This window comes from Taurulus bubalis (genome assembly GCF_910589615.1).
Source record: "Taurulus bubalis genome assembly, chromosome: 5".
Classification (NCBI taxonomy): domain Eukaryota; kingdom Metazoa; phylum Chordata; class Actinopteri; order Perciformes; family Cottidae; genus Taurulus; species Taurulus bubalis.
Genome location: NC_136593.1, coordinates 4,885,610 through 5,112,121, shown reverse-complemented (window position 1 = coordinate 5,112,121; position 226,512 = coordinate 4,885,610). Strand labels below are relative to the sequence as shown.

The following is a 226,512-nucleotide window of genomic DNA, read 5'->3' as shown; positions in this document are numbered from 1 at the left end:
TGAGCGACCGGCTGGATGACTGGACAGTTCAGACAACCTGAGGGCCCACTGTCTATTGTACTGTGTGTGTGTGTGTGTGTGTGTGTGTGTGTGCGTGCGTGCGTGTGTGTCTTGACTGTATCAGTAGCACATGGAGATAAAGCTGAACTGACAAAGAGGTTTCTTGTGTCCCGTTACCGACCACACGTTAAACCTTTACACGCAGAGTCGCTGCTCGTCAACGGGTGAAAATCCGGAATCTTCTCACGTTAAAACCTCGTATTCATGAAGGAGGGTCCACGCCACGTTACTTCAATGTGGTCATCTGCACATGTCTGCATGGACCGCTCCAACTTCATGACCACACGGGCTGAACGCGTGTCCCCCGATGCAGACGGTCGATGGAGGGTTCTGTCAGTGTGTCATTTGGACGGCCTCCAGCTCTTGATGTTTCCACTGCCATTAGCCGCCACCGCTGTCAGGACTAAGTGCTCCAAAAACATGTTTAACAGCCGACTCGAAACTCTGGAATGTGCTTCCTTCAGTCAGCGTCAACTTCCTCATTGTCCTTGAACTGAGCCCGATCCTGTATTTCTGCCGAAGCCCTCTATGGAAACCATCAGCGGCTGTGGTTACACTGGTTGGGATGAATCCGTCAGACCTCATGACGAGGTGGACTTTGCTCGCGCCGAGCTCTGATCTCAGCGAAGGTGTGGACGGCGTGTGGTCTCCTTCATCCCCATCCCCCCACGGGAGCTCCTCTCCTGGGGAGAGAGGAGGGAAACCCCAAGCTGGAGCACAGCTTCTGCTCATGAAACCCAACGTGTCCTACTTCAAAATAAAAGCTTTCAAATGGCAAAATAACTGACTTTTATTGTGAAGAAGTTATAGGAAAATGCGTTTATCACAGAATCAGCGGCGCTTTGTTAGCTACTACTTTTATTAGTCTGCTGACAAACTTAAGGAGCAAGAATTCATAGGAAACTAGATATGTTTATCCACCATTTTAAAGTCAGTTTGAGTCTTTGTTTTCAGCAAATATGCCAGAATGTCGCTGGTTGTAGCGTCTCAACTAGCTGGTGCCGGTTTTCTTGGGCGTGAACTGAATATCTTTGGGTTTCAGACCGTTGGTCGGACTCTGATGAAGTCGGAGTGACAAAGACACACCCGAAACCCAGAAGAACAAAAAGGAGACGAAATGTCCTTCATCCAAAAGAACGGCACCGGGGAGAAGACGGATCTGAAGCGGCGACATCTGGAGAGCGACCAGGGATTTAATAATCCTGTTTCCAGCCTGAAGCTCGGAGGAGGCCTGGTCCACACCGATCAGAACCCAAATCCACTGGAACGGACCTGCGGCGGCCTCTTTGTGTTCGTCCCCAGGTGCAACTGTGCACGGGGAGCGGTCAGAGAAAAGCCTCCATTGTTGCTCAGATGAAGGGAAACAGATGTGGAGCGCTGTCCCTTCAATGCTGCTGCTTTTTTCTCCCCCGTGAAACAATTTTGGGCCATTTGAGGTTTTTTGTACAGACCCTTTTAGAGTTTGTAAACAATGATGAGCTGCGAAAAATGACCACCAGATGTTTTCCAGATCTGTGTGCTCTCAGTGAGGAACACAATATTTAGTATTTAGTGGCTGACGTCACTGCTGACTGGTTAGAGCAAAGTGTTTAAAAAGAATTTGAGCGCTTGTTTTTAAAGACTGAGTCAGCAGCTCTCAGGTGTTTTCAGGTCTGAACTCACCGAGATGGAAAATCACATTATTCCTTTCAACCCTTTGACAAAAGGCAGCACAAACCAGATCCACTCCTTGTGTTCTCGACCTTTCACAATAAAAGCCATGAACATGTAAATATTTATTTTGTGTCGTTCATGCGTGCACATAGTTTGGGATCATGCAGTATGTTTTAGAGGAATTAAATCAACTCAACTAATTTTAACTTTTCAGTCCTACCCTCTGCTGTGTGCGGGAACCCTCGCAGTCAAACTATTAAGAAATTAATTTATGCACATATATTCATGTTCCTCCTCCTATTCCCACTCTCACCCGAGTGCTCTTTGAAGGGGAACTCCTTTGAAGTGCGTCAGCATCTGTGCAGTGAAGACCCTCCCAATTAGCTCCGGCGGCTAACGAGCTCCGCGGGGCGTCTCCGCTTCGATGCGGTCCCGGTGAAAAGCACCTGCGGCTGGGGGTCGAGGCCGCTGACCTCCTCTAGGCTGCACACCGACAGCAAAAGGCCCCAGAACCCAAAAAAATAACTGCTGAAATGTATGTTTCTTCCATTTACCGTTCGCAAACCTCTTAAAGAGGGAATGAAATAGAGAATCAAGCTGAATTCAGATCATTATAAATCTGAAAATGGCACCGTAGTTACAATTTGGAATAAAAAGGCCCCATTTATGACCCACGTACAGAACCATGACATACCGTCTCTTTGGCTACGCGTCCAACCGACACCGACGGACTCAGGTTTCTCTGTGTACATACTGGAGACTGGGTAATAAAATATCAGATCATAAAAAAGGGGAGGGACTGACGGCGGGCTGTGGAACTGGAAAACAAAGCAAACGGAGGAAAGAAAAGAAGCCGATTGCCGCCATACGAGCTGAACATTTCCCTCTTGATAAGCAGCAGGGACACAGTCGGCTGCTGATTTACGAAAAGGAAGCTTCTGGCTGCTCCCAGTGCTCCCAGTGCTCCCAGTGCAGGGGAAGTGGGGGCTTCTGGTCTTTGAATGCGTTCAGGGGGATGTGGTCGGGCTAATACAGGGATGCTCTTCAGAAGACTGAGATAAGCGGCTTCCTACAGCTGTTTGTGAATCACCACAGTTTGACCCGCGGTGTCGTTACGGCCGGAACTGCCTCTTTTCAGGCCAAGCACACGTGGGAGAAGTCTGCCCTCGGGGGCGTCTGCCAGAAAGGGCGTATTCCAAGTCAAATAACGTTATTTTCCTAAACCAACACGTGCATCTATCGTTTGAAATGTCCGACTCGACACCAGCCGTCAAACTGAAGCCCGACACGTCAAAGTTGACTCGGTGAAGCGTCAACCAATCATGTTTATTGGTTTCACGCTTTGTTCAGTCCTAAAAAAAAAAGCTGTTAGCCGGTTAACTACGTCAACGAGCGCTTGAAAACTGGGATTTTTCCCCCTGAGGAAAGATATTTTGTCAAAGAACTGAATTAGTAATTAATAAAAATACGACAGTCACTTTCACCGGTTAAAATGACGGAGCAAGGTCAAGCTCAAGGTCCTCTTACTGGCTGTTTCTGCTGCTCTCACGGAACAAAAACAGACACACGGACATGATGTCACACCTCATAATGAAAAAACTAATGAGAAACTAAATGGGAATTCAGTCCATTGCTCCGACCTCTCATGAGGCCGAAGCGGACGCCATCTTTGATAAAGGTCCATTTAATACAATAGCAACAGAGGTGTTCAGGCTACCTGCAGACATGCAGCCCAACAGGCTCCACCTGGTGATGTCATAGACTGTCACCTGACATGCTACCGTGCGGAAACACGTACTGGAGTGTGAAGCTGACACACTTTGTCACCTGATCCTGACTTCTCTAATATCCCAAACATGCTGGGGAAGTTGTGTCTCTTTGTCTCTCTGCCGCCGTTATATTTAGAGTTTCCTCTTCATTTACCTCATGAGGAAAACTCAACGAGCTGCAGACAGCCGCTGTTATCTAACGTGTGAGGGAGTCTCTCACACACACACACACACACACACACACACACACACACACTCACGTTAAACATATTTTATGTTGTTAGAGGAGAACGCGTTCTTGTTCATCGTGATTTAAAGTCAGCGTCATCACTGCTCTCCTCAAATCAAAGTCCACGTTTAGAGAAGACGATCTTGTCTTTTTTCACCAAACTTTATTAACACATTGTTCATCAGCAGCCTGCTGCCGCTATACAAACAGCTGCTTCAGACCAATGACAGCCTCACAACTGTCAGTTTGTGCTCTCCAGTTATTATTATTTTGTTGTGCTGCACTCAACGTCACCGATCTCATAAAAGCAGCTACACATGCACAGGGTTTCCTACGTCTTAAAGCAGGGGGGACTCGGCCTCGCTGGGTGACAAAGTGTTTTGCTACGTATTTAACGAGAGATTAAATTCATTATATTGCTGTCTGGTGGAAAAGTGAAAAGAAAAAGATAAGTAAGTTATTATTTTAGATGCTAGATCCGGCATTTATTTTTTATATATACAAAGTCAGGGTGGAAATCACCAGAGGCCTCGCAGTACGATAATATCACGATTACTGAAGCATCGATACGATCTTTCGTAATGTAATGTCGTACGTGTACAGATTGTAAAGGCCTCTGAGGCAAATTTGTAATTTGTGATTTTGGGCTATACAAAATAAACTTAATTGAAATGTAATCTTATTACAATTTTAAAACTTAGCCATTTTTTACTTCTTTTTTTTTTTTTACAACTACAAGTAATGCAGGTTCATCTCATGATAATCATGTTGTTGCAGCAAGTTTTTTGGGGACTGGGTTTACCAGTCGAGCCGACAGAGCAACCAGCACGCCATTTTGATTTCCACCAACTTCCTGCTAATCCTGCTCACATTAGCCACGACCGCAGCAGGGAAACAAAAAGTCAAGCCATTGTTACCAACGGGTTTAATCTCCATTTGCGATATTAATAGTGTACATAACAAAAGATGGATGTATGGCGTCCGTGCATTAGCTACAATATTGACACGCAAAATATCGCGCTACTATGCTGTATTGTTTTTCTTAACCGACCCCTAATATAAAAAGGAACCGGTTTCGTCTTGGAGCAGTGACTCCCTACAGGACAACAGTGTTATGTTGTTCCAGTTGAAACATTTAGACGACCATCTTCAATTATTTTCAACCTTTCTTCTGATGAGCCACCGTCAAACTCATGTTTCTTAGGTTTTTTTCCCTCTCTTAATAATGGAGAGTTTAGTAAAACAAAGACAAAGTGAGTCCTGCTAAAGACAGAACAGGAAAGCTTTGTACAAGTCACACACCTAGTTTATCTTATTGATCTAAGTGTAATCTTCACAGGCCGTTGTCTTATTAACTACAAAAAGCTGGATGAAGGCCTTCAGTGTCACTGAGCGTTCTGCTTTCACTGTGGACACAGAGATAAAAAATAAAAATCCATGACTCCATCAATAAAAACAACACCGTTTCCTCCCTGTAACTCCTCATGGAGGCGACTGCAGAGCTCTTTTGACTCGTCCATCTCTGACGCTCCTCACAGGTGCCGACTGCCAACATCTGATCTCACATCTGATGTGAAGACGAGTCCGTTGTCCTGACAGCCTCACAGGGATCTCTGCCCAAACTGGAGCTCGTATACAGCACAGGCTGTAAAATACACACACATACTCACAACATTGTTCCCGTCAATCCCAGGAATAAATAAAAAGGGGTCAGAGGTCGGGTCTACATCGGAGCACGGGAGTCCTCGTGATGACCGTTATGCGGCGCCGCCTCGGGAGAGTCCCGCTGTCCGGTTGATGGATTCCCGCTCCGGCCTCCCGTGTGGTTTAAAGTCCTCGCCGTCCAGGAGTCAAACCGAGAGATTCACAGCAAACCCGCGCCATGTCTCCTCCAGCGCGGGAACATAACGCGTGTTTACATGTTGCCAAATTTGCACGCCGGCAAATATGCCGATTACTTTTAAACTGGAGAAAGCTTTAAAGCGTGATCATTCTCAGACAGATTCTGGTCTTTTTTTTTTGGATGATTTCTAAACACAATTATTGTCGCAGAGCCGACATGAGTTATGACCTTTTTCTATGTAAATAGCAGCAATCGGGCACCGAGTGTTTTAAAGCGCCTTCATTTCCTCCGTGTGCCGCTGCTTGATAAGTGGGCCACGCGTTACACCAACTTCCTGTTGTTGACAGAAGGCCGGTGTGTACCTGTCCCTTTCACTTCATGCAGGAGCCTCAGTCAAGAGCCAGCTCTCAACTCAAACCTCTCGTGATCCATCGTCTCCGCTTCAGCCGTTTTATCCCACTGTTGCCTCGCCGGCCTTTTTAGCAAATATCTTTTGTATCTTTTGTATGTAGAAGCTTGGACCAAAGACCCACGTGGGTCTAAAAAGTTAAGTCCCTGCAGTAGGAAAGGACGAGAGGTGTCGTTATCTGACTTAAAAATCTGACTATTACACTTCCTGGAGTCCTCACACGCTCTGCCAGAGAGAGGGAACAACATTACTCAGCCTCAGATGACTGGTGGCGGAGCATCTTGTGACTGAGAGTCTGCTGTTTGTTGGACAATGTGACACACCAAAACAATCCTGGGTTTTTAAGAAAAATAACTGTTCGAAAACACTAGCTGCCATTCATGTGGCCGGATGGGAGGAGGTGCATCTCACGGTCCAATCAGAGCGCGGATGAGGGCGACAAGGAGGCGGATTCAGAGGAGGAATGTGAAGTGAGGAGGCGATAAAGGAAACATGTTTCTCTCTCTTTCTCTCAGGGGTTTGAGGATCTACATAAACTACAACATGTAGCCAACCTGAGGATGCTGTAGTTTGTAGTAAGTGGTGAAAATTATGTAAATATGTAAACGTTTGCTTAACACATGGAAATGAAATAAGATGCAGTCTGTCCCCAGTAAATCGGACAAAAAAAAAAAGAGACAAGAAATGTCTGGTGTTCATTTGCATCAGTAGATTTATGTAATTTATGCACTTTGTTGGGAAGGAGGTCATTTTGAAACTTTGAATGAACACATTTTACTGCCAGATTAATAAACGAAGCGTCGCTCGGTGACGGACAGCGGCACGGGAAACGAGGACCGACGCTACTTCTTATGAACGACTTCTATAAAAACTGAAGTTGAAAACAGAACTGGAGGAACTGCGCCGTAGTTCAGCAGAGTTGGTCTGGGAAAATAAGTTGTAATGCATGTGATAATGCTTAGAGAAGCCTTTTTCCTGTGCGAGTGCAGCATCAGCTCAGAGCCCAGATTATTTTGTCAAGTCTGCAAAAAGCACATGATCTGTTGTTTGCATCATTTTACGCACAGTTTAGAAACAGAGAGGTTTTCAGGTTTAACATGTTGGTGGAGGAAGCGTTGATGTTTGATCGTTTCCCCAACTAAAAGATGAATAAAAGGTGTTGTCCGAGCACCACTTTCAACTTTAACCCCTTTCAGCACTTCCACTTCCATCAGTGCTTCAGCTTTCCCTTCTGCAAGAAACAACAGAAGAACAATCCTTTCACTATCGACACACAAATCTCTGCCTATCGCTCCAGGACGGATTGACAAAAGGCATTGTTTCCACATTTTCATGCCATCGAAAGCAGAAGCCAACAGCTCGACAACAGTCAGGACATCGTTGTGTGTGTGTGTGTGTGTGTGTGTGTGTGTGTGTGTGTGTGTGTGTATATAACAACCACCCACTACTCTCACGTGCCTCTCCTCCACCCTCTCCTGCTCGTTTGTTGTTGTCGTTTTTTTCCTTGTGAACTTTGAAATGAACAGCCACTTCAGTCTCATTGAGCACATGATCCCACGCAGCTGAAGGACTGCTGACTGTAAAAAAAACAACCGCAGGTCAGACGGGACAAACCTCCAGATCTGATGTCACCGAGTTAGAACGTCAGAAAAATGGAACAGCTGAGAATAAACTCAGGCCGCGTTCTTTTTTCCTTTCCCTAAACAGCAGAGGAGCAAAGCAGGTCCCTGTTTCTTCTTGATGTTTCTTTTTTTTTAATGTTTTAACAGATTTCATCTCGTCCCAGATTGGAGCGCCGCCGGCAGAGTGTGTGTTGGGATCGGAGCTGCGTGTTTTCTGTGAGGCCGGCTGTGATGAACGGCTGCGTGCTGATGGTGTGCAGTCACCGTGGCCAAAAAAACGGAGAACCACGCCCAGCTCTCCAACACAAACACGGCATTCCACCGAGCTCACTCCTCACACACACACACACACACACACACACACACACACACAGAGACCAGAAACCAGGACCAGGACTGAGGTCTGAGCAGGATCTAGACATGGTGGACGGAGGTAAATGTGTGTGTATCAGAGTTCCCTGTTGGCAGAGCTCCACATCACACTGGATGGCTAGAAAAAGAAGAAGAAGAAGAAAGCAGCAGGGACTCTCTGCAGCATCTGCAGTCTGAACAGGAACCAGGACGGACCGTCAGCAGGGAATCCCCATAAAGCGGTTCAGCCAACCAGATCCTGACTCATCTCGTCTCTTGACCGGCCGTGCAGACGGTGTCAAACAAGCAGGAAACCAACACAACCAGCAGAGGAACGACACACGTCATGTGTGTGGTGTGAAATATGTTAAATGCACTGGGGAGAGGGGGCTTGAAAAAAAACATTAGATTTAATGAATGTGTTGTATAACGGATGTTTCTCCCCCTCTCTTTAAATAAGTATCAATACAAAAAACAATACAGATACAAAATGATGCGTTGAAATTGAAGTAATTTTTCTAGATCATAAATTAAACCGCATCCCTTCGGCGTAACTGGATATTCCCTGACGTTCCCTCCTTATCCTAAGTAGTGAAACGCCCGACGTCTTCTCCATCAACAACACTGAAGCGGTCTCCAAGGAGGAACTTGTTTTCACTACAATGCTGAACGGTCAGTGTCATCCATCCAATTGTGTGTTTCCGTACGACGTCGTGTGGAAACAATGTCCTTGGAAACCAAACGGTGAATGGCTTCAGTTACAAACGGGAGGCGCTGGGCGTTTGGTATGCATCGTGTTGATGGAGCGCTGCGAGGTTTGAGATGCCACCCGTGGATTTTACGACCCTCTTTGGCACAGAGTTTGAGATCTTTGGTTGGCAGTGAGTTCAAAACCACCGACTCTAATCTCAGCTCCCTAAAATGTGTCTGTTCATCTTTTTTTTTGACACTGCTCTGATGAAATACCGGTGAAGTGTGACGTCAAAAATCCATAAATTCAGCTGAATTAGACAGATCCTCGGGATGGTAAGAATTAACCGTTAAGAATGCCATTAAACAAAAAGAATATATATCTTTTTTTTATAAGCTACAAAGCTGAGTATAACTCAAAAGGAAGAGCTCATCACAAAATAAAAACAGCTGGTCCACCTTAAGGTCAGTCCACCTTAAGTGAGCCATGATTGTAGCATTTAATTCACAGACAATTACACTGAACACACACACAATGCTACGTTCGCAGCTAGAACGTGACAACTTCATACCCATCGTGTGTCTCACACACACACACACACACACACACACACACACACACTAACTCTCCCAGACGGCTGAAACCGGGGACTCTGCTGCCCACTTTGCACAAACGCTGCAGCTGGCGAGTAAACGACGCTTTAACCCTTTTAGCTTGTTCAGCCCTTCACCGGCAGCACGCGAGGCCGTGAGCTGGTCGGTTAACGGGGTCGGTTGTTGGTCAGAGAGACAACTCGTCTTGTAGTCGGTGTAGGAACCTGCACGCGGCTCCACTGCTCCTTTTCCCTGAAGCCTAATCAGAGCCTCACATTATTTTTCATACAAATTAGATAATTCCTTCGGATGTAAAAGGGCGCCACCGTAATAAAACATCGATAGAACATAGATTTGGACCAAACTGCCCAGCTCCATCACAATCGGCCTCTAATTACCTGCAGACTGATGAACCAACAAACGCCTGGGTTAAGGACTAAACCGCTTCCAGACAAGCTGGAGAGCTTTGGAGAACCGTTCTAGGTTAGAAGTCAGAATACAAACAGAGAGGTGTAATGTTGCACAGGAAGAGATTTAAATAAGTCATTTTCACCTCCATGAAACTGTGTCTTTAACACTTAAAAAAAAAGACACACACAGCACCTGTTGGCTGTTTTAGCACAGGAAACTGAAATCCTGACTGTTGCCAACACAACATGAGGAAACCATCGAGCCCTCACTTCCTGTTGGCTCTCCATCCGCCCTCCATCTGCTCACTTCCTACTTTGACCGATGCCTTTCTCTGAATAACTCTGAGACACACACACACACACTGATTTGACTACTTTTGGACCACAGGCAGTCTTCTTCAGGGTGTGAGCACAGCTGTCTACAGTTGTGATGAGACGCAACATCCTGATTCGATCACTGATAAATTAACTAAAGGACAATATGTTCAGTCTTCATAAGACCTTAAATGCAACCTGCACAGACACAAACTTAGATTTAGAATAGAGAAGATTTAGGGGGCTAGATTAACAAAAATGTCAGTTTAGACAGTGATGAAATAATGAACCGTGTATTAGTTCTGCAGGCTTGTTGGTAAAAATCTCTCTCCCCCTCCCTCTCCATCTCGCTCTCCTGCAGCATCGCTCTCTTCATTCTCTCATCTTTATCAGTTGTTAACATGCTGCAGAGGGATGCCAAGTAAGCTGCCAGCTTTAAATACACACATGCACAACACACACGCTAAGACACACACACACACACACACACACGACTACAGAATCTGCACAAACACCATTCTGAAATACACAGCTGCTCAGGAGCGGAGTCAGTTTACTGCATTCTGTTTAATACTTCATAAAGTTACAATCTCAAGGGTCTCCGTTTCCTTCTCTTTGGCGGCCCCTGTGGCGATACGCGGTAAATGCAGGCGTGCAGACGAGAGACGGGCGAAGTGAAGAAATCGTTGTCGGCACCGGTTACAGTCAGGTTGGGACCTGAGACAGTCAAGTCAAAGTCATAACTAGCATATTCATTTTGAGGCCAAAATATGTGTTTTGTGAGGTCACGGTGACCTTGACACACAATCTGTAAATAAAACTACAGAAAAAACTAAAAAAAATTAAACTGACTGAATATCAGCTAATAAAGCTCAGCAAACTGATAATTATTGATTCTCACAGCGACTGTTGACGCACTTCAACACTGTTACAACCCACAGAGCTGCAAAGACACACACACACACACACAGCTCACTGCAGTTCATCACATTCACAACAAGCTTCAACGCCTCTCTGCACCCACGGCTTTATCGGGATTAAGACACACACACACACACACACACACATATATATATATATATATATATACACAGACACCTGCACACACACACGTGTCACTGCAGCACCTTCACCTTCAGGAGATGATCAAAGTTAAAGTTAGAGCACGAGTTAATTCTTTACTCAAATTAACAACAAAATCCTCAGATCCTGCTCCAGGATCTCAGATCATCAACATATGAAGATGACTGAACACGATAATATTTGTATCTCGTCTTTTATGAGCTGGCTTTTCATTAAAGCCGTGACGTCATTTAGTCCATTGTTGGTTTGATTTTCCCTCTGTGGCGCGTTGGTTTCCTACGTCTGGTTTTCCTGAGGACTTTGTTACGAGGCGCTTCCTGTTGCAGAAGATGCGACCGCACCCTTATTACATCTGTCATCACGCTATTTATTCAGTTTTATTATTGGAGATTTAACTGTTGATTTCTCTGCTCGCGTTCATGTTCAGATCTCAGAGCCTTGGCCAGTTTGTGTCAGGTGGCCGTGGTTTCCACTTCATTTGAATGCGGTATACAAAACAGCAGCGTGCAGCTTTAGTTGTTCGACACCATGTAAAAAAACAAAACAATAAAAAACACCCTTGAGCTGAGTTATGACCTCGACTCAGTCAGGTTCAGTGTGAGCGACGGGAAACACGTCGCACAAAAAGGTTCGGTTCCGACAGTCGATTTCATTTTGGATTCAGCTCACAGTTCTCTAAATATCTCACTCGATAAAAAGCAGCTCCACTCCGACGATCACATGGATCGGACACGTATCATGTCCTTTTTCAGATACACATTGTCACCATTAATTAGGCCACCGAGGTGATTACAGGTCCAAATTGAATCTTTGAGTTTGAGTTATTTATGACTTTTGTTCCCTGCAAATGAGACACGACTCCTTCATGCAGTCCGTCTTCTTTAAACCGTGTTGAGGAAAATGCTGTTGAACGTCTATCCTGCTGCTCAAAACCTTCTTGTCTGTCTCTCTCTCTCACACACACACACACAGCCACCCACTTAACACCTACCAGCTCCACACACACACACCTGTTATGTAAGTGTCTGTGTGTGTCAGAAGGACACTCTCAAATGGACACAACCATCAATCCTGCCGACGCCTCCACGTCGTCTGTGAGGATATTTCCCTGCAGCAACAAGGGATCTCCGTGTCAATCGGCCGTCTCTCGGTGGACCGTCGTCTCTCGCCGGTGGACCATCGTGCGATTCATCATCGTCACTTCCTCCATGGCCACCGACCGGGACAGTCCTCTTCTGTATTTACGTTTATTTAAAAAAAAAAAAGAAAAAAAAATCCATGTTTTAAATGCCGTTTGTAGTCAGTTTAACACACGGGGAGGTTAGTTTTTACTCGCCGGGTGGGGGGGGGGGGGGATGCTGTTGCTATGGTTACTTGCGTTTCAACGCGCGACGCACAGCGCTGACAACGTGCACGTGTTGCACGTTGTGCTAGTGCACGTGAGATGGCGGGAAACAGAGAACATTTTTTATCAGGACACAGTATTATAAGTGTATATTGTTTTAGATGCTACAGTAAGAGTTCATCTTTAAGAGTAATAATTATACCAGACCTGGAATTTGCAGCACGGGCAGGAAAATGTGTGTCCAAACTCCAGCTAAGTGTGTCCAAACGGTTCGTCTGCAGACAGTTTGAGCGCTCACTTCAACGCCACTTCGTCAGCCAATCACAAATAAGTACCTTCAATGGCCACGGTTTACTGGGAATCCTCCAGTAAAAGCTGGTATTCAACCAATGGCCCCAAGCACACACACACACACACACACACACACACACACACACACACAGTTGTGCCTACCTTGACAAGGACACTCGTTTATTCTCAACCAGCGAAACTCGAAACATTTACCAATTAATATTACGGTTCACAAAAGGCAACATGCATAAAACATGACACGGGGTCACGTGTCAGAGGCTCGGGGGTGAACCCTCGTCTGCCAGCAGGGGTTTATAAAATAATGATAAAGGCTAGCAGCTCCATTATAGCCACAAACACTGAGGCTATGCTGAGCAGAGAGCTCCCAGGTCTTAAATATAGGACTGAGCCATTAATAATGGATGTGGACTTACGCAAGAGAGTTGCGCTGCTGGATCTGGATCACAGGCAGGGATTCCGTCTGCAGTGGGGTTCCCACATTTCACAGAATTAGCATCCAGTGGGTGCGTTTTGTCAGTTTGTTCAGCCGTAAACGACGTATATAGAAATATACATCGTCTCCTGGCTGCTACAGCAGGACCCTCTGGACTGGATGTGTGACCCAGGTAGCATCATACGGATCAGGGTCAGGTTTGAGGTGCTGTGTATGAACAGTGGACATTTGAGTTTTCCTATGAATGGTTTCCAAATCAAGTTTGAAGAACGTGTACTAATGAGTGTATATATTTTTTTAGGACTGTAACTAATAATTAGCGATAGATCGATTAATCAATTGGTCCATAAACTGTTCGGTCCGTAACCGTTTCCTAGGAGCCAAGTGTTTTTTTATCAAAATTGCCCACCGGTCAGGTCACACATTCTGCATTTATATAAATACAGACACAGCCGACATGTTTTTTTGGCACATTCTTCTATTTCCTACTCGGGGTTCTTGACTTTTGTAGCACTTGTTTTTCATTTTAACTTTCTGTGGCTTATTTTTATGCACCAAAACCACCCGGGCAAATCCCCTCGACCTGATTCTGATCACATCTTATAAATGGCAACGACAGACAGTGTTTACTCACTACAGGTATAAATCATTTTAACAGTCTCAATGAAATACTGCCTCTGCAGGACGAGGATAAAAACAGACTAAATGTTTGGCAATACATAAAAGGAACAAGGCAAAAACATACAAATGTAACATAAAACATTGTGTACACCGACGGATATTTTCAGTTTCACTACTTTACAGAAAGCTGTCCTGAACCAATGAGTGTGTTTCCCAGTTTAAACGGCATGAGTTTCATAATTCAACAGCCAAACAGTCACAAACTGATGGAAGACTCTGGAGAAACGGTTCTGCTTCAGATCATTTTGATATGTAAAAAGAGAGAAAGAAAAAAAAAAAAAAAGAGGTCCTGTGTGGTTTCGACTCCATCTGGGGTCTGAAGGTCTGAATCACACCAACACTTGTGTGTGTGTGTGTGTGTGTGTGTGTGTGTGTGTGTGTGTGTGTGTGTGTGTGTGTGTGTGTGTGTGTGTGTGTGTGTGTGTGTGTGTGTGTGTGTGTGTGTGAGTGTGTGTGTGTGTGAGTGTGTGTGTCTGCAGCCTCATTTTCAGTGTAGCAGGTCGGTCTGAGGTGTTAATACAAACACTTTCACTGAAAACCACATATGCGTGAAGAAAGCAGAGTGAATGCCTAGATGTACATCGGAGGGCCGTCCAAAAGCACAAGCAAGCGACACGCAATGACTCCAAAAACAGTGGATTCAGAATTAAAGCGGAGGGCTTTTATTAAATAGAGCCACAGCCATTTTGAAACCAACATTGGACAATCAAAAATTCAGCAGCCATGAGGAAATGCAAGCAACCAGTTCCTTACATAGACAACAGCCTCCATCGCCCACAATGCACTGCAGCTACACGCCACATCACGTGCACAGTGAAGAATCTGACTGACTTCAAACAAATCAAAGTGAAATATGAAATCTACTCTTCCCGGTGCCGCTGAGGGGGACCCGAAACCTCCGGCAGGGCGTGACGAGGACGGACGAGACACGCTGAGTCAGCATCCGTCTCTTCCTATGCTCATCTGGGCCTCAGACACAAACACAGCGCTCATCCGTCTTCAGGTACACCGGCCTGCGCGCCCTCGGGCCGGTTGGAGAGATAATTGTATTCACTGAAGCCGCATTGTTCTCAGGCATTATTTATTAGGATCATTCCGGCGGCATGTAATGAAATGTTGGGTCCATCCATCATAAATACCCATCCGTCATCCCGGACCGGTCAACAGTCTCGATCCAAGCTCATAGTTGTACTATTAAATTCTCATATTTCAAATTAAAATAATGGCAGCCTCAAATAACGAAACAACAACAAGCTTATTTACGACCAATGAAACGCAATCCTTAATGCAAGTTTTTCACATTCAAAGCAATTAAGGGAAAGCTGAGAGACTGGATATTGAACCAGGCGACATCATCCAGTGCTGAAGAGTGAAGCCAATGCTGAAGTTCCTTAAACGTGCATTCTCTCTACTGACCAGCAGGGGACGACTCCTCTGGATGCAAAATGAAGTCAGGTTGTATAGAAGAATGAGAAAATGACTCTACGTCTCTCTGGATTTATTCCCTCAGTAAACATTGTAAACATGAGTTTATGTCTCAATCTCTAGTTTCAAGTCTTCTTCAATACAACATGATGCTCATTTAGTAAATTATGGTCCATTTAGAGTCAGATAAACCATAAAGTGGAGTATGCTATAGGGCGGGGCTACCTTGTGATTGACAGGTCGCTACCAGAGCCGTAGACGGCGTCTCTGCGTCACTCCGCCGCAGTCCATATATGGTCACTTCCCTTCACTGGTTGCAAAAAAAACCAAGATGGCGACAGGCAAAGTCCCAAATGCGAGGCTTCAAACCAACGGGTGACGTCACAACGACTACGTCTAAGAATGGAGACCACACCCACCCGGCACAAATGGTCAAGAGCGCAGAAGAAGTCAGGAAACAAACAAACAAACCACTACATCCACAAAACAAATGTTTCAACGTTTAAAAGCGACAATGACAAGACGGGAAACACTGTTGGGTGCTGCGAGGAGGAATTTGAATTTCCTGTGTGCTGCAAGACGATCTGTGGTGAAATGTATCTGGACTCTTCTGGATCCAGAAAACCTCCCAACAGGATGTTCACATCCAACGATCAGCTTGCTTCACCTGGAGGTCTGCACTTCACATTGTTGAGATCTGGGCAGAAGCATAATTCCAGCTCCATAGCCACGACTACTAATCTAACAATTATTGTCATTAGCAATTAATCTGGTAAATATTTTCTCAATTAATTGATTAATTGCTTGCATGTAAAATAGTGAGCATGTCCATCACAGTTTAACCAGCACAAACAGCTCAAAACCTAAAGATGTCTTCATTGATACAACACTACAAAGAAGGTGGAGTCGGCTAATGTTTGGGCATTTATCTTGAATTATGACCGTCTATTAATGTACCACATGCTTTACTTGTAGGCCGCCCTCTGCTAACTTAATGAAAACCAAATATACTTTAAATAAAGAATATTACAATGTTGACAATGTTAGGGGGGAAAGAGCATCTCACAGCAAATGCCATTTTATGTATAGTGGCTTTTAATTCATATTAAAATGTTTTGGCAGCAAATGACAAACAGCGCTTTTTTTTTATGAAAACAAGCCATGTTTTCCATTGGATTCCAGTAAACAACAGAGTCACCGAGCCATCGCTCGCCTCAGAAACAGAATCATCTATAATTCAACCTATTTCAATAAAACAGACATCAAAGTTTTCCTCGCAACTCATTTTTTCTTTGCAAAGGAGCTTTTCATTTCTGTTGGAATAGCAGAGGAAAACTGAAGGAGCAAATGCCCTCGTTTGGAGGTCACAAGCTGAGGAGGAGCCACCATGAGCCAAGATGCGGGATCCCCCCTCCTTCCTAACGCAATAAGGCAGGACACACCCAGATAGAGAGGAGGAGGGGGGGAAGAGGAGGAGGAGGGGGAGAAGGAGATGGATGAAATGAGGAGGAGAAGGAGCAGAGCTGCTTGCTGGTGCTCATCCGCCCATCTTTGCAGAATGACGTAAGGACGGCTCTTCTCGCGCTGAACGCCCGTTAATTAAAATAAAAAACATTATGTCTCCCCCCCCCCCCTCCGCCCTAGTCATTGTGACAGTCCTACTATTGACAATGTATGCGCTAAATGTGGGCAAACCACTCCGACGAGCCGAGCGAGCTTCACCCTGAAGGCGCCGCATTCGTGACGAGTCAAACACACATTAATAACACACACCAAGTGCCGCAGCAACCGGTGTGCGTGGAGGGGAGAAAAACACAAGTTACCAGAGAGCGAGCTTTTCACTGATGACAAAAAAAGGGGTTTTTTTGGTTACTAAGGGGGATATCAGTGTGGGGGGACACAAACACTGTCGGCAGGGACGATGAGCGAAGTGTTTCCAGACACTGTGGTCCGATTCCTGCCTCGCAACCGCTGCAATGGTCGGTACGTGCCGTCCTGTCGCCCGGGGAGAACCCGTCACCACAGCGCCATTCAGAAACCCCTTATTCAAACAACATCCCCCATTTAAATAGTGGACGTGAACATTGTGTAGATATTAAACCACTCAGTGTGAATCGTTGGACACAGGTGTTCAATTCGGCGTCCCTCTCGTACACGTACAAAAGTCATTTTCTACTGAAAATAGAAGTTAACTGCCGGATACGCACTCGTGGTCTCCCGGTTGAAAAACACCGCGGCGGGCGATAAGAGACTCGTCGCGAGCGCTGCGTAAACACACCTAAAAGTTGATATTTTACCGAAATAAAGAGCTATTCGGTCTATTACAGATGTGTTCATTTCCAAACGAGCGTACAACGCCACCGTGTGCGTTTCAACAGCTGTTTTTGATTTTGTAGAAAAGCGACACAAGTTGGCTTTTTTTTTATTTATTTTTTTTTTGAATGGAGACTTGACAGCGTTGCCCGTTGAGGGAGGCACGTATCGGGTCTGTAACCCGGCCAAACGTGCTGGCGAAACGTGCCTCAAAAAGGGGGGTTTGCGAGGTTATTCTGGGGGCAAATACAAATAAAATACAGCTACATGTCCCCGAGCGTGATAGTTGTGCGTTCACACCTGTGGCAAAAAACCCAAATATGTCCGTAGCTGCTAGTTAGCGGGTGTCACAAGGTGAAGAAAACGGCGGTTTGTGACCGTTAACGTTAACTTACCCGGATGCTAAAGCAGTGCGGACTACAGAGCAGTACACGACAGACTCCTTTAAAAATCACTTCAACGAGCACCAACAGCCGAACGACGTTGGTTTGTTTTTAATTGTATTTCAGCCACAAGTGAACTAAAAGAAAATCGGACATGTCCTAAATAAAGTTGGAAGAAAAACAAAAAAATAGACGTTACCTCCACTCGGGGTGTCCTCGTCCGAATCCCGTCCTGCGGCTGCTGGTGTCGGTGAGGCGGAGAGCGGCGTCTTGCAGTTTTAGAGGGGTTTGTCCATTTCACAGCAGGGATCCAACTTGACAACTGCAGTGGTGAAAATGATTGACAGACCCGGATGGGAAAGAAAAGGTCTTCACCGTCCCTTGTTGCTCCGACGTTTAAACCGGGTTATGTGGCATCGGCTCCGGTCCTGCAGCGGCGGCCCCCCACAGAGGAAGCAAACAATCCAGATTCAGTCAGGGAAAATCAATCCGGTTCGAGGAAGAAATAAAACTCCCCCTTTTTCTTCTCTATCTCTCTCTCTCCCGGACTGTGACTCTAGAGGAGGGTGACGGGGCTCTGGCTTCAGAGAAGCAGAGATCCGGTAAATGAGGACCGGTGGGTTTGTGGGGCTGGAGGGGTCCGACACATTCAAACGGGGACCAGAGAAAAGAGCCGAAGTCCGGGTCGGCGTCTTTTCCTGGCTAGCGGGGAGGCGGGGTGATGGGGGGTGAAACTGAGAGGGAAGTGAACTAGTGCTGGAGACCGCGAGAGAGGGAGGGACCAGCCCGGGATTACCCGGTTTTTAAGGTGGATCTATGAATTAATTAGGCAATCGGGCAGAAACAGAGCTCCCTTTTTGCGATAAAGAACATCCGCCTCGGGGTGAAGATCCACGAGGCCGATGAAGACCCTGGAAACTTGAGAGGAAGAAAGCCACATCTGGATCGAGTATGGAGGCTCATTCCCGCCCACTGCAGAGATACCATCTCTCTCTATTATTATAGTCTACGTCCTGGTTTTTATTGTTGTTTTTACTGTTAGGGGGAATGCTTTCGAGAATAAAGTTAGACTACATTGAGCGGGAGAAAAAAAATCACAATACTTCAAGATCCTTATATTTAAATCCTAATATTTCTTAAATAAAGTCATCATGTTGTCAGAAAAAAAGTAAATATTTACAGGTTATTTCGGATTTTATTTCTAGATTAAGTTCCCGTAATAAAAAATGTTGTAATGTTTTGACATATTATAAAATATTTTTAAAAATTTAAGATAAATCAGAAAAAACAATACTTCAAGATTTGAAATCCTAATATTCCTTAAATAAAGTCATGTTGTCAAAAAAAAAGTAAATATTTACAGGTTATTTTGCAAAAAAATTCTAGATTAAGCTCCCGTAATGAAAAAAGTTGTAATGCTTTGACACATTATAAAATATTTAAAAAAATGTAAGACAAACAATACTTCAAGATTTAAAATCCTAATATTTCTTAAATATAGCTATCATGTTGTCAGAAAAAAAGTAAATATTTACAGGTTATTTCGGATTTTTTTTTTCTAAATTAAGTTCCCGTAATAAAAAAAGTTGCAATATTTTTACATAATATAAAATATTTACAAAAATTGAAAATATTTCAGAAAAAACAATACATCAAGATTTAAAATCCTAATATTTCATAAATAAAGTCATCATGTTGTCAAAAAAAAGTAAATATTTACAGGTTATTTCGGATTTTTTTTCTAGATTAAGTTCCCGGAATAAAAAAAGTTGTAATGTTTTGACATATTATAAAATATATATATATATATATATATATATATATATATATATATATATATTAAGATAAATCAGAAAAAAACAATACTTCAAGATTTAAAATCATAATATTACAAAAATAAATCAGAAAAAAGTAAATATTTACAGAATATTTTAGATTTTTTTCTAGATTAAGTTCTTGAAATGAAACAAGTTGTAATATTCCTTATGAGATTAATATAATAATTCATAAAACAGGTTTGTGTTGTATGTGAATTCATTAAACCTGCCAGTAATACATATCTACAATTCAAACCATGAGAAGATTATTACTTAATATTGGTGTGGCAGACAAAGGTTTGGAGGCCATTTTTGAATAAATAGGGACATTTTTTATTTATTTAGATTCCTCCAGTTTGAATTAAAACACTTTAATTCAACTACACAATAACAAATATCAAATATAATCTCAGCTGAGTCAGATACCAAAAAGTCTACCTTGAATAGCGGTGTATTGAATCAATTCGTATCTATATTAAACCTTCGGAGAGCAACAGACACTCGTCCTTTCAAAGGTTTTATGTCGGTTGATTGGTTTATTTAACATATTCAGCAGGGACGTTTTTTTTTTTTTTTTAGCTGCTGTTTTGGTGAAAATATACAAAACAACTCATATGATCTGATCAAAGCCTTTTCATATGTAGTGAATAAAAGCAAAAGTCACGTCATCATCGGTATGAGATGAAGATTATACCGTGCTCAGACTGTTTGTGCTCATATGTGGTGGTGATTTTCATATTTTTTTCTGGTCCAAATGCAGAACATGAACAAAGAATCTGAAAAGAAATTTCTCTCTGACTGCCAACTGGCCACTCAATCAGCTCTGCCTCCTACGCTATGCTAATGACAGAGAGGCAGAGAGGTGGTTAAAGCTGCCATTTAACAGCACAGTGCGCCGCTTCCCTCTCAGCTCACACCGACTGCAGAAGAAGGAGCGCTGCTGATTCTCATAACTGTTCCCAAAGTCACCGTCAGTCACCACCGACCACCGCTGCTCATCCTCAGAACTGTATCATATGTACAGTCATCTTTGTTTTAGACTGTTTCTGCAAAATATCAATGTACCTTACTGTCCTTCTCAAAATTACGTTAATTAAAATGTCTGCCTGCATTATATTGATATCTGTTCTTTTATTATATAATTGTGTGAAAGGGTTCATTTCAGTGAAGAGAGACGCAATGAAGTCCAAAGGATTGCAAGGACCTGAAGATATTAATATTTTTAAATGTAAACTGAAAGTAGTTTTATTCTTTTAACATTCTTTTATTAATTCTACTCTATTTTTGATATCTAGATCATTGTGAATGTTCGGTCGATGGCTTATGAAGCCCTTTGATGTGCATTTCAGTTCTTCAATCAGGAAAAAAAAATTAGCCGATGTCAGTGAAATGTATGGTTAATGTATGCTTTCCATAATAATAGTATTCCACCAAAAAATAAATGCATTTCCCGTATTATTAACGCAATGAGGCGTAATACTGTTTTTGGCCACTTGGAGGCAGTTGTGACACCATTTTAATGGGTAATAATAATTTAATCTAATATACAATAGTATAACAGTCGCATTGAGTATGTTTACTTGTCATATTAATTGCATTTTCCCAATTATACTATACTCTTACTTAAGTATCATTTTAAATGCAGGTATGTTTACAGTGTATTTGTACTTCCGCCGAAGTGAAGGATCTGTTTACTGAGGTGACGTAGCATTGAGACCCTCCACCCTCCCGCTGTGGATCGGATCAGAAGAAATGTGCTGTCTCAGGACTCACCTGTCTGACCTCCTGAACACGCTGTTGTCACAACACACCTGTGTATCTATTGTCAATACGTCCTGCCGAGTCTTACCGAGGCCCGAAAGGCAGGAGAGGAGCCCGACATTTAATCTGAAGAGGCCCACACTTTAAATAAACTGGAGGAGATAGAACGTCAAGAGGATACTCGTGTGATCAGGGTTTGAAGTTTTCACACCAGGTGACGACCATGAACCGAAGTCCGGGTCGGCGTCTTTTCCTGGCTAGCGGGGAGGCGGGGTGATGGGGGGTGAAAGCTTTATTTATTCATTTATTACAGGTGGGGATTATTCAAACTCAGAAACCATCGGCAATCGATCCGAGGACGGATAAGCCTCTGGAGGTACGGGGATCCATTTCTTGGGTTCATTTTTTTAGTGCACTGCTTGTTGTTTACGGTCCGATTAGGAGCTCGAGATGTGAGACTGACGTCAGAGTTGAGAGACGACTCGTTCAACCGGATTGTTTCACAAGCAGCCGGTTTACAAGATCCTTTAATAAGGTTTCCCAGATTACATTTCGGGCCGATGCTCTTTTGCTCTCCAAACGGACTCTTTACCTGCATTCAACCAAAGACTGCTCAGACGTGACGGGACCCGATTGGTCCGACGGGCCAATCGGGACCGAGGCTTCACTGCTGTTACTCAAGCATGCACCTACCTCTCATGACTGACTGGGACTTGTCTTTGTTGTAAATTTGCACGAGGTTCTAGTCAAACCCAGGGGACTTGGTTCACTTTAGAGTCAGGTTCTATCAAACTAATTCATCTCTGTTATGTTAGAAAACACAAGGAACAGATGATGCTGTTTTTACTGTGCTTTTGGTTTCAAGGATCAGGGTTTCATTTTCACTAGTATTAGTTTTAGATGAGTGAAAGTCCTTACTCTTGGTATATTTGGTTCTTTAATTTAAAAACTGCTCTTTTTGCACATTTTTGTTCACTCCGATTTACTTACCGTAAAAGTCGGGTTACAAGCAGCTACGACCTTCGGTCAGTGTCCCCGTTAGCTCCCCGCTGTAGCCAGCTATCGCTCCTGCTAGCGCTCCGTTAGCTCTCTGCTAGCTCTCTGCTAGCTCTCCGATAGCTCCCCGACAACCACCGAAGATAGCGGGACCAGCCCCAGCTCGACACCCGACTCGGGCAGAGGGGACGTGGACAGTAGCAGCAGCAGCGGGGACACTGACTGGAGGTTGGAGCGGCTTGTAACCCGACTTTTACGGTATGTTGAACTACAGAGCTCCTTTTTTTTACTTGTCCCTTGGGTGGTAGCACAATACTACTCAGACTACAAACGGAAATCAGAATGCATCTGATTCCAAAATCTTGTTTCGTTGCCGAACAGATTCTGCATATGAATGTTTACAGAGATGAGTGATTATTTGATAGAAACCTGGCACAATGAGTTGGAATTTCCTTAAAAAACTGTGTATAGACTGATACAAAAACCATCACTTGTGACCCACGAGCAGCGGAGGAGGAGGGGCTAACTTTGAATGCGATGTAATTTGTAGTGCAACTTACAAATTGAGAATTAGAAACAGCTCCATCCTTTTGAAATGATTCAACATTACCTTTTACTTCAAAATATTCACAAAAACGTTGGGAGACTCCACCATCGTGAAAACCAGAGGTTGGAAAAATACCTGGGTGCTACCTGAGACTGGCATTGCTGCTATTTCTAAGAGTTTCTCCTGAGTTGATCCGTTAGAAGCTACTTTTATTCTAAAGAGGGGTTGTGAACGGGGCTCCTGATCCGTAACCTCTACCGTCCAAAGCATTTATTTAGTTTCTGGAGGCGTTCCAGAGCCTAGAGGGAGTGTGTCCTAGGAGACTGAGTTCAGGGCAAAAAAGTCACCTCTCCATCTGTTCATGGCTTCAGAGGCAGCAGGAGCTCACGCACAAACACACACACACACACACACACACACACACACGCACACACACACATGCACACGCACACACGCACACACTTATGAAAGTCCCCCAAAATACCTCTTTGACAGCCGCAGGAGCCGCAGCATCTCAGAGTCTCATCTCATATCTATTTTCTGAGAGACGTTGCATCCACCTGCGATGAAAAAGAAGAACTCTTTTCTTTCTTTCTTGAGTATAAAAAGCAATACTGCAGAGTAAAAATACTCTGTTACAGGAACAGTACTGCATTCAAAATCGTAGGGTTAGGGTTTCGTATTCAATAAAGGTACGCAAGTATAGCATCAAATTAAAGTACTAAAAGTATTCCTTATCCATAATGAGGCGTTTCAGAATCCTATTTATGTTTCTAGATTATAATTATTGATGCATTAATGTGTTCATCACTTTGATGTAGCACCTGGGAAAAGGTGGCGATCATTTGAACTTCTTCATATCCTGCTGGGTAGCTTAGTTTATAATGGTATATCATAATTTAATAGTGGATTTTATGCTTTGTATTAATGGTAAAAATCTAAAAGTACCCGGTAACTAAAGCTTTAATGGCGGCATAGAAGTATAAAGTAGCATAAAATGGAAATATTCAAGTAAGGTACTTCAGAATTAAACTTAAGTACATTCCAGCGCTGCTTGTCACTCAACGGTTTCCTCCCCAACCAGTACATGTGACCAGTCCCACCAGTCCCACCAGTCTCATAAAAGTCTTTTATGACTCAGTTTGTTTTATTAAATCTATTTTTACGTGTTTTCTCTTCCCCATCTCGCTGTCTTTCACTTCCTTCTTTCAGTGGAAATGAAACTTGGAGCTTGAGCTCCTCCTTCCACAACAACAAAATAACCAGATAATTTAATCAGATATGTTTGAACGATTCCATTAAAGAAACGCGTTCGTGGTCGAAGTCCTCGGAAGCGCTGTGTTTAAAAGAGCTCGACGCAGCGCAGACTGAAGCGGGATGCTGACGGATCTTCTGTCGGCAGCGTAATGGCGTCATACATCACTGTGTGATGTGTTATTGGTGCTTCTGCCCTGCAGTTTCACAGAAACCAGAGAGTGATTCCACCGGCGGCTCCGAGTTACTGCAGCGTTGAGCAGCTGTGGCTGAATTTCACGGAGGCAGGACGTCTAAACTTCCTGTTTTCTATTTAGCCGCGTGGCTCTGAACGCTTCACGGAGAGAAATATGTCACTAGCTATTGGATGGATGCTCATGACGTTTGGTTCGGGGACCTCAGAGGAGAAACCGTCTGAACTGAACCTGTGAATGTTTCCAGGTTGACTTCTTGGTTCTTCTTTGGAAGAAGACGAACGTTTCGACGCCCAGTTACACACCCTCAGTATTTAGAATCCAGTACAATCTCTAATGGTTCTCTTTTGTCCAGGCAACTGGGCAGCGAGTAGTCCTCACATTCAAGAGGCTTCATTGAGAGCTGATTGATGGAATTGTCTTCTAAATTCAGGACTCCACTTGTAAAACCAAAGGGGGTCAAACCAAGGAGAGTGATCTTTTTTAAAATCATTACATTATGTTCTGTATTTATTACAGTATTCTACATTTGTTTGCTTAATTTATTACGTAATAATTCGCATAATGTCATAACTTACTACATAATGCACAAACATGTTGTTACGTCATGAGCATAATTCATTTAAATTAGCAACAGACTGCTGACCAACTTTATTGTCATTGCAGTTTAACAACAAGTAATGTAGCATAATGTAGCAAAAGCTGTGAAATGCAGAGTAATATGCATGTATAGTGGTAGTATTAATAAAAAACAAAAAGGGCTCCAAGTATATAAATATGTAAAGATATGTGCAGCGAGTATGCAAAATATAGAGTTCAGTTGATTCGGGTTATTTATTTATTTATCATCTGTAAAACTCCACGGTGGTGTAGTAGCTAGCACTGTCTCCTCACAGCAAAAGGGGCGGAGTTTGCATGTTCTCCTCCCAGAAAGGTTATTTATTTTCAGTTAATTGGACTCTAAATTGTCCGTATGTGTGAATGTGAGCGTGAATGGTTGTCTGTCTAGGTATGTGCACTGAGATGACCTGACACCCCTGTGCAGGGTGAACCCCTGCATCCATGTCAGCTTGGATTAGCGGTTCGGATAATGGGATATGCAAAACCATTTATAGTTGGCAATGAAAATCTTGGATCTTAGCCTCCACCAACAATGCTCATCAAATATGTAGAAAAAAAGAAGTTAAAACGTGAATCTAAAACATAAAATGGTGCAGAAGTTAAAATATATGGATACAATATAACAAACATAAAATAATATATATAAATAGCAGACAATGCAAAGAGAATAAACTGTATTGTAAACAGGAATGTAGAAAACCTATATGTGTCTTAATAAATGTATACTGTATATACAGAAATACAAACAGGTAGTAAAGCAGTATAGTTATGAGGAGGTAAAGTGGCAATGAATGGTGATTTTGTACCTTTTTAACGAACTGAATTTAACACGAGAATCAGCTAAGTGCTTCATGAACACTTCAAGTCCACAATCCCTCTCTAAATGTACCGTATTTATTATATTTCCGTTGAGAGAAATTACAGCACAATAAAATGCCTTCAGAAATCCCCTCAATGGAACAAAACAGGTGTCCTTGGCCCGTGTTCATTATGTCGAGGTTATGAACAAGGGAGTGACTTCAGACGCATTCCTTTTGTGAGCAGAACGCTTTCAGAAAGGTTGAAGCCGAATGGTCCTTGAATGCTCCGTAGTAATGCGTCCACATTTCAAAACAACATGTGAACACTTCAGCTCCTACGAGGTCTCATCCCCCTCGTGGGACTTCTCTGTGAAAATGTGCGTGGGCCAAATCAAATTCAGTGATTTAATCACGGTCTAATCATCGATCGGCACGCCTGCTGTTTTTTTTTTACAGAGAAACTTTTCAGCATTAATGTTCATTATGAAATGGAGGCTGTGATTCAAATCCATCAGCCTTATGTAACGCCGTGACTTCCTGGGGTCAGGATCCACCTACACTGCAGTGATCTGACAACACGCAGCATTTAGACAACTACTTGAGGTGGAAACACATAAATCTCTCCATATATGCACTGACAAGGGTGACTGGATGTTGTATCCATGGCTACCTCTTCACGTAATCTGTATTATTTTTATCACAAAGGCCTTTTCTGTTTTTTTCTTCTTCTCCCGAGCCTCCTGCTAACATGATGTACACAGATTCAGTTTCTATATGTGAAGGAACCAAAAACAAACAGGCTCGATAGCACAGAGAGAGGGATTTATCTCTTCTTTTATCACCAAGAGTCCATGATTTACTGCACAAGTCAACGATATGGTTTCCATTTGTTCGATTTCTCTTTGGCAGCAGATGTGAACAGAAGTGATGAAGACTGACAGATATGGAGCTGGTTTTCCAACAGTCTTTCACCTACTGGGCGAGTTCCTGGTTCTGAATATGGACTTTGCTCAGGTTGTGACACCAAATACAAGCTCCAGGTGCTTTCAGAGTTTGGCTGCAGAGTTTGTTCGCCATTATTTTACTGTGGCGTCTTCATAGAGCAGCACAGCCAATCCATCAAACTAGAGCACACCTCTCCTGCTACGCTAGCAGCTACTTAAGGCTGTACACAGCGTTGCTTTGAGCTAAACAGGTATATTTTATATTACTGGGAAAGAATCTCCTTGAAACAACTGCATCTATTCAAGTTTCTTGCCAAATACACTATTTTACAAGATTATCTTTGAACACCACGCTAAACCAACGGGTGATGTTGCAACCTCCCTTCCCGTTAGCTGGTAGCTTCATTATTTAGTGAAGCAGGACTGTGCTGCCCAACGGCCGCTGACAGCTAACCGTAACTAGCTAACCTCCAGACACCTTAACTAGCTAACCTTAATCAGAATCAGAATCAGAATCAGAAACCGTTTATTGCCAGGAATGTTTGCACAAACGAGGAATTTTGTTAGGCGGAAGGTGCATACATTAGACATTAGACGAGACAAACAACAATCAACACCCAACGACAGCAACAGCTGTTAACTAGCTAACCTACAGACACATTAACTAGCTAACCGCCAGACACATTAACTAGCTAACCTCCAGACACCTTAACTAGCTAACCTTAACTAGCTAACCTCCAGAAACCTTAACTAGCTAACATTAACTAGCTAACCTTAACTAGCTAACCTCCAGACACTTTAACTAGCTAACCTCCAGACACCTTAACTAGCTAACCGCCAGACACCTACACAACTAGCTAACAGGGCTCTCAAGTTTTTAAGACAGGTAAGAGTGACATATCCTCCTCCTCCTCCTCCCTTAACTAGCTAACCTCCAGACACCTTAACTAGCTAACCTTAATTAGCTAGCCTCCAGACAATTTCAACATGGATTTGTAATATTATGAGTGTTAACCACAGCTGTTAGTATTAGTATTAGTCTGCACATGTGCAGTACATGTTGGGCAGTGACTTGGGTAATGAGTGACAGTGTTGTTGTTTTTGTGTAGAATTTTTGCTGAATGTTGGGGCAGGTTAGAAAGTCGAGGTTTCATCAACGTTATTATAATTCATCATCACGGGAACGTCTCTGCATGAATGTCATGGCGATCTATTTAATAGTTGAGATATTTGGATCAAAGCTGAAGACCGACATTAAAAGAAACCACGCTGCTAATCCTTTACTGGATAACTTTGCATCATGCCCGCCTGGACTTCATGTTTGCCTTTTTTTGTGACCTCAAATAAATTTACATTTTTTATAGCCTGTTGTCATAGTTGGGATTTGGGGTTCAAGCCTGTTTTCATTGAGGCTTTACAGCTCCACAGGGACCTGGAAAGAAAATCAATAACAATATCCACACTCTCTCATCCTTTAATGCTTACAGTTTTTCAAAAATACCCATATTTTTCAGCATCTTGACCAGGATTGTATGTCCTCACACACTTTAATGTTTATGTGTTTTGTCCTGCAAAAGGAAGCAGAGTTTATAGGCCGATTTTCACCTGTATTTTTGTTTTTATTTCAAATCTTACTTTCAAAGATTGTGTTAACATTCAGTGATCATTTCTCTGATCATTTTCTAATTAAAATATTCTAACATTGTTGTAACAAACCCAAATCTCCTGACTTATTTGCCAGTTTTTGATCGACATTGATCAGTTTCTGATTATCAGCTCTGTATAAAAACAGTCAACTGAGCTCACTGAATTTGAAATGATTGTAATGTAACCATAAAGATATGCAGTTCGATCCAAACCTCAACGGTTTCAGCGCCTGGCGAAGAAGAAATACTGCCTGCGACAGCAGAGGTGAAAGGTCAGGATTGAATCCATACGAGGTCACACTGTTCCTGATCGAACATCAATCCACGTCAGCTGCTCAAGGAGCTTCCCATCATCCTTAGCGACGCGGCTCCAGGAGCCAGCTGTCAGCTGATGGATGCCCAGGCAGGGGAGTCCGCGCCCTGGGCAGCAGGGGTGAGGCCGGCCTCCTGGCCTGGAGCTCTGCTGGTGGTCCCTGACATGGAGTCCAACCCTGTCATTACCGCTGCCTGGGGGGGAGCGACTCCTCACTGCTGCCATTAACTTTTCATCAGCAGCCGCTCTGCGTTTCAACTCAGTGGAGCTGGTTTCACTTCAACAGCCCATAATAATACACCTCCGTCTCTGCAGGTTTAAAAATCTGATTTACTCTGCAGTGTGTGCTGCAACGCCCAGATTTAGAAACGTAAATTACTGACAATATCAGGTCTTTGCCTGCCAGTGTAACTGAGCCACCAGTATAACTGGCTGGTGAAGGTGGAGGAGTGATGGACGGGAGGCTTTTGTCTGTGATGCATGTTTACATTCTGGGTGGGAACAGAATATATGTACACGTCAGTCGTAAAGTGGGTTTGCACACTGGAGAATATATCATTTTATGTACAAATAGAGGAACGTTTGGTTTTTATTCCAGAAGCCATCAAACCTGTGAACCGCTGGTAAAAGAGAGGGACTGTTTACCGCATACACGGATTGATAAATACACTTTTTAACATACCTTTGAACCTTTTTCTTGTTTTGTAGTTTTTGAGAGTGTCTGTGAAAAAAATAAGAGACTAAACCAAAAAGACAGAAATAGAGTTTACTATGAAAACCAAAGACTGGGGAAGTGAGAAGAAAAATAAGAATAAATCATTTTATTGACTAAAATTCCTCCCTAAGGAACAAGTATTTTTGCTATTTTGTTGAGTTCCACTGTTTGTGTCAGGGGCTTTTATTGTGAAGGCTGGAACGGAAGGGGTCCAAAAACCAGCAAAACCTATGTAACAAAGTGAAAAATAAAAACACGCCCCCGATAGGAACAGGATGTATTTACTCGTCAGTCAATTTTAGCTCAATGAATCACCTGCACTGTAAAATGAAATACTCCAGTATATCACAACAGTTTTGTTTATTCCATCATCTCCATTCAGCGTTCTAGTTGTTCTCCACCTGTCCACCAGAGGCCTTCCCGTCAATCCTGCTCACCTGACTCCCACGTCCTCCTGCTCCAACACTGTCTCTGACACTTAACTGTGTTACATTTCGACAGAAACACATTTTCTTTCGGAATTACAGAAATCAGTTTTATATACGAGATTAATGTTGTAAATTGAAATATTTAGGCAACAAAACTACTTGGTTAGATCGAGTAAAACGTCTTGGTTTGGCTTAAAATAAGTATGTTTGTTATGTTATAAAGGTGACTTTAGGTTTCACACAGGACATGAACAGCGGTCCACAGGGTGAAAGTCCTGTGTTTGTAACCAGCTTCAACATTGACGAACAACCAATGAACAAATGAATGCAATAATCATTTTAATCCAGTAATATCATATCCATGAGTCTGAAATCATCTGAAATCGTCCTTTCTGAAACAATGAGTATTTTGTCCATTTTGCATGCATAACTTTTACTTCAGTAAAGGACCTGAGTACTTCTTCCATCACTGGTCAGTACTGCGTTTGATATTTTGCTCCACATTCGTCGTTTGGCGGCTGACGGAGGTTTTGGTTCGTCTGGATGTTGACGTTTGGTGGGTTTGATCCTCCTGATGCTCTGCAATGAGGCAGCTACAGATCCAGCTTGTTCTCTGATTCTCCACCAGGAGAAGTGTGAAATGGCAGGTTGTGATTTTGTGTGCGTGTGTGTGCGTGTGTGTGTGTGGGCGGGCTCTGGCCTTTTCCCCTCCCCTCCCACGTCCTCCAGCTCTGCCGCAGCATTAGCATGCAAACAGCAGCTGCAGCGCTGCACCCCATTGCTCACTTCAAACAGCCGCACAACCTCAGCTCCCACACAAACACACACACGCAGACTCACACACCGCGTCACACTATGACCATGTAGTCTCGTTCATATATCACAACAGTAGAAGAAAACGCACTTTGTACATGTCAACGAGATGTATTCATTTGACATTCAACCCACGCAGTAAGTGACACACACACACACACACACACACAGTTAACAACCCACACAGTGGGAGCGTTACACACCTGTACACACACACACACACACACACACACACACACACACTGGTAACCCTGCACTCTGTTTCTCTGCAGAACCTGTATAACTGTTCAGGTTGTTTTCTTGCTTCTTCACTTTCTTCCCAAAGTGTAGATTCAAAGAGTTTCGGTCCGAGAGTTGAACTGGAATCAAACAGCAACAGAGAGCCGGAGCCTCTGCAGCGGCACCACAGCCTCCATGTTGGGTACGAGCTACAAGCTTTGGTATAGTCCTCACCGGTGCATTCTGCTTCCAGGAAATAGCCACAGTCTGGAACGCTGACTCTGAGACCCCTGGATTGACACTTCAGAAGCCCACAGCTCAATAGCAACATTTCAGTGTGCTTATTAAAAAGCAATTATTCACCACTAAAATGTTTTTTAAAAGCTTACTAATGCCCAGTATTCATTATACAAACTGCACAACACTTATTCACAGATATTAATTTCCACTGTAAATGCCAGCCAGTCAGAGCCGAAACAGGACAAATGGACTTTGGACAAAGTGTGTGTGTCCTCGTTGTCTTGGCTTGCATCCATGAAATCTTGTATATTACGCATTGAGTGTGTGTAGGACTTCAGGGTCGGAGCGCTGGGTGGAGGTGGGAGTTCGAGTCCGATTGCCACCGGTTATTTAACACACTGGTGAAAACATTTTAAAACAACACATTTTGAGTCCAGTTTGCAAAACTGCACCACACACACACACACACACACACACACACACACACACACACCCACAAAGCTCAGCACAAACCAAACTAACAAGAACTAATCCGTTACCCACAAGTATCTCTACATCACTCCACAAGGGCTCAAAGCGGCCGCAGGTAAAGCGCTCAGGCTGTTCTCAAATGTAAATGTTAGGGGAAATCAGTGAATCATGACTTAAATAATAAAACGTTGCACCTCACAGATGTTTCCAAACGGTCGTCGGCAGAGGATCACGCTCAAAGGACCGACTGCTTGATTCTCTCCTGCTAATTAATTAAGCTCATTTCTTTGTCTTTTTCTTCAAGATAATATAAAATGTTTTGACTAAAACCATCAACAACGACTGGCAGCAAAACCAGCCCAGTATCACAGCCGGTCGTGAAATAGTCCCAACATTCTGTCTATTGGTCTCATGTACAGGGACACAAATAGTTTTTTCATGTCGCTCAGGACGAAAATGACGCCAAATGGAAAGTCAATTAGGATCCGTATTCGTGGTGAACACATGAATTTAAGTCACAGTCACAGTCTAGTTACGCAGGATTTATTATCCAAAAAGACCACTTTCATGAACCTAAAGTGTTTTTGTTGCCTCAACCTAACTTTCGGAGTCGTTGAATCTAGATTGTGTTGGCAAAACACACTGAATCAGCTTATCTGCACACACACACACACACACACACACACACACACACACACACAGTAATTGTGGCGTTCCTTGTGTTTCTGGTTGCGGGTCCCTTGGTCTCTCTCTGACGGCAGCAGACTGGTGGTAATGGGCACCAGGACAGGAACCATCGCAACACAAAGCATTGTGCAGTTTGTCGATCAACACGTAAGAATCCACGGATTCACATGCCAGTGACCTCAGGACTGATCTCTGCTTCATCACAGATGGTCCTTTCTAATTACACATTCCCAACATTTGGAGGGTTGGTGGGAACACAATGCATTAATTAGCAGAAGTGTTCGGAGGGAAGCTGCTGAATGAATCCCTGGTTATTTGTGAATACATTTAAGAAGATATTTGTCTTTCCCAATATTGATTAACTACAGAATGCATGCTATGTAAAAAAACACACACCAAGTTTTTAATGATCAGGGAGACAGAAGTATTGAGATCCTTTACTCAAGTAGAAGTAAAACTAATCTGTTACAAGTAAAAATCCTTCCTTATGTAGCCAGAGTGTTATACATCCATCCATTCATCCATTCATCCATCAGTCACCCAACATTGTCTAAAAATGAACGTGTCTTTTACTTCTGGAGCTCCGTATGTCCAAAATAGAATGATATAAAAATTATGGTCATACGCATTATTTCTGATGAAGAACGCATTATGACTCATTTAGAACTTGAAACTCAACGTTTGGGACTCGGGACTTAAATGCAAAGATTGAGACTTGCAAAACAATGACTTGGTCCCATCTCCAGTCTCTCGTATGAAGACATTGAAATACAAGGGATTCAAGGCTCACTAAAAATCATATAATTCATTAATAATTAAATATTGTCCACTTGGACGCCGACAGATTTAGAAGACGACGGGGTCGATGGGCTCCTCTTATCGGAGTGAACTGGACGTCAGTGTTTCGAAGCGAAGCATCGACTTAATAAACGTTTGAACGTTTGCTCCGAAACCTTCTGGCGGCGAGGCAACTTGGACCCCGAGCAGTTACCGTGGCAACGCAAAAGCAGCGAAACCGCATGCGGCTAGCTCCGAGTCGTTGTGTGTGAGATCACAGGGGAAAGAAACGAACCCGGAGGACAGATCACTATTTTATCATCTTGAAACTCTGAAACATTTGTTTGCATTGAGCTCAAATTCAAAGTGCAACAGCAGCTCCTAAAAACAACTCAGATCAGATTATAGTAGATTACATGAGGCTGCAGATCTCAGTAATTATTCATCTAAAAGCCAAACACATGTTTTGGTTTCAAGGGGAAATATCACAGGCTCATACTTCAACACTTTCATGTTCAAAACACACTTTTTTTATACTGTCCTTCTAAAGATACCTGTCTGAACCGCTCTGTTTAAACACCTGGTAGAGGGTTAGAGTTCAGGTAAGCCTGCAGGAAATGAATGGAAGTCAATGTAATGTCCCCAGAAGTCCTGAAAACACGACTGTGTGTGTGTTTGTGTGTTTTTTTAGAGACAAATATGCAAAAGAAGTGGTACCATTTAAAAGGCAGCAGATACTAAATACCGTTTTCTGTCTTTCCTCCCTCACTGTGACACACACACTCCAGTTATACTGTGTGTGTGTGTGTGTGTGTGTGTGTGTGTGTGTGTGTGTGTGTGTGTGTGTGTGTGTGTGTGTTTGATTCAGATGTGACTGTGCCACCTAAAGCATGTAGGCGCTGCAGCAGCGTGTCAGATATTGACGCCATGGCAACAACACAAAGCTGTGTGGTTACATAAAGACGACCAGAGTTTCAGAGCGAAAAGACAATCTGATCAAAAACAGACGCCAGGTAGATCCGATCGGATCTCTTTCCCCATTCAGATCCTCACCACATGTTAAATGTCTTTATATTAAACATCCTTCATTTAGGATGTATACAGAGAACTGGATACGGCGTTATATATATATATATATATATATATATATATATATATATATATATATATATATATATATATATATATATATATACTGTATATCTCTGCTGAGTTATAGACGCCCCATTTTTGCACGTGAAGCCGAGTGAAGCCGATAGGGAAGTGTCTTTAAGCTGCATTCTCTCTAATGTCCACCAGGGGGCGACTCCTCTGATTGTATAGAAGTCTATGAGAAAATGACTCTACTTCTCTCTTGATTTATTCCCTCAGTAAACTTTGTAAACATGAGTTTACGTCTCAATATCTAGTTTTAAGTCTTCTTCAACACAACATGATGTTCATTTAGTAAATTAGTGTCCATTTATAGTCAAACAGACAATAAAGAAAGGGTATGCTTCAGGGCGGGGCTACAAGGTGATTGACAGGTTGCTGCCGCTAAGATTTTCTTCAAAGCGTGGAGCTCTGATGCTTCATCAGCTCTGTATCTGCGATGATAACTTCCTGCTCACTCCAACCAATCACTTCCTGCTGCTATGATTTTACATTTTTTGCTAAAAAGTGGAGACGTTTGATTGTGAAGCAACGACAGGAAATATTGTTTTTGTCACTGAAGTTTCTTAATTATTATCCTGTCTCTGAATCGAACATCGTGCAGCGCTCCGGCGTCTGATTAGTCTTCAAGCTCCAGGATCCGTTCCTCAAGCTGGACTTCCTGGTGATGTGTGAACACTGACACATCATTACGGTAAAACTTCTACCGAGAAACATGACGACGGTTGCTCCTGTCCAACCTGGTTGCCGTCCCGTTGCCTGCAGAGTTGCTGTCGTTCACATTTGTTTTTGTTTCGTGGCTTCGCCTCGACAGAACATCAAAGTTGTCGTATTTGTGGTCGTAATGTTTCCGCAGACGAAGGCGTTTTGAAGTACGTTTTTTTTTTAGCTCTGATATGTTCACGTTGAATTAATTCAATAATATGCGCTTGTTATTTAAAAAGAAGGCGCGTGACGGACCTGACTAGATGGATGGATTCTGTCACACACTTTATTTTTCAAATGACCAGAATATGATGAGAATATGAATTTAATATAAAAAATGGGGGGAAAGCCCTGTGACCAATGGGAATTCAATCGCAAACCGCGTGACTGATGAGTGCTCCGACGCTGGGCTCATTTTGGGGTTTATTTTTTGGTCCAAATGTTCGTCAATCACCCAAATTTCTCTCTATCTTTAGAGCGGTACAGTTTGTCTGTCTCTCATTCACAGATTAAATGTGCCACCTCAGTGTAATGAGCCGTACACATTAACAGCGACAGGACTTAATAACTGCTGAAAATTTAATTAAATGTTCGGAAACAGCCCAAAAAAAAAATCTGTCCCAGTAATGTGTGGAACAGTTTCTGGGCTGTGACCCAGACATAAACAACCCCAGATGACAGAGATTTTCACTCTTCTGCCTCATCAATTAAAGTTAAAGGACTAAAAATAACATAAAATGTCCGTATAAAGTTCTCTGACAGGCGTCTTTATTGTTTTGGTTCATTCTCACAGCTCTCATGGTTTTGTTTTCAATGAAGAATCTATAAAAAAAACAATATTAGCGTGTTCATGCAGGTGTTTAAAACACGGTAAAAACACTGAATGTAGGCGATAGACGACTTCCTGCTGCCAGTTATCAGTGTCTCTCTCTTTTTTTTCTTCGGATGTGTCCCATAATTACTCAACAGTGAAAATGTGGTGACTTCTTTTTTATATGTGTTACTTATTGAGTTTCTGATTGTTGGTGAAGTTTGTTTTTATTTATTTATTTTATCTTTGGAGTTTAAATGACGTGTAAACTTACTGGTTGCCTGACTGGAATCTGGTGGCTTTACAGAAAGCAGATTAGTTATATGTTTTGTTAGTTAATTATATTTGATTATAATCAAATAAAAGAAATAAATATATAAGCACAGCATAAATAAATAAAATACAAAATGCTTTGAAGTGGGATTCATTAAGCGTGTTAAAGTTTTATGCAAGGATAGTATAATAAATCATATTTCTTGAAATGTACAGTATAAATTCAGTATTAATGGCAGAGTATTAATATTTATATGAGTATTGCGCAGTTGAATCTGTGTACAATGTGTTCAGTTTAATGATTATTGCACATGATATTACGTGGTAGTGGTTGTCCAAGGGCTAGGCTATATTAGAATATATAATATTACACAATCGTCGATATAATGTTGGAGCCACTGATGTGATTTGACCTCTGTGTGGTTTTAAAAGCCGTTAACCAGCTGGAGGCCGTTACCGTTAACGGAGGCAGTATTTAGTAAAAGCAGCAGAGACCGCCGGCCTCTTTTAGTGTTGACACTTTGCCAAGTTAAACTCCTATATGACGATAAAGAGATTCATGATTTATTAGCATTTTAGTATTTTACCACGCGTCAACAGCTTTAGACTTCTGCCTTTTTCTACTTGAATATGTGAATCCTGTTTTTCGGGGCGAGAATCCAAACACACTCACCTGCTTCAAGGGACGAGCTCATGAATAATGATTTTACACTTTCCAAACACTCCAGCCCTGTTGCTGTGTACAGACCCTGGGAGCTGGCCTGATTATGCTGTTTGCTTGTTTACGAACAACATTTTGCCCAGCAGTCAGTGCAGCCGCTCGCTTTCCTCCGTCTCAGGAGTCTGCAGCCGTCCGGATGCTGCTGCTGCTTCTTCCCCGGAGCTAAACCAGACGTCTCCTATTCTCCAACAGAGTTCACTGCTGCTGAATTTATCAAAGCTCTGCTCCGAAACCAAAAATAAGTATATTCACCATTTTGCCTCTGGGATTTAGGTCCATCTGTATAATAGCATATGCATATAAATATGTATTTCCTCCCATCCTTACACATGTTTTCAATTTAACGCACCATTTTCTTTTTTAACGACGATGTATAGTCACAGCGGAGAGAAGGAAAGAGTATTGAAACTGTTCTGGATGTTTTAATAAAGCAGAGCTTTAGTCAAGACCACTTATGTCAATTCAACATCAAGTCGGAGCTGAAACACCCACGAGTTGGCAGTTGTTTCATGCATTATTTAATGCATTAGAATTAATGGAAGAGTGGGAGTCAAAAAACAACATTTATATCTTGTATTATGTATACCTTTTGAATTTTGAATTGAGACCAAGACAAATTCAACACTTTTCAGGCTGAGACGAGTCAGAGGTGCAACGCCTACGTTACAGAAGCCGAAATCAACAAGTCAGTCCCAACGTCCCTGAGCCGAGACGACCTCTGACCCCAAAAAAATAACCACAAGGCCGAAACAAGTCAGAGTCAAAACACACATCAGGTCTTTCGTCATTTCATGTATTGAAATCCATGGCAGATCAAGACAAGTCCAGGTCAAGATCATTAAGTCCAGTCCAAGACAAGTCCAGTCCAAAACAAGTCCAGTCCAAAACAAGTCCAGTCCAAGACAAGTCCAGTCCAAAACAAGTCCAGACCAAGACAAGTCCAGTCCAAGACAAGTCCAGACCAAGACAATTAAGTCCAGACCAAGACAAGTCCAGCCCAAAACAAGTCCAGACTAAGACAAGTCGAGACCAAAACAAGTCCAGTCCAGACCAAGTCCAGTCCAAGACAATTAAGTCCAGACCAAGACAATTAAGTCCAGGTCAAGACAAGTCCAGGTCAAGATAATTAAGTCCAGCCCAAAACAAGTCCAGACCAAGACAAGTCCAGTCCAGACCAAGTCCAGTCCAAGACAAGTCCAGTCCAAAACAAGTCCAGACCAAGACAAGTCCAGTCCAGAACAAGTCCAGACCAAGACAAGTCCAGTCCAAAACAAGTCCAGACCAGACCAAGTCCAGACTAAGACAAGTCCAGTCCAAGACAATTAAGTCCAGACCAAAACAAGTCCAGGTCAAGACAAGTCCAGACCAAGACAGGTCCGAGTCACACCATCCGTAAGACAGAGACAAGTCGGAGTTAAGACGCCCACAATACAGGAAAGTCAAAGTCACGTCCAAGCTTCAACACCCAAAAAGGCTGAGACAATGAATGAGTCCAAACACAACAAAACCTGGACAATACCAAGATGACGGAAAGAAAAAAAACATTCAGACCAGACTCAAGAACTGCAGCCGGGTCATGAAGTCATATTAGTTTGTATATCGCTGAATGACCTTTTCACCAGTAATCTATCAATACTACGGGACGGATTGCGTTTCCTCTCTGACGTGACTGCAGATGCTGCAGAACATTTCCTATAATCTGAACTGACCGGCAGAAACAGTGAGAGAGAAGAGTTGAATAAAAAAAAAGAGAGAGAGAAAGTATTCAGGGTTCACAGCTGACTCTGCGACCTTTGTCGACCTTTGCTGAACACGTTGCTGAGTGTGGGTGATGATGTTCCTCCGATCAATAACGCCCACCAGACGCATCTCCAGCCCGAGGAGCCCACAGAAGAGTGAAGCTGAGAGAAATCATATCTGCACTCTGCAGCAACGAGGAACTTTGTCAGGAGTGTGTGTGTGTGTGTGTGTGTGTGTGTGTGTGTGTGTGTGTGTGTGTGTGTGTGTGTGTGTGTGTGAGACTGCATACTATTCAGATTCAACTTTACAAGGTCTCATTCAGACAAACATCTCCTGCAGGCTGTGAGTCAGGAGAAGCAGCAACGCCATTAGTCTCCAGTCCTGCTAGTGTCCCCTGCAGGAGGCAGAGTGCATTACAGCAACATTGTGACTGTTGAAGATGACAAGTTTACTGATGGTTTGTTCTGTGTGGAGGATTGAACCTCAAACCTTTCAGTATTTATCTCTTCTAGGGATAATTCAGACTGATTTTGCTGAAGCATCAGTGCCGTCAATAACGGGGTGCCACAGGGGTCAATACTGGGTGCATTACTATTTGCATTAAACATAAATAACATTATTCGGAATAACTCAATATTCTGTTGATGGCACAATGTTGTATGCCCCTGGTCCAACACCAACTCAGGCTTCTCAAGCTACGCAATATTTTTGTCTGTTATGTCAGATTAGCTGATTATTGAGTCATAAATTCTCGTGGGGCGACATGGCCGAGACACGGGATAAGACTACAACGGTTATAGTTTGTTGTTTTTCACAACCTGCAAGATGTCATCAGGAAGGAGGTGCGAGGGACCGACACTAGAATGTAAACAATAAATGGCGTCTAGGAAAGTAAAAAAAAAAGAAAGTCAAAACTACTTCTGTTTCCGTCAGGCGGTAAACTCCGGTTCTGCCGAGTAAAAGTGATACGGAAGTGTCTTAAAACTTGCATTATCTCTACTGGCCACCAGGGGGCGACTCCTCTGGTTGTATAGAATCCTATGAGAAAATTACTCTACTTCTCGCTTGATTTATTCCCTCAGTAAACATTGTAAACATGAGTTTATGTCTCAATCTCTAGTTTCAAGTCTTTTTCAACACAGCATGATGCTCATTTAGTAAATGATGGTCCATTAAAGTCAAACAGACCATAAAGCAGGGGATGCGATCACTTCTGTTCGCCAAAAAAACAGATGGCGACAGCTGTAATTTAAGCGCCAAACTCGAGGCTTCACAACATCAGTCCGCAAACCAACGGGTGACGTCATGATGACTATACGTCCACTTCTTGTATTCAGTCTTTGGTTTCCACCCATGAGATCAAACAACATTCCTCTTTCGTTCATCCTCCAGAACACCGTCAGCTATGTGATGGAGCTGTGATTCGCTGCATCACACTTACAGAAATATGACGGAGGTGTTGACATGTTGCACATCAGACAGCCTTTCGACCTCCATCAGGCTCCGCGGGCCCGAGCAGCAAGCGCCGAAACACTGACAGGAGCTGACTCAGCATCTTCTTACGCTCAGCAACAGAAAACGGCAACTCGTCATGTAGACGACTTACATGCAGTGAAGGATGACCTTCCGTCCACCTTCTCCTGCTCACGTCTCACGAACACATCTGTGGAAGGTGATTATTTTTTCCACAGAGACTCGCTACATCCATGCTGTTGGATGTTTTAGAAAAAATGCACAATAACACACAAAAAAAATTGCGTTTAAACTGTTAATTCTCAAGCAAATAAAAACATTTTAGGTCCTCCAGTTGTTTCTACATTGAGTTGAATGACTAACTAAAATAACTAAATAACTAAATTAAGTATTAGATGTTAAACGCTCAGGAACTGAATTTATGAGAGATTGAATTCATAATCTTTGGTAATCAAATAAAAACATAAAGATCAAAATAGTGTCTGAAATATATTTTTTTGTAGTACATTTTTCACGATTTTCTTATTTAAACATTTATAATTTTATTTTGCATTTTCAACACAACAGAACGTAATTAAATCAAATCAGTAATAAATAATCAAAACAGTGATATCAGTATCAATAGTTTAGCTCATAGAGAGTATACTAACCTTTATTTACATACATTGTCATTTGTAAATTTGCAGTCATTTTTTCCATTGTATGAACCTGTTTTAGTCTCTGTCTCCACTGAGTTATGGTTGGTGGTTTTGCATCCTTCCAGCTCACAGTTATCATTTTCCTAAAATTTCTTTAAAAGTATACGCATAATATACTTCAGATCAGTGTCCCCTAAATCTTCCGTTATGGACCCCAGCAGGAATATTAATGGGTCTTATATCAATGGGTCTCAGGGTCTCCACTTGAACTACTGGACAGTCCCAAAAGATAAGTTATGATATATATAATAAACATTATTATCGTAACAAAGAAAGCTGACTAGATAATAACACATTTCTTACCGTTGGTTTGCTATCATGTTCCTGTGTTAGATGACGGTGTTCGTACTTTCTCTGAAATCTAACATTAGCATTGATTAATGCTCATGATATGTATTAATAACATTGGCAAGAGGGGTGTCTTCCCTCAAAAACTACTCTTACACTTTCATATATTACAAAAAAGATTTTCATATTGACATAGATATTAATATTACCAGTAACAGCCTGTGAGTGAGTCTGGTTTAACTGGTCATCTGTTTTTACGTTAGCTCCCATGCTAACACAGCCACGTTAACGCATGCTCAACAGGTGGAGAAATCCAAAAGACTGCTGTGTCTCGTTACAGTTTTCCTAATTGTTTGTGAAATAATAACTAATTATTACTGCATCTAAATGTACAGAAGACAGAAGCCAAACCACCCAATGAGTGAACCAAATCACCCGTAGTCCCCACATTAAATATCTAGGGGTTAGCGTCACATGATGCTAATCAGTGGCAGATTAAAAGAATAAACAAAAGCTGGTAAATCTGTTGCTAAATGTCAGGTACTCTCTTTTAGCTGCAGAGGTAAAAGCACTTCGAAGATTCGGTGAGTGAAAGCGTTGAAGAAAGACGGGAAACCTGCAGGAGCTGCAGCACACTGGTGGCTCTGCTCACTAATTAGTCTAAATTGACTGCAGCTGCTGCAGCTCTGTCTGCTTCTATGTCCAGCAGCTGAAACTGTCACGGCCTTACTCAATCATTGCATTTACATTTTCAAATAAAGTCAGCGTGAATTACGCATATAATTTATATGAAATTACCGGGGGGGGTTCCCCTCTGAAAGAGAAGCTAGATCCTCCATTCAGTCCGACTCTTCATTGACCTGATCCCTGGATTGTCGAGGGATCACGAGATACCGGAGATCACACGAAAATCCATCTTGTCAGGCTTCAAGTCATCGATGTATAAAATGAACTGGAAACAGCCGTTGGAGGAGGGCTCACATTCACTCACGTCAAATAACGAGCTACCGCTAAGGCCGCGGTTTAGCCGTGTGCAACGAAACGGAGAGAGCTCTATCGGAGTATTTATTCATTTAAAGCAGAGAAAAGAACCGTACTCAAGGTTTTTTTCTCGATGATAATAATAATTACATTCATTCAATTCAGTTTATTTTGTATAGCCCAGAATCACATATCGTCACCTTCTTAAAATAATGGCCTACGTCATTTTTTGACAAAAATGATTTTCTTGCCCAACTCATCTCCTCATGATACTGGCCACCTCTGGTAAAATCTTCTACATCCTCAGTTGAACAGATCATGTGATTCTACCCCTGTAGTATAACGGCCTAAGTCAAAAGACAATTTAACAAGCTTTTCAAGATGGCATTTTGAAGCTAGCATTTAAGCTAGCAATTTAATTAGCATTTTTGCGAGCATTTTTGTCAATGAAAATCTCACTCGAACATAATATTAGTAATCATAACATAATTTGACCAGTATTACAGTATGCATGTTGTGCACCCCTATTACATTTGGTCAAGTTTTTTGCATTTTCTGAAAAAACATTATTTTAGGAAGGTGACGATATTATATAGTTCATCCGATCACCTGGCAGATGTGTGTTAAAACGAAAGGTCTAATCTAGGGAGCCCCGTTCTGGGGTCACATGGCAGAAAAATAAGTGTGTAAAATCTGGATGAAGGGGTTTATAGTCGTGCCCTTGGATTCATAGTCCGTGCAGAAAGAAAGTATCCGTCTGGAAACAATGGCTGCTCATTTTAGGGCCTTTTCATAACCCTCCCTTCTACTCCCCCGCCGCCACACACACACACACACACACACACTCCCCCGCCGCCCGGCCTTCACATTATTAATGTTGTTCTGTGAAATTGAAATTGGTCTAGATGTCGGTGCCTTGTGCCTATATAGCGAGTGACTATGGCGGTGTTATTATTTATGGACAACAGCAGAATGGTACCTCGACAGAAGCGTGCACACAGATTGCGAATCTGAAACACCAAATTGTGTTTTTTCCCCACCATGTGACCGCAGAGAGGCTCCATGCTAATCTAATCGGTTCATACGATGAAAACACATAAAGAGCAGGTTACTCGGAGAAAATCAGACAACACAGTCGTGCTCATGCACTGAAGTAACCTGGTTACTGTAAAAAAAAAAAAAAGACCTTATTCTGGGATATAAGACACCACTTATATCACAGGTGAACTCTCTGAATCCAACATTAACACACATTTAACATCAATAATTAAGTCTTTTGTCAAGTAGGAGTTCACCTGCAAGGACTTTGGGTATTTCGGTGCACAACAATAAGCACAGTAGAGAAAATAAAAAGTGCAAAAGTTAAGAAACAGAAATAGGTATAAAAAAAAAATAGGTTTAATACATCTGTTTAAATGAAAGAGCTGGACAGTTGATATATATTGACGAGTAGCTGTGCAAAAGTTCACAGTATGAAAGAATGATGTACAGTCCACACATCACACAGTGCACTGCACACTGGGACACACTTTGTGTGTTGTCCGAAGGCCCAACACACCGAGTGTGAGAGTGCGTCTGAGCACTAAAGAGCGGCACGTTTAGTATTCTGCGGCACGCTCCAGTGGCGCACCCCCCTCACTACCGGGTCGACGGTCCCATTGGAAATCCATGCAGCCGAGGCCTCTTCCCCATCGGCTGCCTGCTCATTGATTACCTGTCAGAGGGAGAGGAGAGAGAGAGAGAGAGAGAGAGAGAGAGAGAGAGAGCTGGCTGGACGGAGCGGGAAGCAGAATGGGAATGAGGAGGAGGAAGAGGAAGAGTTCTGCAACGTCTGAGATTGAAACTGGGAGCCGACGCGAATGACAAAATAAGAACGGGAAAGTGAGGAGTCATTTCTCGGAAGAATATCATGCAAGCCCATGTTTTATGAGGATAAATTATAAATAAACTTCCATTCTCACAATGTTTCAACTTAAGGACGTGAGTAATGATTGTTATTGTTTCGCTCAACAGACGCCTTCTAATATAAAATGATGCAGTGCGAAATATCGTCGCAACTTTCCAATGTTTACCCTCCGCACGACCGGTAAAATGAAGAAAACGCCAGCATCAAAGCCGAGTGCAGAGGAATGCAGTTACTCGTGTTGGATTTAAAAGTTGGCCAGGTATTTTTTGTGTTATTTTTTTTGGGTTCGTTGACCTGCACTCCCTCCTCTGCAGTGAGAGAGACGGGACGGGGCAGAGGAGGAGCGAGCTGCTCGGCGATGGAGGATGAAGTGGGAATATAAATGTCAAATGTTAATGAGATTGTAAAAAAAGCAGAGGGAGAGTTGAGAAGAGGAGGTGAAGCAGCAGAACGTGGGGGTACGGCTTCCCTCTGATGTCGCCCAACTATCATATCTGAGCTTTAATGATTCTCTCTGGATGAAGGAAGGAGAGACTAAAGAGAGATCAAGGGAGCTGAGGGGGTGAGGAGGGAAGAGAAGGAAGCACCATATAAAAAGGCAGAAGTGCCCTTCCAGACATACTTACTCTGCATGCCGCCGTTTCTCTTGTGGCTGCGAATATATTAAAGTTTACATTTTTATGTAAAACTCTGCACACCGCCCTGAATCGTGAGTGTGCATCAAGGAAAAGCATCTCGTTAATGAAGCCCGAATTAAATCCTGGTGATGGTGCTCTGCTTTATGAGCAGAGATACGAGGGAAAAAGTAAAGATTGTTTGATATTCATAAAAAAGAATTTATTTGCTTTCCTCGGCTGCAGAGAGAAGCAGGTCTTTACTTCCACTCAGTACTATTTCAAGGTACTTTCTAGGTGAGTATTTCTATTTTATGCAACTTTATACGTTTCAACTACAATGTTTTACAACATTAATAACTAGTTTTTTTTACCATTGTTTTGTTTTCAGATAATTAATACAGATTAAATAAAACGTGATAATGTATTGAGATACCAAGCAGTATATATGAAGTTAAAAGCTCCACCTTTACCAGCTGCAACGCTTAAGTGAAGATCACATTAATGCATCAATATAAATCATTGATATATGTATTTTTATATATTATTCTTGAATTGATTCTGCATGATACTTGTATACTTTAACTTGTACAGAGTATTTCTACCCTGAGGTAGTTTCGCTAAAGTAAGATCTGAGTACTTCTTCCATTGTTAATTCAATCTCAGAACACATCAGCTATTGATCAGCTGATCGGTGAGCCTCTGCAGGTGGAGGGTGTTCCTATGAGGCCTTTGAGTGACGTAACACATGACTGTTTCTCTAGTCAGTGTTTGGTTTGTAGATGTAGATATGAACTAAAAACAAATATATTATATTTCTGCTAATAAATCCTCCGAAGGCTACACAGTTGTAATGCTGCTTTCCCACAGCATGAAGGACCCTGAACTCACGCAAACACATTTACCCTTTTTTTATTTATTGTGAGCGACTCAAAATAAACCAAACATATATATATATATATACATATATATTTTTACTGACAACAGGCTCTGTATTTAGCTCGGCACTCGGCCTCACTGATGGGAAAACAAAGTTGGCCGATGGGAATGTGCCGCGTGAAAGGAGATTCATTAGCGCTCTCGAAGGGACGCAGTCATTTATAATTAAATGCTGAGGCTGCTCTATAATGGATGACCAGCGAGGAATGCTTTCCTGTGACAGCGCGAGACAAAACGCAGCGAGAAAGAGAGAAGACAAGAATCGCACAACCTTGGAGTCAGCAGCTGTTCCTTCGGCTCGTAACGTCGGGATCAGCTGCATCTCTGTTAGAGTGAGAGGATGATTCATTTAGAGGAAGCTCCCGAACCGTTAACATCTGAACTACACGTGTAAAGGCGGCGTTACGCTTCCTCTGAAGGGGTCAGATGTTTGAACACGACGATGGAGTACGGAGAGCTTGTGTAGCTTAGTCCAGGTTTATTCTACTTTATATTCAGGTTTCCATAAAGATGTATTCGTTGCATTTAAACAGAATTGTGCGTTTCCACATGTTTAATGCCAAAATAGTGCCTCTTGCACAAGAGCTCGTTGTCAGTGAGGATGACAATGATTCAGTAAGTATACCTAATCCTATTTATTGTTTGAGTGTGTTTAGAGGTTGTACATGAGGATTATATATTATTGTAGCCCTGATTTTTATGTTTAATTTGATACCTAACATGTTCTTGATTTGTACCGTGTGACCTGATATAGGGGTGACTGTGGCTAAGTGGTTAGCATGCCCGTCTTTCTCTGCTAGTCCCGGTCGTTGTGTCCTTGAGCAAGACACTTAACCCCTATGTTGCCAGGTCTGGACTAAAGGAGGACCCAGATGCAGAGGATATACGTACAAGCGCACTTTATTGTTTTTCTTGATCCTCTTTGAAGAGTGACAAAACCATTGGGCTATGAAAACAACTCTCTCACTAAATCCTTAAACATAAAACGCTCCCGAAGGAAAAACCGGAACTTACGAGACCGACCCCAAGACACGACAACCCTCACATACGTGACACATGTGCTCCCCGTTGCTGTGTATAGAGCAAAAATGTAAGTCGCTTTGGATAAAAGCGTCAGCTAAATGTAATATAATATAAAAGGGTCCCCATTTTACTAACAGATAACTTCCACGCGTTCACGTTGGCGCTTTAAATAAAGCTACAACAGAGCTGCCAAGTTGCCAACGGTCCAGTTTTTGCGTTCGTTAAGAGTTACAACTATTAACGAACGGCCCCCAAATGTCGCCTGGCAACGTTGTCGGTTTCTTCTCTGCGATCCAATCACGGTGGTCTCCAATGTCGCCGGGTGAGAGAGGAGTCAGCGTCAGACTGAAGAGGACAATTCTGTCTCATATCAGGCAAATATGAACACGGAAAGAGTGACAATATATAATCTAGTGTGCAAATAAGACTAAATATGAAAGGGGAAAGAGTGACAATATATAATCTAGTGTGCAAATAAGACTAAATATGAAAGGGGAAAGAGTGACAATATATAATCTAGTGTGCAAATAAGACTAAATATGAAAGGGGAAAGAGTGACAATATATAATCTAGTGTGCAAATAAAACTAAATATGAACGCTCGAACCAAAAGAATCAAATAGCACACTAGTGACACCTGATAAGTGGCCATCCTGCAACCATCCGGCAGCGACCTGCCTAATACCCATAATAACCAGCTCTTTTTGAGTAAAACATTTACATTTACGTGTGCTCTTTAAGTGGGACTGCGTTGAATATTAATTCCGGGAAACATTCATATTTAGGAGCAATTGTTTCATTCACTCAGTTGTGGAGGAATGTGATAGTTCACAGATGAAGCAGACGAGAGAGAGAGAGAGATTCATGAGCGGAAGAAGAGGCCTTTATCTTCATGTCTGATTCGACCACAGTGAGACGGATGAGCCGAGGATCTGCTTCACGGCCACCAGGGGAGGAGGAGCATCCCGGAGCCGATGCAAGGTCACCGGCTCAATCGGTGCCGCTCCGGTAGCCGTGGGGGAGCAATAATGCAAACTAAGCATAATTCTGCAGAAATATGTCCACGGATTTCACGCACGCTGATGGAAAGCTAGAGAATCCAGCAATGAGAGAAGCCTTTATTATTAATTTCTTGGAAATGCATGTGTCCATGTCTGCGTATGTTAATGTTTTCCCCCTCTGAGCTTATTGACTGCAGCCTGCAGTGAAACGCTGACTGGCAGCCATAACTCTTCCAGCGGCAGGACACATTTCATTGCTCCCTCCCCCGCATGCCACCTCTCCCTGGCTTCATTTCTCTTTCCTCTCTCATGACAAATTCATATCGACACGGAAGAGAATTCCGCTGCTCCTTTCAGTCGTAACTTATGAACGCGTCGGGAAATCGTGGAGACAGACTGTGAAATAAAGCAAAAGTAACCCGAAGACGCCACCTCGGACTCCCGGAGATTATGATTATTTAGTATTTTTTCCACTTTTTGAGACATTTCCTAGACGGGTCTCTGAGAACTGTCAGAATCAGTGAGACGCACACGGGGGCTCGAAAAACAAACTGGATTGACAGACTGCGTTTAGGGTTTCAGAGTGCGACTCGGTGACAGCTGTGAATGGAAAATGCACCATGTTGTTGCACAGTGTGCAGCAGAGTCTCTGCTGGTGTTCCTGTGAGGCTGATAAACACTGCTAGAGCATGCATTCATGGATTCATTGTGCGACTGGTAGTTGCAGAGTATTTTAGCAGAGTGGGAGGGGACTGTCTTGTCTGGTGTACAGAAGGCCGTCCTGGAATACTGCACAGCAGCTAGCATTAGCATCACACGTCATGACACACCTTTAATCTGGAGTTCAGGCCTTCTACATCGGAAATGAACTTCCGTTACATTCAAGCCTCGGACAAACGAGTTTGCACGATGCCGATTAGGCCGATCGGCGTCGGGGAAAGCTCTCTGTATTTTGCAGAAGTTGTGGAGTCCGGTGTCGGACTGTGGAGACTTTCCCACGCTGCCGCAGGTGCGCTTGCAGGTGCGCTTTGCTTTCTCGAGCAAAATTATAGACTTGAATCCTTCCTTTGCGTTTCTTTTTTGTCTGGATTTTCTACTGAGAACATTTTCTTCCGCCGTTCTCCGAGCCTCCTAAAGTCGAATAGACACAACTTCTACATGACAGCGTCAACTAGTTAGAAAAGCTGAGCTGCTCTGATCATGCACGACACCAGATGAAATCTCCTCAGACAAGAGGGTTGATGAAATGTTCGAATACTTAAAAGCCTAGAAGTAGAAGCAAACACGTGTCACACTCGTAAACAATCGGAAGAAAAGAAGCGTGGCCGTTGGATAAAGTGCAGCACACTTTGAGAGGATCACGTCTCATCACTTGATTACGCAGTCAGGCCAGGCATCGGGAGGAGAGGATGCCCCAGGATGGAAGCTAAGCTAACCCAGCTAGCATCTGAGGATACTCGACTACCCAGCCTCCTGCTGGATGATGTTCGGTCGCAGGAAAATAAGAAGGAAGAAATACGACTTCAGGATCGCCCAGCAAACAGGAGAGGAGGCCGACTTCACATCAATGATGCTCGGTACTTACACACAGTCAAAGTTGATGGATCCCTCATGTCTATTTATTGATGTTGGATTATGTGCAACTTTGACCGATTCACCCGTGTTTTTGTTGCTGCTGTTTACATTTCTCCTGATGCCAATTAAAAAAAAAAGCATTTTGAGGGAATGCACCTCTGTCTTCTTGTGTAGTATAAATAGTGTAGAGGCTACGACTGCAGTTTGCAGATTACCAATCAATGATCCTTGAAAACCACTGAGAACTTTGACCCAGAAAAGAACGGATTTTCTTCTCTGGGACAATAATGAGATAAATGCCAATCAATCATTGGTCGTTACAGCAAGTTCTGCTAAACACCGCGAGCTGTCGGCAGCGCTGGAGTCCGACACTTTCAACTCACCAACCGTCCATCAGGCAGGAAACGGTCAATATTAAATCCTGGTGTGTGTGTGTGTGTGTGTGTGTGCACTCAGTAAGTGTATATCTGTGCATACTTACACAAAATGAGAGAGATTATAGAAGTATACTGGATAAACGTTGTGCATCAACTATATTCCAAACTCGTCTGAATCGCCCAGTGATGAGAAAGTCATCTTGTAAACTGTTATACATGCTAGCAACAACAAAAGGCTGCGAAACATTTTTGTTTAATGGACTCCGGGTGAGTTTGTCTCTGTTTGTGTTTAGACTCTGCATCACATGACTCATTTTCTTCTCCTCCTATTCCTTCTCGTCTCATCTTCATCAACTGCATTCTGTCATGGCGATGAATTAGTGTGCTGAAGCACATGTAATACTTTAATAATGTTAACCACTGAAGGAACACATTGCCATGATTATTTTTCTTGAAAGCATTGGTATGTACACAATCATGGTCGGGGGGGGTTAATTGTGAGCTTTAGAAGGTTAGTTAGTTGATGTGTTGTCTTTATGCTAAGCTAAGCTAAGCTAACCACGAGTGAAGCCGATGCAGAAGTGTCCTAAACTTCTCTCTTCCTACTTGGCCGTGTTTAAGTTGGGAGGAAGAACAGACTGGTTTCACAATGCAGACAAGACAGTAAAGCTCGGTGCATACAGGTCCAAAAGCTTTTATCAGGAAGGGAAGCCTGTGTATGAAGCACTCCCTGCACCACTCGTATTGCTCTGAGCGCACAGTAATAACTGAAGGCTGAACAACTCAGATGAAAATATCAACATGTTTATGAACTCTTTTCTCATTAGGGTGAACACTAACACACAGCAGTGCCTTTGCTGTGTGTTCGTGTTATAATTCTTGTCATTAATATAATTGTAAATTGGCTGTGTATCATTTTAATTGTGAGTTTTTGTGTGTGTTTTCAAATAGGAGCCTCAGATTAGTTTTGGTCTTTGTATTCTGTTAGGAAAGCTGAAGGTTTTTCCAGAGTTTTTTTCGCTTTTAACTGTGCTCCGGCCGCCCTTGGAGGTGGAAAGATTAGATCAGGGTCATGGTGTTCGATCAGTAACCAAAACAATGTCAATTACACAACGTACTTGAGGATTAAGTTACGTGGGCCGCAATCAAATTCAGTCCGATGTCAGTTTTTTTAAAGTTTCAGCGAGGTTTAATGCTACAAGACTGTCGAGCAACATTCAACCTTTTGATCGACGTCCTGAACGCCGCCGTGCGACACTGAAGCCAGCCCACGTCCTCTCACGGCTCCCATCGACTGAGCCACAGACTGTGGACGTGTTGCTCACAAGGGGATTCCTGCCTCTCTCCGTTTGCATGTGTGTGCGTGAATGGTGCAGTACTTATTTATGTGTCCATTGCGGCATCTGGCTTCGGCAAGGTGCTGCAGTCACTTTTTACCACCCTCCCCCAAACGCTCTCACAATCCCTTGTTTAGAGCACACGGCCATGCGATCAGCGCTGCATGCGGCTGTATGTGTCAGGACTCAGCTCCGATAATCCACATTGATTCATGACGGAGAGAGGAAACAGCTCCCTGGAGGGAAACACTCAGAGCCGCTGTGTCCATCAGCTGCTGTTAGTGTGTCTGACTTCAGACTTAGTGTCTCTCTGACAGCTTCTTTGTTTCTAAAAGTGTGCGATCGGTCTCAGTACAACAGAGAGCGCGCTGGAGGTTTTGAGGATTGGGAGTGTTTCTTTAAAAGAAAAGCTTCAGGGTTTGTGCTGGGTGGAGTTCAGTTGTGCAGAATCTGTGGAGATAGAATGTATAATCGATGATGTAAGGATGGATACAGTGATGGATAGTTGGATGAACAGATGAATACATGGATGGTTATAGGAATAAATGGGTACATCAATGGTTGGATGGTTAACTGGGTGAATTAGTTGGATGGATAACTGAATAAATGTAGGGATGGTAGGGACATTAATGGATGGACAAATGGAAGGATAGAATAGATGCATTATGGATGGATTGATACATTTATGGATAAATGTATTATGGGAATGGATAGTCAGATGGATAAATGAATGGTTGTTGTTTAAGTGGATGTATATATACTGTATATATATATATATACAGATGCTTGGTTGGATGGATGAATAGTTGGATGGTAAATACATAGAAGGATGGAGGGATAGTACATAAATGGGTGGACAGATGGTTAAATTAATTCATGAGGGTTGGTTTGTTGGACAGATAGTGGATGGATGGTTAAATGGACGGATGAAGGGACCGATGGATGAGTAGTTGATCGGTTGGTTGGATGGATGATGATGGATGGATGGATGATGGATGGTTGATAATGGATGGTTGATGGAGGTAAGGAAGGATTGATAGATGGATGGAGGGACGGAGGGAGGAAGTGAGGGAAGGAAGGATTGATCGATGGATAGAGGGAGGGGAAGAGGGATTGATAGATGGACGGAGGGAGACAAGGAGGGAGGGAGGGATTGATCTATGGAGGGAGGTAATGAAGGATTGATGTATGGATGGATAGAGGGAAGGAAGGAAGGGTTGATAGATGGATGGAGGGAAGGAAGGATTGATAGAGTAATAGATGGATGGAGGTAGGGAAGGAATGAAGGAAGGGTTGATACATGGATGGATGATGGAGGGATAGATAAATGATAGATAGATAGACAGATAGATAGATAGATAGATAGATAGATAGATAGATAGATAGATAGATAGATAGATAGATAGATAGATAGATAGATAGATAGATAGATAGATAGATAGATAGATAGATAGATAGATGGATGGATAAATGGTTGCAATGATGGTTGGTTGAATGGATCAATCAATGGATTGATGGTTAAGTGAAAGGATCAATGAATGGATTAATTGATAGACAGCTTGATGGACAGAATACTAAATGACTGGGTGGAAGGATAGCAGATGGATGGATTGTCAGATAGGTGGTTTTCTAGTTGGATGAATTGATAAATAAATGATGCACATATGTGGACATGGAAGTATTAATGGTTGAGTGGGTAGATAGATAAATGGACGGAAGGCTGAATGGATTGTGGAGTGAATGAATGTATGTGTCTATATATATATATAGTATGGATGGATGAGTGACTGAATGTATGTGTCTATATATACAGTATGGATGGACGAGTGGATGGGTGGGTGGAGTGTTAATTGGATGAATAAATGGGTGGATGAATATAAAGCAGGAGAGCTGAATGGATGAGTGAATAAATGGGTGGATATGTTTGACAGCATGAGCCCTGTTGAGCAAACGGTAAAAGAAAAGATAAAAACTGATCAAAAGATGTATTTTCCTCCTTTTTCTGGCACGTTGTTCAGTTGGTTTGTTGCTGTGTGGTCTGAGACTCTAAACTGCTGTAAATATTCAATCTGCCACCGACGTGCATTCACACTAAGACAAACAGCAAGAGGGGAGGAAGGGGGAGGAGGCTGTAAATCCAGAGTTTATGGTCTGTCCAGAAAGACCAGTAAAACACACCGAGCTGCAATATCAGTCAGCAGGTCAGAGAGAGAGAGAGAGGGAAACAGGTCACTAGGGAGAGAGGACGAGATGGAGATGAAAGAGGGGAAAGGAGGTCAAACTGATGGAAAAGAGGGGGAGGAGCAGCTTTGTGGTAATATCCCCATCTTACTGTTTCTCACAGCTCTTCTTGTGTGTGTTTCTATTTATCTTTCTTTGGGAAGATCAATTTGAGTTTTAGTGAGGCCATTTTTTCCAAAAAAAGTGCATAAAACAATCAAATATAATCTTTCTGGACAGTTGCTAAAACAGTCGCACCACAAGGTCCATTCAGTCTCTGGAGCTCTCGGTCATGTCACATGATCTTCCTCGGGACATGGAGTTGGCCCAGCTGTCACGGAGTGGTTTTCTCCTCAACTTTTAAGCGAACGCAGATTCAGGAAACATTTAAATTTGAACAACGGCAATTATCATGACAACAATGCTGAGGGAGATCTTGTGACACCGGTCTTTGCATGTCAGCGCCCCTCCGGCTTCACGACCGCCGCTCAGCTGATGACGCCAAGAAAAAAAAGAAATGCTCGCAAGAAACAGTGCTGACGTTATGAATACAAAGAGAATCCGCAGCTCTCTGTTTTTCTCGCTGTAGTCAGCTAAACACTGTTTGCTCTGTCAGCCCCTTTGATGTAGCTTTTACCGTTAGCAGCGTTAGCTTCAAGCCGTCAGCACAAGGGGTCGCCATGTTGAGAGCCGTTGAGATTCAATCGAAATGCTCTCAATCTTGTATTATGCACCTTTAAGTTCAAGGAGCACTACAATGGAGTAAAGATACTCCATTACAAATAAAAGTCCTGCATTAATACATAAATAAAAGTACAGAAGCATTATCAGCAAAATGTACATAAAACAAATATATAATATATGTATTTTTTATTGCCATACGTTTTTGCAGGATTATAAAACATATATATTAACTACATATACACTCACCTTTTTTTAATGTAACAAACAAAGAGACCCAAAACAATAACACAAGCACATAACAGCAAACTGGAAAGCAACGGAAACACACAACAATGAGGATGCTCAATAGCACATTCATGTTGTGCGTCTACCCTTTACAACACAACAAAGCAAAATAAATAATGAAACTTTGCCACACCCTCTGCTGCTGTTCACCCTCACAGTGAAGGCCGGCTGCAGTGAAGAGAGGAGGACGGACATCTTTAAACTCCTTCTGGGCTTCTGTGAGGAACTGATGTCACTGTGTGAATTATGTATGAGTCATATATAGTTTTGCTCTTATGGCCATACATATTTGACAAAATCTGCTCTTTCTATGCAAAGAGAGCGTGCAGCACTCATGCAGTATATATGTGTATACGCACACACTCATGTCGGTGCTTACTTTTAACCATTACGACTAAATCCTGAACCATCGAGCTAACCTAATTCTAACTTTAAAGTACCAGTGTGGTTATCTTCTATATTCTGTTATTGTCAACAAATCCCATTAAAAGATAAAAAAAACAACAATCAATTGATCCGCATCTTCTTCCTCTGAGCCTCAGAGCTACATTGTCGTCCAGTAGAGAAGGGCAGGCACTTGCAAAGGATACTTGGCAGGTGATCGGATGAAACATCAAATAATTGCCGGAGCGAGTCGAGAAAAGGGCAAAAACATGTTTTTCCACTGTCGTTCTTTGCACTTCTTTTGATATAACCGATGCCATTAGAGCATCTGCGCTACTCTCTTTAAGGGCCAAGCAATGTTGCTTCAAACAAATAACCTAAGCCACGCCTCCTCACTGGACGCTGACTGGTCAGAGACAATTGCAATAATTGATTTTCATTTAATGTGATATGCGATACCGCAACCATCTCGTGATCTCGTGACATCGTGAGAATCCAGCTGCCGTGCAAGGAAACTCAACAGGGAGAGCAGGGCCGGCTCGCTGAGCATCATCCATTACACGGCGGATGTAAAAGTGCTCTTTGTTTTTGAAAACCAACGTTGTGTGTTAATCATCCAAACTCATCTTGTGTGTCCTTGTAACAAACAGGTTGCATTCACTTCCTCATAGAACAAAGCGGTTGTTGTTTTTTAGACGCCTGCGTCAATGGGAACTTGCAAGCTGTCTTCTCGGCCTGTTGCTGGTGCTTGTGTGTGCACATGCCTTCCAGGCGAAGAGGACGTCGTCATAAGCACAGGATGGGACGATTTAGTCACGGCGGTGGACTTCAGTCGCTAGGAATCACCTGACTGACAGTTACAGTTTGTGCGCAGGCCTCGCTGTCACTGAAAATACAGCCCCAAAGAAAACTGTCAGTGAGCTCGGGGGAGGATCAGAGTAACAGGGACACTCTTCCTGGAGAGCCGTGTTGCGGTTCAATTTCATAAATGTAATATTCAAAGTGCACTCAGATTCAATACAAACAGGCGGTGGATGTAACTCGCATTTACCGAGGCGGTAGAGGGATCCCCTGTTAAGATGCTGCCTGTAATTATTGGATTATTGAAGAGTGGAGGAACCGGTGGCCTACCTGAGCCCTTCACACACGCATGATCACAATCTCCAACATCAATAATACCTTCCTCCCTCTGCCATCCATCCTGCACCCCCCCCTCACACCCGTCCTCTCCTCAGACTGCTGAGTGGAGGAGGCAGAGCTGCTGGGAATCCCACAGTCATACATTATATAACCAGCTCTGTGCTGCAGTCATGGTGCTCAAGCTGTGACACTGATTAACTGGTGGCTGTTCTTCTAAATCTAGCAGATCAACCTCCACATTGAAAAAAAAAATCATAATTTTTCCATCTACTTAAAGATAACGCTGATTGAGTTAGAGCACCAAAATGAGCTAAAATGTCCGGTGAGCTTATAGTTTTCTTTCTGAAACAGACAATCGGGCCACTTAACACATTGACCGACCGGGTGTTGAATAAAGGCCCTTTTGCAGCAGACGTCGTCAGAAACATCGACATTTGGTCTCGGTAGAAACACTTTGACTTCAGACATGTTGCAAGACGTTTCACATAAAGATGCCGTGCCTCTCCCACCGCGGAGCAGCTCACGTCTCTGAAGTATGAAACTCACTTTGTTAATGTACACAAATGCCTGTATTTACTGGCAGTAACTTATAATGTATTTTTAATGATGCACTTGATTCATCTGCTCACATACACACCAACACTAGTTTGCAATTAGAGAGGGAGAGAGGAAGGCAGACGGCCCATTAAACCCGCTGCTCTCTGTGATCACTTACACTGAGTTTTAATGCAGCCAAATATTCACAACATTGTTTTTCTGACTCAACTGACTCACATAATTCACTAAAAACGATGTAGAGGAGGAAGGTGGAGAAACGACCACGTGACGTCATTAAAACGTGATCGACGAAGCAGTTTCACTGTACGGGAACTTACTATTTAGGAGACCAGGCTGCATTAAAGAGACAGATTTAATTAGTGAGATTCATTTCATACAGCAGAATTTTCTTTGTACCGCACTGTACCTCTGCACGAGTTATAGTCTTAAAAACATGATTGCTAAACTGCAGATCCACTCATATTTAAAACATGCAAGAGTTGAGTCACTCTAAAAACAGGGCCGAGGCAGTTTTAAGTTTTATTGTTGAACCATAATCAGGAGCCTCTAGAAGTATCAGGAAACAACAGCTAAACTATTGATCGATCGCATCAATTAGCCTGATAATGTCAGAGGTCTTGACTGTTTGTGAGACTGAACATCAACAAAAATCAACAGCCAGGGGTTCATTTGTAAAGTCGGTGTGAACATGAAACACACAAGAGCAAAAAAGACACATTTTTCTTTGTTCAGGAATTCAAACGCGAAGTAAATCCTTGAAGAACTAAAGTAAGTGGGAGCTGCGTCTAACAAACTAAAACTAAACATCATCTTCAAAAGTTCAAGTTAACACAAAGAGAATAGCTGACATATAAATGGTCATTTTGTATTAAAGTATTCCTTTAAAAAGACTTAAAGATGTTGGCTATCTGTGTTCCCTTCCCTTGCCTCAAGTCTTAATGCTAAGCTAGGCTAACCACATCTTAAAGGCCCAGTGTGGAGCATTAAAGAGGATCTATTGGCAGAAATGGAATGTGATATGATAACAGTAGGATTTCTTCAGTGGATGATAAACTTGTCAATAGCTGCCACTTGGCCTCAGAGATGGACGCACTAGTTACCCCTCGAGTGTCAGTGACGCCTTATTAGGACCCGCCCTGTTCAGCATTGAAGCGCTACGATTGGCCAGGCGCCCATGCCCGTCGAGGGACCGGTAAGCTGATTTGTTTGGGTCCGATACCCTGAACTTTGTAGTCTATCCTGACCCAAACTATTCAAAACCGATGCCTAACCTAGTTGTCTCTGCCTCAACGTGTCAGTGACGGCGTTTCAATCTACACTCGTTACGTGCAGAGTGTTCTTTCAAAGAGAACTTCCGTCTTCACAGGAAGTGAGGTTCTGGGGAGACAGAACCACATACCGTAAAAGTCGGGTTACACGCCGCTACTACCTTCGGTCAGTGTCCCTGTTTGCTCCCCGCTGTAGCCAGCTGGCGCTCATGCTAGTTCCCCGCTAACTTCCGCTAGCTCTCCGCTAACTTCCGCTAGCTCCCTGACAACCACGGAAGGTAGCGGGACCAGCGCCGGCTCGAGACCCGACTTGGGCAGAGGGGACGTGGGCAGTAGCAGCAGCAGCGGGGAGCTAGCAGCAGGAGCGGGGAGGTAGCAGCAGGAGCGGGGAGCTAGCTAGCGCTGCTCCTAGCTTGCTACAGCGGGACACTGACCGGAGGTAGGAGCGGCTTGTAACCCGACTTTTAGTTAGGTTTAGGAACAGAGCGGCGTTGGTGTTGAACTTGATTGACCGACAACGGACTCGCACAACTCGGGACACAAACATCTGTCTCCGTGGCTTAAATCCTGCGTTAGTTTGATCGCCATGTTTTCTACAGTAGCCCAGAAGGGACAAACCAAACACCGGATCTAGATAGTGCTTTTTATGTTTTCACGTCGGCCATCGTAGTTTTCCTACACGCTTGCTTGGCACTAAGAGAAGTTTTTTAATTGGTTGTAATCTGTAACTTCACTGTTAAATCCCACACAGTAGACCTGTATGACCCATCTCCTCATCTCACTCCCAGAAGGAAAGTGAATACCCAAAAAGTTGGACTACTCCTTTCTGGTCAAGCATGTGGGAGGTAGAGGGCAGACCTGATTTACTGCTCACACATTTTCACAGATATTCATAAAGCCTCACGTTACAAAAAAAAAAAGTTTTTTCTGAATCATTGGCTGAGTGCCGAGGCTCGGCGAGAAGCTGCAACGGCAGAAATGACAGAAAGGGAGAGGGAAGGGTTAACGTATAGGCGGCTGAGCGGTGGTGGGCGGGAGGTTACAGCTATAATCAATACAAAACAGTTGAAGAAAGTTGGAAAGTAGAGGCAGACATGGAGGGGGCAGGTAGAGAGGGGGTGGGAGACAGTAAAACTCAACTGATTTGAATTCTATTCATAATTCTCTGCTGGGAGGCTGGTTAGCTGAAGGCGGCGGATGATGATGAGAGATGGAATGAAAGAGGGGGAGAAGGTGTAGGAGGAAGAGAGAGAAACAAAAGGAAGGACAGGATGGGATGCAGCGTTGAGTCTCTGAGGGGGAGGGAAACTGGGAATTAAATGCAGATCGGCTTCAAACAGAAAGGTAGAGAGAGCGACAGAATGAATGAAAGACAGGCGGGGAGAGAGAGATGGCGTCTCTGCTGTGTGGAGGTTTGGACACTGATTTACAGCAGCTACTCAGTTTGATTCCTGCAAATCAAAAACGAGAACACACAAAGACGTATAACCTTAGCAGTGGGCAGTAATGCATTACTGTAATGTGATCGGCGCTGAAGTTGGGATCAGTTGATTCAGCCGCCAACCTCCGACTCTGTCAAGGGAAGCCAATGCTGAAGTGTCTTAAAACTACAATGGCCATCAGGGGGCCACTCCTCTGGTATAAAAGTCTGATTTTATAGACGTCTGAGAAAAATTACCCTACTTCTCACTTGATTTATTCCCTCAGTAAACATTGTAAACATGAGTTTATGTCTCAATCGATAGTTTCAAGTCTTCTTCAATACAGCATGATGTTCATTTAGTAAATGACGGTCCATTTAAAGTCAAATAGACCATAAAGCAGGGTATGATTTAGGGCGGGGCTACCTTGTGATTGACAGGTCGCTACCCTACCAGTCGTATACTGCGTCACTACCTCCACAATCCACATCTGGTTGCAAAAAAACAAGATGGCGACAGCCGAAGCCAAAATGGCGAATTTAAGCTACGTCCACTTCTTATAAACAGTCTATGGAGTATTTATCTGATTTTGAGACTTTTTTCATTGAAATAGTTTGTTTTATTGACATCATGTCCTCACACCATATATGTCTCATACTCTTCTTCTCTACTGAGGACCAGATCCACTGTATATGTGTTAAAATAACATACAACCCTCGGCCTCCTCTGCTTAGTCTGCTTTGCACACAGGCAGCATTGTATTCTACTTTTGCTTCAAGTAGTGTTTGTGTCAGTTTGGGTTTATTTTTGTGTTCTACATTGTATTTGTCGACAGTGAGATTGCTGCATGATACTAGTTTTAAAGGAGCTGGGTGTGTTCCTTCATGTTGTGCATCTTCCTTTGTGTTTTTTTTGCGGCTGTGCAGTGAGTTGTGTTGTCTCCCAGCACTTGGACGTGCCCGTGCTCCCCAAAGGGAGTCCCCCGGGAGACATCCTTATCAGATTGAAACAGACTCCTTTTGAGGTGAAGGAGCCGCGACTCCACTCAGAGCTCCTTCTGAGCTCTGAGCTATTTCATTTCTACGGGTGAGCCCAGTAAAGAGGACGCTCGTTTCAACCACTTCTCATTCTTTCGGTCATTAATCAGAGCACATTAGCCGTCGCTGAGAGTTGGATGGCAGATCGACTGGTAAACACCACGATGAGATTGTTTTCCTTCAGCAGATAATTTGGCTGGGAAAAGCACAGGTGAAATTAATTACATCAACATTGGCTCAGTTCATTTAAATCTGGGGTTGGCAAACGAGCAAGCCAGATTTTGAAAGTATCCAACTGCAAAAAACAAGTCCAGCATTGCCAACTCTTTCTTTCAATTTAAGAAGCTTGCAGCAGCTCCAAAAGTCAGCCTGGGCTGAAAAGTCAAAGCAGAAGAGCCTTGAACATGCATTCTCTCTAATGGCCATCAGGGGGCGACTCCTCTGGCTGCAAAAAGAAGTCTGATTGTATAGAAGTCTGAGAAAATGACTCTACTTCTTACTTGATTTATTACCTCAGTAAACATTGTAAGCTCAATCACTAATGTCGAGCTGAAAACACACATAAGTTAAAAAGCATAATCTGCGTTATTGTTTATTTTACTCTAAATGGGGACCATCATTTACTAAATGAACATCATTGAAGACTTGAAACTACAGACTGAGAACATAAATTCATGTAAATCAAGTGAGAAGTATAGAGTCATTTACTCATCGACTTTGTAAACAGAGGAGTCGCCCCCTGATGGCCAGTAGAGAGAATGCAGGTTTAAGGTAATTCAGCATTGGCTTCACGATTCAGAACCGGAGTTTGTCGCCTGATATAGACACTGCTCTCACTCAGGTTATATCAGGAACGAACCGACCCAGTGAGAGACTACAGGTTGAATGGGCAAACTCCCATGACCCCTCCAGTAACCTCGAAGAGCTGGACCACTGGTCTCCAAGCCCACACTTGCTCAAACTCAAACTTAAAAAAGCTCAACTTTAACTGTAATCTGAACCCTAATAAAAGCAGTTACCCAGGTGAAGACCTGCATACTCCCCCAAATGTGACAATGCACACACACACACACACACACACACACACACACACAAACAAGGACATGCACACACACCATATGCGGGTATAATATGCTGCGGTATGTCTTGTGTCTCGCTGTCATAAACATGAAGAGCTGTTGGACCTGCTTATTGTCTAAATATGGACGTTGTGAGCTGGTCTCTGTTCTGCCTTCTGTATAAACATCCAACACACACACACACACACACACACTGAGGAACACACTGAGGAACACTGTTACTGCTGATGGAAAATCTGTATCGTTTGGTAATAGAACTATATTCCAGCCTCCTAACGGTTATCAGACAGACAGCTGCACATGTTGCTCATCGTGTTGCAGAGTCGAGTAAGTCTTAATATAACATCTCTCCAAAGGTCTGAATTAATAGCTGAGAGACATTAATGTGACGCCTGTATCCTGAAGAAGAGGATTATTGAGCTGAACTACAGAGAGTATAAATTTACCGAGGGTGATACGTGATAAATACTATAAAACCCAGAACATTCAAACATCGTCCAACGTTATTATACAGTTGAATCAACACTTGAAACAGAAAGAAAAATTTGACTCAATAATCGTGCCACGTTTTCATAAAAAAAGAAGAAAACAAAAGAATCAAAACCTCTTGTGAGATTATTTCCAGCTGTGTATAACTTCCGCAGAATAAATCAAATCATCATTTATTGTACACAGCACACACACACACACACACAGTGAAATTACGCCCCTGCTTTTAGCCTAATATGAGGAGCAACGGGCAGCTTCGGCTGTCTGTGGAGCCGTTTGAGGGTCCGGTGCCTTGCTCAAGGGCCCCGTGGCAGAGTGGCACCTCTCTGGCGACCAGACTGGATTCTTACTGGAAACATTGTAAAACTTTGTCGATGTTATATTTGTATGCTTTCAACACACATGAGCCATATGTGAGGTTTTAATCCCAGAGTTCCTGCCTGGTGTCCTCGCTGTCTTCTGGTCTTCTGACATGAAGCAACACTGCCCCCATGTGGCCGAAGACAGACGTGCAACACTTTAAATACTCACATGGAGGTTGACCCTGAACTTCTTACCATCACACCAACAGAAGTCAAGACTCTTCACTGCAAACTTTTCCACCTTTGCAGATATTTACAGACAGACAGACAGACAGACAGACAGATAGACAGATAGATAGATAGATAGATAGATAGATAGATAGATAGATAGATAGATAGATAGATAGATAGATAGATAGATAGATAGAGATTTATAACACTCTGGATACATAAGGAAGAGTTTTACTTTTGATTAGTACACTTGATAAGTACACTTAAAGTACACTTTGATGCTCATACTATATGTATTTTTACTTGAGTGAGATGTTGAATGCAGGATATTTACTTTTAACAGAGTATTTGTACTTCTACTTGAGTAAAAGATTCTGTCCCCCTGATCATTAAAAATCGGTGCGTGTTTTTTACACAACATGCATTCTGTAATTAGGGATTCATTCCAAAAAGTACAAAATAGTTGGTGGCTTTTTCCACTGCTAGAAGACAAGCATTTAATTTGGGTTAAACCGTTTGATGTTTTTTCTTAAAAGACCACCGTCAGCTTTTTTCCTGCTTGAGCATTGCCAAGTTAATGAAAGCTCTGTTTGCTCAGGATTGAAAGGGGCCCCGGAGTTCCCTAATGTTTCCCATGTCCCTTTAAAGAGCTCAATGAGGAAGTGGTCCCCACAAACACACACACACACACACACACACACTCCGGCTTTCACTGCTTGCCGTCTCACACTGACGAGGTCGCAGAACAAACCGGACCCTCTTCTGTTCTGGGGCCATGGAGACATCCGGATGCTCTGGTCCTGATAGGGCCTTCAGCCCAAAGGTCTCCGCTGGACTCCAGCATCAAGCGGGGAGGAGCCGTGTGCAGTCAGTGATGGAAGAAGCACTCGAGAAGAACTAAATAGTCCAAGTCCTGGATTTTACTTAATTATACATAAGTATTTTCAGCAAATACTTTTAATATGAAACATTCCCTTTAAGAATGTTATTGAAGACATCATTGGACTAGTTTTATTGATGCACTAATGAGTAATTAGCATTTCAAAGATTTAATTTGAATAAATATATAAAGTCAATATATATTTCTCAAGGAGGTAACACAATGTTGATATAACCGAACTCCCTGATGAAAGTATTGCAATATCTATATTTTTGCACTATTAAGATCTGTGTATCTGTGGTAACACATGAATAAAAAAATGTTTTAAGGGGTGTTCATGTTGCGTCTAAAAAAACACGTGAAAAGAACGCCAACGATGCCGCTTTCATCAATTTATCAAATGAGCATGGGTTAATATTGCACCTGCCATTACTAAGCAACCAAAACCTGGGCGTTGCGATGATGATGAAGTTCCGGCAATTAAACAGCCTCACTGACTAAACTAAACAAAGATAAATAAATGTCCAGCACCAAGAATCCCTCCATGTGTCTGTGACAATTAGTCTGACTGTTAATTACGGAAGAAAGAAAAGATATCTGATTGGTTGCTCCTCGTCACATGACATGCGATGATATAGTAGCTGAACTATATCAAGCTCATGTCAGTGGGAGCTGCTAAGCTAGTTAGCATAGTTTAGCATAAAGACTGGAAGCAGGTGGAAACAGCTAGCCTGGCTCTGACCAAAATTACAATTTAAAAAAACACCACCAACACCTCTAAAGCTCAATAATCAATGTTGATTTTCTGACCGAGAACATTAAATATATTCAATAAGATATTGAATCAACTTCTAATGGAAACTCAGTGTCCCCAAATCTTACGATCAAGATAATTGTGTAGATGTTGAGGACACGATAATAACATTCAGTGTATTGTCCCTTTAATACTTTGAATATTGACCGTAAAGCGAGCAGAAGCTCCGCTGTGACTCTCGGGGTCCTAAGCAACGGCTCCGTCTGCTGATGCCTCGCGCTGGCTCTGCCTCGAGCCAACAGAGACTCCACATGTGGACAGGACGCTGTTAGCGTTGCTGGTTAGCGCTGAGCCGTCGTCTTGGTAATGGTCGCTGGTAACAGATATTGTGCCGTGTATTTCCTCATCCTGCTGAGGCTGAAGGAAGAACAAGACACGCTTACAAAGAAACACAACTGTTGGGGTAGAGGAGAGTCTGGACATCAATACGTTGAGGCCCAAATACATGAAGCCAGCACTTTTATCTTGAAATGTTACATGAAGTATCCATTTAGCTAAACAAAACTGTTTTCTGTTTCATCACAAAACTGTGTTTTCATGTTAACAACCTGTTGCTTAGAGCACAGTGTCATGTTTTTGATCAATATATGACACACGACATGTTACTCTGCGATCACACGGCGAAGACTTTTCAACAGAATATGGGCATTAGCATGCTAAGCTAACGTAACTCATAATAATATCAATAATAGTGTAAAAAGGTTACACAACACATGCGTACCTTAGTTCATGCTAAACGGATAATCAATTAATGATTGTTTCTGTAATTCAGTTATTTAATAAATGTATTTATATGATTATTATTGTTATTATTAAATAACATTATGTCATGGATTAAATGAATGACGATGATGCATTAATGAAGCACATATTTTTCACCATACAAAGTGTTTATATGTATCTATGCAAGTTGGCTTTCATATATAAAAGGAAACCAATGTTTTCAAAATGCTTTTCAGAAAATGTGCTGTAATAAGGAATATCGCCGCTGTCCACTGAAAATGATGCAGCTGTAAAGTTTCAGATGAACTTAAAGGATCAAGTCTTGCTTGGTTAGCTCAGAATTGTACTTTCATCGCATTAGCAGAAAAACATGGGCTGTTTTTCTCAGAAAGAGTTGACAAATTGGAGATACAGGGCTTATTTATGCAGCAAATGGCATGTTAGCTTGCCCCGCTGGTTAGCTCACTGCCGCTGCTCTGCGCTGCTCTGCGCTGCTCTGCGCTGCTCTCACATGGCGGTCACAGCTGAACGCTGTCCGGATCTACAGCGTCGTCTCTGAAGCGTAGCTCCCAGCCTCCGCTTCCCCTTCAGGGAAACACTGGTAGCTCTGGTTGCACTGTTGCCCGTAGTTTGCGCTGTTTAGCACCGTTAGCTACGTCGCCATGTTGAGAGCCGCTGAAAGGCAATAGAAGTGCTCCCAATCTCATATATAGCACCTTTAAATAATATAATATTGTCCTTCATGTCTATCAGTCTGACTCGTTTCTGACCTTTTGCGGCCTCATAAACCGACGGCAGTCATCACAATGACTGCTGGAGGAACTTCCTGCAGAGGCAGAACTCATCAGAAGTGTCTTTTGGGTGGAGAGCGAACCGGTGGAGCTCGTGAGGGAGCCCACATGAACGCCGCAGGAAGTCCGCCCACAGGCCCCAGTGACCTTGTTGGTTTTAGACCGTACTGCGAACTTGAGTCCGCCATGCCGCTGTGTCTCAGCTGGCTGTCAAGGCAACCGAGAAAGAGGAGTTTTGGCTTATCTGGGCGGGCGGCAGCAGTTCTTCCTCCCCTGCATCTCGGCCTTCTTTCTTCTCTCTCTCCTCAGCGACTGGGGCAGCTGGTGGGAGGCGGTGGGTGTTGTGTAGCTTAGCAACTCCCTTGGTGGGGTGGATGGCGATTGATATGCAGCTTTGTTCAAGTGTCTCTCTCTCTCTGAGCCGGGGAGGGGGACGCCTGAACAAAGCAAGTCTTATTGAAGCGTCCCCTCCTCCCTCCCTCCGCCCGGGCACAGCGACGTGGGAGGACACATTTTTCTGCTCAAAGGAACCGAGACGTACAAACTTACAACGGCGGGTCCTGAGAGTGTAACTCGGGGGCCCCGCTGACCTCTGTTTAGGGCCTCCAGGTGTCCCCGGCAAAATGAAGCCTTTGTGCCTTCAGAGTGTCCAAGCAGAAGTCGTCTATGTCGTATGACATTTTTCTTAATTCACTCAAAATAATCCAACCACAGAAATCAACAGTTCAAATCTTCTTTATCTGATTAAATGAGTGTCTAAATTTGAGCAATGGGGTCTGTGATATTGTAGTCAGATTGAATATCAGAGCCTCCACCCCCTCATACATGTTGATGTGCGTTTTGTTGGTATATCTGGAGCTACTTGTTTCACTTACTCACAGTTACTTATTTTCCTCAGTTGTAGAAACCAGGAACTTAGACTGAACTTCAACTGTTTATTTGGTCAAATGCATAAATATTTATCAAACTCAAACTCAAATCTACACACAATGGAACATAAGATAAATGCAGCATTTGACATATTCTTTGTTGTCTTTTTCTTTTTTGTCAAGATGAAAAGAAGAATATCAGTTTCATCTCTGTGCGTCCAGTTCAGTGATGGGGGTTGCATGTTATTACCTTTAGTGCATGTTATTACCTTCAGTGCATGTTATTACCTTTAGTGCATGTTATTACCTTCAGTGCATGTTATTACCTTTAGTGCATGTTATTACCTTTAGTGCATGTTAGTGCCTTTAGTGCATGTTATTACCTTTTGTGGATGTTAGCGCCTTTAGTGCATGTTAGCGCCTTTCGTGCATGTTATTACCTTTTGTACATGTTAGTGCCTTTAGTGGATGATATTACCATTAGTGGATGTTAGCGCCTTTAGTGCATGTTAGCGCCTTTAGTGCATGATATTACCTTTAGTGCATGTTACTACCTTTTGTGCATGTTAGCGCCTTTACTGGATGTTAGCGCCTTTAGTGGATGATATTACCTTTAGTGCATGATATTACCTTTTGTGCATGTTAGCGCCTTTAGTGCATGATGTTACCTTTAGTGGATGTTAGTGCCTTTAGTGCATGTTATTACCTTTAGTGCATGTTAGTGCCTTTAGTGCATGTTAGTGCCTTTAGTGCATGTTATTACCTTTAGTGCATGTTAGTGCCTTTAGTGCATGTTAGTGCCTTTAGTGCATGTTATTACCTTTTGTGCATGTTAGTCCCTTTAGTGCATGTTATTACCTTTTGTGCATGTTAGCGCCTTTAGTGCATGATATTACCTTTAGTGCATGTTAGCGCCTTTAGTGCATGTTAGTGCCTTTAGTGCATGTTAGCGTCTTTAGTGCATGTTAGTGCCTTTAGTGCATGTTATAACCTTTAGTGCATGATATTACCTTTAGTGCATGTTAGTGCCTTTAGTGCATGTTAGTGCCTTTAGTGCATGTTAGTGCCTTTAGTGCATGATATTGCCTTTAGTGCATGTTAGTGCATTTAGTGCATGATATTACCTTTAGTGCATGTTAGTGCCTTTAGTGCATGTTAGTGCATTTAGTGCATGATATTACCTTTAGTGCATGTTAGTGCCTTTAGTGCATGTTAGCGCCTTTAGTGCATGTTAGCGCCTTTAGTGCATGTTAGTGCCTTTAGTGCATGTTAGCGTCTTTAGTGCATGTTAGCGCCTTTAGGGCATGTTAGCGCCTTTAGTGCATGTTAGCGCCTTTAGGGCATCCTCCGGTTCGCCCTGCCACTGTTAGCTCTGTCAGCATGTTTTCCGTAGTCTTGCACCGTTTCCACTGCCAGCTGATGGCCATCGCTGTAATGAGAGCCGCTGAGAGGCGGAACAAATGCTCCCAATCTTGCACAGATCACCTTTTAGTCATAATACCTGTCCCGGATTTTCCTAAAATACAAAATACACACCTTCAAAACTGTCATGACACGATATGGTTCACATGTTTTATCCTGTTTATTGAAGAGGTGTAAATGTAAAAAGGAGACTTTTAGCAGCAGTTAAATGTCTACTTTTTAATTAATATCTTGAGTCTTTGTGGGCACAAGATCTATATCTTGATCCATATATTTTGCGGAGGATATTATCTTTTGCATGAGATCCATATCATGTGCGTTCAAGACACGAATACCGAGAGCTGTGTAAGATATGTTTGTGCATGCACAAGATAATCAATGATCAAAGGAATATCATCACTAAAATAAAATAAAATAACTCCATCCATATACTATATCCATATATCCTGTTGCACAGACAAGATCGCATATGAATATGTTAATAATAAGAGAGTAATATGCAATATAACACTAGAGTCACGATGTGGATCTTGTGCCCAGAAGATATTGTATCGTGAATTTCTTAAAGATGATTTTATACATTACAAGTTCATCTCATCTTGTCATGAAAATTGGAGGAATAGTTTGGGAGTAGAAATGAACGACGTTTTTCATTTTTTAGATCAACATATTAAAAAGACAAAGCTGAGAAACGCCCGGAGAAAGCGAAGCATTCTTCTCCGCTCTCCCAGCAACTTTGTCACAGAGCGACTGTGTTTATTATGTCTGCAGAAACTCAAAGGCCAACTGTTATTGTGAAGCTGTGACCTTCAATAATTGAATAATGACTAAAAAGGAGCATCACAGTCATGCGTGAAGCGCTTTCTCCTTCAGTGGGTGTCGAGAGCGCCGCTGCGTTGCATTCCTTCCAGCGGAGATCAGAGGAAACATCTGACATCTCTCCCTTATTTTAATATGAAATTAATTCACACAAAGATTCTCCAAAAACACGAAGGTTTAGGAACACGTGTAACTCTCCACTAACAGGAAACTCTTCTGTCTTTTCTCTTCCGTCTCCCCATTGTTTAGTTCCTCTATTGTTTTCTGTCTTTTCTCTCTGACTTTCTTTGTGCTCGCGCTCGGCAGAGAAACGTTTGACTTAACTCGAACTGGAGACCTGCATATTTAAATCTGGTGCTTTATAAGAATATCTTATTTTACAACGGAAAATGTATTCGCCATCAGTGTGAGGAGATTCTTGCTCTTTCATGATGTGGTTGAAGATATTTTATAATGTTCTCTCGTGGTCAACAAATCAAGTAAAACCAAAACCAACAGTGAGATATTTTGTCTCCAAATGCTTTATAAACACCTCACAAAAATATACTTTTATTTAAAAATGTCCTCAAACAGCGTGGTCACTGTCGTCTTTATCAAAACTTACTCCAAAAAAAAAGAGTAAATAGTGCATTTCTTGGGGGACTACTTTCAGTGGTGGATTGATACCTGCATGGTGGATGGATGGCTGAGAGAAGCGCTAGCCGGCGACTCGGAAACCTGTGTGACATCACAGAGACTACGTCCATATTTCATACAGTCTATGAATAACACACGGTGGTTGCTCTAGACTAGAGAGTGTTTCCTGCAACAGGGCGAGAGTTCATAGTCACTCAGTGAGGATCTTCAATGGGTTTTAATAGTTTTTGGACAACGATGGAGCTCGATGGCACCGAGGAAGAAGATGTGTTAGTTCATCATCTCATCGTTGGTTTTGGTCTTTTTACGGGATTTGTTCACAATAATGAAAATACAGAATATCACTAGTTTTTAATAAAAACACCATAAAATGTAAAATGAGAATTAAAAAGAACACTTTCAGAGTTTCATCTACTGAGGATGAAGTTCAGCAGATGAAACTATAAAAACTAAACTATAAAACTAACTTCCATTCCAACTATTAGTGGAAACTGCAAACGCCTGCTCTCCGGTTTGTTTCAGGTCATAAGATAATAAGATAATAAGATAATAATAATACCAGACATTCAAAGAGCACACTGAGAGAATCACTGACAGCTGATGCAAAAGAAGAAAATCTAAACTTTACTAAACCAAAAGGTAATAGAACAAACTTCACATGGCATTGTTTCTCAAATGTTGACTGATCTGTAGTATGATCTCATGTTTTTAACCTGCCGTCTCCACAGCAACAGCAAAAATCATGTTTTAAAAAAACAGTTCAAGAAGTTCACAGAGTCTGCTGACTAAAACAAAAGTCTCAGTATGACTATTTTCTGTTTAGCCATCTTTAAAAAAGTACAGTGTTTCTGTCTCATACAGTACTTGCAGATAATAATAATAATAACATCCTGTTTGAGCATTAGAGAATTATTAATAACTATAACATAAACCATAACTATTTTATAAAAAAAACCTATAAAACCACAATGAGTACTACAATAACAGGATTACATCCATCACATGTGGACAACACTAAACTCCCTTAGAAAAACTAAATATTGTATATCATCATCTACTTCTATTCAGACAGGTTTCTGCTCCTGCAGTGGCTCTACAGTTCACACGACTCAGATCAAAAGGATCATTACAGTCTATTACAACTTGGGTTCTTCTATCAGTTACAATAACATTGAGCTCACCAAGTTATCAGCTGAGATCTGACCTTACACTGTGTTCACCAGTTAGCAGTTTCATGTCACATGACCGAGAGCGTGGGAGCAACGCAACAGACCATTACACACCCAGTTCAACACTGACAGTGTGGATCATCACGTCTGGCTCACAGTCGGAGTTCCGGTTTGTCCCAAATTTGTTGAATGAGGTTGAGGTCAGGATTCTGTGCAGACCAGTCAAAAACCTGCAAAACCATTTCTTTATGCAGCTGGATTTTTTGCACGGTGGGCAAGTTGGAAGCACTAAAATGTAATTGGATGCTCCAGTATGAAGATTCGCCTTCATAGGGACTAAACCAGGAATAACAGACTGAGACACGTTTGTCTCCAACCCGTCTGATCCGTCATGGCGTTTCTCCAACTCGTCATATTGATTCTTAGTGAAACCACCAGATCTCTGCTATTAACTTGAGTGAGTGTCATATTGTTATAACAGATAAGAGATGAGAGGCAAAACTACACAACTAAGTTGTGATCAAGTTAAATGTGGGTGAATGCACTTCTGTGACCTCAGCACGGCGTCCCGATGGCTGTTGGAGAGTCTTTCGGCCCGTGGCAGCACGCCGCCGGCCCCGCCGCCAGCAGGCCCTTCGCCGTCTCGTCTTTGCCAGAGGGCGACAGCGAGGTCGGAGACGGCGACGTGGGCGAGGACACGTTGGAGGTGGCGGTGGCGGTGGTCGAGGCGGACGAGGAGGCGGAGGAGTTGCCGTCGGGGAGGCACTCGTCGCAGCAGCAGCAGCAGCAGTCCATGAAGGCCTGGCCCAGCGAGCGGCACAGACACAGCAGCAGCACCGGCGTCGCCGAGCAGCGCGCGAACAGCAGGAACTGTCCGATCAGGCTCAGGGCCGGCAGAGCCAGAGCCGGGAGGGCGGCGGACACGTGGACGGAGACGTACGCCAGCGCGATGTTACAGACGCTCTCCGGCAGGTTGCACAGGACGTACAAGGCGGTGAGCGCCATCACGGTGGAGCGCAGCCTCTGCTCTCTCGTGTGCTGCTTCTTCTTCTTCGACGAGGAAGAGGAGGAGGCGGAGCATCCGCCGGTCAGCTTGTCGCCGGCGGGCTTCTGCGGCAGACGCTGGGCCAACACTTGCCTCGTCACCAAGTCGCAGGCCAGAGTGAAGAGCAGCGGCAGACAGATGTAGCACCCGAAGACCCACCACATGCGGGCCTCGTGGTAGGTCAGCACCAGCGGGTAGACGGCCTCCGGGAGATCCACGGACGGCTCGCGGACGCAGACGTCCACCTTGAAGGAGTCGGATCGGGCCCTGAAGGCGGCCATCAGCGAGTCTCCCGGCCGGCCCGGCCGCCGCTGGTCGCCGGGGAGCCTCGGCAGGCTGACGGTTTGCTGGACGAGCTGCCACAGCAGCAGCTCGGGGGCGGCCAGCACCATGGAGCCCACCCAGACGACGGACAGCTTGGACAGGATGGACTGGCAGGGCTCCACCCGCGGCGCCTGGAAGGGCCCGGGCCCCGTGGCCGCGTGGAAGCGGTCGATGCTCAGGGCGCAGAGGCTGAACGTGGCCACACCCAGAGAGGTCACCTGGCGGAGAAACGACAGACGAAGGTTGACGACAGAAAACATTGTTTCTGAGATCTGTGCTCTGATTAAGTGGAGCAACTTTTGGGTTGCCAGGTTGAGAAAAACATCCTTTGTGCTGATGGTGGTCGTACAATAATCCAGGTCACCAGTCCAGACAGACAGAATTTAACGATCCTAAAGGATCCTCTGCCACCAGTTTTAATCATTTCAACTTTGTTCAAGATGAATTGAGGTTTTTTCTCCCGTCAGGTTTGCTTCGTGAACAGCTCTAAATGCCACAATACCATTGAGCCTCAGGTCGCGTTTCTAGAAAGAAGAAGCCACATAAAAGCTGTAGTGAACAAAAACATAGTTACTGAATTCACCCAAAATTACCCAGAATCCAAAAGTGAATTCATTTGAAGTGCAGACTGTAAACTCAGATTACTCAACAACGTGGTGAGAGGCGCACAGAACAGAATCTGAAGCTCCGAAAGACTTTGGAAAAAAAACGTGTCCACAACATTGTACCTTTGCGTTTCTTCTATTAAAAATCTGTCTTAACATTGTTTATGCGGGATATTAATCTAACCTGCAACTCATAAGTTGACATATATAAATAAATAAAATAAAAAGGAATCATCATAATTATAATATTAATATTCGGTCGAGAAGCTCTGCAGCCCTTCTCCAGAGGGTAATTGGTCCAATTTGGCACAAATGTTCTATTTTTTAAACAGTACAATTCAAACCATCTCATTTATATTACAGTACATAAAAAAAGAAGCATTTTAGCTTTGCAGAGCTACTTCCAGGTTTATACGTTGTGTTCATTCATGCTGCTGCTCCGATTCCAGTCAGACGTGACCCGTTCGGCCGAGAACTCAGACAGAACTACACTTCATGCAGACGGGCGCTCTAAATTGGGAACAGGAAGTTGTTTTGTGGTTTAAAAGAACAGATTCAAGGCTTTCCGTTGCCTTTTTATGCCCCCCTGCAGGCAAATTAGCCCAAACTACAGTAATGAGACCTGGCTGTATGAAACGGCTTAGAAACAGCGCAATAAAAGGAGCCACAGAGGGAACAGAGGGGCCCTATGTTGTGACAGCGCCTTGCCTTCAGACCGGGGACAGTTATTGGTGCCTCGTGCACATTAATGTCGCTCGTCTTGGCCGAAAACACAGACTATCATTACCGAGACTTGTCCTCCCTCTGTGAGTGCCTAATGACCTCAAACGGTTGAGATACAACTGAAGATAATTAACACAGAGCGCTAATTAGCATGAAAATAGTTTAGTATAACAGAGCAGAGGGGCAGCTGGCAGCCTGACCCGCTTTGAACCCGCCTCAATGCAGGCGGTTGAAACCGCTAAAGACCACTTTAAGAACGTTAATTAATTAGCAAGAAACTCATTCGTTCATTAGCATAAAAATAGCCCAAGCAACCGCAAATAGAGCGGGGCCCGCAGTCTGACCTTGTTAAGACACTGCTGCATACAAGCTGTTATTACAAATGAGTAAAACTCCACTTGAGTGATTTAAAGCTCTGTGGACATTTGGAGCCGGTTTGGAGCCAAAAACAAGGATTTCACCGGTCGGCCATATTGTCCCTGAAACAGAAGACGGAGGAAGCCTCTGAAAAACAACAACAAAGGCAACCAAGAGGCGCTATGTTAACACTCTGGGAGGATAAACTACTAGATTGCTTTGGGGCCGGCGATACGCCAATACTATGTATTCAGAGCTACAAAGGAGCCAATTCACAGAAAGATAATACCAACTATTTTGATGGTTTGAGTAAAATTTCTTGCAAAAATGGCAAAATAAAAAAAAGAGCACTTCCTCCTGTTCCTGTTTTCTGTCGTAATTTAAAAAAGTGACCGTGGACTTTCTGACATTTTATAGTTTAGTTTAGATAGAGTACTGAGACAATGAATTGCAGTTCAGCATCGAGAGTAACGTACAAATATATGAAGGTATCAATAAATAAACAGTAAGGGGTTGATATATATATATTCCCGAAAGAACTCAGGATTTGACTATTTTCTGACATTTTATAAACCAAGCAATTAATTGATTATTTGAAAAGAAAGAAATTGAAGAAAATCTGAAAAATAAACCTCAGTTACACCCCTAGTCGACTTGTCCTTTTCAGTTCTTCTAAATGCTGACAGCAATGAATTCAGGTGGAAATCTAAATCCTGGCGCAGAAACACTGGGCCCTAAAATACCCTGAAACATCTGTGCCTGTGTTTGGTTGTTTGGCTCTGTGAGCTGGGGAAGAGGAGCCGCTTCATGCGAGGCCCCCGGCGGTTCATAACAGGCAACTGAAGAGCCCAAACAGCCCATAACAGCACGTTTGTTGAAGCCAAAGGCTGCTCCGAGTCTGAAGCCGACGAGCAGCAGGACACAAACGGGCCATTCATCCCGGCCCTGTGTGTCTCTTTATTAAGCAGGAAAACGTTGACAGTGAGTCTAACATGGGGTGTGAAAACAGCAGTGACAGTGTGAAGGCAGATTTGGGGGATTGATTAACTTATCATCACAACAAGTTGCTTGTTTTATCTGTTTAACTTGTTTGACATCTCTTTACCTTGGGGATGGAGCCCACATACAGTACGACACTTCAAGACTGCTAGTAGCAGTTTAACTTGTGGTCATCAATGCTAAAATAAATCTTGAATTAAATGATAAAGCAATTGGTCATTAATTGATTAATTGCTTACTTTGTTGTTGTTTTTCAATCAAAAACATCAACTGATTGCACTTTCTCCAATCGTCTCTCTTTTATTTTGTTGAAAACTGAATATCTCCGGGTTTTGGACTTTTAAAGTCTCCTATGAAAGTATGATGGACGTTTTAAACTTTTTTTCACACAGTTTATCAAACAGACAATGAATCAAAAAGGAAAATAAATAGTTTGATCAAAAAAAATCTTTGTTTTATGCAGCACTTTTATGCAACTTTATTAACAGTAACTGTTACTACAGGTTGTTTACCTCAAACGTGTGGACCGGAAGTAAAAATCTTTCAATCCTATGAATTAATTAATTTTATTAAATAGCATTTGCTTAAATTGTTTATATATATGTATATATACTATTTGTATATATTTATTTATATATGTATATTTATATATGTATTTATATTTGTATTTATTTTACAGTATAACGATGAATAATTATCGTTATAAAAGACTATTTAATTAAAAAAAACTAAATAATTATCCAACATGTTTTCTCTTCTTGTAAAGTATAATTTCAGGAAATTCTCTTTTCTTTGAGCAAAACGTCATAAACGTCATAAACGTCATGAACGTTAAACGTCTCCTCCTCACCTCCAGATAGGGCACGAGCCGACAGGACAGGTCTCCTAGCAACCTCTTCAGGGTGAGCTCGTGGAAGACGACCACGGGAAGGCAGAAGAACAGCACGAGGAAGTCGCAGAGCGCGAGCCCCGCCAGGATGCAGTTCCACGCGCTCTTCAGGTAGAAGTTGTGCCACACGGTGCACATGAGCGCGAGGTTGCCAACGATGCCCGCGGCGAACAGCACGAGCGCCAGCAGCATAATCGCGTACGCCCAGTAGGAGCCATCGGTTACCGGGAACAGCGGGTTGAGGAGCCCCGGAGGGGACGAGCCGTTACCCGGCCGGGCGGAGGCGGGTAACCGCGGCGTGCTCGTGAAGTACCCGCTCGGGTCGTCGCGCCGTCGCGGAGGTGAGTCGGGGTCTCCTCTCCTGGAGGTCCCGTCTTTGGCTCCGCGGGAGACTCGCTTCAAACTCTCAGCCCGGGCAAGAGGCGCTCTGTCCGGGGAGGAGGACTCCGGTGTCCCCGCAGCCGCCGGTCCTGCATCCTCCGCCCGCTGCGGCTCCAGAGCGGCTCTGTGGACGTGACGGAGCTCCACGGTCCGCAGACAGAGGAGCAAAAGAAACAAAACCGGGCTCATTTTAATTATTTGTTTTTATACCGTTGAACTAAAAGTAACAAGTCCGTGTTATCGGTCTCTTTCACAGACATGTGTTGCAACAAACACCGAACTCCTGGAATAAAAAATTAAAAAGTCCATAAAGTAGTTCCTCTCAGTCTTTCCTCCGTCCTGGTCCTGATGGAGGAGTTTAGAGTCTGAGGCGGACTTCAGCACTTGTTGAGCATCATTCAGTATCAACAGTCGGAAGGCCACTTCCGGTTGTACGTTTCAAAATAAAATAAAAACGGAACGTGCGATAAAGTGACGATAGTATTAAAATTAACAATAAGACTCATTTTTGGTGTCGTTTTAACTACTTTGACGAATAGTCTTTGCATCAACACTTAATTGCATAAAACATTTGCATAAAATATGACATTAATAAAGGGCAATCACCTTAAGTTTGTATGTGAAAGTAGATCATATGTGAACTACAAGTACAGTTGAATAACTAATATTTCAAATCCAGTGACAAACAAATTTAAATGTTTTCCATCAATTAAGTCAAGGCTGAAATACCGAAGATCCCAACAGTTTGTCTTTTAATAAAATAAAAAACAAAATTGGGACATGAATGGCACCTTTAATTTGACGCAGTGGTATTTTACTAGTTTGACTCCATCCACGTCCTTAAATTTGACTATTAAAGAAATAAAAGAGAAATTGAGCGATTTCTGGGATCTAAGAGACATTTTCTTTTAAATAAACAATACAATTGATAAAAAAAAAGTATATTATTACTGGAAGTTAATTGAAATGCCACACAAACCAAGCCCAAACATAAAGGTAGGATTTGTTTTATTTAAACTGCATTAGTTTTAGCTTCCTGGACCTCAAACTGTACACCGAGTGTATTCTTCATTTTCAAAAACCTCAAAAAAACCTTCACAGCGCAAAGTGACACTGGGGCTTCTCGCCAAATGAGGCAACAATCATTAACTTTAGTGTAATTAATTAGTTTGACTCCAAAAGCGGATCTCAGCTTATTGACAACTGTTTTTATCAAATTGTTAAAAAACACATAGTTCCTTATGAATGAGACCATTTCGGTTGTTTATTCATTTATTGTTTCTTAATAACAGGTTTGGTCCTCTGAGGCTGTGATTGGCTGCTGCTATTGCGTTATGTGCTGATTGTTCATTTACAGCCTTATTTCCATCACAACTACCCAGAAACCCAAACCAGATGGACAGCAGGTCCTGACCACAAAAACATCTTCCCATTTACAAAAAATAAATCTGATGATCTTGAACTTTCCCTCGACGTCGGCATCTTCTGCTGCCGTTTGGTTTCCCTTCTGCCGACTGTTGATCTCAGTCTGGTGCGCAAAACGGCCACAAGAGTGGAGAAACAATCCGTCAGCTCCCGATTCTGAAATCCAGACCCGTGAACTGAAACAGAGAGACTTCACCTCCCAGAATCCTCAGGTCTTCAGGGAGGACCTCAGCTTCCTCCTGGCGTCCTTGTGTTTTTTGCGGTACTCCTGTGGAAACAGACAGAAACGTATAAATATCTTTATTAAATCTCATTCCCCCATTTCAGTTCAGGCCTCCTCAGTTCGAGGTTGATATTTAACACATTATTGTAATAATAAGGAGAGTTTGTGCATTTAGATTTGTGACTGTGTGGAACAATCGTGTCCTGACTCGCTGGACGAGAGTCTGATGTTCAAAGACCCTGAAACAGGTGACCCCAGGTTACATGACGGTGCTGCGTTCAAGTGCGTTGCAAGAAGTCTGTAAGTCTCACAGTACCTAGAAAATACTGAATATCATCCAGAAGTTATAGAACTGTAGCGACATACTCGGGCCAGAAGTGTCTTTTTTTCAACTGTGATCAACAATGTAAACTGCTATCTTATACTACTACTAGTAGTAGTAGTTGTACTAGCACAGCTACTAGTAGTAGTGTTGTTTGGGGATATAATGTGACATTGGCCTTGTACTCACAGGTCAAGGAGTACAAGCAAACGCCCGATTTGTTTTTGGTCTATAGGACAAAATTACAGTTTTTTGGTCCATAAAAAGAGGCAAAGAACTGCTTTCACAATGAAAACTACAGACCAAAATAAACATAATGTGATAAAATGACGTACAACCTCCCCCAAAAACTGTCTTACAAGAAGTCCCTCAAACACATCGTGGTACCACGTGAGGAGTTTCAGCAGGTTTAGTTCAACACGACGAGGCCGTTTCTGTGAAAAGTTCAATTTAAAGGATGCGTACCTCTCTGAGCTCGTTCCTCCTCTCCTCCCACTGCTCCCTCTGCTCCTCCAGGTGAGAGGGACGGCAGAACGACCTGGGACCCTCTGACGGGGAGAAAAAAACATTTTAAATGAATCCCCTAGTTTAAATGTAACGCCACCGGTGGGATCATAAAAACACGTTTAAACAGTCTACCTGCCAGCCTGCTGTCACCGAGGAAGAAGAAGAACCGATCGGTCTTTGAAGAAGTCTCCTCTCTGTGAACAGCAACACAAACGCGCCACACACACACACTTTATTTTAAAACATGTCCTCTGTTCTTCAAACATAAAGCGTATGACGAGTTCCGTGTCTTTCCGAAACAATTACGTTAACTTGATGCAGTGATTTCTCTGAAGAAGCAGAGTTTTGTCACTTTCACCGCGAACAAGTTTGATTTATTTAACATAAAGTAAATCAGCAACTATTTTGATAATAGATTAATTCACTGGTTCTAGTTATTAGTAATAATAGTCTTTTATTTGTCATAAATTATGTTCAATTTAATAATTTTGTTTGGTTTCGTACAGACTGGATAAAATAAGGAATTTGAAGCCTCCACTTTGGCGCATAACCCCAATTTTCTGACATTTTATAGACAAAACAACGAACTAATAGATACATGTGGAGATGTGATCGAGTCATACAATCTACCTTGTACAAATACTCTACGTTGTCATATCTTTTGAATATTAATTTTGTGTTTATGTCTCTATAATATTGTGAAATACGACATTATTTAGGCTTCAAATAAGCCGAGTGGGTTTTCTGCCTCTTCGTTATGTTTGTGGATTGGAAAAATAAATAAACTAAAAGTAAAAGTTGTTTTTCTCACTCTATGGTTCCAGCGACTAAGTTGCTTTGCTCTTCCTCTTCCTCCTCTACCGCCTTCTCTTCCTCTTCCTCATCGCTGCTGTCTTGGAAACGTTGGTCTTGTTGCCATGACACCTTTGGCGCCTGGATGCTCTCTACTTTGTACTCGGCTGGAAGAGAGATTTAAAAATAAAAAATAAATTAGCAAAACAGGTCTTCGACAGTGTGATATAAATATCTGATGTATAACTTACCCGTCTCTCCACTTCCTGTTTCCTCGGCGTCCTCAAAGAAGGAGAACTTGAACACGGACGCCTCCTCGTTCTCCGGTCCGGGATCAGCGGAGAGGAGAGTCGACTGCAGGGCCGGCTGCTCGTCCTCCATCGCTTCCTCAGCCTCGTCCGCCTCGTCCTCTTGGTCCCAGTTCGCCTCCTCGTCTCCTCCAGCGGCGGTGACGACGGCGGCGGCGGCAACGTTGTCGTCTTTCGTCGGGCCGAACACGGCCTTCAGGTCGCCGGACACGTCGTAGTAAATCTCCTTGGAAACCTCCGGAAGCTTCTGGGCCTCCTCCCTCTTCTTCCTCCGGGCCGCTTTGCTGCGAAGACGACAGATCACATGACGGAGAACGTTTAGCGCCGATACCGTGGACAGGAAGCAGTTTGATACCGTTGACAGGAAGCAGTTTGAGTGCATTTTGGTCTGCGTCACTTCATGGGATTCGTTAACAATAACAAAAGCATAGAATATCCCCTAAACCTTTAACCCTAGAACACCAACGTTACAAATAGTAACACCATCACTAACGATATAATGTACCGGATCAAAAATGCAAATTGAAGTACTCTTCTTTTACCCTATAGAACTTCTTATAAAACAAAAAGCAGGTATCATGGGGGGGACCCTAAAAAAAGGCCCAAAATCGTGGAGGAAATTAGGGAATTGTCAATAAAACATGATTAAAAATATAAATAATGGAGCTATGAGCTTGTTCTTTGTTCCACCCGTTTCTGGAACATGTGAGCTTTTGTCCTGTGAAGGAAAAGTCTCCCTTCAATGGTAATATGCACCCGAATGCTTTTTACTCTCCATCACTAACGTCGGGTAAAAATCACCCGAACACGTGCCTTGGATTGGAGCAAAGAGACACGCCCACCTTCAATAAGACACACCCACCTCCGATAAGACACACCCACCTTCAATAAGACACACCCACCTCCATAAGACACGCCCACCTCCATAAGACACGCCCACCTTCAATAAGACACGCCCACCTTCAATAACGTCAGTGAGCAGCATGAAGCTACACAAGGACCCACACAATTCAGACAAAAGCAACACAATGAACATTTCGTAACTAGTTCAAGGGTTAAAGTGGATCGGTCATGTCTGGCCAACATGTTATCTGGTTATTAATAAGCGGTGAATAACGGTGCTGATCCGGCGTGTTCGTACCTCTCCTTCTTGGTTTCGTCCGTCTTGGTCTCGAACGCAGTGTGTTCCTCTTTGCTCGGGTCGTAATGCAGCGCAGCGACGTCTCTGCAAACACACACGTTGTATCGTTTTTATTCACTTCCTGTTGAATATTAAATATTTTCCGTCAGTCTGAGCGTGTTTGAGTTTCCCGTGGCCGAACCTGAAGGTCTTGGTCTTGGCCGGCGTCTTGCCGCTGCTCGCCTGCTGGCTGCCGCCGAGGACGCTCTGCAAGATGGACAGGCTCTTCTTCCTCTCTTTCTCCAGAGCCTCCTCTTCCTCAGTCACGCTCGTCTTGTTCTCTGAGTCACAAACGGTCGCGTTAATCACCAGGAAGAGACGCTCACAGGTTTCACGTAGAAACATCCAGCAACTGGCTTCAGACATTGCAGTGAAATGTACGAGCATGAAAATACAACTGAACAAAACAACTCTTCATAGGTGATGAAGGTACATTTCCACGTCTGTAGCCAAGTTCCTGTTTGACGTCCTTAAGATTTTAAACAACCCCTTCTTTATCTTTCAAAGCGCCACCCTCAACACTGCTATTGTGGATTATTTGTACTGTTTTTATTACCATTTACTTATTTTACTACTACTCTTGCTGCTGTAATCCTGCAATCTCCCCACTGCGGGACTAATAATGGATTATTTTATCAACACAAACATTATATGATGAGCTCTGCTACTAGACAGGTTAAAGAAATTCATTTTAGAAATAAAAACATAACTTTTGAAAACGAAAACTACCACAAAATGTATTAAAATATGTCAACGAATGGACCAATGAGCTAATTACTGTTTTAATGTAGAGTCAACGGCCTTAAAGCATCTGTGGAGTCACAACAACCGATTGGTTGAATTGGATCCTCCACCTCACCAATGATGATGCGTCTCTTTGAGCGGTCGCACAGCCTCACCTGACTCCTCCCCTTTGTCCTCGTCGTCCTCCAGGAAGCGAGAGTCCATTCGGAATCTCTCGTCTGTCCCGAAGCGAGACTGCAGCTCCATCAGCTGCACACACACACACACACACACACACACACACACACACACACACACACACAATTATGGGTTTGCATTTGAATAAAACAGATACTCGAGCACACGGAGCATTCCTCTCTCTTCTCACCTTCTGTCCCCCTCGACCTTCAAACTGAGGCCTGATGTCAAACCTGCTGCCGTCCTCCTCTTCATCAGCATCCTCCTCATCCTCATCATCCTCGCTGCCGCCAAACAGCTGAGGGACAGGCGGCTTCCGACGCACCTTTGGGTGCATAACATTGAATAAATAAAAACAGACTTTCAGAGATGGACTCCAAACTGAATTCACAGCAGGAACTCCTCACTCACCTTTTCTTCAGCGGCCTCGTCCTCTGATTGGCCGCTCTGGAACAGCGTCGCCTTTGACTTTTTGGTCGTCTGCTGCTCATCTTCTTCATCTTCTCCTTCATCATCCGAGCCAAAGACGGTGTGTTTCCCTGCTCCTGCTTGCGGAGCATCCTGACAGAGAGAATCATTGTGAGCGCTCATGTTCCTCCGTATGTGTTAAAACACAACCGACTGATAACAAGTGTCATGGTTTGCTCAGGTAGCCACAAACAAAAAGGTATATTTTAAGATGTCAAGTTAAAATAATGGTAACAAATAAAAGTAAAAGTTTTACCCACAAAGATCTCTGAACAATATGAATCCAAGGAAAAGATTCAGCCCAGGTTTAACTAATTAGTCTTTAATTTAATAATTTAATCAGAAGTAAAACACTATAAAGTCTAAAATATTTCTGTTGGCCTCAACCCAAAACTAAACCGGGCCCGTCTGAGGGTCAAAGGTTAAACCAGATCCTCACCAGGTTGGCGAGCGCTCCCTGGATGAGCTTCTTGTGTTCCTCGGCCTCTTTCTGTCTCTGCTGGACGGCCGCCAGCCGCCTCACGTTGGCCTTCCTCTGACGCTCCTCTTCCTCCTTAGCGCCCAGCGGCACCCGGGGAGCCTGCTTCTCCTCTTCCTCCTCCTCCTCTTCTTCGCTGGAGGAGGACTCACTGTCAGGAGCATTTTCCTGCTCGTCTTCCTCAGCGGAGGAACTGGAGGACGAAGATGAGGCAGCTGCTGCAGCTTTAGCTGTCAGAACAGTCTGATTGGCCTTCATCGTCTCCTCTTCGTCGCTGCTAGAGGAGGAAGCTATCTCAGCCATGTTCTTCATCACCTTGTCTGCTTCTTCCTCCTCTTCCTCACTGCTCTCCGAATCTGTGACTTTCCGTCCGTTGATTTTAGGGCCCGTTGCTTTGGAGTCCAGCTTCTGTTTTTTAACCTCACTTCCTCCTCTTCCCTCCTCCTCGCCTCCTTTCCGTTTCCTCCTCTCCTCTTCTTCTTCTTCTCCTGCTCCCTCGTTCAGCGCTCTCGTCCCCTGGAAGGCGGGCAGCGGCGTAGAATTTTTGCCGGCTTTCGTTTTCTTCTTTTTCTTCTTCTTCTTCTGCTGCTCGTCCTCGCTGCTGTCCTCCATGAGGGCGGCGAGGATCTCCTCCGGCGTCGTTCCCTTCTTGGGCGCAGGTCGCTCAGAGGAACCGGCCGGGAGGTTCGTTTCCTGTTCGGAGGTTTGCTGGGATGCCTCTGCTAGCGTCTGGAGATCAGCCAGGGAGATCTCCAGCCGGGTGACGTTAGAAAACATGGCTTCATAGTCGGAATCTGAGCTGCATTCAGCCGATTCTGACTCCTCCTCCTCCTCATCTTCATCCTCCTCATCTGAATCCGAGGAAGGGAGCTCCACAACAGGGAGAACCTTCATCTTCTTACTTTGGTTCCGCGTACTCGGTATAGCAGACGGCTTCCTGGAGGCGACCTCTTCCTCAGCATCCGACGACTCGTCCTCTTCTTCGGCGGCGTGACTTTTCTTTGTCATCTTTCTCTTCCGGTCGCCGTCGTTTCCTGAGAGGAGCGCGGTCGCCGGTGGAGTCGGCATCTCCTGCGCTGGAGGAAGAGGAGGAAGAGGAGGTTTCCTGGAGGCGAAGAGTTCATCCGTGTCTGCGGAGTCGTAGTCGTTCTCGTCTTTGGCATCTGGACCTCCTGGGAAAAAGAAGCTTGTTTTTGCAGTTTGTCACATTTCAACAGCATTTCTTTTTTTTTTAAGAAAAAAAAGAAAACATACATATACATTTTCATTCTTTTATTATTGTGATACGAAATAAAATACAGTTTGGCAAAAGTGTTTTAAAACGAATTTCTATTTTCCTTCATTATTTACCCACTTAGTCATTATATCCACATCACTGATGATTATTTATCAAAAACATCATTGTGTGAACATTTTGTAGAAGCACCAACAGTCAACGATAAAATATCAGCGTCGAAATGTAACGAGTCTAATTACTTCAAAGAATTACAACTTGTTACATTAGATTGATTGAAATGTTTTATACTGGGCTATTAACCTGAAAACAATCAACACTGATTACTGATCAAACCTTTATAAGAAGTTCTTCTATATACATTGAGAAAAGATGGAGATTGGAACAGAGCCACAAAATAACTAATAAATAATATGGATTTAACCCAAATCACTAACATCTTGATTAGTAACTACATATCTATTCTCATTAACTGTAACTGATTGCAAGTACATTTATTTTATAATTTAATTATGTAACCGTTACGTTATATATATATATATATCTCTTACCTTTCCGCCCAGACTTCACCAAGTAGTCGAGTCTGACTACTTCCAGCGTATCCTCCTCCTTCTCCTTCTCCTCTTCCTCTTCCTCCACCTCTTCCGGCCGCAGTGCATCATGGGAGGTGCTCTGGGCCGCCACCGTTTTGCGGATTTCCTCTTCTGGTTCGAGATCCCAGTCAGTGAAGCGCGGCCCCGTCGCCTGAGCCGGTCCTTTGATGGTCGGTGGTTTATTTCCGTTGGAGAACCGATGAGCCTCGGCGTGATCGACGGTCCGTTTAAATCTGAGAGGAGAACAACAAGAACAGCTCATGTGAGCGAGTACAAAAGACTCAAGAGACCTCAAATAAGAGTTCTTCACCAAACTTCACATCATAAATAACAACACAGTGGTCGTGAATTAATTTGACCTAAACTAATGTAAGTAAAAATCACAATTACAGACTGGAGTCTTAAACATGAATGAATAAACAGTATCTGTGACACAAAACATAATAGAGGCTGATGGAAAAAAAAATCGGTTTCTATGAAAATCTAATATTTTTGATGAGAATCATGGAAGTCTTTAATCAAAGTAATCCGTGTGAGAATTTGGGATTTCAATAAACCAGTAGAAACTGAGATCTTTTGGCAGTCTAAAAATCAGCTGTAGGTTTTGGGAATCGATCAAAAGCGGCGATGAATTCCAAAAACTATTCGAAGGCTTTGGGAATCCTGGGAGGAGAATTTGTAAAACCGGAGATTACGGGGTAATGTGGATGTAATGACTAAGTAGGTCAAGTTAAATAATAGAGCAGCTCGACCAGTCTGGTCAGAAAATATAAAAATGACTCCTGTTATGAAGCCTTTAAAACACTTAAAGCATATTACGATACAATAATGTCACAAATCTAAGAAAACAATATCCAGTCTCGAATCACAATATCGATATTTGGGAATCAAATAAACAAGCAGGCTCTTGAGAATTTTGGGAAAAATATGGAATTCAATATCAGAAAACTAGCTGAGACTTCTGAGAAACACAGAAACCAGTCGACGGTTGTGGGAACTCCAGAAATAAATCCAGGAAACCAGTTAAAACCTCTGGGAATTCTACGGATCAGGAGAATCGTTTGAGAAATTCTGTCTACGACTGCGTGAACAACAGCGCTACCTGGCTCCGCCTTCAGCACGTTGAGGGCTCACCGCGTCCGGCCGCCTCTTCTTCTTCTTGCTCCTCGGCGTCTCGTACGGAGAGAACTCGCCCCGCCTCTTCTTGCTGATGTCGTCGTCGCCGCCCTGCACCTCCCAGGTGAGCTGGGTGACCGGGGTGAGCGGCGGGTCGGCGTCGGCCCGGTCCAGCTTGCGGATGTTGTGGCTGTATTTGGACGGGTCGTACTTCATCGTTCGAGCTCTGCTGCCTTGCTGACACCGGATCTGCAGGACGGGGAGGACGCGTCCGAACTTACTGACCACCCAGTCCTGAAACCAGAGCACCCAGAGGACCGTCAACACCTCCAGCATAAAGAAAATCACCCTTAATTGTGCAAAAGTGGGCCTTTAACCGTATGGCATCAAGCCCTGTGTTTCCGAAAAACCGAATGCTTAATATACCCCCAAACTAAATTATGATTATCTCCTCAACCACAAGCCTGTTTGAATAATTAGAAAAAAAAGGTAATATATACAGAAAACCCTTGGGAACATAGATGATATGTGTTACTGGTATATTGGTTTGTATACACACAAATATATATATTTTGCAAAAACATAATTAAAAGTTGTATTTTCGTATCGTAACTATATTTTAATGTAATATATAACATAGCTCTATATGTTAAGAGTATCTGTGCGCTTTGATTGAGTGAAGTTAAGTATTTTTAATAATTATTGACCTCAACGGCAGTGAAAACTAGGTATTTATATTATGTGAGTCCAATGAGAGTTCAGTGACGTAATGACCTTCACTTCTTCCTTTTTTAACATGTTCATGTACTGAAGAAGAAGGATAGCTTTGGCTCTACAGCAGTGGTTCTCAAATGGGGGAAAATCTATTTCAAATTAGCATCCATTATTAATGAATTATAAATACACATTCAATAAAATATAAGTGTATGTTCATAAACAACATTTGACATATTCTATATTAAATCAGACACTGATGGCACAGCGCTACTTGGCTTCACTGATCTACGGGATGCAACGTCTGCACAGAAACGGGACGCAGCACTCGACCTTGTGTCCCGGTACTTCGGTCCCCGGCACCGCAGCCTTCATGTTGAAGTTGTCCACGCCGGCTTTGCTCAGGGAGTCCAGCATCTTCTGCTTCTTGTCCTCCGCCGCCGGCTGCAGCTCCGCCGCCTCCTCCCGCTCCTCGGCCAGCCTGAGACACAAAGACCACAAGGGAGGAGACACTTTACTCAAGACTCTCTGGAATCTATGACAGAACTACTGATACATTTTGGAAAGATAAGATTTCCCTAAGTTTTACCAGATTCGGTTTATCTGCTATTTGGGGTTTGGGGGCTGATCTGAACCTGAAACTCTTAACATATTCATCCTGAGCCAGATTCCTTGTATGTGTAACGTACTTGGCAATAAACCGTTTCTGATTCTGATCCTCATTAATGCATTTTTACACCAGCGTTTAAAATATCAGACAGCAATCGTTTGCAACCGTTCCCTGGTTGCAGGTTCTCCAAAAGGAGAATTTACTGTCGTTTTCTTTTTTATATCGTTGTAAACTGAATGCTTTTTGGCTTCGGTCGAGTGGTTGGATAAAAACAGACTTTGAAGATGACATCTTGGACTTTTTAAAGCATTTTATAGACGAAAATGATTTATATCCACCGTGAAAATAATGGTCAGATTAGTCGATACTGACAGTAATTTGGATTTCCAGCCCAATTGAAACATTTATAAATATGTCAACTTCCTCTTGCCCCACAATCAGAAGACTTTCATGGTGAAGTGAACTTGATCTCACTTGTGCAGGAAACTCTCCCTGGCGGTTTCAATCTCCAGAGTTCCTCCTTTCCATTTGGATTTGTTCAGCACCGTCATACCTAGAGAAGAAACACACGGATGAACAGACGCTCTGATGTCAGCAAAAGTGCGCCGTGATTTAGTGTAAAGATACTGAAACCTGGTCTATGAAGAGTTTCTTCGCTCCCGTTTAAAGTAAAATAAGACATGAAGGCTGAATGAGACTAAATGAGAAGACGGTTGAATCAGTTCACTTACATTTCTTCAGGTCGCCGTCTGAAATGTTGATATTAATGTAGCTGAAGGTTTTATAAGGAACACCTGCAGGAGAAGAACAAGAGTCAGAACCACACACACAAAATCTAATTAATAAAACTACCATGGTGGATTATGTACATATCTTAAGCATGTGTAAGATATTCTAATGTGTAAAACATTAAATACAGCATTAAAAAAAACACATTTAAAAGGGAATTTAAAGTGCGTGTTGGATGCCTCACCCTCGTCGTCGCTCCTGGTCCGGAGCTCCACGTCCTCCACTTCGCCAAATTTTCCAAATCGATCCTTCAGATCCTTTTTGGTGATCGTGTGGCTCAACCCGCCGATGTACAATCGCTTCATAGCTCTGTTTCCACGACAACACTGCACGGGCAACAAAGAGCAGAGGTGTCGGCCGTCTTACTATTTATTCAGTTGCGTAGCATGGAGGCCGACTTTCATGGAACATACATGTGTGTGTGAGAACGCTGCTGAGGTCAGTGCCAGAAAAGTTGGATTGATCAATGTTGAGTTGATTAATTTTGATAAATCGTGTCACTACATTTCACTTTGGTTCTCAACTCTAATGATTTGCAGCCTCTTGGTTTTATAATAGTGAAATCTGAATATTTTACATTCCTTGGTCAATGTTTTGCACATTCCATCCTCTTCATTGTAAACACAGTACAGCTCTTTACATTTCACAATAGATTTACTTGACTTTTTTTATATTCTTGACTTTTGCAGCACTGGTTTTCCTCCTTATTGTATCTTATCATTTGATTGTGACAGTTAAAATACCATGGCTAATGCCTTGGATGTAAATACATACTTGGCAAAAAAAAATATTCTGATTCTGATTTGGGGGGTTTTTGACTGGTGGTTGGACTATGATTATTCTATCATCGTGCTCTGAGATTCACACTGGTGACAGCTGTAATAAACATCACTAACACCTGTGCAGGAGAGTAGGTTGTCTCTCTGTCAGCTAGGAGGGATCTGCAACCTTTAGGTTTCTAAAAACCTCGAAAGTGATTATTAAACTGCAAACTGCATCCTTCTAAGTGACCATACAGTTGAATTAACACGTCTCTAAAACATTATAACGTTCATGGATGTAGGGTGTATTTCAGAGCTGTTGTTAGACTACATTGGCTGTAGCTAACTCTAGGTGGACTTAATCTTTGAAAGTTACACAAATTAAAGAAAAGTCAGTATGATAAGAGCTACGTGATCACGACCATTGTCACTGTGTGGACTGGTTACACTAAATAAGCAAGTAAAACGACGGAGGAAACGTCTTGACGACTCGTACATGAATAGAAAATAAAAGAAATGTTTACCTCACATGTATCCAGCTGGTGTTACCATTAACTCTGTCCGGGGCTGCAATGCAATCCCGCAGACTTTCCCTTCCGCGCTTGTTTCCGCAGAACGGAAACGTTCCGCGGTCTGAGATTCAATAACAGCTTTAGAAGAAGAAGAAGAAGAAAACACACACATGAAAAGCATAAAAAGATTGACGCTAAGTTCATTTCATAAAAAAATATTACTATCGGTGAAGAAATAACTTTTTCCTCTTTTAACTCTTTTTTGCTTAAAACCGTTGTAATCATTCTCGACCGTTTCAGCTGTTACGAATGCGTCATTCAAAGTAGAGGGGCCTCACAATTTTCAGCTCAGACAGTTTTTTTATTTAGTGCCTATTAACAATAATACATCGCTATTGTATGCTTTTAAAATGTATATCTGTAAACATTTACTCTATTTATATCAAGAGAGAAGCACGCAGCCTGACTTCTTCACAGAAATAGTTTATCTCCCCCTGCACAGCGTGAGAAGTGGTAGAGTCCAGAGGGCGCGAGGCTTCGAACTGTTTTGGTTGTCAGGAATAATCAAAATTCAAGCAGGTGACGTAAAGAAGGGTTTAATACAGTTATTTTAAGTCACTTTTATTTAAATACTTCTACATTATAACGGAGACGAGTACGGTAAGTTAACTTTCGACATGACAGTTTGTCTAACTGCACCAAGGGCAGTTTTTGTCGCTAAAGTAAGCATAACTGTAGCTAGCTAGAGTTCAATAACGTTACTGGTGTGAAGGCCATTAACCATATCCAAGTTAATTGATGACTGCGTTGTATGGTGTAACTGCTTGTATGCTGCCCTCTTCACCCATTGAAACGCAGTCCGTGTTTTGTCCTTCAGGATGATGGAGCAGATGAGCGAAGAGAACATGGAGGAGGTGAAGGTGCTGGAGGCTCAGATTGAGCATCTTCAGGCTGAAGTTTCAGCATTGAAGTGCCAACAACAGGACAACCACAAGGACATAACATTCCACTTCAGAGGACACATGCAGGAGGCCATGTGAGTTTAGCTTTTTTTCCGTTTAAATCTCTAACTTCTAATGTACTCTAGCTGTACATCTTAACATCTATGCAAAGGCATGTAGGTAAGCAGAAAATGGTATACAGTAGTGCTGAGTTGTCGTAACAGTAACTGAACAGTTTGTTGTCTCCACAGGTCGTGTATGTGTGGACAGAGACAAGGCGACAAGATGGAGAAGGTGCTGTCCAGGCTGAAGGAGGAGGTGGAGGAGCTCGAGGAGCATCTGAAGCTACAGACGAAGATGAACGGCATCAGTCTGAACAGCTGCATCACAAAGACTCTGCAAAGCAGTAAGAGCACCGATCAAAATAAGTGTTCGGTCCATTGTTCTTGCAGCGGTAATTTGGCAAGAAGCGTTGTGAACAAAAAATAAAAGCTGGGAAGTAGAGGTCTTCTAGATAATAAAAATGGATGTAAGGAATATAATATTTCAATATTTAAAACATCTGCTTTTGAAAACATTTATGGGGAAAGAAATGCATTTAATACTTCTTTTGTTTGATCTCAAAAACACACAACACATTTTGATGAGAAACACTGAATGTAAACTTAATTTGTTTAGTTTACAAGAGAACTCCACAGAACACCTTTTTTAAAATGGGTCCCTCGTAGTGTACTAATGTACTTACGTGTGTGTGTGTGTGTGTGTGTGTGTGTGTGTGTGTGTGTGTGTGTGTGTGTGTGTGTGTGTGTGTGTGTGTGTGTGTCTACTAGGTGGCAGAAAGCTGGTCCAGCAGCTCTGTGTGTCAGGTCGCTGCTCTGAACTGGTCTTCCAGGTGGAGTTCCAGCTCTCTGAGGTCAAGGTGAGTCATTTCATATTTCAAATAACTTGTTGACGAGACGGAGAGTCTCTGGTCCACCGGACAAGGGGAGCTGATCGATTGTAGCTTTTACCCTTCCTGAATGTACTGAATGTATTTCAGAGACTATTGCCTATTATTTAAACTTGTGTGAATGAAAACGCAATAAAGCATACACACACTTGTGTCATTTTGCTCTTGCACAATTTATTATTGTACCAAGCTTTCGGTCAAAGAAAAACCAATAGTGCTGTTTCTTTTTACTAACCGATTTTTTTTTTTTAATCCAGCTCATTTTAGACTAGAAATCAGTGGATTTACACCAAATTAGTACTAAGGGAACCGACAGGAATGTTTAAAAAGGTTCAGGCGACGCGCTGTCCTTCAAAGAATGGGTGCTGATAGTGCATCCTGCCAGCAGAGGGTGACAGAGGCCTGTGTTCATTTGTTCACTGATGGAGGCATCAATTGCACACTTGAGATTTAAGTAGCTGTCAGACATGCAAAACAAGAAAATGTCATCAAATCATCAGACCAAACTGCCTCGGAGGAAAAAAAACTGTGTGAGGTGCTATTAGATAAAGACATGCCAATGGCAACAATTGGGACTGCAGATGAAAAATAACCTCTGGTGCATTTACAGGAATGTTTTTATCAATGTGCAATGTTGCTACCAGATTAGCAAAAAAAACAAAAAAACATTTCAAGTTTAGACGTAATCTCTTCAAAGTAAAAGCACTCTTTTAAAAATGTTAGAAGTGTCTCAATTCAACGCCTCTGTGTTCATGCATGAGAAATCCTTTCAAAAATGAAGCCCAAGTTTGAGAAATATAAACATGGTTTTCTGCAAAACTATCTAAACACATGATCGCTATAGAAAATACAGTGGACAAATTATGATTTGAATAAGGCCTCTTTGACCTTTTGATCTTGATATCAGCTGATACTTTCTATGTAAACTTGTGAGTGATTCTAATTTCTACCTTAGGGAGGTTCTGTATTATTGTGATCTGTAAACCTGCTTCATGTTGGTCCAGCAGTCTTCTGGTTTTCATTCTGGACTGGATCAAGCAGCAGAACAGCTGGTTTCACTGAATCGCTCCTCCTGCCTGTCGTTAAAGTGAATTCTATTGTTTCTGCTCTGAAATCTTGACTTGTTTTAAAAGACATTTATTATTTGCTTTTTTACATTGAGCTAGTACAACTTTCAGTAACTGAAATCAGCTTTTTGCTCGTGTAGTTTTTTTAGTTGCGCCAAACTAAAATGGAGCAGTCTGGTGAAACAGTCCTACAATAAAACCTGCCTTTTATGAGGCTTATAATGTTCATTCAGCTATGTTTCTGTTGCACTCAATTTACCTTGCAGCTCTGACTTTCTCGCCTCTCCCTGTTCACTCCAGGTCTTCTTTTTCTCAGATCATGCACGCAAACTCTGAAAATGGACAGAAAAAGATCAGGCTTCATTTGATAACATTCATCACTGCACTGAGGAAGTGACTCAGAGTAATTGATGGTGTATTTGTCCTGCAGGAGGGTTCAGGATGCGGGAGGAAGATCAGTGATCTGAACGTGGTGATGGACGCCAGCGACCTGCAGAACTTCAGCAGCTTCCTGTCTGGGTAAGATCGAATACTGCAGTTGGATGTTCAGCTGATCTGAAAAGAAAATCACACTCATTGATCCTCCCCGTGTATTTCTGCCACATCATCTCCGCTCATCCTGATGTCTGCGAGTTGACACGATTATCTGGAATCAGAATCCGCTTTTCTTTAGCAATTCTATTTATTTCCCATTAAACCCACCATACGTGTTTGCAGCAGTGGGAAATAAAAATGTATACAAGCATGGGACAGCTGCATCATTAAAATGATTACCGTTGTAAAAGATACTTTCACCTTCCCGTTACCCACTTAAGTCTAAATCTTCATAAGGATGACTGTGATTGTCCAATAAAGAGTTTTTACAACCAAGAATTGCAGAAGAAGCCCAAGTAACGCATACAAAGAATTTAACCAGATATTTTTAACAAAACCTTTTTTGATCAACCTCTTGGTAATAGTATTTACCTTAATGATCATTACGGTAAATACTGACTTGTTATCAACATTAATCAATCAAAGGAATTTTGTGAAAATCTCAAAGATATCGTTTTTTCATTTTATTTTGCAGTGATAACAGGTGTGTTTTTAGCTCTAATTTCCCTGAGATCCAAACATGTATGGATCTTTACCGGGAATGTTTCCGCAGACGCCCAGTTCATAATACTGCAAACGCGAATGGCTTTCATCAACAGCCATGAGCTCAATTCTTATTGTTGTGTTACAGACTTTGTAAAATGAAAATCTTAACGGACTGATTTCATTCCTGGGAAGTCGTAATTAGAGGAAATACACTGCGGTCGTATGACTTCATGTCGCCACCACAGCTAAAGTCGCATTAGTAGCCACGGCTTTTTAAGACGCGTAAAGCCTTTAAAACTCACAAGTGGGATATTGTTTTGAGGTATTTCATATCGTAGAAGTGACACCTTTTGGGCTTCACTGAACTGGTAGCGGTGAGTCGGACCTCATCGCCCAACGTCGGTGTTGGAAGTCACCCAACTGATGCGCTTGAATGGGACTAAATCCCTGCAGTCAGTCTCCAAATCCTGAAACCAGAAGAGAGGAGGCTGTTGTAGCAGCAGATTAATGCCCATGGTTTTGTACTCTCATGTTCCACTGTTTCATATCGTGGCTTTAATGTTCAGGTGTTGACTTCCTTTTGGCCATGTGGTGTGTTTAGTCTGTTAAACTGAAGTTCATCATGTGAGAGGCAGGTATCCGGCTTAATTGGTGCGTTATGACTGAAACCCGGTGGCCAGTGAAATGTAATTTATTTACCCTGTCGGCTCTGCTCAGTCAAGCTCTGCATATTTAATATTGGATATTATTCCTGTCAGGATGAAACTGTCTGTTTTAATTTAACGCAAGTGTTTATTAAAGTAGGAGATCTCAAACTGAAACCGGCTGTCGTCCAGCTGAACCTCCTCACGCCCACTGTTCTCACTCAGTCTGCTCTTTACTCAAACAATAAGCCTCTCTCACGTCGTTAAATGTAACTTACCTTGAGAATGGCCGCATTCCATTTAGGTGTGCTGTCTCACTGGCACACCTGCCTCTAAAGTGAGCAAAGCCATCGTTGGTATTAGTTACACCTGTTGAGTATGTCTGGCTCAGTCAGGTCTGTTGAGTTTTACTAAGTAAGGTCTGGAGCTTTAGTCACCGTTTCAGTTCTACCAGGTGGTTTTTACACAGCAGGGGAAATGTTAATTGAGGTCAAAGCTTGTGGATAACAAATTACATTTCAGCATATCTTCTCAGTTTCATCTTTTAATTAAAAAAATAAGTTTTAATAGGCATGAAGTCTGAAGTGAGAATTCAGTGAGTAAGCACAACAAGTGGCGTCTTGTACTCCAGTGAGGGACATTGTTAAAATAATCCTTCACCCTAATCTTATTGCATGTCTTATTTAAACTATCTCAATAAACTACTTATCTTTATTGATAAACTCAAAGTGGAGGAACAGAATCATGATTACAAAACATCTGAGACGTGAGTTGTGGACTAGAGGCCGACAGACTCTGGATCTTTGGTAGATATACAATATATTGTATTATATTTTTTCAATGCACCCTATTTGATTCCTAAGAATTCTTCATTTATTTAAAAAAAATATTGACAAAGCTATGTAGTGAGCAGACATTTTACTGTGTGAAAGGTACAAATTAACTTTAGCTGTCAAGGAGCCCCATCAATAGAACTAGAAAACTAACTTAGCCGTTCAAACTACAACAAAAGTTCACCCCGACAATGTTTGCTCCGGAAGCGACTGGGACCTCCTCACTCTCAACATGCGCCACCCAGAGTGAACTCTGTGTTTTGTCTTTTTGTTCTCCCACGATGAGATCAGCTTCCAGGTGTGTGGCTTCCCACACCTGCTCCCAATACTGTCATCTGGGAGTGGGAGGAGTGTAGATGCCTCCAAGTCCTCTGCTCCTCAGCCCCGTACAAGACAATGAATCTGCCCCACTTCCATCATCATTTATTAAACAGAAAATAAGTGTACCAGCTGGCGAGCTGAGCACATGTTCCGCTGCCCTCGAGGATTTCACGTGGCGTAGCGTCTCAAACTAGTTTTATTTGATTCACAGACTCAAAGTCTGAAGGCCCTGAGAACCAGTTCTCTTAGTCAGCGTTTTACAATGCGGTCCGACATTAACGTTATACATGATGATCTGTTTATGTTTGTTTTGTGTGGCGGAAAACAATGTGATATGTTGTATTTCTATCTATTTGAATCGGTTTTAGCATGTTTTCAGAGAGATGCCACTTTCACACACATCTGAGCAAACTGCACCCACAGAGTCCTGATGAAGCGGATTATTACGTTTTAGTACATGCATAGTAGACGACAGTCTCCTGTTTCATTACTATTAAGTAAACGTTTGAAACTAAGTTGTCAGGGTCTTTACTAACTAAACCGCCTCCAACAGAGCTAAACCCAAGTTGTCATTTTAGTTTACGGCAATTTCAGCATCACTACTGAATGGTTCATGAGATAATCGACAAGAATCAGTCATTTTACCCGTCACTGAAGAAAGAAATGATCCTTTATTAATCCCCTTGGGGAAATTATTCTCTGCATTTAACCCATCCTAAGTAATCGAACCGGCTAGCTTGTGGTTTCAGGACGACCACTCTTCCCATGAGCTGCAGCCGCCCCTAAAATCACAGTAATGTATGTGTTGTGTTTATGTGCTCAGGTGCATTTTTCTGTCCCGATAACAACCGTCTGCCAGAAAGCGTCTGTTCTGTACAGTCGATCTGCACCACAGAGCAGAAGTCTGATTTGCTCTATATCTGAGGCCAAACCACATCTGGATTCACGGTCCAGTCTGCAGAATCTGGCAAAAAAAAAAAAGCAGATGGAAAAATACTGGAGATAATGATTCTGACAAACTGCTGCTTTCTCAAAGTCTGAGAGGGAGAGGCGGACGGACGTAGTTTGTCAAGCTGGTCGGGATTGTGACACTGATTTCTTTATTGGTTAATATTATTCAGCAGACACCTATTCTCTTGTCCCCCTGAAGTGGTTTTCTTAACTTTGTTAGTATCCAAAGGAACACCCGGTGACCACTCGCTGTAGTAAAAGCAGCAGTTCAGCTTCAGTCCTCTGTCGGCAGCACACTGGATGCGTCCACCTGCTGGCTGTTTTGGCTCTCCACAATCACTGTAGTCACATGTTGTAATACTGAAGAAATTAGCTCATCACCGCTGTGCAGCAGTTTGGGTTCACTGCCTGCTTAACGAGTTTATGAGCTGCAGTTCCATCACTATTTCAGCCGACAACAGAAACCGAGAAATGTGTGAATGAGAACTGTCCACGTAGTCTTACTGTCATCCAACTGTTTATTAGCGGTACAGTTGAAAACTTGTCGCCCAGCAGTCGGCAAGTGACTGCGATGTGGAAACACTGTTGAAGGATGGGCTTAACAAACTGGAGGCAGACTGGATTATGTCAAACTTCCTCCTGAACCTCTGCCATTAAAACACAGAGCTGCTCTTGTCATGTGGAGATCCAAGCTGAGTCACGAACCACTTTGACCCCCGGCCTGCAGTTAGAGAAACACTGATCCAGGCTGTTTGTGTTTCCTGGTCCAAGGCCTGCTGATAGTGTGAAGCCAAGCTGTGCTGAGGTCCGGAGGCAGCAGCAGAGTTCAGTCTGAAACTAAAGGGAGGTTTACTTTCAAGACAAACACTCGTAGTACACATGCATGTATTCCAGACGTTGTAGTTAAACTAGTTTTTATTGTGTAGTAAAAATGTTAACGTCCTTGTTCTGCAGCAGGGGCGTTCCTAAAATGCTCCGTTACTCTGGTCAGTAAACTAGGTCACTGTTGTCTCTTGAGGAACGCAAAGCTGTTAAACGGATAAATCCAAAAGCAAATCCGAGTCCGTTATTGGCTCTTCAGTCAGTGAGGCAGCGGAGGCCCCTCAAGTGAGCCGAGCGGGAATTTTACTCCATAGTTTAGGAGTAAGCTACCTGGGTTGCGTTTGAAGTTATCCAACCAAATGATGCGTTAGTTGTTATTCCTTCAAAAGGTATTATTATTTTGAAGCGATAACCTTAATGTCTTTTTCTACCAACTGAAATATATTTAACGCAAAGCATCAAAAAGATTTTAGTCCAAGCGTTGCTTGTTTAATTAGATCTTTTTTACCCCACTGTTTGCTGCAAACTAATGTTACTGCTTCTTTGGGCTGATGAACTGAAGCCACTGAAACTTTCCAAGTCCACACGTCTCATGAAAATCGCTGCACGACAAAGTTTTTGCAACCCGTATGGTTTAATTAGGTCCATATTGAAGATATCATCAAACTGCATCATTCAGAGTTCAAAACAACAATATCAATCAGTGTCTCTCTCTCCCTGTCGCTCTGTCGCTCTCTCTTTGTCTTTTTGGTCGTGCTCCATTCTATGGGAGTGTGCTGCCATGTTTCCATCGGCTCTTTGTGGAATAACAGTCATCTGGAAACTTCACCCGGCTGCCGTCTAGCCTTGGGCCCCCGTGGAAAACTCTAGAAAGCCTGTAACAGAGTCCCAGCCTCACTCAGACAGAGCGAACCAGACAAACAAAGCTTCTTTGCTTCTATTGTTCTATTGCCATCGTGATATACACTTAATGTAGGGATGCACCTCTTTTGAAACTTGCCTTTTACAGATGGGTTGGATGAGTAAATGCTTGATTTATTCTTGTATTTGGAGATTCTATAGGATTTAGCTTTTTGGATATATTGTATTAATTATAATGCATCTTTTTTAATGCATGTTTTGTTTTGTGTGTGTGTGTGTGTGTGTGTGTGGGGCTCGGTGAGGTAGGAGGGCACGTTTATAAATGAAGTCCATTTACAAATGGCGATACAATTTAACCCGCCAGTAAAGACTGACTGCCTACTTTTAATTGTAATTTAGATTATTTTGTCCAATATTTGGGGTTATGAGCAAATATAGTACCTGCAAAACTAAACCATTCCCACAAACTGCAAATGTACATTGTTTTTATTGCAAATGAAAAATAAAAATGTCAGCATATATATTAAAATTGTATTCAATCCATCTACTTGGGACTCATAAGAGCTTTTCACTTACAGCACGCATGTGTACACCATATAGACTATATATAAGAACTGGATTTAGTCAGCTTGACGTCACCTATTTGTTTGTGGTCTGTTATGAAGCTCCCTGTTCAGCAATATGTCTGTCACCATCTTGTTCTTTTTAACCAGAAGTGACACCAGATGGTAAAGCCAAGTATAACCAAAGGTTAAACATGAGATTTTCTGGCGGCCAAAATGTTACAATTCACTTTCGGGTCCTGAAAACACCCTGTGACGAGGTTAAAAGACTAAAACTTGAACAACTCCCAGACTGCACAACCCCGTCGTAGCAGCCTGACCTACACGCCTTACTGTACCTGAACACATCCTGTGTAGACACACATAGAGCATTAAAGCTGCTGCTCTGCTTACGAGCTTCATATAGAACTTATACATCATGTGTGCAACATCATTTCAGGGTGGAGGAGAGCAGGGATCTTCTGCTGTTCTTCAGGACTCTCAGGACCTTCTCAGACAGATGTGACGACCGGCGCAGAACTTTCCAGCACTTCAAGGTTAGTGAAGACACACCTGCACCGAAAAGGACCTTAAACCGGCAACCTCATCCTCACACACCTGCTTCCCATTAGCTGTGTGTGTTGTTAACACATGACAAACAATTTGCTCTTCATAATGAGCATGAAGGACTTGGCCAGCGTGGTTCTTTCATCAAGGCAATGTGTTTAACACCACTGATCACATCTTTGGCCTCGGGAGACTGCTGCAGTTTTTCTTTCGTTTTTCTCTTCTTATTTTGCCATATGAGTCATTTTGGACTTGCCAAATGACATCCCTGCATAATTTGTGGGGGAGAAGATGAGTCGATCCATAATTCTTTGATACCAGATGGTTCATCAATCAGGGCAGACGGACACAAAATGGGAACTTTAGGTTGGTTTTAATCTTTAACCTCTGCTTGACCCTCATCCATCAGTGGAGAGGCCTCGTTGTCTTGTCCAGCGTGGAGGTCAGAGGGTCGGACAGGGTTTCTCTCTGGCATCATGTTTTATATTTCAAAACAGTCAGCTTAATGTCAGCCGTGAAGATACAATAACACCTCCAGAAATGTCTGTTTTGTTTGTAAAGTGCGGAGATTCGAAGTGAAACTCGAGGTCAATGACATAGGTGTGAATTAGTGTGGGCACGGTAAATATCAGGGTGGGACTTTAGTGAAGAGGTAGCAGCAAAATGTCAAGTAGTAAGTCAAGCTGCTGCAGCAATATGGAACCTTTTCTCCTGTTTACTTGGAGAATGTAAAGTTCTGCCAAGTTGGCTGTGCTGAAGGAGGATTAACCCACTTTTTCCATATTGGCCCGTGTGCTCCAAACTCTTATTTTGCTTGCGTGTTATTATGGAAAAATGTAACTCCCATTGTAACTGTTCGACTATAATGTGGGCCGTGCCTTGTGCGCTGATTTCCACACTTTAATGACACACAGACTTAGATATATATCGAGAGGAATAAACTAAAATATAAAACACAAGGAAGTCACATGCAATCCAGGAATCTCAAAATGTTTAGTTGCTGGTAGACCACAACATGGACCAGCCAGTCAATGCAGGACTGCAGGAGATGATTGGCTATGTGCCAGTTACAAACCACAGACATTTACAAGCATGTGGCCAATCACTGGATGGCATTTCTCCATTGTGGGCATATTAGTGTTCACTGTCTCTGCACACAGACGCACAAACATGTGCAGACTATAGTCAGCCAGACGGTGTAACGGTGTCATGCAGTTTAAGATGGCGATACCAGCTGGTTGTTTCAAACACAACTGACCAATTGTATTTGTAAGCTTTATATCTATAGGTGAGAGTTTAAAATATTCAATATCTTTCCATATTTGCCTCCTGATTTAACGTAAAAAAAAATGATAAGGAGGATACATTTGGGTCTTAAAGAATGTAATCTTCCATGTTCTCTGGGAGACAAACATTATTACAAACATGTCTTTCTCTACTGCCATTTCTTTATCGGCACACGTGTATTCACTGATCCCAACATGAGGCACCTTCAGTGTCGTTTCTGCAAGGATCACCTGCAGGGCTTGGATATAACATGTGGATGTTGGAGCTGTGGTTTAAATGGCCACTTTAGACTGGGGTTGAATTTATATACAACTCACCTGTTTAAATGATATTAATTAATTAATTAATTAATCCATTATTACTGCCATAGCCACTGCCAAAAACGCCTTTTCTGAAGTTTTCTAGCTGTACTTTGGGCTAGATATCAAGAACAATATTCGTTACATGTGAAGCAGGCTCCAACAGCAATAATTCCAAACACATTCTCAACATATATCTTAATTAAAGTTTAACTTTATTGAAATATCTTAAAAACATTGCCATGTCACATACACCTCTTCCTGTACACCACTGTCTTATTCACATCAGTAATAATTTATAAGTCATCTTTATTACTGGAAGGTAAGAGTTGGGGACACAAGCAAGACATTTTAAAAGCAGACAAAATACAAAAGGAGTAACTTTCACATTACTATAGTTCATAGATACATTGTTTCCCAGTTCACTTCAACCCGGAGTCTATAAATTAAAAAATAAAGTGGAGCTAAGTCACAAAATGCTGAAGAAAGCCCGTAGATGAACAAGTCTACATGGCCATTGACCTTTTTATAGAGAGGCATTTTAATGGAGTAATAAAAGTGGAATAAATTCACACAATAGCCGAACAAAACCCAGAGAGTTGTGTTCATTTCTAGTTGTTTTCTGCGAGAAACGTGTATCCAGGCTGTCTTTGTATGCCAGGACATCTAGTGTGTATCAGCTGGAATCTACAGTCTGAAAAACTCAAAGCAACATATGATGTATGAGAAATGTTAATTATGCTCTCAGACAATTTCCTTTAAGTGCCATTTCAGAAACTTTTCACTGTCACGTGACGAGGTTATTTTGGAGACTTAAGTACTTGATACCTGCATGATCATTTTGTTTTGTATGACTGAGATGACTTAAATGTCGTTTTAAACTTACTGCAGCATCTTCTATCTTATTGTCTCCAAGAAAATATGAACTAAAATATGAACCTAAAACAAATATTGGAATGTTGTTTACCCAAAAAACATCTAAAATGGTCAAATCTTTTACATTTTCATTCAGTTGTGGCAATAAGTCAGGTAAAACCTGTGTTTTCAAAGTGTTTTCTAACGGTATGTGTTAGCCTACAATTTTAGTCTGTAAATTGAAAAGTGAAGCATGCAACAACATTAATACACACAATCAAAAACTGCACTTCAGTCATGTATTCTTTCACGGACGTCTGTCCTAATGAAACTCCTGATGACCCACAATGTAATATTCTAAAACATTGTTTAATTATGAATAAAACCTTGAAATGAGAGCTTTTACTTTAGTATAAGATAATTGTTTTGGACAGCAAAATTGCCAAAGAAGCTTTTAGAAATAACTTGAATTTAATAAAAAAAAAAGTCTTTAGTACTTATTGTTACGAAGTCTATTTTAAAATGTGTTTCACAAAAAGTTTGAACACATTTTCCTGTTGTGTTTTGTGTGTGTGTTCAAAGTCACGAGCAGTTTGTTTTGTTTCATTCATGAAGGTAGTAGTGCAGCGTCAGGTCAAAATGAAACGGCACACTGGACTCTGGTTGTAGAGGTGTTGCCTCTTCCTACTCATTTCAAGGGTCACTTCAGTTCCACACCGGCGAAAAGACCTTCAGAAGGCTCTTTTTATGAACAGGTGGTCAGATCCATTTTCAAGGCTTCATTATGCTTCAAACCAAGATCTTGTCCAATTTATTAACAGCCTTTCAGTGAGGACTTTCGTAACCAGTAGAAATGCAGATTTTTGACGTGCTCAGACAAACCAGTTTGAGTCCTTCATGACGTTTCTCACTAATTCATGTGACTGTAGCTCTTTACAACTTGTGTGTAACTTCCTGCAAAATTTTAAATGGCTGGAACTTCTCCCCAATCGGTAGAACTGAAAAAGACCGGAGTAAAGAAACTCCCTTAATTCTACACCTTCTGTCCAGTGAACGGTTTCATTTTGACCTGACAATGTCACAAACGGTTTGTAGGTTTGCTGAAGTAAAAACATTGACACTTTTATCCCTGCCATGGGACCAGCACCCCAAAATCCAGAACGTCAAGGTATCCCCCTAGCACTTTGTTGTGGGAAAACTGCTCCATTAGCAACAAAGGGGCTACAGTAAAGTTTCTGCCTCCTCAGCGATACCGTCCGACAGGCAGTACCGTCATACAGGTGAAGCTGTCGGGGTGCTTGGACAGCACCACGGGGTTGCCGTCCATACGGACCTCACTGAGGCTAGGTCGTAGGTAGTAGGTGTCGTTGGACCTGCAGAAGGTGTTTATGTTGACCTCAGTGATGTTGTTGTTCTGGAAGAAATAGAAACAATGTCAATGTCAGAGTGAATCTTGGCTGGTAGAGTCACAATCCTCAGGTCCAGGTGTAATATTGACTAATCTCACTCACAACGTTCTTGCAAAAAAACATTGTAGGATCAATAGTTTCTGACGTCCATTTATTTGCGTATATTTTAGCAAGATTCAAACCTGTAGATGTAAGATCCGAACACTGTCTGGGATGTGTGGAACAGCTTCCATCTGGTTGTCAGCCAGGTACAGGTTGGCCAGCATGGTCATTTTCTGTTGGGGAAACAAATTCACACCATGGGAAACCCTGTAGATTCAGTTGATTTGTTATTATCTGTCCTATTCCTGTGTAGGAAGTAACAAATATAAGCGTATTTGCAAATATGTACAGCATGCCTGGCTATAAACCAGATATTCTTCAGGAGTTATGGGGATCTGTTAACCCTTTGGGAAATATGCTTCATAGTTTTCTTTTTGTGATTGAAATTGTCTGTACATTGAGTGCTAAGCTGGAGTGAGGATGTGGTAAATACTCGCATAAACAGATATTTTGTGAATTTAGGGAGAGTTGTGAGTGGCATCTATTTCTTGCTGAACACCAGGTGAGGGGAGTGTGTACAGCTTCCTGTTGTGGTGTGGTCCCATTGTGGCTGCAGAGACCCAAACCTGTGCTCACGACAGTATCTGGAAACACGATAGCTGGAGCTGCTGCACAGATGTACTGTCAACATCTCATGTCACTCTTGGGACAAAGTAAATAAGCGTATTTCCCAAAATGTTGACCTATCTATTAAGGGCTGACCCCTCTGGGTCAATTCGTCGACTAATGGGTGGTTTTGTTTGTAGACGACTATGATCTTTAAACCTTTTTGGACTAATTTCAAAGACGCTTATAAACACATCTCTGGTAAACGGAATATTTAAAAATAAATTTTACAGATCGGTCCATCATATCGTCAATGTCAATTTATCGATGAGTCAATAATATTTGCACAGAGAAGAAATTCCCATGATGCATCACAGGGTTTGGACAGCCCGCATTGGTAGTCATTTTTATATTTCTAATTGAACCAAATTGAGAGCGGTGACTGTGTTTACCTTGAAGGTGTTAGCTTTGACACCCTTGGTTTTGAGGAGGTTATAGTTGGCGTTGAAAGATTTGAGTTTGGCAGGAAGCATCGGAAGTTTGACCAGTTTGTTCTCGGCCAGAGACAATTCCTCCAGCAGGGTTAGCTTAGAGAACGCCCCGTCTTCAATCGCTGAGATCATGTTCCCAGTCAGGTCAATCCTCTTGAGAGTCACTGTTGATGAATGTAAAAAAAATCAGGTAGTGCAGCTGTAGCCATTTTATCCGTCTCACTTTCTTTTGCTGTTGTACCGTCAAATCAATAAGGGATGTCAACAGTTAACTCTTAATTGTTTTTTGACCGGTTACACATTTCAGTTCCATTTCAAAAACTGTGGCCGCCAAACGGTGGGGAAATTAACCGGCTATAGAGCTACAGAGCTGCTGGTCGCAGATAAAAACACAGCGTACACTGACAACCGCTGGTCACTAGTCGCAGCACTTGCAGGTTTGAGCTTTCTGTGGGTGAACTGGCTGTTTCTTCCCTGTTTAACAAAGCTGGTACAGACATCCGTCCAAATCTTCCTCCAGTATTATTGTCCCTCTGCAGACGATTGTCCGGCAAAAAGATGTCTTGTATCGTAGTTGTAAAGAAAACATATAACATATAACCAGCTAAATTATTCGATCAAGACCCGATTGACAAAACACTGGATCCTACATTACCCATAATGCATTTCAATTGTGTTCTTTCGTTAGACCCTCCCTGCCTAATAATAAACACCCACGTCTTTGAAACGCCACACCTCCAGTTCATAATGCAGGCTAATAAGTGGTTCATCTTTTATAAATTGGTAGTCTCCAAGACCAAGCTGAGATAACCCTGATGACACATGATACACATGTTTTTTTTTTAAATAATACAATTTGATAGAAATTAGATAGAAAAACATTTGCTTTCAGTCTCTGACGGCACGGCTGGACAAACATGGCTGAGCAACAAAATATCTCGTGATGGAAACAGTTTCCAGACTCACCGATTTCAGCAAAATCTTTGGTGCGGATCTTTTTGATCTTGTTGAAGCGGGCATACAGGTAGGCCGTCTCTTTAGGCAAGGTGGGGACGCTGGTGATTTCTGGAGTGACCTCCTCACAGTACACTGAACCAGTCAGACACACACACAGCAGGCAGGTGGGCAGGTCTGCAACACAAGGGCACAACACGAACATCAAGCCTTCTTCAGAATAAGTTGTAGTCGCAGCAGTGCACCTCTAATAATCAACCGTTGATCCAGCTCCATTTGATTCAGACTCGGGCCGCAACTAACTGGCAGCATTTTACATCTCGAGTCTCCTCGGTTCCTGGTCTCCTTTCAGACGCTCTGATCAATTAGACTAGATTAGTGTTCGTGGAACACCACGATACCAGTCAAATGTATGTGTAGATGCATTTGACGTGACATGATTATCTTCCATAAGCACGTTTTTCATAGGTTATGATTTGACCCTCTTACCCTCACTTATTCTGGTTCCTTTCAGAACCTAAAACGGGTATCAAGGCAGGGCATGAGTTCCCCAAATCCTACAGATGTGGTCTTTTATATTATGAACCACACTTTGGAGGTAACCCACCAAGCTATTGTATTTGCTGTTTTCCAACATGTGCTTCTGGGTTAAAACGAAGCACAACCCTGTTTAACTTCTGCAGTTTTTCTTGCGTCTTTCCCAGACCTTCAAACCTTTAGCAGACGGACTCAAAGCATCTCAAACAAAGTTGGCCATCGGTTTTAAACTTCCCCTTTCAATTCAATTGGATGTTCTTGTATGTCCACAAGGTAAACACGAGTTTCTCTCACCAGCGTCTCTTCCCTCTTCGATTGGGCTGTCATCAGGTTCATCAGCAAGAGGCAGCGCCCTCTGCAACAGAAAACACGGCCTGTTCAAACAGTGGCCAGCTCGTTTAACATTGACACGGCCAGGGTTGGGAGGTCCGGTTTAAAAATATGCTAACACATCACAAGTTTTTCGTAGAAACCAAATGAGGATAAAAAGCTTCAGCATGGAGTGTCTTTGTTTAACATGTCTCTGTTATTACCGTTGTAGTGTCACAACTGTGCAAGATGCAGTCATGAAACTGTACAGGTGTGTAGTTGAGATCTAAATACAGTCAGAGTTGAGATGGGTGTCGTCTGAGCTGAGTGAGGGAAGAAGTTGTAAAGGGACCATTGGTCCAATTTTGCATTGTGGCTGGTGTGATTCTATCTAGGATTAATTGTAAACGGTGAAGGTGATAATTGAGCGTCTGAATCATTGGACAACAAGAACTTCAGTCTGTTAGAGAAACTGTTGGATCTAATAACTTAAGGCTTAGTGGGCATTCAGACCATAAACACCACTGTTAATAAAAACATAGTGTGTGTGTGTGTGTGTGTGTGTGTGTGTGTGTGTGTGTGTGTGTGTGTGTGTGTGTGTGTGTGTGTGTGTGTGTGTGTGTGTGTGTGTGTGTGTGTGTGTGTGTGTGTGTGTGTGCACGTATCAATGAGTTTAAAGGTTTATCAACACCAAAACACTGTATAGCAGTTTGATCCACTATGGACCAAAACTGCTGAACTCAGGGCAATAATACCTTTATCACCCGTTTACACAATCTCCAGATTATCAGTAGAATTGCACCAGTCATGTGTCAAAGTCATCTACCAGGAATGTGTGCTGTGATTGGCCAATGCAGCACATTGTTGTTGATGATATTTCCACACAGCGGTCTGATCGATATGAATGAGGAGGCTGCGATTTGTGGCGGTTCTGCTGTCGGTCTGAACACGGACTCCATTCAGTGTCCTCATTATCAACACACTCACTGTGGCTCCAAGGCTGAATGGGCTGGCAGAGCTTTATATTTCACAGCTGGCTACTTGCTAACAACTGACCACCACTGTTACTGGTGCGCCGCAGTGTTGAAGAAATAATTAATTTTTCTTTTGACTTGTTGATTTCAATTGACAGTGTTCTTCCTGGTTTTCTTCTATTGTTGATGAGTAGCCATACCTGGTCATTGGTTTCAAGGTTTTGTGCATTCTTAGTCTCTGACACCAAGCGCCTTTAGAGCCTCTTGGGGTGTGATACCGTTCAATTGCCTCCATCAGCCTGAGGAGTTTTGGATGTCTGGACAGTAAACTAACTGCTAATGAAGGAAAGAACCCTGAAGGAATCCTTCATCACCGTGCGTCTAATGGTCGGTCAGTTTGTCCTCTATCATCAGGGTCTGTGTTCAGCCCCCTCCAGTTGCTGTAACCAATGAAAGTATGCTTCCATCCTCGACCCTGCTCCTCAATGATGTGGTTAACTGTAGCAGCAGAAGTCTCTGAAAGGACTGGAGCTGACAGGCTTGTATGAAGTCCAGATGGTCCCAGATTAAGTTTTACTCATTAAAGATGAGTAGAATTCTCATAGTCACATTCACTCATACTTTTTTATTTCCCTCTCATGCTCTGGATTATTTCAGCTTTTTTTTGTGTTTCCCAAAGGATAAAGCAGACCAGACTTTGGTTTTGGTTTGCCCAAATATTTCTTGAAGAGGTTAGTGTGGTTAGTTGACGACTAGTGTGGTTGCTTCAGGGTTCTGTATCTGGTGGGAGAACTGTGTGTCTGTGTGTCTGTGTGTCTGTGTGTGTGTGTGTGTGGTACTGAACTGACAGTTTCTGTCAGCAAGTAGAAGACAAATTAATCGACTAAACCATGAGATCTATTACTAGCTTTGAGAATAATGTGCCTGGGTCTGATTATAAATATTACCAGCTATCAAGCATGGTTTAATTTCCCCTGGAGGGTCAGTACATTTAAATGTGATATCTATCTTGTCCCTTTTTTGTTTATCGGTCTGAATTGTCTCATCTTACTCTGTCAGCAGAATTTCTCTTATCAGAGAACATTAGTCCGGTCTGCCCAAAATCAATCTCTGTGCTTAACTGGAGCAGATGTTTGTTTTTAATTCTATACACAGCATCACATATTTTCATTTGACATTAGACAACAAATTACCTTATTTTTTTGAATAACATTTTGTTATTCAAGCATATTTTAAATAAAATGCATGCAAACATATTTGGCAGAAAAGCATGACCCAAATAATGAAGTTCTTACCCTGGCCCTCCTTGATTTCAAATGGTCAATGAAGTATCCGTTCAGCTCCCCGCCAGGTAGAGATCCCGGCATCAGCTGTGAGTCCTGGTCAAACCTCCTGGCCGAGGCTGCCACCAGCCAGGGCACCAGCACACAGGTGAATACGAGAGCCTTCATGCTGTCCAAAGCAGTGTGACGCCGACACCTCCGCTCGTCTCTCAGCCTGAGTTTGAGTCAGCAGCTGCTCTATGCTACAAGGCCCTGTTGGGATGTGTCAAATGACTGTATTTAAAGGCTGAACCAGTAGCTTCCAGCAGACTCTTCAAGCCGATTTATAGAGCCGAACACTTAACCCTTCCCTGACCACCCACCATCCATCTGCAGAGAGAGAGAGAGAGAGAGAGAGAGAGAGAGAGAGAGAGAGAGAGACGGAGACACAGACAGGATTTACAAAAAGAGGCACATATGGAAAAAGACAAAGAGTCAAAGAAAGAATAAAGTGTCTTTTTTTTTTTTCTTCTTCTGTTAAACGTCCCCCTAAGTATGTACAGGGGGGAAAAACTGCAGAGACAGCAGAAAGTTGACAACCACAGCGTGAGTGTGTTTTGTCAGGAGGAATGTCTGTGGTCTCTGCCCGGCCGCTCAGTAATGACTCGTAATAAGCAACCTATCTTTCATTAGGCTGGATTAGTGTTTCTTCTTTTAGCTCCACTGGCTCTGTTTTTCTCTCGGCCGATGGTCAGACAAACACATTTAGCGGCCGTTAGACAGACACTGATTATAGGTTAGCTTTACTTTGGACTGACCGATAGTCAAATCTGCTTTGCTCTCTGGACGACGGCTCCTCAGAGCGACTGTGGTTTCAGGTTGATGTTACTCTGCTGTGGCCTCATTTTAAATTATCAACCAATAAAGCTTGTTTAGGGAAAAGCGATTATAATTTATTTCGCTATAATAGAGCGCTGCAGAAAGGAGTCCTAACTCGTAAATGAGTTATAGCTATTTTGTAGTCCCGGCTTCCTCGTCTCAGTCAGTGGCTTTTTTTAATGGTTTTTGGTTAGATGTCTGAAGTAAGGTCTGTGGTTAACACAAGCTTAAGAGATTTACGTAGTAAATACCCTCTCTTGTGAATTCTGAAACGTTTATGTGCCTTGAAAAAGGCGGTTGCTATCATCACGCTGGCTAATCCGTCTTCACAGCCTCGTTGTAAATACGCGTGATCATGCGGCCTAGCTTGTTTATTGGCTAATGTTAGCTTTTTACTTTTGCCGACTGCATTCACACTTGTGGAGATTATCTTGCTGAACCAAACGGGTAAGTGTCATAAACTGCTGTTTGTCACAGCGCTTATTTACTGCAATAAAGCCAAATCCCATTGGCTTTATGACGAGGGAACCAGTGCAATGCTAACTTTGGGTTGGTTGACAAACATACGTCATCAGGTCAGCACTCTGAGGATGGTACAATGCAATGTGCAGACAGTTACAGTTGTATAAAATCAAACTGAAGAGACTGTTTTTATTTAAGATGTTGGATGTGTGAGAGCACTCTCCACCATCATCAAAACACCAAACGAGGGAATATATTTTGGAAGAATGGTGTTGATTCTTCCAGTTGTTTCTCAGATTTGTAGACTCTATGACAAGGAACAATAATAGTTTTGAATTCGATGTGACCCCATTGATTAACAAACTCATTTCACACATCTCCCCAAAAGCACCCGGCATTGTAGGCTAGTTTTTATTACTTTCTCTTATTACTTGCACTGCTCCACTCTTACAACAATGTATGTTGACATGTAAACACATTACCAGTTTGCTTGAAATTACATTAAATTCAGGCAGATACATTGGTTTCTATTGATTGGTTTGCAAAAAACTAACCCCTCCCCCCCATGGAAATCGATTTATGTCCGACTGAAGATGGAAAACGAAGTAAAACGAGTTGCCAACTCTGTCTATCAGACGAGGTGTGGAGGCTCATGGTGGAACGACGGCTGTCTTTCATTTGTCTCTCATCTGTAAGTGAAATTCTAGGAGGACATTTCTGACTGGTCATGGGTGTAAACGGGTTCTATGCACAGATTTTAAGTTTGTCTTCATCCACCTCGCAGTTGTCTGAGTTTTCCATTGATTGGCTATCGAAGCATTCGGGATTGTATGCATGGACCGACCCATGCTTCACTGTACTTGTGACTACGTTTTAAATAAACCAACTGAAGACTCTGTTCCTGAGGCTGGAGCCAGAACCGTCTAGAAGCAGCGTTTGGTGTCCTCACTGCTTCCTTCCTGATGTTAATGCGTCTTGAATGAGAACGTTAAGATGCTGCTTATTTTCTGCTTTCTAATTCGGTGGTAAAATCCTTGAGGCCTACTAGCTGTATTCTGGTATAAGCGTTTCAAATTAACTTCACACAAATGACCAATAGTAAAACCGTACTATTAAAAACACTTCTGAATAAACTTTCTCACGCTTGCGGCGACACGCTACTTCTTTTCAATATTAATGTTTGAACAAAGAATGATGTGTTTGGAAGTAGTGAGCATTGGACTGGATAAATGAGACGTGGATTATACTTCACAAGTTGTGTTTAATATTGTTGTTAACGTGGCCCCAATTAACTTTAGTTGACTGCAGAGTCGCTGCAAAGGCATGCAAGGAAAGACAAAGGTATCTTCAAGAATTGAAGGAAGCACTGGGTGAGTGATTGCTGTAAAAATGGTTGTTTTGTGGGTGAAGCGTTCCTTTTTAAGATGGCAGGAAAAGGTGAACAGGTTCTCAGTGGTCTGAGTGAACTTTAACCAGATCAATGATCCCTGCAAGATATTTTGAGTACATTTTGGACAAGTCAACCGTTCATCTCTTTAATTATTTATTTATTTATTTTGCACAATTCAAACAATAAAACAAAAAATCCTAACATAAAATGAATATCACAGTGCAGGAAGAGACAAAAAGCCAACTGGGCTTATTTGAAGCCTCCACCCATATAATATTTAAAATGTTACAAAATTACAAACATAAATTGAAATATGCATAAGAACGACAACAAAAGGAAGAAAGAAGAGAAAGAAAAATAATGTAATCAAGTCTGTGTGAGCGTGAAAGTCAGCATGGCTTGTGTGTATTCAGGGATTTTGGATTAAACTAAATTAATGCATCTCTATAGTTTAATTTGTATCAGACCTCTACAGCCTCACGTTTTGAAAGAGTTATGGAGTGCGGTAGAGGCAATAACAATAAATAACAGCTGATAGGATCAACATGTAAAAAAACATGCCAGAAATTAATCAGAATCAGAATTACTGGAATTGGAAAAAGAGAAATTGCTATGGGAAATGTTTCCAGAGCAGAAAGGCCAATAGTTTCTAAGTAATAAAAAATGAAGACTGTACACTCAGTCTATTCAACAGCTGTTGAGGTCCAGCTGTTCTTGGGTTGATTTCAACCTTGGTCATCAAATCAGAGAGATGTTGGGCTTCCCCAGAGCACTTCTATAAAATGTGATAGTTTTGTTTTTTAGGTGTTGTCCCAAGACATGGTGAAATGACAAGAGACAGTACTGCTCTATAAACAAGCAAAGCGAAAAGAGTAAAGACTGAGGTTCAACAGTTAAATAGAAAACATGTGACTATTTCGGCCTTCAAGAGGAGAGGAAAAAGAAGGGGGCCCAGATATAAACATCCAAGGAACACGAGCCCAGACTGTTACAGGTGTGTTAGCAATTATGAACACCTTTAAACTTTTATCTGGGAAAAGGGCCAGCAACTGGAGAATGTTTTTTCTGTCACTAATTTTCTAAACCAGAGTTTTTGACTGTCAGGGTGGTTTCATTGGTATTCCACTGCACAATAAAGCAAGTCAATGAGGAAAGCCACCCACAACAAACAGAACGCACATTATTCCTGTCATGTTGACTCGCTCTCAATGTTTTTTACAAGCTTGGAATTTGATAGTCTTTGTGTTTTTGTACCAAAATAGAGAAGGACTTAATGAAAATGGTGCTTTGTTCATTCAAGATGCAATGTACTCGTAAAAGGCAAAGAAAAGGAAGAAAAGTGCTAAATATCTGGAGATGAATACATGAGGTGATGATCTTTTTAAATTCTGTATTGTTTACGTTAACGTTAAATAGCTTGCCGTCTTCTTACTCTTCACTTCACACATTTCTTTGAAGGTCACCAATGATCAATTGATCATTGATCCGGGGCGACTGTGGCTCAGTCGTGAGCAGGGTCGTCCTTCAATCAGAGGATCGGCGGTTCGATCCCCGGCTCCGCTAGCCCATATCGTTGTGTCCTTGAGCAAGACACTTAACCCTAAATTGCTCCTGTAGCTGCGCCTACGGTGTATGAATGGTTGATAATCCTGATGTGGCACCTTGCATGGTAGCTCCTCTCGTCAGTGTGTGAATGGGTGAATGATGTCATGTAGTGTTGAAGCGTCTTGAGTGGTCGGAAGACTTTTACCAGCAGCAACTCGACCAGCCGAATGGCGGTAGGAATCCTGTCGCCCACCGTCTTGTGTGTCCTCCAATACAAACAAAATGGGCACCCATTCATAAAGACATTGCTCTTCTTGCGCTGATCGTGGTCCATAACTCCAGAGAGGCACCTGTTTTTAAAGCATCGGTATGTTTTTAATAAAAGAAAAGTATGACAGTCACAGTTTACAAAGCGATCGGCTCGCTGTGCAAAGGTATGAAAGGTGGTCTAGGTTTGAACTTCTCTCTCAAGCTCTTTGATCCGCCACACAGCTAACTGCCACTTTTCATGTGGACAACGCCATGAATTCTTTCAACGAGAGACTGTCTGGTGTGTGCTGATATCTTCATTTGTACAAACAGTCACATCATGCCCCGCTCCGATTGGTGACCGATCAGAACCGGTAGAAACTCTTTATCCGTGAGACGTGACCGATGTCGCAGTGTCAACGCTAGTTAGTTTGAAACACCATGACTAAGATCTTTACCCTCGTTCCATCGACACTCCTTGAGCCGCTCGTCAGAAATTCAACAGACGAGCATAACCAAGCAAACTCATGTCGTTTTAATAATAAATAATGAGTCTGATTTCATGCTGCTAAAGTGACACGATGACAGGAGTTTGTAACCTTGATCAGCCAGTCGTCTGCAACTCTTCATCAAACAGCTCGTTGTTGCTGCTCCTTCTTGTTCCTTCACTCTTCACAATATTTAAAACTGATCCAAGTCTTGTTTTCATAGATGCACGTTTGATGAACGATCGCAATCGGTCTGAAACTCTGGTGAATACGTCACGTTTTTAATGCGACTGTTTCACAATAAAAGCCACCCCAAGTTTTGGCAGTTAAAGGCTGTTAATGTAAAATGGCGGCAGCAGGAAATGTTCTAATTTACGAACTAACCTCTCAGCCCAGTTTAATCCAGACATCCGTCATCTTTAACTATAGTGCAATTACCTGACGCACCTGATTCTTTTTGACTCCTTCATTATGTCAGTTTATTTACTTATTTCAGTAGAAAGAAGGAAATGAAAGAATAGTTGTATCTTTTGGTGATTTGATCAGATGAAGCAGCACATTGTGTAACATAAGTACTGTATCACATCAGTGTTTCTGTTCCATTAGGACACTCTTCTACTTTCTAGTCATGTCGCCCTCATACGTACAGCTTAAAGTTAATCTTTGAGGGCTTACAGTCTGTACGACATATCATATGTCCTCATCCTCTTGGTCCGGTTTGCATTAAACTCCACACAAAGAAATGATACCATACAAATACTTCCTTATGCTAACAAGGACGGTTTGAGTCTTAAAGTGCTAAACAGGAAACTTTATAAAACCAGTTGATTTGTTCCAGAGTTGTAATCACTAACGTCCCCTGCTCTAAAGCCGCCACTTTTCCCTCATGTAGCCACGCTCATCAAAACGCTTTTTTCTGGTCTGTTTCTTCTGACGGCTGCAGTCGACGTGACGGTTAGCTGGGCTTCAGGGTGACAGGTGTAAGTGAGCGGTACGTAACGGTAGACTGAAGCCAGGCGAGACAAAACAACATACAGTACGTCAGTGAATTTACTCCACACACACACACACACACACACACACACACACACACACACACACACACACCATTTGACTGCAGTAGCTCTCGATGGACCACCTGGCTAGGCATTAAACAACCTTGGTCTGCATGGGTCTGGCTGACAACTGACATGATGTACTGACCCACCGCTGGGAGCTGTGTGTTAGTTATGTAATGAGAGTTACATGTTTTTCAAATGAAATGGTTGAAAAGAAAACTATTACCTTCAATTCCCTCCACATTACATACTGCAGGTCTACTCTTTTTCACCTCTTTTCCTTCCGCTTTATCTTTTGGACGTTAAACTCTATTCTTTCGTCCAATTTACTGTTGAAGTGAGTCTTTTTCCTGATGCCGAGCTTTGGCTCAAATACTGGCATCAAGCCTTGGAATTCAGTCCCAGAGGATCCGAGGACGACCTGATGATTCAAGCAGAACAACTGTGGCCTCCGCATGGAGACCATTACTTTGTTTTATTAGAAACAACAGGTTAGTTTTCAATTCCAACAACATTTTCATGTTATTTTTCCAGAGCGCAGCTGCTAAAGATGAGGCTATGTGGTTTTTCTGGACATCTTAATTAATTATGACTGGTTTAGATGTAACTTAAGGCCCATTCCTATATAAATATCATACTATAACCATTTTAGAAGTAGGGGAATTCTAACTATCTATGCAGGTTTTGTACTCTGACTAAATTAAATCAGCTCATTTGTTTGGTGTGTATTTTATCACCGTGTCGCTGTATTGAAGACTATTGTCGAGCTGCTGCTGGAAACAGGATGGTTCCTGTTGTCAGAGCCAGATGTAGAGCAGATGTTGGGGATGTATGAAGAGGAAGGCCGGGCTTTAGAAGCTTTGCTGTTGCACATACGGCCTTGTCATGCTACACAAGTTGTTCTCTGTAAGACAGCTGATGGATTTCTGTGAGGTTGAAACCAGTGTAGGTACAGGATGGCTCAATGTCAGTGCTGGACTGGAGCATGTTTTCCATTACCTCCCAATGAGTTTGATATGACTGTGATCCGCCACAGTGTTGAAGAAAATCAACATGCCGAGTTGACAGTGTAGTCTTTCCTGTTTTCTTGGGTTGTATGCTCCGTTCAAGGCCTTCATTTGCCTTCCGGAGTAATTTGCTCCTTTTTGTCCAGGCCAAAGAGAGTCCTCTCAGTCTCAGGGTAGACGTCCAGTTCGCTTCACCTCTCGTTAGTTCATGGTTTCTACTTCTCAGAATTCATCAAGAGCCATTGGCTTCAGCTGTGGTGAATTACAGAGGATCTTTGGTTCATATCATGTTCTGGACATCTCGGGATCTGCTTTTTGTGTGTAGCTGCTGACTGTTTATTATTAAAGCTCTTCATGGTTCACTGAGCCTCTGAGCTCTTATTCCAGCATGAGGTTTACTGTCAGCTCTTTACCCCAACAAAACAGGAGGAGGGTCTTTCAGTGGGTTTCACCAGAGGTTAGTGGGATGGGTGGCCAAGTCTTTGGTCTGTGGTTATTGTTGTTGGTGCGTAGATCTAAGGAACTTAAATGTTCATATACTGAAATCCAAAGTCCAACTTTAACTAAAATTGGCAAAATGCAGGGTCAAAATAAACCCTCATTGGTCCTCTTTTGAACTTCCTGTAAACACTGTTTATCCACCTCTCAAAAAGTGTTTAACCAGATCCCCTGGGGTGTTCATGTGTTTTCGTTTGGTTAATAGGCTCTCACACTTGTAACTCTTAGGATTGCTGTGTCCTTTTTCAGGACCGTGGTATGTTCATGTGAGCGAAGAACAGTCGTTTACCTCCAACACCCAGTCGTGCTGGGCAGACGGCAGAAGTAATATTCAAACCCTCAGCACTGAAGGCAGCAAACGCATACATTATTTGGTCTGACATACAGGAGAGAGGTAGTTGAATAAACACAATGAAAGTCTACCAGCTCTTACATGGAGCTGCTTCTCTAATCTATATTGTTTTATGTTGGACAAAAAAAGTACCTCTCAGGTGCTTCGGCGATCAGGGCTCATATTTATCAAACGTCTCATAGTTAGTAACTCAAACATTCTCGGAGATGCATGTTTGGCGCTATTCTTAGGAAAACATTTTCTAAGGTTTCTCAACTAGTGAGATAACTCAAGAGAACTCCAGAGTTATAATATATCGTTATTAAATTAAAGTTTATGTATTCATTGTTGCATATTTTTGCACAATGTTGTCTCAAGGTCAGAGTCAAGGGTCAGTAGTTCATACAACCAGTTATACCGTGTTTAAAGTCTGGACGAACTTGAAATCTCATACCAAACAGATCTACCAATATTTGGTGTTGTCACCTTCTAATTGGAGCTGTTGAATAACTGGATAACACACAGGAATATAAATGGCTGTTGAATAACTAGCTAACTGAATGAACGAGTCACACATGATTATAAATGGTTGCTCATCCTGCATTAAAGACAGTAGCACCCAACCTAAGATGCCTGTTCTTATTGAAAATCAGTTTGATTAGGCTCATCAACCATCTGAGAGGATAGAAAACACATGGACATAGTGGATTAGCAACTGTCACTGATTTGTTTGACAGAAAATACATTCCCAGCTAAATAACAGGATTTTACATTCTTGAGATTTTGCAAATAAAGCAAGTGCTTTTGTTCCTTCTGATCAAACCTTTTATCGTATCACTGTCTTGTGTCGGCAGTGTTGGTGTCTTGATGGTGGTCTCTGTCGGTTGGTACTCAACACGAGACCGGCTCTGATTAGACTGTCAGCTGAGACATGACAGTTTGGACTAAACCAGTATGAGACATGTGGAGATTATTACTGGCTGACTGGGTTCCAGTGTGCGGTGGTATTGGACAGTTTTTCTCTGTTCTCTGATGACTCCTGGATTTGTTATCCCAGCATTCCTGGCCTTTTTACTTCTCCCAGACAGCTGAACGTTGGCTCAGAAGTAATTCATGCTGAATTTGAATCTGTTGGAATTGTAAATATCAGTCGTTATAGTTATTATAGCGACCCCCACTGGTGTTTGAAGTTTCAGTGATTCATTGTATCTTCAGGCCGTCTGTCCCCAGCTGAGCATTTATCATCGTACTTACAGCTTGAAGGCACTTTGTGTGACTTGGAGGGAGCTCAGAATCATCACGTGTTTAAGATAAGATAAAATAAAATAAAATAATCCTTTATTAGTCCCACAGCGGGGACATTTGCAGGATTACAGCAGCATAGTGGACAGTGCAAACAAACAAACATGGGAAATGCATTTAAATAGGAGTTCTTTTAACTTTTTAACATTTTAATTTAAAAGAATCAATTAATGATGATTTAGCCTGTGCTATTTGTCTTCAGTCTGTTAATATAAGTGAATGCTCCATCATCAAATACTGCAGAATACGGTTTGTCTCGTCTCTACAGCTTGTTAACATTGTCTGTGCTCCTCATTAAAACTAATGAGTCCAAGTGAGAACAAGTGCAGTTTGATGAACTCATTTGTGGGATTGTTTCGGACAGTTGTTCACTAATGACCACTGGATTTGTTATCCAGACATTCCGGCTGTTTGATTACGACTTTCATTTTTTATTTTTTGGCAACAACTTTGCCCTCATGCAAACAAGAAATATAATCATGCAAAAATGTTTGTTGTCTACTCTTGAGAATGAAAATGTTGTCCAGTGTGTTTAGTAATGTAATAATACAATGATTGTAACTGATGCACAGCGCCCCTGTAGTACGATAGCCTGTGTCTCCAAACACAAAGGCCTTGTTCAGATATCAGTCTGCTTTCACAATGTTTAATCATCTGTTGTTGGAAAACTATTTGTTTCCACCTCTAAACTCCAGTCAGCGCTTTCTTCAGTCCTCAAGGATCCTTAAAGTCTAGACTGTTCATGACTGATAAAAAAATAATGTCTGATTCCATATGTTATTGTTTTCAGTGTTGACCAGAGCCGTATATTTGGCTCCCTTTGGCAGCAAGCCCTCCCATCCATAGTCTTTTATATGCTTTGCTGGATGTTTGAGTGGTCGGGCGACCGAGATCTTTCCACTGAAGTTATTCTGGCCTTTCTGTGACATTTCATTTTACTTTTGCCTTTGATGCTTTAAACTGTAATCTTTGTCTTAGAATTTCGAAGGTCATGATTGTATTTTGATTAATCACGCATCCCTTCGTTCAAGAAAGTCATGTAAGTCGTCTTATTCTAGGATGATTCAATATTATCTTTTCAATGAGCATCTATATAATGCCTAATTTATACTGCATGGTTTGCCTCGACTCGACCAGTTTCTTTTCTCTTTAGTTTCCGTTTTCAGCTGATCGCTGTAAGGATGTAGAATTTACCTTTTGACCAGAAGCTTGACTAAATACAGTTGTTTGAAGGAGATGTTTTACCAACAATATGAAAGAGAGATTAGAGAAAATAACCACTATATATGGTGAGAAGAAGGTAAAAGGATAACATTGAGCATTTTTTGGATAGGCCTACATTTTCCATTACAGACAGGTAAGTTTGGCTTCGATAGGCTCTGTAATGCACATCATCTACGTTTCAGAGAGATACTCAGAATAATAATTTGTAAAGGTGATTCATGCAGCAGGAAGTTGATTATTTAATGCTTAATCAATTCAGGTTTAGAAACACTACATTTATTTTCTGTTATCAGTGGATCATTTTCTGTAAGAGGTAAATTCAGTTCTGCAGAGTGGTGTGGTGGCGTCCGTGAATCACACCGTTGACCAAATGGATACCATCTAGTCACCAAGCTTTAGCAACACCTGTTTCACAAATTATTGGATTTTCCTCTGCTACTTTTCAGTGTGACGACGCACCAACTCTTGTTGTCTGTTTTTAAATGTTTGCCTGCTTAGTGCTGGGTTTCAGACACCTGCTTAGTAGGGGTCGGGGGAAAATCGATACAGCATATTATCGCGATATTTTGCGTGCCGATATTGTATCGATACAAGGAAGCCAAGTATCGATCTTTTATTATATCAATTAGAAACTTTTTGGTCCTTGACTATTACAATCATCTGCTTTTTCAGCCTACTGGATGGTGTTGTGTTGTTTCCTAGTGAGGTCAGCAGAGGTCCCGGATCAAAGTTGTTAAAAACAAAAATGGAGACATCGGAGAAAGAAATTAGAAATGCGCCGTCTGCGTATAAATCAAACGTCTGGACTTCCTGTCTCTCGTAGCGCCGCTGCTCGCACAGCTGTTGCGTAACACACAGGACAATTTTTGTGACACGACGCTGGTCAAAGACATAAAAAAAAAGCATAAATCAAACCGGCTACTGGCACTCTAGTAGCGCCGCAAGCGGCCGTCATCCCAACGCAGTTCCTGGAGAAGTCGGTAAAATTCACCGAGCTGTGTGTTATGACAGTGTTGGTCAGTTTGTCTGCTTGACAATCCCATTTTGCTGCAATACAGATTATTAAAGTGAGATGAAAAGACTGAAAACTTTACCTTCTTAGATAAAATATGTTGACAAAGTTTTCCTTTGGGGAAAATTTGCGATTGAAAAAAGGTAATATATCGCAATACTCAATATATCGCAGTATCGTAATAATATCGTATCGTGGGACCTCTGGTGATTCCCACCCCTCCTGCTTTGTGCACTATATAAAATATGAAAAATGGCCGTCACAATTTGCTGAAGCCTAAAATGATGTGTCTTGTTTTGACTGGCCCAGACAATCTACTAGCTCAAGACAAAGAAAAGAAGTAAAACCTCACAATTGGGAAGCTGAAATAACAGAATGTTTGGACATAACTGCTTGACAATTGGCACAAAGAATTAGTCGATTCTCAAAACTGTACTTAAAGTTGTTTCTTTTGTCTATTTTAATTTAGCCTCAGGTTTTTTTGGGGCAGACTGGTGTTCAGTACAGCATTGGCCTCTAAAAACGGTTCAGTATTTACATTTTGTTTTCAGTGGATGAATCATACTCGGAACAGTAGCCTACTCTGTCTTCTCCCTCCTACAGTTACAGTTCATCTATATTTTTGTTTGTGGTTAAAGTCAATGCGTTTTTCATGTGTTTGTGGAGGCAGGGGAATTCTGGGAAGTTCCCATGTTAATGTAATTATGTCTGTTTTAATAGGACATTGTGGTCATGAATGTTTCCCTCTGTGCTAATTGTGATGAGGAGAACACGCTGTCTCCTCAGCTGAAGACTCCATCTGGATAAAATCTCTCTTTATTGGGCTGCTCTTCAAAAGTTCTTGCTTTAAAATCGCTACTGGCTAAAATAACGTCGTCTGTGATTCTGGCTATGACCGTCTGTCTGTCTTTGCGTCTTTTAATAATGCTACAGCATACAATTAACACACATTTTAATGCAGTTTTGTCCTTAAAGTTAACACCAGAACCCTCAGTTTTATGCAGTTACTGTTACTTGGAGTAGACGAGAGCACACATCAGATGTAATGCTTAATTTACTTAATATGGTAATTGTTGTTGGCACCACTTAGTCGCCTGCAGCAGAAGCTTGTGGTTGTTCGGTGTTTATTTCTGAAGAATCTTCTACCAAGATAGAAGTTATCCAGACACTGTTATTGATGATGTTGTTATGTGACCATGTTCGTGTGATACAGCCAACTTCCATCAGTAAATCATTTTTGCTTTATGCTATAATTAGCAATAATTAGGTGAGTTTAAGCGGACAAACAGGGCTGCTGCGATGGCTGACAATGCGTTAACGCCAATATTTTAAAGGTGCAACATACATAATTCAGCGGCAAACAACTAGTTGGTATGTAAATGTATAGTGGAGGAAAATGTATTGGGATTAATAAATTAATTGGTAAAATAGTTGATAGATTAATTGAAAAAATTGTCGTTATTGGCAACCCTAAAGACGAACGTCAGCTAGTTCCTCAATAATGCTCCATATCTGTAACTGTTTTCTGACAATGAATTACAGTCAACTTACTTACTGAGTGTGAAGTTAACCAGTTACATCGTAGCATTAATTTACACTCCAACCAAAGATAAAATCTGTGTTAGTCTGAGTAAAGCGGCTGGTTTTATGTCCATGAAATTTCACACTTTTCATAATTCTCAGCATGTTATTTATCTGAATAAAAGAACCATAATTAATTGACTGACTGTATAAACAATTTAAAAAGATTCAGCTGGCTTTGTTTTTATTAGTTTACAGATATTTGTTTTTATTTTCTACTTTCATTTAACTATTTTGATGCTGCCAGATACATCTAGACTCTGTTTCACACACACACACACACACACACACACACACACACACACACACACACACACACACACACACACACACACACACACACACACACACCTACACACACACATTAATCATAGTGCAGGTTTTTCCGCTCCAGAGCCAGACAGCAGTTGGCTCGTCGTCCTCATTTGCTCATTTTTCATGTCAGTCTTTTCCCCACGGAAAGCATCACTGCTGGGATTCTCTCTCATGAACAAACAGGCCTTTCAGTCTTTGCCTCTAAACATTTTTAATTTCACTGGCCTCATTTGGTCTTTGGCACTGCTCTGGATGAGTTGGTGGTGTTTGTTTCAGTTGTGTGTGTGTTTGTGTGTGTTTTTGGACAGTGATGGTGTGTTGAGTGAGCGCTAACGGACTAAATGTCCAATTTTCCTCAGCTTTTGAGAGTGTTCTGCTGTGATTTTGGCATCCTGAAGAGTGTGATTTTTGCTTTGAAAGCTGTCTGCAGCACTCTGAGGAGACTTTGTACCTCATTAGTTGTTTGCTTTTGTTTGCAATAACCCGGCAGGATTTGGTTCTCACTGAAGAACCACGATGATGTGCTGGTTGAGATCTTGTTGAGCTGATGATCTGTGACACGTGATGACACTGGGGGCAGCCTTTCACATGCTATCTTGCACTTGGTTATTGTTGCAACATTGTGAGAAAGTCTTGGTTAGTTTAGGTAAGAAAACTACTTGGTAAGGGTTAAAATATGTGTTACTTGAAATACGGATGCACTGTCATTGATGCTATGTAACGTCCTCAGTCAAAATATCTCAACTACCCAGGTGGAAACCTCTGGGTCTGAAAGTGGAAGAGCCTTAGACTTGCATTCTTCCTAATGGCCATAATGGGGCGACTCCTCTGGTTGCAAAAATAAATCTGATTGTCTAGAAGTCTGTGAGAAAATGACTCGGTAAACACTGTTCTTTCCTGCTATAAGTCTCTGTAGTTTTTGGCAACAAACCTACTTGGTTAGCTTTAGAAAAATAAGATTTGTGTTCAAATAAATCTTTTCTTGTAATAGCCCTGAAGGCGAGGCTAGGGTTTGTGTTGTTAAAGCTGATGACGGCATCTTGACCCACTGTGTGCAAGTACACACCGTTTGCTGCGTCAGCATGTTTGCCGTAGTTGGTACTGTCAGCGCTGTCAGGCCTTAAGTCACTGAGAGCCAATCAATACGCTCCTGATCTCGTATTGTGCACCATTGTGTGGAGAGGTGATGGCAAACTGGTTTGGAATTGAGCATTTTAAAATCCACTGGTCACTGGTGCTCATTAACACGGCTCAGCGGGCGGCCATGCTGCTCCACCCACAGACTGTGGACGTAGTCATCGGGACGTCACCCGTTGGTTTGGGGACTAATTTTTTGAAGCCCTGATTTGGAGTTTTGGCCGTCGGCAACCAGTGAAAGCGTCCCCTGCTTTATGGTCTGTTTGACTCTAAATGACCATCATTTACTAAATGAACATCATGCTGTATTGAAGAAGACTTGAAACTAGAGATTGAGACATAAACTCATGTTTACAATGTTTACTTTGAGAATAAATCAAGAGAGAAGTAGAGTCATTTTATCATAGACTTCTATACAACCAGAGGAGTCGCCCCCTGCTGGTACTTGAACATTGGCTTAACCTTTCAGAACCGGAGGTTGCTGCCTTGAATGAACCAGAAACCTTTCTAAATTTACCGCACGGCGCAGATTCTATTGTTCTGATGGTACGCTAGTTCAAATCGTCTTGATATCCCTGTAGGAAAAAACTATTGTTATTTAATTCTCCTGTCACAATGCTGCTGTATGGGCTCTGCAGAGAAAAAACTCATCTGTATATTTTTGACAGGAAGTTTAAGATGTCTGAGAGAAACTAGTCAGAGATTTCAACAGGTTTGGATGGATTTGGACGTTAAGTCTTTTTAAAAGGTTTTGAAAAGCAAATGCTCACATACTTCTTCCTGGGAAGTTAATGAGAATTGGAGGTAGATTGATATTTCAGTAGCCTTGGAATCATTAGTGAGCTGTGAAGTGATTGATGGGGTTTTTCCGAGTCTCCAATCAGAAGAGTGGCTGAGAGCAAGGCCCTCTCTGCCTAATGACTCTACCATTGCCCACTTTGTCCTCCGTTTATACTCTGGAAACCTGAGCTCCCTCTTTGCCTCCTCTGCCTCTTTTTTTGGCCTCTTACCAGCTTCTTCCAGGCTCACCGCCTAATCAAGGTCCTTCACTGCATCCACTGAAGACAAACATGTCAAAGTTTACATTTGAAATGGGAAACCATGAAATCCCAAGGTTTCTCCCGACGTGTCTTTGATGGAAAATATTTCCGACACTCTGGGCATCAGATACCTAATTACCATTAAACTCAAGTTCAGCTAGATTTAGTCTCATTTAGCTCTAAGCCAAGTTTGAAAATTCAACCCCATCAACTGTCAGTGTGAAGTCTATTCATTGTGACAAGTCAGATTGGATTATGAACTTCACTAACGTCAGGTCTGACACTAATCTAAGTTTAAGGAGCACTAGGATGCTAATACAGTTTTTAAAAAGGTTTAATTTAACAGTTATTTTTCTTCCGAGATATCTGTAATGCAATGGAGCTATAAAAGTTATAAAATGTATAATGTTATTGTAGTCATGGTCTTATGGTGTGTTTGATATGTAAGAGAGGCTGAAGAAAGAGGAAAGGATATAAGCTGGGAAAAGTGATTTGAATTTGTCAGGTTTGGGATTTAAAATATTTGAACTGCAACTAGGGACGGCTGATTTATCTTCCCAGGCTGTTAAACAGCCTTTTAAATCGACACGTTCTTGAGAAGGCACAATAAACCCAGCATACATCACAGATTTACAGTTTTTACCCCGCCAAAAACGGAAAGTATCCAGCAGCTTTTCACCTGAAATAACTTTCTGAGGCCTGATGATAAGGAGCCGACCAAAACAGGAAAAGGAGGGAAAACCGCGATGAGTCATCACAACAACACAGAATTAGGTAAATAAATAATAAAGCTGTCGATGACGGAAGTATCCCAAAGATTATTAATATCTTGTGTTTGAGAAACAACCCTTCAATTAGGGGATTCACAGAAAAAAAGTTGATCATAATCCAATTATATCAAGTAAAAGCACCATATTGGAAGAGTTGATGATACAAATCCATCCAGTCAGTGTGAACTTTAATCTAACCTCAACGCTAAACCAGCTGGTGAGTCTAAAGTCTGATCTGCAGTGAAGCGTTTTTCTTCACACGTCTCCACCTGATCGAGCACAAAGGACCTAATTATAATAACGTACAATGTGATCTAATGGTCCATCACCTGCTGAATTGTATGAGAAAATATCCTGAAGCCACTCTTTATTTTTGGGAGACCCTGTATAACTTGGTCACGTGACAAGTTTCTGACTTTAACGACTGCAGAGTGTCGTGCAAATTCAGACAAACTTTTGATGAGATGTCTTCCTCTGAGCCTTTAGAAAGGGACGGACCTTTTCAAGCTGCCGTGACCCTTTTTGTTCATACTTTGAAGGAACGGCAACTGCATTGGGACATAATTAACATGTAGAGCGTCCGCTTATTGTTGATGAAAAAAAAAAAAAAAAGTAAAAACAGAGTAAAAGCAGAGGGTGAAAAGAGGTAAAAGCCCTGAAGTTAGGACTGTGTGTGTGTGTGTGTGTGTGTGTGTGTGTGTGTGTGTGTGTGTGTGGCTGTGTGTGTGTGTGTGGCTGTGTGTGTGTGTGTGGCTGTGTGTGTGTGTGTGGCTGTGAGACGTGGCAGAACGAGGCCTGGCCAACCGGCAGATCTGTTCCATATGTTTCCTGGAGAAAGAGAGAGACAGGCAGCTCTCCTCCACCCCACCCGCAGCACAACAAGTCTTCGTTTAGAAAAGACAAAACAGTCGAGGTAAAGCCTCCTGCAGCACCTCGTCGTCGTTGTCGTCCTGTTCTGCCGCTCGGTCTCGTTTTCTGTGGACGTGGATATCAGTTTCAGGTAAAGATGTATCTGAGGAAGGCAGCTGGCAGGTGTTGGGTTTCTGGGAGTCGGCAGGGAGCTGGCTGCTGTTTGACATGGGGCCTCCCAGACAGACTGAGAGGGCAAAGAAAACACACACACACACACACACACACACACACACACACACACACACACACACACACACACACACACACACACACACACACACACACACACGTGTGTGTCACGTTTTCACATTGGTTTCATCACATTCATCATTCCTGTGTGTGTATTTTAAAAGTTTGAATTGTTTTCTGTGTCCAGCATCAAAGACCAGCACCTCCCAAAATACATGATGAATATATAATATATAAAGACCCAACATAGTGGACGCCTACATTTCCTGGACACATTAATGTTTAGTTAATACTTCTCCATTTTGCATGACAATATATTTGTGCATGTTAATAATCTAAATAACTGTCAAAGACCCCATGAAATGGCACTCGTACTTGTACTTCCAGGCTAGGAGAAGCAAAGAGCCATAAAATCAAGATTATTTATTGTTTGATCGTTTAAAATATAATTTTCAGACAGTAATTCTCCACTTCATGGAAAACCCTTTATTTTTACATTTATATATTTATTTTTACTTTATACATTATTCTGGTGATAGGGAAAGAAAATTCGGACGGCTGATTTTACAGCGAGCAGACAAGTATTCATGTCTGACCCGTTTTCCTCACTACAGTTATCTCAAACGTATATAACGCAACACTTTTAGACTTTTGATCGGTACCAATTAATCGTCTATCGTCTTTTTCCTGCTCCAAACTATTGTTATTATATCGGCCTTTTATATTTCCACTATTGGTCGACCTCTCGTTGAACCCACAGAGAATGATCGGCACCTCTGTGAGTGTGTTTTGCGTCTCTACTTTATGTTTTGGTGTTACAACCCACAACATGACAGTTTTGATTCACGATCAGTTCTACTATGATAACAAGCCAGTGTTGTGTTAAAGTGCACCGCAAAAAAATATGTAAATAAAGCAGGTTTAAAGGATTAATGTGGGCTACGACTCCAATGGCACAACCCAAACGGAATATCAGCTGGGCTCCATGACCCTCTTCAGGATAGACGGGTTTAGCTAATAGATGGATAAAAATGATATTGTTCATTTATTAAAATGCCTCTTTGGTCTGTCAATATTCAACAAAGATTACACATAATGCTTAACATATAAAGACCAAACCCTACACGTATTAATTATCAAGTAGTACAACAATATGTTGAGCTCAATCTTCTGACTCAAGTTTTACTGGTTTTTATTGATGAATCTGAGCAGAGCTCCGGTGATCAGGGTGAGTCCTGTGTGGCATCTCGTCATTAAAGGAACGATTTAAAAAAATAATAATAATAGTCTTTGTTTCTGATCAAATGTTTTACAATGATTAATCAATTATCAGTTATAACACTTTAAAATAACAACAACCTAACAATAATAACTTAATAACATTTTCTGGTTACGATACTGCTGATGAAGACTATGTGATACGGTTGAAAGCTCTGGAAAAGTCTCGTTACTGGTCCTTGATTTGGGATTTATTTGTGAAGGTTGTCTTCAATTAAAGATATATATTTACTTTATAGTTTTTGATGGTGATACAGGACTGTAATACATCCAAAACAGTCCTGGATCAGGGCTTTGGTCAACCTGCCAGACACTTTGGCTTGAATAGTCGCTGTCTGTACCGTATCATTCATTATTAATGACATTTTGTAGAATGTACCAGAACTCTCATCCTTTCACTATTTTCTAAATTAAATTGCTCTTTCTACAACCTCTGGTGCTGAAACATCAAGCCAAAGCTTAAGTGCCAAAAACAGCAGTTTAATAAATGACCACTTGAGTCAAATCTCATAGACCCCCATGTTTCAAAGCTCCATGTTTCAAAGCTTCGTGTTGCAGAGTTTACTGCCTGCTACAAAAACAGGTTTGGTCTCTAGCTAATTTCTCTGTTCAAGTCCACTGTATGAGGGGTGAATTTTATATAACTCACCCGTTTAAATCATAATAAAGCTCAAGGTTCGGCATAATTGAGTGTCGCTTTGAGTGACAGGTGGGTGTAGTATAAGGTCACTAGCTGCTATCCGTCTGAGCTGCGTCACCAGGTCCACCTCGGCTCCACCACCATCCACCTCTGTGCCCTTTTCTTTGGGAGTTCGGCCGTGTCGTCACTGCCAAGATGGCCACGCCCGAAATCACCCACTTAAAGCATCACAAGCACTCTTCAGAGACCTATGGATGACGTCACAGAGACTACATTCATAGTTTACACAGTCTATGGTGTGGCTACTAGAGAGATTCTTACTTTAGAAGTAGACGTAGAGTAAAGTATTGAATAGCAGCAAACTTGAGTCAAAATGCCCCCCAGGAAGCTACAGCTTCTCAAAAAATGTCTTCAGTCCTCCAGATCAACATCCAGACCTCCACTGACGCCAAGAGAACTCCCTTTAACTCTTTAGTGTGCAGTGACACCTGCTGGTTGATAAAGAAACCACTCCACTGGTTCACCAGCCTTCTACCAGGGAAACCACCACTGGTCCCAGTAACGATATCAAGCTTGATTTAGTGAGTGCTTTGTTGGTCTGGAAAATATCAGGGTATACGGTATTATACTATTATTATTGTTATTATTAGTTGTAGTAGTATTACTGCTATTATTATTATTTATTTATTTATATATATAATATATTATTAATGGAATCTTAATTTTTTTTAAAATAACATTTAACTATAATATGTTTATAACATGTTTTAGTTTACATGTTAGCTATAACATATAGTAGCATGTTAAATGCTTCCAAATAAAAAATAGCATCAGCTGTGAGCTTTTGAAATAATTATTAGTCATTATTATTATTATTAACAACAAACATATCCTGTATGTCCATGACTTCTCCTGTCTGGACCTTTTAACTCACATAAGATCTATATGTTCTGGACCTCTAACTCACACAGGATCTATGGGTTCTGGACCTCTAACTCACACAGGATCTATGGGTTCTGGACCTCTAACTCACACAGGATCTATGGGTTCTGGACTGTTGGTCGGACAGTACAAGACATTTGAAGACGTACTCTTGGGCTCTGAGAACCTTTGATGAACAATTTTCTGTCATTTTATAGATGACTATTGATGACTACGTTATTTGTAACCATTAATCTATAAAAAAAAATGTTTTTTTTAATCAGTTAACGCAATGTCTGTGAACTATGTAGTGTTGACGAGTCCTAATCTTCAGTCATCAACCTTTTGTTGTTTCTTCTTCTGCTATATCTTACAAACCAGACACATTGATCTTTTGAAGATACTTTATTTTATCCAAGCTTTGTCTCACATGTTGAGTCAAATTTAATCAAATAGCCTTAAATCACAAGATATGACAATAGTAGCTCAAATCACAAAATCAAAAGTTAACTTTCCAACTCAAACCCACTTTCATTTTGACAAAAAGTAACAACATACATGGGGAGGTGTTCCAGGTTTATTTAAAGACATACTAAATAAATATAGCACCATTTTCAGAGGAGAGAGCACTGGAGAGGTGCTCTGAGACGTCCCAGGTTGGGCCTTTCATTACCTGCTTATAATTATGAATAGTTCACTTGGTTGCTATAGTTCATCAAAACAAAGTCACGTTTTGAGTTTATATCAAGGACAATGTGTAATCCAGTCTGACATGTAGTTTACAGCTTCTAAATAGAGACAATACAGACATGCAGGGAGATAATATAAAACAACCGCATAAAGCCAAACATGGGGCTTCAACGTGACTTATTGCACTAAATAATGCCAGCGCCATTCATTGACTGTACAGACTTCTGCTGGAAGGGAAACATGTTTCAAAGAAAGTGGTTTTTAGGCTGCTGTTTAGTTACAACTCTGGACATATAGTGACTCTTTTATGATGATTACTGTGTCTAAAGCAAATATAATATGTAATAAAATGGCAAAAAAGGTATTTTGTTTGTTATTGTTTAGAAAAAAAACTTAAACTTAGAAAGGTTTCTACACAATATCTCATGAAAGGATGTCTTTTTTTTTTTTTTTTTTTTTTTTTTTTACTAGAAAGAAAATAACTACAAAGGATCTCTTTGGTTAAAAAGGCATCAGCATGTAATTTTACTCAAATCAGGTCCTTTGGTGGTTTTACTCAAAAAGTGACCAGAAGGAGGCGCTTTACTCCTGGGGAAGTTTACACAGCAAAAGCTAAGGACAACCTCACAGAAGCAGGACACTTGAATGTCACTATGATCTACAGATGTTATTATGTCCTCCCCCTGTATACTGCCTTTTCAGCACCAACATCCACACTAGAGATTACTTTTCCTGGCTGAGAACTGTTTTGTGTAAATTGTACCTGCATTCAACATGTGCTACACTTTCTAATATACATCAATATGTCATTTCTCTCATTTCCTGAAATCCAGTTTCATCTTGTTTCGTCTACCAGAATTATGTTCAACTCCTTCTCTATACCGTAACGAGGATATTGGCAGTTCTTCTTTTCCGATCAGTCGGGAGCGCGTCGTTTTTCCCCGCTCTCTACTTCCTGAAGTTTCCGAGCTGAACGCCCCTCCGTCCGGTCACACAGCGAAAGGTGGCCGGCTGGATGTCCCAGTATTTCACAGGATTGGCGAACAGACTGATGCCTGTGTACAGGTTCTTCTTCCCACTGTGCGGGATGGGACAGAAGTCGTTGACTCCCACACTGCTGATTTTGTTGCCATGAAGATAAATCACCTGAACAGACAAAGAGGATTCATTATAATGAGTAGTTTTTCTGCTTTGTCAGTAAACAACCCTGACTGGGACTTCTGTTTTAATGCTGCTTAATGGCTACCGTGGAAATTCAAGATCACAATCTTCAGACCAGGAAACAAAGAGTTGGAAAGTTGGGCATCATGTCATGACTCCGGGCGGCTGAGTTGAATGAAACTGATTTATTTGAGACAACTCAAAACAACTTCTCAGTTTCCTTCCATTACTCATGCGACAACACCGTAATATGAGTTGCACATCAAATATTTGTATTCAACATTCACTCCAGTTACAGATAAGATGGCGCATGAGATGGACAGGTGTATTGGTGCAGCATTGGGCCTTTTCACAGCAGCACTTTTTAAATGTCATTGCAGAGTAAACACAGGTGTAATTAATGATGTGAAGTATGGCTCCGTTCCATTTAGGTATTGGGGGAACTACACCTTTTGTTTACTTTGCTATGACATGTAAAATAGCTGCTGTGGGCCTTTTGGCAGTAATAGAGGCACCGTACCAGACTTTAGCGGTAAAAAGGGAACTGATCCCCTGCTGGATTTAGCAGACTATTTATGTTCCAGCACTCGAAAGAATGATATGATGGATAAAAACAGCTGAAAGGAGTTCTCTTTGTAGGGTGTCTGGGCTCAGTCTTAAAAACCAGATGAGAACTCAAACATCTGGAAGGGGCTTGGAGTAAAAGCAGCTCCTTCACTAAGAGGAGTCAATTGAGGTGGTTCAGTCATGAGACCACAAGGCCTCCCTGAGGAGTTTTTGGACTTGTAAACAGGAAGCTAGGGATACTGTGGGATGAGCTGGAGGACATGACCACGGAGATGCATACCTTGTTAGCCTTCTGAATAACATTTGAAATTCTAATGTATATGCGTCCAGTAGATAGATGGGTCTATGTCATGATTAGCTTAGTTTTGCATAAAGTGAAGAATCTACCTTCAAAGCTGTCTGATTTGTATAAGTATGAATATAAAAAGTAGACCTGTTGTTTCAGCAGAAGTTAGCATTGGAGCTGTTTGCCGACAACAACACGCAGCATCCTAGAGGTTCAGCTTTGAGCTACGCCAAACCGACTAATGCTTGTGCACTTTATTCTGCTGATGCTGATCGACGTGTCTGTGTCTCACCTGGAGGTAGCGCAGGGAGTTGAGGTTCGGTGGGACCTTTTTCAGACGGTTGTTGTCCAGGTTGATCTGACGGACGCTCGGGATGTTGGCAAAGCTGCCATTTTCTACATACTTGATCTGGTTAAAACCGAGTCCTAGCCTGCAAAAGTGTTAAAACATAGTTGACAGGTACACTATCAACCCTTGTTAATAAAAAGCATCAACTCTAAAATTCACAAGTGTCAAAATAACTGATTCACACATCAAATGAACTTTGAGTTTTGAAGAAGAGTCTTAATTTGAACAAGAGTCCGTTTCTAGGATACAATGTGGCTGGTTTATACCTCTGCAGGTTTTTATATCTGATGAAGTCTTCTATTTCCACCTTAGCGATCTTGTTGTAGTCCAGGCTCAGCTCTGTGATGGAGGTTGGGAGGTCTGGGAGATAAAAACATAACCAATGTAAAAAGTGGATTAAACATGCTTGGCTTGATTACTTGCTGACATGGCAGTGTTTGCCTCAATTAGTTGTGCAGTTGATGTCCGGAGTCGTAATACTGGGCGTGAAGAGATGAGTCTACCATTAATTTGTTTGAATAAGCATAACATGAGGTCAGTGATTCTCTACCTTTGGGCACAGCAGTTAGTTTGGCCTCTGCTATACCGATGTACAGGGTCGACAGGCCGTTAAAAGCTCCCAGTCCAATCCCACTGTTGGCCAGAGGGTTGGCGCCTAGCTCTGTTGAGACAAGCACAAAACATCTGGTTTAATTATTCACAATCTATAATCCATCTCCTAATTACACAGGGTTCATAAGGTCATGGAAAACCTGGAAAAGTCATGGAATTTTAAAATGGTTATTTAAAAAAAAAAAAATCCCAAAAGTTTTGGAAAAGTCATGGAAATGTGTTATATTCATGTATTCATGACGTTCATTTACGCTGAGTTTGAAATATTCAATATGCTTTTAAAAGAAAGACGCTCAAAATATAAGCAGGCATCCATACAGGCATCTATATAAATGTTTATTCTTTTAATCAAACTATTGTCTCTCATTCATTTGTGTCATTTAAGGTTTACTGTTTGCTTTGTATTCTCATTGTTAGTTTAAATACTACATTTACTCACTTTTTATGTTTACACCGAGATTTCACAAAATGTTTGGTCATGGAAATTTGGTTTAAAGTCATGGAAATCCATCGGTTAAAATGTGTAGGAACCCTGATTTACAGTAGAGAACATACACCTCAGTTTGAGAACTTGGTAAAGCTTCAACCCAAATACTTAAATGTAGCAGATTATTTAGTACTTCTCTGGTTAAATAATTGTTAAATTAATGGAATGAATTAACTGCTGCAGCGTTAGCCTGCAGCCCTTTCCTTGGCACAGGACGGGACGCCTCTGGCCTACGAGAAAGTTGATTATTGCTAATTTGATATTGGCTTGAAACCAGGTTTTACCCAGCACATGGAGTTTCCTCAGGCCTTTAAATGCATCCTTCTGGATCCGGCTGATCTTGTTTTCATGGAAGCGGAGCTCGATGACGTTGGGAGGCAGGTTTGCGGGGATCTCGGTGAGCAGGTTGTAGGAGAGGTACAGCAGTCGGAGATGGTCCATGTTTCTGAAGGCCTTGGGGTGAATCTTGGAGATCTTGTTGTTGATCAGAAACAGGCCCTGGTGTGGAGAAAGGAATGTGAATAAAACATCGTTGATTCACATTCATTGCAGCAGGTGTAAACATTTAAACGACTGTTTCTAGGGCCCAGAATGAACTTTTGCGATCAACATTCAATCTATGCACGGCAAGATGGAGAATACGGAAGGTTTGTTTTGACATTTTTAACAAAAAGAAAATACCTATCATTATTGACAAATGTATATGACCGCCGAACTCGTGTTAATACAACAAGCCGCTGTATTGGCATGAAGCCGCAGATTGACCTCACTTTGTTTGCTTTGAGTTTTCCAGAGTTTTAGGCCTTGATGTGGTTTATTCCCAACAGTGAGAACATCATCGAGATCAAAGACGACCCCTCTGTAACCGCCTCTTCTCCTTAACTGGGAGTAACGAACAGAGGGACTGTAATCTCACGAGGCTGCAGGCTACATTTGGACTGAATTAGTGAGCCGTTTCTTCCTATCTGGTAACTTTAAAAGCTACAAGATGATATCATCGTTCACGTGTACCGTGAGTCTGATGTGGCATTTAAAGGCATTTCAAGTTCTCAATCAAATCTAAGCATTTTGTTGATGGAAGTAGTAGTAGTAGGAAGTCACCGGTTAAAGGCTGGATCTGATGTCGTGCTCTGAAAGTATTTACACTTATGATTAGGCCGTGTTCTTTTCAGAGATGTCTGCTGATTTGGATGTTGATTTTGGCTCTAGAGATGCAAATGTTCAGTGTAGAAAAAAACCCAGAATGATTACAATTCTTATCTTCTATGATTCTGAATCGATTCACAGATGTGAAGGAGTAAACACATGGACTCGGACCACCGCATATGGCTTGTGTTATTTTCTTTAGTTTTACGTGCATAACAAGTGATTGTGTGTTGGGCTCTGAGCGCTGCTAAAGCAAGGGGAGCTACACTCAATTTATTTTCTGAATCAAGCGGCAACTTTCAAAAGTGAAGCCAAATGCTAAAGTGCCTTAAACTTACATTCTGTCTATGAGGAAAAAAATGACTTCTCTTTTGATTTATTCCCTCAGTAAACATGAGTTTATGTCTCAATCTCTAGTTTCACGTCTTCTTTAATACAGCATGATGTCCATCTAGTGAATGATGGTCCATTTTAGACCGTATGCTATAGGGCGGGGCTACCTTGTGATTGACAGGTCACTAACATGGCGTTGTCCAGTCTTTGAGTTGTCCGTGTCTTCGTCTTACAACTTTAACCGTTTCACAAGTGTGTTTTCACTTCATGTTTCCATCTTGTTTTCTTTAACTAGCCACTTCTAGTCACATGGTACATGGTTAAGATCTCTTGGTGGCATTGAATTGGTCAAATTTTAAGTGCAGACGCAGCAAAATGAAAACCAACTGAACTGTGCTTGTCACAGCAGGTCGTTTGAATTGGTCGGCGAAAGATTGTCACTAAGTATCCCACAGATTAGATTGATGCAGGCGTGTGCAGGAGATGTGACTGCAGCAGAACTGGATCGACTTCAGACATCTGGTTGTTTGTCTGTTTAATGTCAACAGGAGAGTGGGTGTGCAGGATAAAAGGTTTCTCTTACATAAAGCTTGTTGAGGCCTTTAAAGTCGTTCTCCTTGATCTCAGTGATGTCATTGTTTTGGAGGTCTAGTATCACAGTGTCTTCGGGGATCTTCTCAGGAACAGAGATCTCACCTGTCGGCAGAAACAAAAACGCCTCATCAGAGACCAAGGAGTTGGACCAAAATTGAGGAAAATCAAGACGTCATTGTGGTTTCTCTTATTTAAAGTTCACATTTTTATTGATGTAAGATGCATCAATCAATCAGCGGTGTGTATGAAGTGTATTTTGCAGTATTAAAAGACAGACTACCAAACACATTGTTGGTTTTAGTACGTTCTATTCATGGTAAATGCAGACTAGAAGAAAAATATATAACACCAAACTTTCACTGATGATCTTAAATGGTGAACTTCATCATTTCTAATTAGATAAAAGAACAAGCCTTTATATTAACATCCATGAATCCGGGTGTCCTTTCAAAACACTGTTTACAGGAACATGTGCATCCAGATGTGTTCTGATAGTGGTATTGGTGATAATTATGATATAAAATATATTGATATCATGTTAATAATAGCCACATGATAATATTGTGTAAATAACCCAGTGCCTCTTAAATCATTGATCCTGAGCCGATATTGATATTGATCAGAGTGATGGTTTCTGACTTTCTCTTCACTTCCCTTCACTTGTATTTTGAGTTTAAATCGTTTGCCAAAAAATAGACAAAACGCAACCTTCCACAGATATCGCGATAATACCATTTTTGAGGGTTCTTTTGGCCAAAATAACGTGATCTCACCCTTGTCGGAGCACTGCACCACTCGGGGTGAGCAGGTGCAACCAGCCGGGCAGTTGTCCTCATAATCGTCATTTTCATCGACGTCGTTTTCATCGTCATCGTCCTCGTCGCTCGAATCAGCCATCATGATGTCATAGTTTCTCATGAAGTCCATGACATTGATTGACTGGTAGGGTTTGGCGTTGCCTAGCGCCAGCAGGCAAAGCAGGAGGAAGACCCTCATGTTTGTATCAGAAGGAGAGCTGTGGGAGAGGACGGAGGTTAGGTCTGAAACTAATAGACAGCACGAGGCTGTGATGTCATCGTGACACACAGGAAAAGCTGTGAAATGCTGTTTATTTGATTTTGTCTGTCTTTTAACTTCTTCCAGTTTGATGTAATTGATAGCTTGTGAAACTATTCTTCAAAGTAGCTTCCCCAATTCTGCCAGCAACCCTGTTCATCAATCAACACAGCTCAGCATCAGCTTACCAACAGACAGCTCTCCCACCGCAATGTCTTCAGAAACTGCATCGTCTAGTTATTATTGATGCATAACATGTAGTCAATACTTGGAGCTGATTTCAACTACTTCATATACTGTTTAGGTATAGTTAAATCTGTAATAATGCCTTTTATGTTACCTGCAAAATTAATGTGTAGAAGTCGAATGTTTCCAGCAACATTCTGTATGTGTGTGTATATATATATATATATATATATATATATATATATATATATATCTATCTCTATCTCTCTCTCTATATATCTATATATATATCTATATATCTATATATATATATATATATATATCATGAAGAACAATTAAGCACAATTAAGATATATATATATATATATATATATATATATATATATATATATATATATATATATATATATATATATATATATATATATCATGAAGAACAATTAAGCACAATTAAGAGACTAAAGGGGTTCCAACCTGGTACTAGTAAGGTGTACCTAATAAAGTGGTCAGTGAGTGTATATCTAAGTAGTTTCACCTCAGATCCACCAGTTGAGTTTGAGCTTTACAGCCCTCACGTGAGCCTGATCTAGGAATGTTTTGCTAAAACAGTGCGTGGTGAAAGGACACACTGGAGTTCCTTCAGCGATCGGTTTCAATGACTGCCGCTGTTTTTTCTATCAGTGTTTCCACGAAGCGCTGAAAACCTCCACTGGAAATGAGCTCCCGCAGCCAACATAAATGTTTCTCAGCTGTCACCTATTCGACATCTGTGGTGATTCACAAAATGATTTATACATCTTCCTCTATTACACGTTCACACAGCCGGCAGCGAGAGGCCGAGGTCGCCTGGTTGGTTGCGTGCTTCAACTAATCATCAAACCTTCAGTCGTCCCACAAATATGTGGTGGTGGTCGAGCATCCTGCTGCAACAGCAAATACCGTTCAGCAGCGTAGACTCTTCCTCTGCACCCAGACTCCTTTGTTCCTCGTGTGCACATTTAGCACAAATTAGGCTTCTTTTTTCTTTTTTTCTTGATGTGTTCTGCAACTGAACTTGGTGGGTTTTCGCTTGAACAACTTGGCTGTAAGTTGGAGAATATTTCTCTTGTTTATTGTGTTTTCCTGTCGCTCACTCAAACAAGCCTTGAGAACCGATCCAATAGATCTGAATTCACTCTCCAATCCGACTGATGAAGGTAAAGTGCTTTTGTTTACAGTATAAGTTATAATCGGTTCTCTGGAGGTTTGCATTTCATAAAACATTCAAACCAGAGACAGCCTTTATCCCCTCTGATCCCTGCAGTCTCCATCAGGACTCCCATACAGTGTTTGTCCCCACCTACTTTTTATTATTGGGGTGATGGTTGATCTGTTAAATGTCAGATAATAGTGAAAAATATCCAGTCACCGTGTCTTGATTATGTCCTCTAGAACAAGAGAACATTTGGCATGTCAAAACAATTTGCTTTGAAAATATAACTTTTCCCTAATTGACAATTACTGATAGTTAATTTTCTGTTCCTCAACAATGGATTCCTTGTTTCTGCACTTTCATACTGTCTACTTTGTACTGACTTTGGACATTTTAGGTCCCCCCCCAATTTGTAATAAACTGTTCTGCATAATCTCCAAAATGACCTTACATTTCTGTCAAAGGAAAGCTACTTGAATTTAAACCCCAGAAAAGTAACACATGAGAGACCCCAGCATTCAATATACCCAACCATTAAACATCAACTTCCCTTCAAATTTTTTGCACATCATGTCATTCACTTAAAAGATGAACCGCAGACATTCCTGTAAATTGATCTTGTGCTCTAAAGTTTGCATGCAAATCAAACTCACTCATAAGTACATTTGAAATATTCTCTTTTAAAATACATAATTTTGTCCCACAAGAAAAGATCAGCTGTTAAAACGTAACATTTGCAGCCTCGTCCTCCTGTGTCTCCTCTGAAATGCAAGAAGAAGTCTTGTAAACTGACCTAAACAACTCAGAGATGCTGCATCCTCTGAAAATAAAAATGCCAGGTTGACGAGTCAAAGACCTAAAAAGATGATGTTTTTTTGTTAATAAATAATGGGTGTGTCCTACCTCAGCCGTCAGGTGTGTTTGTGTCCTGGTTTAAACCCCACAGTGAGCGGAGCAGCAGCAGGGTCCAGCTGGAGGGCTGAGAGTTGGATCCTCAGTCAATACATTCCGAGTGAACGGAGGACAGCATCACCCTCTCTCACCAGAAAAAATAAAAGAAACTGCCCCCAGAAACACCCCCACCGACGGAAAACCACTGCTGTTAGGGTGAGAGGTTCAGTTTCAGTTAAGAGCTGTTGACTCTGTCAGCGATCAGACCATCTGTACGTCTCGGGGACTACATTTAACGAGGCTTTGTCGGGACTTTGTCATGTGCTTTTCATCAGGAGCTTTGAAGTGATACCAGGATCGTTAGCTTCAGAATCCTGACTGCTCAAGTCTTTGTATAGAAAAATACTGGTGGGTCTGTCACCTCCCATGCCTTCACGGCTGGCTGCCATATTAAATATTTCACATCAACATGAACGTTTCCTGCACTCTGGCCTGTTGGCTCCGGGTTAAACGAGGAGAGTGGGTCTGTACAGCTGCTGGAGACTTTGGGTTTTCTCAGTGACGTTAGGACAAAGGTGAGCCGGACCTGCAGGGGATTTGTAGGATGAATGCCATCTGAACGTCTTCATCAGTATGCTTCACAGTAACTGACTTCCCCAAACAACCTACAGGGCATTTCAATTAGGGCGGCACAATTAATCAAAATTGCAGGAGGCTCAATATGTGTTAATATGTGCGTAATTATTATGCTGCAGAGAGGTTCTGCCCAACACATCGCCACATGTTTGCTACAGATCCCTGCAATAATCCCACCATAATCATTTTAATGTGTTTCAAAGAAAATGAGAATGATAGTTTAAAATTGATCACTTCCTCTAATATCACAATTCGATATTTTTTTCAAAATCTTTCAGCTCTGATTTTGAAAAAAAAGTGTTGATGTGGTGAGGCCTTTCATCAGGTAGCACGAGATCTTCATGGTACCGAAAATGATGATGAACCAGCCTTTTTTTAAATTTATAATTGTTAGCGGCAGCCCCCCAAAATGTATCAATCAATTATCATATCTTATGCAAGTTGTCACAAACTGTGTGAAGGGAAAGATGATCAACAATGAGGTTAAAGTCATCACTGATGGAGCCTGTGAGTGAACTGAGAACACTCTTCTTCTTTGGTGTTTTTTTTCCCAAATTTTCTCTTTTTTTCAGCAGTGACAGTTCTACTTTCATAGACTAGTTGCTAAACATAATCATGCTCTTATCAAGTCTGAGTAAAGCTGACTTTACGTTACTCGATGGATGGAGCCAACGAAGGCTCATTCTGTGATTTTATTCCTAGACAATTGGTAAAAACCATACTAGGAGCAGCTAGTCTCACAGGCAATTAAAAGAGTCCAGAATGCTGAATGGCTCCTCAGCGGTGGGGTCTCCTGGCTTAAGGTGGTACAAGTGGCCGTGAGAGTCGGTCAGAACTGTGTTATTACAGATTTCCTCCTTAATTGGAAAGCAGAGAAAAGAGAAACCGAGCCGATGCTTTGCAACAGCCAATCAGCATTATGTGAACTGCTTTGTGTTCTGCATGATGTGTAGGCAAAACAGTCTTTACATTTGAAGTAGAAATGAGAAATACCTCCCAAGAATGGAACAAAAAAACCTTACAGGAGCCTGCTCCCTCAGGGGTTCAAGTGTTACACTATTCCTTTTTCCATTCAGTCCTTGTATTTTCTGCTGAGCTGAGCTGGAACGGCGCTCTGAGACACAATTTATGGCCGAGTCAGACGGTCCAAATATGCCCCGGTTTGGCAGTCAGACAAACCCGAAATGGAAGCCGGTCTGTGTTCTGGTTTCAATGCTTCTTCTTAGTGGGGAAACAATATTTTCCAATCCATCAGAGATCTGGTTAAATGATCATCCCATCAAAAGGAAGCCTGTCGAGCTCACGTTTTAAAGGTAATTCATGAATAAAATAATGTCTTAAAGCGAATTTATCATTTATTTGTCCTCCCGGCAGTTTCCAACTCTCCCACAAAACTGAATTACAAGCAATAAGACTCACTCTTATTCACTGTTTAACCTCCCATAGTGTAAGGCAGAGACATTTTTCATCATCATAAATGTGTTAACAGAGTCATTGTGCTGGCCCAGAGCTTTAAGGTCCTAACCATGAAATAAAAAGGTTGTTGCAACTTGATAGAAAGAGGTGTCTCTGGTGTTTCTTTAGGATATATTAATTGTTCTTATCTATTTAGTTGTTTCTTGTTTTGTGCCAGGTTTCTTAGGGTTGTTTTGTTATAATTGGCCATTTTATTTATACAATTATCTATTGAATCATATATTTTATTCTCATCTTATGCCATTTTTAGTTTTATGTGGTTAGCATGTATCTTTACGTTATTGTTGACAACTGTTTTCTGGACACTGTTGAAAAAGAATCTGAATGGGTTTTTCCTGGTTAAATACAATACAATCATCAAGACGTCGTAATGTTTTTGATCTCACCAGTAGTGAGCGAGCTGCCTAATCACCATGGCAAAGTTTCTTGCCTGATGTTTTTCAATCGGACATCAATACCGAATCACCAATCTCAGCCCAAGGTAAACACACACTTAACTATTGGTGAAGTTCAACAATGAGCCAAGCCATCAACATTTGAGGATTTTGTCCGTCTACCTCACATTTAAAAGGTCAACTGTTGGTTACCATTATCTAAAAGTCCACCGTTATCTAAAAGTCTACTGTTGGTTTTTACCATTATCTAAAAGTCTACTGTTGGTTTTTACCGTTATCTAAAAGTCTACTGTTGGTTTTTACCGTTATCTAAAAGTCTACTGTTGGTTTTTACCGTTATCTAAAAGTCCACTGTTGGTTTTTACCATTATCTAAAAGTCTACTGTTGTTTTTTACCGTTATCTAAAAGTCTACTGTTGTTTTTTACCGTTATCTAAAAGTCCACTGTTGGTTTTTACCATTATCTAAAAGTCTACTGTTGGGTTTTACCGTTATCTAAAAGTCTACTGTTGGTTACCGTTATCTAAAAGTCCACTGTTGGTTACCGTTAACTAAAAGTCTACTGTTGGTTACCGTTAACTAAAAGTCTACTGTTGGTTACCGTTATCTAAAAGTCCACTGTTGGTTACCGTTAACTAAAAGTCTACTGTTGGTTACCGTTATCTAAAAGTCCACTGTTGGTTACCGTTATCTAAAAGTCTACTGTTGGTTACCGTTATCTAAAAGTCCACTGTTGGTTACCGTTATCTAAAAGTTCACTGTTGGTTTTTACCGTTATCTAAAAGTCCACTGTTGGTTTTTGCCATTATCTAAAAGTCCACTGTTGGTTTTTACCATTATCTAAAAGTCTACTGTTGGTTTTTACCATTATCTAAAAGTCTACTGTTGGTTTTTACCGTTATCTAAAAGTCTACTGTTGGTTTTTACCGTTATCTAAAAGTCTACTGTTGGTTTTTACCGTTATCTAAAAGTCCACTGTTGGTTACCGTTATCTAAAAGTCCACTGTTGGTTTTTACCGTTATCTAAAAGTCCACTGTTGGTTTTTACCGTTATCTAAAAGTCTACTGTTGGTTACCGTTATCTAAAAGTCTACTGTTGGTTACCGTTATCTAAAAGTCTACTGTTGGTTACCGTTATCTAAAAGTCTACTGTTGGTTACCGTTATCTAAAAGTCCACTGTTGGTTACCGTTATCTAAAAGTCTACTGTTGGTTTTTACCGTTATCTAAAAGTCTACTGTTGGTTACCGTTATCTAAAAGTCCACTGTTGGTTACCGTTATCTAAAAGTCCACTGTTGGTTACCGTTAACTAAAAGTCCACTGTTGGTTACGTTAACTAAAAGTCCACTGTTGCCATTATCTCTGTTTTTACAGTTCCTTTGTAGCTCCACTGAAACAATACCCTGTTATGAGCCAGATTTCAGGATGAAAGCTACACTTGTCTAATTGGAACCTGGTGTAAACTTGCTTTGTGTGCACTATGAGAGGACACAGGCTTCGTTCTACATTGTAAGCAGCACTACGCCAACAGTTTATCCTATTGTGTATTACTCTGGTCCAAAAAGTCAAAAGGCAACCTTTTAGAAATGTTTAGTTTTCGTTTTTTCTTCACTTCTGAAGGATCTTGCATGAAAACCTCATACTTCTCAGCTGACTTGTCTGCCACAGAAATATTTAATTTGGTAGCTTCAATAGTCCAGAGGGGGAAATTGGTTTGTGGTAGTGAAGAAATCTATGGCGTAATTGTTGGAATTACAGTATTCAAACTGCAAATTAAATGTTGGAGATTATTTCCTGATGGAAGGCAGTCAGGACGTCTCTCCTCTCTCAGAATATCATACTTTCCAAACCATCAGACGTCTGTGATGGCTCTGGAGCGGGACGGAGCTTGTTGTGTTCTCGTGTTGAGAAGAATTTCCTCCATCTGAGCCTTCGAATGCCGCGGGAGTCACCAGGGCAACTCGTAGGGTGCCGGTGCCAAGGAGTTGCCTCAGCGCTGTTGTTGTTCTAGTGCCACAGGAACCTACTTGTTGCCAGGAAACATTTTATTAGAGCTGTGACAGGGTCACAACTCTGCGTATTACCTGCTGCTTGGAGTGGTTCCCGGCCGGGCTGCACAACAGACCAGTGTTCACCATCCTTCACCTTCATCACTAGTCCACACAACGAGGATTATGAATATTCGGCATAAGCTCCGATTTCAGGCATGCTCGGTAGCTGGGGCACCCATAGGTAATTGTGAGAACACAAAGAAAAAAATCCCAATGTGGGCTTTCAATATTGGTAGAATAGTAATGTCATATGTCATGAATAGAATTTTTTTTTTTATTATTGGGAGCCAAACCTGTGTCCATTCCTATATGTAGCCTTCGGGGTGTAATTCTACAAGCCCTTGATGTTTCCATCAATCAGTAGTTTCTTGTAAAGTGCCTCATTTTACATTTTGGGAACTGGCAGCCTGAACTCATTTCCTCTGCAAAAACAGTAACTTTCAAACGGATGTCGTTGCAAAGTGATTTAAACCAACTCACATTTATTTAAAAAAACGGACACGGTGAAAGCTAAAAAGACGTGCTGTGAACAATCTTGTGAGTCGCCGGAAGCGAGGATGAAAACAGTTTCATGGGATTATATGATTTTAAATATAGAGTAAATACAGATGGTGTTAAATTGATACACTACGCATGAAAAGAATCAGTGTTTTTTTTTTGTTTTACCTTTAAAATAAAGTGGTTTAGATTTGTAGTTCCCAACCTTTTTGACCTGTGACCCCTTAAAATGAAGTAATTCCTCCGTGACAGGCAGTAGGTGTATATATCTACTGGTAATGGCGATATCAACTAAAAAGTAACTTTTTGTTTTTACTGTTTTATCTGAATAACTTTAAGAGGGGTGAAAAGGTAGGATTGTTAACATAAATAGGTATAGACAGGATGAACTAAAACCATTTTTTGTTTTCATTTCTATCATCTTGTGACCAAAACTACAAAGTTAAAATATGCCAGATTCATGCTGAAAGAATTCCAACCTCATACTTGTTATTTGTACCTGTTGATCTGCTGAGTACATAAAACCTGAGTCATAATCCTCCAACCTGAGAATCACTGAGGAGGTTATGTGACTATTGGATTGTTCCTTAAGGGGTTTGATTTGTGAGACTGATGAACGCAGCAGCTGTTCACATTGGCAGACGAGAAGACATTTCTCTTTTCAACAGGAAAACCTTTGAGCGTTGGTTCATCGGTGCAAAGTTTTCCATCTGAAGTACGATGAGATGACAAATGCCGGCATCTTGAAAGTGACCAGACATTACCGATTGTTGTTTTTTTATTGCTTTTCTACTTCTAGATTTATGATTGTCTGCATATAATTGTCGAATATGTCGTCTTTTGCTGAGGTTTTTGTCCTCCTCACGTTTAATTTTTTATTTTCCAATCGTTCGTTCCATTTGTCTGCTACTGAAGTAAATGATCTTCAACCTCAGGCTTTCAGAGGAAAATATTATGATAAAGTTGGCTTTCAGCTCTGATAATTACAGCTCTCACTGAATGTGTATCGTATGAGGGTAGAGGACACGTGACGCAAAGATTACCGCATTTTATCACGACTGGTTATTTAATAGTCGTCACGGCTCTGCCTCGTCCTCGAGGCGTTAATTTGATAACATGAAAGTAAAGGATTGTTTTCCTCGGTGTACTGGATGTGCTGACTGTGAAGGGGCTCAGGGAATTCAGTGGAATATATTATCGAATTTCTCGTTTGGATATGCGACTCCTCACCGGTTGAGTATTTGCATTTCGTGTCAACATCCTTTAGAAAATAAAACCTCAAGGTGTTCGACAGCGTTCCAGATGGAAACATGGGGCTCATGACGCCTCGTTCCAGACCTCTGAGTCACCCCTCAGATTTGTTTTCATCACTTAAAATACGTCTGGTGCCGCATTAATTGGCTGTACGGCTTTTATGATTTCACTAACTCTTGCATCTTTAGGTTAGAATTCACTGTAGAGACTTTACGATTCCAAAACAGATCTAAACAATAATGGCAAGTTATATTAGTAGAACATTAGTCTAAACATATAACGTCAAGTTATATTAGTAGAACATTAGTCTAAACATATAACGTCAAGTTATATTAGTAGAACATTAGTCTAAACATATAACGTCAAGTTATATTAGTAAAACATTAGTCTAAACATATAACGTCAAGTTTTATTAGTAAAACATTAGTCTAAACATATAATGTCAAGTTATATTAGTAGGGACAGCAGTGATTGAATCAACATTGTTCTATGAACTAAATAATAATCTTCATAACGGCTATGTAGTAATCAAAATGTTGACCTTTCTACAACAAGAGGAACCGTGTGTTCTAATATAGTCCATGGTCATACATTTTAGATGCAGAACATTTTAAGTCACTCCCCATCTGACAAATCGTCCGAAAATACATTTTCAGGAATATAAATATGTAATACTATAGATATGTTTGAGTTGATTTAGAAACAGTGTTCCCTTTTAGGGGTCGTTCCTATGTTCCCCCAACCCGTTATCATTCCTAAATATTCACATACAGGTGCTTGCTTAGGACCCTTTGGCATCACTATCACTAGGTTGAGGAAAAGATTGTGAGAATGAAAACAGGCCGGGTCCCCAGCTCTATGTAGCACATAATGGGAACCTGGAAAAAAAGGTTCCCCAGGTCTATTTGCTTAATATGACACAGGCTGGTGTGGGAATCATCATCAAAGAGAACCTAGCGTGTCATTGAACAAACATGAAACCAACATACAACATAAAACCTTTTGAAAAGTAGTTTATTTTAAACTGTAAAATGTCTGGCTCACTACATATCTTGGTCATATTTATGTTTAAGATTAAACATAAAATAACATCTTTATATCTTATATATATATATATATATATATATATATATATATATATATATATATATATATTCAAACATCAATATTCAGCCTCTAAAAGCCAGTTATTGGTGATAGGCTTTAATTTAATGTATGTCACAGGGACCTTTGTGAACCCTCACGGCTACAAGAGTTCCTTATTGACATGACCACCAGAGCTGTTATTATCATAACTGTGTTATATTTTTTTAGAGTGTAGTGAATGTAGGTGGGATTTCATCAACCAGGCAGTAATGTGAACATTGTGAAGTTTATTTGAATTTACCATCGTAACATTATGTCGACCTGTAGTATATGATTGTTGACACATTAAATACACATTTTGTCATATCATTTATGCATGTTGGCCAGCCAAAAGCAAGGTGAGGGGCAGATGTAAGAGTTCTTAACTGTAATGCACATTTCAAGTGGGCACACTGTACCTCTAGTCAAAGCAATGGTACAATCTGTAAATACTACAAGAGCATTTAATCCACATTACTCTCCCAACCTGCAGAAGCCTTCTTTTATTCACCATCAGTGCTGATGTTGAGTTATTAACACACGACACTCCAGTTACACGGGTTGATAGTTGAAGCATAAACATAGACGTGTAGTGAAAAAAACGTTTCTGTGTTGAGGAACACTGAGGACATCATTTTAAATTTCGAATTTACTGTTGGAAAAAACATGTCTGTAACCAATGGTCCACATAACTTTACCCATCTCCATGAAAGTCTATAGCAAACCTGCTGAAACCACGTGAACACAACTGCATTAAAAAGTCTTTCAAAGGTTATTATTACAGTTATTAATATGAACGTGGCCCAGCATGAGGGGCCTTCAATGGCAGAAATCTGAACTGTAAATCATAACGTCCTTCACCATTCCTAAAACTGAAGAGTTACTGTCTGCTTCCCTCGTTACATCTTCTGTGTCTTTATCTGTCAGAGGGATGAGCTTTTCCAACAGCACTCACTTTAACTGCTCCACGGAGCTCAGAGGATGTGTCACACATTGTGATCACGCTACTCCTTTCCATGTTAGAGACTTTATGAAAGAAGGCACTGGAAGAAACAGCTGAGAAGTGGAACATGAAGGTGGCGAGGTTGTTAAAAATAATGTTGTTGGGCTTGTGGTCTCATTTCATCGAATTCCTTCCATTTCTTTATGAGCATTTTCGTTTTACTGTGTAGGGGGCAGGACTTCTTTCCATTTTAAAAGGGCTTAACATTTTTACTAAAGGAGACAGATGTGTTTTGATTTTTGAGGTCTGAAGGTGTTCTGTCATCTTCAGGTTAAGGTGGGCCAGGAAACGGTGCAGAGCAAACACACCAGACCTAAAACTGTGTGTAAGGGCCCGAGAAGAAGAAATCCTCTTTCCTATGCAACACGTAGAGGTTCAGTCAAAACATGACAATAAGGCAGCTGTGTTTCGACAGTTCAATCTTTTTTTCTCATCTTCTAAACCATGTGATCGTCTTTTTTCTAAGCGAGTTCTTATTATTGTGGGTCTCCTTTTCAAAAACATACAGCATCAGAGGAAGATAGGGGAGGGCAAGGTATTGAATGCTTTGACTTCTCTTTGCACGTCACAATCGTTGCTTTAGTTTTCATTTTTTGTTTTTAGTTTTCTGTGGTTTTAAGACCACGCTGGAGGAGGAGCGTACGCAGGAGAAGGCTGTCGGTGAGATCTTCTGGGGGTCCATGTAGTTGTTTTCCAGCCTCACGGCCACCAGGGTGGAGTCTCCGCTGTGGTTTGGGTCACAGATGCTTTCGTCACGGACGCTCCTGAGAGACGGGATCAGGATGCAGTTAGATGCAAAGTTGTATTGGGTCTATAAAATGTCAGAAATACATTTTTAATCACAGTTCCCTAAAGCCCTCTGTGATGTCTTCAGGTTGCATGTTATGCTCGACCAACTGTCCAAAATCCAAAGATATTCTGTCTACTTTTATCATAAAGCAGCCCATCTTAACAATTGAAACAATGGAATAAGGTAATGTCTGGTTTTTTTTGTTGCTCTAAATGTTTTTCTCAATGTGATTTATTGATGATCATAATTGTAGTTGATTGGTTCAGTTCTATCCGAGACTGCAGCTGTAACGAATTAATTGTAAAATCAGAAACAGACTTTAATTTTTTTCATATTCTCTCTGCTGTACAGCTTCTCTGGGTTTGTTCATACATGTCAGGAACAACATTTGTTATCAGTTTAGCCTTTTTTAGAGGCTGGATAAGTGTGTGTGGTTCGTGGAAGGACCTGAGAGTCGTGAGGTGATTCAGGGTGACTCTCAGGTGGAAACAGACATCAACTTGTTGTGTTTCTTGTCGTCAAGACAAAAGTGAACCTTCAGCTTTAACATAGTCTGGTGGGATGAAATGAGTGCCTCAGTCGTCTGGCCAGGCTTTTACTCTCTGTCATTGCTCATTTTTTCCATTAATCACCTGGTTTCATTGTTTTCTGTTTGCATAATTTTTTTTTATGTTTTATGTTTGTGGTTTGAGAAACTGATTGATAATTCTTCTCTATTACAACTTAGGTCATATTTTCTATAGTTTTGTCCTCCATTTCTATCAGTCATGATGACATTGTTCAAGTTAATAGCTGAGATTTTGGAACAGGGTTTGTTCCCAGATCTCAGATATTAACATGATCAGTCAAATTATCACTGAGCCCAAAATAAAAAATCAGAAATTTTCTTCAAAAGTCCTTCCGAACTATACTTATGATATCCTCTATGCTTTGACACTTGTTGAGGAAAATGTCATCGTAACTGGCATAAATGATAGAAAGAAATGTTCTGTGTTTGGCTTTGTGTTCACATATTGAGAAATATTGTATAAATGAAATTAAAGAAACCTTTTCCAAACATCATTAGCACTACAACCCACCCAGACAAACAGGATCTGTGAGTCTCAAATTGTGTTTTTTTTTCCTCCTAAAAAGTTTAAACATTTAAAAGGAATAAACTACAGACTATTACTGCATAATCGTCGTGGGTTTGAAAGACTAACATCATTAAGTTTGAATTAATGTAATTTGATGATGAATTAGTCATAATAATAATACATTTCATTTGTATAGCGCTTTTAGAAGGTACTCAAGGCACTTTACGTAGTTAAAAACGGAAAGAATAGAAGCAATAATAATGTACACAAGAGCAATTACATAACGAAATTCATGGCAAGAAATCCCCAAGAAAGATGCGAAATATTCCGAGGTAGTTATTTGTAAAGTGCGGGACCCAGAACCCTCAACCCTGATGGAGTATTGGGGACATTGGCTTCATACCTGATGGTGTTATCGTTGAGCCTGAGGAAGTGTAAGTTGGTCATCTCATTGATGCCGGACGGGATCGAGACCAGCTGGTTGTGATCCAGACACAGTTCCACCATGGATTGGTACGAGCCGAAGAACGACTCGGGCTCGATTGCCTCCCCGTCCAGTTTGTTGTAGGAGAGGTAGAGGTACTCGATCCCAGGGTCCATGTGGGCGAAGACGTAACCTGTGGAGGTATTGGAAGGAAACGATGAAACTGTGGGTTTTATTTTGATCATTGAATCATATCTATAAAAACTCAATTCAAGTCTAATGCTCTGTTTGATGAAGTCGAGGGTTGTGGGACAGATGGTGTGCTGAACATTATTTATTTTCTTTCACATTTCCATGAGATACAAAGGCTCCATGTCCCTCTGGAGCTGGAACAAGCCAGTCTGTGATAATCCACTTTGCAGATTTTTGGTTTGCTCCACAGCAACGTTGTGTTCTTGTCTTTTCTTCTAGTCTTATTTGATACTCTTCATGATCTTGGACTGGCTTCTCTCCAGCTAGATAACTAGTTTTAACTAGGATTCTCTATTGCTCTTCTTGTTTCAGGTACTGGTTGTTCTGCTCCGTAACAATGCAGTAGTACAACGTTGGTTACTCCTGTGTTTGATGGAATTAAACTTCTTCAGCTCAAATCATTTCACAATAACCAGCACTGCTGCTGATTCCTGAAAGTACCTGGAACTTGGTTTGGTATCACATCCTGAGCAGTGCCCGAATTTAGTGCCAGGAACCTTTTTTTTTAAAGGAGGTGAAACAGTGGAAACAAAAGCAGAACCACAGAAAATGAAGACTCAATAAACATTTTCCTCGCAGTGGAAAAGGGTTATATGAACTGTGTGTGTCGAGCAGCTATTACTTTAGGTACAGATTGGCTTGCTATTCGCCTTTTTAGTTTTAATCAGTTAAACTCTTCCCACCTGTGATGAGGTATCATGTTTGTCAGCCAGGTGTCACACTTTCCACCTACCAGGTATTCTCTCTATGTTGTTTCCCACCAGCACCAGGTGGACCAGAGATCTGGGCAGGTATGATGGAACCAGGTAAAGTTCATTATTTGAAAGGTCGATGGACTCCAGATTTCTGCAAAGAAGGAGGAAGATGAGGGGAGGAAGGATGTGGAAGGAAATGAGAACTGAAGTGAGTGACAGTTCTTGTTGGCGGCTGATTGGAGAAATACAGAACAAAAATGGGAAACCATCCAAAACAAATGTTCCTGTCCCCTTTTTAAACAAGCTGTAATACGTCAGGGCAGATCAAATACACTGCTGGAAACCGCACATGACAGTATGGTAGTGAAATTAAAAATATCTGTATTGGTGACGGCTAATATGACGATTAAATGGGGAGTAGATCTGGGGAATGGAGAGTGACAGTAACCGCTCTTCTTGTCGGACCTGTGGTTGATCCAGGCCAGCGAGGCGATCCTGGTCTCGTCCAGCCGGTTGTTTCTCAAGGAAACCACGTTCAGACTGTGGGTCCGATTGAAAACTGTCTCTGAGATTTCCTCAATCAGGTTGTTCTCCAAGTACAGCTCCTAAACGACAGAAAAAAAAAGAAACCCAATGGTTGACATCAACGGAATCGGAGAGGAAAAGGCTTTGATTGGTGGTAACTTGTGGAAAGTTACTTGATTTTAGAGTCGGAGCCACAGTGGGATCCCATGATGTTAAACGTGTCCTAGTTTTTAATGAGCTATGAGTTTGTTGTGTGAACTGAGTGCTTTTGGTTTGTCTGTGGTTTGTTGGGACTTTTACGGGTTAAATGCATAATCTACCCTTAAAATTAATTGGAGCCGTTTGTAGTATTTAGTGATGTAATGTTTATGGTTTTGGATTTGAAGAGAGTGTGAAAAAACTCTCTAAGTTCATAACGTGAGACTGGTTTTAAGCTTGATGTAAAGCAGCAGCAGGCCGCTGGTGTTTGCAGTGTTTGTGGTTAACCAGAGGCCGTAATTACAAGTCGGGCGGTGGACTGGTTTCCCACAGGTAGAAGCAGAGTTTACTCAGTGGAGGAGTTTTAAACATCAGAGCGGAAGAAAAAAATACTGACGCATCAGCAAATCTTAATTCCTGACTGACTTTCTGCAGCCAGCTGCTCAGAAGGACTGAGATAATGTCACTGAATGTTGAGCTTTTCCAACTGCCGTCTACAAAGAGTACAGACGTATTGAACCATTGAGGACCGAGCCATGATGACTAGTTAGGCCAGGGTCAGTTTTCTATGAGCACCGTTACATCAAAGCAGCAGTTGGCTATTCGTTTTTTAATAAGACCAGAGCACTTTGGACTTTCATGAAGAAAGTCTGGCTCCGTGAGGTTTTTCCTAGTGTTGGGAATGAGAATGTAAGAGCTGGAGCGATGCACTCGTTATGTAATCAGATATTACTTCATACCAGCAATGAACTGGGAAGGCCTTGTGGGATGGTGCGGAAGTGGTTTTTGCCCAGTCGGAGGTAGGAGAGCTGGATGAGGGGAGCGAAGGCCAGAGGATCTACGTTCCCTTCACTCAGCAGATTTCCCTCCAACTCTAGAATCATCAGGCTGCTCAGACCTTAAAGTAAAAAAAAACAGATAAACGTCACTGTAACAGAACATTCTCAGTACAATGCACTTACAGTCAAATAAAAGATCATTTGTGAATTATGTAATACAAACAATGATTATTGTTCATTGGAGAAGAAGAAGGGTGAAAGTCTGACGATCAAGGAGAGTTTGAGCACCATTCATCATCTTTCTCCTACATGTTACGTCACTGACTCATGAGATCAAAGTTCAGCTTGAAGGTGAATTTTCTCACTTAAAAACAGTAGTTTAGCAACACAAAAAAAGAAATCTCAACACAGGATCCCACTGTCTTTTTGTTTGAGATGTACAATCAACTGCCAACAACATTTTATGAGCTGGCCAAGCTGCACAATGAAACTCCTTCGTGTAATCTGGTTAATCTCTGCATGCTGTCTTGCAAAGGGAGAGTAAACTGTACTTTACCACTTCAGAAAGTCTATAAATGGTCTACAGTCGTTGACTGACAGCCGGCAGACTAATTTGTGACATTATAGCTGATGTCAGTATGGAGGTGCATTATGGGATACTGGGGCACTTACCTCGGAAGCTGTTTTCATCGAGTCTCTTCAGTCGGTTCTCGCTGATCTTCAGCTCCTGCAGGGTCGGGGGAAGGCCAGCGGGCACGGCTTCTAGAAGGTTCCCGTCCAAGTAGAGACGGCTTAGCATCTTCAGACCCTGAACCACACACACACACACACACACACACACTGGTGATACTGGGAATGCACCCCTTCAGACCACAATTACAAATTCCGCAGCTTTTAGGCAATGCCTATTTTAAAAACAAGCTATTTTGCAGTTTTGCGTGAAATTATGATCTATCTATTTGACACCGTACGGTCTGGTTGATTGCAGTACTTTACCGTCACACTTTGGTCGCCTTGAGAGAATAACTACAACTGAGTGTGAGGCAGATGACTGGAAAAAAGGTTGGGTTTTATTTTGAAGGGCTACCGTGGTTTGGCGTCTTACTTTGAAGGCTTTGGCATCAATGCTGTTAGAGACAAGTTTGTTTTTCTTAAGGTTGATCCATTCCAGGTTTGGGATGCCATTGAAGGCTCCTGCTGGGATGCTGCTGATGTTGTTGCCTGCCGGTCAGAAGAGTTTCAGTCAGTTCACACGGAGAAGAGCAGGAAGATTGGCACGTTCGCTGTGTGTCTTTCAGTGGGGATTATTCATTTGTTCAATGTATAGTATTGGGTTCAAATAATTTTTTTGGTTGATGAAATGCCAGAATTTGCTGAGCTCAGAGTCTGACTACACTTGTACTAAATATGTTGTCTCTCCTCGCTCATGTAGAGAAAATACAGGTGGCAGCTTTACATTTTTAGCTGGTGATGATCGGTGCTAATGCAAGCTTGAATGACATCACCAGCAGCAGGCTGTGTTAACGTTCCTGCTGTACGGTCACAATTGGCTAATATCAGATTCATGTGCTCCCTAAGACGCTTAAATTAGCCAAAGATGGTTTCCAAGGTAAAAGATGCACCTTCATAAGTGGATTGTGTGTTTTTGTTGTCCAACAGAGTGACGCTTGTTCTCTGATCAGCTGATTGTGTCAAATCAGTTTCTGGAGGCAAAATCTCCAACTTTAAATTATAAAATGAATACAAGTTTGATTCTGGTTACATCCTGTTTGATTAGTGTTTGCTATACAACTACAGTGATCAGCAGTTTTAGGACATTACTGAGCCTTTATGAAAACAAAAAAAAGAAAGTTTACGTCTATGAGCCGTTTTTGGAGACGTACATCTTCAGTAGGGCCCAATGGGCTGAGGCCTCATTGACTTACAGACAAGCACAATGATGGTTTTGGTCTTTCCATGGGATTTGTTGATAATAAGGAAAATAAAGAAGAATGCCAGACTTCTTGCTTCAGCAACTTAATAGTTCTGAATTAGTTTTTTGAAGTAAGTAGCTCATGAAAAGGCTGCATCTCATCACAATTACAAAGTTTTTAGTTTTGAACTTTAGTGACACATTTTCTATTTGATTGGGATAAGATATAAAGCCGACCCTCACAGTAGTGACGTCCTGTGTGTGTGTGTGTGTGTTAAAGTCGTCGAGATGTTTCTGCGTGTGTCGAGCTCTACTTTGTCCTCGTGCTGTCGCGCCGCTGACTTACCCTCCAGACTGAGAGACTTGAGCTCAGGAATGGACAGAGGGGGGAAGTACGTGAGTTTGGCGTTATCGCACGTCAGAGTGACATCAGAGATGTCGCAGCCTGGAGGAAGGCCTCTTCTGTCCTCTACCACCTCCTCCCACGCCTCTTCTGCCTCCTCCACCTCTGCTTCCATGTCCTTCAGCTCCTCCTCTGTGGCAGCAGGAGGTTGTGGTATCGGAGCCGGGAGGAGGTCCGGTTCCTCGGGTTCTTCAGGTTCTTTTGGGAGCATCTCAAACACATCTCCTCTCAGCCACACCTCCTGTACCCTTTCCTGCTCCTCCTCTTCTTCCTCCTTCACCAGAGCCAGGAGTTCCTCCCTCAGCATCTCCTCCCGTCTCCACCTTTCCTCCTCTAGCTTCCTTTCCTTCTCCCTTGCTTCTCTCTCTGCTGCCTCCTTCTGCCTCTTGTGATCCTCATCCTGTCTCCTCCTCCTCTCCTCCTCCTCTATATGCCTCTTCCACTCCTTCTCCTCTTTCTCCACCTGCAGCCTCAGCGCCTCCTCCTCATCCCTCCTCTTCCCCTCCACTATCTTTCTTTGTTTATCCGCCTGCTCCTTCCTCTGCTTCCTCCTCGTCTTCCTCGCCTCATCCTTCTTCCTCAGGCGTTCCTCCTCCTCTTTGTGCTCCTCTTCCTCCCGCCAAAAGATACGCTGGATCTCCTTCTGGGTCAGCGGTGTCACGGACTCACCGGGGTCGTTGGGAACTGGGAAGTCACCAGAAAGGTCAAGGCTGAGGTCAGGGTCTTGGGTGGGTGTAGGGTGGCGCGAGGCAGCCAATCAGAGGGCAGGAGGTGTAAAGAAAGAGGAAAGAAAAGGTTGACGGGGATAGAAAGAAGGAAGAAAGGGATAGAAAGAGAAGGAGAAGAGGAGGAAGGAATAAAGAAAACTAAAAGAGAAGATACGGGATGGAGATGGACAGACAGACAAGAGGTGGACAGACAGACGGCTGTGTGTTAGTGTTGCAGACAGACAGACGGGTACAAGACCAGCTTGTTGTAGCTACAGAGCAGACGGCTGCTGTAGACCAGTCTGGACCAGATCCCATTAAACGGCTCTACTTTGCCCACAGTCAGGTAAAGTTGGTCTTTTTGTGTTTGCTAATGTTGCCGCCAGCTGACACCGAATTTATATTCAATTATTTGTTGTTTTGCGTGTACTAGGATGCATTCAAGTGATACTTGAGTGTAACTGATTTAGACCAACCTTAGCTCACTTGTTTAACACTTAATGCTGTTTTATGGTCATGAAACCGTGTGCCAACAGACATCCAGCATGGAAAAGACAGAATAAATGTCTCACTGTCTTGTATCCGTAAGAATTTGTAAGGTTGCATCATTGGTTGTCAAACATTTCATTTTACTCCCCACTTATGGGTTCAACACCAGATATGTTTGGTTTAACTAAACAATTCAAAGACTTAGAGGTCAGGAACCAGCTGATGATAACACTGGTTACTATGGACCCCGACATCTTATCTGAGAACACCTCAGTGTCACTTTGACAACACTTTTCTTCTGAGTATAAAACAGCTTTTCGTGTTTTCCCTTCACAGCTAACTCCACACAGAGCAGACACCGTTTCAAACAGTGTACTTCTACAGATGTGTACATGTTTCCAAGGTCATTGCAGTCATTTTAATGCTGTATTCATCGAAACAGTGACAAGTCACAGACAAAATGACTTTGAGAGGTTTTCTCCTCCTTCATCTCCATACATGCACACAGTAGCGGTGCAGTGTATGACTGTGAGCAATGACTGCGTTACTGTCAATTCAACCACTGCATTTTTTATAACCTCAGAGGGTTTATAGACATGTTGCATGTTTACAATAAAGGATGCATGCACAGCAATGTCATGATCGTTTATATATGGACACTCAGTGTTTAGAAATAGAGCATTTCCCTTGAAACCAGTAAGAAACTGTGTGAAACTCTGATTTCTACATGATTTTTCTACTGTGAACACGTCTCTGGAGAAAGTTTCTCGGTAACTTGTCTATACATATTTGTATTCGCTGTGGATTCAGAGTCCAGTCTTCATTTTGAGGAGATTGAATTGACAGTAAGTTGAAAACAACATGTGGTATCTCCCAATATACAGACCTTTCACAACATGTGTGTTGAACCGACACCAAAATGTGCTCAACTCGTTTTTTTTAAAGCCATGATGGGAACAGGAAGCAACATGCTGAGGCCTCGGAGATGGAAACTGTTTAATTAAATTTATTGCAGGAGACGTGTGACAAGTAAAGCAACGTCCATCATGAAGAGTTTATTTTTGATCAAATTAACCAGCGAAAGGTTCCCAGTAAAACCTGAAACCATTCAAATATTGATCCTGTTGGTCAGACACATTGCTCATCTCCGTTGCCTCTTGATGTTGCACCATGGCGTTGCCACATGTTGTGTTTCTACCTGACTCCATGCAGACGGGGCAGCACTCCCCAGCAGGCGTGAAGGGGAAGTGGCATTGCATTGTGGGACAGGTGACCTCGTCACAGACCACTCGCCCGCCGGTGCACAGACAAGTCACACAGGGCTTCGGGGACCAGACGGCCTGGTCGAACATGGTCAGGCCCTGGTACACACACTGGCCCTGCTTACCTGAAACAACACACACGTCACCGTCAGTTCAGCCGTTCAATATAGTTCAACATCTTTATCGTTTATCTCACTGAAAAGTCATTTGGTTATTGTTCAAATATGTCAGTTTGTAAGAGGAATCTTCTATTTCGCAGTCTATTCGCTTGGAATACAAAAGTATAGAACATCTGTAATGTGGCAGCGTTATAGTTAACTATCTAATAACTATAACTATTGATAAATATGAATGTATAAAGACCTTTATGTACTCCCATACGGACTGTTTCCATTTATAATAGATCGGCTGTCTAGGCAGCGGATTGGTTTCCAGTTGCCGCATCCGGTCTGCTGTCAGCGGATAGCAACATTTAAAGTATAATATATATATATATATATATATATATATATATATATATATATATATATATATATAGAGTATGTTATTATATGTATATGTAGAATATAATTGAGCTTAAAAAATATATTTACAAAGTCTGCAACCAGTCACATGTTCCAGTTAACCCTCTGGAGTCAAGGGTCATTTTCTCGATTTTACATAATTTCTTAAATTCACCTTTTAAAGGCACTTGCATATGATACATACTCATACATGTGTTTTACATCAAAAATTGCAGAACAATCTCAGCCAGCTCTCTATATAATGAGGCACCATTGTCCTAAGGCACAAGTGTAAAGAGATAATATGGCCCTAAAACTGAAAAATGTAATCTTGATTTTGGAAATTCTTCATAGCTCTTGTGAAAACATAACTTTACTCAGGTGGTCAAACTGTTTTTGGTGCTAGAAATTGTTTTACCAAAGGTCTTGGGTTAAAAAAAGCAGTGGAATCAAAGGTTCCAGTCGTAAACGTTGTTGTCGTATGGAATGCCGCTTGTCCACCAGGACGCTGCCCAGCTGCCATTTTGGTTTGGGTTAAGAAAACAGATTTTGCACCTTGAGATAAATTGTTGACTCGTCATTAGGAAATGACATCACCGTCCTGCGAAGCTTCGACCGAACAGGAGACGTTAACTTAATGCTGGATGTGTTTATCGAAGAAGAATGTGCAGCTGCAGACGTCTCATCTCCACTCGTTCTTGTTTTGTGACCTTTTTGACGGAAGATGATGCGCCTGTTCCCATTGAACAGCTGTCAATGAGCACGACCGCAGCCGGCGTGATTGGATCAGTGACCCAATAGGAAACGTGGGCAGTGATTCAGGCGCCGAGAAGAAAGCAGACTCAAACCCGCGGGGTCACATGCTGACCCTCGTCATCCTCCCCAGCGGCAGCAACAGCAGGCCCCGCTGCAGTAATTGCTGTGTGCGTCTAGTCGAATGTAAAGCCTGTACTTTACCATCAGAACCAGACAAAGCAGTGATTTGTAGCCGTTCCACTCCTCCCTCTGCATTAACTCCACCTTTCAACATCAGACCCCGGACAGGACGGAGCTGTGACTGGCAGTGAGTCAGTAGAAGAGACTGTAAACCACTATGATGCAGCTCCCAGAAGCTCTTTGTGTCTATTGTGAGTCCGTCCCGTCTGTCATCTATCCTTTCTAATGGTATGCTCTTTGTTACGTCCATAGAAGCACAGGTAGTTAAGAGGCTCAGGTTGTTTCTCTTAAATACCGTCTCCCCTATCTCTGTCCTTTTTCCTGAGAGCAGTGACACTGTCACCCTGTCATCTCTGCTGGAGCACACATACTTTAGAGCTTTTCTTTTCTACGTACAATGTTATCTGGCTGTCGTTGAATATCTTCATTGCCTGGTCAATTGCAGGTTTTTGTTGAAATAATACAGCAACCATCAGACTCTGCTGTAGCACCATTGTTCTCTGGTGTTCACTGCATATTTTCATGTGTTTTACTAGCAGTGAAACAGTTGGTTGATTCAGCGATTGACATTTTTTTTCATTGTCAACCGTTTAAACAATCGGTTTCCGAGCAAAAGCACCAATAATTGATATATTGCAGCTCCTGCAATGAAAGGATTTTCTGTTTTATAACATCATTATAAACTGCCATCCATCTTGTGGGATAATGCAACCTAAAAGATTGAAAAGAATGACGATTAAGGTGGGAGGCTCCAGAGTAACAGAGGACATACAGTCACTTTTTCAAGTGTGTCATTCTTAGTACCTCAGAATATTCAGATGGGTCTAGACGATGGAAACACGTTCCACACGTGTACCGTGGAACTTGTTCTGCAGCCGTCTGGGTTTATGATCAGAGTGAGTGAAACTACTAAACCCAACATAAAGTCTTAACTTTCACACTGACATTGACAAAGATGGTTTGTTATCACGCCGGTCTGTAAACTGCCGTCTGATCCGTGTGGTTGTTGTGACATCACAGTCAAATCTGCTTGTCTGAACACATGAGGCATGTTCTCAGATCCCAAACAACAGCGAAAAAACAGAACCGAAAACAAAGTCGCCCTGCAGCTCCCGACTAGAGACCGCCACCAGCACCGCCTTCCCTTCTAATTACATAACGCTGGCTTTATTGGTTTAAACTGAGGGGCTTTTACGTGGCTTTGAGGTCCTTCTTAAAAGTCGTTGTCCTCATCTCTGTGTGGGACTTATTTTCTCTTGAGCTCTTTTCCCACAGATGGTTTTCCCTTCTGTTCATGAGCTGTAATAAAAGTTAGCTTCATTATGAGCCGAGCCCTGTTCTCACATCCTGTTTGATTAAAATGTGCTGTTTTACTTCCGTGAAAGATTTGTATTTGTTGTAGTTAAATGTTAATGATTATTTTGATTTTATGGTTATATCGTTTATAATATTTATTTGACAGTCGGCTCCATGGTAACTCTGACAGATGGCGGAGGAGCGATAAGGGGCGGGGTTTTGAAAACTGCTATGCTAGATCCACTTTAAATCCACTTTTTTCTTTTTCTAAATTAAAACAAGCTTTTATAGGATTATTTTTGGACATATGCAAACCCATTAGTTCCATTGCTCTATTTCAAATGTCTGACAGGAAGTTGGATAAGTCGGCTAGTTTGATGAACTGTAGAATTTAAAGTTTTGGTTTTGGACTGTTAGTCAGATGAAACAAATGTGTGAAGATGTCACCGTGGACTATAAAATTGTGAAGGACATCTCTCCTATTGTATAGACTTAATGATTAACAAAAAATATATATATTGGCAATGAAAAAGCTAATTACTACAGATCTATCCAAGAAGATTCTAGTCTCACTGGTTTTCCTAACTGGGTTAAGGCAGAGTTACTGGTCTCACTGACCTGGGATAACGTTGTAGCTGGAGTGCTGTTCTTGCTGTTTCTTATAGGACTTCATGACCAGAGTGTTTCCTTGGTTGTCTCCAGGCTCCACTGGCATGCTGGGACCAGGAACCAGTCTGATCTTTAGAGGTCGAGAGCGCCCCGCTCTGGTCCGCCAAGGACCTGCAACACATGGTCAAATCAATTCAGACAGATGGACAGAATAGATCATTTAACTTACTTAATTCTTCAAATTCAACTGAATATGTGGTATATGAAGATAACCTTTCAGCACAAATAGATTCCAGAGAGCGTTTTCCTCACCTTGTCCGTCCCTCTTCCTCTTCCCCCGGCGGATGTCTCGCTCCTGGTTGCGAGGTCTGTTCCCGGCCTGGGCGTTGGAGACGGTCACGACCACCAGCAGCCACAAACTGGCTGCCACCAGCCACCACCTCATCCCTGCAGAGCAGCAGAGACCAGGTTCAGGCTTTATACAGGAACCTTTGCCTCCGTTGAGGTCTTCACTATATAGATGGGCATTGATAGAAAGGCATCTCTAGATAGTGATACCAAAGCAATGCTTTTTTTCAAAGCCTTACATTGAGAAATACAAACATCTCTTTCTACAAAACCTTCTTTCTTTATTTAATTTTTTTTTTTTTTAAGCTAAAGTTATCAAATTCCAATTTAAAAAAAGCTTTCATTTTAAGTGTAGTTGAAACGAGTGTACAGTTTCCAATACGCAGCATACTGCTGATGCTCTGAAGACATTTTGGTCCACACCCAAAAAACGAAATGGGTTCAAAACCCAGCCTTAGAACGCACTGGTTCCTCAGCAGGAACCCAGCTGGCTAATCAGATATACCAAGGACAAAAGAAAAATATGAAACTGTTAATTCTCCCAACAGCCACGGTTGTAAATCAAAACTTCAGAAACGCCCGAGCAGCCAATGGCCTTGAGGTTTAGTGCGCTGAAGATTAACAGTCCAGGGTTTGAGTCCAAACTGGGATTTTAAATTCCAATTGTTCCCCATCTCTCTTTCCCTTCACTCATTTCCAGTCTTCTCTCAACTGTCAAACCCTCATTCTCATCCTCATTCATCTAAACAATCGTGAGGAGAAACAATGGTTTTTCACACTTTGAAATGTATTGAGCTAAAATAACTGGAAACAGACAGATAATTAATTAAGACAGAGGTTTTTACCTGCAGCAGCTTCCTGGACAAAAGGAGCTGTCAGTGCTGTAGCTGGCCCTCATATAGCTTTCTGCTGGGGTCCTAATGGTCGGGTGTGTGTGTGTGTGTGTGTGTGTGTGTGTGTGTGTGTGTGTGTGTGTGTGTGTGTGTGCGTGTGCGTGCGTAATGACTAGTCTATACACAGCAGTCCTGTCATTATTAAAGCAGAGACCTGACGCTAACAGACACCTTCACACACCTGATAGTTGGAGCAGATTCAACTAGTTCTATACATCAGCCTCAATAACAATAATAAAATGTCGCTCTGCCCCAGTGCATGTTGGGAGCTGTTGTGTTAAATCGTAGGAGCTTCTGATTGCTTGGGATGGTGCCCAAAAGTTTGACTGTCAGAAAGAGACAGATGTTTTTCTCGAGGTGGTGGAGACTCCCGAGCTAAAAGAAAAGCCACTTTAAATATGTAGCTTCTTTAGCTGGACCCAAACACGACTCCAAAAAGATGATGATGCCCAAACAGAACTGAGCTTATTGAGCGTCACTCTCAGACACAATCCTGATTCTACTCATCAAACTGTTAACTGGACCCAGATCAGTGCACGGTGCTGATATCGGCCTTTAATTGTTACTTGTGCAAGTTGTTACCAATTCTGTTTACTTTTTTAATTAGCACATCAAAACCAGTCAGTTGCACTTGCAAAGACGTCAACATTCAACATGCAGATTTTTTTTGTGGCTTAAGTTTTGCCCGATGTCATCCTCTCATCCCCTCATTCACTCATTTACTACTCTCTTAAAATGACAGCTTAGTCAGTAAATGGAATGACTTCTGAATCGTGTTTTTTTTGTTTTTTTGTTTTTTTGTGAATGGTGGAGAGATGTTTGTTAGCCACGCAACACATTTTCACGTCTATAAAATGTTAAATGTTCGATTGTCGTTTTTCACGACACTATATGTTGTATACATTTACATTCAAGAGTTAAAGACTCAAACTAAATGGGATAATAAGTGTATATAGTGATACATGGTAAGTAAGGAGATTTTATCAAATAAAAGTGTAAATGGGGTATTGGTGTATCTATAGAGTTTAAACCCTTTGTGATTTTAACAAGGTTAAACAATAATTAACTAGGTTGTATCCAAAATCTACAGCTCCCATGAAGTTTCTTCAGAGCAGCAGCGCATATTTTAAACATGATGATAAGTATCCGCCCACTCTCTCTCTCCACCATTCACATTAATATTCACGTTCTCTTTTAGTTGGAAACAAAACTTAAGTCTGCAGCTCCACAGACTGGAGGTCTGAACACACAGTCTGCAGCTCTGAGACCCACCTCCACTCCCAACGGCCAATAGGAAGCCAGAAGAGAGAGAGAGATCTACTGAATGTAGACAGAGGAAAAGAAAACAGGAGGGAGGGGAGAGAAATGGAAAGTATTCAGCAGTTCAGTTTCTGGATGAGCAGGAACAGACGGAGAGACGTCCAGCAGGAACAGCAGAGGATAAAAATAACCTGGAGGCTGTTTGGGGGAAATTTAAGGAAATCCAGGCAGTGATGAGTTTTGTTCTGTCCCTCAGTCTTCCTCTTATTAACTGGGCTTTGGGAAATGGTTAAAATGACTTCTGCACACCACCGACTTCCTGTGTGTGTTTTGTGTGTTGTGTGTGTCCTTCACTCTTCTGGTGTGTGCTCCTCTCCACAAACACCAGTGACACTCTGGACGTGTTGGTTTGTCCAACAAGTTTTCTTGTTGGACAAACCAACCTCTTATATTTTAACATATCGGTCGTCCTGCTCCATGCCAATGCAGGGGTAGCAAAATGGTGGCTACTCGCCGCGTTGTGGTGACGTTGTCCTAATTAGATGCATACTGCGTGCAACAGTTCAGACGTTGCAAGGGCAGCTGGAGCACTAAAAGTGAGAGAAAGTGTTCCAGCAACTCGTCCCCAAATCAAGCAGAAGAAGAACTAGTTACAATCGAGCGGCGTGAAGTGTGTGTTCTGCACCCATCGAGAGCCACTTCGTCACTTAAAGCTTCGGGTCTCGTGTCCGTTTGTGTCTCAAAATGGTCGGTCAGTCTCGGGTCTCGTAGATCGGGTTGTGGACCGGGTTCAGGTCAGAGTTGTTGCCCTGTGCAGGAGCCTTCGCCACTCCACCAGATTCAACAATCTCATCTTTTAGGGATACAAATGAATCAAAAGAAATGCAGCTGACTGTCAGTTTTGTTCAGGTAAATGTGCGCCCTTTGGAAGTTGTATTGTAATGTTGAATGAGCTGATTATGTTCTCTTTAAACCTTTTTATTTTTTTGTATCCTGAATTTAGTCTGTATTTGTTTTGATCATTATTGAGAAAATCCTCTAAACCAGGAAGCAAAGTAAAGTGAAAACCGGGTCATTTTAGAAACAGAAACGGTAAAACCGTAATACAGATGTTTTACCACATTTAGTTATGGCACTCCCCAAATGTCCTCTTCGCTCATTTATCAATGAACTTCATCGCTGAGCTGAGGGGAATGTTGCATCAAAACTAGGAGGAGCACAGACATGATCAGTTTTCTTAAAAGTAAAATAATCTGCTTCCTTTAGATCCGTTCTGGTTCAGTCTAATGGACGTCGTAGTTTTGTTCAGAAGCTACAGATACAAAGTCCTTGTTGGTTTTTTCTTTTGGACCTTTGAAGATCATCTACAGCAACTGTTTACATCCCGTCCCCACAAAGAGAGACAGACAGACAGACAGACAGACAGACAGACAGACGGAGGAGGAGGGGAGGAGCTGAGGAGACAGACAGACAGACGTTAACTCTACTTTACCAGCAGTCTGAAGGCGGCTGTGAGACTTGAGGCCAAATTCTTCCACCCTCTTTTCTCCTCCTCCGGTTCTGCAGGAGCTCCAGGAGAGATGTGTGTGTGTGTGTCGCTGTGTGATGATGCCGTGTGTGTGTGTGTGTGTGCGTGTGTGTGTGTGTGTGTGTTTTGTGTCTCTGATCGTAGAGACGTTGTGTGGAGCAGAGCAGGCTAGCAGAGCGTTGAGTGGAAGGTCAGGATTTGTTCTGCAGCTGGGACAAAGAGAGAGAGAGAGAGAGAGAGCAATGAACAGAGGGAGAGAGTGAGACAGGTCTGACATCTGTCTTCCTGCCTGAGGAGGACACTGCCAACGCGCTGCAGCATATCAGAGAATGACAGTAAAGCGGACCAACGGGAGTTCAGTCTTCACATGAAAAGGACAAAAAGAGGAGGCGGTTTGTTGAAGATGAAACATGAAGGTTCACTTCTGTGGTGGAAATAACAGGAAAGGTCTGAACGAGGGAACGAAGAGGTGAAGAGGTGAAGCCGCTCAGAGGTCAGAGGTCACACAAGACCAAACATCCCACTTCCATGTGGACGAGAAGACTTCCTGTGAAAAGCTTTTCAGGCAGTAAAACCCTCCTGAAATAAAAGATTCATTATAAAATGAGTGAATGAGAGGAGGAAAAGGAAAATAACTATAATTATTACCACAAAAGTAACAGTGTCAGGTACAAATATTTCAGTAATTATTTCACCAAGGTATTTACTTGCAAACCTCTGGTACTGTGAAACTGATTGGATGTATGTGTTTAATATTTAGGAGTGATTGTGGGCAGATGGTTTCTTTTCACCTCCGTCTCAGAGGAGATTTGGTTGAATGGGTGAATGACAGTACATTTTGAAGCGGGAACTTGCTGAGAGTTAACTTTTAACTTCAAGAAAAAAAGTTTTTACATCTCTAAAATAAAAATGTCCTGTGTCTGAAACCACATTGTATTAGTGCACTTTATCAATTTTCTATCATATAAAGTCCTAAAATCTAACAAAAAATGTACACTATCAACCAAAAATCCCACAATGCAATTCTTCCCCCTTTTTTTTTTTTACGTGAAACTCGACGTAGGCCGACATCTGTCAGTGACGGCCTGGAAAAGTATTTGAAAATAGACATAAAAAGACATTAAATAGTCATTGAAAGTGCTTTAATTCATATATTTTGTGCAAGAATAAAAAGTACTTTTGATACTTCCACGGCTCCGACATTAACGCTTAACTGAGTTATTCTGCTGATCATTTTCGGTTAATGAATTCATAATTTAACCGATGACTTCCCAGAGTGCAAAGTGAAGTCTTTAAATGTCCTGGTTTCTTTCCAATCAGCCGCCCAAACCTCCAAATGCTCCGTTTAAAAGAGAAGAAAGGAAGCAGATCTTCACATCGGAGAAGATGTAAACAAACAGTCCATGAGTCGCTTTATTGAGTTTGTCCTTTTCCAGTGTGATGACAGAGGACAGTGAGCTCTCTGAGAAAGAATGTGTGATATTTGGCTATATATTGAAAAAGACTGGAACAAGTTAAAACTGAACCTAAATCAACCTGAAGTCCAGATTAAGAGCAGATGAGCAGAACAGACCGAATAAACAACATGAGGAACAAACTGAATAAAACAGTCGAGTAGAAGGAAGTAAAGACCTGGTTCTGGTCTGAACTGGACCAGAACCAGGACCGGTTCAGGGAGTAGAAACCTCTGATCACACACACACACACACACACACACAAATGCCTCTTGGTTGAGTCACCTGGACACACCCCTCACCTGTGGGACACACCCCTAACGACTGAAGTATGCTGGAAAACAGCCGTGTGTTAGAGAGAGGAAGTCGAGTAGCGTAAACACAGAGTAATCATTCCTTCCTAAATGTTCGCTGCTGTTTTGTATGAAAAACAAAGAACCAGAAGTTTTCCACTGGAGCCGAAGAGGTTTTCATTCATCATCATTTCAGCTTGAAGTCGACGAAACGACAAACACGACGTCACGCTCAAAGTATTCACTCCCGCTTCCTCTCGTGCAGTTTAATGTTGTGACTCGTGTATAAACTTGTGTATTTTGCGTGATGAATGAGGGCCAGTGTTCAGGGGACTAAACGCATGTAGCAGCGCCTCCTGCAGGCCAACGGCAGCAGTGTGCAGCTTTTCACTGAGTTTCTACAGGAATCAGAACTTACCTGGTAATGTGGCTACAGGAGCTAAAGGCTAGTCTGTTTTTAAATAAATGGCAGAAAACCTTTGTAAATTAACTAATAATATTGTACACAAACTTGTCATAAAATAAGATTATCCTTTTAGTCCCGCAGTGGGGAATTTAAAATAAAAAATAAAAACAAATAATATAAATAAACAGTAATAAAACAGTAAAAGAATCCACAGTAGCAGTATTACATATACAGACAGAATGAAAAGTATTTAAAAATGTATTTATATTGCACCAATTGAAGTGTTTTTGTGGTCTACTCTCATGAAACTGAAACTAACTACACTTAGTAGGGTCAGTATTTCACTCAATCTTCTGTATAACGACTTTATTTTTCTAAAGATATTTAGTGTAAATCATCTGCATAATATTTGCTGAGAAATAAAGAGTAAAAGTCCTTCAAGACAATACTTGAATATGTCAGAGAAACCATACAGCTGCTTGTTTTAACAGTTTTATTTTACCATATATATATTAGTCTTTGATGAAAAAACTCAGGACGTGTATTTATTGAATCGCTAACAGGATTACTATTACTATTGAACATACATAAAATGCTGTATTTGTTCCTCCTGTCCAAAGAGTTCACTTCACGTGATTTTAATGGAAGTGATGGGGACACAAGTAAAAATGTTTTCTTAAATTTCTCTCTCTCTACAGGAGAAGTATCCATCTGTCGTCTCTCTTCCCGGAGGCTGCAGGTCAGCGGTCATGACCCTGAACCACCCTGAGCTTTCTGGGTAAATAATCCCCCCCTAACTCAGGAACTCACACTGCCGGCTCCTCCTCTGACCTCCGTCTTCGTTTACAGCTGCGTCTTGTTCGTGCATTGGTCGGTGGACGTGTCCAGAGAGGGCGGAGTCTCTCCAAAGATCGAGCTGCTGACAAAGATCCCCGAGAAAGGTGAGACGTCCGTCTGAAGACGCCGACAGTTTACCTGAACTCTGTGAACTACCTGCAGACAGGAAGCTGGATGGAAGCACGGAACAGTACCGTCTAACTGGATGTTTCTGTGATGTAGGTTTGGTCTTGGAAGGGAGACAGTGAAGTAAAACTAAAAGAAAATATTATGGAAATATTAATTACTGCACCAATACAGGATGTTTAAAAGTAACGGGACATGTACCAACGAAACCAGCAGGTAAACTGTCAACATGAACCAGCTTCAATACATTCTAAAAAACTAATTGTCAACAAACTAAACTGAGCTGCTGAGTGAAAGTCACACTCGGTTATGAAAGTGAATTAAACTGCAACTACGATTATTTTCATTATGGATTAAACTGACAATTATTTTATCAATTTATCTTTTTCAAAATTGACAGATTGTCAGAAAACAAGTTTGAGGCCAGTCCCGATTGTTTTATTTAATCACAAAGAAAAGCACCAAAACCTCACATTAGAGAATCTGGAAACCAGCTGTTTGCAATTTTCTTTTTGGCCTAAAACATTAGCAAAATAAGGTAAGTCCTTGGAAATGGTTACTAAGTTATTTGAACACACAACGATAATGATCCAGGTTAATTTAATTCTATATTCTTTTGTTCCTCTTTGTCTCTGCAGCGCTGCAGTTGTTTCCCTCTCAGGCTGTAGGGGGCGCCGCCGAGGCCTTTCAGAGCCTGCTGAGGCTTCTGGGCCCTGAAGCGGCCCTGGAGTCCGTCATCATGGCGGTCAGCCTCTCACAGGACACATAACTCACCTCTTATACGGCAAAACTATACAAATAAATAAAACACACAGTGATGGTTTAGTCTCTTAGAAATCTTTATTCAATAGAAAGAGCTCGACTGTGACGATTGTAACAGCGGAGCTCATTGGTCAAAATCTACAAAAATAAATAATTTAAATACAAAATGCAGGACAGCAGTGTCGCCTTTTGTATTTTCAAATAGTTTTCTCTTCAGATATTTACACACACGCAGCTATTAGAAGTCAGGCCGACGCCCAGGCAGCAGGCAGAGGCAGCCGACCAATCAGACGGCAGCTCACCTGTCGGAGCTCCGCCTCTCAGTGAGGACTGTTTTCTCACGAATACTGGAACAAGAATCTTAAAAGGGAATTTATTTTGCTGTTCTATGTTGTTGTTTTTTAGCCCCAGTTTGTGTCCGTTAGTATTATTGTTAAATTATATCTGACAATCTGAAGCCACTTAAATAACTTAAAGATATTCTGTCTTCTGCACGATGGTGGCGCTTGTGAACATTTCACACAGTCCTGAATTTACTCCTCTAGGACTTCTCCTCCACTGAACTAGGAAACTCAATCGCTGATCACGGATGCATTAACACAGCTCAAAGCTCCACAACAAGCAAGTAAGTGCAGCGGGAATCAGAGACGTTGTTTATCTTAACTGAGCGCTAAAATAATAGTTATTATTTTAAGGCTTATTGCTTCACTATTTCATCAACACAGCAGTCATGCATCCGACTTCAGCTGCCTGACAACGTGGACCCTCATTCAGAGAATACGATGGGACACAAACTGAGGCGGCTTCTCCATCGCACCGACAAGATTATGAAAATAATCTGTTCAGACTTTTGCAGTTTTGGCGTTAAGTTTGTTACAATGTTTAGAAGTTATGAAACAAATTAGATCAAAAGTCGTTGTAGCATCAGATCGTCTGCCGTCTCACAGACAAGAGAAATATGACCCCACCCCCCCCTTCCCATGAGCCTCTGCTTTCCTGTCATGCTGCCTGTTGCGTCTTCAGTTCAACAGTTAGAACGATCAGTGGTTGGTTCGGTTCACTGCGGGCCGCTCTCCAGCCTTTTGACTCCTCCGTCTCCCAGGCAACGAAGGGTTAAAGGTCAAACTGTCCAGAGTTAGAGGGAGTTCTGATTGACGGACTGAAACCGGTCTGGTTTTAAACCTTTGAGTTTAGTGTTTGGATTTAACAGAACTACTCCTGACGCCTGCGGGGGATGTCGACTTCCCCCTGAGGAAGCAGCCGTTCATCATCATCATCATCGTCACAACGGAGTGTGAAGGGTTTTTCTGTCTGGTTTCCGTCTTGTAGTGTGATTTTTGTCTCCAGGCGTTTTGATTGGCTGACGGAGGTGGTGGAGGTTGGAGAGCGGACACTGTAAACAGGAACTGAAATCAAGTGTTACCAGTTTATCTGAAGCCTCCGCGAGCGCTGCGGGTTCAGAGGACGATGACATCACCAGGAGAGGAAATCAAAAGGTTTGTACCCGTCGACAAAAAAAAAGACCCGAGACAATCCAACCACGAGCAACATCTGGACTCGAGTCGACGCTCATCTGCTGGTGGTAACAAGGAACTTCAAACTGGTTGCTAGTCCCCCAACTCCTGATGATGTCCCCGTCCCGTCTTCATAAACCTCCCAGCGCTCCTGAACGCATCATTTCGCAAACATCGGGCGACCCTGTTGCGCTTCGGTTTTCGAGTTCGAGGTACTGAGAGTTCATGGCCGCGTCCACAGCAGCTCCAAAACTGACCAACGTGGCTGTGAACGCAGACTGTAACAAAGCGAGTTTTTTTTCAACACAAACACACACACACGCACCACCACCCTCCAGTCCTACCAGAACATTTAGGCACATGGACAAACGCACAACAAGCCACTTATGGCACACAAAACAGCGGAGCAGCAGCATGAAGCTCGGCCCGTCTCAAGAGGACTGCTCTCCGTTACCCAGAAGCCTCTGCTCTGGTGGGTCAGACGCTGACATGCGCCGACCTCTTTGCTTTAAGATCCTCCGCTCGCATTAGTCTTCTGTTCAGTGAAGTCGAGCCGAGCGATGACTCATTGCATCGGTGTTTCTGATTGGCCGACTGTGAGTCCGCACACGAAACAAAGTCCAGGCTGAATTTGTGGTTTTGGGCTTCAATTGTGAACAAGAGACGGAGAAATTATTTGCAGCAAGTATAAAGCTACGCATCACCAGATTAGTGAACACGGGAGTGTTAGACAACTACTTAAATGCTGTTTTTCTTCCAACAAAACAGAATATGACAACAATAAGAGTTAAAATAATGTGCTTTTTTTTTCCCCAACACAAAAGAAGGTGTTACGTCAGAACCACCAAAGGCAACTGGACACAAACGTCTCCGCTTGAAGAACCCTAAAGAGCTGATTAGTCAGAAGGCTGGACCTTAAAGGGTCAGTTTACCCAAATTAAATATGTATATAAACACACTCAGTGCTAAGACAACAGCTGTATCAGCTAATTCAACAGCTCCGCCCCAATGCAACCCTTACAAATGTCAGAATGCTCAGCTGTTAATTAAACTACATGTCATTGAGGTGTTGGTCTACTGGAGTGTATTATATCGAGTTTCACTTGTCAGTACATCACAACCTCTGACGGCATCAACAGAATATGAACAATACCATTTTAAAAGGTGAAATTAATAGCAGTACTGGGTTGCATTATATTATAAAAGGTGTACCTAATAAAGTGGCCACTGAGTGTGCTTTCTTTAAATCTTCCCTCAAGTGAAATCTCTCCACGCAGATATTTTAGTTTTTTATATTACTGCCACAATATTTTGTTAATTGGCAATGAAAAGGACATTTTAAGAATATATTGTATAAAACAATGTTTTTATTAGAACTATTTTCTTCAAAATTAGTCGTTTCAATTCAAACATTGTGTTTTTGTAGATTATCCAGTTACAGTGGCACTCTTTATATATAAGTTTATATATAAAATGTCATTTTTCAATGCTGTGAGAATCAATAACTTATTGTATTGGAGGCACATTAGAGTCTCACACACATCTCAAGGCGAATAAAACCATAACTGGATAGATTTCACTGGCGGGAAGAGGCAAGGCTTTTTTTATTATTATTATTTGGGTGAACTTACCCTTTAACGATACTCAACCCTCCTGCTTAAAAAGAAAAATAAAGTCACCAACATTTGACCTTCAACATCTCGGCAAAAAGTGTTAACACGACGCCAACAACTCAACGGGAGTCAAAAAAAAACAAAAACAAGCGTCTCTCGCTGTTATTTGGCGCTCGTGATTCTGGTTCATGAAGGTTTTCAAAACAACCGATCGCTGCCACACCTCTTCTTACTGGTTAAATAATGCGGCGAGTCGGACTGAAGACCTCCGTGGAGTCCAGCAGAGACCTGGATCCTCTCGGCCGGATCCTGAGACTCACGCAGACCTGCAGGTGGCCAGACCAGCTGTGGCAACTAGTGCTTTCATAATGGCTCCGCCTCACTCTCCCAGAAGCCCCGCCTACATTCAGAAAACGACATCTTACGTACGTTAACGCCCAACGACATGCTTTTCGCTCTTCTTCGCTTTCACTCTCCTCTCTTTCATTTCTACTTCCGTCTTCTCGGAGCTCCGTCCGCGTCCACCGACGAGGAAAAGGCCGAAGCTCCCCTGTGAGTTTTCTAATAAATATGCATCATGACAGAGGGGGGGGGATGCTGGGATTCACCTCCATGATGGGAGTGGGACGGTGAAGAGTTTAGAATCAGTAACGTCTGATGAGTTAGTGGTGACTTCCTGGAGATTTTTTATTTTTTATTTGCCGAGCCGTTAACCGTCAACACGAGCAGAGTGGAGAAAAGATGCCGCAGTACCGTCTCTGGCCTGAAGGGATTCTAGACCTCTGCATCAACTTGGACTCTGTTTCGATCATAAGTTAGTCAGCGGTCCGGCTCTCATTGGGGGAGTTCACATGGGGTGGAAGAGCAGCGTGCAGTCCTCTCTCTCTGCGGCGGTGAAGATGCCGGAGTGTGGCGACGGAGAGGCCTTTGGCAAGGCGCCGCCCGTCCTCAGGTAGCAGGAGACGATCTTCTGGTCCAGCCGCAGCTGGCTGGGGATGCTGTCGAACGGCTTTGGGTCCAGATCCAAGATGGAGACGGAGTAAGAGAGAGCCGGCGGTCTGGAGGAGAGGAAGTCCCTGATCCGCCTCTGACTGCAGGAGGAGAGGGAGAGTTAATGCCGGTATCTGGCGCCACCTGGTGGCCATCATCAGATACTACAGACTGGTTCCTAAAAAGGGTACGCGACGCCTTCAGGGACCAAAATGAATGGTTCATTCAGCTGCCTATCAATGAGTTATCAAAAGATCATCATCAGGAAGTTGCCCTCAAATGGATGATTAATTCATTAATATATCAATTAATAGTTTAGTGTCAGAAATAGTGAAAAAATGGTTCGGGTAAATAAAGATAGCACAGCGCTCATCTTATTAAAGATCACGTGGAGCAGTGCTGGAAAGTAGTACATTTACTCAAGTACAAGTCTCTCAACATCATACTTGAGTATTTCCATCCAATCCTACTTTATGATTATACACTAATAACAATCTGAGCCTGTCGGGGGCAAAAACAATCCCTTCAGTGAACGTAAATTAAAAGCGTGTCCTTAAGTGATTACATTACAATACTGGAGCAATATAAAATGTATCATTTAGACACAAAAACAAGGACTTAACTTATCCTTTAAGTCTCTGAGTCACCTGCAGACTTTAGGTCAGTTAAATGGGGCAAACACTCAACTTAACTCTTACCCTTCAACATCCTCTTCTTCCTCACTGCTGGGCACCAGAGCGACCATGATGGAGCAGTCCTTGGCGGTCATGGCGACGCGGTACTGATGGACCTGAAGTCAAAGCACACAGTTCATTTAGTAACTAATTCACACACAAAAAGCAGCCAATGAATCAGCCGCTGAGTCGCCTCGATTGCCCTGGCCATCAGTTGGAAACCTCTCACTCAGTATTTTTCCCTCAGTCTGTTATTTGACCACTGAACTGATGCGTTTCAGCTCAGTGTTGGTAAACGAACAAGTGTTTGATGCTCCAACAGACCGTCGGGCTGACGAGAGGAAAGCGCTACAGCAGGAACACCTGGACCGCCGCACAGAAAAAGAACCCGACGTGAGGATCCAGCTCTCGGTCTCACCTTGGCGACGGCGTACTCCACCGAGCCGTCGTCCTCGGTCGGACATTTCTGCAGCTTCTCCAGGAAGGCCTCGTTGTACGGCCCCTCCATCTGAAGACGGGTTCTGACGCAGACGGGCAGCGACGCCGGAGACCAGACGGTGCCCCTTCACGAGCGATGGGTGAATGAGATTTATCGAGGTAGACAGAGTGACTGCAGTTTTCCTCTGACACTCGTTAACCGTGCGTTACCTCTCTTTGGGGAAGTCCTGCAGGTGTTGCTCCACTCGGCGGTACAGAGGGTAGAGTCCTTCAATGTCCAGCGTGTCCAACATCTGAGTCTGGAGGATCCTGAACAACACGCTGTCGCTGGGTAAACCTTGAGAACCTGAACAGAGAGAGAGAGAGAGGGTTCATCTTTTCTGTTCTCAAACAGCTTCAGGTCAGAATTCTGTTCTCAAACTACTTTAAAGGTTTAAATCTAATGCCTCGCTTAGCATCGAAGCACAAAAAGATGTCAGGCTTTCAGTTTCACATAGGTACATAATCACATTCAGATGTTTTTGGGGCAAAATGTTCAAAAAGATGGTTTAAAAGAAGCATTCGTGTCGTCTCGGCACGAATGCTTCTTTTAAACCACAAACGTTTCAGAGAGAAGCTGCACACAGATGTGTTGGACCGGTCGACAAACGGTTACGACGCTTCTGACTCGACTAAAACGTGACTGATTTGTAAGTTATGTGAAACGTTGGGTTGAAATCAAACGGAGGCGTTTTGTTTATTTGCGCACATGTTGATTAATGTTTGTGTTTAGATTCATCAGTCTGTGTCTCGAGGGGAAGAATCTAGATTGTTTCCTCAATTAATCTTATTGTCTATAGAACGAATTGTCCACAGTGATGTCTTCTAATGTCTTGTTTTGTCCAACAGTCAAACATATTTTTATATTTGCTGGAACCAGAAAATTGTCTTAAAAAAAATTTATTCATAGCTATGAATACATATGTATATGTCTATGTCAGGACAATAAATAAACCAGCTTAATTTTGGTTTCCGGTCTGCATATTTGTTAGTTTGAGCTTCCAGATCCTCACAGCTGAGTGAAGCTCAAACAACCATTAGACGCTCAGCTCAGAGGAGTCACTGAAACCTGGCTGGACACACAGGCAGACATGCAGACAGACATGCAGACAGACATGCAGACAGACATGCAGACAGACATGCAGACAGACATGCAGACAGACATGCAGACAGACATGCAGACAGACAGACAGACAGGCAGACAGGCAGGCAGACAGACAGACAGACAGACGGGTTGAAGGAAGGTTCTGACCGTTGTGAATCCTCTCCTTGTTGAACAGACTCGCTTCACAGAAGCTCCGTCCTTCTCCTCGCGTGTCCGTCAGCACCTCTCCATCATCATCATCATCTCCTCCTCCTCCACTCAGCAGGGCGTTCACCAGGACCTACACAGGGACACACTCTATTGTGAGGCTTCACACACTGTGTGTTTATTTTCAATGGAAGCTGGTAATGACTTAACTCGGCCAACAATTGTTTGCTGGACAAAGAGAGTCCAATCTGTGCCATGAGTTTGTTTTGAGTTTAGAGTAGTTAACCCTTCATAAGATCAAGAATTTCAGAATAACAATTTCTAAGTATCTACATGAAAGAAAGAAAAAAAATTGTAAAATAACATTTGTCAATATAGCCGCTAAATATCTAACTTCAATCCAGTGGTTTTAAAATAAGAGGCCCGCTGATGAATATGCAACTTGTGAGTTTCTCTTCTCACATCTCTAACTGATGGAGTTTCACATCTGGAAAATACTGTATGCAGGTTTTTGTGTTTTGCTCCGAGACATGAGGAGAATTGTGTCTGTTGGAGACTGTTTGTGTTGGTACATTTAGACCCCCGTTATATTTGTGCGATGGTTTTACCTGGATGAAGTCGTTCAGGACAGCTTTGCTGGTCATGTGACTGTTGATTCGGTTGTTTCCATACAGGAAGTACGGTCTGAGATGATGCAGCAGAGAGTTCAGGTCCATTGAGTCGTCACTGACCTCCTTGCTGCTGTAGATGCACTGACCACCCTGACAGACACATTTGGGGATTGAATATCTCAGAACTCTCGTCACAGATGGGTTCAAAGTGCAAAGACTGGAGGAGGATCTCACTTATTACATTTACAGCGACATAAGAGAGCTCAAGCAGAGATTTAAGTTTGGGTCTTGGTTCTGATTCTCCAACTGTATTTCTGCATTTTGAGCTCAGTCAGTCATAAATACATTGTATAACTTTCCCACGTGTCATAAACACCACATCAGTAACAGTGGAGTGCTTTCGGTTTACACCTCAAATCATTCTGATCATCCCTCCACATTTTCTGATCCTTAAACCAGGACTTGTGTTGATGGACTGGGTTCCTACATTCCACATCATACAGAGCAAGAGAGACGGTTGTGGTCGCGTCTCACCTTGAAGATTTTGAAGTTGTTTTGAGGTTCTTCTATCAGGTGTCTGATGGCGAAGTGCATTCTCTGTCGGTTACTGAACAAAAGAAACAGGAGAACAAGCAGCTTCATTATCAGCAGCTAAATCTGCAGTGTGGTGGTAGGAATAGTTGCACAAGTTATCCATACACACACACACACACACACACAGTATTGTTATTGTTGTACACATTACGACAGTATAACTGGTCCACACACAGTAAATGCAGTAGAGTTGATGTAATCTCACCCTGAGAACAAGTCCAGAGGACAGTACAGACTCGGTCTCTTCCACTTCCCATTGGCCACCTGGTGAGAGAGAATACAAAGTGATGCAGGAAGAAACATCAAAGAGAGACGGAAGTAATTTAACCAATAAAACCAGTTTGTTTCCGATCTATCGAGGGAGGAACCTCAGTCTGTGGGTGTGTCCTTCGCACATCTCCAGTTAATCCGCTGTACTTCACACGTGTTTGGTGTATTGCTGGAGGGCCTAAGGGAGCGCCTTCTCAAGTTGGGTGCAATTTTGGACATGCAAAACATTCAATGTTGATAAACTTTGAATAAAGTGACCAGCATGCTTTGCTGCAGGGCTCTGCGGTTCACTTTTGCTGCTCGATACGCAGATGACAAGCTAGAAGCGGTATCGAACCGTCGAATCATTTCACCGGTGCGACCGTGAATAAGCCGAGACTTGACGGACTCTATTTTCCCAGCGTATGACTGAAAACTAACTTAAACCACTGATGATGTCATCGCCCGCAAAATACCTCCGTTAATGAAATCCACGCTCTCCTCTATAGCCGCAGTGGTTACCGCTGCTTAGTGGTTTTCAGCGGTGATCCTGACCTCGAGTAACCCCGGGTTGTGTGTGTGTGTGTGTGTGTGTGTGTGTGTGTGTGTGTGCGTGTGTGTGCGTGTGTGTGTGTGTGTGTGAGAGAGGACCCAGTGTCGAGAGTAAAGTCGTTTGTATGAGCGGCGAGCAGTCGGCCCATTCTGAACAGGCATGTTTAGAACCTACTTTCATTGTGGAAGCCCAATCCAACATTTCCTAATTATTGGTTAAACATGTATCGGACACATTAAAATAGCAGCTGGCGCAACCAAATCTGACGCATCCAATTTTTCAGAAGCTGCTTGATCCGAATAATAAAAAGGTCCAGATTCAAAACTATTACATTTATAAGCTTAAAATATTGATGTGATATGAATGAAAGTTTGACTGGAGAGAAGAAGTTTGACTCTGAACTACAGAAAAACCTTTACTTTGAACAGCTGTGTTGAAGAGTGGAGAGTCTTCTAGAGTTTGTGTAGTTGTGTTGTACTGGAGTTTGTGTAGTAGTGTTGTACTGGAGTTTGTGTAGTAGTGTTGTACTGGAGTTTGTGTAGTAGTGTTGTACTGGAGTTTGTGTAGTAGTGTTGTACTGGAGTTTGTGGAGTTGAGTTGAACTGGAGTTTGTTGAGTTGAGTTGAACTGGAGTTTGTTGAGTTGTGTTGTACTGGAGTTTGTTGAGTTGAACTGGAGTTTGTGTGATTGTGTTGAACTGGAGTTTGTGTAGTTGAACTGGAGTTTGTGTAGTTGAACTGGAGTTTGTGTAGTTGTAGTTACCTTGTAGTGTTGGTGCATGCAGAAGCGGCACACTTTGGTCTTGATGTCTTTGCTGACATGTTTGGAGGACGGCAGGAAACCACATTTGGGCTAAGTACAAAACACACAAAAACAGCAGCTGAGTAACACACACACACACACTTAGTCAAACATGTGATTTGTTGTTTTAACTTAGGGTGTCTGGCTGAGTGATTCACAGGCAAATATTTCTGAAACTGACTGCTTCTCAGGAGGAAGAACATATTCTTAAACCAGAGTTTTATTACCAAGAAGAAACAGGAATTACAAATAGGCTCAAAAACCGTTGCAATGTGATTATAAATCCCTCAAACTGAATTAACTTTGTTATTTTTGTGTGTTTGGTTACTAGGGGGAAAATATTTCTTTCGTTTCAAGAAACAAATTTCAAGCCGTAAAAAAACTATTTATGACTGTGTGCGTGTGTGTGTGTGTGTGTGTGTGTGTGTGTGTGTACCTTAATCTCAATGCAGAGTGGAGGGGTGTGTGTTGGCTGGTGGAGGACTGGAGAGGTCAGGTTGGGCAGACAGAGAGCACAGCCGCTGTAGATGTCCATCACCTTATCACAGCGCCAGGCTGACACACACACACACACATCAAAACACACACACACATTAATTTCTCATCATACCGTCTGAAAGAAAGTGAATAAACATTCCCAACATGCGTCTCTGTTCTTTCAACAGATTTCAAAACCAGATGTTTCCCACAGAAGATTACGAAAAACAGTTGTACCTGGTCTTTGATGCTGAACTTTGATTGACAGCTGTCGCACAAACTCTAGCGGCAGTTTCACCACTTCCTGAAGAGAAAATTAAAAACGTCACTTTAAATCAAGTTTGTGTACAAAACACAGTTCTGTCTCCGCGGCAGAGTCTCATGCTCTGATCTGCTGGAGGGGTTTTTCTAATCCTGGGTTTATTACGGGGTCGATAACGTACAGAGGCGGCTTTGATGGTGAACTTTGAATAGAGCTCTCAATTTTGACAGCCAAATAAATGGAGCTGTTGAGTCTAACTTCCATCTTATAGTTAAATCTAAAATTAGGCACCATCTGACCCGGGCAGCGTTGTTCATATGCTCAACCCTCCAGACTCCAACACTAACTCTTTGTTTTCCTGCATTGCAGCTGCTAGAAAACCGTCTGGTTTTTATTAGGGGCGTGTTCAAATATTGATTCACTGGAAAACTTAAATCACACATTTGTAAAAGTACTTCATGTCTGGCATTGTGGCAGCAAAACGACTAATGAACAAAGTAAAATGGATCTTTGTTTGGGTTGAAATGGAGGAGAAAAGGACAGTTGTGTGTCCTGATGAGTTGACCCTGATGCTGACACATCGACATGCCACTGGTGTGTCACAGCCGCTGGTGTGAGGCAATTTATGCTTATGTCAGTATTATTTAAGAATGTCCAATTTAGGTCTGCTGCCATTAGTTAGTGTAATCGATGACATCAACTTATATTTTATTATTTTAACCTTTATCTTTTGTTCTCTGAGCTGCAAAACACTCGTATAAAGGCGTCTGCTCCCACAGAATAAAATAAGAGGGGAAACGGATGCTTTCCGGCTCACCACACCCACAAAAAAGATGACTTTACGGGGTGAGTGGGCATGTAAATCGTCCATTTTTCCCGTCACTTATATAAGCAGAGTTTCTCAGGCAACGGGTGTTGTGAGTCGGTCATTTGCATGCGACACAAATTTATATTGCCTCGTTGAAAAGGTCATAGATTTCCATTACAAACAGGGGTGAGTGTAATGTAAAACAAAATAAGGGCAGCCTATTTTGATACTTTATATTTGATGAAATACTGGCAGTAGATTAATTTATTTATCTGTGAAATAGTCTATAGATTCTTCAATAGAGAAGGAGTCATTAAAGGCAGCCATAGTCAATATACCGGTTTTGTTTTGCCTCAAGTCACTTGAGTCAGTGTTGGTTGAATACTAAAAGTTTTAAAGAAAGTGCCTGAAGGAGGTGAGGTCCCTCTGTAGGCCACTCAGGGCTACGTTAGCCGCTACTAGCATAACTAAGATGATACTTCGGCGCTGCATACTCTGAATGTTTTAGGAGTTAAAACATGACGGTGTCTCACCCCGCTGTGGATGAACTTCTCTCCCAGCAGGCTGCTCATCACGTTGGAGCTGAAGTCCACAATGTTCTGGATCTGCCTGAAGGCCTGCTCCACTGTCTGCAGGACAAACACACGGACCGGTAAACGGCGAGTTATGACCGGTTCTAAAGATTAACAGACTTGAATAATGTTGACAGAGTACTTATTTTAGTTATTTGTCCTCCGTTAAAAAAGGCAAACCACTTGGATAAGTACTCTGGTCAACAATATTTATTCGTGGTGCTAACGGATCATAAAACTCACGGTTCAGATCATCAACATCAGATCGGATCAGCACAAAAGAAAAAAAAAGGAGCAAATATAACTTTTAAAGATCCCTGATCACGTTTGTTTTTGCCGCCAATCCATATTGTTGTTTGATTATGGCAGCTGGTCTACAGGATACCCCCCAAAAAAATATTTGAACCACTCCGACGTCAGTGTAAACCATCAAAGATTAGAAATGTAATCCTTTTACTTTGTTATAATAATTCATAGTGGGATTTTTAGGAGATAAAAGACTGTATTTTTATGGATTAAAACATATTGTCAGAAGTATTAATGATGTATTATAGTCTTCTTAGAGCTTAATGTGAACAGCATAATAATTACTCTCATATCTATTTATATTGTTGTGAAAACTGGATTTATTCAAGTTCTAATTTACCTTCGCCCAATTACTGAACAGAGCCTGAACGCATCATAATGTAACTGAACGCAACATTCGGTCACCGGACAATTTAGACATCTGCAACTAGAAAAACATAAATGTTGACGTCCTGACATATTTTACTGAATATTGGCGGATAATCGATCGTCAGCAAAACTTTATTTCACACTGATGTTACCGTTATGTTGTTGACATAGTGCTTATTTGAGTTATTTGTACTCTGTACGGCCCAAAGAGGATCACCAAATCCTCCTGGTTATTATTGCTCGTTACGAATGTTTCCCTGGTGGGACCAACAATCGACCTGATGGTACTCATGTGAACGGACCTTCACTGCATCAGAACGTTAACAACAACTTTATGTTACTACTATTCGCCCCTGTATTTAAAGTAAACCAGCTTCAAAGTGAAGGCAGCTCATGAGCAGCTCAGAGTACATTTGCATTTTGCTGTTGGGCAGGGCTACACTTTAGTTTACATTTGGATCAGGGACTGGGCCTTCAAGCCTTTAATCTGACCAGGATGCAAGATCCACTGACAATAAACAAAACTGTGGCTAAATGGAACACTGCACTGCAGCATTGTGCCATTACACTAAGTTTCTATTGGAGTCATACTACAAGGTATGAGCTGATCTTATCAGACGGAGTTCAATTTAAAACACTAATTTAACAGCTCGCTCATTTTTGTTGTCGTTGAGCCGAAACGGAGCGCCTTTGGTCCACCAGCCGAAAGCTGAGCAGACTCTATGATTTTATTCCTCTTATACATTGTGTTAACTCACACTACACATTTTAATGAATCAGCCAGTTGTGCAATGAGCGCTCACGCCGAGACTGATTTGGTCAATTGACAATTCCAATAAGGTTTTATTCAAGATTTGATTTGTAGGCAAAAAGAATGAAGCGGCAGATGAGTGGAAGATGACAGTTTGGTCTATTTTTAAATGAGAACTGGAGGTAAGAGGTTCAGCCACATAATCTAGAAAAAAAAACACTCCAAATAATAATTAAAACTAGCTCATTACAGTTCATAAGGGACGTTTCCACAGCATTGACCCCCTCTAACTGAACATCAAATGACAATCTGCTGTAAATTAGGCCCCAGAATGAAGTTCGCGCGGGAAAACCACTTTGGGATTAAAAAGATTTAACTCTGTAAAGTCTGTCAGACAAAGTCACACTGCACACAAATCAAATGTAATTAACAAGCACAGATTGACTAAAAGATTCACACAACTTTCGATGTGACCTGCATCAAAATGATTTTACTGTGCAGTAGTTTGGCCCAGAGACACACACAGACTCATATTTACCTGTGGTGGGTTTTCAGAGTCCTCGGCTGGATACTTGAGCAGGCGCAGAACTCTGGAAAGCTGCAAGAACAGAAGAGAAGCCCATTTGGATCAGTGGAGCCTCAATAAAGACACCTGGACTACTCAGCAGGGTCAGACCCGGATCCTCTGAGAGATTCGGCAACCTCTGGTTGTAAAACGTGAAGCCAAAGTGAAGGTGCCTTTAATTTGCATACATTCTAAAAGGACGTTCCGGGGACAACAAAAAAAGACAGATTGTATAGAAGTCTATAGAAAATGACTCTACTTCTCTTGATTTATTCCCTCAGTAAACATTGTAAACATGAGTGTTTGGTCTCAATCTCTAGTTTCAAGTCTTCTTCAATACAACATGATGTTAATTTAGTAAATGATGGTCCGTTTTATAAAAAGGCAACAATAAAGCAGGGTATGCTTTTGGGCGGGCTGCCTTGTGTGTGACAGGTCACTACTACGCTGTTGTTTGATCTGGCAGTTGTAAGTGTTTTCACTTAATTAAAGTTAATTATAACCTTCTAGTCGCCTACAAATGTCTCATTCAGCGTTTGGATGTACTTCGCTCCACCTTCTAATTACAAAACGTCACGGCGACGCGTCTACTTCTCATATACAGTCTATGTTTTGAATAAGTGTCTCTGAATGTCAAAAGAACTTAAACGCAATACATGATTAACTGTAACAATGCATGACAGTGACTACTGTCAGCATGTGGGTGTGTTTGAGTAAAGAACATCCATATACACACAGGATTATGACGACAGAAGAAACATCAGGATACTTTAGTAGTGAGTAACGACCACATACTCTCCCACATTCCTCAGAGGAATCAGGTTATGCAGGAAACCCGACAATGTGGTAATGTGCACTGCCAGTGCCTTTTAACCTGGTCACAGCGATAGTCGGTAATAAAATGTGTTAATGCCTTAATGATTTTAAGTGTATTGTTTACACACTTTGTTGTGGAAACTGCTGCGGGGAGAGTTTTTCCCCTTTCAGCTCAAATTTTTCTAAATTTTACAGTCAGATGTTCGATGGTGGAAGCTGAAAAAAAAAAACTCATGAGTATAATAATAGTATTTTAAAAATAAAGAAATCCATGATAAATGGAGCTATGTACAATTGCACGGCTGGCCATGTGAATGGTGTCTCTGTAATTACTTAATTATTCATCTTTCACCGCCGGATATACATCCCTTCACATTCCCCTCTTGCGTAGTCACGCCTGTTGAATGAAAGGTGGAGTTCTGTTTGGGCAATACCGATGATACATAATGTTAGTTATTACGTTGTAATCTCTTGTAGTATTCGACCATGGTGGTTACAAACGGATGTGCAAGACTGATTACGAAATATTTTAAATGTCCAAGTATTTAATATGCTGGAATAGCCGAACCCAGATCATCCCGTTTGGTTATTTTAACCACAACATCTTCGCCATTATATTTTATCCATATTGTCTTCCACCCATAATATATATTTATATCTCCTAGTCTCCCACTAGACTTTTTGGAGTTGTAGAATTCACTGTTTGGAACAAATATTCATATGAAAAAACACCTTTTAGGGTGCAAACTTCCAACTTCTACAAAATGAGGAATTGTAAACAACGATATCTGAGAATAAGCAAACTCTCAAACAAACTATGTTTTAATGCCGTTTAAGGTTGTTTTACTCTTCAATAAAGTTATTCATCTGTAAAAAAAAAAAAAAAAAAGTTGTGTTTACTATCAACAATGAGAAAAATTGCTGCAAAATCATAAACAAAATATTCATAAATTATACATCTGATGAACAGTGCTTGTATTTAGGGCTCAAAACGTGTTTCATACTAACTTCAATGCATCCGGTTTCAAAAACTATCTAGAAGTGTAGTTTCTGATCAAATAAGTACTGATTTAAATATTTTTGCATAGACTGTCATATTTGGGACAAAGTTCTTGTGTTCAGACACCATTGAACCCTTCATTAGTTCAGTAGAACAGAATTGTTTCACTCCTTAAAGAAGACTTTCGGGACTAAAGCTTGGATAATTTCCCTTTCACTCCATTTTAAAGTCACTAATGGCCACACATTGGCTCATCTGCCCAAGCCCCAAGAGTAAGTAAAATGTAAACAAATCAAAAAAAGCCCAAAAAAGCGTGACAGCTCGCGAGCCGATTATAGAACCGTGACGTCATACCCTCCTCATAGCGTGTAACCGGTTGCTCAACGATAACTTGACCGGACCTTCGGGTCCCGTTAGGCAACGAAGTGCTGACTTCCACCAGCGAGGCTGCTAACGGCGAGATTAGCTCCCCGTTAGGACCTCCAGTTACATTTTACGACCCATGACGTCACCCGGTCACTCCGTAACTTTGACCGGACGTGAATATGTGTGTGATTTCTACCAATTGGTGGTGGTTTTATCCGTTGTTGTCAACTCTGTAACCATCTTTTTTTTACCTCGTTTTAAACTCGCAGCTCGTCGGTTGCTAGCGAGCCGGCTAAGCTACACTGGTAGCTACGTAAAACCCTGACAGTTGACGTAAAACCCCTTCAGTTGAGAACAAATATTTAAAAGTGTCCCAACGGCCGGTAGAGTTAACGTAAAGTGTGAGGCGGGCGGTCGGTGTCCTCTTTCTCTTTTTAAACTCTGCTTCTGCTTTAGCACGACTTGTGTCGGCTTCGCGGTAGCTTCGCCTCCTCACCTGGACGTGTGAGACTACCAGGCTCTTGTTTCCTTCTCCGTGATACTTCCACTCGTTCTCGTCCATTTTGTCCGGTTCCATCACACCGACGAGGACGAACTGAGTTCCCGTTAACGGCCAGAAAGTCACAGAAAGACGTCACAGTAACATACAAGTCCGCCGACTGGTGCTGCTGGCTGCTAGCAATAATTCAGAAGTACCACAGGACCGACTGACTTCTTCTTCTGCTGCTGCAGGCGGAGGAAGTTACCGAGAAATATACCACTTCCGGTTAGGGCTTCAAAATAAAAGTAAAAATGGTTGGACTAACTAACAGATGTTTGAGAATTAAGTTTAAGTCATGAGTTTAAAGTCAAGGCTTACAACAATATCAACAACAAAAAGTTATTTTAACAAGATTATATAACAAAAGTCAAAAATGCACAAAGTCACAATAGTGTGACACTCAGTCGTAGTTTTATGAGGAAGTCAAAACTTACAAGAAGAAAGTCGTAACTTTATGAGGTAAAAGTCAGTTAACAAGCACACAGTTGTAATTTTGTGAGAACAAGTCATAGGAAAAAGTTATATTATAATGACAAAGTTATAATCTTCCAATAAAACTCTATTTGAGAGATTGTGAATTTTATGAGAAGAAAAAAAGTATTAGGATGATATACTTTCTAATATTACAAAAAGGAAAAGTCATTTTTATAAGAAAATGTCTAATATTGAGACAAAAAATATTGACAAAAAATACTACTTTATCAAAATATATATGTTTACGTTTACATAATATTATGACTTATGTACACTTCCACCAGGTTAAGAATCAGAATACCTCAGTCAACACATACATCTTGTAATGACGCCACTGAATATGTTGAATCGTCTCATTTTACTATTTCTTTAGGTGAACTTTTTGTTTAGCTTTTATTTTTTAGCCGTTTTCAGTCGAATTCTCGTTATCTCCGTCAAGCATGATTGACTGTTTGATTGACAAGTTGATGGACCGCTCCCTGTAACCGCTATCCACTGACGCCCCGCCCACTCCACTGTGATTGGTCGGAGCCGGTCTCGAGTGGATTGGACAAGTGGGATCGGTGGGAGACAAAAACCGTAATTTATTTTTGACGGCGAGTCAAATGACATCAGTTGATCCAGAAATGGAAACGCACAGTAGGTCACGTGATTTATGACTAATTCCTTTATTTAAACGAGAAAGAGACGAGAACATTCCTCAGTAACAAAGGAAAAGAACAGTTTTTGGGGGAATGACTAAGAGTTTAAGAGTCAAAGCACCTCATAGCAGTCGGGTTAAATAAATAGGCCTACATTTAGTACTAGTACTAGGAAAAGTTTGAGGTACTTGTACTTGCTACTTCATTCTTATATTCCTCTATAATTCATCAGAGGGAAATATTGTAGATTTGCTTCACTTAAAGGTGAAGGAAGACTTAAAAAAATATAAATGATGAGCTTATATAATATGATACATTGTTATAGATATAACTTCCCAACTATAGTATAATTCCCCTGAGAATACATATTCTTAGAGTTAAGCAGTTTACCAACAGACTTTCAGTGGTGGAGAAAGTATTCAGTTCATTTATTCACATAAAACTGTATAAAATACTACATGACAAGTAAAAATCCTGCATTCAACATGTGAAAAGTGCAGAAGTATTAGGAGCACAAAAGTACCCACATAATGCAGAATGGCTAGCGTTGTACTACTATTTATTTGCACCATTATTATTGATTAGTATGTAATCAGTTGTCGTTGGCCAAGGTGGAGCTAATTCTAACTACTTCATGTACTTTTTGTAGTTTAATCTGTAACAACGGAACACATTTTATACTGATCATGTGTTTTGTGTAAAATCAGTAAAGTAGATTTAGCTCTTAATAAACAAAGTGCAGTACCTTTCTGTAATGTAGAGTATAGTAGTAGCAAGTAGCATACAATTAAATACTCATGTAGTTGTTAAAATATGACTTAGTCTAAAACCCTTAATTTACTCCATGTTGTGAAAGTACATAAATCTGAAATATCAGCCTACCACTTTACCAAGTTATAGATTAATTCAATTTACAAATATATATATTTTATAAGAGTTTATCTGACAAACACAATCTGACTGTCAATAGTATCATAATAATTATGTCCAACGCAGTAATTCTACACACCTCGTCAATTTTACCTATTAATCAATCAATGGATATTTTAATTGCAGTTGGTGAGTACTTAATGAACTGGTGAACAAACTGGGAGCTAAACCTTTAAGAGCGTATTCTTGTTTTGATGAATAACGGATGCTTGAGTCCTGAAACTTGTTTTAACTGTAAGTGACCCTCCATCTAAACATGTTTTCAAAAGTTAATCATCGTTGTATTTTTTTCCATAATGCCGACACAAAGAGGGGATATTTTCTTCCACAGAAACCACACAGTTATTTACAAATCAAAATGTTTTAATACGTATAAAAACGACAAGAACAGACGACACACACACACACACACACACACACACACACACACGAACTACCAGCACGGGGACGTTTCTTTCTATACATGATGAATCCTACAGAAAAAAGAGGACATGTGATTTCTAACCGTGGCGACTTTAAACGCCTCACAATCTCTTTTTTTGCCGGCTCCAGTCGGGTGATCCGGGAGGAGGAGGTTCTCCTGTGACGCCGCTCTGAGGAAACAAGCAGCGCATCCGACCGGCTGCTGGCTCACAGTCTGTTCTATGACATCGGGCTTTGTGTCTCTTTGTCTCGGCCCGTTCGGCGGCTCCTTTCACTAATGTACACGGCGGCGATCAGTCCATCCCCCCGATGTCGTGTTGTTTGTACGACTGCGAGACCAGACTCCCTGCAGAGGAACACAGAAACTAGTCAGACGGACAAAAACAACAAAAAAAATACACAATTTTCACAATATTCTCCTTCGATTAAATGAGTTTGAATAATAGTCGAATATCAAATAACAGCCAGACAGCGGGAACTAATTATAGACAATAAAAAAAAATCCTCAAGATAAATTCAGGAAAATGTACATTTCCACAGAACAGAGGGATGTGATACTCACCACTCCGCTTAAAACACTCTCTCTTTTTAACAGATGCCGTTTTCACTAATTAACACTCATCACTTCTTCGGTGCCAATTTCGTAATCACCGTCAAGCTACATTCATAAAACTTGACAATTCCTGCAAAATGTGCTTTTAATGTGAAAGGTCTGTGCAGGAAGTGTTGGGTTTCATTGAGAAGTTGAATAGTTTTGTCGTTGGAGTGATAGTGGTGCTTTTAGGAGATTATATAAAAAAGGAATAGTTCAACATTTTGGGAAGAAGACTTTTTCCTCTTTCTGAGACGTTCAGATGGACATCGGTCGTGTGTGTGTGTGTGTGTGTGTGTGTGTGTGCGTGGTTAGCCTAGCTTAGCATAAACACTGGAAGCAGGGGGAAACAGCTAGCCATGCTCTGTCCACCTGCAGGCATCTGTAAAGCTCACTAATAAACATATTGCTTTTTGTTCGTTTACATTCATGACAAACAAACAGCCGCGTGCCGCTTCCTGAATGAAGCCTTGTTGCCATAGTGACGTTGCCAGGTTTGGTACCATCGTGCAGGGACCAAAACCAAAACACGTGCTCACCGGTTGCATTTGGCGACTCTGAAGTCCTAAAAGCCACAAAATGAGTTCGCATTTCGCACTTCCGTTTCGTTCTACAATAAAAAATACTTAAATAAAAACCCCACTTGTGAACATTTTGAAGCTTTAAAGTGTCTTAAAAAAAAAAGATGGTTTCTGACAATCTAAATGAGACGACTGAACGCTAGTCCTCCTTTAGCTTGGGGGTGAATGAAGCCATGCAATCGTTTAGTTTTTTACTGACCCTTCAAAAAAAAAAAAAACGATTATCTTGCTGAACACAACGTGTAACCATCATAAACGTTTATTGCCACAGAGTTTATTTTCTGCAATAAACTAATGTAAAGAATCCCATCCAGTGAGACGCCAAGTCCCAAAATACATGGTACCTGCAGCGACTGGTCCGGCCGCTCCGCTCAGTCGAGACTTCACAAACCTTTCATTTTACACTTCTGTTTCCGTACCAGATTCACATCGATCTTCTCATCTCACTTTCAGAAATAAAGCAAATAAAATGTTGAACTATTCCTTGAAGAATTATTTAAATGACATGCTTGTTTTGTTTTTTTTTGCTGTCTTCAGGTTTCTCAAGTGGCTTCACTGATCAAATAAGTTATGTGAGGAATTTTAGACATAACATTAGAGCAGTAAACATCTCGTCTGAGATACGATCATACAGTTGATTAACGTGTATTTGTCCATTTCAAACCGACCAATGCGTGGATCTTATTTTTTAATAATGTTGTCCTGTTCCTAAAAAACTATTATTCCTTCATACATGACATATGCTGCACATCAATACTGACAACTACACAAACATCTCTATATCTCTCACACACACACACACATAGAAAAGACAGGACCTGAGCAGCGCCGCTACACACACATGTTCATGTCACATGACAAGCCCGGGCAGCGAGGTGGGAGTGGGAGCAGGAGGGTCAAAGGCCAAGCAGGAAGTGGACGGAGACTAGCCAGCTAGGTGGGGAAACGAGCCGCACCATCCCACCCTCAGCCACGTCAACGCCCATCTGACAACTACGGGCCCACTCAGAGGTCAGCAGAGGTCATGCAGTCTTAAAGCCACAGTCTGGGAGGTGAAAGAGTTCAGCTACAGTGTAATCAGATCATGTGCCGATGTTTTAATTTAGTAGACACGTCCTGCATGTGGTTGAGACGCTTGATAAGCAGACTGCAGAGTCGTCACTCCACGTACTGCTAAATAATATTTAGCCAACAAGCAGAACCGTGAGCTATAATTTGAGCATTAAAAGGAACTCGAAGAAACATCTGCAGGTGCGGGTGGATTATCTGTCTCTACATATCCGAGGCGGCGACACAAACACACAGCTAATACATGCTAAAATAATAATAATAATAATAATGGGTTCACACAAGGTATTTTTCCTCAGAGAGAATTCCAAGTATTGAAACCTGAATCAAAACGTCTCGGCTACTGCAGGGCGTCTACTTCCAGGAAAAAGAAAAGGGGGAAAACTAAACAGTGGAAAACAAAACATTTATCTTGTAGATTGTAAGATTGAAAACAAATGTATTCATCATTACTTTCTCGTTAACATGATGAAATCCAAAACCAGTGTTTAATAAGACAAACAATCTAAACTATCAGAACATTATCTCATACATATCAGCCCATAAATATCTTGTAATGTAGAATATTCTAGGGCCATATCACCGTATTGTGTACTTCATCATTTCCTCATTACACAGTGACTTTCCTCTCGTTTAAAAAAAACAAAACAAAAAAAAAAACAGTAAAAGATGTTCATCGTTGTTTTTTAGGGTCTGAACTAATAACAGGACGAGATCTCATTTTGTGAAACGCTGGGCTGATGCACGGTGAAGATTGTGTGTTCCTGCCTCCAGACTGTGGCTTTGCATCATGCGGGTCTGCGTCAGTGAGCGGTGTGGGGGGGAGGGGCGGGGGGGTGAGGGTTGGGAGGAAGCAGTACAGGGAGACAGGCCGCGTGGCGAGGTGTCAGTCAGACTGAGCAGAGCTCCCGGTGGCGTGCTTACCTGTGGCCAGGCCCCCCTCTGCCCTGCCCTTCATCCCTCCTCCTCCTCCTCCTCCTCCTGGGTTGCCCAGGGCCTCCACGGGGAAGGAGGGCCGTTCGCCCCTGTAGGGCTTGGGCCTGAAGGGGAAGTCTTTGTCTTTACCTTTGGAGCCTTTGGGCCGGCCTGCCGTCTTCTTCTTGGACTTGCCGTCCCCCTTCACTCCCAGTAGGGGGTGCACCTCTGGGGAGACGGGATAAAGAGAACTTTCTCATTTTATTTTAATAATTTAATAATAATAATAATAATAATAATAATAAATTTCAGAAGAAACTCAGAGTGCCACAGAACCAATATATAGTGAAACAAAATAAAAACAGTTAAAGCAACCCCTAATAAAAAAAGTTACAAAAAAAGACAAAGTAATAGCTGACAATTAATCAACACAAGGTAAAAAAAATGCCTTCCTGAATAAAAAGGTTTTTAGGTCCGTCTTAAAAAAGTTCAGGGTAATTTAATGGACTGCCTCCAAAGAACGATATGTTTTTACATCCAACACCCAAACCACAGCCGGTGAATGAATGAAGGAATGTTGGAACAGCAGAAAGACAAACGAAGGTAGAGTTTTATTTATTTTGTGTGAGATTTTGGTGAAAGACAGAAACTTGAATACTAATAATAGAAAATAATCTTGCCTTTGTTAGTTAGTTAGTTAGTTTTGTTTACTTATCAGACAAAAGAAAGCTAACCGTTTGTGGAACGAAGCGAAGTCGACGCTTAGTCACATCTCCCAACTGAAACTACAAGAAGGGGGCGTGGCCTGTTTGAACATATCACCCAAACCTAACTTCCACAACAGTTCAGTGCAGCATCAGTCGTCTCACACGCGCCACTCTGCTGCTACGAGCTTTCTTTTCAACACTAATGCTGTTTTCCTTCAGAGCTTATTTTCTGCAATAATCCAAATTAGCTTTCCGTCCTCGACAACCAGAGCGACGCTAACTGACCGACAAAAATACGTCCCGCCTGCAGCACTCTCATTGCATCGTCTGGGTGTGTTTATTTTTGCGCTGACTCACCGTCACTGGGGACCCCCTGCAGCTCGATGGTGGTGGTGCGAGCCTTCTTCTTGGTCGGGCCTCCTTCGGACGAAGGCTGCCGCTGCTTCTTGTCGCCTCCGGCCAGCGCATCCTCCGGGGCGGCGGTCTGGACCGTGGCGTCCGGCGGCGGGCCGAAGGGGTTTTCCTCCGGATCCTCCACCTCGGGCGCGATGGGCAGGTACAGCAGGGCCTTGTAGTCCTCCAGCTCCTCATCACTACCGGACACAAACACAGACTGTAGTGGAACACTTGAACACAATCAGCTGGTTCTTAGTTCTTGATAGACTTGAGACTAAAAGGTTCTGAGGATTCGGGGTCAGAGAGGGAACTTTGTTTGCACTGATGTCGTCATACTGTTATTCACCTGCTGCAAAAAGCAACTATGGGGTCGACAGTGGTGACATCCACCTCCTCGTCCTCCGCAGCGTCTGCACCTGTAACGGGAGCACAAGGTAATGTCCGAGAGAACCCATGAAACCAGTAAGACCAGTACATCTGGAGTGAAACCAGTCATGTGGCATTCTAATGGGGTAAGTGCAGATGTGCGCGATAGCGAGGATGTGTGTGTGACCCGCTTTCAGGAAGGGGCTGTACAAGAAATTAAGGGACTTTACTGTTTTGGATTAACAGGAAATGCATCAACGGAAGTGTGACTTTGGATTGCAACAACAAAATGCATCTTGCAAAAAAAACAATCTGGAGCCGTCCACAAGTCCCACATTCCTCTGTGCATTGCATTGTGGGACACCAACAGCACACTGAAAAGATAATACATTTAGCCCTGCTTACTGCCATTTTAGCTAGTTATTTTTTTGGTTCGAGTCCGCTACATACTCACCACCCAGCATCTAGATTTATTATAAATAAGTTATGTAAAGGGACACATCATGAAGTATTTAAGTGGATTGTGTCATACAGAGAAATACTCCTCAAGCTCAGCAAACAATGAAGACTTCGCTTGAACGTATCTACATTTCTTTCCCTTTTCACAAGTATCGTGTCCTATAATTTGTGAGTTCTACGATCAGTTTGTTGCGTGTGGCACCGACCCGTCTGCTCGGGTTCACTCTTGTCTTCGTCCTCGATGTCGAACTCGGACTCTCGCTCCTCATACTCCACATTCTCATCCAGCTCTTTGAAGTCTGGAGCAAAAGCGCTCCAGTTTTCCTGCAGACAAACCAATCAGTCGCAGGTCGATCACACAGTTACACGTTTTCTTTACATCTTATATTCTGAGTATCATCCCTCTGTGACAAGGTTCAACAAGCCTCTATTGTCACGGTCTACACACCACTTGGTTCTGAGCCCAGATGGACACCACTCCACTGGAGATGGAGGCGATAATCGGACGGACAGGATGCCACTGGAGAGAGGTCAAAGGTGAGATGGGTAAGTGATCTGATTGTCAACAACACAGCGTCTCACATAACTGAAAATACATCGACCTGAAGTGTCATTGTTTAAGTCTCAATGCAGTGTTCTGGACATCCTTACAGCAACATCCAGCAGCAGCTCTCCTCTGGTTCCATGGAGGATCTTCACCAGGTTGCCGATGCTCTTCTCCCAGATGTAGAGGGCGTGCTGCCTGGCTGAGCCGGCCACGATGTACTCGCCATCGCCAGAGAAACAGCAGCGCTTCCACGGAGTCCTGAACACAGAAAACACAGGTAGAGGACATGAACCAAAGGAGATCAGAGGGAAAAGATAGACACCAATGCAATACAAGAGCTTGACATTGTTTTCTCAGACCATGTTTTTACACAAACAGTAATCCAAGATGGTGAAATCGCCGAACTCGAGGCTTCAAAACCAAAACACAAACCAACGGGCAGCGTCAACTTCTTGAAGAATTGTCTATAGTCAAACTGCAAGAAAGCTCGGCCATTCAACCGCTGCAGTTTAGCCCCATATGTCAACATACCGGTTCACCAGGTCCTGAAGCTTCTGCATGGGTTCAGGCTCACCGTCTCGGCCACAGGTCAGTATCTCCCTGCCATCGTACACCCGGATGATCCGGTCTGCTGTGTTTATGAGGAAGCAACTGCGGAGAAAACAGGACAGTTGAACAAAAAGTGAGCACAGGAGGAGCTTTGCTTGCCACAAAAAAGTGAGTGCCGTCTTCTGCGGATCATGTGCACGAACTGTAAAGCGAATCTGTTGTTCAATCAACATTGAATCAGTTAGATTGTGTCACAGAACAAAGAGAACTCCAAATGGTTGAGAGCCTAGAGCTGTCGCTTTGTACTGAAAATCTCATTTGAGTGCGACAAGCGGTCCTGCTGCTAGTGAATGCTCAGAGCGCCCCCTGCTGGAAACAAGGCACCCTACCGTAAAACCACGTGCTGCGCTTATTTAAAGTACATTTTGAATGTGAACAGATCATTACAGTTCTAATATTGACAACGATTGCGCAAATGTTCAGAAATCAAATGGCAGCCCCTCTAGAGCGTGATGGTCAATGTGTTGTGTGTCTAGAAACCCAAAGACTTCCTGTTGCCTCTCACCTGCCCTTGCGTGCAAATTCAATTGATTTGATGGCAGTGGTGTTGCTGGTGCCAGTTGTCACTCTGAAGGAAGCCACCAGCTCCTGAGTGTTTGTGTTCAACACCAGAATCTGCAAACAACAGACAGAGAGACAAGATGGTGAAGGAAAACAGAAAAACAGCAGTGGAGTGGAGAGAAATTCACAAATGTTTTGGTATTCATTAAACCGTTATTTCGTCTGATCAGCAGTATAATAGTGCAAGTGTACATTTTTTGCTTTTTTTCCCCCTCTATAAAATTCAGATTTACCCGTGCCGTCTTGAAGTACAGTCACGTGATTGAAAGGTGCACCTGTGAATAAGGTATAGTCTGACCTTTCCTTTGGCATTGCCAGTGTAGATGAACTCCCCCCGCCTGTCAAAGGCCGCCACCACATTCAGGTCCGAGTCGTCGTCAACAGGCAGGACGACGTGTTTGGAGTCCGACAGAGTGAGCAGGACCGGGGCCGACTTCATGGGACACACCAGCACCTTGTCCCTAAATCACAAACACCATTTCTTGTTTGTACAACATAGCTAAGTGTATTAACTTAAGGTCAATTAAACCGTCCAAGTGACGAAATAATGGACACACACAGGCGCCGTCGGCTCACTCACATGTCTCTCGGGTGGCACTGCAGTTTCAGGATCGGTGACGGGAAGCGGAACCTCTGGTCACAGTCTCCCGTCAGGACGTCCCACTGCGAGACAATGTTGTCTGTGGAGGCACTCACCAGCTTGTGACCGTCACGACTCCAGCTGCGCACACACAAATATATATATATTTATTCATCGAGTCATCACTCAAATGTTATCGGACATGACGTATGCATGCAGTTGGTGGATGTGCATCTCCGTATGCGTGTCTCACCATAAAGAGCAGACGGGGTGGATGTGTGCGCTGATGATTTTGGCGATGCCCCGCGTGAGGAAGTCCCAGATGACGATGCGTCCGTCGTTGCAGCCCACGGCCAGCAGGGTGCCCCAGCGGTTGAAGGTGCAGGTGAGGGCCATGCTGATACAGTCCAGAGTGCCATCTGCCTCCTAATAATATACACACACAAAACAAAAAACACAGCCAGTTTGCATCCGTTCAGGAGCCTTAATGTTTCCTCAATCAAAAGATGAAACTGCATGTGTATTAAATGATTTAGATGTAGATGAAGAGCTGGTGACTTACCTCTGGATAGTTCTGCCCGAAGGACTCTGAGAGAAATATCAAAAGACAGAGTGATAAGAAACATTTACCGAGACAAAGCAACATTCATACAGGATGTACTTAAGTGCCAGTTGACTCAGAAACAAAATTTCACTAATTCACTTCAACGTGGTACAAATGTTCTGTGTGGTGCGGCAGAGTACATGGAATAGCAGTAGAGTCAAGGGTTTATGTATTTTTACAGAGATCCATTTTACCAATCTGAGATTAAAAAGTCAAATATTCATTTCAAACACATGAGGAAAAAAACGTGAGTATGTCCAACACTTTAACTACAAACTTTAAACAATTAAGTTGAATATTCACCAGAAAGAAGCAGGAAATTATCCATGAGTAAAAGTGAGAGATATCCTGATGTTTAATCCAAAGTCTGAGCCAGTAATTCATAAGAAAGGACTGTGTGGACATTTACAAGAAAAAAACAAACATTTAACTCATTTTTACATAAAATAATTCACTAACAAATCAGGTGAAGCAGCAAATTTACAAGGTAACTTGAAACGTGTCCTTCAGATGAAGGTCTGCAGATGTCCTTAATTTTGCAGGTTAACGAGAAAACTTAGAGAAATTAAACAGTATTTCCCTGTTGATTCCCTATTCTTTCAATGTTTAAAGATGAAAGACGGGTTCCAGACATCGTACTGACAGTCTTATTGTGTCACTATTTAGGTCTACTTAGCTCAAAAATAAAACAGGACTTTAACGTGTTAAATCTAGACTAGTGTTAAAAAGTTAACTACACAGACTGTTTAAAGTCCTAATTTACATAATACTATATTTCTGACTCAGATATCAAATCAATCTCACTGCTTTTCCTCCATCCAGATTATTACAAACCAGCTGTAGATAAAGACAAAACATTGTAGACATATCAGACCTGGACCAGATTAGCACATAAAACAAATATTAGGCTTTTGATTTCTTTTTAGAATCGTGCATCCTTGTTGTCATGAGGACCAGCTGTAGGTTTTATCACCACATCAACAGGCGCAATACATAATACTATGATAATAATAAACATGATGAATATAAGAAGAAGAAGGAAGGTAACAGTCTGTACTTTCTGAGTTAACATTTAAATAAAATAACAATGAGAGACCCTGTCAGTAGGCTAACATTAGCCGAGCAGCTACGGTTGCTCCCTTGTTTTAACCTAAGTTTAAAGTTAAATACAGACTCAGCCGATACAGTGAAAAAAAACAAATATAACGTTAAATTAAAAACTAGCAGAGTGGATTAACTAACAAATGTATTTATTTGATTGTATTTGACTCGTTTCAGTTGATGGTAACAAGCTAAGCTAACGTCATATGCTAACCACAACAAGCACACAATGCTATCTTTTAGATAAATGTATAAATATATTTAAATATATAGTCTGCTTCATTTAAAACAAAGACATTTAAAAAATAATTACCGAGCAGCTCTATGTTCATTGTTGGACGGCTGAAGACTCGTATTTACTTTCTGATGCGCGGAGCGGAGACTGGCGCCGAGCCTCCAGTGAGGACCCCAAACAAGGCGGCGGCCAATGTGCCTGAACAAAAAAGAAAAATATATTGTTCTGGGGGAAACCAACGTTTAGATATGATAGAAAGTACATTTTCCTAAGTATTGTACTGGTGCACAATTTTTAGGTATTTTTGAATACCTTCTACTCGACTACATGTATCTGAATACATCAGTTACTAGTTTAGATTATTGATATTAAATATAAATCAACGAATAAATGTCATCTAGATTAAAATGTATCTTATGTTTCTTTAATTTAGCATAACAATCCTATGTATTTCATGTCAATGTTGATGCTAATAGTGTTTTACTAAGATCTTGAATGTAGGTATTTTTACACTGTGGAGTTGCCTTTTATTTGATGAACCAGATGGATGTTCACATATAATAACTCATGTTTTATTGAGTATATTATTCATATTATTAGATTGTATCAACAGATAGAAGATGGTAGGTAGGGACTGAAATCTGAACAGTAAAATAAATGTATTGCAGTAAAAAGTATATTTAGAAGAAGTAGAAGAAGTAGAAAGTAACAAACAATGGAAACAAGTACATCAAACTTGTACTAAAGTACAGTACTTGAGGAAATGCTCTTTCCAGCAGTGGGGCAGTCAATAGAGGCCCAACAGCACACACACACACACACACACACACACACACACACACACACACACACACACACACACACACACACACACACACACACACACACATTGTGACGTTATATTTACTGTCACTCTGCCTTAAAGAGGTTCAGTCTGGCCGTGATGTTTGTGAGGTGCAGGTGCCATTTTATCTTTCTATTGTATTATCTATTCTATTCTGAGTGAAGGTAAGTAGCTGCAACATCACTATGCAGCACTTGACCCCTGTCTATTTCCACTATCTTTAACTTTATGGCCCTGATCTATATGTGACTCTATACAGGCCTGCATGGAAATCCATATGTGTGTGCGTGTGTGTGTGTGTGTGTGTGTGCGTGTGTGTGTGTGTGTGTGTGTGTGTGTGTGTGTGTGTGTGTGTGTGTGTGTGCAGCACATGCCAGTTTACACGTGAGTCTTCCTTTCCATCTACATCATATATCAGAAACATTAATGTCGTTACACACACACACACACACACACGCACACACACGTACACACACACACACACACACACACACACACACACACACACACACACACACACACACACACGCACAAGTAAAACAACCGGTTGTAGCGTCCAGAGCTGGATCCGGTGCTTGATCAGGATTTGGAGCTGCATCAACCGCACACAAGCGACTTCCTGTTTTCACAATAAAGGCCCAATACAAATTAGCTTGAGGTGATAAAAACAGCCATGGTGGCATCTTTTACTGTGGAATCAAACAGCGGCCGTTAAGAGACGACTGATAGAAAAAAATATATATCTACTTATTTCCTGGTTAGAAAGCAGACTTAATAAAAAAATACTGATTAAGACTTTGGCTGAACTTTCTCAGAAATTTCTTTCTCTACTGGCAGAGAAGTCTTGTAGTCTCAATATGTTTCCATTTTCATATCAATACGATTTGTTCAACATTTCTTTCTTTATCGGAGGCACTACTTTCCCTCTGTACCTTGTAATAGTCTTTTTGACGACAGTGTCCCTTCCCTTCACTCCTCATTCACAAATATTACAGAGAACATACCAAACAACTCTGAGGGACCTTGTATAGTATTTGTTGACTTTATGCCCCAAAGTTATGTTTTTTTTCTTATTCTAAATTGACAAACCAAGACAAATAAATAATATCAATGATGTGAATAAGGAGTGATACTCCTGACACGCTTCCCCGGGAGTTAAACCAACCTAAATCTCATTAAGCGTATCATCTATAAAAAATAAAGTCACTCTCATCTCGCAGAAACAAAGATGCTTTCAGATGCTTTTTGTCTCTCGACACCAGAACATTAATTGATTAGAAAAAAAGCATCCGAAAGTGTTGTCAGACAGAACAGTCAACGTGTTGTTTCAAACCGGGTGGAGTGGGCTGATTAAAAGACCTTGTGTGTTTATTAAAATGAAAATAAAGATTAAACTGTAACTGTTTAATGATTTCTGGAAAGAGACATTGCTGTTAAGTTTTTCAAATGTATTGTTTTGGTGCTTTAAAAGTGCCATAAAGTAAAATTACATTGGAAAGAAGGCAGATACGTTTACGGCTCATATCTCCAAAACTATCGGCAACTCTCACAAAAACAAATCTAGATTCATAAAAAGCAGTGACAGGAAGCCATTTTTATTTGAGGGGGTGAACTGTACCTTTAAATTACATTTTCAATGTATGACTTTAATTGTATTTTTTTTACAGTGTGGTATTAGTACTTTTAATAATAATACAGTGTATTTGTATCACGCTTTAAAGGGCACTTAACATGGTACAATCAGAAATGATAAAAGAAACAACAATATAAACAAGAGAGATTGCACAACAATAAGAAACAAAACAAAAACATATATAACATCGCAGGTTTAAAAACAGATTTATCTGAACTCTTCCTCCACCACTAACCACACTTTACTTTAAGAGCTTTACTTTGAAGGGGCGGAACGGAAGTCCAGTGCGTTGTCGTGTGTGTGTGTGTGTGTGTGTGTGCGCGCGTGTGTGTGACTATTGAAGGCGCCACGTCGGCAGAACCAGCAGGGTGAAAAGAGAGCTGCGTAGCTCAGCCTGTAACCGAGAGAGCAGAAGTTAGGAAGCAGCGGATTCATTTGGACTTCAGTTTAGTTTTTAATGCGGTGACAGAAAACCACGAAGAAGAAGAAGAAGAAGAACGAGAGAAGAAGAAGAAGAAGGAGAAGAAGGAGGAGGAGGCATTACTAGTCAGAGCAGCAGGTCAGAAAACACAGTATTTGAGGGTTTGCTTCGGAGGCTGAAACAGAAGCCGTCTCAAGTTTCTCTGCCAGGTGTGTTTGTGGCAGAAGCACTGGGAACAATGGTGAAGGTAAGAACTAACCAGTATCCCTATTGTGTGTGAGCATGAGGAAATGTGTGTGTCTGTGTTTTATTTAAGTAAACCCAGCCCGGCCTGTGTGACCACGCTCCTCAGCTGCAGTGATGATGTGGAACTTGAACGTGGTGTTTTTAACGTCAAAGGTGGCTCCTCTTCCTCCCTGAAACGTGGCCTCCTCTTCCTCTCTGAAGAGTCTCTCTCTGTCCTGCAGCCCGTGAAGGCGTCACAGCTTCCTGACCATGTTACTCAACCTCTCATTTTATATAAAAGCACCTCCTTTTCCCTCTCTGGGAACCAAAGCGTATGCTAAAGAAAAACAGGCTCAACAGTGGCAACATTGATCAAATAACGTGCAGAGCTGGGTCTTAACCCTTTGGGATCTGGGCCCCTTTTTTTGTGGGTCACAAGAAGAAGAAAATGGGGGGTGGGGTGGTAGTTCATATTTAGGATATAGTCTCTTTACACGTTGGCTTCAAGCCTCTACGTGTCATTTCATCATCAAAGCGTCACAGCTCAGCTGCAGTTTGCTGTGAGAGGGAGGCCTTGTCTGAAGGGTGATAAAGGTCATAAAGGTGATAAAGGTCATAAAGGTGAAGAACCACTGACCCACAGGGACCCGCCAGGTGGATCTGCTGCTCGTGTTCAGTGGAGTTACTGCCCGTAAAAATACTTCTTATACTTTATCAAACAAGACGAGTGAAAAGGCTCATGCTCGGTGACTTGAAGTGAAAAAGATTATTTATTTAATAGAATAAAGAGGTCAAAGGCCACATGAATAGGGCTGAAATTAATTAAAGGTCTTCCACGTTTCAACGTCATCTTTACAGCGTTAAAGTATCTCAGATAATTACCTGTTTAAATGCAACGGTGACTCCAGTTGGCGAGACTGAGGGTGTTTTCTTTGTATCTGTCATCCATGAAGTAAATGGATGTTCTTGCACTGAATGTCAGGGCTTGAAATTCCCTTTTTTTTAATATAGATAGATAGATAGATAGATAGATAGATAGATATAATCTAAAAAAATCCAGTGTGATATTTCTGTATTTTATGTTTCGGACTTGAACACACAGCGGTTTATTCAGACTGTGCATACATTTACTAAAGTGACATCCAATAAGTCATGTTGTTTTTTCCACGTTTTGGTTCCAGTGTCGTGCGAATTCGACGCTTTAGTTTCAGTACAGATTAGTTTAGGTGATTCTTGATCCTCAATTCGATGCCACGGTTAAAAAAAACAAAGCTATAAGTCCTTTTTACTCACGTTACTGCCGCTTTTCACCACGAACAACATTTTACATCATCACATTTTAACACATCAATGTTATAATTTACACTTGTCCAAAACTCATTTTTACTGAATGGAGCTTGAACACACCGTAATGAAACTCAATGGAGCCTCATTCCGTTAGCTGTTAGCTCCTTTTCTAGCTCCTTTTAAATTCTGTTTCTCCATAACGACTGTAGAAAAAGGAGCATCGTTTTTCTAAATTTGGACTTAGATGTATCTGTTTAGTTTTGTGTTATTTCCGCGTACAGATGCCCAGAGTTGAGCTTTTCTTCTTACTTTATAAACATGTTTCTTTACACCGCCGTCGTCAAACGTTAAATCGACATTCGGCCTTTTAGTACATGGCATTTGTAAAAAGTTGGAGGATTCACAATATAAAGAGTTGTGCTCCAAAAACACTGGATCCTACATTTCCCACAATGCAGCTGGACAGCATCTTTCACGAGACCCTTCCTGCCAATAAACGCCCAACGTCTTCCACACCTCCAGTTTGTAAGGCGATTATTAGGAATGAGTTTAAGGGGACATAACCCTGATGACATCACTCTGACATCATCAGGGTTATTTAACCTTTTAAAAACAGAGGTATCTTTTTAGGATTCTGCTCGAAATAACTTACCCAAACTAAAAAGGGTGTATCTCTGCAACCACAAGGGCTATTTGAATAATTTTGGTGTTATAATAAAGGCAATGTGAGCTTTTGTTCAGATGTGTACATATTAGTATATATGTTACTGGTTAAGAGTAAATAAAGATTTAAACACAGCAAAAAAAGTAGTTTCGGGTCCGCCTCACCCTATATAGGTGCTTAAAGAAGCTCCCTTTTTAGACGTCTAAATTAATGAAATGCAAAATTTACAAAAGTTGTGGTTGAAAGAAGATTATGAAAACGATATTTGATGTCAGACTTCACATATTTAAGCATGTACTGAATGTATTAAAGGCAGAGAAATGCTGTGAAAGTTGACTTTATTCAGACTAAAAACACTTTTTCTTCCCTGTGTTTTCCAGAATGTGAACAGCGTGACCGTGGAGCCGCAGCCGGGGACGAGCATGGCCCCGGACGAGGCCGAGCCCGTCGACGCCGAGCCTGCAGAGGGTAAGCGGCGAGCTCCCGAGGGTGCTGCTAAGCGCTCAGACATCAGCGGGGGAATATGGTGCAACCCGTGCTCGCTTGTTGCCCGCTGCTATTTCAGAAAGCGTTGGTTTTCCGAGGGGAGTTTGCCTGTTTGTGTAAGAGCGGCTATTTGTGTCGCCGAGATACTTTGCACCAGTTTGGTCTCCTGCTGCTCGACGGTAAACATCTCTGTTGTTCTGTTTTGGCAGTTTGCCCTCCGGGTGAGATGTTATCGCACCAATAACACCCCCAAAATCAAAAAAAAAAAATCAACTGATCCAGATGGAAATATCCTAAGCGATGAAGTTTGGTACCTTCGTGGTTCCCAGAGGATGAATCCTACAAGCTGGTTCACGCTAGGAGCTTCAAAGCTACAAGCCAAGATCCCAAACTGACATCCGACACTTTAAACTTGAGCTTTTCTTAACTTTTTTCATCGCTCCAATCGTGTGTTTTTATTTACTCGGGTCAAAAAAGAAGAAAATGCCGTTAGCAATTGAAATATTTCAACAGTAAGATCCAGTTGAACACACATTTATACTTCCCAGACGATGTAATGATCTAATATTTACTGTATTTTCTTTACTTTTTATCAGGTCCAGTATTTAATGCGTCCTTTTACTTTTGTTTATGTCCAAATCGCGGCAGAACTAATGACATTACCCATCGGCCTCGGCTGTGCTTTGTGGTTTTTAGTGCTAATAAATGAGCCAATGTCAGCAAGCTAACAGGCTAAACGAGGACGGTGAGCAGAGAAAACCAAACATGATACCTGCTGAACATCAGCATGTCGCTAACATGTTAGCTCAAACCGCAGGGCCTCAGTTCGGCCTCACGGAGGCGCTAACGTCGCTAGCCGCTTGCGCGAGTCTCGTTAAACTCGACACATCACACCAGCGGCGAGCTGCGGGGAATCCTTGTTGGGATGGACTTTCAAAAAGCTTTATCTGGAGTTGACAGCAGACGTTAAACAATACCACTTTCGTCCACAGGGGCCGCCAGAATCAACACAATGAGAAGTTCCTTGTAGTCACTTTAAGTAGTAGAGTGTACAGGAACTAAACGGCATAGTTTCTATTGGTTCGTTTGGACAATTGAAGCAACATGGGTCTCATGAATAGTTTTATTTGTTTGTTCTATTGATGCTTCACGTATGTTTGATTTGTCCTCAGACTCCGGGAAGGACCACGTGGTGGCTGCTCCCAGCATGATGTGGCGGGTGGGCGGCGGCCTCTTCAACGTCACCAAGGGGGTGGTGGGCGCCGCGGTGGGCGGCGTGGTCTGGGTCGGCGGCAAGAGCCTGGAGATCACCAAGTCGGCCGTAACCACGGTGCCCATGATGGGCGTGGGGCTCGTGAAGGGCGGCGCCTCTGCCGTGGCCGGCGGCGTCTCCTCGGTGGGCTCGACGGTCGCCAGCAAAGTCCCGTTCACGGCCAAGAGGAAAGACAAGGCTGAGTGAAGAGGAGGAGGAAGAGGAGGAGGAGGATGATGATGATGATGGACCAACAAGGAGAGGCGGCCAGCTGACCTCTGCCTGCCAATCAAAACGCTACACAGTGCCTTCTGACGCCTATTCTCGGTCTCCAACCCGCGAGTCTCGTCACCAATCAGAGATCCAGACTTTGACGCAAACACACTACGTTCATAAAACGCTTCATAATAAGTTCGTCATCTGACTTGCGGGGATTTCATACGTCTGGAAGTGAACATCCGGCTCCAGGCGGGTCACATGACCCGGGATGAATATTGTTTATCTGTTTACAACCCAGACTGAGGCGCTCCGCTTTCTTCTCTTCAGTCTTTAAACCGCGCATATTTAGTGACTTGTTTCAGAATTAAAGTGCTGTTTTAACTCTTTTTCTTTCTCAAAGGTATTGAAATGTGTGCGACAAACAAGAATAGTGTGTTTTGAGGAAAAATACAAATGTTTCTGCGTCTACTGACCTACTTTAAACCTTTGGATGAGCCCCGGGGCGTTCTTGTTCTTCTTCTCTTCTTCTTACCCAGCAGCCTCGGCGCTGCACGTTGGGAACACTTCTCTGAAATGTCTTGGAGACACAATCACAAATACTGGGCTCAGGTCTTTTCCACAGCTATATTATTGTTGAAATGTTTTGTTTTCAGTATGTGTGAGACGTCAAAAAACGCTGCGCTGGACCTTTTAAAAGTTTACTTTTGTTTTCTGAAGATTCAAAGAAACATTCAGCAGCATTTGATCCATCGACGGTTGTTTGAGAGGAAAAGTTCCCGATGTTGTCTGAGCTGCTCGATTCAGTGAAGGTTGAGCTGTACCTTTTTTAATCGGAAGGCGCCATTCGCGAACGTTTATATGCAATATCAGCATTTCAATGCAACATTTTGCCGTGAATGGGAGCGGTTGCTGACGGGACTCAAGTATGTGAATGTCTTGTATGTGTTTTGTTTCCCCAATATATCAATAAAGTAGTTTTGAAGTATAAAGACGTCCGTGTGAAGTTTCCTTACAATCAAACAGAAGTGTGGAATTTCTCATAAATCAATTTCAAATAAGATTTTAGTATTTTTAATCAGCATTGTTTAGGAGCTTCTTTCCATCATTTCTCGACACAGTTTGTCTTTGAGTGTAAATTACCAGTTTACTTGTGAACTGCAAGTTTAACTGCAGTGTTTCTCACAAAAATGCAAAATTGGGTGTCCTTGAAGTCTAAAAAAAACTTGATTATAGTGAGTCAAATTCAGCATGTGTGTTTTTTGTCTTCTTCTTCACTGCCTTTGAGATCTACCAGCTGTCAATCAGAAGAAGAAGAAGAAGAAGAAGTGGCTGGATGTTCATCATGTCGCCTCACAAACAAAAACCTCCATGATGTATATAATGGTAAAAAAGCACACCTCGAGGTGCCTTTTTAATAATAAATAATACACATTGTTTTTACTTTTTACTCGTCTTATTTAAAGCAATACTTGTACATGTTTGTAAATGTGCATCTTTGCGTTGTGTTTGAGGGCCGGATGAGAAGATTCATATCGGAGTCTGTGCGGTGAAGATAAAGCTGCGGTCGGTGTTTCATCACATTCTGAGTCCAACAGGAAGTGTGACTGAAGTTACTTTGCATCAGTTATTGACGCTATTAATGGTATAAATTCAGTCTTAAAAACGGTTGAAAGAAAAGCCAAGTGATGATATTTAGTGTTCATCTCCCATGTTTCATTCTATGAGCTTCTGTTGACCTCTGGTAGATTATTTTGGGTGGATTCTGTCTTCAGAGAATGTGAGAGATGCCAAGTTGTGATTGCTGGTTGCAGCAACTCTCCGGTCAATTTAAGCCCAGTTTTACAATAACTGACCAACACACAATTGTTAAATACTGAGGCTGCAAAATAGAGACGTGTACCAATATACAATACTTTCAATCAAGCAAAATACTAAATAAAAAAACACACAGAGGTAAAAGAGTGATCAGCAAGCCCTTGAAAATGTTTCTTAATGAATACCAAATAAACTTGTGGTAATCGTTAAACATTCACGTGTGCACAAAGAGATTGAGAGATTCAAACTGTTATGTTTCAGAATATGAATATGTTTTATTGGGTTTAAGTATGTAAACACAATTTTAATTTAATTTATAACTTTAAAAATAGCAATAATATACGTTCACTGTGTTTGTTTCTGTGTCATTCAGAAGGAACAAAATGTCCTCAAGTCAGTTTTGGGACGTTATCCAGCTCCAACCAGATCCAGCTGTGCGTGGCTCACCGCCACGTGCCACCACTAGAGGGCGGTGGCGTCCCGCCAGCGCTGTTTGACCTGCTGGAAAATGAGGCGACGAGGAAGAAAACCCGGAAGTCTGAGGTATTTTCTCTGGGGGCTCCACATGTATCCTGTACGCGTGTTGTTTAATGTTAGGAGATAAATATTAAAGCTGTGAAACGTGAAATGAAAAGTGGATAAGTCTTATAGTTCGTTAAAGGTAAGATATTTTATTTCGGGTGGGTGTTTTGATGTAAACAGACACATAAATGTCATTCAACGCAGGACTTTGTCAAATCTTCCTTTCGTGGAAACTTTAAATAATGTTCTTAGTAATTAATGTATGTATCCAACATGGCAACACACGTATTTACTAAAGTAAACAGCAGCCTGGACGTAACGTCAGGCCTAATAATCAGAGACTTTATTATAATATATACTATATATAATATCACAATGTCTGCAGTATAAAATCACAACAACACAACAGTGAAAAACACAACAAAAACACTTTTCCACCAATTGTGTAACTTCTTTTTATTCATGTTGATATTAAGACATTTTTATGTTATGATTAAAAAGCAGATACATATTTTTTCGTGACAGTCAGCAACAATGATGGAAAAACATCATGCCACTTAACATACACTTTAACTTTAACACACGTCCCTTTAACATACACACATTGACGTTATCTGTTTGTCTGAGCACTTTATCTTATACTTGATTTAAATATCATTGCACTGTTGTTGTCGTTGATTGTTGTTTGTCTCTATTCACGTTTTATGTCTAATGTATGCACCTTCCGCCGAGCAAAATTCGAGAGACAGCGAGTGCGATCACTGCGATCAAAAGCTGACAAGCTGAGTGGGTGGAGCCAAATTTCCAACAGGTCATCTGCCGTTAATCAGTTTTAGGATCATAGAATGGAGGAGCAGCGGGTTTTTTTCTTTTGTCAATCCTAAGTGTACAGATAGATAGATTATTTCATTTTGTTTAACCTTACACCACTTGGGGCGTAGGGCTGTTGTCAATTAGGCAAAAGGTAAATATAATCAGGAGGATCAGTAGGACAGGTATTGCTGTAATGGCAAGAGCAAACCGTTTTTGAATGTGTGATAACTCATGATAACCTGTGATAATAAACATTATGATTTATTTTAGTCTACGGTTTAGTAAAATGGATTATGACAGAGAACGTCTCCACATCGTTAATTGTACGCATCTCTAAACTGAGCAAACAGCAATGTAGTGGCCTTTTTTTGATAGGCAACGGGTCACTACATATGATAACACGCATTTAGTGTGTTAACATAAAACGGAAGAAGTGTGGAGGCGGTTGGAGTGAAGAGGAGAGAAGAATCGAATTCCGTACACAATATAATAGCTTACAATCGCTGTATAGTAATAGTGTGATGATAATAAAAACACACAAAATATTGTAGCCTGCTGTGTATTCGTGTAGTAGTATTTGTGTAGCAACATATACAACGTAGGCTATAAAACAATCAATACATAGTAGTGACTTTAACAAAAATCCAATGTTATCTTACAGCCACTGGGGGCGAACGGGGGAGAACTTGTTCGGACACGTGTTCAACAAATCCCTGTCCCGTTCTCTGGTGTCTCTTTCGATCTGTTGATACATATTCCATTGCACCATGACACCATAGCATCAAATCAGCAATGTTGAATCTACTTGTATCCAATTCATCTTGCATGCTTGGTGACAGAACAACACAGGATACCACATGACAGGATAAGACAAGACGAAGTCTTGACACGAACCATCGACACGACCACGGTCAAAACCTGTTTGCTTCCCGTCCACAAACTTTTTTTATATGTTGTTCTACTAACTATGTCATAATCACACGCTCTTCAGTGATGACTTGCATGACAGGACACCTACTTTTATGTAACACAATTAAGTAGGAAATGACATTTGGCACGCAGGCTATTTATGTAGGGTACAACAGATGTCATGTGTACAGAATGAACAATTCTGTTCATTCAATGAATATGACAGAAATGATTAATATAATAACTAGTAGGCATGATGAAAAAGTTACAACTACCGAAAATACCAGCAGCAGTGGATATAGTAGAATAATAATGATAATAGAAACAGTACGTGTATTTCCAATGCTAATAGTAATAAATAACAAGTAATAATAACAACGTTAATAGCAGTAGGTGTTGGCCCGGACCAGGATCCAGATATAACCACGGTCCATGTAAACCATGGCTGCCGTTGTCTGACAACTACTGGCACCTCTCTGAGCGCTGTCACTCCAAGAGAGGTGTGCATGTTCAGGTTTACCTGGTGGAAAGATTATTCCAGTGTTTAGCTTAGACCAACAGTGCCGTCTCCTCAAAGTAGTCTCATAATGGTTGTATAACAGTATGACATAACATGGTAAAATATATGTGTTTTTTTTTTTATTAAAAAAAGGTGGGTACATTATACATATTATGGTATATAAGTGTAATATATTATGAAGTGATTATTATTTATTTAACACACATAAAAAAACTCACACTATCTATCTATCTATCTATCTATCTATTTATTTATTTATTTATACCAAAAACCAGCAGCTCCGCCATTCTATGATCATAAAACTGATTTACGGCCGCTGACCTGTTGAAAATGTGGCTCCACCCACTCAGCTTGTCAGCTTCCCGGCGAGTGACGCTCGCTTGCCGCTGTTGAACGGCGACACGTCGCAGACACGCCGCAAACTCGGCACGCCTGCGCAGACACGTCGCAGTCGCCGGCGAGTCGCCGCAGACACGTCGCAGTCGCCGGCGAGTCGCCGCAGACACGTCGCAGTCGCCGGCGAGTCGCCGCAGACACGTCGCAGACTCGGCGGCTGGCCGACGCTGCCGCACGCTTGCCACTGGGTGCCGGTGCCACAACGAGGTGCTCGGCCTTACTGCAAAATTCCTCGTTTGTGTAAACATTCCTGGCAATAAACGGATTCTGATTCTGATACATGTATCTTAAACATATAATGTTTCCTTTCATTAGTAAATGTGTGTGTGGTTTGCTTGCTGTTCATCAGACTGCTGGAAGATGTCGAGTGATGCTGAGGCTGCAGAGCTGCTCAGCTTCTTGAGCCCCGACATGCGGCCGGATGCCAAAGGTCACACCACCGAGTACATCCTGGGAATGTCTGGAAACCGGTACGATGATGATGTCATTATATCCACATTACTGAGCATTATTTATATAAAAAAAACTTAATTGTGGCATTTTTTGGGTGGGTGAAAAGCACAAATAGTCAAACACACTGAGGTAAGATAGAGATATTCATTAGTTAGTCAATTCATCATATGCTATCGGCCCATGTCAGATAAATAAACTGCTATAATACCACCTCAACATGACCACAGACCTGTTCACCACATTATCATCACATCTTAAGGTCATACGGTGCAGCATTCTAACGCAGATATCAATCAAATCATCAATTAAAGCGCGACTACGCTGACTATATAAAATAAACTGTTTCATGTGTGTGATTTCTCGTGCAGCAAATTTCCAGTGACTGTATTTTCTTTTGGTGTTTGTTTGTTTTCAGGGACGGTTGCCGCTTCCTCCGCTCTAAACCAGACCTTCTGGTTGCTCTGTTTGCTCTGACGTCTGACCCCTCCATTGCTATCGTGAAGGACTGTTACCACATCCTCATCAACCTGTCAGCTGACGAGACTCTGCACCAGGTGAGCCGTCCTGCTCGATCAGCAGAATCACGTCTTAATTTACAGTTTTTAACGATGAATTATTAGCTCGACTGTCCCAGAGAGGCCGTTGTGATGACGTTCAGCCTTCAGAGATGTTGTGACTTCAGTGTTTACGCCTTCTTTGAAGACAAACAGTTGTTCTTGGTTGCGTCTCATGCAGGTTTTAGTGGCCGAGGTCAAAGTTCTTCCAGTGTTGTTGAAGAGGCTTCTGGATCCAGAGTACATGCTCTCTGATCAGATCTGCACCATCCTGTCCAACCTGACCCGCCTCGTCAAGACCTGCAAGACCGTGTTCAAGGTGAGTCCCGCCGATGCCATGCAGGTCCACGAAGCCTCTCGGGTCATCAGAGCGTTGCTGATTCCGCGTTTTCCTCGCTGTTTCAGGTCCTCCAGGAGGAGGTGGGTCTGGTTCAGCTGGTGGACATCTTCTGCACCGAAGGCTACAACAAGAAGGCAAAGCTCCACTATCTGAGTCCGCTGCTGTCCAACCTGACGCAGCTGCCCGAGGCCAGAACCTTCATGCTGGACAAGGACAGGTGACTGATTGCAGGAACTGGCGTTTACACAGAGGGGAGATCTGCCTCGCCCAGTTTAGGGAATTTTTCAGAACTGATGTTTTTGCAAGATGTGTAAAAAGTGGGCATTTCTTTATCTATACAGCGCCAGTAAGAATTTAAGAAAGAGGAGATTCATTACTTCCACAAGCTCGGACAAATATGAGCTGATCTGAACCATGCATCAAAAAACAAAGCATATGTTCTGCTTCAAGTCTATTATTCTTCCTCTTCACATTTGTACATCGGTAACTGCAGGGGTTATTGGTTGACCCACACTAAATAATGTGCCTGAACGCATCATGTGTGGACTGCAGCTGTCGACATGCTGCTTTAATCGGAGGGCATGAGTCTAAATCGGTCGTATTATTTGGTTTAAGGGTCATTCTGAAGAAATACAACCCAAATATTCACAGTTGAGTCAACTGAAGTCTAGACATTGACCTCATTTGCTGCTGCAGCGTGTTGTACTTACTTCTGTGTGTGTGTGTGTGTGTGTTGCAGGTGTGTAATCCAGAGGTTGTTTCCCTTCACGCAGTACAAGGCGTCGGTGGTGAGGAGAGGCGGAGTCGTAGGGACGCTGCGCAACTGTTGCTTCGACCACGGTGAGACACACACTTCATTCACGCCACCGATCGGACAGCCGTGTGACGTGAAAACGTTTCAAATGCATCCAAGAAGCGCTCGAGACGGCCTTAAAATACGAAGCCTTCTTATCGGATGTAGAGTGTGTAAACGCGTCCGTCTCTTTAAGACGTCATTTCTGTCCGTATCTGACAGACAGAATGGTCGATCCATAATGACTAGATTCATAACCAGGTTGGTAAATTGTTCCTATTGAATCATTTCCATATGAATTGTTGAAGGAGTGGCTTCAAGAAAAACAATGATTCATATCCTAAATAAAGGAACTCATTTTTTCCCCTCTTTTCTGAAATCAGATAAATTAAAGAGATAAATTTAAGCCTCATACTGAATCCTAAAATGATATTAATTACACCGAAAGAAGAGAGAGATTCTCCGCCAGGTGTCGGCAGCGTCTTTGTCTTGTCCTCCCATTGGTCCACCGGTCCAACGTGACCTCTCCTCCCTCTGCAGCCCATCATGAGTGGTTGCTCAGCGACGCCGTGGACGTCCTGCCGTTCCTCCTGTTGCCGCTGGCCGGCCCCGAGGAGCTGACGGAGGAAGAGAACGAAGGTGTGTTTGTAAAAGTCAATTCAGCGTGTCGTGTTTTAGACGACTCCTCTGGTGACGTTCTCTCTATTTAGAAATACCCTGAAAAGAGCCGAACCATCTTCTGACGAGTGTTACCTTGGTATCAAACCCCAATGTTTCTTCTCCCGCTGTGTCTTAGAGCTCTATTGTTGTAGAGAAACTATTAAGCACACGTCAAAGAGCCTCTCACACACACACTGTAGTTTACTTCCACAGTGAAATCTATACTATAGTAGGAACCAATGGGCGTGGGGCTGAGTGGGAGGTATTTCATTGGGACACGCCGGCTGTGGCTAACAGACGTTGATGTGTTATGTTCAGGTCTGCCTGTGGACCTGCAGTACCTCCCCGACGACAAGAAGAGAGAAGACGACCCCGACATCAGGAAGATGCTGCTGGAAACACTCCTACTGGTACGACACGTTAAATAAACACACACACACACACAGAAGCATGTTTTTCATGCTGCACACTTTGTCTGTTCTGCAGCTGACGGCCACCAGAGCCGGCCGGGACATAATGGCGGCCAAGAAGGTTTATCCAATCATGAGAGAGTTCCACAACTGGGAGAAGGACGTCCACGTCACTGCAGCCTGTGAGAAGCTGGTCGAGGTAGAACGACTTGATCCTGTCTAACTAAACTAGTGATGATCCACGCCAAAGAAAGACGAAGCTCTTGTTACTCTTTGTGCTTTGACTGTGACGGCCGAACAACGGCTAACGAGTAGTTTTTTTGCTTGATAATAAGATAAAATATAATAAATCTAATCATACTGTGTTCTCCTTTTGCGCTGCTGTCAATCTAATACATTAAAAACACAGACCAGATCATTTATGTGCTTTGTGCTGCTGCTTTTTAACTTAAAACAGAAACACAGCTGTTGTTTTTATGTTTTATTATATTTCATTATGATTCTGAGATCTCTTGTCTGAGATCTCAGGAACGCCTTGGAAGGAATTTCTGCAAATTTGGCGTGAACGTCCACCTAAACGCTAAGATTTAGTGGTGAAAGGTCACTGTGACCTCACTAAAAAGATTTTTGCCAAAACTAGATAATGAATACATTAATTATGACAATTTCCCGCAAATGTCTAACAAGATAAAATAAAGAAATAATTACATTTTGGACAAATATGGATATAAATGCAATATGACAACATTTTATTTAATCCAAACACAATTAACAGAATAATTCAACCATGACCTGTTTTGTGAATGATTTAATTAATTAATGAAGACCTCCCTCTGATGGCTTTTATCCTTAAATCAGACGGAACAGATTATTTGACTTTTCCGCCTGACGACGTTGTGAATCAGGAACGAAAAACACAACAGGGAGAGCAACAAGTCAGCCGTAACTGAACAGATCCTCATGGTAGCTTTAAACTAGGTGTACCTAATAAAGTGGCCCCTGTATGCTCACGTCATCCCTGCAGGTGCTGATAGGAGACGAGCCGGAGCAGGGGATGGAGAACCTGATGGAGGTCGACATTCCTGAGGACGTGGAGGTGAAACTGAAGGACGCGGACGCCAGAGAACACCAGGAGCTTGAGAAGATGAGACAGGAGGAAGAGGAGGAGGAGAGGAAGAAGAAGAGGGATGCAGAGGAGACAGACAAAGAACAGGAGAGTGGACTGATACGGTAAAGCCGGTTTTTAGGCCTCCATCATCTGCTGCATCCGTTTGAAGTGAAGGCTTTTTGTCATTGGGACAGTTCAATGTTTATTATTCAGACATGACGACAAAGAGACAGAAAGAGCCACGCGGCTCTGTGGCGCAGAGGAAGTGACATCATCAGTGACATCACTGCTGAGGTTGAGAAGAAGAGGAGAGTTTCCTGTCTCACGGGCTGCGTCAGTGAGGGATTATTAAATTGATCTCGCAGTTGAAGCCTGAAATAAAGTTTAGAGCGCGAGGGATCATCTCCGTGCTTCATCGTCAATTTCATCATCATCATCATCATCATCATCTGCGGAAGTTTACTGATGTTCAAGGTTGTTGTTGTTGTTTTCCTCCTGTGTCAAATACCACGAAGGGGGGAAACTAAAAAGTAGAGATGTATCTGACATCAGATGAATTCCAACAACTTAAAACTGACTCATTCACAGCATTTCCTGATTTTATTATTATTTTTATTAAAAGATCATGAATGAAAAATTTATTACAGGCTGACGGAGAGCTCACTCTCTGGAGTTGTTCACTCCTTAGCACTCTTAATAAAAACACTTGTTTGAGGTCTGACTGCATTGTTTTATGTTTCATATTCCAGCTCTTTATTGAAACTTTCCCTCAAATAGAAATATTCCAAACGTCTGCCGCCTCGTTTCAAACTGACGTCAGATCTAGTATTTTAAATAAAGTTCTGTGAGGTTATTTTAATGAGTGTTGTGTGACTTATTTTAGGACTGAAAGGAAAGAAACACCTTTAAAAACACGTGAATATTGTTATAAAACGGCTGCTGATGTCCGTTACATCCGTGTTCGCTGACTTGTCTTAATATATTCTGGTGTCACAATGAAGAGAATATTATCTCTCGTATTATCGCTCATCAAGTAAAATAAGAGTTTGCAGCTGTTGCCGTATTGAGGAGATGATCCGCGGTGCTATTACATGATCCTAAGAGTCTGAACTCACCGTTCTGTTATTATTTATCTCTATGCATGAGGTCTAGCGTAGCGCTGCAGTTGTTATCAACACAATTGGATTTGCTAATTAATAATGCAGTCGTTTGTTCCGGGTCTGATGAGTGAATTAATTTCAAAGTGGAATCAAAAAGGAGGTTCGTTCGTTATTCTCTGGTACTCCATTTAATTCATGCATTACATTTAGTTTCCACTTGCACATTTATAATTTTCCGTTTACCAATGAGTCTCATTTTATGTGTTTAATACTTTAAAATGTACAGTTGCAGTTTCATGATCACTGCAATTTACACACGTTACTACTTTAGAAACCACCTACACTTTGCAGATTATCCAGTAAAAAGTGTTGTATCATCAGATAAAATGACCATTAACTGACTCTAATTGTTGGATACATTTGCACCTGAAGATAAAAGGTAAACATGTAAAGGTCAGCTAGTAATTCTGAACATTTTTATGGACTTTCTATCTTTTTAAAAACACGTTCTGCCCAATTTAACCCTTTAATTCATCCACATTTTGTGGTAAACATATTGAATAAGAAGATATTTCAGATAAAATGATTTTACCAGTCTGATGTGAATCTGCAGCTTCAGTTAGAATACAAATTTAAAAAAGACTAATTCACCTTGAAGTGTTTTTCTTCTGCTTAGTTCATTTCTTTTCAAGAGGAGCTGCAAATGTAATTGCCTTCTGACACTGAAAGCCTTGACCTGATTTCTGGTCATATTTTGCCCCAGCGTTGACCGCTGTGGAGTGACGCAGGTTGACCAGAAGGGGGCGTCAGAGTCACTCTGATCTGGAACCAGCAGGAACTGACTCCTCTCTGGGGAAGTGCTAAATAAACAGAAAATGAAGAATGATTGTTGTATCTGACAGTGTGACTCCACATTCAGTCAGAGATGAAAGTTGAATCACTTGAACTTCAGTGCAAAATAAGTTTGTTTGTTTGTTTTCGTCCGTTTTGTAGTTTTCTGAGTCAGAATTCTGATGAATTCTGATCCTTTCTGGTGGGAACGGCTTCAAGACAGATAACTGCAGTGAACTTTACCTTGAGAATGAGACTCAAGATAAAACCAAGAACTGTGTGTGTGTGTGTGTGTGTGTGTGTGTGTGTGTGTGTGTGTGTGTGTGTGTGTGTGTGTATTGTGTTCTTCTGTCCTTGTGAGGACTAGTTTGAATTTTTGAAAAGTAAAGACCTTTTTGTTGTTGTTGCAAAGAGACAAATGTGTTTAATAGTAAAGATGGAACATTGGTAAATGAGGATTTTAAAAAAAGTTACTTTTGACAGTTTTGTTACAGTTTTCAAAAGTGAAGACATTGTTGAAAAGTGAGGAATTTTTTGCAAACTACTTTTGACAAGTTGAGATTTTTTTTGGGGTCAGCTGCAGAAAACAACGACAGTTTGGCAAAGTTCTCATAGCGAGGACATTTTAAAAATGTGAGGACATCTTGTCCTTGTGTGTGTTGATCAGGTGTTTCTTTATCAGCGTCTCTGTGAGTTTTTCCACCTCGACACACAAGGTCAGACTCAGTCCAGGAGGGAAATGGTCTCGTTTCCTTAGAATTAGCTCTGTGCCTTTGAAGCCCTCTGAAGTTCAGAGTCCTCCACCTCAGTGGGAAGTTATCCTTCCTTTTGTCTGTGTTATTTGTCAAGTGAAAGGGAGAGGACAGAGCTACGTCAGAGGAATGGCTTCTTCCCACATGAGCTCTGTTGTTTCTGTGTGTGTGAGGTGCTCTCTGAATCAGCTGCTTCTCCTCAACAACTAAATCCTCAAATAAAAGCACATATTTGTAGTTTTGGTGAGACATCTGCAGAGGAGCGACGGAGACGGAGAGACTGGAGAGTGCATGTTGAGACCCAACACACTGCTGCATTTTTCTGTTCATTGGAGGGAGAAGACGGGCAGGAACAGAAAGAAGGCTTGTGTGGAGCGGACGGCTCTGACGTCACCGGCCCTTTGAGCAACGGAGGCGGGCCTTTGTGTCCCGGCCAGCCAATCAGACGCGAGGGTTTCCTGTTTCACTTCCTCGTGTGTATCCTCAGCCTACAGACACACACACACACACACACACACACACACACACACACACACACACACACACACAGAGACGTGTCCCTCTTAACGGATGTGCTGTTATTGTGTGGTACATCTGACTCACTTTCATCACAGCTGGAAATGAACTGAGTACATTTACTGTAATACTACTGTCGTACTACTGTCATACTACTGTTGTACTACTGTCGTATTACTGTCATACTACTGTTGTACTACTGTCGTATTACTGTCATACTACTGTTGTACTACTGTTGTATTACTGTCATACTACTGTCATACTACTGTTGTATTACTGTCATACTACTGTTGTACTACTGTTGTATTACTGTCATACTACTGTCATACTACTGTTGTATTACTGTCATACTACTGTTGTACTACTGTTGTATTACTGTCGTACTACTGTCATACTACTGTTGTACTACTGTTGTATTACTGTCATACTACTGTTGTACTACGGTTGTATTACTGTCATACTACTGTTGTACTACTGTTGTATTACTGTCGTACTACTGTCATACTACTGTTGTACTACCGTCGTACTACTGTCATACTACTGTTGTATTACTGTCGTACTACTGTTGTACTACCGTCGTACTACTGTCATACTACTGTTGTACTACTGTTGTATTACTGTCGTACTACTGTTGTACTACTGTCATACTACTGTCGTACTACTGTTGTACTACTGTTGTACTACCGTCGTACTACTGTCATACTACTGTTGTATTACTGTCGTACTACTGTTGTACTACCGTCGTACTACTGTCATACTACTGTTGTACTACTGTTGTATTACTGTCGTATTACTGTTATACTACTGTTGTATTACTGTCGTACTACTGTTGTACTACTGTCATACTACTGTCGTACTACTGTTGTACTACTGTCGTACTACTGTTGTACTACTGTCGTACTACTGTCATACTACTGTTGTATTACTGTCGTACTACTGTTGTACTACCGTCGTACTACTGTCATACTACTGTTGTACTACTGTTGTATTACTGTCATACTACTGTTGTACTACTGTTGTATTACTGTCGTATTACTGTTATACTACTGTCATACTACTGTCGTACTACTGTTGTACTACTGTCGTACTACTGTCGTACTACTGTTGTACTACTGTTGTATTACTGTCGTATTACTGTTATACTACTGTTCCTACACAAATATCTGACAGCTGAAGTTACTGCCTCCTTTGTGATAAAGCTTTCACATGTAAAACGTGCGTTAAGGCCGAGAGATATCATGCAAATGTTTAAACTGTGTTTTATTGTTAGTCATTGAGTGCATCCTTCACTACTGAATAACTTCCTTTTCCTGCTGCTGACTCGGCTCGAAGCTTTTTAATCCCTCAAATGTCTCAAGAGACAGACTTTGTCTTTTTATAACTTATTTGTTCACTACATTTGTATTTAATGATGTTTCAGCACATTTCTAAAGCATGCATGGTGTGCTTTTGTATTTAGTATCTTTATTTATTTTCTCCTTATGGTACTATTATAGAATACAAAGTACATGACTGGAACTAGAGCAGTGGTGGAAGAAGTACTCGGATCTAAAAGTACAAGTAGCAAGGCCACAGTAGAAATACTCTGTTAGAAGTAAAAGTACTGCATTATGGGTTACTTACTTAAGTAGAAATACAAAAGTATTAGCATCAAAATATACTTAAAAGTACTCGATATGCAGAATGGCCTATTTCAGAATACATTTCAATTAATTTATATACAAATGTATTGCTCAAACCATCATAATATATATTAATATATTAGTTGATTTCATATTTTGTTTTAATAATTACAAACTATAACGTAATTAAAGCGTTAAAATAAGTGTAGTGGCGTAAAATTGTACAATAGTGGCATCCTAAATGTCATGGAGTCTTAAGCACACTCAAGTGAAGTACAAGTACTTCAAAGTTGTACTTAAGTACAGCACTTAAGTACATGAGCTTAGTTCCACTACTGCTGCTCTCTGCAGACACAAGACAAGTTAACACCAGAATCCCTCAAATATTTCAAATTGTTATTATTTATTGAATTTGTGATTTATTTATTTATTGTTTATTGTTTCAGACCTTTAAAAAAACAAAATCTAATCATATTTTAATCATAAATAGACGATGTTTACTAGTCTTGCTGACACCTTCATCTTGTAACTTTGTCTTTAATGGCTCTTCTATAGTCTCCATTTTTACTTTAATTCTTATTTTCTTGTATAAACATATCACTGCATTTTATATTTATTTATTTGCTGCAACAGCAACCAGATTTGCTGCATCCTCTTGGAGGAATAAAGTCTTATCTTATCTTGATGCCAGAGCTGTGGATTGAAGTCACATGAATCGGACACATGAATGTAATGTTTTTAAAAGCAAAAAGTACTTTGATAACAAAACTTTGACTTCAAAGAGTTCTGATTTCTTCTGACGTCCTCCACAAAATGATGCAGAAGAACTCGGTTCATATCAATCCAACAACAGACCTCCAGTCTTCTAAGTCCGTCTCCCTGCTGCTCTCTCAGTCCAGGCTGATCACACACAGCCAGAGGAATCTGTGTGTGTGTGTGTGTGTGTGTGTGTGTGTGTGTGTGTGTGTGTGTGTGTGTGTGTGTGTGTGTGTGTGTGTGTGTGTGTGTGTGTGTGTACCTTGAAAGGATTATCAGTCCAGTGAAACATTCACCACACTGCTGAAAGGATATCAACTCCCCCTCTCTCTATTGAATTGAGTTCCTCTTTGTGTGTGTGCGCGCGCACGCGCGTGTGTGTGTGTGTGTGTGTGTGTGTGTGTGTGTGTGTGTGTGTGTGTGTGTGTGTGTAAAAAGCTGTCAGTTCAGTAGAGCAGCAGCAAACAGATTACACACTCACACTGGTCAACCTGAAAGACTGTACGTGCACAAATATCTGCATTTATGAAGATTAGATGCTGGTTTATAAAAATGTGTGTGTTGTCCTTCTGGAAGAAAATCGATACATAATTAATGAATGAAAACAAGACAGAGAAAACAAAACTAAAGCCAGCGGTGGAGTATTCAAATCTTTTTTTATTTATATAAAAGTAATAATAGCACAGTGTAAAAATGCAAGTGAAAGTTCTGCACATAAAATATTATTGAAGTCAAAGTTAAATAACTCAGTATGGAAAATGATATATTCTATTACTGGATTATAATAAGTGATGATTACATTACACTTTAACAAACACAGTACACTTGTTTGCACTGTTACCTGTGCACTTTATTTTATATTCTATTGTAAATGTAATAAGTCAAATTCCCCGGATGTAACATACCTGGCAAATAAATGGTTCTGATTCTGATTGAGAGACGACCCACAAAACACAGTGGAGATGCCGGGGATTGAACCCGGGGCCTCATACATGCAAAGCATGCGCTCTACCACTGAGCTACATCCCCTCATAAAGTGAGCCATATTTTAACAAGTTGTGATTTGTGTAGCCCATAATGATATTATAATTGTAGCTAAATATATTTTGTATTATGTTTATAATAGTTTGTATTAATCTGAATCTTGGCAGATAAATGTAGTGTAGTTAACGTAAGCCTCTAAAATTGGTTTCCAATAGAAGTAGAAAGTATCCTAAGAGCACAGGAACCTATATATAATATAATATAATAGTACATAACTACAGCACGTACGAGAAAGTTAAAGTTACAGTTGCTAAGCAACGATTCTATCTGTTTGGGGGCGGGGCTTAAATGAAACGTTTCAGATGCTTTTCATTAGAAACTTTACAGGTGTAGAGGAAGGCCCAGGTGTGAGAGAGGGGTCAATCTGGCAAAGCAGCTGATGCATCCCATCCCAAGAAGATCACTTTACTATAACCATATCCGTCATAAAGACAATTTAAATGTTGAATACACTCTTTTAAGTTGCTTCAACATCTTCACAGCTCAGTTGGTTCAAGAAATACACATATTTATTGTCACATCTGTTGCTATTTGAGTTAAATATGTGAATATCAAGCTTCTCATCAAAAGTGCAACGCTAATCTTTCAATGAGACGGACTGCTGCTGGTTTGTCACACTGCTGAGCAAAGCTGTCAATCAATGTGTTTTTCTGTGCTCTGATTGGCTGGCTTGTGTACTCAACAAGGAAGTCTCCGCCTCCGATGGCTGTACTTTTCCACTCCAAACTGAGTTTTAGCATCCAACTACCTCCACTCCTCCTTCTCCTCCTCCCTCCTTCACTTCATCTATTCATAACACACACCTCCCCCTCCCCAATCACACACACACACACACACACACACACACACACACACACACACACACACACACACACGCACACACACACACACACACACTGAGGTTTCCTCCTGAGTTTTTGGTTCTCTGCAGAACCACAACAACTGAGGTTAGGCTCTGATTGGTTCAGAGTTCTGGTAAAAACACGACGACCCAATATTTTCCACTTCAATGTTGTGAAACCTGACTAATTGATTCATTCGCTTTTAGTATTATTTTTGTTTTCTGGAAAATCTTTGCCGTCATGTGACCTGTGAGTAGACACAACTACAGCACCACATTCCAGGCAACTAAAAAATGTCATCCTGTCACATGTGAGCCAGCTTTAATTCTGCTGATTTGGAGCAATTCCAAATGGCATTATACTGTTGGTCTTCATGAGTCCACTCGGCCAGCAGCAATCTAGACCTGACCCATGACCTGTGTCAGGCCAGTCTCATGTCAAAGTCTGGATACAGTAATGGTGATTCCTCGTAGTTGGGTCTCTTAGGTTAGGCGTTACAGAGAAACTGGTTGGGGTTACAGCCCTGGCTGTGTGCAGGTTAAAATAAGAGGAACACAAATTGATCAACTTAATGCCAGGTCCAAATAATATTCAGTCTAATGAGGTATATTCCTGCTGCAGGTCTCAGGTCTGTCAATGTTGGAACCCATCGGCTATCGGTTGTTGGATAAGTGTCGTGTACGACGGATTGTTTCACCAGTAGCCAGTTTACGAGATCATTTATATCAATAAAAAGAGACATCATTGTCAGACGATAGCTGGTGAGTTACGAGATTACATTTCGGCCAATGGGTTCCGCCTGTTTTGCTCTCCCCGCGGCGGTTCTGAAGAGTGAAGCCAATGCGGAAGAGCCTTACACTTGCATTCTCTCCACTGACCACCAGGGGGCAACTCCTCTGTATGTACAGAAGTATTTCTTCCCTCAGTAAACATTGTCAACACGAGTTTATGGTCTCAATATATAGTCTCAAGTCGTCTTCTATACAGCTCGATGTTTGTTTAGTACATTATGGTCCATTTAGAGCCAAACAGACCATAAAGCCGGGTATGCTCTAGGGCGGGGCTACAAGGTGATTGACAGGTCGCTTCCAGAGCCGTATGGCACTTCTACGTCACTCCACATTCCAGATATGACCCAATTTTAACATCTAAAACGTCCTCACAAAGATGCACACACACACACACACACACACACACACACACACACACACACACACAAACACATTGAGAAGTGTGTATTGTTGGCAAAGTGGCAGCCAGCCAACAACAAATACAGACAGAGTTACAGAATTAATGACGGTTAGATAGATCATTGACACACCCACACACACACACACACACACACACACACACACACACACACACACACACACACACACACACACACACACACAAACGCCCTTTAGCAGTTACGGAGACTCCATGTTGTGTGTTGGATAAAGTTTCATATTTCAAGTGTGAATAATTACCTTCTGGGCTTTTTTAAAATCCTGAATTGTGTCACTGTGTGGGAATAAATACACTTTTCCCCAGGGTGGGTGGATTGAGCTCAACTGTGCAGCTGACTTGGTGATGATCAGATAAACAGATCAAATAAAGCAGTGGAATAGAACAGAAATATATTGATATACAAACTACATGGCCAAAAATCTGTCTGTCTCTCTGTCTGTCTATCCATCCGTCCAATAGAACATATAATATATAGATAATATAGACTGTGGAATAGAATGAAGACTCCTCATGAGATTAAACCAGCGACTATAAAGATGGAGAACACGTCTCCACTTCCTCCCACTGTACAAAGAGGTCTTCATCTTTTTAACCTGTTTTCTCTGCTGAGTCAGTTTGACAACCTGGATTATATATTGTTGACCCTTCGGTCTACCTCTCTCTGAAAAAGCTTTTTTGTTTTTCCAACTAGTAGTAATCTATTCAGGGAGTGCAGTTAGTGGCAGTGTGGGCTCCATGGTAACGTCAGCTCTGACTGTGTGACGGTGTAGCACAGGGGGGGCGGGGCTTAGTGATTCCTGAGCATGGGTTTAGCTCAGAGAAACTGTCAATCACAGCTGTCAATCATGACACCAAACCCTCCCCCTCCCCCTTTTTGTTCAATATTTTTCAGCATTCAATAACTAAATAAAACCAAATGTTCACGGGGGACTGATCTATTTGTAATTTGTAATCTGACACACACACACCCTTTTTTAAAGCCATGGTCTGTATGTGTGTGTGTGTGTGTGTGTGTGTGTGTGTGTGTGTGTGTGCGTGTGTGTGTGTGTGACTCTCTCTTCCTGTCTGGCAGTGTCAGCTGACCGAGTGGAGGTAGCGCTGCGGTTGGAGGTAGACTTTCCTGTAGAGCTGCCGCTGACAGCTGAAGAAGTGGAAACAGAAGCTACAGTGCATACACTAGAGACAGTGGAGATAAAACAGCTGTGACCTGCCACAGTGATCGCATAAGAAGCAGGTTAGAGTGATTGTGTGCATGTCATTTTGGGTTAGCACAACCTCGGTATGGAGTACACACTCTAATGCCAACTGAGCTGATCATCTAATCTACAGGTCGAAGGTCAGCCTGAGGAGGTTGGACCTGCTGCTGTGATGTCACTTCTTACCACATATGTTTACTATCAGTCCTCATTGTTACACAAGACTTTAATTGGCTCAAGACTGCATGAGTTACTATGATGACGTGAACAGATTACATTATTAAATTATCCCAAACTGGATGAGCCAACCAGACAGAGGGGGTTTCTGCAGGAGCGGCGAACGCTCCAGAGTCTCACTGTGTTTATAGAAACGGATTTGGGAAAAGTGCATCATTTATTAAACATAATAGAACCTTTTGCAGGCCTTGAATAATGTCAAAATATATATGTTATGTTTGAAAGACTCTGCAACTAGCTGGAAATACAGCAGAGAGACCAGGCCCATGCACTGCAGATTGATACGTGAATGCAATTCACATTCTCTCCAAAACCTCCAGGTTTATAAGGTCATACCTGTTTTTTCATTATCATTGAAGCTCTGGGCCCAGGCGGCAATAATGAATGAATAACATGAGCTTTTCAGGTCTGGATTATAGAGTTAGGATTGCTTTACGTGTCTGTTTATATTTAATAAGTATGTTTATTATTTCAAGTCTCCTAAGTGTGTTTGTGTTCACTCCTCCCATTGGAGTTCATAGACTCGGGAGCTGCTGCTCGTCCGCTAAGCTCCTAGAAGGGTCGGGTCAGTGGTGAAACCCAGGTGACACAGATAAAAGGAACGGCTCTCCTTTATGAACTGTCTCTGCAGACACATTGCAAAGATATTTGAAGAAGCATGAATGTTGAGGGGCCCACAGCTAAATTCCGCCAAAGGGCCCCCAAACTGGTTATTCCAGACCTGATATAATCTCTTTGTCACTCTCATCCCTTAAAAAGCTTTTCTCACAAATACAAGTATTATTTTACACTGTAAATCATCTTATTGAGGTGGTTTACCGGATGAAATGACACCTAAACGCTCCAAATATAACAGTACGTACTATTTAATAATTCGTCCTTACAAAGCTGAGGCCTAAATGTTTTTGAAAGTGGATGTGAGTAATTATGCAAAAGAAATGTAGCCTATAATTCAAGTAAAAACAAAACAGCTACTACACAGCTAATGAAAGAGGCATAGATAAGTAACTTAAGTTAGGCTAACTGGGAATATTGCCTCGGCTAGCTAGCTAAAGCTCAAATGACAAGAAGGCTTGAAGAAGAAGAATGTGTTTTGTTTGTACAGTCTCTACTGCATTTCCCCTCACTATCCTGGACAGTATCTGCTTTGTGTACAGCCTATCCCACTGACTTTATCTTTGGGGGTAAAATAATTCAGATTAAAAATGCAATGAAATGAAGGCATCACAAAAGTTTCTCTATTATACCGTTTGCCAGCCAGCATGGAAACTTGCAGTGCGAATGACATCAGCTGACGGGAAGTAAACATGGCCGAAAGCTGTTGCCTGGTGACATCATTCTGTTAAAAAGTGCTAAAAACTGAGTGTTTCTGGCAGATATAGTCACATACAGACAGACAGTGTGAGAACAATAATGTGAACATGTTCTAGACACCCAAAAGATAAGTATACACCTGGAAATGAGCATTATATGTCTCCTTTAAACACACATCTGTGGTTGCTGCTCCCTTTGGCCCGCTACCATTATTAGTTTATGACACACCAACACAAAGAGGCTTATCTGCCCGTGGGTGTGACCAGCCCACTGTATTCACGGAGCTCACTTCGACAACTCTCCGTTCAGGAACAGTGTTTCTCCCTCCTTCCTGCTTTAATGGCCGTCTAAAATGTCTGAATAGGATAATAAAATGTTTCTTTAAACTCGACAATAAAATGCCGTGTGAGTAGCAATGTTTAAAAACAGATGTAGAGCTTATCAAGTAGCTTTACATATGATTAAATGTATTTAATGTCTTAGTTTAGGTACTCGTGTAATGAGTAATCCCTTCTATAATTACATCAGCATGTCACTCCAGTACGTTTTAGTGTTTTATTCTTCCGTTTCATTTTCAATGTTATATTTCTTGAATGTGTTTTTCTTCGCTGCTCCTCTCACATTGTGTCATGTCACTTGTTGTTTTAATGAACGTTTAGCGGCACGTATTTTTTTTAAACATGGTTTATTTGTGCATTATCACTCTGAGCTAACATGGTGACTCAGTGACACACTGACCCTGATAAATAACACATTTTTATAAAAAATAACTAATTTACACTCATTGATATCCACAAAGACAAATACATCAGCCCACGTTACATCAATCAGATTTTTATTTATAATTTCTTTTTGTTCTTTTTTTTATTTTGTACAGTAAATGGCTTTTTTTGGTTAATGACAGTCTGCATCAGCCAATCATCTGCAGCCTAATCCAGCTAGCTCGATGCCGATTGGCTGTTTGGGCTCACTCCCACCATCCAACCCTCCTCTCTTTGTGTGCAACAACAACAAACGAAAGGCAGCACTTTACAGCACCTGGACACATTGTACATGATGAACCAAATATGAAAAGTGAAAAAACATCTCTCTTAATAATGTCATTTAAGCATTCAGTTCAAGTTTTTGTCTTTAACCTAGAAAAATACCAACATGGTGAGATAATTTAACTTTTCTTTTCTTTATCACCATCTTCAAAAAAGATGAACTAAGGCAGATGACTGCACGAGGATTAAGAAAATTACGCTTGATTTAAAAAACTTTTTTTTTTTAAAGTTCAATTCTGCTGGAATCATTTCACCTTGCAAGCAGATTCTTAACATTTAAGGCTGAATGACTTGATAAGATGGAGTTTTATTATTATTAACTATTTGAATTTTCTGTGAGCATGAAGCTGAACAAACCTGACCCCGCTCCATCAAAGGTTTGAGTTTCACACTGCTGAGAACAAAATGGCCCCTTGAAAGTTCCCGTTCACGGTGACAGGATGTCACAGAACTCGACAAAGTCCCTCTGCATGAAATTCTGGCTCTTAATCAGGTCATCTTCAGAGGGGAAATACTGCATGCTGTCCTCCTGCAGACGCAGACTGTCCTCCTGCAGACGCACACCGTCCCCGTGCAGATGCACACCGTCCTCGTGCAGTACCACAATCTGTCCTGGTGGCGGCGTCGAGCCGTGCGGGTTGGGACTGTCTAAGAGGGCTCCTCTCGCGTTCTCCAGGACGCCCAGGTACGAGTCCATGTCCGTGAGCTCCACGTCGCTGTCGGAGCAGCTGCCGCTGTCGCTCCCGACGGAGTCGGAGCGCATGTGCAGCATCTGGTACTTCTCGTGCATCAGAAACTGGTTGGTGTTCTTGGGGGCGCGCATCCCCCTCGCAAGGTTCCCTTTGACGTTGACGGGCCGGAGGGACATCACCGGCCTCGGGAAGTGTCTGGGTGGATGGGGATAGGGATGGGGATGGGGATGATGACGCTGAGGGTGCTGCTGCTGATTGCGCCCTCTTGGCCACCCTCCCCCTCCTGCCCTCCGCCCCTGCATGCGCCCCCTGCAGCTCTTGGACCAGCCGTGCTTCCTGCGGCTGGAAGGGTCCCTCTGTGGACCCCCTTTCCCATCCAGCTGCTGCTGCTGCTGCTGCTGCTGCTGGCAGCTCCTCCTGCACATCATCTCTGAGAGCATTTTTCTTGTCTTTCTTGCAGTCGCCTCCCTTTCTGCCTGCTTCTCTCCTTCACATCCTCCTCTCTGCTCGGTTGGCCCCACACAACAACAAAGAGAGGCTGGTTTCTGGCTCAGATCACTAATGACCCTCCTCTCTCCCTCTAAGTCTACCTTTTCACTATTCTATCGCCTTTTTTCTTGACCTCTGGCTTTGGCTGATGCATCGCCTGCTCTTCCTCCCCCTGCAGCAGCTTGCCTGCTCGGCTGGCTCCCTGTCACGCCCTCCTCTGCCTCTCTAATCTCTCTTCTTCACCTCTCTAAAAGTCAAATTAGCTTTTGTTTGCAGCTCTGATTGAACTGAGTGAACTGAAATTAGCTGCTTAAAGGGGGTTTAAGCGTCTTCTAGTTGATTTAAAAGCTGCTTTTTTTTCTTTCAGTTTAAGGCCAGCAAGTGGAGTGTACTCAGGACAGACCAGCACTGACTGTGGCTCTGCCTTCCTCTCACAGCCTGGATAAAGAACTGGAAGGATCCATTTACGGGTTTAACGGAAGGAGAAGGGGGGGGTCAGGATTAGCGAGCGTATCTTCTACCGATTATAAACCCTGTAATGAGACATATTTCTATAAAATATGACTTCTGAGCGTGTTTATGTCATAATAAAACACACACTCCATCTTTTCTTGTGCCTCGGGTTGTACTTGGTCGTGATAAGTATTAAAATCCTCCGCGCAGCCGGATGGTTCACTCCGCTTCAGTTTTAGCAGCGGAAATCTGATCCACAGCTGCTGCCGTTACGGCCCCGCCCCCTCTGACAGCCAGAAACAGTGTGCAGCAACAACAACCAGCAGCACCGGGACGTGGGGACAGTGGGAGTCTCTGTAAATAGCTGTAGTTAGTTGTGTCCATGGACATACAAGTACCCAACCCACGTGGACTCATTTACAAAAAATACCGTTGCGGTGTTGTTGTGTGCACAGTTTCCTAAAATACAACATTACATTGCAAACGAAGAACTTTTGTCTACAAATGAATAGGCCACTAAAAAAAATTGTAGAAGAAGAAATAACAAAGTTTTTTACAATAAGAGTTAATCAAACTTATGATTTAGTTTTACTTAGTTTTACTTTTAACATCCAAAAGAGAATGGGTAGATAATATTGAGAATACATATGACACACAATTTAAAACCCTTTAAACTAAAAAAAAATCTAGTTTGGAATTAAAATTAAGAATGAATTGCTGAGCTTGTTTTAAAGATAGTAAGGCTGATCTATAGAGAGAACCATACAGTGTATATTTATGTGGGTCCACCGCTTTGGTCCGAACTAATATACTAAAATCTCATACTACATTGATGGTCCCAATAAAATGCATCCCACTGACTTTGTTGATCCACTGACTTTTCCTCGAGCACCACGATGAGCTTCACATTTGTGAGATAAGTGAAAAAATATAAATACAAACAACTATGCCATGACGTTTAGTTCAGAAATGCACGTCCCCCTCTGCATGAATTGTGATCTTTGTGACTTTTCATCTAGCGCCCTCATCAGGGCAAACTTTCTGTTTGGTATTTTGAGCAAATTCCTGCAAAAAAATATGGAATTGATGGGATATCAGCCTCGGCTGTGCTTTGGTGTTTAATAATTAGAAAATGTTTGCATGAAAACATCAGCCTGTTAGCATAGCTGATATTAGCATTCAGCTCAAAGCTAGTCTTGTTCTTAATCATCCAACCAGATGACGTAATCAGAAATAGGACATGTACTAACATGTACTAAAAAAAGTACAGCCCCTTAATCAATATGTAATGAGCAATAACACACTTTAGCTGCTCTGCCACTTAAATTACATTTCATCCTCGGTGAGAGCATCAAAACATTCCCTGCTCTTACAGTTATATTCCGTTAAAACACATGTAGGTCATCTCAATTCAACAATGCATGGATGACATAACGCACATATATATGTTTGCAGCTGCACTAGTGCCCCCGTGTGGCTGTGACGTATATTACGTCATGCACTTTGAAGCAGAAGGGGGTGGTACTGTAATCCATCCAGCAAAATTGTTGGATGGATTAGAAGAGACTCATTTGCTATACTTAGATCTTTACCACCAGTGTTCGTCCTGGATTCACTGGCGTGTGTCGTCCTAAACAGGCGACGACAGTGTGAGTTTAGAGAGCTGATTGCATTTGTAGTGAAAATGGATTTTGATTTGATTGATTCTTGCGATGGAGCACTGATTCCATCTGCAGAATAAACACGTGAGGATGGTCACATCAAGCAACAATAAAGTGTTAACCTCCCTGACTACACATACACTGAATATTAGTCTATTTATACACAATAAATAATAAGTTCATATGTTTATATTGCACTGTGTTGATTGTTGTTGTTTGTCTAATGTATGCACCACCCGCCATGGCAAAATCCTCCTATGTGTAACATACCTGGCAAATCAATGGTTCTGGTTCTGATTCTGAAGAAACCATCACCATCCATCCTCGTAATCTAGCTCATATTTGTTTTTCTTACCTCAGTTTTGGAGTTTACATGGGTAATAGCAACAAAAAACTCCTCTTTTTATGTTATTTATTGGTCAAATGTCCAGGAAATTATGACACAAGTTAAACACAGCCAGGGTTAAACAATAATTGTGGAAAAATAGTAAATTTATTATAAAAAATTATAAAATATAATAACTGTTTTTACAAAAAGACACTATTGCTATTGCTGACGTATTTTGTACTTTGACGAGGAGACCTCATATACAATGTCTACC

The 226,512-nt window shown here is 41.8% G+C and overlaps 11 protein-coding genes across 12 annotated transcripts; 3 read left to right on the top strand and 8 right to left on the bottom strand.

Moving 5' to 3' along the window:
- Window positions 1–70,552: 70,552 nt before the first annotated feature.
- On the bottom strand, window positions 70,553–75,509 carry gpr37l1a (G protein-coupled receptor 37 like 1a; the record flags this gene model as incomplete). Its single annotated transcript, XM_079218253.1, has 2 exons — window positions 70,553–71,584; window positions 74,901–75,509. 2 exons carry the CDS (start codon window positions 75,507–75,509, stop codon window positions 70,553–70,555), a joined length of 1,641 nt encoding a protein of 546 aa, XP_079074379.1.
- Window positions 75,510–76,442: 933 nt separating this feature from the next.
- nol8 (nucleolar protein 8) lies at window positions 76,443–86,764 on the bottom strand. Its single transcript, XM_079218252.1, has 15 exons — window positions 86,686–86,764; window positions 85,935–86,082; window positions 84,874–85,181; window positions 83,730–84,004; window positions 81,906–83,116; window positions 81,410–81,559; window positions 81,189–81,323; window positions 80,977–81,070; window positions 80,220–80,358; window positions 80,039–80,122; window positions 78,841–79,181; window positions 78,609–78,756; window positions 77,930–77,991; window positions 77,756–77,838; window positions 76,443–77,013 (listed from the first exon to the last, which is right to left on the bottom strand). Exons 1-15 carry the CDS (start codon window positions 86,760–86,762, stop codon window positions 76,954–76,956), a joined length of 3,315 nt encoding a protein of 1,104 aa, XP_079074378.1. The 5' UTR covers window positions 86,763–86,764; the 3' UTR covers window positions 76,443–76,953.
- A 2,390-nt stretch (window positions 86,765–89,154) lies between these two features.
- On the top strand, window positions 89,155–166,801 carry cenpp (centromere protein P; the record flags this gene model as incomplete). Its single annotated transcript, XM_079218656.1, has 8 exons — window positions 89,155–89,309; window positions 89,466–89,620; window positions 90,045–90,133; window positions 91,661–91,749; window positions 97,745–97,841; window positions 164,829–164,908; window positions 164,980–165,071; window positions 165,732–166,801. The coding sequence occupies 8 exons, from the start codon at window positions 89,155–89,157 to the stop codon at window positions 165,860–165,862; spliced, it is 888 nt and encodes a 295-aa protein (XP_079074782.1). The 3' UTR covers window positions 165,863–166,801.
- ogna (osteoglycin, paralog a) lies at window positions 99,632–107,065 on the bottom strand (the record flags this gene model as incomplete). Its single annotated transcript, XM_079218654.1, has 6 exons — window positions 99,632–101,706; window positions 101,884–101,976; window positions 102,802–103,004; window positions 103,807–103,971; window positions 104,626–104,686; window positions 106,910–107,065. 6 exons carry the CDS (start codon window positions 107,063–107,065, stop codon window positions 101,536–101,538), a joined length of 849 nt encoding a protein of 282 aa, XP_079074780.1. The 3' UTR covers window positions 99,632–101,535.
- On the bottom strand, window positions 128,233–136,735 carry aspn (asporin (LRR class 1)). The gene is made up of 8 exons (XM_079218653.1): window positions 136,667–136,735; window positions 134,103–134,344; window positions 133,319–133,431; window positions 131,541–131,754; window positions 130,708–130,818; window positions 130,424–130,517; window positions 130,101–130,239; window positions 128,233–128,940 (listed from the first exon to the last, which is right to left on the bottom strand). Exons 2-8 carry the CDS (start codon window positions 134,323–134,325, stop codon window positions 128,743–128,745), a joined length of 1,092 nt encoding a protein of 363 aa, XP_079074779.1. The 5' UTR covers window positions 134,326–134,344; window positions 136,667–136,735; the 3' UTR covers window positions 128,233–128,742.
- Window positions 144,337–158,393, bottom strand: ecm2 (extracellular matrix protein 2, female organ and adipocyte specific; the record flags this gene model as incomplete). Its single annotated transcript, XM_079218652.1, has 11 exons — window positions 144,337–145,856; window positions 147,362–147,575; window positions 148,368–148,480; window positions 148,795–148,934; window positions 149,793–149,950; window positions 150,504–150,639; window positions 150,937–151,052; window positions 152,090–152,869; window positions 154,541–154,729; window positions 157,958–158,119; window positions 158,261–158,393. The coding sequence occupies 11 exons, from the start codon at window positions 158,391–158,393 to the stop codon at window positions 145,679–145,681; spliced, it is 2,319 nt and encodes a 772-aa protein (XP_079074778.1). The 3' UTR covers window positions 144,337–145,678.
- Window positions 166,802–169,829: 3,028 nt separating the features above from the next.
- ippk (inositol 1,3,4,5,6-pentakisphosphate 2-kinase) lies at window positions 169,830–182,052 on the bottom strand (the record flags this gene model as incomplete). The annotated part of the gene is made up of 14 exons (XM_079218399.1): window positions 169,830–170,073; window positions 170,671–170,762; window positions 171,065–171,167; window positions 171,295–171,430; window positions 172,376–172,508; window positions 172,984–173,136; window positions 173,521–173,593; window positions 173,786–173,844; window positions 175,145–175,234; window positions 175,620–175,738; window positions 175,898–175,964; window positions 177,264–177,359; window positions 179,267–179,326; window positions 181,972–182,052. The coding sequence occupies 14 exons, from the start codon at window positions 182,050–182,052 to the stop codon at window positions 169,830–169,832; spliced, it is 1,506 nt and encodes a 501-aa protein (XP_079074525.1).
- A 2,387-nt stretch (window positions 182,053–184,439) lies between these two features.
- rbbp5 (retinoblastoma binding protein 5) lies at window positions 184,440–193,961 on the bottom strand. 2 transcript variants are annotated; one of them, XM_079218949.1, is made up of 14 exons: window positions 193,884–193,961; window positions 192,428–192,453; window positions 192,119–192,291; window positions 191,866–192,006; window positions 191,584–191,746; window positions 191,230–191,339; window positions 190,647–190,766; window positions 190,220–190,373; window positions 190,017–190,088; window positions 189,775–189,892; window positions 189,090–189,159; window positions 188,705–188,940; window positions 187,650–187,868; window positions 184,440–184,830 (listed from the first exon to the last, which is right to left on the bottom strand). In XM_079218949.1, exons 1-14 carry the CDS (start codon window positions 193,900–193,902, stop codon window positions 184,778–184,780), a joined length of 1,674 nt encoding a protein of 557 aa, XP_079075075.1. In that variant the 5' UTR covers window positions 193,903–193,961; the 3' UTR covers window positions 184,440–184,777. The 2 variants fall into 2 exon arrangements, with proteins under 2 accessions (XP_079075075.1, XP_079075076.1); XM_079218950.1 differs by having other exon boundaries at window positions 187,791–187,868.
- A 2,663-nt stretch (window positions 193,962–196,624) lies between these two features.
- On the top strand, window positions 196,625–201,818 carry LOC306736489 (transmembrane protein 263). Its single transcript, XM_079218134.1, has 3 exons — window positions 196,625–196,950; window positions 199,260–199,347; window positions 200,538–201,818. The coding sequence occupies exons 1-3, from the start codon at window positions 196,942–196,944 to the stop codon at window positions 200,822–200,824; spliced, it is 384 nt and encodes a 127-aa protein (XP_079074260.1). The 5' UTR covers window positions 196,625–196,941; the 3' UTR covers window positions 200,825–201,818.
- Window positions 201,819–203,224: 1,406 nt separating this feature from the next.
- hgh1 (HGH1 homolog) lies at window positions 203,225–210,976 on the top strand. The gene is made up of 10 exons (XM_079218404.1): window positions 203,225–203,312; window positions 206,161–206,281; window positions 206,680–206,818; window positions 207,000–207,137; window positions 207,224–207,375; window positions 207,898–207,998; window positions 208,492–208,590; window positions 208,930–209,021; window positions 209,098–209,220; window positions 210,046–210,976. Exons 2-10 carry the CDS (start codon window positions 206,172–206,174, stop codon window positions 210,253–210,255), a joined length of 1,164 nt encoding a protein of 387 aa, XP_079074530.1. The 5' UTR covers window positions 203,225–203,312; window positions 206,161–206,171; the 3' UTR covers window positions 210,256–210,976.
- An 11,270-nt stretch (window positions 210,977–222,246) lies between these two features.
- On the bottom strand, window positions 222,247–224,182 carry LOC306736314 (uncharacterized protein). The gene has a single exon (XM_079217932.1). The coding sequence runs from the start codon at window positions 223,745–223,747 to the stop codon at window positions 223,043–223,045; it is 705 nt and encodes a 234-aa protein (XP_079074058.1). The 5' UTR covers window positions 223,748–224,182; the 3' UTR covers window positions 222,247–223,042.
- Between the last annotated feature and the right edge of the window lie 2,330 nt (window positions 224,183–226,512).

Excerpts from the sequence above, each read along its gene's own strand:
- LOC306736489 (XM_079218134.1), top strand. Across the intron at positions 199,348-200,537 it reads CGACGCCGAGCCTGCAGAGG|ACTCCGGGAAGGACCACGTG; the intron begins GTAAGCGGCGAG and ends ATTTGTCCTCAG.
- hgh1 (XM_079218404.1), top strand. The coding sequence starts at position 206,172 with ATGTCGAGTGATGCTGAGGCTGCAGAGCTGCTCAGCTTCTTGAGCCCC. Across the intron at positions 207,138-207,223 it reads CCTGCAAGACCGTGTTCAAG|GTCCTCCAGGAGGAGGTGGG; the intron begins GTGAGTCCCGCC and ends TCGCTGTTTCAG. Across the intron at positions 208,591-208,929 it reads GACGGAGGAAGAGAACGAAG|GTCTGCCTGTGGACCTGCAG; the intron begins GTGTGTTTGTAA and ends TGTTATGTTCAG.
- LOC306736314 (XM_079217932.1), bottom strand. The coding sequence starts at position 223,747 with ATGCTCTCAGAGATGATGTGCAGGAGGAGCTGCCAGCAGCAGCAGCAG.
- rbbp5 (XM_079218949.1), bottom strand. Across the intron at positions 191,747-191,865 it reads CAGTGCCACCCGAGAGACAT|GGACAAGGTGCTGGTGTGTC; the intron begins GTGAGTGAGCCG and ends TTTGTGATTTAG. Across the intron at positions 189,893-190,016 it reads TCTGGGCTCAGAACCAAGTG|GAAAACTGGAGCGCTTTTGC; the intron begins GTGTGTAGACCG and ends GTTTGTCTGCAG.
- nol8 (XM_079218252.1), bottom strand. The coding sequence starts at position 86,762 with ATGACGGTGCTGAACAAATCCAAATGGAAAGGAGGAACTCTGGAGATT. Across the intron at positions 85,182-85,934 it reads CCGAAGTACCGGGACACAAG|GACTGGGTGGTCAGTAAGTT; the intron begins GTCGAGTGCTGC and ends CTCTGGTTTCAG. Across the intron at positions 81,324-81,409 it reads ACGAGGCCGCTGAAGAAAAG|GTGCGTCGGAAGCCGCCTGT; the intron begins GTGAGTGAGGAG and ends ATGCACCCAAAG.
- aspn (XM_079218653.1), bottom strand. The coding sequence starts at position 134,325 with ATGAGGGTCTTCCTCCTGCTTTGCCTGCTGGCGCTAGGCAACGCCAAA. Across the intron at positions 131,755-133,318 it reads AAGGCCTCAACAAGCTTTAT|GGCCTGTTTCTGATCAACAA; the intron begins GTAAGAGAAACC and ends TCTCCACACCAG. Across the intron at positions 130,819-131,540 it reads GAGGAAACTCCATGTGCTGG|AGCTAGGCGCCAACCCTCTG; the intron begins GTAAAACCTGGT and ends TTGTCTCAACAG.